The sequence below is a fragment of the Sturnira hondurensis genome, unplaced genomic scaffold (assembly GCF_014824575.4).
Source record: "Sturnira hondurensis isolate 20B ecotype Veracruz unplaced genomic scaffold, ASM1482457v3 Scaffold0000780, whole genome shotgun sequence".
Classification (NCBI taxonomy): Eukaryota; Metazoa; Chordata; class Mammalia; order Chiroptera; family Phyllostomidae; genus Sturnira; species Sturnira hondurensis.
This window is the reverse complement of record NW_028073411.1, coordinates 11,363,860-11,584,779: the sequence shown is the minus strand read 5'-3', so window position 1 is coordinate 11,584,779 and position 220,920 is coordinate 11,363,860. Positions and strand designations below refer to the sequence as shown.

The following is a 220,920-nucleotide window of genomic DNA, read 5'->3' as shown; positions in this document are numbered from 1 at the left end:
AAACACCATCGGTGTTTGCCGACAGGAAGGTATGAAAAGCTGGGAGATGGAGGAGGCCTAACAAGGGGTAATGGAAACAAAATGAAGCAACTTACTGAGCCCTGATTCTCCTGAATCCATCAGCTTGATAGTTTCCCGGGACAAATACGTATCCTCCGAGCTCTCTCACAAATAAGGATATTGCTTTACAAATAAGGAAAGTGTGGTAAAGACATTGTGTCTTGTGGATTTTCTAGGTATCGAGTTCCGATAAAGCAAAGCGTTCGCAGATTTATGAGTGAGCTGATAAGAGGGATGAGCAGGAGGGAGAGAGAGCAGACAGTTGAGCAAATAGCTGTCTCTTCCCAGCCTCTCACCAGCCTGGTCCCATACTCTCGTGTCAGCCCCTCGTTCCCCACTGAACTGCAATTCCTCAGTTAATCTCACCCATAATTCTGTCAGCTGCCATGCCCTTGGCTGATAGCAACAGCAATCCCTTAGTCTCTCCTTTTTGTATCTTCCAACCCTCTTTCCATGCATTCCTCTCTCTGATCACTCATCTAATAAAATTTTTAATGCTTCTTATGTGTGAATTGTTATGGGAGGTTCTTTGAAGGTGAAGGAAAGACAAGGGGACAATGGCACAGCCCCTGCCATCAACTTTGAAATGGTACAAGAAATGAACAGCATGCACATGGCTAAAACACGCTAGGCACTAAACAGAGATAGAGACAAAATGCTGTGGAAGGAATTCTCAGGGGGAAATGTTTAGTCTCAAATTAGGAGGTGAGAGAGGAGAGCTAGGGAAATCTTTGTTCCCTAGCCCCAAACTGACGGACAGGAGTTGGAGCAGTCAAATTGGGGGAAAGGGCACTTGGGACAGAGGTTGTAATGGGACAAATCATGAAAGTGAGAACAGGTAGCCAGACAAGGGATCTATGAGCCATATTTGCAAGAACCTTGAATACCAACCTGAGGGTTGTGGAATTTATTCATCAAAAAACGTGGAGCCCCTGAGTGTTCCAGAACTGCCGCTGTCAGAGGTGAAGTTCACAATTACTGAGCAGCTGTGTGTAAGGGCAATGCCTGCTTCTCCCGTCTTCCAGGCCTACCTTGCTTCCGTCATCATCCATGGCCTCCTATCCTTTGGCCACTGGTTCCTCTATTTCTTTTTTTTAATCACATTTTTAAATTATTTATTTACTTTTAGAGAGCGAGGGGAAGGGAGAAAGGGAGAAAAACATCAATGTATGGTTGCCTCTGACGTGGCCCTCAATGGGGGACTTGGCCTGCAACCCAGGCATGTGCCCTGGCTGAGAACCGAACCAGTGACCCTTTGGTTCACAGCCCGTGCTCAATCCACTGAGCTACACCAGCCAGAGCTTGGTTCCTCTATTTCTGAGTCAAGACATGGGTCTGACAGACCAAGGGCAACAGCTCTTACACAAAGACTGAACAAAGGTGATTTGAGGTAGTCACCAGCCTGCACATAACACCTGAACCTAGAATTCCAAACTACAAACTGTAAAAATAAGCCAACAGAAGAAGCTAATTTGGGCCCTTTGAAGACTATGGAATTTGCTGGAAAAACTAGAAATTGAGAAGTTATTGTTGATAGTCATGACCAAAGAGATTATTATGTAATTTAAACTTTTTTTCAATCATGATCCATTAATGCATTCATTTTGGGGACATTGTTTACTTGCTTATATTTTAAATGTTTCTATCACCTTCATTAAAAAGCCTAGTTTAAGCAGATTTTTAAACTACAAATTCTTTAGCTCGTTCTAGGCCCAAAGGTAAATTTTATTTTGAAATATCTGGTGGGATGGGTTTGGGGATCAGAGAGCTAATGTGGAAAATGAAAGGCCATTTTAGTACTAAAGTGATAAACTTTTAAGCGAATGTAGGTGTCTTTTATTCCTTAAAAAAAGACAAATACAGTTTATCCACATTTATGGATATTTATGGAAAGGAATTAGAAGAGCAATTTGGGTTTCAAACATTCCAAGCCTCATTCCAATTATTCTTTTTAAGGGCTGACTTGGAATGGATATGCATTAAGAAATATTTATTACGAGATATCATCTCATTCCAGAATGATCTAAAGCCACTTACGAAGATAGGCACAATACCGAAAGAACACATTAGCCAGAGCCAGTGAGGATAAAAGAGCCACACAGAGAAGAAAGAGGGGGGCTAATACAAACGTGTGTATATGCACTTGTACCTGTGTTACACATTTAGAAGACCTGTGTGTTCCCTTGTACCTGCTGCGTGTCCAGATAACTTATTATTGTGAATGCCGTTGCTTGAGGTGAAAAAAAATTCCATAAACTCTGAATACACATGCGATTCATACCTTTTTTTCTGGTATTCATACCCACCTCCCATCTGCAGGACCACCTCATTCACACGCGAGGTCTTTGAGCTTCCAAGTAGAAGTGATTCCTGCAGTATGCAAATCTCAGGCCTGACCTATCAGAGCTAACATTTCTCTCACCAGAAGTATTGGTGCAGGTGGCTCAGTTAGAGCCAATGAGATTTTGTTGGACTTTTACAGGAAATACATCTCATTCTTCTCTACTGGACTCAAGCCTGTGAACCTCTATCCGCTATCTTATTGCCACAAATCATATCATTTAAGGCTGGAGTCATGCACGGGTGGAGTAAAGAAATAGAGATAACGGGGAAAAAACAGGTCTTGGAGTCATAATTTGAACCCTGATCTAGACATGTTTGTAGCCATCCCTTCGTCTGAACTTTTCAGTTATGGTAACCATTACATGGTATTTTTGCTTAAGCTTTTTGAGGTATTTGGTCACTTGCAAAAGATGTTATCCTACCTAATATTTTTTATTTTATTGCTTATTTTTAGAGACAGGGGAAGGGAGGGAGAAAAAAGAGGGAGAGAACATAGATCTCATCCAGCATGCACCCCGACAGGGGACCAGGCCCGCAACTTGGGCATGTGCCCTGATCAGGAATCGAACCAGTGACCATTCACTTTGAGGGACAATGCTCAAGCAACAGAGCCACGCCAGTCAGGGCTATCCCACCTAATATCAACGCCAACACCCTTTAGCCAAGCACACTAAGCACTTTGGGATCCAGCCTCTGCTTGCTGTTATCGTCCCATCTCCACAGTTACCCCCATGCAAACCTATAACGCAAGCAAATGCAGAAACGGCAGCCCTGGCATGCTTGGCTCTCACATGCCTCAGACCCCCGAACATGCTGTTTCATTTGTCCGCAATGCCATCGCTGTCCTTGTCCGCCTGACTAGCTCATCTTCTAAGGATCAGCTTAAAGGTTACTTTCTTTTTCCTTTCCCTGTGCCCAGTGGGAATCCCAGTGACCTGTATCCGTGCTCTTCCTTATCACCCTGCATTTAGTGTATCGTCACAGTAGCAGTAGCAACACTTCCTGCGTGCTCTTTCAAGTGTTTTACGTGTATGAGTTCACGTTGACCTTCGAGTTATTCTCTCCACTTTACAGATGAGGAAACTGAGAGACAGAGAGGATAAGAAATGTGTTCAGGAAATCGAGAGTGGCACAGTAGGCCTGTGGACTCTGGCTCTGGAGCCCATATTCCTAACCATCGTGCTGGGTCCTTCCCCTATTTCACACTCATGGCACAGCAGAGCCATCCTTGTGTTGCTCAGATATTTCTACGTGTGTCCATCTGATGGAGTGTTTGTCCTACTTGTTTTTATATTCCAGGACTGTACACAATGCTTGCCACGATGTATGTCCGATAAACATGTGATGAACTAATTAGTCACAAGTTCTTTTCCATCACAATTTTTATGTTCAGAAGAAGAGAGAGACCACAGTAGAAAAGCCCTATGCTCGTCCTGAGCATTCATCAAGAACCTCTCGCTGACAAAGGCCAGAATGCAGCTCCAACTGGCTCAAGAAAGAGGCACTCGTGGAAATATCCTAAAATTCTAGAGCCAGATCGGGGTGCTCATTCACTGTCACCAGGATTTTACCTGTCATCCCACGAAGCCGCTCTTCCCAGTACAGACCTCACCTTCAGGCAGGCCTTCTGTGGCACAGACAGCCACCAGGAAAATAGCACAAATATTTCCCTTTCTATTTCTCAGTAGTCCCGGCAAAAGACCTGAGGATGACAGCCTTTTGGTTCTGCTTGGTCCTGCTTGAGTCATCCCTCCATCCATGACTGGTCAAAGGGATGTCCTCTTCCCACTGGCCACACCTATGTAACATGCCTACCCCTGGAACTAGAAACAGAATCAGTCCAAATCACGTGGTCTGGGGGGTGGGAAGAGGTTGCTCCCCAAAGGAAAATAGAGGTGCCAGGTCTAGAAGAAGAGAGTTTGGTTGATAGACAGTCAAACACAACAGGCGGCCTCTGTGGGCTGTTTCCAGGTGAAATCAAAACCATGTTTATTTTTGTCTGCATGATGCAGAATAAATGTGTTACTGGGATAACTTTTCTCTGAGATAATCTAATTTTTATAATATTTGCTCAGAATTGATGAACTGTGTTGGACTACCCAAACCTGGCATCCGTGGTGATCTCACACTATGGGCCATCATAATGTAGCTACCCATCGACGCTTCTCATGAAAGAACGTGTTATTCTCAGTTATATGACTTCTTCTCCTCCAACTTTCTGACTTTTTACATCAATACCCTACTAATGTAACAGTTCATGCAATTGTGTTCGATAATTATTATAAAAATAAACCATTCTTGGAGATCAGTCTCTTTCTGCAATCAAAAAGAGGCCCATAAATGCAATTCATTGTTTCGCCAGCACAGTCCCATGACTGGAAGGAGGGATTAGAAAGCCATTCTGGGTTATCAACAGCACTGATGTCACGTGTTACTTCCGGTTTCTGGAAAGACCATGAATTAGGGCCTGAGACACCAGCAGCAACCATTCACTCTGTGCCTGCTGAGTAACCAGCAGCATGCCGAGTCCTTTTAGCATGGTGTCTTATTTTATTCTCAGAAAAAGCAGGATCTCTCCCCTCTCCCTCCCCACTAGAAGGAGGAAAATTCCTATGGACATATCAGCAGCCCCAGTGCTGGGACATCGATCAAGCATGACAAGGAGGTCGAAGTGTTCTCTCTTGGGAACGTGCCACTCAGGGTCCGTCAAGGCACATTCAAAAGTAGTTTGCTACGGAGAGTTGAGTGGAAGAACTGTGTTCAGAGGTGAAGGCGGGGTTAAGGAAACCTAGTCGGGGTGCTGAGGTATCCGAGGATTAGCAACAGCAGGAACTCGTAGCCACCTCAGGGCCAGAGGAGCGGAAGCCACTGTGGTTGCTGAGTGCATGGAGACCTGGAGACGTGGCAAAGGGACTGTCCTCCAGGAGCCACACCGGCAGAAGAACCTAGCCACTGCCAGAACCATGCAGAATAGACCTCCTGGCCCCACTCTCCTTCTACTGTCCAGTCTCCTATATGTACCTCCCACTGGTCAAACGCCGTGACTCTAGGGGACAAAGGAGGTTGTGACCCAATGCAGAGAGATGGGCTTCCTGGGCAAAGAGCATTGTGGAGACAGGCAGAAAATGGGGAACCACGAGGGGTGGGAGCAAGTGAAAGTTAAACGACTTCCCTTTTGACCTCTTCCCAGTCTAGATTCTCTGTGATGCTGCAGGTACAATAAAACTGGTACCCCACCTTGAGAAGGGGAAAAGGGATACTTTCCAGAGCCGTTCAGGCTGCCTGTAACGTGTGCCCAAGAATGCCCTTGGGTCCCAGAGAGGTCCAGCTCCAGCTCCACTTACAAAAAAATTCCCCAGGAGTTTGGGGGCCAGGGTCTTCCAGTATAGACCAGAACGCCCCCTCCTAAACTTGCAATAGCCCCAGGCAGCAAGTAGAGCATCCAGGGCTTTGAGATTCTAACCAAGCAGCTTTTTTCAACTCATCACGAGGTAAAGGCTCCTCTCCCCCAGCTACAGATGAGAGTGGCGAGGCTCCAAGCCACTAAGCAGTTTGCCTCGGTCAAGCCTTAATAAGCGTGGTGTCCTTACTCCTGCCTACTCACCTCCAGTGGTGCCCGTGCTGCTGTGAACCCACACGTCTGCCTCTCAGGACCACGTCCTTAGACACAGCTTCACAAACAGATCATCGCTCCGTGGGTGGGGGGAGGAGTCCTGTTCCTCAGTCTTCTTCCTCTGATGCTGGTGAACATTGTTTTCCTGCCTCTTCATCTGGCAGCGAAGCCCGGCGGACAAGCTCATGCCCAATCAAGAGACTCAGTGCGGCTGGACCAGGTGGCTCTGTAAGCTCTGCACTGACCATCCTCGCTCTGGCCAAGAAACTAAGACTGACCCTCAGGGCCAGTGCTAGGTCTGTGGGCCTGGGTTAGTTCTTCCAAAAAGGACCCCAGCCTGGCGTCATCAGTGGTATCAACACTATCATTATGCCTAAAAATCTCCGGCAGCCTGAACTCCTCTCAGCTTTCCTCAGAAGACAGTTCTCACAGCAAACACACACACACACACACACTCTTCTCAGGATTAATCCTAACAAAAGCCACTTTCCACAGGCTTCACAAGTCCCTCGGTGTGGTAAGCAGAATGAGTCTAAGACATGCCACACACAGCAGGCAATGGAAAAGTCCTTTGGAGAAGAAAGTTTAAAAGAAAACGTAAAACACGTGATACGGGTTGTTCAAATGCTATGCTAGGGTTTCCAGAGATACATGGGTACTCCTTTCTCTTTTTGGTCTATATCAGTGTTTCTTGACCTCAGCCAAACTGACATATTGCCCAGATCACCCTTTGTTATGCAAGTCTGTCCTTGCATCTTAGGGATGAGTCAGCAGGGTCCCCGACCTCTGTCCAGGAAGGGCCAGTACCACCTCCCATTCAGTCCTGACTGTGAACAATTTCTCCAGTCAAAGTCCAATGTCCCCTGGAAGCAAACATGGCCCCAGCTGAAAACTTCTCCGCAATCTGGTCTTGGTGACCCACCTGTGCAGTCTACCTGTTTGACGACCACCGTTTCCCATCCGATCCTTCCTTTTTTCACAGACATAGCTGCGTGGCTGGTCACCACTTCAGTAGGACATTCATTCCCCTTAGCCATCCCCTGGTTGAACGGCACCCTTTCCCGGAATAAGCAGCAAGGAAATGCCCTCATCCCAACTCTCTCTTCCTCGAGCCAAAATGTGTCCATTTAGTTTTGTGTAAGACACAAAAATCACACTGTCTCCAATTCCTAAGAATGTTTGTAAAATGGAGGGAGAAATGGGAAATAGCCTGGGTGTCTGATAATAGAACATTGGTTAAACGAGCTTTGTGATGTTCATGCACAAGTCGTTCAGAGTGATGGGAACGACAATGCATTGGCCCCGTAAGATGCTCGTGCCATGTGAACAGAACAAAATGGATCACCGAAAACCACTTTCAGTGATTATCCCGTATTTAAAGTAACAGGAATTTTAAATTTTCTACTCTTTGATCTTTGTTCTCACTTTTTATTGTAAACATATTTTACATAAAACGTTTTATACGAGCTCTTACATGCGGTAGTTGCACATTACCGTACTCCCAAAGGGTTACAGAGAAAAAAATTCGAAGAAACGGGAAGAAAGCCTGAAATTGTAGGTTAAAGTGAGAAATGACTCCATCCTTAAAGTGTTCTACTGGTGTACCTGGATGTCTATTCCAGGGACTCTTTAAGTGAGAAGAAAACCAAATAATCCGTATATATATTTAGATTATCGCAACCCTCCCTTGAATAGAGAAGGAAGTGTCTTGCTTGAATTGACATCATTTTACAGAATTTTTATTAGTCCAGAACTCTGAACCCAATGAGTTAGCCACAGGATGAAGTCATTCAGAGCCGACCACCTGTGGGATGGCAAAGGCGTTTACGAGCAGCGTGATGTAGCGGCCTGACTCTGGGCCTTGGCTCCAGGGTCCTCGCAGAGGTGGCACAATTTCCGGAAGTAAAGGCTTGCCCAGTGTGGTCAGAATTCCAAGGAATGATCTGAAAACACTGACAGGAGAAAAACCATAAACGCGGGGGCTTGGCATCGATGCTCTCCCATCACAAAAGTGCCCTCTTCGACAAGACAGCCCGTAAGATGCTGCCTGGCCTGAAATAAACAACAGAGAAGAGGCAAGTCTCCGTGATCCGCCCCTTCTCCAGCTTCAGCTAACATTCTGCTCACTGCGGTGCATCCTCATTGCTGTTGAAATCACTCTGCAAGGAGGATAGGCAGTCACAAGGATTGTCTGCAGGAAACATCCAGGCCTTAGTGTTATCGTCTGCGTTTAGCTAGATACTGAGAACCAAAGGGAATTAGACATGGAGCTTGAGGAACTGGGGAGCAGGAGCCTGCTTGTTCATCCAGGAAGCTGCAACTTCACACTCCAGGGGACCACAGCATCGCATCCCCAAGGGGATCGACATTCCATCCCCGATGGTACCAGATTATTGAGGGGCTCAGGGGTTGGTGCTCAACCATAGAGGCCTGTCAGTCTAACTAGGGGGGTAGACCTATCAGAAGCCTGTGAGATCTTGGGAGGTTATAACCCCAGGGAAACAGAGAAGCTGGGTGACCCACACTTGCCCATTTATTTATTCACATGTTCTCTCTCTCTCACCCAGGAACACACACAACCATGTGGGTCTAGCAGCTGTGTGGGCCCACAACAGACCATGTTGGCTCCAAAGGATTGAGCTTTAATATGAAACAGGAACTCTGGACACTGGCCATTGCTTTGGCCTTGCTGAGGACACAGTTGGACTTTTCCCATGTTGGCGCAGATGGAGATGGGGAAATGGAAACCCAGGGGCAGCTTGCACCCGAATAAACCTTGCCACACCACGGTCTCCTGTGTGTGGGTCCATGAAATGCTTTTCTCACAATCCCGTACAAGAGCCTGATTTCCACCAGCAACATTCATAACTCAAATTAAAGTGCAGCTAGCAGAGGTGTTCCAGATGGCCGGACTATCAGCAAAGAAGAATTGGGTGGTCGGTAGGTGAGACGACAGGACCCAGGATATATGCGCATTGGTCTATCAAGATACGCACACACAAGAAGTCCTTCCCGCTTGGCTGCCCCAGGCATGAAATCCAGACTAAACCCAGGATGTGCAATCAAATTTGAATTTCAGATAGCACAAGAAATCATTGTCTAGTACAAGGATGTCCCAAATATTTAACTGGGTGCCCTGTGTTCTTATTTGCTAAATGTGGCAACTCTGTTCCCCTGGAATTCACCTGCAAAGTCATAATATGAATTTGAGTGACCTTTATAAGGGCCATGTGTGACACGTGGCCTGTGAAAAGAAGCAGCTTTTATGATGAGAATGCATCCTTTAGCTCCCCAAAACAGCTTCAGAGAAGCAAATTTAATGGAATCAGAACGACATAAGGAATGCTGGGTGGAAAGCTGAGGACTTAAGATCTAATCCCAGCAATTCCAGTAACCAGCCTTATGTGACTCTGGGACGAGACACCTAAATCCCGTAAGTCTTTTTGCACGTTAGATTTGTAATGGAAAATGCGTGGCTGTCTTTCTGCCTCAGAACTCAGAGCAGACACTGCCAACAGAGCTGGCATTTCCTCCCCGCTGTGCCCAGGGGCAGCCTCCGGATTCCTCCCCGATCAGGCTGCAGGCCACGGACAAAGCTCCAGCCTGGTGATGAAATCTGCTGGTCCTCCCTGAATTGAATGAGCCTTAAGTTTCCCTTCCAACACAAAGGAAAGTTGGGAGTCCTTTGCATCCCGTTTCAACACTCACAGGCAAGACCTCCTCGTTTCACACCCTCCGTGAAAGCAAAATGTGACATTTTAAAAAATGTGTATAGTATGGTCCTATTTTGTAAAATAAATAAATGTTCACAAAGCCTCCTGATGGGCCACACCTGCAAGTGGCCCCCCACACAGCACCCCCTCCCAAGAATGACACAAATGCCGGGGGTTCGAGACTTGCCAAATCACCACCGAAAGAAATTAACCCCCCACCCCCACCCCCACTGGAAGCAGTCATGGAAAGACAGCGATAAGTAATTGGCAATTTAGAGCCAATAAGAGAGTAGTTCTTATTTTTCAGGGCGGCTGGAACTCAGGGAAGCAATAAAAAGGTTGCCTTCCCATCTCACATCTGTAAGAGAATACCTGACCTGAAAACCTATTTCCCCCTTAATGCTCAGTAACTGCGTGGGCGCAGGCCACCCCTGGATCTGCTGAGGGGCCTGCTCCACCGAATCATTTCCAGTTTCTCCTCCGTCTGGTCGCACAGACATCAATGCATTTAGGTCTGTTAAGTGCAGCTGGGGCTGTATCATCTGTTCACTCCCTCTCTCCCATGAAGATTTTAATAAACTCTGCAGTGAGTGGTTGGCAAAAACAATTTGAGGGTGTCAAGACCGAAGCTCTAATATGTCAAGAGGAAAACTCTTCCCCTGGGAATGTTTCTTTGCCTTCACAAAACAAGGTAAGAAAATGGTAATCGTGCTTTTGCTTCAAAACTCACTTTGATGGAGGAATGGAAAGTGTCCAGCTTCCTTTTTAAGGTAGTGACCTCTAGTGGCCAAAAGTGGTAACTACTAGAGAACAAATTTTCTAAAAATTCTAGTGTGATAGAAAACTGTACTTGAACAAGAATTAAATAAAAATAAAAATAGAAAATAAAATAAAATAGACTCTATGATAAAAATAAAAATTAAAAATTAAAATTCTAGTGTGAGCTTGGAAACGTTTCTTTCTTTCTTTCTTTTTTAATGTATTTTATTGTTTATGCTATTAGGATTGTCCCATTCCCCCCTTTATTCCCCTCCACCCTTCACACCCCCTGCCACTCACGTTCCTCCCCCTTTAGTTCATGTCCATGGGTCATACATGTAAGTTCTTTGGCTTCTGCATTTCCTATACTATTCTTAACCTCCCCCTGTCTATTTTCTGCCTACCAATTATGCTTCTTATTTCCTGTACCTTTTCCCCCCCTCTCCCCCTCCCACTCCCCAATGATAACCTTCCATGTGATCTCCATTTCTGTGATTCTGTTCCTGTTTTAGTTGTTTGCTTAGTTTGTTTTTGTTTTTGTTAGGTTTGGTTATTAATAGCCATGAGTTTGTTTTCATTTTACTGTTCATATTTTTTATCTTCTTTTTCTTAGGTAAGTCCCTTTGACATTTCATATAATAAGGGCTTGGTGATGATGGACTTCTTGAACTTGATCTTATCTGAGAAGCACTTTATCTGCCCTTCCTTTCTAGATGAAAGCTTTGCTGGATAGAGTAATCTTGGACTTAGGTCCTTGCCTTTCATGACTTGAAATATTTCTTTCCAGTCCCGTCTTGCCTGAAAGGTCTCTTTTGAGAAATCTGCCAACAGTCTGATGGGAACTCTTTTGTAGGGAACTCCTATCTCCTTTTCTCTTGCTGCTTTTAAGATTCTCTCCCTCTCTTCATTCTTGGGTAATGTAATTATGATGTGCCTTGGTGTGTGCTCCCTTGGATCCAACTTCTTTGGGACTCTCTGAGCTTCCTGGACTTCCTAAAAGTCCATTTCCTTTGCCATATTGGGGAAGTTCTTCATTATTTATTCATATAAGTTTTCAATGTCTTACTCTTCCTCTTCTCTTTCTAGTACCCCTAAGATTTGGGTGTTGGAATATTTAAAGTTATCCTGGTTGTTCCTAAACCTCTCCTCATTTTTTTTGAATTCTTGTTTCTTAATTCAATTCGTTTCTTTCTTCCTTTTGTTCCAAGCCATTAATTTGAGTTCCAGTTTCCTTCCTGTCACTGTTGGTTCACTGTACATTTTCCTTTATTTTGCTTTTCATAGCCTTCACTGTTTCCTTTAATTTGTGACCATATTGAATCAATTCTGCAAGCATCATGATTACCAGTGCTTTGAACTGTGCACATGATGGGTTGGCTATCTCTTCGTCACTTAGTTGTATTTTTTCTGGAGCTTTGACCTCTTTTTTCATTTGGGCCATTTTTTTCTCAGTGCCCCTGTTATATAGTAAGGGGCAGAGCCTCAGGTGTTTACCAGGGCGGGGCAACCACGTTGCTGCGTTGTGATGCTGTATGTGGGTGAGGGGCCCAAGAGGGAGCAGTGCCGCTTGCTTCGCTCTCTGGGGGTTTTCAGTCACTTCCCCCACTTCCCCCACTCAAATTGGGTTCTTCTTGTGCTGATTCCCAGGTGAGTGGGTTTGTGCATGTTCTAAGACCCTGTGGGTCTCTCCAATGAACTCTCCTGTGAGGCTGGGAGTTTCTCCCACCGCCTCAACCCCCACAGGTTTTTCCACTCAGAGGCTTTGAGGCTTTATTTCCCTGCATTTGAACTCTGGGTTGTGTGGTCTATCGTGCTCCCTAGTTGTTCCTCCCAGTTTATCTGCACACAAATGTGGGACCCAGTCTGCCAGCCACCGCCTTGCCCACCCCGGTCTTCCTGCCTCTGCCCTGCCATGCGTCCTCTCCACCCAGCGGCCCATCTCCGTTCCCCCTCCTGGTCTGGGTGAATGTTTGACTCCTTGGTTGTCAGGCTTCCAAATGGTGCGATTGTCTGTCAGTTCTGGTTGTTTTGTTTTTAAATTTGTTGTCCGTTTGGTTGTATGAGGAGGCACAGCGTGTCTACCTATGCCTCCATCTTGGCTGGAAGTCTGGAGAAGGTTTTGAAATCACCTTTCTCTGCCCACTCCCTGCTGCAGCGGAGGAAAGAGATCCACACAAAACAAGGAACTTCTCAGGGGTCACAAACGTGGGCTGGAACCTGAGACTGTTCCTTCAATCATTCAACACAAATTCATTGAGTGTTTACTATGTGTTAGGGGCTTGTTTTGAGTAATGAGATCCCACTGGGAAGGTCAAAATGATACATCAATGTGAGACATAGTGCTGGAAGGAGAAAGAAAGGCGAAAGTCTTGTGAGTGACGACGGACCCTTCTCTGGTGCTGCTGGAAACGTGAATGAGGAGGCAGCCCTGAAAGTCTCTAGCGCGTTCCAGTATCTCAAAGAACAGACAAGTTCACGCCCGAATCCCAAGGTAGATTAACCCAGGCTGGTTGTGAAAGGGAAGACTCTTCCCATGGTAAGTGGCAAAACTCATGTCCCCCTCCCCCAACTGTTGTTTCTAGAATTCACTTGCCTTTTGAGGATTTAGGAAGCTCCACTAATACCATCCTTTACCCCCCAATAATGATGATGATTATGATTATTATTATCATTAATATTGTTATTATTATTTCAGGGGTCCTGAAATAATTGAATATGGAAATAAATATTATTTCCATTATTTTTTCTGTCCCAAGCATGGGTATAAACCTTTTTGGTAACTCCCCACAGCACAGATGAGACTTGGTGGAAGATTGTACCGATGTCTCAGAAAAAAAGACAGGAAAGATATCAGTTACTAAAAGCTGACAACTGGAGACAATGGCACCGGGAATCCACAGGCTCAGGTGCACTTTTGGGAGGTTGGCCAGGCTCCTGTAGGGCTGGCTCTGCCCAGCCCTGGTTAGGCAGCTGATGGCTGTCCCTGCTCCCCCAGGAAACTCAAGCAAGTCAGAGGCCCTCAGAGTCTAAGCCTGGGAGAACAGCACGGTGCATAGTGACAAGTGTCCCTTCACCCTACAGTCCAAATTCCATCTCTCAAATAGCGAGAACACAAGTAGCTACCAATTCACAGGTGGCCTTTACTCCAGAAATCTATCTGCTGGACAGTCCTTTGGATTCTGACCTGTGTTTCCAAAATAAATAAATAAACAAACAAACAAACAAACAACAACAGCAACCACCAAAAAAACATCAATAGTGATTGAAATCAGAGGCAAGTCCAAGAAAGTTCTATTTATACTCCAGTCCACCTGAGAATGTGAGATATCTAGCCTCCCAGATTGGCAGAAATCAGGAAGTGAATGTAGATGTTCCTGGTACTCTCTCCCAGTGCATCATCCGTCACAGTAGAAGGGTCCAAATACCCACCAAGGGCCCCGGGAACTCTGCATCAGGAACAAAGCACAGTTGCCCCACGAGGAGCTGCCTCTGCAGCCGGCAAAGACCTGAGTGTTCTTGATCTGTATCAGCAGAGCAGTCATCTCTAAATTGAGTCTAGCAAACTCTGTGCTCCCCAGGTATCTTTGGCATTTGGTGCATTGAAAGGAAACACAGTATAATCTGTAGCATCGCAGGACACAGGAAAATAATAGATGGATCAGAGCGAACATATTTTTTCATCAAGAGATACTGTCGGCTGCCACCGTGTCAAGTGAGCCCAGCAGGAATCCTTGGATAAGATCGTGTTTCGGAGAAGGGTCATCAGAGCAGCTCTTCTTGATTATGCAAATGTAAAACAAGAGGACACAGTTCCCCTGGGAAATGGGGGGGCAGCAGAACTTGCTGTGACATGGTGGATGGCACCCTTTCCAATGTCTCTTGTTGTCCATGACACCAGTGAACACATTGGCAAAATGGAACCTCTTGCAGGGAAAAGGAATTTAGATACTGGTCTTTTTTCTACTGAACTTCAACATCATCGAAACCTCTCTGATGAACTTGGATGGTCCTAACTGAGTTGGTCAGTTAGGCGGGGTGCTGGACATTGTGGAGGGGAACACAAGGTCAGACAGAGGGCTGTGGACCGGTGACTATGGTTGGAATCAGAACTTAGATGGCCTGAGGAGGTGGGAGGAGGGAGTGTAGGTACTGGTTTAGGCGCAGCTTGTGACTGAAGTCTATAACCTCTCCCGATGCCAGCAACAGTGGCAGGTCATACTGGTGTAGACCACGTTGGAGAAACCAGGGTTGCCCAACCCCAGCACTATTGACATTTTGGGCCAGATAATTTTTTATCTGGGGGTGAGGTGGGCAAGGCCCTGTCCTGTGCATTGTGGGAGGTTTAGCAGCCTCCCTGGTCTCTAACCACTGGATACCAGTAGTGTGTCCCTCCAAGTTGTGACCACCAATATTATTCCCAAACATTGCTAAATGCCCTGGAAGGGCAGAGTGGACACTGGTTGAGAAGCACTGGAATAAGCTGAAGAGTAGAACCCTAGAATCTCAAAGGAGAGGTGTCTGGTGCGAGTTTTGGGACTCTTGGACCCATCAAGGCACCCAAGGCAAAAGTGCCCAGCTTCCTTGGTAGTGTTTTCTGCACTGACCAGCTGGACGTCTGTCTCTCTCCAGTGGCGTTTGGATGCAGAAAGACGGTGGGAAATTAGTAAACCTCTCAAGATCCATGAGCAACTCTACATGAAAATGAGTCTTCAAGAAGGCACTGGGTGGCCTGCCCATAAAAGCAAGCACATTTTCAACCAAGTAATAAGAAAATGAATGGATTGTGGTGGTATTTGTACCCTAAGCAGGTGAAGCAGGTCAGCCAATGCGGGACACTTCAGGGAAGGAGCTGGAGAGAAGAGAGTGTTGAGTTTGTATAGATGAATAATCTTTAGAGCTGCAGTTTTCTCTATGTAAGAGCATCTCCAGTAACTTCAAATATGACCTGACTCTCTAAATAAAATGAATCTTAGGGCATTTTATTCTGAATAGCTCAAACAGCCCTCTTAGGAGGAGAAGGCGTGAAATGAGGCAACTGCAAAGGCACTCATTGCAAATGAAAACAGGTTGAAAATCGTAGCCCTAGAGGAAGAAAATTAAATGCCTTAATATCTATAAAAATAGGCCTCATGGCCAATATATCTGAGTCAGTAAGTGTTGCCCTCAATTTGCTAGAGAAACAAGAGGTGCAGATTTTCTAGAGTTCAAGTTGCATTTCGGGGGAAGATGTATGTAATTCAGTAAATTAGAAAATATAAATTGAATGTTGAAGAGCACGGTTTTATGAAATCTATAATTCAACGGTAATTCTTTAGCTTCCAAGTAAAGCCTTATTCTAATGACATGTTTTTACTTGCAATTGGTTATTCTTTCACAGAGAATGAATTAGCTACAATCAAAAATATTATAAAATGCAAAGAACCAAATAAGAAGGACACATTCAGCTAAAGCTGAAATTGTGTCCCACATGGTCAGGTGTGAAAAGCCTATTTTTGCCACTTACTGACCTAAATAATGTACCATTGCAGCTTTTCTCTGGAGAAAACACAGCATTGTAGTCTCATTTCCGGTCGTATGATTTTTCCATGTCTCTTCCAGTGTCTTCATCTCCCAAAAAGGCTTCCAATGCATCACTTCTTGTGTGTCATTGCCCTTGAAGGCATTACATGCATTCACCTGTTTTTAGGTATATGTGTAAAAATGACATGCCTCAGAGTCCCATGTAAAAAAATCATGACTAGGCCTGGCTGGTGTAGCTCAGTGGATTGATCACAGGCTGTGAACCAAAGGATCGCCGGTTTGATTCCCAGTCAGGGCACATGCCTGGGTTGCAGGCCAGCTCCCCAGTGGGGGCCACATGAGAGTCAATCACACTTTGGTATTTCTTTCCCTCGCTTTCTCCCTCCTTTCCCCTCTCTCTAAAAATAAATAAATGAAAATATTTTTAAAATTGTGACTATATGGCATTCATTCATTCATGTATTTATTAATTCATTTAAAATGTGACTGTTACAGTTACTATTGCTGCATAACACAGATGTCTCCAAACTGCAGTGGCTTAAAACCATCATTTGTATTAGGCACAGGGTTATGTGAGTCAGGAGTATGGACAGGGCACAGCTAGTTGGCTGATCTCTGTACTCTCTGGGGTCTCAGCTGAGAAGACTTGACCCTGGGAGGTGCCTCAGTGTTTAGGGGCTGGAATCACCAAAAAGCTTGTTCCCACACATGCCTGGAGCCAGGGCTGGCACCCACTGAAAGACTAGGACAGCCAAATGGAGCGTGTGCACCCAGCCTTTCTGTGCGGTCTGGCTCCTTGGCAGTATGGTGGACTCGGGGTGGTGGAACTTCTCAAATGGCAAGTTAAGACTCTAACACGAAAGTTCTAGAAAACAGCATAGAAACCACATCATCTTTGGTGACTCAGCCTCAGACATTAGCCAGCAAGTCAGCATCACTTTCGCCAAACTCTGCTGGTGAATGTGGTTACAGGTCCACTCGGATATACGGAGGAGGGGGTTGGCCCACATCTTGGAAGGAGACATGTCAGAAAAGGTGGAGGTTTTGTTATAACACCACCACAGGGCATGCCAAGGTACAGATTTAAGGCACAGGATTTTTATTATTAGGAATAATAAAAAGATATAACTGCAGGTATATCAGAGTTTAAAATAATAAGGAATATTTTGTAAAACCTTATACCAATCAATTCAAAAACAAAGAAAAAGGACAATTTTCTAAAAATATGAATTTGCTAAATCTGAAATAAGAAATTTAAAACCTGAATAGGTTTATAAGCATTGAAGAAAGTGAGGCATTGGTCAAAAACTGAGGTACAGACACACACACACACACACACACACACACACACACCATTCTCCAAAGAAGACATGCACCGAGCCAGTAAGCTCGGTGAATCATGGTGCACACCACGTTAAAACCAGGCGCTGTACCGCCTCCTACCTCCTGGGATGACTAGCATCACAAAATGGAAGTGAGTGTTGGCAAGAATGTATAGAAAGCAGAACACTTGTACATGACTATTGGGATATAAAATGGTTTATTTTCAGCCACGGTGGAAAACAGGTTCACAGTTTCTCAGAAAGGTAACGATAGAATTACCATACAACACAGCAATTCCACTTCTAGGTATGGACCTAAAAGAAATGAAAATAGGGACTTAAACCAGATGCTTGGATATGACTGTCTACTAAAGCATTCCCCACATGAGCCAAAAGGTGGAAACAGCCCAAGCGTCCTTGAGTAGGTAGGTCCACCCAGACAGGGGGACATTATTCAGCTTTAAAAACAACTGGGGTGCTGACACAGGCTACAAAATGGATAAGCAGGAAAAATTATGCTGAGTGGATTAACCAAATACAGAAGGACAACTACTATATGATTCCACTCACGTGAAATAAGTCAAATAAGCAAATCTGTGGAGACAGAAAGTGGATTAGAGGTTACCGGGGAGCTGGGCGGGGCTACCAGAGGGAGGAAGGTGGAACTCTTGTTTAACGGGCACAGAGTTTCTATGGGGGCAGTGCACACGTTACAGAAATGGGCGGTGCTGTGGGTTGTACAACATTGTGAATGTAACTAATGCCACTGAATTGTACACTCACAGTGGATTTCCATTTGAAAGTTGTTGACAGAGTAAATCTGAAATGTTCTCAGCACAAAAAAATAATTTGTGACTATGTGAGATGACAGATTGTTGACTTACTGTAGTCATCATTTTGCAGTATATACATATATTAAATCATTATGCACACCTAAAACTAATACAAGGTTATGTGTCAATTTTACCTGGGAAACTGAGTAAAATGGCTAAAATAGCAAATTTTATGATATACATATTTCACCACAGTGAAAAAGATCTCACCAGAGCCAAACAGTTTTATGTTTTTCCTTCCTATTAAATGTATCAGGGTGACACTGGTTAACAAAATTATTCAGGTTTCAGGTTTACAATTCTGCCTCCCTTCATCTGTACACTGTATATTGTATGTTCACCTCCCCAGGTCAAATCTCCTTCCATCACCATTTCCCCCCCATCCTCTCCTCCACCTCCCTCCCCCCAGAAGTCACCACACTGTTGTCCATGTCCATGAGTTTTTTCTTGTTTGTTTTGTTTTGCTCAATCCCTTCACCCCCGCAAAAAATCCCGACACCTGTCAGCCTGCTCGCTATCTATGAGTCTGTCTCTATTTTGCTTGTTAGTTCATTAGATTCCACATATGAGCAAAATCATATGGTATTTGCCTTTCTTGGACCGGCTTATTTCCCTCAGCATGATGTTCTCCAGGTCCATCCATGCCATATAGGAGGTTAGGCTTTCTTTCTTTTTTATAGCTGGGTAGTATTGCATGAACAGTTATATAGACAAGTTCACAGAATAGATAGTGTGTGTGTATGAGAGGGACAGACAGACAGAGGCGGGGGGCAGAGACAGAGAGACAAAAAGAAAGAGATTAGTCTGCTTTTCTGAGATTAGAAATATCCTTTATACTAAAATAAAACAAGAGCAATACAAGAAAGGGAAAAAGTACAATCTGTTATGAACATAAAAGCAAAAAATCTAGATATTAAAAACTAAATATAACAATTATTTATTTTTTAAAATAGATTTTGCTGATTATGCTATTTCAGTTGTCCCATTGTTTTTCTCCCCTACTTTTAAAATATTTTGACCAAGTTTAGTATATCCCAGAGACACAAGAACGGTTTGACATCAAAAAGCCTGTTGATGTAATTCACACTAAAATATTTTTTAAATCATGTTTGATTATCTCAAAAAATGCAGAAAAAAAAGCTTGTGATATATGATTCAACACTTGTTCTAGATTAAGAACTCTTTAACCAGCTGGAAACACTTAGAAGAATGAGAACTTTTACACTTTGATTTAAAACAAATTTGCTTGATTCCCTTATTTTTCTTGCATATAAATTTTTGCAAGAAATTATGTTTTTGAATTTTGCCTTTTAATAATTTCAGGATATTGTGAGGAGATGTATAATTCTTAGGAACCGGCTCAGTTTAGTTAAATGTTAAAAGATGAGGGAGGTTATAATCAGAAGGGGAATTAGCACAAGATGGTGAACAAATCCTGCCTCTGTGACAGCTGATCGCTTCAAGTGAATGATCTCTTACCATAAATATCTGCCGTAGACTGAATGCATCCCCCGAAACTCCCAGGTTGCCGCCCTCCCCCTCAATGTCACTGTATTTGAAGACAGGAATTTTAGGAGGTAATTTCTGCTAAGTGAGGTCATGAGAGTGGAGTGCTGACCCCAGACGAGGATGCCCGAAGGGAGGAGTTATGTGTCTCCCCACCTGAGTGCTTCCAGGAAAGGCCACGTGAGGACAGAGCGAGACAGCAGCCACGTCCAAGCCCTCGCGCAACACTGAAGCGGCTGGCAGCTTGGCTTTGGGTTTCCCGCCTCCGGCACTGTGAAAAAATCAAACTCTATTGTTTAAGCCACTCGGCCTATGGTATTTTATTAAAATTATCTGAGACAACACTTGCCATCTTTTTTTCATCTTATAAAGTTTACAGTGTTTGCTGTCTGATGAACACTAACGTAATAAACCACATAACAGCCCTCTGCAGTAGTTACTATTATTCATCTCACTTTACAGGTGAGGAAGTTGAAATCTGGGGAAGTTAACTTCCCTCGACTTGAATATCCTGCATTCAACTCCCCCTCTCTGCTCCCCTCCTGAAGCTCCACGGATCTCCTCAATTTCTCCCCCACGGCTTTCATCTACTCTCCCATTTCCCATCTCTCTCTGCCATATTTTTATTTTCTAAAATCTCTTCTTTATGCCCTGGCTGGTGTGGCTCAGTGGATCAAGTGGTGGCCTGTGAACCAAAAGGTCTCCAGTTCAATTCCCAGTCAGGGCACATGCCTGGGTTGCAGGTCAGGTCTCCCATTGCGGGTGTGTGAGAGGCAACCACACATTGATGTTTCTCTCCCTCTCTTCTCCCTCCCTTCCCCTCTCTCTAAAAATAAATGAATAAAATCTTTAAAAAAATAAAACAAAACAAAAAATAAAATGTCTTTTTTACATCATTAATTATCTTTCCAGCCCTCTCATCAGATATTTAACCCATGCTTTGCTTCAAAAAAAAAAAAAAACTATAACTGTACTATTTATTTCTAAAAGTTCGAGCTGGTTCTTTTCACATTTTCCTGACCTTTCTGATGGTATCTCACCCTTCTTTTATCTTTTCAAAGCCTCCTTTTAAGCTCTATTATGATCATTGCTTTTTTTATATTCTCCCTCTGATCACTGTATCGTCCGAACTCCTTGGGCGTCTGACAGTGCCCGCTGGTCGTCGACAGACTCCTGGCTGTTTCCTCCTGTGCTGCCTGATTTTGGACTGTGAGCTCACGGCCTGCAAGTCTGTCTGCAGCCATCCTGAACGGACAACTCAAAGGTCTGTCTCTCCAGAGAAGTTTGTATCTGCCCTTGCCTGGCACCCACAGGGCACAGTAACCTGAGTCTGCTTTTAAAATGTGCCCCCTGGGGAGTCTCTAAAAGACACAAACAGCAGAAACAGACAGTTAAACCACAGAGCGAAAGCCATGCTGCTGTGAGTTTTCGGGAGAATGTTTTTCTCCCCACGTGCGGAGCACAGACGGAGACAGACCAGTGCTTCTGTAGTCTCCTTGCGCTTTCAGTCTGAAGACCTATTATCTTTATAGAGTTTTTCTTAATATACCTCTTTGACAAGTTCTGCCTTTTCTTTTCTTTCTTTCTTTTTTGTTTCTCTATCTATATCTACAAGTATGAGACTTCTTAACCTGAGAGCCTGTCATTTCCTCTGGGACATTGTATTGTAAGGGCCATAGGCTAGTTTCTCTCACGGGGTGGGGGGGGGGGAGGCCTGAAATGCCAGTCTCTGGGACCTCTTCTCGGTGGTGTTCTGTTTCTCTGGTGTATTTTCGGTCGCCCCAGCTCTGTGAGAAGGAGTGCTCCCTGTCCGCCTCCCCAGTTAGTATTCAGCATTCAGCCCTGAATCACAGGCACCCTCTGCCCTGCCTGCGGACTTGAGACCAGAATGTCTATGGCGCAACTTCCCTCGAAGCCCCTAATTCCCCCGAGGGGCAGGAGAAGAGGGGCTGAGGAGGACTGGCATTATTCCTAGGGCCGCCAGGAGTAAGGGAGGGTCCTAAAAATCTAGCCCCTCTCTGTGTAGACCTTCAAATCTTCTTGCATTTCGGCCCCATTTCTCTCCCACTTTTCTTGGTACCTGACTGTACTAGCTTCCCGAGGCCGCCGTAACAAAGTACTGCACATTCAGTGGCTTAAAACAACAGAAATGTATCGGCTCACAATCCTAGAGACCAGCAGTAAGACATCGAGGCATTGGCATTGGCTGCTTCTGAAGGCAGTGAGGGAGAGTGGGTCCCGTGCCTGGCGCCAGCTTCCCGTAGGCGCAGGTGCTCCAGGGCCTGTGGCTGCCGTCCTTCCTGTGCATTCACATGGTCTTCCCTTCACGTGCGTCTCTGTGCACAGATTCCCCTTTGGGTCATAAGGGCACCGTCCTACTGGACTGGGGCCCAGTCTGATGGCCTCATCTTACACTGATGCCCTTCGTCAAGACCTCATCTCCAAAGCAGGTCACACTCAGGTGCTGAGGGTTGGGACTCCAGCGTACCTGTTGCAGAAAGGCACACGCAGCCCATCACACTACTGAGGCAATTCCTGGGCCTCTCTGGAGTCCTGCAGAATGTACAGCTCATTTTGTCATTCTCATGCCTTCCTGTCCCCGTCACACTGAGACACGTGTGTGCACATGGACACACAGAGAAACACACATGCAGAATCACACACAGATACACAGACACCTGGAGAGACACATATAGACATAGACACACGGAGATCCACACAGACACACAAACATAGACACACAAACATAGATTACTCACACACCCAAATACATAGAGGCAGAGACACACCCGTACACATGGGCACACACACTGAGATACACGCAGATACACAGAAACACAAGAGACAAGAAACACGAGACACACAGACATACAGACTAGTGTCCTGGGCGTGCAGCTTGCTTTGGCCTGTTCATCCCACGCTCTCCATCGGCTTCGCCCCTGCCCTCTTTCTGCTCTTCTGAGCCATAACATTTATATCTTCAGTGATTTTAGGGGGTTCAGAGAATAAATGGAGATTAACTGTGCACATTCACTCTCCCACATTCGACTGAGAAACACCCAAAGGCACATCCACTGGGGCCTGAAGCACCGCCAGGGCGCCTTTGCCCCCTGAAATGATATCCATGATGAATCTTAGCCACCTGCCTCTGAGCATGGCCTGTCTGTACCAGAAATGCCCAGTGACCTCCTGACCCGCGGCTCTCAAAGCTTGACCTAATTTCTGCCCAGCTCCTCCCCAAGCTGATTTCCTCTTGTCCTTGTCCTGCAGGTTGCGTTCCTCCGCTCAGCACATTTGTGTTCCACGACCAGGAGTAACCTGTCACTTTAAAAGAAAAAAAGCCAGCAAGTGACCTTCCTTAGGAACGAGTTGCTAAGTGGGTGTTTTTGCCAAGACTCAGCTGCAGCTTCCCCGGAGCCTGGGACCGCCCTGGGACCGCCCCAACGTTCAGCCTTTTCCTTTGAGCTCAGAGAAGACTCCACAGTAAGACCTGTCTCTCTCCGCTTCCCCTTCACCCCAAAAAGCGGAATCTGCCACGTGCCTTGGTGAAGTTTCTTAAGGTAAATCACTTCCCCCTCCTCCAGGCCCAGGGCTGATGGGGGCCTGCTCTCAGTTCCCGCCTAGGACTTCAGCCCCTCCCCTCAGGCTGAACAGATTGAAGGACTTGTCGAGTTAGGGGTTCTCATCACTTTTACCCACGTTTTAGTTTCTAGAATTGAAACATACAGCATCCTTCAGGCTGCTTTGATTAGAGCTGCCGCCTGGAGTCTGGTTTGCAGCCACGTTAAGTCAGCTTGTCACAGCCCCTGGGGGAACTCCTCCCAGACAGTCACTGTGCTTCCTGGGACGTCCAGGCCAGCCCCCTGCGTGCCAGTCTCCCAGAAACATGGGCTGCGTGGTACGCTTCTGGCCCCTTAGCCCAAATGGGTTCAAAGGGTTCAGGAGTAGTTATTGCAAACCTCCCTTTTCTTGGCATTAGAGAGCAAAGGGTCCACGACAAAGGGCTGAGGATCACTGTGAAACTAATAAAGTCTCGTGGGAAATACATGTACAATATGTTATTAATTTTCCATAGAACTTCTGCAAATCAACGCAGGGCCAGCACACGGTGTCTCTGCATCTCTCCCCTAGAGCTCATTTACAGAGTCGCCCATGGAAACATTTATTGAATATTAACAGTGCGCCAGGCAATGAGCCGGAATTTAAAGTGTACAAAATTGAGTCAGACCCGGTCAGAAGCTCAGAGTTTCCCAGGAAGACAGACTGTAAACCGATAATGGTGCGATGAGAGATTTATAAAGGGGGCTGACATGCCCAGAGCCCAGCGGGACCACTCGGGGAGGGCCCGGGGCACTCAGTGTGTCCTGTCGGTTCCCTGGGCACATACCCCAGCGCAGCTCAAATATTATACGCACTCTTTGAAGGCAGTGCATGTTATATCGAGCTGATTAAATGATTCTCTAAAGCCATTTGGCTGGAAGAACTTGTAGAACTGGGTGATGAATTCAAAAGGATGCCTTCGGCTCCTGCCAGGGCTCCAGGCTCCAGCTCCAACAGGATGAAACAGAGAAGCCAAGCGCTGTGCACAGGGGAAGCTGCCCCTGTCGGGTGGGAGGGCGGGGGAGGCTCTGGAGTCCCAGTCAGTGGAAACAGAAGGGAGGCTGCCTGGCGTTTACTGGACGTTTCACTGCCCACCTTCTACCAGTTCCCTGATGAGAGGACCCTAGTGGAGGGAGGAGTCGTGACCACACGCTCACAGACGAGGGATGCCTGTCTCCTTGGGGAGGTGAAGGCATAGCTCCAAGGGTGCACAGCTGGTGAACGCAGCTGGAATTTAAACACTGGCCCATGTCATTTTCTGCAAAGCCCTCACTCTCTCTGGGAACCCATGTGTTCACCGTTCCAGAGAAGGGCGCACATATTGCGTTCATTTTTTTAAGCAGCCAAGGCTGAGATGAAGATGATTCTGCCTTCATAAACCTTCATTCCTTTCTCCCCACAGCCTGTCGAATTTATGAGTTCGATCCTCTGAGGATAGTCCATTTGTCTAGGTGAAGGTATCAGTACTTTCCTTCAAAAATGATTTTCTGTACTGAGCTAAAGAAATCATTAACCTAACATCACCAAAGGTCTTTCTCATTGGTGCAGCGCTCCGCTGTTTTACGGTGTAAATATTTCCAGAATCACAGGCTCGCGGAACAGTTAATGACACCATTGACCAAACAAGAACAGGTGGTGAGACAGACAGACAGACAGACAGGTAGAGAAGCCTGAGGGAGGACTCTGGAGTCGTGTTGGGGACAAATTCTGAATGCAACATTTAACAGCGATAATCTCGGGCAAATGTGCAACCTGTCAGAGGTAACCTCCGGGGACACCTCGGGTTCCTTTCATGTAAACCGAGGCAGGTACTGCTAAGCTAGCAGTGTTGTTTGTTGTGAGACCTAGAGAGAACACGTATCTGGAGAGAGCTCAGAACGAGCCTGCAGTGGGTCTCAGCCGTTACTTTGATATTGTCAATGGAAATGTACTAAGAAGCACTCAGTGCTTGTGCCGACAAGCTGCAGATGAAAGGTGGGCTGTACTGATTTATCTTTTCTTAGCAAGGGTGTTCACAAAAAAATAAATTGTGATGTCATTTGATTTCCTTAGAAACTCATTCAAAGGTAATGACCAGGAAAGAATGAGAAGAAAAAAGGCAACCCCATTACATTTTTCATGTTTTATTTCTTTCTTTCACACGTAACATTTTTTAATTTACTGAAAAATCTCTTTTTAAGTCATGAAAACATCTCACAGTTCCTTTGTTCTAGTTTGCAATGTTCAGAGTAGTTGATCAGAGCGCTTTTGTGTCCGTCAGGATTTTATTTTTATTATCTGCCCCTTTGTGCTCTCTAGATTACCTCCTCTCCCCCTTTTTTTTTCCTTATTTCCCTTCCTGGGTGTTTTTCAGCCTGTGAGGAGATCTGGGTGGGAGACAGTAGAAATTCAGGTGCTCTTTTCCCCTTTAACATGCTAATTCCCCGTTAGGGTCAGGAACACCTTGCAGACCTTAGATAAGCTGCTGATATGGACGAATCCAAGTTGAGATTCAGCTTCTGGGGATATCGGGAGGGTTTATGATTTTCCAGCCCTCACATTCCATGTCCTCATGTGCTCATTTATTCGTCACAGCAGCCCAAAGCGGACGATGAAGCTCTGATGGGCTCCAGAATGTGGCTGTGAAGACGCAGCCAGTAGAGAGAGTCAGACATTCATTTGAAAAGTATTTATTGAGAGTCTACTGTATGTCCTAGTCCTGGGCCCTGGGGATGTTCCTGCCCTCTTATAGCTTATATTTTGATGGGGAATGCACAGACAATCACAAATAAAGATGCATGTGGACTGGAAATAAGTACTGCAGGAAAATAGATCCTTGTACCGTACTTAGTGAGTTCCAGGAGGGTGAGTTCCAGCACTGTGTTGGGAGTGTTCACGAAAGTATTCATGGAAGACCGCTCTGATAGAAAATAATCTGGACAGAGTCCTGAGGAATTGAACACGGGAGAGCCACATAGACCTCTGGGGCACGAGCCTCCTGTGCAGGGAGAACAGCAAGTGCCCAGGCGCCGAGGCCAGAGGACTCAAGCACAGAACCCATAGCACCGAGCTGGCTGTCGAAAAAACTGAATTTTATCATGTTGAGGAAGGGAAATCTTTGGAGGATTTTGCGTGGAGGAATGACAAGATCGCACTTAAATTTTAAACAATTTGCTCTGATATCAACAGAAAATAGACTATAGGTGCATAAGGTGGGAATCAGAGAAACTAAGGGGTCCTTGCGTGAAGCCACGTGAGAGACAGGTGCCCCACCAAAGTGAGAACAATGGAGGTGGTAGCCAGAGGTGGCTGAATTATCAGTATGATTGGAAGGCAAAGCTGGAGGGATGTCTGATGGGTTGGATGCGGTGTGTCCTGTGAGAGTCAGATTAGAATCAAGAATGCCTCCAAGGTCTTAGCCTGAGCAAAGGAGTGCTGTATCTGGGCACCAGGGAGGCCGCAGGACCGGCGGCTGGGAGTCAGGACACGGAGCTTCATCTGGAGCACGTCAAACCTATGTCCCTCTAGCGCTTGGACACTTGAGTCTGGAGTTTGGGGGACACACGTGGGCCCAGGGGGCGACTTGGAGAATATCAGGAGGTTGACAGTCTTTAAAGCCAAGCAACAGGATGAGACCCCCCAGGGAATGAGTAGAGGCAGGCTGAGCCCAGGGCGCCCGTGGGGTGAAAAAGCTGGCCCAGGAGTCAGAAAAGCCGCAGCCTGCAGGGAGGAGGAGAACCAGGAGGCAACAAGTCCCAGAAGCTGAGTGAAGACAGTATGTCAAGGAAAAGAAGGTGATGGGTCCCTTGCCTTACTACATGTGTCTCTGTCGGGTGGAGTAAGATGAGGACTGAGGACTGATCAGTACATGTGGTGGCGGCGTGCGGGTCGTTGGCAAGAGCCGTTTCAGGAGGTGCTGAGCTCAAAACACTGACTGGGAAGAGAGGGTGTGAGGAGTTTTCCTGTAGAAGATTGAAAAGTTGAGAAATAACTAGAACGAGACGTGAAGTCAGGGAGATATTTTTAAAGAAAGGTTCCAGTTCCAGCACTTGGTGCGCTGAGAGCGATGAGCCAACGGAGCCGGAAGAAATGGCCCTCCGGGTGGAAGGGGGAAGTCGTCCTGACCAGGCTCTGGAGTGCGCAGGGACCCGAATGCGAGCAAGGCCAGTAGCAAGTGGAAGCAGAGGAGGTGACTTGCTTCAGTGGGAGGGAGAGGGAGATGGGGAAACCCTCTTTGGGCTCATCTCTGGCTCAATGAAATGAAAACCAAGGTCAAGGGCAGAAAGGAGGAGTGAGAAGGTGGAGGTCTGAGGCTGTGAAGTATCTTTGCAGAGCTGGGTCTTCTGACTGCAAGGGCAGGACCACTGCCTGGCTCCCCACAGCTTCCCAGTAAAGAGGGGCTCCTCGGCAGACTGATGGGAACAGAGGCCTGGCATCCCTCCTATACCCCAAGGGTTCATTCCCACCAGTCCTGGGTCTGTGAGAACAGATTCCTTGTGAACGGGGCGTCTACTCAATTCAAGCACTTCGCTCGCTACCCAGGGATGTCAGCTTCACATTCATCAACAGTAAGAAAGACATTCCACTGATGTGAAGGCCTGACTTCTTTGTTCTCTGTTCTTTGTCAGGGAGGAGCCATCACAGCCAGAATGGATCCCAAGGAAGAAAAAATGAAAATAATCACAGAGGTAAGTGGTCGGTTACCCTCTAGGGCTGTGCTTGTATGGGCTGTGCACTCACATCGCACGTGTTTGTGAGGGAGGAAGCTCAGCCACTGCACTGCACGCAGAGGGTGCTGCCTCGGGCATGCGGTGGGGCAGAGAGTGGATGGTGCGGGAAATGCAGCTGGCAGGCACTGCAGGGCTTTGCTTCTCCTTGTCCCCTTGTCGTAGATTCTGATACACAGCAGTTTTGAGGCACCGCCTGCTATAGGAGCCAGCTCTGCTGAAGCCCACAGGTTTCCAGAGAAATTCAGAATAAAGGCAGCAGGCATAGATTAGAACCAGCAATCAAATCCTCCGTCTTGTGGAGTCCTGCAATTTCTAACTCATTGTGCACAAACATCACTAAACACTGTCCAGGACAGATAAGGAAATCTGTGTCCAGTTTGGAGACTGTAGTCCTCCAAACAGGGGGACTTATTCCCCTCAATCCTTGCTTCTGTCTTGGCTCCAGGGCTCACCAACTGGAGACCACGGAGACAGCCAGGGAGACACTATGCTCTTCTCAACAGTGTTTGGAAAAGACCCAAGGAATATGTTTCCCAGATGAAAGCTCATCACTCTACCTTTGCTCATTCCTTCATGCAGCAAATATTTACTGTTCCCCCAGTCCTGGGGGGTACAGCAGGGAATACATCCCTGTGCCCTCATGGAGTTTACGTTCTATGTATTTTGAAGCCCACAGGACTGCTTTTCATTGATGAAGGATTAGACCATTATCGAAAGCAAGAAAGAACCTAGATTTCTCATAAGGCCATTCTAAGCCAGTAAGAACTTAGACTTGACTTAGGAACCATACTTGCGTACCGCAGTGCTGTCCACATTGTGTGTGTGATCTCAGTTGGCAAGTGTCTGAGCTCAGAGCATTCCCTCCCTGGTGGGCACCTGAAGGGCAAGGTCCAAGTGAGACCTGCCCCCAGAGAATGAGTCAGAGAAGAAGGGAGAACAGCCCACACTGCGCCCATGCCCTGGATCACCTCCTCTGAAGGCCATGTCTCCTCCAATCCTGACAGCCAAGGGCGCAATGTGTGATTGGAGCCTCGGCCAACAGCCTACATCACATGTCTTTGTACTCTCATATCATTAAAACCCATGCTTTGGGTTCCAAGTTCGTTTCTGTATGAAAAATTTGAAGTTCCCAATTTTAGAGGAAAAAAACTCTAATATGGTGTACTAGGGACAGGTTCTGACTTTATCTTGCAATTACTTTTATACCCAGAGGTGCTTGCTCCCCAGTTTGAAAAACGTCAGCACTAGACAAGTTGAACGTTTGACAATTTGAGTGCATTCAGCTGTACCATTTTATGAATAAAACGTTAGAGAATGCAATATGGGAACAGAAAACAAAGTTTGCACTGTTGAGGGATTTCTCACTTTTTTAAAAGATCTATGTTTCTTTAAAAAAAAACTTCCACCGTGACTCAACATGTGTTATCGTTATCTCCCCCTGATAGTAAGACCCGGGGGGCAGAGAAGCCTGGCCCTGGAGTCCCTTCACATGGTTCCGGGCCCTCCCATGTTAGGGCCCTTCATCTGGGCCAGCCCGCTGGCCCCAGCAGGTTCACTTGTTGGCTGCTCATCAGATGTGACTTCTGCAGGGAGGGGGTATCTCTGCGCCCCCCCACCCCAGTGCCGGGAACACAGTAAGTGCTCAGTAAGTGCCCCATGCTGAAGGAGCAACTAGGACTAGGGAAGTCCCATCATCCCATTCCCAAGGTTTCCATTTGGAAGCCACTTTTCAAGGGCGCATCTGTTTTGTGCAGAGCAGCTGGGGGTGGCTGGTCCACTCACACTCAGCTTCAGTGCGTGGAGGCCCCGGGGCAAGAGGGTGGTTTTCATTTCAGGACCTAAAAATCACCCTGCCTTTCTCTCTGAACGGTTCTTTCCAAATGTGTACACACACACTCACAGAGCAAGTGACACAGCAACTGATGACTCTGTCATTTGCATTTTGACAAAGGAGGTCATCGAAAATGATGAGGACGCAAATGTGGGAAGAGAGAAGACTGTGAAGGCTCACAGACAAAGAAGAAAGAGGCAGGTAGGGTCACTGCCCTGTTGGTTCACAGCCCACCTGCACCCGCTGGAACCTCTGTCCTTCTCGGGGGGAGGCAGGGACACGCGGACGGCCCAGGTGGAGCACTGTGTGTGGCACACAGGACACTCGCAACGGGACCCTGGTCCATATGGGGACATTTTTCCTCTCACGTTGCCCTCCCCTGGGAGAGAAGTCTAGAAATGATGGCAAGGGCCGCGAGCAGGGTTGCCATCAATGGCCACTATGAACTAAGACTGACAATAGATGGCAGTGCAGGACTGCAAATCTTGGGGAACCTCCCCTCTTCTCCAACTAGGAATTCTGCTTCAGTCTGAGCGGGAGGCCCACTCCCGAGTCCCAGGGCTGCTGGCGGTCCCTCCCCCAGCTCTCCTCTCCGCAGCAGCGGCCCCCCTTAACCGGGAGCATCCCCACTCGAGTACAAGGTCAACTTCTCAAGGTAACAAAATCCCTTGGTGAGAGTCCTTGCCCTCCATGGACAGATGATTTGTTTGGAATACTCGAGATGCCAGCCAGGGAAGGAAGGGACGGAAGCGCCATTTTGAGCCAGCAGCCAGGAGATGGGGCCTGTGGAAGGGGGGACCGGAGAGAGTGGGGAGGTGGGGAGGGCACCCGAGGACCCCAGGCAGGAAAGAAACCCTCCTCTCAGCTCCTACTACCCAGCGCACTGCCTTTGCAACCATCCGGGCTTGGGGCAGATTTCTGCTCCTGCAGCTGAGACAGAGCCGCCCAGGGGAGGGCCCAGGGGGTGGGAGGTGCTGCCCAGCCACGTGGCCGGTCCCTCTGGCCACTCAGGGAGCCTTAGCCCCTTGCCACAGGGCGAGCAGTGGCTCAGCAGCCAAGGGCAGGGGGACCCAAGGAGGCGGCCATGGCCCGGAGCAGATAGAAAAAGGGCAAGTGAGCAGAGCAGGGGCCACGAGAAGGGGGCGCTGGGCAACCAGGGTTAGGGGGGGCAGGGGGTGGAGAAGAGAGTCCAGGGTGAGGCATCACACTCCCTAGGCATCAGCTCATTAATTGAACTGACCACACAGCAGCCTCTGGGGCTTTGTGATAAACTTTCGGTCATGATTCTTAACTCCAGTGACTCTTCAGGGTCCCTGGGGGACTTTTTTCCTTTAAGTAGATGCCTCAGATTCCGCCCCCACCCCCACCCCAGCTACCCAGGCCATTTATTTACGCCAGAATCTCTGTGCTTCGCAGGATGCTTGACAAGTAGCAGCATCTCACCGGGTGGGCTTTTTCATTTCCCTTGTTTTACTGAGGAGGAAGGAGGGAAGTTAGAAGTCAAACAGCCTTCCCAGAGTCCCACAGTAAATCTGAGTTCAAGCCTTCCTCCCATCTAAAAGGCCATCACTCAGCCTTGGCCTCCATGGCCACTTTTGCTCACCTGCCTGCCCTCCTCTGAGAGTCGGGGAAGAAACCAGGGGCGACTCTTTGCCCTGGGTCACCCAGGGACACTGAACAGCTGTTTGCAAATGAGCTGGAGCTGGGATCAAATAGTTTAGTTGTGACTTTCCTGCTTCCCCGTCTCTCCAAATGTCCGCAGAGCCCTGGACATTAGACCCAGAAGGAGTGGAAGTATTCACTTTGTTATGGGATGCCCTTAGAGAAACTCAGGGTTGGGGCCACCTCCCTGCAGAGTGGCCGCGGAGGTGCAGGTAGCGAGACCCCAGTTACCCAGATCTGAATAGTGTGCAGACCTGTTCCCTGTTCGAGTGACGCACCTCATCCAGAGACAGGACCCGAGTCACGGGAAGCCCCGGGAGTCACAGCCTCTGCCCCTCTGCCCGCAGCTGCGGACCGCCGGCCCCGAGGAAATGGTGTCTGGCAGAGCCGATCCCGGTGGCCCGCAGGAGCCGGTGCCGGAGGACCCCGACCCCAACGCTCAGCTCCTGGGCACCACGGCCCGCAGAGGCCCGCGAAGTGAGTGTCTCGTGGTTCGGTTCTCTGACGATGAGCAATGCTGAGCATCTTTTCCTATGCTCATGGACCATTTGTGTATGATGTTTGGAGAACTGTGCGTTCTATGCCCATTTTCTTATCAAATGCTTTGTTTTGTTGTTAATGTGATCGAGTTGCAGGAGTTTTTTATAAAATCTGGAGAATGACCCCTTGTCAGAGGTAGGGTTTGCATTATTTTCTCCCAGGTCATCATTGCCCTTTTGCTCTGTGGATTGTGTCCCTGGATGCACCAGACCGTTTAAGTTTGAGGTAGTCCCTTTTCTCTATTTTCCCTTTTGTTGCCTGTGCTTTCGGGTCATGTTCAAGAAACCTTTGCCAGACTCGGTGTGGCAAAGGTCTCCTCTCTGCTTCTTCTGGGAGTGTTATAATTTCCGGCCTTCCATTTAGGCCCGTAATCCATATTGAGTTTATCTTTCTGTTTGGTGCAGGTGAGGGACGGGCTTTATTCTTTCTCATGTGGATAATGAGCTTCCCAACACCATGTGCCGAAGAGGCCATCCTTCTCCCACTGAGAGGTCTGGGGGTCTTTGTTGGAGATCATTTAACATAGGGTTTATTTCATGACTCTTGTCAGGGGGGCTGGAGCAATCACCAAAGCCACCGAAGCCACAGGAGCCTCATTGATAAAATGGGGACAATAAAAGCCTGGCTTTGTGCATCGGTCACGGCAATGAAATCCGCTGATGCACCGAAAGCCCTCCTCAGAGGGTCTGGCGTATACCCAGTGGCCTCCTCCAGCTGGAAGAAAAACTGCTGAGTAACTAACAGAAATAATTACCTTTCTCGAGGCTAAGACGTGGCAGGCACCATGCTAAGGGCTTTACACGTGTCCCATTAGTCCCAGAACCGCCCCCCCATCAGGCATGGCTGGATAAATTGGGGGACCATGTTCAGAGAGGACCGACGGCTCGGGGTGGTGGAGCGGAAGGCCAGCTCCAGTCCGCGGGCCTCGGAGGCCGCACCACAGACAGCATCCTGCTACACCCACAAATCTCTGCCCCGGCTGGTCTTTGAAGCTGGTGGTTCGCGGCTGCTCGCAGAGGGAACAGTGTCAGTGCCGCAACGGGCACTGTCCACAGCGGTGCCGGGGCCCCCGAGGACTCTGCCTACGGGCAGGGAGGCCAGCTCAGAGTCTTCACGAGATTGTCAGCCTGACTGTGCCTTATTTTCCCCCGAAGTGTGTCACTCGGGTAAATCACACACCTGGTTCTCCCAACCTAGGCCGGCCCCTTCTCTATTGGGGTTTTGTTTGTATGTCTCATCCTAGCTCCTTGCCTTTCCCAAACCAGCGATATGATGCATCCTTCGGGAAGTTTCCCCATTGCCCACCCCCACCCCGTGTGGGCTGAGTGGACGTGCTCCGTGTTTCGTGGGTCCTGGCCCATGTTGAGTGCCCAAAGTCTTTCTTGTTGACACATGGCCTCCCCTCCCCGCTGGACTAGGACCCTTTGAGGATGGAGACTGTCAACTCTGCTGAGCACGGTGCCGGTACAGGGACGGCACCCCTCAGTGCCCACTGGGTGACCAGCTGTCTCAAGCTGGCCTTCCTGCATTTGACTGGAGGCTAGGCTCTGACTCGGGTATGCTCCCTCACCGCCCCCAACTCTGTGCCCACCATACACTTCCAACTGCGTCTGTTCATGGGAGGCCAGAATTTTGACTTCCCAGACCTCCTGTGGATCTGGCGTGCCCCTCCAACCTACCACCCAGCTCCTCACCTTGAACCTGCAACCCTCTCCACTATGTAGCATTCCCTCAGGGCTCCGAGAGTTGTTGAGGTCAGACAGCATCCAGACACGCAGGCACTGGCACCCCCGTTATATGGCCTCCCCCACTGCCCCGGCCACGTGCCCAGAGGTACCACTTCCCTGGTAGCAGCAGCACAAATCCACGCGAGGAACCCTTTGTCTTCTAATTTGCGATTCAAACATGTCCAGAGTCAGGACATTCCCAACACAACAGGCACTGCACGGAGCAGGCCCTCGTTCCAAATCAAATAAACATCCAGAACAAAAGTGCACACATTCCCCCGTGATCCCAACTCCGCTTTAGGGAGTAACTATCAAATGTTAAGTGGTTTCTTATGAACATAAATTTCCTCATTACAGACATCTGTTTTCCGTTCACTCGCGTTGGCTTCTCTGATTAAGGCTCTTCAGAGCCAGTTTCTCAGTATTGATTGAAAAGGGGGTTCGGAACCTGGTGAAATTTGATGCCAAAGAGAGGAAATAATAGACTGTTGAGTTTAGGCACACTTTCTAAAACCCATAGGGAGGTGGAAAGACTGACCAGGAAACACCTGTACAGGGGACAGGGTGAGACAGGAGAGCCGCCCAGGGGAGCAGGGTCTGGGGTGTTCTCGGAGCCCCGCGGCTGCCGAGGGGAAAGAACGTTCTAGACAGAGGATGCATCTTGGGCAAGGCAGGAGTGCCAGAAGGTTCCCCCCCAGTGGAGATACTGCTGGCTCATACAGGGCTGAGAGACAAGTATAAGTAAATAGTACACTGTATTCTATAGTATTTTTTCTTTTCTGGATATTATGATGTTTGACATCTTAAGAAAAAATAAACCTTTCTGGTTGGGAAGAGACTAGCTCATTCTTAGAGACAGCAAAGGCCCAACTGGAGCTTGCCCAATGCACAAACTCGCCCATCCAGGGCCCAGCCCCCTCTGCCTGGCCCACACTTCCCAGCAAGCGATAGTCCTCTGTCTGAATCAGCCCAGGGCCCGTCTCCAGGGGACCGGAGCCCATCCCGTAGCCTGGAGCCCACCCAGCTCTCCAAACTGGCCAGTGCCGGGTTGTTCCCCTGCCCTGCCCCGTCTTTCCCTCAGCAACCCCAACAGAGGCTGGGGCCTGAGCCCTCCCTGCTCCTGCCTCCCGCTTCCCAACCTCCTGGCGTCTCCCCAGGCAGCCCTGTGTGGTCCGGCTCTAGGACCTGGGAGGATAATGGACCTGGTGTCCCAGGCCTCTCCTGTCTCCTGCAGGACTGCACCTGAATGACCATCTCATAAAGGAACACAAAGAACGCAAAACATACACATTGTTATGATTAGTTATAATATAAAGGAAGGCTTTCTCAAAAAAAACTCCTTTACAGCAAAATCCCCCCCAAAGTCACGTGTCCCCATTTTTGTCTCCCCTGAACCTACTGCACTCTAACTCACAACCCCACTCCCCGTCAAAATCGTTCCTACCGAGGTCGCCCACGAAGGCACGTTTGCCCAGTTCGGCAGTCAGTGCTCAGCCTTTACCTGCCTCTCAGCAGCGTTGGCTGGGCTCTCCGCTCCCACCTTCCTCTGTACTTTCCTTCTGGACTCCGCTGTCCTGGCTGGACGTCTCCCTCACTGCTCTACGCCACGTCCTTGCCCGTCTGTGATCCATTTTGAGACACAGTTTACTCAGCTGAAACTGAGCAGATGATCCCACCGCAGTCTGTTCCTCCTGTAGTTTCCCCATCTCATTCAGCGGGCATTAAATCCAGGTCAAATCCTTGGAGTCGTTCATCATTCCCGTCCTTCTGTCTGCCTGCATCTCGTCTATCGACAAGTGCTGTTCGCTCCACCTTTAGGACTGATCTAAAACGGGACCGTTTCCCACACCCTGTTTCCCACACCCCCACCACTCCCAGCAGGAACCCAAGCCACCTTGAACTCTCACTCGGAGTATCCCAGTGCTCCAGGTCTCCTCGCCCGCATTCTCAGGCCAGCAGCCAGAGGGGACTTGTGAAAACAAAGTCACGTCACTTTGTTCAAATCCTCCAGTGGCTCTCGGTTGACTGGACATTAAAGCCAGACTCTGTCCGGTGACCTCCACCTCCACAGTTTGTCTCCCCCTTATCTCTATGACCCCAAAACCTAGCACTCTATCTCCTCTCCCCTGTCATCTCCCCTTCCGCTCTGGCCTCACATGCAGCGTGGCCCTGTCTCAGTCACGGCACCTGTAGCTGAAATGCTTGTCCCCCACTGGCCCCATGCCTCCACCTCTCACTTTCTTCACTTGTCCCAGCATCACCCTGAAGCCCCTGCTTGGCCACTCGACTTAAAACTACAACACGCCCCTCCCTCCTGGCCCCGCTATCCTCGATCCTGCTTTGTTGGTGGTCCTACGACCTCTGTACCACCGTCATACTAAATATCCTACTTGTGAAGGGTCCCCTCCTGCCCCCCAGCAAATATGCCCCATGATGGTGGGACACGTGTTTGTTCACTGTCCTATCCCTCATGCCTTGTGTACCTAGTAGGTGCTGAACGAATATGTGTTGGTTGAATTCTTGAAAAGTGGAAAAGAGACTCTAATCTAGCACTTCCGGAGCTGGTTTGTGTCAAATACTGGTGTTCTGTTAGAAACTCACCCTTACTAGCATATTCCAGCTTCATCATTTCCCCTCCCGGAAATTCTCAAAGTTTGTTCCGCAATCACCCCCTGTTACCCGGCTGTCTCTCCCTCGATTCCTCGCCCTCCTCATGTCTTTCTGTTCCGCCCAAGGCCTCGTGCAAGGTCCAACTCTGGCAGGACCGAGGCTGCCGCCGTCAGTCTTGGAGAAGCCAAGACCTGTGCCGATGGAGTCAAACGGGTTGCTGTCTGCATTCTTTCTCGTTTGTGCAGGCAAAGTTCTAAAATTGCAAAATAAATTTACATTCCCTTGTTAGTTTTTAATCTAATCTTCCCTTTGGAAAAATAAATGTTGGTTTGAACTCATGTTCTTATGTGTTTTTTAGGCTTGCCTCCGATCCCTTCAGCTTCCAGAACAGGCTTTGCGGAATTTTCCATGAGGGAGCGCATGCGGGAGAAACTGCAGGCCGCAAGGGTGAGCGGACCCTGTGGCTACTCTGTTCAGTGGGGACGGCAGCTCTTCGGGTCGTGTCTTTAGCTGGCTTTGTGTGTTCACAACTGCGTGGATTTGAGCACTGTGAAATATTTCTTCATATTTTAAATGTGAACGCAGTAATGTAACACTGGCGCAGATAAAAACTATGCTTAAGGGGAACTTGATGTCTCATTTTTCTAAACCACCTCCCTTGCTCTCCTGCCTTGAAATGGTTAAGTGTGTGTCTTTTAGGGACAGGACTCCACCGATAGGGTGACTGTGGTTTTCACTGCGTCGCAGACCCGACGTGGCAGTAATGTTCTGTTTGACTTTTCAGTCCAAAGCAGAAAGTGCGTTGCTCCAGGAAATGCCCACCCCTCGGCCCAGGCGCTTACGAAGCCCCAGTGAGAAAGACCTGGAGACTGAATTTGGCACGGAGGTGAGAAATGGCCACCGTCTCTGCTTTGTGATCAAAGACAGTGAGACAGAATATTGTAATTTCCAGCTAGACCTCTAGAACAGAGCGATACCCAGAGGAGGAGTTAAATACTTGTTGATAATTACAGTAGCTACTATGTGTGGAGCACTGCCCGGCATCAGACACTTGGCCAGGTCTTGTTCCCAAGTGATCACGTGTCATCGCCCCGGCACCCCTCGGGGCAGGTGCCACTTTTTTCATTTGCATTTGACAGATGAGCAAACTGAGGTCAAGAGCAGCTGCAAAGCTGTCCCCAAGCCACAGAGCATGTAGGTGGAAGTGCCCGGATTTGTGCCAGTCTGTCTCATTCCCAGTCTGTCTCATTCCCAGTCTGTCTCATGGGTCAGAGTTGCTGGATTCGTGGATCTTGCTGGGAAACAGAGAGAGGGAGGAGCACAGGGTCAGAGAGGGGAGGGGCCTGGAATGTTCCTCTGAGGAGCCCTGATGCTTTTCTACAAGCCGTGGGAAGCTATTGATGATGGGGTGGGGACGTGGCGTGAACGAACTGGGGTGATTGTTGTTTGAACTCGAGGTGCTGGTGGGGCATCTCAATGTGTGTGCTCTTCTAGAGAGGTCTATAGAGGGAGGGACCAGGCCCGGACACACAGATTTAGGAAGCGTTTCCACTGCGGTGAGTGCCCAAGTGTGTGCCTTTGTTTCCTGGGGGTTAGAGGACTGCATGGGGAGGGGGGGCGGTCTTAACACTTGGAGAAAAACGTATAGTCGAGGCCTGGGAGGCTGACGGGGAGCCAGGCAAAGTCAGAAAAACGTGGCAGGGATATGGAAGAAGGACAAGCGTGTGAGGGGGTAGAAGAAGGAACAGAAGGGACAACAGCAAGTGGCTCAGTGAAGTGTCCGTGAGTCTGGTCCCACTGGTCATTGGTGGTGGTGATGACAGTGTTGGTGGCTTTTTGCCACCAAGACAAAGAAGCGCAGGGTTTGGGAGTATTTCTGGGACTTGACCGCGGATGTCTCAGATTATGCTTTTGCTTTTTCTGTGATGAGGTGCTATAGAAATTTAATTTTTGTCCATCCCAAACAAGCCAACGAGTGCGTGGTCACAAGGCAACTTGCAGCCATGCTGGTCTGTCATGGTCCACAGTCCCTGAGTAGGATGCTCAGTGGGGCCGAGGAGACGGTTTGCTGACAGCTCGCTACTGCACTCTCCTGAGCAGGCCTTCCTTTTCCTTTGATTCCAATTCATTTTTCCTTGTAAGAGCCACAATGCTAAGATATTAGGAATTTTAGAAAAACTACCTAAAATCCCATCAGCTCGGGACAAGATACTCGTTTTGGTAGGTCTGTGAGTTTCAACATCTGGTCAAGTAGGTTAACTGACGGGAGGGTTTGATCTCTCATATCTGGTCTGGTCTGTACATTTTGATTGGTAATCACCTCTCACTTGTTTATGGGCCATGAATATGAAACTTCCACATGAAACTGGAAGTTTTAGAAGTAAAAATAGACTCCCTTGGCTTACAAGGTCTTTATTTCTCCTTGAGAACAAGACGTTGGCTCACGTGACTATTATATTCCCTGTGCCCTCAGAGCCATTCCGTGGATTTGAGGCAAGCATCAGCTGCCTTGTCTTTAGACCCGATCTCAGGTTCTTAATGGAACATCTCATTCGCAAACATATTTCTCGATATATACGCCTTAACCAGAAGGAGTGTCTAAAAAGTGGCCCATGTCCATCCTGTTTTGCAAAGAGTATAGCATACAAAGAACCCAGATGCTGGACCTCAGCTGCCCAGCATGAAATGCTGCCAGGCTCACTCACTAGCTGTGTGACCTTGGACGTGTAAGGTACTGACTCTGTGGACCCCACTTTTCACCTCAGTAAAGTAGGGATACTACCGGAACCTAATTCTTGGTATTGTATCAAGGATTCAGTGATTCACACATATTACAGTATTTCAAAGAGCAGCTGGCATACAGTACGCCCTCTCAATTTGAGTATTAGCTAATGTTAGAGGCTGCAGAGTCAGAGAGAAAAGCAAGAGACCAGTTAGGAGTACTTTGGTCAGTAATCCAAGTTCACCAACACAGACCTGTGCTTACTCTCTTTTCCATTTCTTTTCACTTTGTCCTCAGCAACTTCTGATAAAAGAACAAAGCCAAATGCAAAACCCCAAGAACACCTAAACATCAAGGTGGAAGTAACACAGAACACTTGAACACTGGGCTCCGCTAGACAGAGCCAACATTTCTCTCTTTGAGGGCCTGGTTCAATGTCCCAGGCTCCCCAAGATCCGATCCTCTGACACGCTCACCTGTTGTCCAGCCAGCATCTATGGGACACTCTTCCCACCAGGTGTCCGATGGGCTCTGGACTCACAGTGGTGACAGCAATGGCCTGCCCTTGAGGAGCCCAGGGGATGACAGGCATGCTAACAGACAATGAGGTGCAGGGTGTTGAGTCCTGTGGTGGCTGAGTGGAGGAGCTGGGTCCTGGAAGGGGTGGATTTGAAGAGAGTTGGAGACAAGGTGGGAACTGCACCTGGTGGATTATCGGAAGGGAGAAAGGACACCTGTACCAATTACCAGTACAACCAGTATAGACAGAAGGCTCTGCTTCCAATGTGGACAGCAGGCCCCAAGGCCCATGACAAGGACAGGCCATGGGCCCCAAAGGGTGTATGTCGGACCTATTTACAATCAGACATTACTGATACTTTTCTTCATTGACTGTTTGGGAAGGATCCTCTGTGAAGGATAATCTATTGCTCTGTAGGAGAAATAACACTTGTCATGTTAGGATTCATTGAGTATAAAATTTTGTATTCATTTTGTCCTAAGAGACACAGAGCTGAGTAATATTCAACACTCTTAACCTCCAAATGCATTTGACATCTGTCAGCACTTCATTCCTTAGGAATGGCGATCCACGTTAATTCTCACAGAATCATATCCCCCTTTTGAGGGTTAACGCTGGTTTCACAACATCCTTAGATTCTTGACTTGATGGTGTGTGTATCATTTTCCACTCATCTAGCCAGGCAGGGGGCCACCAAGGACTCCCCGAGAAGATGACTCCCAAGCGCACGCAAGAGTGAAGTTCCGTGATCCTGCACGAAAAATCAGGTCTAGACCCCCGGTGAGAAATCTTGTCTTTTGCATCACAGGTGTTTTAAATCATGCATGCTTGAAATCATACTTTTGGTTAGTTTGTGTTTTTTCAAAAAAATCCAATGAGAGATGATGATGTATGTGACCTAGCTGTAATAACAGCTAGGAGTAGGCAAGAAAAATGTGTGAGAAATGATTCCTACATTCAAAACCCTGGACTCATGCTCTGGAGAGATCAGCAGAACGCCGGCCTGGGGGCAGGGAAATGCAGGGAAGGGCAGCAAATACTAGCAGTGAGACGATGTTCGGTTCTGAAGTTGCACGCACCAGCTTTCAATACGGATAAAGGGGGGGATACTAACGCAGGAAGAACAAAACCTCCCAAAAAGGTCTTTAAAAAGAGGGTGACAAATCTTGTATTGATCATAACTAAAACTATTTCAATTTTAGTTGACCTGTAAAACAATGAATCCACTTGTTGGCATTTTAATCATCCTTTCAAAAGCTTTTACTGCTATAACTGCTTGTGGGAGTGTAAATAATCACTGGTTTATAAAAAGTAACTCACGAAAGATACTTAATAAATGAGGCCACCAACTGCCTGTTGGATCTCACTGCCCGTAGTCTTCTACCGTCCACAAAGGTACACACTTCCGGGGCCTGGGATGTGCCTGACGCCATCAGCGCCAGCCAGGGGTCGGGAACTGCGCAGCGGAGCCCGGGTCCGCTCAGGAAATCTGAAACCTTATTGCTCTCCGCTCTCCTTAGGTTCTGCCTGGCTTCCCTTCTGCCGAAGAAGCCTACCACTTCTTTACTTTCAGCTTTGATCCCGAGCCAGAGGAATCCGAAGAAAAAACAAAAGTGAGAAGCAGAGATGGAGCGACCCAAGAGGCGGAGGAAGGAGAGGAAGGAGAGCCACCTGTGCGAGGAGTAAGCCAAACGGTGTTCAATACTGTGATGGCAGCGCAGAGAGGGCTGATGATGTCCATGACAATGACAATAACTTTGATGATAATGATGATGATAGTGATGACGGTGATGGTGGTGTTGATGATGACATCCTAGCCAGGAAGGAAGTAGCCGGAGACAAACCCGCCGGCACCACACAGAACAGCTCATCCACATCTTAATGGAAAGTGAAGGGGTACTAGGTTCACATTACTTTCTGTGGCCTTTGATTTCACCCCACAATTTGTGTAGTGAAGACCTTGAATTAAATCTTTTCATCTTTCTTCAGTGGAGAAAACAAAATCAGAACGATGTAGTTTGCAGATTTTTCCTGAGAGCCTCCACATTAGTATTCATTTCACGTGCAAAACGTTGACTTGTCCCTGGCAAATGAAAGCTCACTCTTTCTTCCCACAACCTTTCAGGCAAATAGCGTTTTGGCCCCGGGCCACACCCAAGCTACAACTCAGGGTCCGTAATCGTGAATCGTATATGTGAGATAAAAGAAAACATGCCAGGAAAAATGTGGCGAAGGACTCAAATGGGCATCTCTCCAAAGAACATATGTAAGGGCTAAAAAAAAACCCCAGAAAATAACAAGTGTTGACAAGAATGTGGACCCTTGTTCATTGCTGATGGGATTGTAAAATGCTGTAACTGCAGTGAAAAACAGTCTGATAGTTTTTTTAAAATGTAAGCATGGAACTACCACATGATCCGGCAACCCCACTTCTGGGGATCTGCCCCTAAGTGCTGAGAGCAGGTCCTTAGACAGACATGTGTACACCCACGTTCACTAGAGCACGATCCACACTAGCCAAAAGGTACAGGCAACCCAAGTGTCCTTCAGCAGATGAATGGGCCAACAAAATATGGTACAGACACACAATGCAATATTATATTTACCATGAATAAGGAAGGCAGTCGTGAGTCATGGTACAACACAGATGAACCTGGAAGACATATGCTAAGTGGAACAAGCCAGTTACAAAAGAACAAGTATTGTATGATTCCATCACGTGCGGCCCCTAGAGTTATCAAATTCATAGACAGAAAGTAGAAGGGTGGGTGCCGGGGACCGGGAGGGGTGGGGATAAGGAGGTACTACTTGATGGGACAGAGTGTCAGCTGGGGAAGATAAAAAAGTTCTGGACATGGTCCTGATGACTGTACAATGGTGTGAATGTACTTAATGCCATAGGTTCTACACTTGAAAAATGATTAAAATAGCAAATTTTGTTACTTATATTTTATCACACTAAAAAATAAAAAGGAAAACATACCAGAATGCTTTAAAATATGCATCGTTCCCCTATTTCGGTGATCAAATTTTAATCACTTCTCATGAAAAATGCCTCCCAGAAAAGTCATTTCTTACCTAGGCCCACAGAAGCTAGGGACACTCCAACTTGCTGTGTAATAACTGTTTTACAAAGCAGCGCTTAGCTTGTTCAGGCTCCAGGTCTCTTGTGAGGCTGCAGACAAGGTGGCCCCAACTGTTGTCATCAAAAGGCTTGGCTGAGGCGGGGAGCCTGGCTTACAGGTGACCCAGTCACCTGCCCAGCAAGTGCTGGCTGTTGGTGCAAGGCCTTTGTCCCAACCTCCCTCTAAAGTTGCTTGAGTGTCCCCATGACGTGACAGCTGGCTGCCCCCAAAGCAAGGGATCCGAGAGGAAGCAAAGAGGAAGCCACATACCGTCTGTCACTCATTAGCAGCAGGTCACTCAGTTCAGCCCTCACAGAAAAAGGAGGAGAATCCACAACTTTGGAAGGCAGGACTGTCAACAAATTTGTGGGCTTCTTCGAAATCATGACATTTCTCTCCAAAAGTACTTCTCTTTCCTTTTCCATCTTCTCCCCTGAAATCTGGGTTTGGCAAACGGCCCTTTGAAATCACTGGCACTTCGAAGCCCCTCCCCCATAGTCTGGGCTCCGGCCTGGCCAGACCCTTCTTTAGTTTCCCTCCCCAAAGTGGAGTTGGTCTTTCTGGTGGAAGTGTCAGAGCATCCGTAGCCCCTGTCACAGCTGCCTTTCTCTGTCTTCCCTGCAGATTGACCTCTGTGCCTTTGCGCATCCATCACAGAGCAGATGGGGCGGGAGCAAGGAAAACCACAGCCTGGTATTGGGGGTGGTTCTCTTTCCTTTCTGAGGTGTTTGGCTTTCTCTGTCTTCAGGTTATGCTGACAGCTTGGCTACCACGTAGATCTACTTTTCCATTTTTATTCTTTTGTACGTTGGGGAGGAAAGATGAGGAGGCAGGTAGCTAGGCCGCCACCAGTATCCCAGCCACCTGCCAGTCTCCACAGGATTTTGAAGGGTGTTGTTCATAAAGAACACCAAGCTTAAGTTTTTTTAAGAAGCAGAGGAAGTAAGAGGGAAAAGAAAAGGAAGAAAGGAAAAGAGAAGAAATAGAAGGGGAAAATGTCCAGGAAATCCTCAATTAAACAAAAGTAACATGCTTCAGCTAATATTTATAATTACTGGTCTGCTTAAAGTGTTTACACGTGTCATTTAATTCTAACCTCACAAAACCCAAAGTGGTCCTCTTTGTTAATGTCCCCATTTTACAACCGAGAAAGCCAAGGATCAGGAAAGTAGATGAGCCCCCTGAAGTCACCAGGCCGTGTGGGTGGAGCTGGGGTCCCAGCCCAGGCAGTGGGAGGGGAGGGGCCAGGACCCTGTGCCTCATGCCTGTTGCCTGGGGTGGGCATCCTGGGGTGGAGGCGTAAATTGCTGCCCAACTTAGGAACCCATGTCCTTTCAATAAATGTCAGTAAGTGAACATCCTCCAAGGAGGCCAGAATTGTTGAGGTTTCAGTTGCTCAGCACGCCTATTCCAATTTCAGCCCTTTCTGATTGTGACATTTTCCAACTACGGGGAATGGTGAAAAGCAAAGAAAATCCCCTTGGCAAATATGAAAGGCCAGGTAATCTTATGCTTTAGTAGCTACAGAATAGCCATGGGGATGTAAACTACAGTATAGGAAATGGAGTAGCCGAAAAACTTATATGCATGACCCATGGACTTGAACAATGGTGGGGGGGGAGGGGTTGCCTGAGGGAGTGGGGGGGGTGCCGGGTGGAGAGAGGCACGGGGGGGGAATCAGGATAACCATAATAGCATAATCAATAAAACATAACTAAAATAAGTGGACAGAAAAGGTCATTTTATTGTAGGGCATGTTGTTGGATGAGTTTAATATTAATGGTTATTCTTCTCTGCGCATGCTAGTCATCTAAGCATGACTTTTTAGTTGTTATTTCTTAACATAATGCAGGATGAGGAAGAGCTGCTTCACGGCAAAGACGCCGAGGACTTCCTGTTGGGCTTGGATCCCACGGCTGAGGACCTCGTGGCCGTCCGACCCGCCGACTATGACAGCGCCCGTGTCCGGCTGCAGAAGGAGAAAGAGCTCCTGTTCACGCCCAGCAGGCTGACAGGTACTGGCCCCCGCTATCTTCCTGCTCACCTTCACGTGCCCCCCAGGGCGTCCACAAGACGCCCAGTGTCCATCACAGACCCCGACGCCTCATCTGATTTCATAACCAAGAAATATCTTCAGCCCCGGCTGGTGTGGCTCAGTGGATTGAGCACCAGCCTGTGAAGCAAAGGGTCGCCGGTTTAATTCTCAGTCAGGGCACATACCTGGGTTGCAGGCCAGGTCCTCAATAGGGGGCGCACAAGAGGCAACCACACATTGATGTTTCTTTCTCTTTCTCCTTCCCTTCCTCCTCTATCTAAAACTAAATAAATAAAATCTTTTTTTAAAAAAGGAAAGAAATATCTTCATACACACACAAACATGTAGAACATGGAAAAATATCCACTGAATGATCACTTACTGACAGAAGAGCACAGGGATCGCAGGGTGCCGTGGGAGCCCCTCCATCACATCACTGAGCAGCTCTGGGCGCTCTGAGATGCAGGCTGGGAAAAGGAACAACTGTTTCATCCTCTACTTACACTTGGTACCTCTAGAACACGGCTAGGACCAGACGTGTGGGTTTCCACCTGCACCAGCCAGTCCCCAGCACCAGCCAGGTGTGCCACAATCAGATCCCGATCTGCCTACCAGGCGTTAGAGCGGCCCCACTGTGAGGGGCTCAGTCCCACAGGACTGCCCGCTACTTTAAACCGTAGCTGCCAAGTAGCTCGCCCCCAGGTTACCACGTTTATACTCAACTTTGCTACAGATTGGGGGTTCCCATGACTCCCTCCGTCTTCAGGTTCCATAATTGGATATAACAGCACATAGAACTCAGAAATACTTATATTTTCTGGTTTATTATATAGTGAAGGATGTGATGGAGTATACCGGTGAAGAGATGCCTAGGGCAAGGTGTGCGGGAAGGTTCACAGAGCTTCCACGCCCTCTCCGGGCACCTCCCCTCCCAGCAACCCCCACCTGTTCACCCACCCCGAAGCTCTGTGAACCTTCCAAACCTCTGCAGTTAGAACTTTTGTGAAAGTGTGTACCCATGACTGATTAAATCACTGCCATTGATGATTCGTTCATTCAATCTCTAGTCCCTCTGTCCCTCCTTTTTCCCAGAGGTGGGAATGACGGGACAGGGTGGAGCAAGTCCCAGCCGGCTCCTCACATGTCTGGTTCCCTTGTACCCACCCTGGGACTACTATTGAGGAGCCACTGCATTAGCATATGGAAGGATGGACAGTTATCACTTTGGAGAGGCGGAGGGTCTGAGCAGCGGTGGGTTGGGAAGCAGGCTGCTGGAGGTTCCTGGAGGTAGGGGAATGGCCAGGGTACCGGAGCAGATAGTTTCATGAACTCCTCGTTACTGCTCCTTGCTTCCTTTCTGCCCTGGGTCTCCCCTTACTCTTTTCTCCCCTGGAATTCCCTCTCCAGCTGACGCACCTGGGGGATCTCCGAATTTCTAGTAGCTCACACCCAAAATGGCAGGGCCTGAGTCCCACCAGAGAGTCCCTGTTGGGAGGGGAAGGAGTCTGCGCTCACTTTCACTTGGAAGTCAGCTTTCTCTCCATTTGTCATGTTCTATCTGAGTTCCAGTTAAATGCTGAGCCAAGGATGAATTATCATGGCATTTTGATAGGTTGTTTTGGGTTCAAAGTATTGGAATTTTTTGGACGTCTCAAGTTTCCTTTTAAAGTAGTAGTTGGCAAAAGTTTCCCAAGATTATAACTTTGTAATAATAATAATAATAGTGAATGCATTCTGTGCACTTACTTCACCAGGTACTTCTCTAAGCATTTCAGTATCAACTAACAGGGCCCCGCCCCAGGGCTGGAGAGATGGTGCTTTTCAGGCGCATTTGCAGATGAGGCAGCCTGGCTCAGAAACCGCACTCCTAGCTCCACACATCCTGATGCTTCCTGGGGAGGAGGAGACACACATTTGCCGCAGCTTCGGCCAACGAGGAGCTTTGTCACTTGTGTGTTTGCTCAAAGGACTCACTGTTCGGCCTCTCTCCCCAGGGACCCCAGCACCACCCGGGATGGGATGGAGGTTAGACCCCTAGACTGGCTCACACACGGCTTGAAACTTGGAGGTGGTGGGGGGCGCCCAGGAAGACGCTCAGGGAGGCCCGGCTGCATGGCGGCTGCTCTGAGCAGCAAACAGGAGGGATCCATCTTCTGCTTTGCTCTGATCTCCAGGGAGCGCCCTGGGGCCTCCTGGCCAAATGAGCAGGACTCCGGGGCTCACACAGACCCAGCTCCTCCGTCATGAGCTGTGCTCTTAAGTGAGTTCCTCTATTCTCAGGCTCCGCCCTGAAGACAGGAGGAAATGCCGCTGTCCTATAGATGACCCTGGACATGCATTTTAAGTGTGAGCATGGAGGAGACCGTGCCAGTTCTGGGCCCACGGTGCCACCAGCACGTAGCAGGGGGTCCAAAGCAGCAACGTCTGTGCCTGTGGCTGTTGTTCACGTCACTGTTTGAAGAATGGTTTCCAAAGCAGAGTGTGTTCACCCCGGGGAGTGAATGGAGGGGTGGGAAACAGAAAGAGGCTAAAACTGTGTTTGCCCCCCACTTTCCATGGCGGGGAGATAGGTTTCCCCAGGAATACTGGCACGAGGTGTTTTCTGTGCGTGGCTTTGGGATACAGAGTGTCCAGTGGCCACACGTGGGAAAATTTGCAGATTTGGGCATTTCATGTGGTTTAGAGTGAAATCATTATGGAAGAAAAACAAGTCTCAACTTGTAAAAATTAATTCCCAAATTACACCCAACCCTTTCTCACAGGTCCATGTAGGCAGGCTCCTCCCTATCCCCTCCAGCCCCCTCTGCCACGGCCTCCGGTGGTCTTCCTATCTTTATGTCTTCAGTTTCCTTGAGGGTCAGATTTCTTCCAACTGGAAAAGAGCTCCTTTTATGGAACACGCCCTTTGACCCACATGCCCTTTGAGGTCACTGCCCGCTGGAGATGTATTGTAATAGGCTAAAACCTTCCTTCTGTTCTTTTCACATCAGTCATGAAGCCCATTTGTTAGATTTGTTTAAATTTTTAACTTTTGAAACTTTTTAATTACAGTCGGCATTCACTATTATATTAGTTCCAGATGTCTTGTTAGAATGAAAAATCTGCTGGTGACACGCGCACCCCCACCCCCATCCCACCCCATGTGATGAGGCCTCGTGACCCCCTCTTTGAACAGACCCAAGCTACTCTGGGGCCTACAAGGCTCTCGGGCTCCCTTCCACCCACCTCGAGCCCGTTCTCAAGCCACCACCCCCGCTCACCGCACCCAGCGTGCTGGGCATTTCTGTTCCCAAACACGCCCTGACCTCAGGACACGCAATTCCCCGGTGCCTACACACTGACTCGTCCCAGCGCCGCCTTCTTCCTGCCCACTTTTTTCACTGCTGTTTCTCGGATTTATGCCCTCCCAGCCGGAAGTTCCCCTCCCCCCGCCACAACGTGTGCATTTTCTTGACAACACTTGCCATTCTCTGGAATGACCTCCCTCTTGGTTCCCTGGTGCTGCCTACAGGCTCCCGCCGCATCCGCAGTGCCCCCTGAGCGCGGAGCACTGGGCGGCTGTCAGCAAGGATTTGTTCTGCGAATGAACCCAGGACTGGGGGCGGAGGGGAGGTGTTGAATGAGATAATGGTCACTGACTCGAATACGAAGCATTTCAATTTTCCCAAGCATTTCCTCGTACTTCCTCTCACTGAATCCCCCCGAGCACCTATGAAATAGATGCTATCACCCCTTCTGTGAGAAGGAAGGAGCTCCCGGGGCCCCTGCCCAGATTCCTTCTGCGGGCGGGCGGTGCAGCTGTGCTCTGGTTTGAATGCTGGGCTCCCCAATCTGCACCCTGGCCACTTAGGTATGGAATTATTTCATCACTCTGCAACATGACGTTGCAGATAAACACATTCATCTTCTCCTTAGCTCTGCTCTTAGAAATCACTTTGGGAAAACGTGCATTTTCCCAGAACAGAAACAGAAACTCCGGGGGTTGCTTTAAGTCACCACGTGCAGTTTGAAACGTCAGGCCAGCACTAACGTCTCTGTGTTTGTGTGTGAACTACCCAGTGCCCACGTATAAAAAGCTTCCCGAGAACGTGCAGCCCAGGTTCCCGGAGGACGAAGGCCTGTACGTCGGCGCCAGGCCGCCGGTGCCACGCACCACGCAGAACATCGTGGAGAACAGACTGCTCACGCAGGACCCTGTAAGCACACAGCCCTGCCCGTGACCCACGTCAGCTGTCGCCCGAGTGACCCAGAGCTCCTGTTTTCTGATGGGCAGTCATTGCACCATTAAACTCATCCCCCTGAGGGTGTCCACACAATGGCCCGCCTTTGTTGACATTTGTCTCCCTGGGGTTTAATGATCCTGAAACCTCTCACGGCCCGACGCCTGCCGGTGGACCTGGACTTCTGCTACATCCGATGCTGGCCACCTTTCCCAATTCACGGAGGTGTTTAACAGTCCAAAGATAGAACGCTCTCGATTGTTTTTCTCCCAAGCCTTTTTCTCTTTCGATTTTTAATGGATAGAATATGAAATTTTCCATAACAATCATTTAAGCTCTTTCTTAAGCTTTTTTTTTTCCTGCCAGGGAGGGAGGTGAGGACTCTATCTTAAAGTAACCCTGGGGGGCATCAGTGCAGATTCGATTTCCAAGGGAAGCAGAGACTTGAGAAAATCTTCTGGGGAAACGGGGAGGTACATGAGATGCCTGTGCTAACGTGGACTTTCCCTGCAAGAAGCTGTTCATGTGGTAAACCATCTCTGTCCACTTAGAAGAAAATGTCCTTCCCTCTGCTCGGTCCCCAGGACAGAAAGTGGTTCGGCGATGACGGCAGAATCCTAGCCCTGCCAAACCCCATCAAGCCGTTCCCTGCAAGGCCCCCCACACTGGCCCAGGGGAAAGGCGTGAGCGCAGAGCTGGAAACACTGTACAGAAAGGTAAGCGCCTCCCCCCCCCATTTGTCCTACTTCGCGCAGAAGTACTCTGCTTCTAGAATAGCTTGCAAGGCTGAATCCGTAGCATTCGACTTTGATTTATTTTTCAAATAATTCACTGTCTCACACACAAAGAACAAACAGCAGTGTGTTTACAGGTGAGTCCAACACGCTCACCTAATCCCTTCTCAAACCAGGAGAGAACTTACCAGGTAGAGAAGGCTGAGTCAGGGCCTTTATTTGCATATACAGGTTAGCTGACCGTATTTTCCTTATCTTTCTGTCATCTTCCCTACGCTGCAGGATCACTTCCCACTCATTGTCTCTTTGTTGTATAACTGGGGGTTTTCTGTCCTTGCAAATCTTTGTTACTGTGTTCCCCTAAGCTCTGGCACCTCGCCATCGGATTTGGGTGCTGGCACCGAGCTCCCCTGGAGGGACAACTTGGCTCTGGAATGCTCTGTCACAATTTCTTCACCTGTAAAGCGAGCACAGGACGAGCCTCTCTCTCCTAGAATTGCTGTGCAGGTCGGTTGAGGTCACTAAGTGCTGAGCACAGAGCTCAGAAAGCGCTGCCTAGTGTTATTTTGACACTTCCCCGTCTTGGCGTGCAGTCACATTACTCCTGCATTCCCAGAGTGCTGAGCAAGTCTCGCCTCCTTCGGAAACCCGTGTAATGATAAATTCATAGCATTTCAACCCTGATAAAGTAAAACAGAATGAGGGCACATAATGATCATTCTGTAAAGCCGGTGATGAACAGAAAAGACACAGGATCAAGTCAGAGAACCTGTGTGGGGTTAGCTGTTCTATTACCAAGCTTGTGGCTTTGGGCAGGTCCCTGTCCTGCCCGGACCTGTGTCCCTCATTGAAAAATGATAATCTTCCCTAAATGATAGGATCACTGTGAGTATTGACATGATGTATATATACACCCATTTTTTTAATTGTGAATTTTTATAAAACATTGTTAATTATAGACGAGTGTTGACGAGTGGCTACTTTGTGCAGAAATGAAATCCTGGGAGTAGATTACAAAACAAGCATAAACCTAAGTGCCAGTCCATGAGGGATTTATCCTTGATTAGCTCACAGGACAAAGACACGTGATATAATTAATGATCAAGACAGTATCGACTTATACTTCTATCTAATAATCCATTGGGCGTGGCTTCATCTATCCATCCACCCAACATACAAACAGATATAATGAAGCACTAAATTATAGGTTAAAATTAGTAAGTAGAAGAATAGTTACTGTGGAGAATGGGGTATTGGGGCCAATTAATCTTATATGTCTCCTTGAGAAGTTCTGAACTAATTGGAAATGTACAGGATTCGGAGAGGGATGCAGATACCAGGTGCACCAAGGGTGACGTTGGGTGGCAGACTGCCACCTGGAACCAAGACCAGGTATCTTCCTGCTCCATCTGCCGTGAGTTACGTTCCCCATCTGACACAGCCTGAGCAGCTGGAGCACTGTCCTGTGAGCTCAGACGTGGAGTGCCGGGGAGAACACGGGGCCGGAGAGCAGGGTCCTAGGGGAGAGCTGGGAGGGGGCAGCCAGGGGCCACTGGTTACTTTGCCCAGTAGAGGACCTGGACCAATGGGGTCCCCGTTGACTTGCCAATCAGACACAGTCTTCTTTCTCTGTACCGTGGGGATGGCAGGGAGGGAGAGAAGCACAGAGGGTTCCCTCCCAGTACTTTTGAGAGGGGAGGTCTTCCTAGCTTGTGGGCAGAAATGGGAAAGTACAGAAAGAGAACAGTCCCACTCAGGGGGCTGGTTGCCCAGCATCACAGAGCAAAGGAAGTTAGGGAAATGAGAAATTCAAAGGGACTGATGTCCTCCAAGGCCATTCCTCAGAGGGTAGGCTTTGAACATGGCAAAGAATGTGTTGGAGTGTCTAACAAAGAAGCACAGGGGGTTAAATGCGAGGGAGGCGGTATTACACATATCTCTGTTTCTCCAATACAAGTTACCTGTCAAGTTTACTCTTGAGTTACATATCTCAGTTTTTTAAGGAAAAAACATGGTTATGGTGTATTTCAGTGATTCAAAATACAATTCATTTCTTACAGAATTAATATTTTTATGATTTTATTTATTTACTAAATTTTACCTTTTGCTACATTTATTCAGAGCTATCTGATGTCAAAACCCATGGTTTGTTGGGGGTGGGGTGATTGAGCTTTGATACAAAAATACAGAAGCAGAAATAGAATAGGCAGAGTTTGTTCCATTCACAAGTGTTAATCCATCTTCTCTCTCCCTCCCTTAAGCCCCTGAGAGTGAGTGACTCAAGGTCAAAGACTGGGTCTTATTGTTCTTCTAACCCTCACACTCAGCAGGAAGTCTGACATTGCAATCCAAGTGTGAATGGAATATCAGGAAATAGGCTTCACTGAGCTGACCATATCCAGAAGAAATTCCTTCTTTTCCATTCCTCTTCTCAGCTGTCTCTCCTGCACAACAGTAGCTTCCTAGGGCCTGACTAATCCTGGTGTCCAGGTGATGGAAAACTCTGTGCTAAGTCAGGAGGTGGGAATTTGCAGCCTTTAGTGGAGCCTTGATGAATTTATGCCTCAGAGTTTTCAGGTCTGATACTAACCAAACCCAGCAGGATTGACGGAAGCCCAGCCCTCGTGCGAGTCAAGCCTGACCCTCCGATTGGGTTTCCCTTTGGTTGAAAATACCCGACTGCCGATTCAAATGATCGACTGTGTGCCCTCCAATGAGATCACTTAAGAGTTTTATTTGGAATGGAGTTGGTACTCAGCTCTACGTCTTTGAACATTTTTCCAAATTACAGAAGGGAAAAAAAGTAGTTTTTAAAAGTGAAATATTCTGCTGCTCCTAAATTGAGATCCCTGTTTAGAGACCATTAAAGATAAAGAGAGGCAAAAAGAGATGAGAAATTATGCAAAAAATAAATAGATAAACCACTCAAGAGAAAGAATGCAGTTTAGTACCTGGTAGAAGGAACTAATCTGAGAATAAAAAAGCAGAAACGGGACAAGGTGGGTAAAAGACAAACAATGTAAAATTCAGCGTGTCGAATCATGACGACAGCTTGGTAGGGTCAGAATCCAAACATCCACCCACCCCATCCCCCCCCGCCCTGCTTCCTTCCTTTCCTCCTCCTTTCCTCCTTCCCGTTGTATTCTTTCCGCCCTTACCTGAAGTCTACTCAGCACAACCATCCCCTTAGTTGTGCCAAATCCTGGAAATACAGGGGCAGGAACACAAACATGGCCACAGAGAGGCTTTGTCCATGGTGTGGGAGGCTGAAACATCCAATGTTAAAGGTACTGTGGTTAGGAGTCCGTCTGGCATTTCTGGGGGTATATGTGTAGGACCCTCCTCTTTTCAAATCTGCTTACAGATGTGGGGGTCTGGGGATGAATCTTTGAACTGAAGGAGGGCCTTTAGGAGCCAGGGACGGGGTACGAGACCAGGGACTCGGTGCTTGCAGGTCTCCATCCAACTCTCTTTTCTCTGGGTCTCCTTGAAGTCGACTGGATTCATTCTCTTCTATTGCAGGGAGACCAGAATTCTCCAGTGTTGGGAGGCATGACCCTTCCAAACCTAGGCTTAGCAACTCCAGAGGAAAAGCATCTTATCCCCCCACCCCCAGGTTCACGTTATGAGTTCCAAGGACAGACTGGTCAGTTGTAAGCTGGACATATGCCCACCTCTCCCTCGTGCCCCTGAGACATGGCCAGGAGTGGAGAATGAGAAAGGTTCCCAGGAAAAGCCAGAACAATCAATGGCTGTAGAATCTACTGCAGGCTCTGGGCTGGATTCAGACCCTCTTCTTACTGTTTTCCCAGGGAAAAATATGAAAACTTGTATTTGAATCTCACCAATGATTATTCTTTTTCTGCACAACTTTAATTTTTTTCTCCATTGGCGTGCATCTCTGCCCATGCTGAGAGCATCAGCCCATGATTCATATGCACCATCTCTGGTAGTTGTGGTTTCCAGTTTCCATTGAAAGACTGAAGAATTAGATTGATTTCAAAATTAAAATACTATGCCCTATAAATGATATTCACTCTTGGGAGAAATTGTAGATACTGTCTTCATGACAGTTCTCAATCCACGTACATAAACACATATAACAAGAATACCAGGGGGTCCTTCTCCCCAATGGGACGAGTTGGGGTCCTTTAAGCCGTCTTGCCCAATGACTGCCAAGAGACCTGGAAGCTGTTTTCACTTGGTTGAGCTGAGTTTAAGGCAGAGACCACCAATAATTATCTGAACACGGGCTAGTGCAGATTTAGGGAAGGAGACACAAAATAAAAGTGCCCAGGTAAGATTTCAGGTAGTTAAAATGATGCTGCCAACGCTCCTTACTCACCAAGAAGAGTACAAGGCGGAACCCGAGAGCCACACCTGTGTGATTGCATTGCCCCAGGTGAAAGGAAAGTCAGGGCAAGACCCAGCAAGCAAGCGGGGAGCGATGCGGGAGGGGTGTTGCTTGGTTTTGTCTTTGTGAGGCCGGAATTTTTTAAGTAATCCCAGTAGTCTGCATGACCGTAAGATACATAGTGACCACGGGCAGATATAAGACAGAAAACTGTACTTGAACAAGAATTAAATAAAAAAAAAACTTCTAACATGAATGCAGGTTATAATTGAATACATTTACTGGAATAAAAGAGAAAAAACGGGCCTTTCGGTTGCCATCTGAAGTGTAAGGATTTTAATGACCAGCACCACGGCTTTCATAACATACAAAATGTTGGTAGAATGTTATCCATGTTGGGTGGTCTTTCTGTCCCATAAATTCAAATGGAGATTCAATTCGGCATATTTCGGAGAGGACTGAGACACAGTCAGTCCTTTCCTATTCAAGCCTGCTGTGTTTGTAAACACATCCCAGTTGACAGGACTTTTCTTTAAACAAAAAATCTGCCAATCTTCTCATTAAAGACAGACTCAGTGCTATTTTACAGGAAAAAAACTTGTTTAGTTAAAATTAATGCAAGATACACTGCACTCTGTTGAAGTCTTGCAGAAAAATCGTAAGTCCTAATTATACATTAATAGTCTACTAATCTAAGGGGAAGGCAAAGTATGAAATTAAATAGCTAATACATAAATAAACTCATATATTCTTTTTTATAATGTATTTTGTTGATTATGCCATTACAGTTGTCCCCTCCCCCCCTTCATTCCCCTCCACCCTGCACACCCCCTCCCACCCACATTCCCCCTGCTTTAGTTCATGTCCATGTGTCACAAGTTCTTTAGCTTCTACATTTCCCATACTATTCTTCCCCTCCCCCTGTCTATTTTCTCCCCACTGTTTATGCTACTTATTCTCTGTACCTTCTCCCCGCTTCTCCTCCTCCTACTCCCCTGTTGCTAATCCTCCATGTGATCTCCATTTCTGTGGCTCCACTCATGTTTTAGCTGTTTGCTTAGTTTGCTTTAGATGTGGTTGTTAGTAACTGTGAGTTTGCTGTCCTTTCACTGTTCATATTTTTTATCTTCTTTTTCTTAGATAAGTCCCTTTAACATTTCATAGAATAAGAGCTTGGCGATGATGAACTCCCTGAACTTGACCTTATCTGAGATGTGCTTTATCTGCCCTTCCATTCTAAATGAAAGCTTTGCTGGATAGAGAAATCTTGGATGTAGATCCTTGCATTTCATGACTTGGAATACTTCTTTGCAGCCCCTTCTTACCTGTGAGGTCTCTTTTGAGAAATCAGCTGACAGTCTGATGAGAACTCCTTTGTAGGTGACTGCCCCCTTATCTCTTGCTGCTTCTAGAATTCTCTCCTTCATTTTAATCTTGGCTAATGTAATTATGATGTTCCTTAGTGTGTTCCTCTTTGGGTCCACCTTCTTTGGGACTCTCTGAGCTTCCTGGATTTCCTGGAAGTCTATTTCCTTTGCCAGACTGGGGAAGTTCTCCTTTATTATTTGTTCAAATAAGTTTTCCACTTGTTATTCTTCTTCTTGCCCTTCTGGTACCCCTATAATTCGGATGTTGGAATGTTTAAAGATGTCCTAGAGGTTCCTAAGCCTCTCCTCATTCTTTTGAATTCTTGTTTCTTCATTCTTTTCTGTTTGGTCATTTGTTTCTTCCTTCTGGTCCACTCCCTTGATTTGAGTCCCAGTTTCTTTCCCATCACTATTGGTTCCCTGTGCATTTCCCTTCATTTCACTTAGTGTAGCCTTCATTTGTTCCTCTAATTTATGACCAAAATCAACCAGTTCTTTGAGCATCCAGATCACCAGTGCTTTGAACTGTGCATCTGAGAGGTTGGCTATCTCTTGGTCGCTTAAAAGTATTGGCTCTGGGGCTTTGATTTGTTCTTCTGTTTGAGCCATAATTCTTTAAAACTCTTATATTCTTACCAGTACAAATCAGCCAACAACATAAGTCATGACATATTTACTGGTAAATAAAGACCCACATGTATATGCTTTGCTATAAATGCAAATACCAGTGCTATTTTTGAGGACTAAAAATAACTGAAAAGTAGATCACACTGTATAACCAGTATGAGTACATTTCTGTACATATGTACATGTATGTACATACATACACACACACAATCTGGACCTCTCTTCTCTGGTCTTAGTCTGATAGGGGACAGTGTGAGAGTCTTATAATCATAGACTTCTGGGGTCCTGGGGTCTCCTCTTCCAAGATCCCAGCCTCCCTCTGCAGATCCCAGGCCTTATCCTTCCTGCCTTGTGTGACAAGGACCGGATCTTAGTCCTCTCTGACTCAATGGCTGCTCGAAGTCAGGCCCGCTGCACTGCAGACAGCCCTCCATCTCCATGGGACAAATGAGGTGGCCCGTGTGAGTGAGGAGATGATGCCTCATGATCTATAAAGTGCTAACAGAACACTTGTCCCCAGCCACCCATTTCTGCTGAAGAAGAAACAGAGGATCAGGGCTGTGTGGTGACCTGACCAAGGCTCAAGAGCAAGTATGAGTTGGAGCCGGGGCTAGAATCCAAGGCTTCTGGCCCTCTCCAGTATCTTCCCAAGATGCCATGGAAAGGGATTAAATGAAGAGATTAGTGAATATGACCCATAATTTCTGAAGGCTAGATGCTTCAGTTTTCACTACAGTTTGTACAACTTCCATTTACCCTCATAACTTATAAATAATACATTTATGTCACATAATTTTATAATATCACTTTTCAGATAACATGAGTAACTTTCAAAAGCTCCATTCTGCAAAAAGGGAGGATTGAGTGATGTACCTCAAAGCCCACAGACCCAATCACAGTCCATATCCACCTAAAAACAAAGAAAGGTCCCTCCCCCTTGGACCGCCCACCCTCAAAACCTAGATGACCACAAAAGCAGTAGTGACCGACGAGGCGTATCTCGAAGGGTTTATGGAATAAAATCAGAGAGATTTGTCTGACACGCTCTACTCCCAGCCATCCAGGGAAGTCCCCGCGGAAACTTCCATTCCTGTTTTCCACACACTCAGCGGCCCCGTCTCCCTCTTCCGCTGTCACTTTGTACCTGAGGAGTATAACTGTGATCCCAGTAGTGAACAGTCTGGACCAGAATCTATGCTTCTCACGTTAGAGGAATGCCAAGTTCACCAGCCACAAAACCCCAGAAACAGTGTAGTCTACAGGACAAAGATTAGGACTGAGCTGGGAGAGAGAAAAATCCAAGAGACTCTGGAAACAAGATGACAGGGGTTTCCTTTCTCTTGTCTTTCATTTTACCTTTCAAGTAGTCAGAAAAGAGCAGGCCCCTAAAAGCTCCAGGAAGCAGGAGATGGAGCATCATTCTCCTGGCTTGACCTTATAGGAGGTATTTTGCATCCGACTGCCTTCCCATTGCTCTGTAGTTCACTACCTACTAAGTGCTGTAACCGTGTTCCCATACACTCTGCTCTCTTCGGCAGGCGGTCAGATATGTGCACAGAAGTCAACATTTGATTGGATCTGGAGACCCTCCTGGGAATTTCCAACTGGACATTGATATTTCAGGGTTAATCTTCACTCATCATCCCTGTTTTAGCCGAGAGCATGTTTTGGCAGCCAAGCTGGCCCAATTATACGACCAGTACCTTGCAAGACGCCAGAGAAACAAGGCAAAATTTCTTTCTGATAAGGTACACTCTTCCATGCTTCTTATTGGTGGGGTTGGTTCTTCTGATGAGCCCAAACTACAGAAACACTTCCAGCGCCTCTTTCACGTGGTCCCTCCTTCTAGGATGTGAGATATGCTATCACACCTAGAGGCAAAAGGAAGGATATGACGAGGTACTTGAACGTGTGCAAATTCAGTGGCACACACTGGGCTTAAAGAAAAAGGTTTGTGCAAATAGCGGAAGTAGTCTCACCTGTCAGAAGTGGGTATTACATGGGAGGTTCTTGGCTGTGCCTTGCTTGTGTGACCTCACAGGCTGAGACTGTTCAGGGCTTAAGAGTCTCTCTGTCCTTGGAGACATTCTCATTTTTCTATGTAATGTCCCGTAATGTGGTACCTCAACACAGGTCAGTTGCTTCCCCTGATGCCCAAAGAAACCGCTGTCTGTTTTGGACTGGTTTCCAAAGTAGTATTATCCTGTGGAACTTTCATGGATAATTTTGACGATAGGCAACTTTAGCCTTATACCCTGACTTTCAACTTACTGCCTCCAAAAGGAGCTAACTCCATGATACCTTCTTTTATGAATCTATCATTTCATGATCTCTTCACACCACAAGAGTACCGCTGTATGTCCAGCACCCAGAAAGATCCACTTTTAGCCTTGAAAGAAACCTTGTTCCTGAGACACACATAAAAGTGACATTTCTCATGACCAGCTTGATTATATGGGCCATGGAACAAGGACAGACCTGCAATGTTCTTTAGTATTCCTTTTTTTCTCTTTGAAAATAGAAGAGATAGCTGTTTGTCAAAGATCATTTTGGCGAAAGCCTGGGGATAGGTGGACGCTTGGGTATGCGCTTACAGGATGGGTCCTCTGGGTCATTCTGTGGGTGGGTCACTTAGTTGGCGGGCACTTTACTTGCACCAGGGAGGAGAGTGACTAACTCAAAACTTGTGTCCATGTCGTTTGAAGCTCCAGGCTCTGAGAAATGCTGTTCAGACAGGCCTTGATCCAGCAAAACCTCAAAAGTCTGTTGATATAACCCAAAAAGCCATCAATGAGTATAAATCTGAAATTCGGTGAGTCAAGTCTATAATCGTAACTTCTGCTTTTTTTTTCTTGTTTGATGTGTACTTGTTGAGAGCTTTCTTTTTCCCAGAGTTTCTCTGAATGCACTGAAGACATATGAAATTAAGCCAAAAGAAGCAATGAGATATATCCATCGTGTTAACACCAAATCTGAAAGCCAGCAAAAGAATGGGGGTGTCGGGTGTTGTAACTCACACACTCTGCTGGTGTAAACAAATGTTGCTGCAGCAACCACTGCAGGGAGTAGCCTGGCCGTAGACAAGAAGTGTGTTGAAATGCCCGTCGGCTAGAGCCCAGCATTTCCGCTTCAGACATATGCAATCCAAGGAGCCCTGTGCACCATTTATCAAGCCAGGAAGTAGACATAACCCCACAGCAATGAACACATCTGCTGGAGTCTTACACTGAACGTCTGTACCCTGGTTGCAATGACTGGATTAGGTCTGTGTGGATCGATATGGATAAAACAAGGTTGGATTTAAAACTCCAGGTGCAGGAGAGTACTGGCTGTGTGGCACAGAAACCTACAGTACGCCCGAGACGGTGCTCATCTGTCCTGGGTACACACGTGCAGCCCACACGGGCAGAAGAGGCACATCCCAGCTAGTAAATGACAGAACCGGCATTTAAACCTGGGCGGTCTGGTTCCAGCATCTGTGCCCCCAACCACATGCTTTCCTGCTCCTCAAGGGGAATGCTTCTTATTCTAGTTCACCATTTTCCTGCTTTTCTAAGGACTTCAGAGAGTCCGAATCTTGGCCGCCCACCGCTGATGGGCTGTCTGTCATCTTCCGCCCAGTTCCTTTACCACAGCCACCAGTCGAAGGATTAGACACGGAGCCCTCTGTGCTTTTCCATGCATCCCCACACTCAGTCATCACAAGTCCAACCCCCAGACTCAGGCCTTCCTCCTGGAGTTCAGGAGCGGCTCTGCCGCAGCCCGCTGCAGCAGACGTGATCACGAAGTGAGGCGAGGGACTAAAATAATGGAGAGGACCATAGCTCTGCTGGCATATGGCAACTTTATTCAAGCAACAGCTGTCTTAAATACAAACTGTTAATGCCTAAAGCAAGACTGCAGGGAACTAGAAACAATGTTGTTTTTCAAAGTTAGTGCACTCCCTTAAGCTACCAAGGGCAAGAAGTTCTCATAACCATCTGGGAACATGACACCTGCGCCAGAGCCTTGTTGTGTCCTTCAAGGCTGGGAACTAAAAGGTTAGGAAAGTGTCAAGGTACCCGCCGGCTCCAGGGACCAGAAACCAAGTTCGTCCACCATTTTCACAGTGGAGAACTCTGTCCTTGGCCCCCTTAAGGCCTGGCGGACCCCCACACGGCTCGTTCATGAAGCACTCCCTCCAGTTGCCTAAGACTCTCTCTTAGGCAAATCTCACATTCTATGTAGTAGTTGCTTGTCTGTCTCCTGAGCTAAGTCCCTGAGGACAGAGACATGTCCTGTCTCCTAGACACTTTCAAATCCCCTGGCATGACACCTGGCACTTGCCCAAGAAAAAATAAGTTGTCTAGTTAATGAATGAATGACGTGATAGAGTACGTTTGGGTTCTGATTGGGCTATCATTCATAGAGAGGACTTAAAGTAAGGCATTATATAATTGTCAAACACTTTAATGGAAATGAAAGTGGAAGCATTTTCCAACAATGTCTCTTCCAGTGAGGCCAAAAATACTGTTATTCCAGGTAGCTCTGAAAACTCACCAAGGCATGCAGTAGGTAACATGCTTTATCTCCCGAAGGGAGAGACTTGAATGTACGTGTTGTTGACTGGGACAGCAACATACCCTGCTATGTTTACAATAATTTAATCTGTGAGAACTGCATTTCCTGGCCCTTTATTTTTATAGTGTCGATGGTGGCCATTTAAGGGTACTTTGTATTAACAGTGACTCTTAAAGGTAATTCAGCTAAGTTGAAGTCAGATTCACCTAATGAAAACAAATTCAAATAATCTCTCAAAATAGATCAGCCTCCTATTATCTTCAAATTTGCATTCATATGTCCAGTTTCCTAGTACTTAAGAAATATTGTAGCTCTTAAATGAAATACACAATCACTATAGCATTATTCATTTTTTTAAACGTACAAACACACCTAAATAACTTTTTCATATTTATATATACCCATGTATTATATCTTCTAGGCAAACAAGAAAACTCCGTGATGCTGAACAAGAAAAAGATCGAGCGTTGCTTAAGACCATCATCAAAGTTTGGAAAGAAATGAAGTCCCTTCGAGAGTTCCAGAGGTTCACGAATACCCCCTTGAAACTGGTTTTGAGAAAGTAGGCTTTTTTCGAACATTATTTTATTGGGTTGTATCATGCATAGAGAAAATGTATAAAACATAGATACAGTGAAATACTTTGAAACCACGTCCCAGGTTAAGAAACAGAGCATTGCCAGTCCCTGGCAGCCCCCACGTGCCAACCCCAACCACATCCCCCTCACCAGGGAAGTAACTGTTTCCTGGCTTTTATTTATAGATTTGTCATCTGTGTAAAAATCCCCAGCAACATACATTCTTTGGCTTTCCCATAAATAAAAGTATATTGTATATTCCTTATTGAATACACACTCCTGTTTTTTCCTTGAATACTATGTGAGATTCATCTACTTTATGGCACAGGGCTGTAGTTTATTTGCTCTACAATCCTTCCTTACATGAATACTTGAAAATGCGATCATTTTTACGGTTGGTCGATGTTTGAGTAGATTCCGTTTTTTAACTGGTACAAACAGCTCTTCGGTAGACATTTTGGTGTGCGTGTCTTTTAGGGTGTATGTGCCTACGTCTTCCAGAAGGATACCTGGACGTGAAATGGCTGCGTCTTCCGGGAGGCGCTTTGCCAGATATCTGCAGGCTGCATCCTAGCATCTTTCCAGGGTGGCCGAGCTTGTCCACACTGACCCGGGAGCCACAGGCCCGTGTCACCTGCTTCACCCACCAAGCCTGGTCTTGTCAAACACGAACGTGGTGCCGGTCTGTGGGTGGCATCTTCTAATTTTTATTCCCCATGTGTGGACTGGTCATCTTCATTTCCTCTTTTGTGAAGTGTCTGTTCAAGGCTTGTGTCGATTTTTGAACTGGAGCGTTGGTCCATGTCTCTTTTCCATCACTTGTAGGAGTTTGGCACATGCCCTGTCCACGAGACCTAGGCAGGTGGTGTGGGCTGTATGCAGGTAGCTTCTCCCATCTGAACTTGGTCTTTTTACTCTCATGTTGCTGCTTTTTGACTAATAGAAATTCTCCATTTAAAGAAGAATATAGTACTCTTTTCTTTTATGATTGATGCTTTTGTACCTGCTATGGAAGCTCCCCCCGAGTCCTGTAGATGGTCTACACGGGCTCTGTATTGCCTCCTACAACCTTTACAGCTTTACCTTTCACATCCATCTCTGAGCCGCTTGGAATCAACCTGGGCACGGTGTGGAGAAAGGGCACTTTCATAGCGCTTATGCTGATTGTACCTCCGTCACAAGGCACAGACACGTGATTAAGAGCATAGTGGTCACAGCAAACCATGTTCTGGTACCAACTCAAGCATGTTTCCGTCAGCGTTGGTCCCTTCCTGGTTGTTTCTCCTGAGTAAGTGTTGTGCCGTGCACCGGCATGAAGAGCGAGGAGTGTGGGCAAGTAGCTGATGCTTTGCTTTGAAAACGGCCATGCTCTAGCCAGAGAGAGCTGCACATTGTGATTTGGGGGGTTGTGATCATCACAAGGCTGAGAAAACTCACCACAGTGCCTGGGACAAGTGTAAGTCTCGGCTCTGTGAGGTCAGGGACCTCGTAACCATTAGATATCTGGTCCCCAACAAGCACCTGCCGCTTCATGTCTGCTCATTTAATGCTAGTTGACGGAAAACAAATTGCTTTCTAATGCTTTCCCCCCCAGAAACTGCAGATGTTGCCCAGTGTTCCCACTTGCAAATTCCACATCCCAGGCTACCTCCAACTTCAAACCAAAACATAAATATTTACAAGATTGCTTTTCTTTTCCTTCCTTCCTTCCTTCCAAGCTTAGAATAAACGAAAATGTATAGGAAATTTACTCTTCGGGTCACGTCCAGGCTGCAGACCTTGTTCCTGGCACACTTGAGACCCTTTCCCCCAGTGAGTGCCGTTCCCTGAATTCGTCTGGAGCGCCCTTCCTCCGCGGTCTTGGTTCCTCTAGGCACCTCAAGATACGGCGTAATTTTTTTTCCTGGACAAGTATCCGAATTCCCACCAGCTTGTCCATGTTTCTGAATAACAAGGAGCAAAGCGAGTGCTTTTGCATATCGGAGATGGCACTAAATTTCTGAGCCTGATTTCCCCAATGGTTGTCAATGTCAGGCACCACTGTGCTTCCAAAGTGATTTCGGAGAAAGACCCTAGAAATCTGCCGGCCTCTGTGCCTCGGCGGGACGGCTACATGTTACACCGCCGGGCCACACGTGTGCCTAGCAAACATTCGTCGGCTCTGGGCTCTTGACTAAGTTTGTCTAAAAGGGATGAGGGACTTGCAGAGGCCAGACCACACCGACCCGAGCTGACCACGTTAGGAGACAAGCACAGGCGATGAGCGGCAGTGACTCCAAGTGCTGGGGGCGCACCCGGTGTGATGTGTTGGGAGGCATGCCGGCCCCCCAGAGAGTCGCACTGCCCGGGAGCATATAAAGGGCTCCGCAAAGATGAGCAAGGGACCTCTCCCGCTCGTGCCACCGCAGGTGGATTTGGCCCCAGCGCCCTTTGTGCAGGGCATCTCCCAGAACCGTTGTTCGGACAGAGCACATCTCAGGAAACACGGCTTTGCGTCGAGCCGAAGTCCTGATGGAGTGTCAGCAGGTTCGTCAAAGAAAAACTCAAATGGTCAGTGGTTTTAGGGACTCGGTAGCAACATGGTGCAGTGGGTCCTTGGAGACCTGAAGAGTCAAACACCACAGTGAAATTCCTGCCACTGTAGGTGGAGAATTTACGGGCACTGTGTCAGTACGCCACTTGGGTCGTTTAACTCAGCGTGCCATTGTCGCTTAGTGGTGGAGTTCTCAGGCAAGTTACTTAGCGTCTCTGAGCCTCAGTCTCCTCATGTATAAAATGCAGGTAAGTCTCTGCATCGTGGGTTGTGAGCTAACACGTGCAGAGCTTTCAGGAAGGGACCTGCCACAAAGCAAGCCCAGGACAGGCATTTGCTGTTGCTATGACTCTATTACTTAACTTCAAGAAGTAACCGAGGTACTATAAATCATTTTAAAGGGAAAAAGTGGACCAGAAAGCTGACGAAGAAGCCTATGAAGCAGAAATTCAAGCTGAAATAAGTGAATTGTTGGAAGAGCTCTCAGAGGAGCACGAGCAGAAGATGGAGGAGTACAGGACTGCCTATCAGCAGTGGAAAGCCTGGAAGAAAGCCCAGGTTTGCACACAGTGGTGCAGCCCTGAACTGGGCTGACCTGGGTGGGGGGCGGGGGGGGCCTGGAGGGCACCCAGTGCGACAGAAGGAGGGAAACGGGGCAAGCAGACGGGGTCCCCTGCCGGCTCTGCTCTGTCTTCCTCCCCGCCCCCTTGCTAAGAGACAAAAGAATGAGTGGGTAGACTGGCTAAGGCATGTAATTCTGTAAAAAGCCGCGGAGCAAGCTGAAACGAGAGCCAGTTTTTTTCCGTAGATAGCTCTGTGGTATCACCCTGTGGCTGTCTGAGTGAAGAAACCTGGAATTGCTCGAGCATTCTACGTGCATTATCCCATTGCATGTAGGGCACTCACGCTTCCTGGCCTCCCTCAGAACCTGCATCACTTTGTACACTTGGCCTGCAACACTGCGTCCAGGGTCCAACGAGGAACAGATGAGGGTGACAGGCAGTGCCAGGTGTGCTCACAGCCTTCCTCTGTTTTTCTTAAGATGTGTCCTGGGCTCGAGAACCTACATTCATGATCAAATGAAGAGCTTGTGTTTTTAAGGGCCAAGCACTGTGAAAAGTGCTTTGCGGGCATTACCCCATTTCATCGGCCCTGAGAGGAGTTTCCTAGGAGTTACGAATGAAGTTCCCTCATTTTGTAGCTGAGAAAACGGAGGCCCGGAGAGGTCGGGTGGCTCAGTAAGCTGTCCGAGTGCGCGCAGCTGGCTGGGGTGGAGCTGGGTTTGCATCCAGGTCTGATTCTGAAGACTGCTCTTAAATGAAGTGACAACATTTCTGTTTGACATAAGGTTGCCTCCTACCCAACAGAGGGCCAAGAAAAAGAAAAAGAAACATGCTGCGGAAGAACATCCTGATGAGGAAGTGGAGGAGCCATTTCCTGGCGAGTGTCCGGTGAAGCCCATCCCTCCGGAGCCGGCCAGTCCAGCGGCGTTGGAGCAGCAGGTGCGGGAGAGAGCAGCCCGGGGCAGGAGGAGGCCTGGGGAGCCCACGCTGGTCCCAGAGCTGAGCCTGGCAGGGAGCGTGACGCCCAGCGACCAGTGTCCCAGGTGAGGTTGACGTGTGACACCCAGGCTTACACGTGCACATGTGCACACACCCCCACACGCTGTGTAGAGTGCGCATGTCCTGCCCGACACCATACAATGAGGAGCTTCATTTACTCTCTGCAAATGTATATTTGGTTGAGCCACATGAAACTGCTGATATTTGTCCGTATTTTGGTGATTCCATGTGGTCCACCTTCCTAATGAATGAATGCATCCCTGCTGGCTTCCCAGGAGCCCCTTAGTAAAGGTGACTGTAGGGGGCGCGCTTCGCAGTTCCTGTGCACATGGTTTTGATGGGGAGCCTTTATCCGGAACCTGAGTGTGTGTCCACTGTTAGTACATCCCCACCCTCCCCGGCACAGACACCCAGGTCTCCCCTCAGCCCCTGATTTCAGCTTCTAGAGCTTCCCAGAGGAACTGCCCAGCCGTCTGAAGCCCACCCTCCAGAGCCAACAGACACTGTTTCTAGTTTTCTAGTCGTTAGTATGTGACGCCAAACACAGAAACACCCCAAAGCTCCACTTTATGTGTATGAATCTATGCATGCAATAAACTCCTAAACACACAGATATATATTCATCCTCTCTTAAAAGTTCCATTTAATTCAAAAATGTTGAATTTCCTATATATTTCTTTGCTACATCTTGGAGCAACACTTGGTCCTCCAAGTGTTGCCCTGGAACCAGCAGCATCAACATCACTGGAGAACTTGCTATAAACGCACATTTTGGGGTCCCACTGAGACCGGTTAAAGCAGGAACTCCGGGTCAGCACCCAGAGAACTGTGTTTTCACAGGATTCCTGGTGGTTCTGATGCATGTTAGAGCGTATCGTAACCTAAGAAAGGGAATCTACTAAAATCGTCTATACCACCGGGTCCGAGCTAAATTCTCCAGTAGACACAGACCTATCAGGACCAGAAGGAATTGTCAATACTCACCATAGGAAGTGAGAATTCAGTCAAGTCAGTCATCTTCAGAAATAATTAAGAGGCAGTGGTTAATTAGGATGTCATTATCTGGTTTCCTACAACCTCCTTAGTTTCAAACTTCTGTTATTATATTAACAGTTTGTTTTTACATTGTATCTTCTCATGTATTTTCCTGTATTGTCTCAACTTCATAGCATTCAAACAAACATACATGAACTATTCCCCAACACCAAAGTAGCTATTCTGAAGCCATAAATAGTAGGCTACATAATTTTGTAATGAACATTTAAACTGTATGATGACACAGCACGTTTTTTCCCAGTTTCATTGAGAAACAATTGGCATACAACACTGTATAAGGGTAAGGCTCACAGCATAACGGTTTCATTTACATATGTGGTGAAATGACCACAGGAGGTGCAGCTAACACCTGTTATCTCGTGCAGATACAGTAAAAAGGAAAGAGAGGAGAAACAGGAAAAACAACTGAGTCTCTTACCAACACCCTTGTATCTCAGACAGCCGCACACCACATGTTTCATAACGGGGAAATTTGGGGTTGATTTGCCCATCCTTCATGCTGAGTCCTTTTTTAAAAAAATATTTATTTATTTATTTTTAGAGGGGAAGGGAAGGAGAGAGGAAGAGAAACATCAATGTATGGTTGCTTCTCGTGCATCCCCTGCTGGGAACTGGCTCCTGCCGGGAACTGGCCTGCAACCCAGGCATGTGCCCTGACTGGGAATCGAACCGCAATCGTCTGGTTCGCAGACCCGCGCTCAGTCCACTGAGCTACACCAGCCAGGGCCTGAGTCCCATTTTTAAGGAGAATGTCTCACTCTGCAGGGTGGAGGTCTTACGAAGGGAAGACGTCAAGAGGCGCTCGGTGTACTTAAAGGTGCTCTTCAACAACAAGGAGGTGTCCAGAACCGAAGTTCGGCCACTTGGGGCAGACTTCCGAGTTCATTTCGGACAGATTTTCAATTTGCAAATCGTCAACTGGCCGGAGAGTCTGACATTGCAGGTACGCGATTTGATTATAGTCGCCATCCCAAGAATATTTGGGCCATCGCGGGTGTGAGATGGTTTGAAATCTCCAGTGGGCTTGGCTGGCATCCAGATAGATTCTCAAGGGCAACAGAAGGTCAGCCTGCTCCCCGACATGTCTGTTCATAAGGTCTTGGTAGAAGGAGGCCTGCTCCCCAAATTCACCTCCTCACAGTGGTTACCTGAGTGACCACTGCAGTGCTCAAAGGTGCGCATGGCGAAGAGTGGGGGGCTGAGGGAGGTGGGGTGCGGAGGATCTTGGCCCATTCATCGGGGAGGAGGTCAGCCTCACCCTGTACCAGGGCCCTAGCATAATGTCCCAGAGAAATCCATTATGCTATCACCACAGGTGCTTACGAGGCGGGTAGGAGGGAGTTACAGATGTTAGGATTCCCCCCAAATAATAAATCTCCCCACTAGCTTAAATTGCACCATTAGCAATATATTTATTTCTGTTTTAGTTTCCCAGGGCTACCATGCTAAGCAACACCAGTTCGGTGGCTTCAAACGACCGGTGTTTACTCACACAGTCCTGCAGGCCCTGCTCTCTGAAACCCAGGTGCCAGCCAGGCCAGGCTTCCTCCGGAAGCTCTTGAGCAGAATCCTTCCCGCCTCCCCCAGCTTCCTGTGGCTTTTGGAGTTCCTTGGCTTATGATGAAATAGCTCCAGTTTTCACATGACCTTCTCTGTATCTCAGTGTGTTCTTTTTGTGTCTTACGGAGATACTTTTGTTGGACTTCAGGTTTGCCTTATTCTAATAGGGGTTCCTGTTGATCCTTAACTAATCCATCTGTAATAACACTATTGCCAGATGAGGCCACATTCCAAGGTTCCAGGTGGAGAACCATTCTCAGAGGGCACTGTTCAACCCACAGCAGTGTCTCTGGCTTTCCCGGTAAATCCTCTCTCACAGCGCTGTCAGAATTCTTTCTTATGATGCTAACAGGGCTGTTACGAGGGTTGCATATATGCAGCTCACGTGTCTTTGTTTGCCATCCGCCACCCACACGGGATCACTCATCTGTATCTGCCACTAATGCGGAAACTTCTCATTCCCACCCACCACCCTTGCCAGAAATGACTGCTTGATCGTGTCTTGGGTATAACTTCAGAATCCTTCTCAACACCACAGTCCTGGCAGGCATGACCCATTGATTGCAATTAACATTAAGTCTGGAGGTAGGATCGCAGCTGTACACTTATTAAAATATTTAACTACATCTGCACCAAATGGTAGACAGCTCCTGACCTTATCCCCCCAAATGCCATCCTGGCCACACAGACCTTCCTTTCAAGGCCCGCAGACCTTCCCACAATGGACCAGTTCAAGTCTTGTCTGAATCAGGCTAATGCCTCCAGGATCCTGTTCCTATGTGTGGCTGAAACTTCTTCTGATTGGTTAGCTCTTGGCCAATCAGAAGAAGGTGGGTGTTGTTCAGCATTTTGAATACCAACCCCTGCCTAGACTCCTTGATAGTGAAAAACCTTCTAGAACCCATAGAAGTTTAGACAACTAAGCCAGGGAGGCTTTTCAACCGTGGGAAGGAAGCGTACTAGACATGCTCCCGATGCACAGGGCTGTCATAGGGTCAGTGCTGGACACCCAGTGTCAATCACCGTGCGTTGGGACTGTCCCAGAGAGTGGGGAGATTTTGTCCCATGCTTGGCATTCATGGCCAGGGGCTGGTGAGGGGTAGGGCGGGAATCCTCGTTTACAGAGCTCCGAGCATCAAGACTCAAGCCAGATGCCTTGGTCGTACAGGTAACCACATTGATATCTACACATTGAAAAATCTTTCCTTTGAAGTTTTAGAACTGGGCCCAGTCCAGTCACTCATATAATTCCTTAAAACCCCATCTGATTTTTTGAAAGATTTTATTCATTTATCTTTAGAGGGGAAGGGAAGGAGAGAGGGAGAGAAATATCAGTGTACGGTTGCCTCTCATGGGTCCCCCGCTGGGCACTGACCTACAACCCAGGCATGTGCCCTGACTGGAAATCGAACCGCGATCCCTTGGTTCATAGGCCCGCACTCAGTCCACTGAGCTACACCAGCCAGGGCCCCATCTGATTTTTAAGAAAATGTCTGTGTATTCTGGAATTGAAATGTAGAACTTCATTTGCTGCTAAACTTAACCATATGCATAAGGGGAGAAAGGAAGAACATTTTGTTAGAGTAAAGGATGGTGTGAGAGAGGGGATTGAATTTGGGTGTTGCGTGAAACTGACTTTTCCTGAAAATCAAAAGTTCCCTTTCCAAATATCATTTGTGAAAAAATCTTTGTACATTTCTACTTGTTCCCCCCGGGGTTACCACTCTGCGTGGAGGCAGAGGTGAAATGGGGTGATTGCACCTGAAGGTGAGAGTCAGAACCCACCTGATTCTGCCCCGGGAAGGTGAGCTGGGCCGCCTCAGGCAGATGACAGGGGGCAAACTCGGCGCCCCCGCCCCCCCCTCAGGTCCATCGGGGCTCCTCCTCCCCCATCCTCCTCGCAAAGCTGCAGGGGCTCTGGGTCCTACTGACTAGCTTTAACCCCATCGCCACTCCCTGGGAGATGCACCATTGTTTGAGCCACTTTAACTGTGACATGCCATGAGTCAAAAGGCGTGAGAAAAATCTAGTGTTTTCTATACTGTTAACCCCTGATTAAGAGCCCCTTCTTGGCCAGGGATTCCCTGCAGTGAGGGGTTGGGGGCAGTGTCTGGATGGTGAGGGACCCTGGAACCTCTCTGTTCCCAAAGCCCTGGAGAGATGGTTGTACTCTGCTGGCTATGAAGCCCCTCACCTTCATGCTTCCACATGGACCCTCCTGCCCTGGCCCTGAATACATGCACTTAACCTTCAGTTTCAAGTAAGACTGGTACTGCGCATGGAAAATTGCCTGCCTGAGGAATAAAACTTGATGGAGAAAGCAAATAAACACAATCTCCAGGTGACACTTTGCTCTCACCTGCCTTTACTAAAGAGGGGTCTCTGGGGGCCCCTGTATGAGTCTCTCCCACTCTTCATCCACAGCAGAGCAAAGATCTGTGGTTCGGAGTTTGCTCCCTGATTTGAGATCCGTCCTGAACTCGTCCTCTTGCTCCCCGCAGAGGAAAAGCTGGTGTGAGAAGAGCAAGAGTAACGTGAGAAGACCAGATAGACAGCTAGCGTGAGGTGAGAGAGAGCTGCAAACCAGATAGTGAGAAAGAAGAAGTCCCACTGAACAGAGGAGGAAAAGCAGCAGGGAAGGCCGCCCCTGCCGGCAGGTTCCCGCCCAGCCGTGCCCGTGTGGACCGGACCACTGGGCAGTGTCCTGGGCAGCTCTGAATTTTCTGGAGGGAGGGGCCGCCTCCACCTTCCACTAATTCACCAGTATTTTATTGCATATGATATTTAAGTATAAGAGAAGCCTCCTAGACTACGTCCTGTGTACTGTCTTGAATATTAATTTATGGACATTACAGTCAAAACAATTTATTGGAGTATGTGAAAGAGTAATTCATTACAATATTATGAAGTGAATTTTTTACATAAACAAGCAAAACTTTATTTTATAATACTAAAAATATACCAGGAGGCAATTAGTTTAGCCCCACCCAAAGAGCCGAATTATGTAAACTCCTTTTAAAACTTACAAATGAAAGGAGTCTTGGTTAAGTTCTTAAGCGATCTATGAATATGTAGAAACCGATCAGATCCCACGGCAGGACGGTGCATGGCATAGTTTCTCATGATTGCATCACAGTTACGGGTGAAATTAATTTAGGGGATGTCAAATTTCAACTCTCTAGGAATAGTACTATGCCATTAGAAAATTTTACATATAATTGCAAGTTTTTAATTAGGAAGGGTTCCAGAATTATTGGCAACTTTAAGAGGGTAAGAAAAATCACCTTAGATGCCCCTGTTTATGCCAATATTATCAAATTTCTAACTTTAGAGCCTAATTATTTCAGAAAAAGTTCTGAGATTCTCAAAACTATAGCACATCCATTAGCAAGTCAACAGGCATGAATGTTTGCTCTTTGCTTGCTAAGAGCCAACTGAGTGACCAACACTGCGCCAGGTGTGTGGGGGAGAACTGGAAGCCATGCGTAGAAAAGGCAGCCACAAAGCCCTCTCTCCAACACCTTTAAACCCAGCAAAGAGGCAAGAGAGGGAGAACTACAAAAACATAACACTCAGCTGTGTTCGGGAGTGTAGGACCCTGGAAGGGACTGTGGGGACTTCGATGTGTGATTTCGTGTGTGTTTGAAACCACGAGGCTCAGTGCATCCTGGCCAGGCTGAAGATGCCGGCGCCGCCCTTCAAACCAAAGATCAGTCCAGCAAATCCAGGAGTGAAGGGATGGACCTGCCTGGCAGTGGAGATGGGAGGAAGGGATTGACTAGAGCAACATTGTAGCCTGGAAAGGAGAATGTGATGGGGCTCAGTGACAGTTTCACTTAAGAGAGTAACAGGCGGGAGACTCAAAAGTTGGCCCCAAGGAGAAGGTGAGATTGGACCCGGACCTTCCAGAGAGCCCCCCCCCCCCCCCGCACACTGCATAACACAGCCACGTGGCTTTCACAGCTCTTCGAGTTATTGTTCTTCCTGATGAATCAGCCCCATTGAACCTTCGTTTTCCTGGCATGTGGGTTCAGGCAGGGAAAGTTTCTTTTTAACCAAGTTGGCTCTCCCTTGAGTTTCCCTCCCCAGGGCCTCCCCCGATTCCTCTGGCTCAAGGGTGGAATTGAACTGTTGGAACAAAAAACCCAGCCCTGTTCAGAGCAGCATCCTGGTTGGCTCAGGCTAGCTCCCTTTTGTGATTGCTATTGGTCCTTTGTGGACATAAAGCCAGGACACGTACTTTTTTCCACGTACACCTTATCTATGCACTTAATTGGATGAGTCAGACTGTGGAGAGCTGTCCCTCAGAGCCAAGGGGATTAGACATCAGGAGCCCCAGAGTGTTCAGAGCAGAGGACGCGGGTGGTCGAGAGCAGGTGTGGGGCTGTGGCTGCTGTCGGGAAATGGATCGTCTGGGGCAAGGTGGGGACAGGTGCGGTCATCTAAATGGGAGAGGTGAGGGCTTGGAGTGGACAGGTGCTGTGAAAACAGGGAAAATCTTTAGGAATAACATTTCCCAAATGTCTACTTCAGAACCACATTCTTTTTTTAATATTTTATTTTTATTGTTCTTATTTTTAGAGAGAGGGGAAGGGAAGGAGAAAGAGGGAGAGAAACATCAATGTGTGGTTGCCTCTCACATGGGCCCCACTCGGGAACCGGCCCACAACCCAGGCATGTGCCCTGATTGGGAATCGAACCACGACCCTTTGGTTCACAGCCTGTGCCCAAACCACTGAGCTACACCAGCCAGGGCAGAACCACATTCTTTACATGTGCTATCTCCCGTTATCCGGCCGAAAACCACAGGTACTTTTTATTTTAAAGTCAGGAAAACTGAGCTGCTGAGATACCAAGTAACTTAACGTGAATGGCAGAGAAGAATTCCAACCCTGTGCTGTCAGACTCTAAATTTCAGGCTCCTTTCACCACGGCGACTGGATATAATGGTGAAGAAGAGCAAAGTCCAAAATTTGACGAAGCTCTGCCCTCTGAGAACTAATTACTGAGGGAAAGTCCTGGAAACTACGCTTGGGCCTCACTATGCATTGAGTGGTGTTGGCATTGAATAACATTCGGTGTCAGGTAATAGTTGCTGGATGGTTACAATATGCCAGGCACCACTTTTTGTATAGGAACTCACTGAGTCTTTCAGTCCCCGTAGCTGCACTATTGTCCCCCGTACACTGCGACGTGGAGAACTGAAGTGACTTGCTGAGGTCACATAGCCACAAAGTGGCAGAGCCAGCGCCCAGACACCTGTTCTCTCATTCGCCTCGCCAGGCAGCAACCACCCCCACTTTGTACATCCAGCCCAAAATGTGTTTTCTGTGCGAAGCACAGTGGGAAACAGGAAGATGAACTGGATGTTTGATGTGGTCCCTGACACAGCCATTAGACTACAGTGGGGGACTGACCCAGGGACCTGGGAATGTCAGTCCAGGTCCTCTGCCCATTTTTTAAGTGGGTTGTTTGTTTCTGTGGTGTTAAGTTGTGTGAGTTTCTTACACATTTTGGATTTCAACACCTTATAGGCTGTAACATTTGCGAATATCCTCCCATTCACTAGGTGCTCTTTTGCTGTTTTTATGTGACTGCTTCTCTTCCTCAACTTCAGGTCTATGAGACAGTTGGACACAGCGGGACCACCTTGCTCGCAGAAGTGTTCCTGCCTATTCCTGAAAGCACCGTGGTCAGTGGGAGGGCTCCCACCGAAGAAGTGGAGTTTAGCAGTAACCAGCACGTGACCCTGGACCACGAGGGGGTCGGAAGTGGTACGTACGGGCACCCGATTATCCTCGATGGCTCACAGTTTCACTGTCAGATTGGAACGTGCCTTTTTTTCCACTTCTTAGTCAACCAGATAATTCTAAAATCGCTGTCAGAAATTCAAATAGAAACCATAATTTGGCAAAGTTAGTTTTTATGCACTACTGATGGCCAGTAAAGTCATATAATTTTGCAAGTATAAAGTAGTTTGGCAGCGTGAATTGAGGACACCTAGAATGCCTTTGATACCTTAATTCTACTTCTAAAGAATCTTTCCTCAGAAAATGATCTGAAATGAGGACGAAGTTTTATGCATAAAAAGTGTACATCATGGTATTATCTTAAAGGCGAAAAGTCTTAAATAACTGGAATAATTGTAACAGGGAGACCGTTCATTAATATTCCCTCGTATCTTCCTCCACAGTTCTGGTTAGGTGAGTGACGGATCATCTCACCCCTCCCACCCTGTTTCTTGCACCTGGTATCTTTTTGTTCCACTGCTGCGCTCTGTGATCTCTCTGCATCTCTCTCCCAAGTCATGAACTCACTCTTTGTTTGGGCCTACGCAATGCCGCTCATCACTGTGGCTCTCATTTCAGTCACCTCTAGATATTCTGTTTAGTTCTTTTCCAATCAGTCTGGTCAGCTGTGATAGTTTTTTGTCCTTTTCTCAGACTCAGTCATTTTTTTAAATCATTCGTTACTCTATTTTTAAACCCTATTAAAGGTTTTTTTGAAACATTCTGTATGTGATCGTTCTAATACCTACCTGCTCATTGGTCTGATTCTGTCACCTTTGTCCACACGGTGGCATTGTCTCCTCATGGGTCTGGAGTTTTTTTATGGTGAGGTCATACCTGGTGATCTGCAAGGATCCTTCCAGGCCCAAACTCAGTCACTAGGCTGAACGTCTGAAGACCTAGGCTTTCGTCCCAGCTCTGGTACTGACCAGCTCTGTGCCCCTAGTAGTCACGTAACCTCTTTGACTACCACCTTCCTCATTCATAAAATAGATCTAACACTACCTCCTTTAGAGCCCTGTCGGGTTATTTTGAAGATCAGGATGGGATAAGTAGGAAAAATCTTTGAAGAACACAAGATGCTATTACAGTGTGATAGTGGTGTGGTTTTGTGTTAATGATATCAACTGGAAATGCAGAGTGTGGAGTTGCTACATGTAGTGCTTGAAAACCTTTGCTTCCTTTAGTTAATCAAACATGCTGCTGAAAGAGTTTTTATCATGCATTTTCATTCCGTGGGGGCCAAATCATTGAGGCTTCACTGGTGCCACATAGCCCACCTATAGCAAACATTTACTGAGTGGTCACTGTTTGCCAGGCACTGAGTGCTTGGCCAGCAGGGCCTCACTCAACCCACTATTCTTTCCTCCAGAAACATATCCACCTCAGGGCCCTTACACTGTTCCTTCCACCAAGCACTGCTTTTTCCCAAGATTTCACCGTCTCACTTGCTCACTTTCTTCAGGCCTTTATTCAAAAGTCCTGCCTTGACTGGTGTGGCTCGGTGGCCTGGGCATTGTCTCACAAAGCTAAGGGTCACCAGTTCAATATCTGGTCAGGGCACATGACTGGGTTGCAGGTCCAGTCCTGGTAGGGAGCACAAAGTAGGGATGCATATGAGAGGGAACCTATCAATGTTTCTTTCTCACATCGATGTTTCTCTCCCTCTCTTTGTCCCTCCATTCTCCTCTCTCTAAGAAATAAAGAAAATCTTCAAAAAAAAATAAAGTCCTCTCTCCCGATTCTCCCCTGGCCACTCCCTCTGAAAGTCCAACTCCTTCCCACACCCCAAAACACATATTTTCTGTATCTTTCCCTAATTTATGTTTCTCTTTTATACCTACCACTCTGTAACCTGCCCCGTATTGCATTTAACGTACTAACCCTGTTTACTGCCCGTGTTTCCTACTGAAATATAAACTCCATGATATCAGGGATGCTTTCCCGTTGGGCTTCTTGACTGCCACCGTCAGTGCCTGGAGTAGCGCCTGGCACGACGCAGGAGTGTCTCCTGAGTGAATGCATAAAGGTGTCCACAACAGTCTCTTCCTTCGCAGGAGATGCTGTTATCATCCTTATTTTATACATTAAGAAACTGAGGCTGAGGCCTTTGTGGTCACACGGCTGTAAAGTGTCAAAGCCACAATACACACACGATGGTCCTACTCCAGGCGCGTCCTCCACCCTGACGGCCATGGTGTTGCCACAGACAGAGCCGACCAGCAGTTCTGAGCGCCATCGCCCGCAGAACTCAGTGATGTCGAATGATGTGCTCCCCGGCCCGCCCCCCCCCATCCACCCGTCCCACTGTGTGCTGTCTACTCTCTTACCAGGACGGGGCTCGCTCCCTCTTTCTAAGCAACACCCTGTTTGACGTGCTGTTTCCCCAGGCGTGCCTGTCTCCTTTGAAGCGGATGGGAGTAACCAGCTGATTCTGATGACCTCGGGGAAAGTGTCCAACAGCGTGGCATGGGCCATTGGAGAAAATGGGATACCTTTAATTCCTCCGCTGTCACAGCAGAACATTGGATTCAGGAGGTAACGCGTGGATGGAAGAAACTGACGAGCAATGTCATCCATAGCGTTAATGATATTCACTGGGTGGGGGTGGCTTGCAAATCACATGCATCCCTTTGATTGTCCTGTGCCAGTATGTTCGGGGGGAGGGGTATTCTTAAGGTAAAAATTAAGATATTAATGGCCTGTCAAATATTTGGTGTTTACAGGGGCAGAAACAGCAAAAAGCGCTTTCTCTTATTTAATCTTGACAACAATTCTGAGAAGTGCTCTCCCTGTTTACAGATGGGGGCGTAGGCAGCCCATCACTGTAAAGGTCCATTGCTACTGATAATTAGTGTCGAACCTTCTGGTTCTATGAAAGCCCCTCTGCTCAGTCCCCTTGTATGATTGCTGGAGTCTTAGGTTTCTACTCACAACAGAAGACAGAGACCCCTACGCAGGCCCCCCTCCTTGTGGGCAATGCCTGTCCAAGCAGCCTGAACAGTGGGAGCTATGTGTCCTGAGTTGGAGACTTGTCTCTGTCATCCTTCAATAGATTTGTCTCAAATGCATCATTTTACCATCCTAGGCCTCTGCTGCCTCATGTATAAAATAAAAGGGCGTATTCTGATCATTGAGAAGACACTTTCCCAGTTACAGATTGTCATTTGCAACGTGCAGAAAATTAGAACAGGCTTGTTTTTTCCCTCCTAGGCCCCCTTCCATCCCAATACCAACCTGTGTTCACATGATAAAAAACAAGGACATTCTCAGTCGGGAGACTGGCCACCACGTCCAGTGGAGGTTTGCTCCTGCCTCCAGGAGGAGCATTTGGCACGCATTTCGCTGAGTTTCACTCCAGGCAAAGTCTTGAGGCTTAAAGCTCCAGTCCGCGGAGTTAACGGGAAATGCAGCACTGTCAACTGTGGGGACAACCCCACGTCCCAAAGTCTGTGCTTATGCTACTTTGGTGTTTATTTTTTCTCTCTCTCACTTTTTTTTTGCCTCAGTTACAAGTGGTTCTCCAGTGGCTTGAATGTGAGCCCTCGGGGCACCCTGCACCAGGTTCCAAGGCTCCTTTTCACTGTGACCCCGGGCCTGGGTCCTGGGACTCGGGGTCACTTGCATGGCCTGGACAGTTGTGGGAACAGTCACGTCTCCAGTCCTTCCCCTTCTTTTAGTCTCTTTGTTTTATTGAGATATAATCAACAGATGACGTTGTGTGACCTTAAGGTGTATAACATCATGATCTGACATATGTAAATACTGTCAAATGATCACCACAGCAACTCTAGTTAACAGCCACCACCACCCACGGTTACAAATATTTTTCCTTGTGATGAGAACTCATAAGATTTGCTCTCTGAGCAACTTGCAAATATTCAATAGGGCATTGTTAGCTATAGTGACTATCACTGATCACATCCCCAGGACTTACCTACAACTGGAAATTTGTAATTTTTGACCACCTTCACCCCATCCCCTATGTCTGGCAACCACCATTTTGTTCTCTGTTTCTATACATTTGTGTTTTTTTTTAATATTCTACAGTATTTATCTTTCTCTGCCTGACTTATTTCACTTAGCGTAATGCCCTCAAGTTTCATCCATGCTGTCACAAATGGCAGGGTTTCATTTCTGTGACAGAATAGTGTTCCTTTGTGTGTATACACCACATTTTCTTTATCCAGTCATCTGCCAATGGACACTTAGATTGTTTCCAAACTTTGGCCGTTGTAAATAACACTGCAACGCCAATGGCAGTGCAGACAGCTCTTTGGGATAGTAATTCCATTTCCTGTGTGTACATACCTGGAAGTGGGATTGCCAGATCACACGGAAATTCTTCTTTCCGTTTGTTAAAGAACCTCCACACTGTTTCCTCCAGTGGCTGTACCAGTTTATAGTCCCACCAAAAGAGCATGAAGACTTTTTTCTCCACATTCTTGCCAACACTCACTCATCATCTGTTCTCTTTTCAACAATAAGCATCCTAACAGGTGTGAGGTGATATCTCTTTGTGGTTTTGATTTGCATTTCCCTGATAATGAGTTCTGTTGTGCATTTTTTCATGTACCTGTCAACTGTGTGAATATCTTCTCTCAAAAATGTGTACTAAGTTCCTTGGACCATTTTTTAGTTTTTTGGGTTTTGTTTTCTTTCTTTTCTTTTTTCTTTTTTTTTTTTTTTTTTGCTATCAAGTTGTGTAAGTTGCTTATATAGTTTAGATACTAACTCCTTATCGGGTGTGTGGTTTGCAAATATTCTCTGCCAACATTCTTACTTATTCGCTGTCCTTATAACATATTGAATAGTAATCTTCAAGTAAAAAAAAGTCCATCCTCATTATCAGATGTTCTGCTGTGGAGAATAATAGCTTCATTGAACAAGTTGTCTCTGGGATTCTGTGGTCCTGATGCAAATTGCTCTGTGGTCGCATCCATCTCCCGGAATGAATTTTTTTTCCAGTGCTTTGAAAAGAGCAGATGCCATCTCATCCATTGGCGCCTCGGGACTGACAGACATGAAAAAGTTGGCCAAGTGGGCAGCAGAATCCAAGCTCGATCCAAATGATCCCAGCAACGCCCCCTTGATGCAGCTGATCTCGGTAACGTGGCAGGAGAACTGCGCGCACACACTCCTTCTCACCGTGGTGTGATGACAGTAATGAAAATGGCTCAGCCCTTTGCACGCATTTTCTTTCATCCTGTACTCTGTGCCGTAGTGCTTAATAGCACAAGTGCTGAGTGAATGGCCGGTTTAAATGCCAGCTCAGCACCTGCCTGGCCGTGTGAGCAAGGTAGGCACTCGTGTGTCTAGGCCCTGGGACGTCCTCACAGTGCTGCTGTTGCCAGTGAAAATGGGTTCTTGCGGTGTTGCAAGAAAGGAATTTCAGAAGGCGCGTGTGTGGGAGAAGTTTTAGCAGAGTGGAAAGAGTTATTGGGGTGAGAGGCAATAATACAGACTGGGATGTAGAGGGTGGGCAGGCTCTAGCAGCAACTGTTCTGAGATCCTTGAAAACTCTCCATGTATTTTCTTGGCTTTCAGGCAGGAGCAGGCTTCCTTTCCCACTATCTAACCTGCTTCCTGAATTTTCCTGAACTGTCCACATTTCCGAGCCCTTATCCAATCTGATTCCTTTCCCAGATTAGACTCTGCCCTTTATGTCCCCGTTTTGCACACGTGTTTACCTCCCCTTGCACCGTCTTGCCTTTTACTGAGCATGCCTCGGCAGAGAAAATTTCCTCCCTCCATAATCTCAGCTAATAACGGGTAACCGATTTTTTTCTGCCTACTTTGAGGATTAGGCCCCTTGGGCAGAGGATGCTGCTGCCCCCTGGGAAACCTGTTGAATGCTGTGGCTTCCCAGCAAATCAGCCTTACTGTCTGATTCAGCTCCCTAGTTTATTAGGCTTAATGTCTGATTCCCGTTGCTCCCTTCCTGAACTAACTAGCTTCCTCTGCTAATACTGTCACAATAAATAAGCCGCTGCATATCCATACTTTGCTGGGCACATAATTGGTGTGTAATAAACATTAGCTGTTGCCATTGTAACCGTTACCTCAAACTTCTGTAAAACCCTAAAGAAAGGTTTAATTTTCCCCTTCAATAGAGAGAAAACTCCTCAAGTTTCCTTCTATAGAGAGTTACCTACTCAAGGTCACACAGCTAGTAAGGACTCAGATCCAAGTTCATCTGACTTCAGGGTCTGTGCCCTTTCCATCACACCTTGAAGGGCTGATGGAGCATTTTAAGAAATGGTGGGTTTGTTTGTATTCTTGTTTAATGATTAATTTGACTATTATTTAGGTTTCATTTAAGTATTTATGAGATAAGGTGGTCGTATCTGTCATAACATTTAAAATTTTTCAGTGAATTCATAAATAAAACAGGTCATTGGTCAGTAAATTATCTTTTGGCATCAAATACAAATGTTTTTACTCCCAGGATCATAATGCCCACAAAAACATCGTAAACAAGTGTATGATACAGAAAGTGACCACAGCAACACATCCTGTGATCATGTTTATTAGTATAAGTTTATCAGCAGGATAATTATAACCGGGATGAAAATTTTCATTTCTCTCCCAATATTTTTGAGATAAGTCCCAAAACAAGCCTCTGACTTTGGCCTCTATACACTCTCCTTACAACATGGTACTTTTAGTGGGGATGAGAAAAATGCTAGAAGGAACAGGTCATATCACCTACCCAGAAGGAATCTCTTTCACGTAGAGTTTTCGAATCACGGTTTCATTTACGATTTTACACCGGAAGTAATCCAGTATGTGTGTCACCTTTATAACCATGTGCCTTCCCACAGAAGGACAAAGCACGGCGATGCCTTCCTGACTGGTCTCCTTTTGTGAGCCAGGATTTTCACAGCGGGATCACCTCTCCCGTCCCAAAGCCCAGCAAACCTCTGCTCCCTGCTTTCCTTCTGCCCCGGAGGAGGTGGTAGCTGGCAGAGCACACGCAGCAAATGGGCTGGCAGACTCCTGGCGGAGTGACCCCCACACGTGCTCAGCCTTCCATCCCCTGAAACTGCTCAGACGCACTGGAGGTCTGCACCCAGGCCCCACACCTGCTCAGCCTTCCCTCCCGTGCAACTGTGCAGACGCACTGGAGGTTGACACCCAGGTCTATCTCTGGCTCACTGTTCTCAGTGACCAAGGCGAGGCGGGGCTGTTCAGAGACAGGAGGGCCTGGCCGTGGAGCCAAGTGAAGGTGATCAGCTGACTCTGGTGCTTTTATCCACACGTGTGCCTAAGAATAGTAAAAAGTTATATTGTAAAGTAAACTTAAAACATGAAAAGGATAAAGAGGGCCAAATATATGGTGATGGAGGAAGACTAGACTGTGAGCAGTGAGCAAACAATGCAGTATACAGATGACGTGTTATGGAATTGTACACTTGAAACTTTCATATTATAAACCAGTCACCCCAATAAATTTAATTTAAAAATATATATTTAAAACACACATGTTAGATTTTATATACACTTTTTGTATAATATTATTTTCAGTAGGCATCTAGTAATACACCAATATAAACCTCTCATTTTTTAGTGTGTATATTTTCATAATACCTGGTAGGGGAACATACATACCAAAGATGAACCTCATAATTTTTATTTCTTTGAAAAAATGATTTATGGTACTTTTTTGAAATCAATTTTTATTGTTGTTCAAACACAGTTGTGTCCATGTTCCCACCACCACTTTCCCCTGCCTCACCCTCACTCCCATCCCCCATTGGCTTTGCCCATGGGTCCTTCATACATGGTCCCTGATGACCTTGCCCTCCTTCCCCCCATTATTTCCCTCCCACCTCCCCTCTGGTCACTGTCACTTTGTTCTTTACTTCAGTGTCTCTAGTTCTATTTTGCTTGCTTGTTTGTTTTGTTGATTAGTTTCCACTTATAGGTGAGATCAGATTTGGTACTTTTTATAGCTAGTGAATTAACATCTTCCTTGTTACCATTACATTTTAGTGTACTTTGTCTTTAAATGAAATGCAGGACATTTCAGGTTTCTCAATCTAAACAGTTAAGCCTCCATCCCCAAAGCTCAGTGCTGGCTTTCTCTGGATGAAATCTGCCCATTGTCTAGAGCTTTGTGTTTTCCGTTTTTTTATAGGTCGCTACTAGTGGTGAGTCCTATGTCCCTGATTTCTTTCGACTGGAACAGCTGCAGCAGGAATTTAACTTCGTGTCAGATGAGGAATTAAATAGATCCAAACGATTCAGGCTTCTGCATCTTAGAAGCCAAGAGGTCCCAGAATTCCGGAATTATAAGCAGATTCCAGCATATGACCGAGAAATCTTGGAAAAGGTATTCCAGGTGAGAAAAGGCTGCGGTAAAACATCGCTGTGCCACTTGGTCAGCTTTTTAGTGTGAATTTTGTTGTTAATATAGTTTTGGTAGCAATACTAGTTTCTCCTTTGCAGCACTTTACATAACCTTTTCACTGTTTTCCTTATATTCAATGTCCAAATAGCCTCTTACCTCAAAATAGTGAAAGACATAAACTAAGAAAAATAGGATGGTAGGGTTGAGAAATATCATTGGTGTTTATATGGCAAATTAGCCTGCCTTAGTCAAGAGTTCAATGCCATTTTAATCCAGTAAGATAAGCATGTGGTCCGTAGTGAGCACGGCGGGAAACTGAGGGGTAGGATTTGAGCCGCCTCTGGGTGGGAGTGGGAGAAGGGAAGCGGGGAACAGGCCGGCGTCCTGGGCAAGGGCAGCAGGATGCAGAGTCCGGTGGGCCGGGAGCCATGTGACGGCCGCGGGGGCGGGACCTTGGAGGGCGGGACCTTGGGGGGCGGGACCTTGGAGGGCTTTCAGGTGCTAGTCCTGGGTGGGTGGGGCGGGCCGGCGAATCCAGATTGGTGAGTCTGCATTTGATGAGGCAAGGGAGGAGCCATTAGAAATTAGTACCCGTATGACTTCTCCTGCAGAAGTCGTTCTCAGAGAATGTTTTCGGTTACTTGGTTCTTGTTTGCGTGGTTTGGACTTGTGATTGTTATAAACTCCCAGTCTGAACTAGCGCAGGCACCAAGGGGAGTTTACTGAATGATGAAACCCCCAAATGGGGTTAAATAGCTAAAGCCGTGTGAATGTCAGGAGTCCATCTGTGCCTCAGTGATGCCTGGCTGCAGGGCCCAAGTGACCCCAGGACCTTTTGCACCCTGTCTGGGCTTCCCTTCCCCTCACTATAAACAGATTTCTCTCCTTGGCCACATGTTCCCCCCCATTACCCAAGTTCACATCCAGTAGTTTCAGCCCAAAGGGAGAGTTGTGTCCTTTTTAAAAAATTTATCTTACAGAGATGGGGCAGAGGGACACCCATTCGTTTTTCCACTCAGTCATAGTCATTATTAGTTGCTTCCTGTGCGGGCTCCAACTGGGGATCAAACAATCAAGCCTGGTGTGTCAGAATGACCCACAACCAACTGAGCTACCCAGCCAGGTCACAAAGGTGTGTCCTTCTGTCCCAAGTTCAAAAACCTTGAGTCACCCTGAGCATTCAGTGTGACCAGGAAAAGATCAAAGGAGAAGATGGTAGCTCCCTGGGGCCCATGGGGGAATTTTACTGATGGAAAAAGAGAGGAGAATGCAGCGGCCTACGCAGACAAATCCAAAGCACCCATGACCTTCCTCCGAGTTGGTAACCAAGTCAGCTGCCCCCAAATGCCATTTTCTATTTTGTGATTGCTTTCCCTAAAATAGGAAAAGGCAAAAATTAAGCAGAGGCTTTGGCTAAGTTGCCGGGTGAGCTTGGCGTCTTGAACCACAGCAACTGTTACCTGTGTGGCCTCTGGTTCTTCCCTCATGAACGTTGCAAAGTATAATTCTAGGTTTCTCTTCTATCTATAAGGCATCCGCCAACTGACTCTGAATCCCGGATACCACATCAAAGACCAATTCTGAACCAAATGTTCACAGGAACATGGAAGAAACATTAAGAGCCATAATTCATAAACGTAAACCACAAGTGATAAATTCCCTAATCTCAAGAAGGGCACGAGAAAGTACTAACACTTTAAAATCATAAAATTATTCCTTTTTAATTTTTAGGACTATGAGAAACGGTTACGAGACAGAAATGTGATCGAGACCAAGGACCACATAGATGGCCATCGGGCCGTAGTGGCCAAGTACCTCCAGCAGGTAAGGAAAATTGTTTTAGATTTTCAAAGGTGGGAATTCTCTTCTTTCAAATAGCTGTGTGACACTTAACCCCGGAAGGCTTCTTTTCTCAGAATTACAGACGTGCAATTGATGAACAATTCTCTTCATCTTTTGAACATGTGAAAACATTAGGATGTATCTCAGCGTCCTGTCAGTGGTTCTCTTAAGTGGGGTGTGGGGACAAAGTACTCAGTATTTGAGTGTCTGCATCACACTTCGTAATAAAATAGAAGTTTTATCAGTGGCATACTAACTACCCTATTCACTAGAAAGTTGAAACATCTTTTGGTCCTCTCTCTCTCCTTCCCTCCCTCCCTCTCTTCCTTTCTTTCTTTAATAAATTTAACTTATAAGAAATGCTACAGTGGCTATGGTACATTATTCCCATCCAATTGATTTGCCCTCTGGAGCACATATTAAAAAAACAATTTATGACATTTAAGAGGTTGTCTATTTAAAGGAGAATTGGGAAATAAGCCAATCTGAATAAAGAAAGAACTTAAGAAGCACGTCTGCATCCCCTGTGCTTCGAGGCTGGCCCTGTTTTTCGTTCGTTCATTCGTTCAGCAAGTTTTTACCGTCTGCGGGTTGGGAGCTTCCCCAGGTCCTGAGAACGGAGCAATGAGCAGAACAGAGACCCCTCCACTGTAGGTGCTTTCACCAGTGAGCAAAGTTCGGTGATTGACAGTAGGAAGTGCTCAGTGCTGCAGGGAAAGGGGAAGGTGGCCGGTGGGGGCTGTGCGGATGGGACATGGGGCGAAGATGTGGAGAAGTTTAGGGAATGAACAACGAAGGCCACGAAACAGGAACACTTTACCTAACATTTCTTTCTTTCCCCAGGTTAGAGAATCAGTGTTAAATCGTTTCCTAATTGCAAAACGCCATTTCCTCCTTACGGATTTGATCGTCGAAGAAGAAGTTCCCAATATCAGGTAAAAACAAACCTTTTGTTTCACCTAAAAATGATTTTCATTGCATTGTAGTAAATCCTTTGTGTGACTGTAAGATGTCTGTCACTGAATGGGGCGCACTTGGTCCACGAACACTGCTGGAAACTGGTGAAACTCGATGCGTGCCTGGTGATTGCATTAGGAGAGGAGTCTCTGTTAGACCAAGTTGCCTGAGGTCCTCTCCATCTCACGCCAGCCACCTGCCTCCCCCGCCCCCTACGACCGCCGCGCCCGCTTCACCAGCCTTTGCCCTTTCCCATTGCCATCAGAGTCCATCGGCCTTTCCCTCCTGCCCATGCTCCTCCCGCTTCCACATCTCCCAGTGCTGGCCTTTCGCCTACTCTCCCATTGCGGGTGGCTGAGAACCACGGGCCCATGAAGCTCTGGGTGGAGGGGAGGCCTCATCCCAGAACTGCAGCTGGGAGGGCAGAGCTGCTGTGTTTGGTGAAGCTCAAGGGCAGCTGGGGAGAAACAGTTATTCACCTAGAAGTTGGAAATTGACCGTATCTGCTTGGTTGTTTTCCTATCATTTAGAAAAATCTTCAAATTGTGTGGACTGCCGGGGGTGGGTGGGAGGGGGCGCGGATTCAGAAAAGGTGGAGAATAACTCCTCACTGGTGGTCTTGTGCAGTCCGTTAATCTCGTGACCCCTTCTGGGATTGAATCTCTTGGTCTTCCCTAAAAAGGTTATTTCTTAGGAGTGTATTTCCTCTCCAACAAGAAGTCGGGGAGGAGACAAAGCACTGTGCTGACTTCAGCAGCCCCTGACTTTGACTTTGTCTCCATCCATGTACAGAAAAGAGGCTGTGCCCGGAAATTCACACAACCCCCTTCTCCCTAGTCCAGGCCCAGAGTCTGGGCATCGAATGCTTGATTCCGTCACGAAAATTACACGTAGAATCGATGGTGATTTTTCATGCTGTTTTCCCATTTCTTTTCTTTCTTTTTCTTTTTTTCTGCTTTACTTTCTGCATTAAGTTCTGAAGGCTCAGGGTATGTTCTTTCTTCTTTTAATTTTGATTTGTTCTTGACTTTAAACTAATATGTTTCTGTATTTAATGGTCCCAGCCCCCAAGATGTTCCCATGTGAAGTCTTTGAGGGGAGCCCCATCTGGGGGAGGAAGGATTTGTGACTAGTAGGTAAATAAGCCCCGGAGACCTAATGCAAGCATAGTGATTATGGTCAACAACACTGTATAATAAACCTGAAAGGTACTAAAAGCCTAGACCTTAAATACTGTCACCACACAAAAGAAATGATCATTATTTGACATAATAGAAGTGTCAGCTAATGTCATGGTGAGAATCATAATCTATGAATACATCAGACCAATGTGTTGTGCACCTTAAACTAATACAGTGTTATATTCAATTATTTCTCCATAAAAATTAATTTACAGTAATAAAATAATGAAATGTAGATAATCGCACCCACAAACAGAGATTCGCAAAAATGTACAATAATGTCACATTTTGTTTGGGAGAGGAGAATTAGCCTTCACAGTTTTACATGATGTTAATGTGCAGTGGACATCCCTGTTTTGAGTGAGTTGAGAAATGAATATGTGTAAATACCGGAAAAGAAGGAGAAGACGGGCCGTGAAGTCGGGGTGACCTGAGATTAGACCCCAGTTCCCCGTCCCCTATTTAGGAGCCTTCAGCAAATTGTATCACTGCTCACAGCCTCCAGTTTCTTCATCTGAAAACACGGGGTAAACCTTGTGCCTGCGAGGATTAGAAATTGTTCCACGCGAGGCACCCAGCAGGGTGCTTGATGCACGAAGGTGCTGATGAACGCTCACTGCTCACTGCTCTGTGGGACTGAAGTCTCTGGGAAGGAATGGGAACAGCAGCTCCCGGGAGCCCCTAGGGAGCTGCGACCTCCCTGCTGGCAGGTGCCTCCTGGACAGAGGGCTCTAACTGAGCTAACTGAGATGCAGGGCTTCGGGGACTCATCGCGCTACAGCCTGCGGCCAGTTCTGCACAGCTGGCTTTGTTCTGTGCTGTGTGGCATAGTCAGTCATGTCAGCTTCCAGGTGCAGAGTCACATCTGTGTTTCTGCTTAGTCTCTGGGCCAGAATTTAATTATTTACTGCAAGGTCCTTTCTCCCACAAGTCACTGACTGTGTTGCTTTCGTCCTCCAGGAAGTGTTTATCTGACCTGATCAGGGTGAGAGGTAGGAAGACAGGAGACCCTCCTGCTCTTCCTCCCCGGCCCTTCCTCCTGATTCCACCGCTTCCTCTTCCTCTTCCTCCAACACACTCACTAACGTCGTCATCACTGACCTCATCCCAACATTTCCATGCCACATCTACTAAGTGCTAGACCAGGGCCAGGTGCTTGGATGCACCTCCTCACTTAGTCCTCTCAACAACCCAAGGGGGAGCTACGGCCCCATTTTACAGATGACAAAACAGAGGCTTAGAAAGGTGAAATCATTTGCTTAAAACCAGACAGCAGAGCCAGGATTCACACCCAGTCTTATGTAACGCCAGAGAGCGAGGTATCCCAGGCAATGCCTGGAAAGGCTGTAAACATCCTCTGCAGAAGAACGGAGCCGGGCAGAAAGTGCTCCAGGGCTCGGGAGAGGGCGTCCCTCTAGCTGAAGTGCTGGGGCCTCGGGAAGGGGAGGCCCTGCCCTGCAGGGAGGAAAAACTGCAACCGAGCGGGCAGATGAGGAAGGTGGAGGGAGGCACTCCATGTGCCGGACGGGCAAAGGCAGAGAGGAGGAGAGACAGGGCGGGTAGTTGGAGGGGCTGGAGGGGCTGCGAGGCCAGCAGGGCAGAAAGCGAGGCGGGAGATGCTGGGAGCAGCCAGAGCACCCTTTTCTTTCCCTGATCAGTAGCAGCCGCTAAAATAAATGGTCATGATCCATGCAGTAGGCTGGCTGCCATCTTAGGAAAATTTCTTGATGACTTCTACCCTCTTTAAAATAAAGACAGAGTTTTCCGGGGGCCTGTGAGGGACTGTGGGGCAGGGCTCGAGTTGTCGCGTGACTTTCCAGCTCTTTCTTTTCCTCAGAGTCCTAATCCTGTTCTGTAACCATTAGCATTCTCGGCCTAAGCCTTTTCAAGCTGGCGGAACAAAAGCGACCACTGAGGCCGAGGAGAAAAGGCCGGAAGAAGGTGACAGCCCAAAACCTGTCCGACGGAGACATAAAGCTGCTGGTGAACATCATCCGAGCGTACGACATTCCGGTGCGGAGGTCGGCAGCAGGGTGAGAGGCCCCTGGGCAGGGCTGTGCGGATCCCACCCCCGGGGTCACGTCTTTATAGCGCGTGCACTCCGCTTTCCAGCAGAGTNGGGGGGGGGGGGGGGGGGGGGGGGGGGACGGGCGTTCTCGCCGAAGTCAAATCCCATTGGTTGTGAATAATAGAACCAACTCAGTCAACTTAGGCTGCAGAAGGGGCCACGGGCACTGTCTCGTGGAACTCAGGACAAGGGGTACGGCTGAGCTACAGGTCAGACTGTAAAGATGAAGGTTCTTCTGAGGCCCCATCGTCTCTCTTGAGTGCTTCCCTCTGTGGATTTGCTTCCTTCTTGCATGTGATGGAAGTGGTTTGTCCAGCCAGGGTACCACCCACCAAGCTTCAGATTCTCCAGGGAGGATCTGGGGGTCCTAACAAGGGTCAGGTGTTGATCTGTGGTCTAACCACCCACGGCCAGAGCAACAGGGTCACCAGCCTGGAAAGGTGGGCAACAGATCCCAGGGACATGCGTGTGAGCTGAGCAGAAACCCGTGGTGCCGGCCCTGGGCTCTGAGACATACACTACAGGTAAAGCTGTGGTTTCTCTCTTAGCTGCTCAGAGAAGTGTTATGCCTGTGACATTTCTCTGCACTGGGGACCCTCAGCCACAGATGAGGGAGCTGAGTTACTTATCCCCTTGGAGGATAAGAGATGGAAGAACCCACAATGAAGACAACTTTTGGCTGGTGTCCTTGCAAGTATAATGAGGGAAGCTGTCGCTCATTGTATATTCCCCATATTCTAGGCACCACGCTGGGCACTTTCATATATATTGTTTCATCAGCTCCTCACTACTGTCACCAACTCCATGTCATCAGAGGGAAAACGGAAGTAAAGGGACTATAAGTGGCTTGTCCAAGGTCACCAGCCCTGGATGAGTGCCATTCTAGCCTTGGCATCTTCTCCCCTCCCCAGTACTTCCCATAAATTTACTTTCCCTTCCTCCCACCCCATTACTTTGCCTTTTTAAAAAACGAATTCTCTCACCCAGCACAGAACACCTGATCATCACCAGCTGCTCCCAATTTTATTGCTTGTACGTGTCGGTTTAAGCTCTGGAGTCTGTGCCGTAGCATTGCTTCCTGGGGCCCTACCCGGCCCTCTCACCTTGACTGATTGTGGAGGGAAAGCTGTTTGTTTGTTTGTTTGAATATATAGGTGTTTGTCTTATTTGTGGTCTCTTTTGATTTTTCAAGTGTTAAACAATTGAGTTGAACTAGTCACCAGGAAGCACAGCGGACCGTATGGCACACGTTTTAGTGTTGAGTCACCGAGGCGGCCCATCCACCAGCCCCTGAACCCAGCCGGCCGGGGTCTCAGTCCTCCACCCTCGCATCCAAACAGACGAATTTCCCAACTCCCCCTCTGTACTCGTACGGCCCTTGCATCCCTCTAGTCTGACAAGCCTCCCACTACTTTGCGATGATTGTTTACATGTCTGCCTCCTGCTCTAGTCTGACCTTACTTATCTCGGCAGCCCCAGTGTCTGGCATGGGGCTTAGCTAAAGTGCAGAAGGCACTTACCAAATATTTGTGTAACAATGTAATTGATGCTGCTCCAGAGAAAGAGGGCTTTTCCCTGGGAGCTGTTGCATTCAGATATCCCACTGTTATTGTCTTGTCACGTATCCGAAATGCTCGCCTGTGAAAAGGTAAGACAGTCTGACAGAAATAGACAACTTACAGTTCGGCAATGAGTGCAGCATGTTTGGTGAACCATAAAGTTCAGACAAAATACCCAGGCGAGTTGTCGGAGGAAGGGAAGGTGCCGGGGAGAGGCTCTCCGGACGTGACCTTCGCTCCTCCCTCCGGGAAGAGCAGCATTCTAAAAGAGGGAAGGGACAAGACCCCGGACCCTGGCTCAGGAGTCTCCGATCCCTCCCTCTCCCAGAGAGGCCTGGGAGGCCCAGAGAGACGTTTACCTGGGGTCTGTAGCGTGAGGTTCCGGAGAGTGCAGGTTCAGAGAGAATACAGCAGGAGAGGAGTTAAACAGGGACAAAGAAGGTTGGCCAGGAAGTTCAGGGTTCTGCCATCTGAGAGGGATGGGGCTCGTTTACGGGCACCCCTAGGAGAGGAGCGAGAAAAGGACTCTCTCCTCTGTCCTTAGCCATCTGGGGGTGACCAGAGCGTACTGAAGTGTCAACAAGCTTCGACAGAATAGCTGTCACCTTTGCCACCAGGGCCATACACCTTTGAAAAAACCCTCTTCTCAGTAGGTAATTAGACTTCCCTGTCATTGATGTTTCCGAACATTTCCCCTCCCAGCAAATTTCAGCAGCCGTCAAGGTCTTCAAGGAGTTTCAGCGAGAAGCGCGCTGCTTCCCCGCCCACACACAGCCCAGGCCACAGTGCCCACGACCTGCTCGGCCAGGTGAGGCGCCCGAGGGGGGGTCTCGGCTCAGACTCTCACCCCTCCGGCTTTCAAGAATGCCTAGAAGCTTCCAGGGCTGTTTCCAGCTTCATCATCTGGAAGCTGTTTAATAAACATATTCTACCTCTGCTTAGAGCTAAACAATTCAACGAACTGTTCTGGACTCTTACAAGCTGCTTTTGATTTTAAGGTTTTAGTACGTCCTTTTGTAGAGGTTTCTTTTCAACGGACCATCTGCCTTACCACGACGGCGGAAGGGCCAAACCCCAGCTGGAACGAAGAACTTGAACTTCCGTTTAGGTGAGCGTATGTTCCTGGGTAATGTACTATAGGATACGTTGAAGAAATGTGAAGGAAACCCAGGCTCCTGGGGGAACCGGCTAAGGGGGAGGTTTGTGTGGACAGTGAGCTCAGACAAGGACCGGGAGCCCTGAGGCCACGTCCCACGTGTTGCCCCGGGTACAGCGCTGAGTCCAATCAAGAATACGGTAGGGAAATGTCCAACTTCTGAACCTCGGGTGCACCGTTGGGACCCTGTACTCCTCTCTGGGCTCTGGCTATTCACAGCCCAAGCTTCCCAGTCCCTTCACCCATGGCGTCTGCATTGCTTTTCCTTTCTTCCTTGTCTCCCCAACTCTGGAAGTTTTAGGTAAATTTGAAACTCCCTTGTTCTCATAAATGATGCTTTTCCCTTAGTGGAAATACAGAAGCATTTAAAAAAGAAGGAAATCTTATTCTCTGTGGCAGCATGGATAGACCTGGAGAGTATTATGCTAAGTGAAACCAGCCAATCATTTGTGATTTCACTTATATGTGAAATCTTATGGACAAAATAAACTAACAAACAAAATAGAAACAGACTCATAGATACAGGGAACAGGCTGATAGCTGTCAGAGGGGAGAGGAAATCGGGAGCTGAGTGAAAAGAATGAAGTGATTAAGCAAAGAAAAAAACATACAGATAACAGTACAAGAGGCAAAGGCAGGAGTGTGGGGGAGGAGGAAGTGGACGAATGGGGGAATAAATGGGGCAGAAGGAGACTTGACTTTGGGTGGTGGGCGCATGGTGCAACATGCAGAAGATGTGTTATAGAGTTGTACACTTGAACCCCGTATGGTTTTATTAGCCAATGTCACCTCAGTAAATTCAATAAAATACAAATAAATAAAATACATAGATATATAAAAATTTTGATACAATTTTAGATATTTAAGACTCATGATCTCAGACCTTGAAGCAACTTTAGAAATTATCTAATCCAATGCTGTACCTTTGTAAAAACACAAAAACAAAACGAAACAACACTAAAGCCCAAATACAGAAGGTGACTTTTTACATGTTAATAGTAAATTAGAGACAGTAACAGTCGGAACTAGTTAAGTCAGAAGAAAGGGGCAGATACCACCACTGTTACACATGTTACAAGCGAGAAGAATGAGAAAACGAGGAGTCAGGCGCTCAACGCGTCCCTGCCCCAGCCCCATCTCTCGCTCTCCCCGGGAGCAGCCGGCTTCCCCCGGGCCTTGCTCAGAGCAGGTTGTGTTGCAGGAGAGGAGCCTCTGCCCTGCGATGCTCACTCATCTGTGGGGAAAGTGGGTGGGACCAGGAGCATTCCACCAGCCACGTAGCAGTAAGTGTGTGACTGGGGAAGGGCCTGCTGGAGAAGCACGCTCTGGAGCCCAGCTGCTTGGGAGGCCCGCATACCGACAACGCCAGGGTCCGCTGGAGACCCTGTATGTAGCCCGTCCGCCCAGCCAGCTCAGCCCTGGCCGGCTGGCTCCTTGCGGAGCCCCCCATGGGGCTGAGGGTGGGAAGGGGGCATAAGACTAACCAGGACAAGCCAGCGGACAGAGTTTTAGTGCCCTTTCTACTTGGGTGTGGACACTATGTTATGAGGGGGACCCCCCAGAAACTGGAATTTACTTATAAAAATTATGTCCTTATTCTTCCATGTTTAAACTTCAGTCACCTTCAAAATTCTGTCCATCTGACGCAGCACACTTATCAAGACTTTTTCCCCACTGCTCAAAACAGTGCTTGAACTCGTCAGTTTTAATGTCTTTTAGTGCTCCTGCCATTTTTTATTTCACCTCTTCCTCATCGGCAGAACGCTTCCCTCTGAGGACTTTTCTCATCCAGGGAAATAAGAAAGTCACTCAGGGCAGGATCCGGTGAACAGGAAGGTTGGAGCACAGGGGTCATGCCATTTCTGGTCAAAAACTGCTGAACACTCAGCACCATAGCACAGTGTGGGCGTGTACACTCACAGCTCACCCATCACGAATGGGCAGACGTGTTGAGTTTCCAAAAAAAAAATTCACTGAAGCTGGACGAAGCCTCTCACAGCCCCAGCTGGTGCACTGATACAGGCGGGTTCCTAAAACACGCACCTAGGGGGAAGCCTGTCTGACAAGGGGCCCACCCTCCAGAAGACAATTCTGGTCTTGGGGGGTTCGCCCTCAAAACAACGCCCACCCCTGTATAAGATAAACCCCTGAACTGAAGTACTGCTTTAGGCTGCATCTATGCTCCTGCTTGAGTGTTTTTTTCAAACTTGAGCATCTGAATGCTCATTATGTCTCATTTCCCATCCTCACGGCCCCTGGGGCCCGTGTGCCCACTTGCAGGGCCCCGAACGGGGACTACAGCATGACGAGTCTGCAGTCGGTCAAAGATGACGTGTTCATTAACATTTTCGACGAAGTCCTATATGACATCTCGGAGGTGAGCTCACAGTTTGAGGATGGAGTCTGCCCTCATTCTCACAGCCCCGCTCCATGCTAGCAGACCCAAACCCACTCTCCATGCCTCTCGTATTTTAGATTTCTGAGACCCAAGGTGTAGCAGTGGGGAAAGGGAGGAGGGAGAATGGAGAACGCGGAGTCGCATTTTTATTTTCAGTTGAGTGTCACTGTGTTCCAGGAGTTGTGCCGGGTGTTTTCATACACCTTTTCTTACTTAATCCTAAAATAACACTATGTGGCAGATTGTTAAGTATCCAATGTACTGACAAGGAAACCGAGGTTCAGGTTTTGCGTGGGCCCCAAAACCATGAAGCATCTGAGCCAGAATGTGGCTTCGGTCTGTCTAACCTAAGCCCCCATACTTGCAGCCCCGTCCCTGCTGCTTTCTGCTGCAAATCTGTTCGGTGAGTGTCTGGAGCTCGTAAACAGTCGTTGCTACCCACCTCTCCTTTAGGATGACCGGGAAAGAGGAAGCGGAACCCACACTCGAATTGAGAGACACTGGTTGGGGTGTGTGAAAATTCCATTTAGCACCATCTACTTCCAGGCGAGGGTAAGCACCCGACTTGGAACTCTGTGGGAATAGGGCCCTGCTCCGTCCGTTTTCCTGGCAAAGCTTTCCTCGTGGGTGTGTGCCGCCAATGTGGAGCCACTGGTTTTCCGTCACATCTGCACCACTTACTAAACATCCATCTTCCTAGAGTTAGTTGTTAATGAGTGACTGTTCCAGTCTGAGAATTTCTTAAACATTTGATCAGAAGGGAAGAAGGTGGAACAAAGTGGAAACTTGTCAAAGTGACAGTGGGATGGACAGGTGCCCAAAGCAACTGGAACAAAATGGGACAGTGGACGGCCCGTTTAATCCAGTGCATTCCATGAGTGTTTCTACAGTCCTTGCTATTTCAGAAGTGACCAGTGGTTAGTAGAGACTCGCTCCCCTAAGACAACCTTCTTCAGAATTTAGCAATTTTTCTAAAGGGATCCATTAGCCTAACGACTCCTGAATGGCCATATTGCCTCCAAGCCAGGACAGTTGGAGATTCAGAAATGGCTCTCACACCCCAGGATTCAGTGCCTGGCGATGAGCGGCTTTGAGCCATAAGAGCGTGGCTCCCCTCACACAGCTGGGGAGGATTGGCGTGATTCCACGTGCGGTGAGCGCATGGAGCAGCACTGCCTAGGCCACAGTCTCCAGCAAGGCCAAGGCCAAAGGCAACTCTGAATGGATGGACTGACTGGTTGGAAGACGACTGGGAACCTCCATCCTCCCTAGGCAACAGGGACAGTCTGCAGGTGTTGCTACGGGGACACGCTAGCCAAAAGAACTCACATTTCCCTCTTTGAATGCATTTTAAATGAAAATTTTAAGCCGCAGAAAAGAGAGCCCTTTCTGTGAGCGCTTCGGGAGGCCGGGCTAGAAAGAGGGGCAGGCCTCGAATGCCAGGCCGGGCGGTCTGTACTGAATTCATCAGCAATGAGGAGTTGCCTTTGAACTCCCATTGGAAAATGACCGGGATGTTTACCAAGTCCTCTTTCCTCCACAGATTGATGGAACATTTAAAATAGACATCCCCCCGGTTCTCCTGGGCTACAGTAAGGAGCGAAGCATGACTATCGAGCGGGGTTTTGACCCCGTCCGAAGCCTCAGCGAAGGCTCCTACATCACCCTGTTCATTACCATCGAGCCTCAGCTGGTTCCTGGGGAGCCGGTTCGAGAAAAGGTAAGTCTGTCTACACTTTGGAACCCTGTCTGGTGCGGGCAAAACACGACAAACGCTGCCAGGCCACGCCGTGGTGAACCCGGAGCTCACAGCCCAAGCGGAGGTCTCCTTTCTCCGAGGGCCACTCAGCAGTCGTTTGGTTCGGATGGGATGAAGGGGAGAGCAGCAGTGTAGGTTTGTATGTCCAAGGCGCCAGTAACTACGTCAATCAGTGGCGTCAACTTTTAGGCAAAACGATACAAATATAAGTGTGCTTTCCGTTCAGGAAAGTTTTCTCCGGGGGAAGAAGATGAACTATGACTGACTAGAAAGGCAAATTACTTTTAATCTGGATGTTCACTGGCAAGCATTCGGATGTACGTTTGCACAGCGGTTGCACGGTGGACGGCACATCCTGGCTAGCCGTGCAGTGTATTGAATTGATTCAAGAGGATTATAAGGCTACATGACCTTCAGGGGTCACCTCAGTTCGTCTCGGTGCCTTCAGACAGACACAAATATGTGCACGTGTTCTAGTTTTAAACAGAACTCCTGTGTGCTAGCAACTGTGTCCCCCCTTTTGTAGTCAGGGGGCACTCCGTTAATGTAACACGCTGGTGCAGCCCCGAGGCCACCACCCTGGCTGGATGGGGGAGAAAATGCTGGCATGAGCTCTTATTATGATGAACCAATGCAGTAGTAATAACCTCCACCCCCAACCTAGACTGAGGCCTTACTCCATCCCGAGCTCTGTCGGCATCTGACACCATTCTCTCCTTCGATACTCCCCACTGTCTTGTAAGATGAGTCTCCAAACCAGAGATGAGGAAACAAAGCCCCACGTATGCTGGCGTGCCCAGGCAGTCAGTGGCGCAGCTAACAAATATCTGTCTCACTCCACATCTTGTACATCCAACAGATATTCACCTGGGCCTCTTCTGTGGCACAGGTGCCTCTCAGACGCTGTGGGTACCAGAGCCCAGAAAAGCAAATAAAGCCCTGGCTGGTGTAGCTCAGTGGATTGAGCGCGGGCCTGCGAACCACAGGATCATGGTTCGATTCCCAGTCAGGGCACAAGCCTGGGTTGCAGGCCAGTTCCCAGCAGGGGACTCACGAGAGGCAACTGTACATTGATATTTCTCTCCCTCTCTCCTTCCCTTCTCCTCTAAAGATAAATAAATAATTTTTTTAAAAAGCAAATAAGAGTTCCTTGGCGTTACAGTCACATGTAAGCCCAAGTTGCTGACTACTGAGCTCTACTGCGTAGGCTATTGTGCTGACTCCAGCCACTATAATTAGATTCAGATGGAGATTCACGGGCACGTTCTTAATGCCCACGTTCCTCTCTCTGTATTGCAGTTTGGTTCAGTATTATAGTTTGGGTACAGAGGACATACAGCATTATCAGGAAAACAAACCTACCGAAATTCCAGTGAATTTTATATGCTGGTTTTTGTCACTAACGTTATGACAAATATGTTCTCTAGAAAGCATGCTAGAATATATGCATTTTGAACTATTTCAGAAAAGGAAACATATTCATAATGTTTTTCTCCCTGTGTAAACTCGGAAGAAAGCCAACACGCATGTTTACACGGAAGAATGCTCCCAGACAAAAGAGGATTTCACAATTTGTGTATTATTAGCAGGAGAAAGCAGTCAGCTAGAGCGCCACCTGCAGGTGAGATCCCAGGCCTGGTGAAAGCTGTCCGTGACTGCGGCTGAACGGAGGAAACCAGACTCCCTGTGCCTTGCCCTCTTCACGGGCACTGATCTATCACAAAAAGTTCCGAAGGCCTCCAGGGCTCTGAAACATAGTTCCCAGGCCTTGCAGCCTCCCCTCCTTGAAGCAGGTAACCAGGCTCTCCGCTGCCGCCCCTGGTGGCATTTCACTGCCCGGTTGTGGCTGCAGGAAGCGTTTCTCTCAGACCTTTAAAAACAAGGCCTCAGACACCCGGTGTAGGCCAGACGCGGGATTCGTTTTGATAGGAAAGGCACTTTGACCCCTAGCACCCTGCCCTCCTAGCACACAGAGACAGAAACGTTTCTCGGGGTTCCCCTGCAGATTACTCAGGGAAGAGCCGCTCTCCTTAAAAGAATAGGGACCCACACCACACCTGGGATTGCTCTGCCATTTACAGCAACCTCTGGGATTAGCAAATTAGCCTTCCTCCCGCCCCCAGCATCCTCTAGGGCACCATTCCACGTGATGTTTTTAAAGGTGTTTGTTTACCCAAGGAATTTTCTTAAAAATCAGTAGCAAAGCCTGAACTCTTATTCTTACATCCCTACTTCACACTGTCTTGGTTTGGTTTGTTCTTTTTTTAAGTTTTTGAAAGCAGGTTCTTTCTGTTGATAAAGTTTTTCTTTTTTTCTTTCTTGCCCCTGAGAGATGAGTGAAATGCTTAAAAAGGTACACGTGTCTGCACCCTTCACGTGTCAACCATTCATTCGTCCGTCAGCAGTTACTGGGCTCAAGTAGCTGCATTTGTCCTCTGCCACCGTATGGAATGTGCTGGGTCCTGTGTGTGTGCGTGTGTCCCCTTGGCAATGAACTGCAGGCATCTGTGGTTCCACGAGGCACGTGCAGCTTTGTCTTTTGGCCCACGTCATTATGTCAGGATTCTCATTTAGCTGGGGCTCTGGGAAGCTGTAGGTCTGAATGTCACCTGCACGCTGGGAGCCACCTTCTGGGTTTTCAAGTCCGTAACGCTCATGGGCAGCTTCTTAAAGAGACAGTGTGCGACAGTCGTTTCTGTTCAGCTGAGCTGTCACAGTGTAGGAATTCAAAGTGGGGGACAGACCCATTCAGCTTCCTGTAAGTATTTACATTAACCTGGAGGTTAAAGAATCAAGCCAGTTAAGAATCCTCGAAACCTCAGGTTGAATCAAATGGTGAATTTGTCGGGTTCACCTTAATTTCTTTTGTGATGAATGGCCTGAATTCATTTAGCATGGAGCTGTGGCCTGGCACTACTTAGGTTACCCACACAGCACAGACTCCTTACATTACTGTTTCATGCCATGAAACGGCACCCCAGTGGCCTAAATAAGGTATTAATGACCACTGATACTTACCACCCGCCCAGTGCAGGGAAGAACAAAGAATGGGTCAAGCATGGGCCCTGCTCTCAGGAAGCGCTAGTTTCAGGGTCGAAATGCAGCACAGAACCTCCAGGTCCAAGTGGCAGAAAAGGGTCGACACACTTTTCCGACTCGGAAGGCCACTAGCACGACTCGAGATTTTCACTGTTCTTTCTGGATGGCGCCCAGCGCCGCCTCTTTTCCTAGCACGTGGTGCGTATCCCCATGGAAGTCCTGGTCGCGTACTGGAAGCACCTGGCTGCTTACGACTGTTCTCCTCTGGACTAAAAGTTCCTTGAGGGGACTCTTTCATACTCATATACCCAGAGTCCTTGGAACCTTGTAGACACGGGAACATTTTTCAAATAATTGGATGAATGAGTTTAAAGGCAACAGGGATGAAATTCCACTGGGTGCTTTTTTCCCCACACCACCCTTGTTTCGTAATTATCATCTTTCTAAAATGGTAATTATTGCTGGCTTGACAGTTCTACTCTAGGGGTCTGTGACACCCCCATGCCAAAGCTTCGGGAGCTCACCTTTTTCATTTACGTATTTACTCTTCATTACACCTGCTGGGTAGCTCCTGTGTCTCGGCACTACGCCAAGTTGTGGGTGGTTGTGAGGATGACGATGTTGATTCCATCGTCAGGGGGACATTCCAAGGGAGCAGTATATTGGCTTTTGGAGATGCCGCTTTCCCACCCCACCCCGCATCCACTGCCCCGGTTTCTCAGGCTCAGAAGTCAAATTAGAAACAAGCCATGGTCCAGCTCCAGCTCCGAAATAAGAGAAGTCGAGAACAATTAGAACACTTGCAATTCTAGCTGAAGTCATAAAGAGGAATGTATTTTTCATTCATTCAACAATAGTTGTTAAACACTTCTGTAAGTGACAGTGCACTTATTTTTATACTAAGCAGCAAAAGTTTTGTAAAAACATTTTAAAGAACTGCTTCTTTTCATGCTATTTTTAGTGGTGGCTGGAGGGGGAAAGGTGATTGAAATGTGTCGTTTCATCTGCTTTGAGTTACATTTAAAAGTCTAGGAATTGTAGCTCCTCTTGGATCAGAGAACCTCTTAAAATAACTATTACACATTTGATGTCCGTAGCTCCGCTTCCTTTTTCCATGAGAGCCATCACTATTATTTGTTGCATTGATTATGGGTTTGAAACGTTTTAATACATCCATATACATCTGTAAACTTGTTGTCCATTTAATGTAAGTTGCTGAAGCTTTGCGTGTGAGATCTTAAGACTTCTGAGCCCTCTTCCCTCTACAACCATCACCACACACACCATAAAACTGCTTGCTTCTCATCAATCAACAGTAGTACATCACAGTTTAAGTTTTATGTGTTGTTTTATTAATCCTATATGGCTTTTTGTCTGTTGGCCGTTCTCTTTCAATCCTGTTTCAATGTATTTTTAAGCATTTAATGAATCTAATTTTAAGATTATAAATATAATTAAAGCTTCAGGACCCCCAGAGCCTGATGGTGTTGGAAGGGGCCATTTACCCTACTTCCTGGAGCACATAGTTATCAATAGTTCGTGTTGACGGGACAATCTGAACAAATGTGATTGTGTCTCCTATAATCATATGTGAGCTCCATGCAGTCTTTCTTTTTGAAGTTTGATTCTCAGGAAGATGAGAAATTACTTCAGGCAGCAGAGAAGTTTCAGGCTGAATGCGCCTTAAAATTCCCAAATCGCCAGTGCCCGACCACGGTGCTCGACCTCTGCGGGAAGACGGTTTTCATCACCCGTTACCTCAAGCCTCTGAACCCTCCCCAGGAGCTTCTGGATGCTCATCCCGACAACCCGAAGGCAACGGCGGTAAGCACCTCCCAGCCAACCAGCACTGGTGCTGCACGTGGGTCAAAATTTCAGCATGCTGCCATCTTAACTACCATATTTCACAGTATATACTTTAAAGTACGACACTGAAATCCTTGGTCCCTTCTTTAAACAATTACTGCGTGCTTACCGTACCCCTGACACTACACTGGGTGCCAGAGAATTAGTGTTTGGAAGATGCTCTACACTTTCCCCAATGTCTTACATAAACACACCTTGATTACGTATTCTCTGTAACTTCCCTAGGTTTGAACTAGGTCTCTGACTCTGGAGCTCACGCACTTCCTACTGTTCCAAGATAACTAACTATTCAGTATTATACTTAATGCTGTAAGCATCACTGAACTCAAATTAAGCGACAGTGATTTCCAGTATTGTAGCACGCCGTCACCACAAAGCACGCTCACAGTGCACGCTCACCGTCCTGTGCACGCAGAGTACCTCACTCATACTCATCACAGCCTTGTGGGACCAGAAGCCCCACGGGAAGCAGGCCGTTCTTCGGTGAATACTGTGACCCCTCACTGCCTTTGGAGAGTGGAGAGAGGAGGGAGTGACTGCTGCTAGTAAGTTAGTTAACAGAGTGCTTTAGGAACAGGAAAATGGTATCTCTACTTGCAGATATAAGTATGTTAAGAAACCCTCACGTTCCACGTTCATTTACATTTTTTATTAATCAGTTTGTATTGAAAACCATAAAGGGACTTCTGTTGTCTGTAACATAGTAGAAGGATGTGCAGAAAACAACTTCCCGTACAGAACCTTTAAGAGTGATGAATAAAACATTTAAAACACTTAAAAAATCATGGCTGAAATAGGAAGACTCAGTAAACAGCAAGAGAGCAAGATTCCAGGCAGGCGAGGGCTTGAAACAGCGTTTGCCCCGAGGGAGCCGAGTTCCTGGTGCTGGGTTTCCGCAGGCTGCAAGGCTGCAGAGAGAGAACACGTGGGGCTGGAGCTGGGGGAGAGGCTGGACTGGATGCTCCCCTGCCCTTAGGACCCTTGAAAGGTAACATCCGAGGGTGAACCAGGAGACACCGGGTCCTGCAGGGGGTCCTGCCGGCCTCACCCTTGACTCTGGATGGAGGAGAAAGCAGGCAGAGGCTCTTGTGGGATGTTCCTCCCACGAAGCTGCATTTATTCACATTGAGTGCTGAGGTGTACACGACCCCCAAAACTTCAGCCAAACATTTAGTTGAAAGTGTTCCCTGTTGGTAATGCCCCTAGATCCCTGTCAGAAGCAAACAAATCCTTCTAGAGGAACAGCCTTTAAGCTCAGCCTCCCAAAAATTCCACAGGAAAAGCTCCAAGCAACATGAACACATAAAAGCATCAGTGAAGAAGTCAATCACCGTGAAGAAGGTACAAGTTGGCAGGAACAACAAACTGCAGAGAATCAGGCCCCAAAGACTACAGATGTTAGAAGGATCAGATTCAGCATGTAAACCAGATATGTGTAGTAAGTTTCAGAAATCTAGGGAACCGAGTAGATAACACAAGAACAATAGACTATCAGAACTGGCAGGAACATGTTAAAGGCATACTTGTAAAAATAAAAGACTGTATAGTTTATATGAAAAAGTAAACACAGGTTAAGCAAAACATTGAACACAGTTAGACACAGAGTTGAGTTTCACACAGTGAAATGCAGCATCGCTGAACTGGAGTACACATACAAAATCACTTGGCATAGAGCACAGAGACAGAAAAGACCCAAGGGAATGGTTTGGAGACACGGGAGGAGGGAGGACCAAACTGTGTATAAAAGGAGAAGAGCAATATCCAAAGAGAAAGGGCTGAGAATTTTCAGGACTTGACTGAAGACAACCATCCTCCAATTCCGGAAGCCCAGTGAACCCTGAGCAAGGTAAGGAAAAAGAAATGAAAATCCAGGAATACCAGGGGGACTACCAAGTCAAGGCCGACCAGAAGAGCAGCTCAAGAAGAAACAGATTGTCTACAAAAGAAAGTGGTTAGACCAATTGAAAGCCAGAAAAGGAATGTTATCTTCAAAAGACTGAAAGAAAATAATCATCCCACTAATAATTTATATCCACTGAAACTATCTTTCATACAAACATTGGGAGAATTTACAGCCAGAGATCCTCCCTTATAAAATTCCTCAAAAATAGGCTTCAAAGAGAAGGAAGACTCTTAGAAAAATTCTAGATGCAACACATAATGCTAGGTTAAGGAAATGCATGAGGAAATCTAAAACAGCATTGTTTTCATAGCAATGACTACAATGTGGGTGAAAAATCAGGAATGGAGTAAACAATCCTGAAAAAAGTGACTATGTCAAGACAGGATTAGTAAGAAATTTTTTTCAATGTATCCCCTTTGTCCTCTTCCAGCTCCACTACCCTGTTGCCCTCTGGCAATCACCATACTGTTGTCTGTGTCCGCTTTGGGATTTTTTTTTGCTTAATCCCTTTACCTTTTTCACCTGGCTCTTCAAACCACCTCCCCTGACAGTGGCCAGTCTGTTCTCTATGAGTTTGTTTCTGTTTTGTTTGTCAGTTTATTTTGTCCATTAGATTCCATGTGTAAGTGAAATCTGACTGGCTTATTTCACCTAGCTTAATACTCTCCAGGTCCATCCAAGCTGTTGTGAAGTGTAACACCCTTATACGAGTATTTTCCAAGATGAGGACAAAGATATTTATTAACTTTTTAATTTAAGTGAGACTTTCACATTGAAACTTTTAATTAACCACTTACAATAGGAAACGTGAATACTATAATTTCCAAACTAGCAGCAAAAAGAAAAAGAAATAAGAAATGAAATGGGGTGAAAGGAAGTTGGGAGGGGAAAATATACAGAAAAACTGCAAGAAATAAAAAGCACCCCCAAAAAGCACAGAATACAGTAGTAAAAATAGTCTACATATTTACCAATAATCACAATGAAACCCAAGGGACTAGCTTTCCAGCTGAAAGACAAAGACTGTTAAAAACAGATCTGCAGTTTTCCGTGGAACCCAACGAGCTGACTCCGGCATTTAGGTGGCCGTGCAAAGTTTCCAAACGAGCTTAGCCCGTCCTGAAGAGGGGGGACGGGGCGGGAAGACTGCCCGTACCTGCCGATGCGGCCACGGTCAGTAAGGTAAAATGGTATTTACACATGGGTAGCTAAGAGCAAAATAAGAAGGAATAAAAACTCCAGAAGAGACTCACTCAAATATGACCTATTCAAACATGATATATGACAAAGCAGGCAATGGAAATTAGTAACAAAAAATGGACTATTACATAAACCGTACCAGGATCAGTGATTTTTCATGTAAAAGAATAAAAATAGATTCCTACTTCACATCGTTCAATTACAGGTAGATTGAGGATTTAAATATGAAAAGTATTTCTCCCCATGAGTATATTACCTGAGATAGAAAGTGTTTTTCTTAAGCCAGACAAAGCAGCACGAACTATAAAAAGAATGATAAATTTGACATTAAAACTGAGAACTTGCCCCGGCTGGTGTGGCTCAGTGGGTTGGGCGTGGTCCTGCAAACCGAAAGGCCTCCAGTTTCGATTGCCAGTCAGGGCACATGCCTGGGTTGCAGGCCAGGTCTCCCTGTCCCCTCCCCACCCTCCACCCCCCGTTGCAGGTGTGTGAGGTGGCCAATCAATGCTTCTCTTGCACATCAATGTAAAAAAATAACTTAAAAATATGCAAAATAAATTCACAGATATGCACCAGAAATTCACAGAAGTGGAAACATGCGAGGCCATATGAAAAGATGTTCAACCTCCTTATAAATTACATAAAGCTGGGTTCTACCTGTAATGGTTTCTAAGGATGACTGTCCTCTCAGAGGGAGCGGAGCACCTTGGAGAAACTGCTGTCTTCAGGGCTGAGCTAGCGAAAAGACGAGATGACCCTGCAAAGTCTCGTTTTACCAGAGTAAGGGAGTGGGGAGGGAAAATGATAAGACATTTCAGAGAGATATCAGAGCCAGTTTCTTCATCTGTAAAAAAATGGGCGGTAACAGTGACCGTCTCCATAGGATGTCGGGTGAGGATTCAGTGGGCCAGTAGCACACCCTGGAAGCACGTGGTGAACGTGTTTCATTTCGTGCATTTGCATGTTTGTGGTCTGTGAAACTTTCTTGCAGGAAATGAGGCTGAGAATTCAGCTATTTATTAGAAATTATTTCGTTTACACAGGAGCTGGTGGCACGATACGTGTCGCTGATTCCGTTCTTGCCCGACTCCGTCTCGTTTGCCGGGATCTGTGACTTATGGAGCACGTCTGATGTGAGTAGTTCTTCCGCACAGACTGACCAGTTGGGGCTGACTTCTCAGAATATTAGCTAAACGGCTTGCATACTTTTAAATTACAACATGCTTTTAGTCATTATAAAATCTACTGGTCTGTCCTTGAGTAGCACGAGTTCTGAATTCTGATGTATTTTTTTCTTTCTGAATCAATCTGCCCAAAGATCAGAAGCTTACAAACATTAGTTATTTGCAGAAATAAATTTAAAACTTGAGATGTCTTAATGCTGACATGCTTCTAGTATTGCTTTGCCCATATTCCTGGTTTGTTCATTAAAGAAAAGAGCCACACCCTCTGTTACAATTGAAAATCATGTATTCCTTAGCCTGTGGGCTTCTGAAGGCATGCCACGTCCTTAGGCGTTCGGTGTGCATTTATTGGCCACCTACCACCGATCAGACACTGCACTAAGTTCTGGCTGTTGGCAGAAGCCTGGCCATGGTCCCGGGGGAGCTTACAGTCTGTGTGCCACGGGCCTTCCAGCCGGCTTTCCCGTGGGATGAAACAAACCAGCATCACTGGTATTCCTTCTGTTTTCGGGCCTCGTGTTGTACTGTGTTTGCGTAAAGTTAAAATACAGAATTCCCTTTGGAGGAGACCTCTAACCCAAAAGAAAACTGAAGTACACTTTAAATTTTTTGTTCCCCAGCATATTTTGGCAGCATAACGTTAACAAATTGTAGAGGTAAGTCCCCACCATCTGGAGACATCTGTAGGAAGATAGACAGAAGTCCATGGGCTCTAGAGCCCGGCTGGCTTCCCCACCTCCCAGGCATTACCTCACCCACTGGGCCTCCACTTCCCCACTCTGTATGACATTATAATGATGGAGGCATGTCATGATACATCCGTCCAAACCCACAGGCTGCCCAACACCAAGAGTGGACTATAATGTGAACCTCAGACTTTGGGTGATTATGATGTGTCAGTGTAGGTTCGTCAGTCATAACAAAGGAACCGTATCTGGTGTGGGATGCGGAGGGCGAGGCTGTGCACGTGTAGGGGTGGGGCTTATATGAGAACTCTCTGTACCATCTTCCCAACTGTGAACCTACCTGCCCTAAAATATAGGCTTTAGCCCTGGCCGGGTAACTCGGTCGGTTAGAGCATCAATGTGATACTACAAGGTTGCAGGATCGAGCCCCGGCCAGGGAACATACAAGAAGCAACCAATGAATGCATGAGTAAGTGGAACAACAAATTGATGTTCCTCTCCTCCCCTCTTCCTCTCTCTCTAAAATCAGTAAGACTTTTCGAAAAAATTACTAACTTTTAAAAAGTGTTCAGCACATAGTAAGCTGTCACACAAAATGAAATGTAAAATTTTAAAATGTGTCTCCCCCACCCCACAGTATTAATCGATTCTAGAAACTCATGTCTTCAATGTCTGAGAACGCACCATGTCCACTAAAACTGCTTTTTTAAGAAATGGATTAAAACATAGTACCAGAATTTGGGGACAGATTTAAAAGATGGGTCATATTCTTTAAGGTACTAACTTTAACACTGACTTTTTAACACCCTGTGCCACTAATCCAGAGTGAAGCCATTGGTCACCGCAACATAATTCTTTTCTTTTTGTCAGCAATTTCTGGACCTCCTGGCGGGAGACGAAGAAGAACACGCAGTCTTACTGTGCAATTATTTCCTCTCCCTGGGTAAAAAGGCCTGGCTCGTGATGGGCAGTGCTATCCCTGAGGTGAGACAGCGTGGGCGGGCTCCGCCAGAGGGGTGTGGCTGCCCTACCGGGTTGTTATGTTCCAGATCATAAGGAGAACTGATTTTAATACCTATGTTTTGAGTTGTAAGACAGAGGCCCAGAGATTCCGTACAGCGAAGAGAACCAGTGATAAGACATGAAACGGTTTTCAGTGGTGCCCAAGTACTGAGCCCTGCACCTCTCAGATGATCTGTTGGCAAATCTGAAGCCTTTCTTGGGCACAGCCTCACCTGGCTCAGTCTAGTGTGAGCCTTCTTCTGCCTGTGTTACCAAGAATCTGATTCCCTCAGTGAGCTAGTCATCCAGCAAAAGAGGGGCGGGGATCAGAGGTGTGGAAAGGTTAGCAACCTCTTCCCCCTCTCCTGCCCACAAAGGGATTAAGGCAGGTAACCACAGGAACAAAGAATGTTAATAGCAGCTGTCTTTTGATATTATCATTGTTTTTGTTAGACTGGAGACTTAGTGACTGCTAGAATTTGTTTCCCCAACTCTATGCAAATATCCCTACATTTGGGGCACCTTGGTGTACTTCTGGGTACAAGTTAAGAAAATTCACAGGGACTGAAACAACACATCCAAAAAGTGTTTCAAAAAGAGGCTACGGGGCTTTAGGAGTCCTGTGGGAATTAAATAGCACAGGCATTGGTCTAACTCCTAATGCACTGCCCATCAGTATCTTCCAGATAGCCTGGTGTGAGGGCAGAACACTGGGCTAGGAAGCCACAGGGCCTGGGGTCAGGGCTCTCTGCCCACTCCTCCTGAGCTATGTGACTCTAAGTCATTTCAGAACTCTGCGCATGCAGTGAAACCACACAGAAGCAAAAATGAGTAAGTGCTTATTGTTAAGAGAATCCGATTGTGCAGAATCATTCCAGGCAGAAAGTGAAGTCCTCTTCCGGCTCCAACCCCAGCTGCAGGTGTGGTCACTCTTAACAGGCAGATATGTATCTTGTCAAATTACCTTCTCTGCATTTACATAAGTATAAACGTGTATCAAATATCACTCACTATATTGGAAATAGAAGTGGTGGGAGGGGTGCAGGGTGGAGGGGAGCAAAGGGGAGAGAAAAATGGGACAACTGTAATAGCATACTCAATAAAATATACTTTAAAAAGTAGTATTCAGATACAATCAGCCTTCCAACACTTGACAGGCAGTGTCGCTCTTTTTAAAAAGGAAAACGCAGTGCTCACTCCCATTATCGACAGCTCGTCAGCCTATCTTAAACTGCTGTCTGTTGGCTGAGCAACACAAACTACCGCCCTGTTGGTTCACTGAACTGCACTACTGGCAGATGCAAAATTCTGCAAAAATAAACACTGATTTTATTTCTTAAACCCAGCACAACCTAGAACTTCAAACTAATTTTTACCATTAGCCATGAATTTCAGATATCAGGAGTCCAGCTAAATAAAATGATAAACTATTTGTACGAAGTACTCTTGACCTTAATTGCATAATCAGTTGGAAACTCTTTTAATGGTTGTGTTCCTTCAGGGCCCGACCGCCTACGTGCTAACTCGAGAGCAAAGTCACTACTTAATATGGAATCCCTGCAGCGGACATTTTTATGCCCAGTTTGATACATTCTGTCCCTTAAAAAGTGTGGGCTGTTTAATAGGCCCCGATAACGTAAGTATTGACATTTCCTCTTGAACATGGTTGGCTGTGGCTTTATCTTTTTTTAAGTGACCTACTTATTTAAATACATATCCAAAACTTCTACACAAATATATACCATTTAAAGAAATGTGGTGTCAGCCCTGGCTGGTGTAGCTCAGTGGATTGAGCACAGGCCTGTGAACCAAAAGGTTGCTGGTTCAATTCCCAGTCAGGGTATGTGTCTCTCTTTCTCCTTTCCTATGTCTAAAAATAAATAAATAAAAATTAAAAAAAAAAAGAAATGTGGTGTCAAACACAGTTCCACAACTGTCCTAAACAATAAAGTTTTGGTTGAATGTGTCACCCGGCTTACAAAGCAGCAGGACGAAGCTAAAGACTCAGAGGACCTGAGTGTGTGTCCTGGCTCTGTCCTCAGTTCTCTCTTCCCAAACAGAGTGTGCAGTGTCTAACTCACAGCGCTTTGAGTCACACCTAAGGAAACTGAGTTGGCTCTGTCTTTTTTTAAGAGAGGTTTCCAAGTGCCAGCGGGTGATTCTGGCCGTACCCAGTCTGGGGAGCCATTTGACCCTGGAGGGGTCTGTAGAGAGCAGGGGTGTCCCCCTCCACACAAACACACGCACATGTGCACACAACACGTGCTAACCGAGGCTTGTCTTTTTTAGATTTGGTTTAACCTTCAACGATATGATTCACCACTAAGGATAAATTTTGATGTCACCAAACCCAAGCTATGGAAATCCTTCTTCTCAAGAAGCCTTCCATACCCTGGCCTTTCCAGTGTCCAGGTATAATTCTCTTAGTAACAACTAAATGTAGAAAAAGCAAGGAAAGAATCTGAAGTCACTATCCTGGTAGCCAGATATTTTTTGACCCTTAATTCTACCAAATGTTTTGTCTAAAATACTATTTGTTTTCAAACTTAGCTGAGCCCGACTCACAGTAAGAAATAACCATCATGTCAAGAACCAGTACACACATATACATAATAAAACATTCCAACAGAGCCCAGTGACAAAAAAAATCACAATATATTCTATATGATTTTTTAAATGTGGTGTCAACTCATTAATTTCATAGCATGATCTACCCATAAAATTAATATAAAGGGATCCTGGTAGTAGCTTCCAAGTAGTAAACATAAGAATTGTTTACTACCACTTTTGTGTGAGAGCTAGATATGTATGTGTATGCTGGGTGTGTAATATAAGATGTATTTTTCTCTGTGACCAAACCTTTTTTAAAAAGGGGTTACAAAACACTGTCCTGGAGAAACTCCCCATGTGTACAATGTGACAAATACAGGATTTTTCATAGGAACAATGTTTGCAATAGCCTAAGAACTGCAACAGACTGGGGACAAATTACAGTACATAACAGAGAATTTTATAACTGTCACACAAACAAATCAACATTGATTTTAGTAAGCACTCTAAAAATGTGTTTGCAACTATTTCTAAATATAATGTTGAGAAGAAAAAGCAACATTCACTATATAAAATCATTACGTAGTTTGGAAAACATGTCTGTAGTAAAACCGTGAGCACAGTAACTGGCCTATCTCCACTGACTATAATGTAAATACCACGGGGGCGGGAATTTTTCTTCACCTATAAAAGTGCCTGACACACAGTAGGTACTCTATGCATGTTGAATGAAAGTGCTAGAAAACGAATTCAGGTCAAGGTTACTTCTGCGATGAGAGAGAAGGCACTGAGGAAGCACCACACGGCACTATCATTTATTTGTTTTCCTTGAGCTGAGTCCTTGTATCTGGTTGAATGTCTAAGATTTCATAATTTAGAAAGATTCAGAAAAGGCTGTGCAGCTATTCAAACTAGGTGTAAATGATTTCCAGAATTTCTGAACTACTTCCTCTTTTGCAGCCGGAAGAGCTGATCTACCAGGGCTCTGACAAATCGGCCGCAGCAGAGCTGCAAGACAGGTCAGGTGATGATGCCCCGAATCCACAAGTGCTCCATCATGGGGAGTGTACTCCAAACTGGACAGTTCTCTGCCTGGGGCAGTGTGAAGTAATTTGGGCAGCTGATTTTAATTCATGTTTATAGACCGCCCAGTGCAGGTGTGATCCCTAAATCCCGTGGCTCAAATGGAGATTTTGGCATCAGCATGGCGTGGGACAAACAAGGACTCCAGAGGTGCTAGGCAGTTCCCCAAAAATTCCGCCTCAGAGTTCAGCACCATGTTTTTATGGGTCTTGTTCAGACATACAATCTTCAGCTTACATATGCCTCTTTGCCCAATTAGTGGCTTACTGAGCTTTGGCTAATTTATAAACCTAAGACACAGGGAAGGTTTGTACCTACTTGAGTCCCTATAATCCTTACAACGCTGCAAAACAGAACTTACTCTGCCAGTTTCACAAATGTGGGAACTGAGGCTCAAAGAGGGCCACACACTTAGGTATTAGGGGAGGCTCTAAGCCCCCCCAGACATGAGTTCAGAGCCAGCGTGCCCTTTCTACTGCAGCAAGTTCTGTGAAGAGCATCATGTCAATTCCACGAGACTGACGTGGCCCGGTCTAAGGGACTACTACTAGGAAACACCAATTTACTCTCAATGTCAACTGAAACCTTATCTGGGATCCCCACCTAGCAAAAATATTCTCTAGTAGCTTCAGGATCCTATTGATTAGACTCACATCATCTAGTTCTGCAATACTGATGAGAAGTGCAGGCAATTCTTGATCTGATCACCTTGAAGCCCAACACAAAGATACAAGTCATGTGCCAAAAGAGAAGGGGGTCCTAGAGCTCCTGAGCAGCAGGAGGCTGGCTGGGCCCTACACCTGTGTGTGGGTAGGGATGCATGGGATGCTTTAGAACTGGCAGGGCCTCAGTTCAAATCCCAGCTCCCCTGCTGGGAGGACTATCAAATCCTTTATCCTATTTCAAATGTCCCCTTATAAGTAAAAATGGGACAATATTCCCTACATTATAGGGTTATTATTAGGATTAAACAAAAATGTATGAAAAGCACTAGCACAGTATCTAGCGAATAAGGGGTAGCTCTTTTCTTTCATTCTGCATTTAAACTTCACATCCTTTGGACCCAGTACCCATCATATTAACTATAAAGCAAGATTCCATAACTTAAGTTGCAATGATGATAGATATTTTAAAGGCAGTTCTAAGGCAATTCAGAGACATAATCCTCATGAATGGAAGGCACAGAGGAAGCAATCAATATGCAGCATTCAGAGGCTATTTGAAGCTTTCAGCATAAGTCCCACCTTTTCTGTCTGGGTCTGATTTGTCTGTATATGTTAGCAGTGAACAAAATGATAAAACATTTCCTGATAATATGTCTTTTTAAAAAGATTTATTTACTTTCAGAGAGATGGAAAGGGAGAGAGGGAAATACAAATGTCCCGACCGGCTGTCTCTCACAAGCCCCCAACCAGGGACTTGGCCCACAACCCAGGCAAGTGCCCTGACTGGGCATCGAACTAGCAACCCTTTGGTTCTTAGGCTGGTGCTCAACCCACTGAGCCACACCAGCCAGGGACTTCACAATAGATCTCTGGCCGATAGTACTGAATTTAGCCATCCCAGTTACTCAGTGCTCCCTCTCGTGTTCCACTTCAAGCATCCGTTGTGGCCCTCAGGCTCCCCTGTCCTTTCTCCTCATCGGCCTTCTATTTCCCATCCCAACCACATACAACCCTTACGGGCACAGATCACTTGTGTTAATTTCTGAATCCTCAGGGATTCACCCGTAGTAAGTACCAACTGTGCCTAGTAAGGGACACCACCACCAAGAAAAACGTGGTTATGTAGTCACCTGAATCCCCACTGCATACAAAGTAGGTTTTTGTCTTTAAGAAAAAAGTCAAATAAGGAAAGAAAGAAAGGGAGTGAGGGAAGGAGAGAAGAAAAATGGAGTTTATTTTTTATAAACAGGATTGAAAAAATACTAAAAGAAAAAATCATGGACTGGAGGCCACGGCACCTGACTCGGTGGAACAGGTACTGCGCCTCCACGCTGCGCCACTTCCTGCCTCTGTTAGAAACCAGTCGAGGAGAGGACGTGGAAGACGACCACAGGGCAGAACTGCTGAGACAGCTGGGGGACTACCGGGTAAGCACACACGCCTCTCAGCTGAGGCTGTGGACTTCCTTGTTTCAAATGGGAAATTGCCCCAGAGTGTGTTTTTGGTATCAAAACTCCTGCATTGGCCCATCAGTAAATGGGTGGATTAAAAAGCTGTGGTAACATTTACACAATGAAATACTACTCGGCCATAAAAAAAAAGGAAATCTTACTTTTGCAACCACATGGATGGACCTACAGGGTATTATGCTGAGTGAAATAAGCCAGTCAGAGAAAGACAAATACCATATGATTTCACATAGAATCTAATGAACAAAACAGATTCATAGATACAGGGAACAGACTGACAGCTGTCAGTGGGGAGGGTCGTTGCAGGGCTGGGTGAAAAAGGTAAAGGGATTAAGCAGTAGAAATGGGTAGTTGCAGAACAGCCACAGATATACAGACTGCTGCGTGGGCAATATGGGCAGTAACATCGAGACAGTGGTTTGGGGCCAGGTGGGTGCTTGGGGTAGTAGGGGAACCACCCTGTGAAATGCGTGACTTCAGACCACTTTGCTGAGCATCTATCTGCAGCTGGAGCAGAATGGTATTAAATGTAGATGGTAACTGAAAAACAAGTTTAAAAAATCCTATACTGCTCTACAAAGTATGTGGATGAAGTTGCACAACCTAAAAAATGAAATGAACTTCAAATCTTGCCCCAGCTGAGGCTCAGCTGTTTGGAGCCTTGCCAGTACCTGGACGGCTGCGGATCAACCCCAGGTCCTAGCACATACGGAGGACAGCCAACTGGTGCTCTCTCACATGGATGTTTCTCTGTCCCTTTCTCCCTCCAAAAGCAATGAAAAAGTGTCCTTGGCCAAACATAAAAAAAAATGTTTAAGTTCAAATCTCAGTAATTAACATATTATTAAATAGCAAAATACCTCTTTAAAATGGAAAAACATTTTTTAATAAGATGATCCTATGGAATGGAAAAAATAACTTTTATGAAGTACATTGCAAATATTAAGTAAAATGAAATGATCTGGCTAATTCATGTTAGGCTCAGTTGTGCATAAAGGAGAAACCAACCATTCTCCATCAGGTTTTTTAAAAGGATACAATTTTATACTAATTACTTTTCATTGCTAAGAAAAGTTCTAATAGACAATACACCCTCTCTCCTGACTGCTGCTAGTGACGTGTCCACAGGTGGCTAAACCTGGACAGCAGTCTCAGACTAAGACAGTACACACTGGTGGCCAATGCGAAGCTGGACACTTGATTCTAGTCACTGACTTAAACATATCCTTTAACTTTTAAGGTCAGGTTTTCAGCCAGGATGTTCTCAAGTGACAGAACACTTAGTTCCAACAGCCAGTGAAAATAAGTTTTAAGTAAAAGTCAGAGGTGAGTACCTCTAGCCCTCATCCACGTGATGGCATCCCCCGCAAGCTGGCTTTTCCCGTGGTCCCAGAAGACTCGACCGGTTCCAGGCAGGACTCCCAAACACTGGGTATGCACATGGACGGCCAAAGCGGGGAGCGCTGAGCCCTAGCGAGTTTCCTGTAACTCACTTCGACACTTCCTTCGATCACATGCCCATCCTGCAGATAATCACTGTGGCTGGCCAGGGGTGTAGAATGAATGCAATGATTGGCTTAATCTAGACCCCACAGTCACAGGGTTACTGTGCAAACCAGGGGCTGTCAGAAAAGGGAAGGGAACAGTAGAGGGTGACTAATGGGGGTCACACACCAATTCAACAAGCTGGCAGCGGAAGACAAGAAAAGGCATTCAGCCCCACTCCACTTTCTGTATTGCTAACACACAGCTGAACAGAAAACAGAACAAATAACTTGGAGATCCAGAAAGGCTTTCTATTAAGAATTAAAATTTGTCTTTTTTTTCCTTCAGTTCTCTGGATTTCCCCTTCACATGCCCTATTCGGAACTGAAGCCTTTAATTGAAGCTGTATACAGCACCGGCGTACATAACATAGATGTTCCTAATGTTGAATTTGCTTTAGCTGTGTATATCCACCCATATCCCAAAAATGTTCTGTCTGTTTGGATCTATGTTGCTTCCCTTATACGTAACCGATAATGTTTTCACTGTATACTTTTTCTATCAGGTAAAACTACAATTAGGGTATGAGAATACTGTTAAGTGACATTGATCAATCGCATCACAAGAAAATATCTATAAATAAAATTTTCAAACTGTGCAAAAAAGAGTTTTTATTTAGCAATCTGCCTTGCCTCTGCCACTTTGACTTGAAAATTTGGTGACTCCCCAGTCCCTTACACTCTTAGGGAGCTGCTCAGCAGCCTGCCTTTGCACTTGCTCACCTCCCACTTGGAAGCCCTCCTTCTCTGCCTGCCCAGCACAGTACCAGCCATACTTTTAAGACCCACAGAACTACTTTTCTGAAGGAAGGAAGAACAACTTTGCAATGTAAAATTGTTCATTTTTAATGCTGAATACATCGTAAAACCATATCCCACAGAAATACTAAGCAAGTACACACATGCACACACACACACACACACACTGATTGAAGTAACAGCATTTTAGGGGGAATATATTTAACTTTTCATCAAAAGGGAAGCAGTTTAAAAAATTAAGACACTGCTGTGAACTGAAAGACTGTGTCCACCCCACCCCCAAACTCCTATGTGGAAGTGGTACTGCAACGCCTTTGTAAATGGTATCTGGAGATGAGGCCTTTGGGAGGTAATTGGGTCACGAGAGTAGAGAGAGCCTAAAGATGGGATTGTGCCCATAGAAGAGACAGGAGAGAGCTTGCTTCCCCTCTCTAGGCCATGTGTGGCTGCAATGCACAGATCAGCAAATCAGAATGAGCCCTCACCAGAAACCAGACTGGCCAGCACCTTGACCATGGACTTCCCAACTTCCAGAACTGTGAGAAATAAATGTCTGTTGCTTAATCCATTCAGGCTATGGTATTCTGTTGTAGCAGCCCCCAAACTGACTACGACAGATAATATACTAAGCCACTGAAGAGGATTTATTTATTTTTCAAATTGACTCTTTAAAGCTGGGTCCAATTTAGACACATTAGGAGGAAAGTCTTAATTAATTTTTTAAGAGTCTATTTTTAGAGAGAGGAAGGGAGGAAGGTGGGTATTTGCTTGCCTCTTGAATGTCCCCAACCAGGAACCCAGCCCACAACTCATACATGGGCCCCAACTGGGAGCTAAACCAGCGAGGGGCCCTCTGGTTCACAGGCCAGCACTCAATTCACTGAGCCACAGGAGCCAGGGCAAGAGGATTTAAATGTACGTGTTGACAAGGAAAGACGCACACAACATAGAAATACACAAAGCAGGAGTTCTCAGCAGCAGCATTCCTGACATTTTGGGCCACGGAGGTAGCTGCAGCAGGAGGCTTTCCCGGGCACCGTAAGGTGCTCAGCAGCACCCACTAGATTCCAGCACATCCTTCACCTCCAGCTAAGAACAACTGATATACCTGGAATGGGACCTCACTTAAAACTAGGCTGGAGGAACTAAATTAAGGAGAAGCTTTCACTTCTCGCTCTATGCTCCTGTGGCTTTTACACACTTCTACTACGAACTGTTAAGCGACAGTTCGAGGACTGACCCTTAGCAGTCATTACCAATGTAACAACAGAGTGGCACCGTGGTTACGAACATGAACTCTAGAGAAATCCTAGTTCTGCCCCTTAAGAGCTGGGAATTCGTGGACAAGTTACTTAACCTGTAATTTATTTTCCCCATTTAAAGACTGCAATAATTACTCTACCTGCATCATCACATTGTAACAATTAAACAAGTCAGTACATATGAAGTACAGCTGACCCTCTAACACAGGCGTCAGGGCACCAACCCCCCCAAGAAAAGTTTGCATAAAATTTTTGACTCCCAAAAACCTTAATTATTCCTCGATATCCATGGAGGGCTGGTTTGAGGACCCCCTCCCCAAATACCCAAATCCACGATGTTTAAGTCCTCGATGTAAAATGGTGTAGATCAATGTATACAGCTGGCCCTCCATGTCCACAGGCCCCCAACTGTGGGTCCAAAACAGAGGTATTTATTGAATAAAACCCACCTATACATGGAACCACACAGTTGAAACCCAAAGCGTTCAAGGTCAACTATACGTAGGACACTGCCCAGCACCAAACACCTGACATTTGTTAGCAACCACAGGCACTTACATTAACTGTTATCTTTTATTCTAAGAATGAACAGTTTCAATAATTAATGAAATCAATCACAAAACCAAAGATAAATGTAAACCAAGTATAGGTAGTATATCATTAAATATAACTCTCTCTTCAATAATGAAAGAGATAATGTACAAAAATTAAATGCAGATTCTGCTATCTCCCCATGCAGCTGGTGGGAAGGTGGACAGCAGACGTTTCCACATGACAAGTGGTGACACTGAAGTCAGTTTGGTCCCAGCCAAGTCCCACCTAATGGTTTGCTAACATTAAGCAGCACAGGACAAAGCAAAAGGGAGGCACCTCAATTGCCTGGAACCCCTGGGGAAATTAGCCACTCAAATTAATTAACTTAAAAGGATACATTTAGAGCCAAGTCCTGAAACACCATTTATTATTTTTCATATAAGTATTATCATAATTTTACACCCAAAATACGATGCCATTTTCGGGTTACATGGCGATAAACTTCAGCCCTCCCTGGATGACCCAGGGCATGATTACCGATGAGGAATTTTACCAAGGAGTTCATGTAACTATGGAGAGTAAGATGAAGTATAAGACTGGATGGCACTAGCCACAGAAAAATTCTTGTAGTTTGTTTTCCTGAAATAGTCCCTTACGTCAACTTTCCAAACAAACTTTACTAAACAATTAGAGAAGTAAAAATACAGTAACTACAAAAGTCAATCTTACAAAATAAAACTTCTGACCCCGTAACTATTCAATACGCTCAGATTTCAAGTTTTCTAAAGGAATCAAGAAACAGTTTCTCACTTTGTGCTTAGGCCAGACTTTAAAGGACAAGACAACACACAGTGGTGCCACAGAAGATGTAACTGCTTAAGCTTAGCAGCTACAAACTCAAAACATAAAATGGTCTGCTTAGACAGCAGGGAGCTTGGTGCTTCCATCATTTGTTTTGCAGATGCTAACAGGAGTGGAATCAAAATGAGAGCCCTCGGAGAAAGGTAAAATTTCGGTAATTAGATGTCCACGCTTTGGAGCCAATGACCTTCCCTTATGAGTGTTTAATTCAAATGTTAGTGGAATAAGCATGCGTGAAGTCTTATTTATATGCCCATCAAATGATTCTTTTTTCATCTTTACACAGCCCCGAGATATAGTTTTCTCTGAGCCTGAACTGAAACCCATCTCCCTATAACTGGTATCTTTCCTACTCCTCCTACCCCCGTAGCACAAACAACACGTGGGACCACAAACAGCAAGACGACTTCCTCCTCCACAGCCGTGCGTGTATTTCAACGGCATGCGGCCACTACTCCCTCCTTAGGACGTGCAAGTCACAGCGCTGTAGGAAACTGACTCAATATGGGCCTTTCTGAACTGGAGGTCTCCACTCCCATTCTCTCTTCACACAGCAGTGAAAATAAGCTTACAAATTCAAATTTTGACAACCGCACAATTAATTTCAAAAAGACAATTCAGCTCAGCAAAATTAAGAATCTGTCTACAACTGTTTATCAAGGTCATGATTTCATGGGAGTTGAAATATTTACTATTTCCCACTAAATTTAAACCTGCATTGAGATTTATAATAAAATCAAAACACAAAAGAAATCACTTGGTAAAGTCCTCAAAGTAGATTTTATTTATACATTTCCTCAAATGATTGTGGAATTTTTAAAAACCCCTTTCAAATTCGACAATTTAGTAGGGACAGTGGCAGAGACGGGGGCTCTTAGAAGAAGCTAATACAAATAAACTGGTGCTTTGCCAGCTCACTGAGCTACCACCAAGAAGCCAATTTGTTCTATAGTCTTAAAGAATCTTACATGTGGGTATGTTTGAATTGGCCCTCTGAGAATTGTTCAAATAAAGGAAACATTATGGAAAAGAGACTGGTTTCCAAAATGTGTAGTCTCTGAAAATAAAACTTGAGCAGCGTATGTCTGAAAAGGCCTGCAAAGCCTGGTGCAGTGTTTATACAGAAAGAGAACCAATGACCCCCACTGACTAAAACTCCAAATAATCTAAAAAATGCTTTAAATGGCAAGGCATTAGTGACATTATTTTCAAAGCATTCAATTTAAAAGAAAGCTGATAAAACTACCCTTATTCTTATGAAAAGACCTAATCCCTTTCTAAAACAAAAATAAGACTTGCAAGAGAAACAACACTGTACAATTCACTGGTAAATGAAGATTTCTGAGGCTGAAAGGAATGGGGCCAAAACAGGTCACACTCAAAAAGGGCTGGTTAACACAAGAAATGAGCTACAAGTAAAGTGCATGAGAGGAAGCCTGCTCAGCTAATGAAGGAGACACAAGTCAGAAGTCAAGGGTCACTCGCCAGAGCGGCAGCAGGCTCGAAAACCACACTGCAAGTTCTGGCATCCGCTGGCGGTGTCTGCATGAGGACCTGTGTGAAAACAGACAAGAGTCAGAGGAGGAACTTCCTGGGGAATCACATAAAAATAATCTTGCTTCCGAAAGAACTTAAAACACTTTTTTTTTTTTTACCAGCAACGTGTTTATAACATAGAAGTAAAATTTCACAATGAGTGTATAAAAAATCATTCAGACACAAAAATCTCCAATAGCTTGACTTTAACATATCTTTCATGGTCCAAAAGCTGAGTGAAAGAAAAAGGGAAATAATATTTTGGCAACATTCTTACAAAATAAAACTCTAAGAAGAAAAGGAGATAACCCACAGGCAGGACTGCCAGAACATTCTTCTGAGAAATATAATTAAGTCAAAAACAATCTTATCTGTAATAGATCAGCTAAAGTATCCAATATTGAGCAATTATATATAATAAACATTATATTCAAAATTTGAAAAATTATATAGACATAGGCTTAACATGTTTGTCATATTTTTATCTCACATCCACAGCTAAAATAAATCATACAGTAGGGTTAAGTGAAATTATCTTCCAGAATTATATACCTTCCAGTATATAATGAAGATTAACTAAATAAACATATCTAAGACATAATAAGAAGTGTGATTCGATTACGAAGAGTAATAACATTTGTGGAACAAGTGACATTTTACCCCAGTCACACTGTGCTGCCCAGACACTAGATAAAAGACCATTAGGGAACATAGCTGTGGATTAGAAAATGTCAAAAAAGAGGTATCAGGGTCCATATTCAAATGTTAATTACTTTGAATGAATCTGTTTTCATAAAGGCAGATAACTGTGAAAAGGGATATTTTAACAACATTGAAGCCTTTCAGCCCTGGCTGGTGTAGCTCAGAGGATTGAGGGCAGGCCTGCAAACCAGACAATTGCGGTTCGATTCCCAGTCAGGGCACATGCCTGGGTTGCAGGCCAGATCCCAACAGGGGACGCATGAGAGGCAACCATACATTGATACTTCTCTCCCTCTCTCCTTCCCTTCCCCTCTAAAGAGAAATAAATAAATAAATAAATAAATAAATAAATAAATCTTTAACAATATTGAAGCCTTTCAGTACATGTGCACCATGAACAAATAAAGAACAGCCTTAATAGTTCTTTACTCATCAATCAGAACCAAATACCTGCAATTGTGATATATAAGGATCACACAAAAGTACATGAAATGTAATTTTATTACAGACTATGTCAAATGGGTTATAATTGAAAAACAGCAGTACTCTGTCTGGACTGACCTCTAGCTCAACCAGAAACATTTTTAATTAGCTCTGTTTTGTTTTTTAAAATAGCAATCTACTACAAAAGGCCACTATGCTAATGCCATCTGAACACACAGAACACACTTACCGTGTTTTTTGGACCATAAAATGAACCTAAGATTTAGAGGAGGAAAATAGAAAAAAAATTTTGAAGCAAAAAATGTGGTAAAATATTTAATAACGTAAATAACATAATATTTCATCAATGTAAATAGAACTCAACAGCAGCATTAACAACCATTATTCCTCCCAAATGGGGGGGTGAGGGCGTGTGCATCTTATGGTCCGAAAAATACGGTATATCCAGAATTTAACTTTTCCTTGCATCCCTGAAATGGCATATACAAAATACAAAGGGCAAATTTGTTAGGATACACAATGAAAAATAATGTTCATATATTTCACTATAGAAATGATAATATGTCCTTAAGGAAAAAGAAACTAATGAACTTCACAAACATATGTACAGCAGGTATGGTAATGGGCAATGGGATATGAAAGAAGACTGGCCACAGGTTTGTAATTGCTGAAGCTAATGATACACAAACATTCATTCTGTTAGTCTATGTGTTTCAATTTTTCCGTAATAAAAAGTCCCAAATTATTTCAAATATAAAACTGAATTACCACAAGCCCATTTTTATTTAACCAAAATTAAATGTTTTATTTTTAAACTGATCCACTGAGAGTGTCAAATATTTGCAATTCATAAAGTTGCATTTTGTTAAGATTATTTTCCCTTAAAATGAGACCCAAGTTAGTCGTCTTCATCAACACTGAACTCAAACCCGTCAGTACACACTATTGGGTATCGGTCAGAACGTCCCCGACAGGAAACCCATGGACTGGAACCCTCCCCTCACTGCCCCCCTCTGGCCTGCTCCTCCCCTCGAATGCACGTTCAGCCTTTCAGTCTTCACCACCGCCCACTCTCCATGCTGCCCCTTCTCATCTCACCCCAACACCCCCGACTCCGGTTATGCAGTGCCCACCAATCACCAGGGCCTTTCTTTAAGACCCAATGCCCTGCTCCACACCACGGTCCTGCCCTGACAGTGAGTGCTGAAATGCTTCCACTGGTGGTTTTTGCAAAAATGCATCTGATTATGATTTTCTCAGTATGTAATTCTATTCCAAATTTTTAAAGAAGAAATAAGAGGAAAGAAACACAGAGACTTTGTATAATTATTCAAGCTAAAACTCCCTAAAATGCTTTAAAATGTCTTTTTAGGGAATTCAACAGTGACCTAGAAAAAAATCATAAACGATGACTGAAAGCAATAAAAATCAAGGCACTGGTTTTGATGGGAGAGAATAAAAGGGAGCCTCCAACAGAGCCAGCGGGATTAAGGAGGCTACTCTAAAGACCCCTATCTTCCCAAACACCCACGGCCTTCCACCGTCCACCCCAAAGACAGGGGCCCGTATCCTCAGTCTCCACGATGGCCACCTGGGTCCCTCTTCGCTCTCAAAGGCTCAGGGACTGCAGCAGGAATAATGGGGAAAGAAAAACACGTGCCCCACATCAGGTAGACAGTCCTACATCAGGTAGACAGTCGCCCAGTCCTGCCGTCAGCTTCTTATCACAAAACAAACTCCTAGCTCACACTGATGTAAACACGTGGCCCCTCCCTCAAACAGTCTCTAGAATACCTCCAATTCCATTCTAAGTTACCAGAGTCAATAGGGAATTAATATGTCAGTGCTTTCAAATGTGAAGCTGAAGCCTATGGATACTTAGTAACTGTGAGAGTCACCACAATCTCATCCTAAGGTCAACGACAGAGCAGGTGCCTGATTCTAATAACCCAACAAAGTGATGCCACCCAGTGCAGGGACTGTGTGCTGCTGAAGGCCTGGGGCAAGCAAAAGTGAAGACACTGTCTTTACTTGGATTAGTCTTATGTTGTAGAAAGTGGGAGAACAACAATTTTCAAAGCCTTGAAACCTTATGCAAAGTTAGCAGTAAGACCTTTAAGCACCATGGAAAGACCATTCAGAAAAGGGAGTAAATGGGCAACAGAAAAAGTAAGACAGTGTTGGAAAAAACCCGACTAAGCCATGTATGTCAGCTGTAGTTATGTGCCCGAATTCTCATTGTTGAATGTTTTTCCTTGATATTAAAAATCTTACTTATGCTGTATATCTGCACTTACCTTCACTTACCTTTAATTCCTCTTTCACTTAAATTAGAAACATAAGAGAGCAAATCATCTGAGACCGTCACCTCTAAAACTGAGCTAATCTATCTTAATTCATAAATTATACATATATTGAAGTGCAAATCAATACAAAAAGTTTATCTGCTATCACTGTTTAAATATTAGTGAAGAGCTCTAAAACTAGGCAATTCCATTTAACACTTCTTAAATGACATTTTTTAAATATTATGGCTAAGAAGCCTTTTTTATATTTAAATCACAACTTATCAATTAAATAACAAATTTAAGTGTTATGAAGAATCACTCAGGAGACTGAAAAATGGCATTTTCTATCATTGTTTAGTACAGTGTCTTCCTCACAATAGGTATTGTTTCAATCCTGTATTTGATCACTAAATCATCTTCTGCAAAACCTCTGCTAGTGCTTAGGAAACAGATCACTCTGCTGCTTTACTTATCACTTACTATTCACATAATGAATACTGTTCACCGGTATTTACTTCTTTTAACGAGTAACCTGGTAGTGAACTATATACATTCTTTTGACAAAATACAGTTTTAGTTAATCGTTAAATCTCAAATATTTAAAACATAATTTGTCATCTAAGTACTCTCCTCATTATTCTAAGACCTTATACAAAGCAGATTAACTACTTTCAAAAATAATGAAGATAATAATTTAAAGGGTCAGCCAAGCAGTCACTGACTATCTACTGTACAAGTTGAGCTATAGTGAAAGATGCTGATCGTGTCATCTTGAAACAGATGTAACACAACTTTATTCTGACACTTTCTAGGTTGTCCATGTCTTTTTAAGGAAGAGATTGTATTAGAATAACTGGCTGGAACTCTGGAATGCAAATTAACATAAGTCATCCTATAAACTTCACAGGACTTCCATTTCCCCCACACGATGCTTTAAGCAGCTGTAAAATGAGACTCAATATTGGATTATACAAGCACTGTCAATTTCCTTCTACATCTTTCAAAGTCAGATTCATTAAAATTCATTCATTAAAAATTACCACTCACTTATCAAAACCCCTAAAATTCAACACCAGGAATGCAGCAACCCCTTTGGAACACTCCAAAATTTACATACTCAACATCAGTTGAGATGAAAGGGAACTCTAAAATCCTAGCAAAGTGCAAAAGATTTTAAGTATTCAACTTTATCCCATCATGTAAATTGTTTTTAAAAGTTTTAAACAGTATACAGTTAAAACAAGTAGGCAGATCATAAAAATGAAACAGACCAATCTCTCCCACTCCATAACATCGGTATAACCCAAAATAAATAGAACAAATTAGGTTGTGAGATAAATTCCCACAGCATAACTTATGTTGAAATCATTTTGGACAATTCAAGTGCAACACACCTATGTTTTTCTGATAAGAACAGTTGCTTACTATTGTTTTTCATAATATGGCCAGCAAGCCTTAGGAAGTACAAACCGCACCTACAAGGACAGAGCTGTACATTAAAACTCTCCCTTCTCAAACTCACCGCATCCACACAGGCAGCAAGCCCCTCACTATAGCAATCATACTCTGGTTCTGTACACTTAGCAGGTTGCAACTACAATTCTAGACATTCATTTCACCATTCCTTGATTTACATTAAAGGTAACAACAGCAAGAAATGTTCCAACTTAGTGTTGCTATTCCAAGATGTGAAAGGTCGTCTCCTGCATCACCCATATGATTCCAGAAACAAGAGCACTAGCTACCATTTCCTGTCTCTTCATATATATTCTGGGAAAAATCTAATCTCTGTGAAAGAGCAGATATGCTAACTTCTCTGCCTACTGGTATGCCATTAAAGAAGAGGCCACACCTCCAGTCTTCCTGTCCACTGTTCTGCATGAAAAAAATTCAGTTGATCTTACTGTCATCTTAAGATGAATCAGGCTCAAAGGCAACAGTATATGACATAAAAAGACAGGTGTGGAGCAGAATCTGAACCATCTAAATGTTTTTCTCAGTTATAAATAGAGAAAGTTGACTTGCTTCCTAATGACTGAGAGTAGCTTTTCATGTTTCTGGGAATTTTAGTCTCTCCCAGTGAATATCAATGCTCAAAAGGGCACTGAATATACTTTGCAAAAGCATGTGGAGCAAGCCCATTAGAAGGTAGGGATAGGTTAAAAATCGAAACAAAACAAAACAAGATATGTTTATCTGATGACTGTTAAAAGTTAGGTTCAGGAACCAATCTTCAAAACACTGCAAGACTCTGAGTCGTGCCTCGAGCACCTGAGCCGCTGGCTGCCCTCCTCAATTTCCCAGGACTGCGTTGGCAGCAGACCCAGGGTCCCCGAGGAGCCCACGTTACCAAGTCCTCTTTTCTCTACCGCATTTTTCCAACTTGTCCTGTTAGAAAACTGAGTCTCTTGCCTAGGAAATCAGTACATCTAGAACATCAATATATCTACATTGTTAATGCCTGCTATGTCATTCTGGAGGAATCTCCCGGAATGTAGTAAGAATATAAGTATTTCTACAATAACTTGCCATTTTGGAATGATTACATATCTCAAAAGTCTGGCAGAATGAATACCCGAAACATCCATTAAAAATGACTTTTAGAGAAGCTAATTAACGAAAAAAGTGATTTTTTAATTTTATTAAATATAAAGGGCTGGAAATCTAGAAAACTAAATAAAAACCCTAAGAACAAGCCGAATTGTTCAAATTTTTAAAGTCGATTCCTTCAAAACTCTCATTGTTGAAAGGCATTACCGTTAATGTTGTCACAGTAGTAAAAGTATTCATCATTTAGAGAAGGACATGCCGAAACCAAATCCTGCAGGCCTGCACCAGTTACAGTAAGACAACCAGAGAGATTAAGGTGCTCCAAATAAGGCAGCCCTCCTCCCAGAGTCAAAACCCTGTAAGAGAAGCAATTCAGCAATTAGAATACATTAACCTGTGAAATCTTATGCATTCCAATGGCCCACTGGACCACTATTAATAGACCTTTAAATTTGGTAATAAAAAAATTTAATAATTTCCATAAAATATGATAACCTCATCTTTAGGCAGGAATACACTAAACTGTGTAAGAACAGTGTCTGTATATAACTGAAATTAAGTTGGTTATCAAACTAGGTTTTTTTTAAGTTCATTAATTGTATCCCCAAGACAACGACAAATAAAATAACTTTAAAAAATACAGAAAAGGGAAAAAGAGAGAATCAAATGGTACGTTATATATAAACATACATATACACACATATATATAAACTTTAAATGTAAATCAAACACTCGTACGAAAAGGCAGAGATGATCAGACTGGGTTAAAAAAACATGCTAGTATACAGCATCTACATACTATTCATAACAGACCTTGCTTTGGATTCAAAGACAAGGAGCTTAAAAGGAAAAGCATGAGAAAACAAAGTCCACACAAAGAGTAACCAGGAGAGCCAGGGTGGCTCTACTACTGTCAAACGACAGAGACTTAAAATTTAAAAAAAGGTTATGTGAGACAAAGAAGGATATTATATATTGATAAAAGGTTCGCTACACCAAGAAGATAAAACAATTATAAACATATACACACCTAAAATCAAAGCCCCAGATATATATGAAACAAAAAGGGACAATTCAATTGAAGAGAGAAATAGTTCTACATAAATAGTTGGAGATGTCAATGCACCACTTTCAATAGTGGATAGAACAACTAGACAAAAGATCACTAGGGAGACAGAACTGAACAACACTGTAAACAATTAGACTGGTGCGGGAAGTCTAATTTATTGGGGTGATCACTTTGTAAGTTATATATAAATATCTAATCACTATGTTGTATACCTGAAACTAATATAATACACCAACTGTAATTAAAACATTCAAATAATGTTTAAAATCTTTCTCAAACTCTTCCAAAACTCTAGGAACATAAAGAACAAAACACTGTCTGTTCCTTAGGGCTTTGATTTAGTCTGATACTTTGATCTTCAACCTATACTTGTACAATGAATGCTCTTTTAACAGCCCCATTTAATGAACTTGCCAAAACTCACGCCATACATCTCTGAATAAAACCCTGTGAATAATGCAGGGTACGCTGACTGCCCCCAACGAGCTCTTCTTGTTCCCAGAAGTTTTAGTTGAATGCCGACATGAACTGTATTTGTCTTCTAACCTACTGACACAGTTGCACTTAAGTGTTGTAACTGAAATACTTGAAATACTATTTAAATACTATATAACTGAAATACTATTTAAACCAACATATAAATGCAATGCAGTGGTTTCTAAATACTAAATTTGTATTTTTTATTTCCTTCCTTTCTTTCCACAGAAGATACACACAAAAATCATCCTGTAACTTCATTCTAATCTCTACTCAAAAACTACTTCCTCTCAAGGCCTTTCCTGTCCATCAAATATTATAAAGGGGACTTCTCAGAATTCCCTAGCCTGTAACCCTAACCCTACTTTTCTTCAAAACATTCAGTGTGATACCACGTTTATTATCTATTTCTACCAATAGATTATAAACTCTAGGAAAGCAGGAAATATGTCTGGCTCCCGAGTAATTAAAGCAGGGCAAGTCACATAGTAGGTACTCAATAAATATCTAAATGAGTAAGAAAAAGATTCCTTTGAGATAAGTCAATGAAAAAGAGACCATCTGCACTCAGATTGCAGACTTTTTTTATCAGCTGCCAGTCCCAATGGTATCACACAAGACAGTCTCTGCGTTTCTCCCAGATGAATCCTGCCTTGAATTCAAACTCCGCCACAGCCTTATCTTCCACCAACACCCAGTCCGTATCTTTCACTACGACAGACACCAAGACTGGAATACCAAGTCTTCTCTAAACATTCCCCACCACGTTCAATTTAATATGCTAAAGATCAAACTTAAAAGAAAGAAAGAGACTATTAGGCTTTATCCTGGATGGATTTTCATTGTTTAACATACCTGACATCCCATTACTATAGAGCATTAGTAAAATTCAAGCCTATTAAAAGGTAAAACAGAAAATATGTCTTCTGTTTCCAAAGGCTCACATCAAAGACAATCAAATGATTATTGCACATTACTAGTGCCGAGAACGACCATAACAAAATAACCCAACAGCAGGTACCATGGTGCTTTACTGTGTGCTCCAGGGGTCCCCCTACCAGGAACCGTCTCTTCCTGCTGCCCCTATCAAAATCCTTCATCGTCCTTCAAGGTTCACTCAGTATCATCTTTTTGTTCAGTTTTCTGATCATTTACTCTCTTCTCGAATCCCCACAAAATCTTTATTCAAAATCTCTTAAAGAATGCACACTAATAATACCCAGCAACCAAATACAGTATGCGTATTTTCTTTTCTATTTCAAGTCCTTGAGGGTAAAAATTCTTATTCAGGTTTACATCCACTAAGCACCGCAGAAAATGTGTTGTAGGCATTTGCTAAGTATTTATTAAACTTTTAAATTTATATTCTCCCATATATCACAAATTATTTGAACAAACTTGCTGAAGTTATACTGTTCCAACACTTTAAAGTAGGACAAATCTTGGTTAACTCTTTAGGTTAAATAAATCAGCTAAAGGGTGTAACCCTTAAATTCAAGATTTTAGATTCCATTCGAGAATGAGAACATACCCATTTTCAAATACTGTGCAACTGATTACTTACCTGAGACCATGGTCCGTGATCTGGTAACACCCGGACAGACTAAGAAACAGAAGGACACGTCCAGTCTCCTGGTCTGATTTTTCACTCCCAGAGTAAATTAAGTCCTTTTCCCTAAGCAGTCTGGTCCTTGACGCTTTTCTGCACAACGCAGAGGACTCTGGGAGTGCTGACATAGTTCCTAGAGCTGTTCCTGTACAACAGAACGAGTGGCCGCAATATGCAAAGGCTGGAGAAGCGCAGTGCTGCTGCCAACAGACACCAGTCCTTAGTCCAACAAGATCCTTACTGTAACAACCAGAGGAACAACTGAAGTTGGATGCTGTTTCCATCACACAAAGACTTTCAACATTTCTGTGTCTCCATTCTACAGCATCCTCAATATCAGCCAGATCTTCAGCATCTAACATCCACACATACGGAGAGGAGAAATTTTCAGAAGAAACGGGCTTAGTCCAGGAGTGTCCGTTATCAATTTCTTCTCCGACGCTCTTGCTGGTTAAATCCTGCAAACACGCGTACTGCTTGGGGGACTGCATGGTCATGTCTTCATTTTCCCATGCAGTCAAAGTGGTTTTGCTCGTAGACGTGTTCAGAAGGCCACTCTGATGAGATGTCAGAATTCCAAGAGCTCTAGAAATCTTCTCTAGAGCCACATCTGTGATTTTTTCACATCCAGACAGATCAAGATGCCGAAGACTCTGGCAGCATCCAAGCCAAGACCAACTATAATTTACAGATAGCAAGGCTATTAGGGGATACTGTTAACTTCTTCAAAAGTATATGACTACATGTAAGTAGTGAAAAATAAAAGAGAGACTTTAAATCTAATATAATCAAATACTTACTGAATACGTATTGTCAGGTACTATTTTAGATGCCAGGGACACAAAAAAGGACAGGAAAGGAGAAGACTCAGTTTATTTTACTGAAAAGTGCCCAGTAAGGAAAGGCTGTACACGCATGGATAACTAATGATTAATGCAGCAGGCCCAGAGGAGACAAGCTCTGGGAACCAGCAGCACCAGCCGCAACCAGAGCAGACTACAGCTCTCTGGAGGAAGACAGGTGCTGGTACTCATGCCAGGGCAAAAAAGAGCAAAGCCAGGTGGACTAGGAAGGAAATTGGGGGCATCCAAAGAAATAAAATCTGTGAAGAATGTAACCTGAAGAAAGTGTCATAATTTCGGAATAAATATGAAGACTATAAGACAGAGCCTGCCCAAATGGTATTTGGAACCAACTAAATCTGAAAACATCTTAAAAACATTAGTGCCCAGCAAGGCACAAGGGCCTAGACACAGGACAGGAATATAAAAATGATGGAATGATACAGACTGCAGTTTCGGATCAGCGAGGACCTGACAAGAGGCAAAGAACTGGAGGTGCTATCAAGTTATAACCTTATGTGACTAAGAGTTGACAATAAAAAATAATAGCATGATTAAACTACAATTATGCAAATGAGGAACTACAGAACAAGTCTACACTTGTTCTAACTCTAGAACAAGTTAGAAATCATATTTAAATATTCAAAAATAAACTAACCTGTCAAATGCAGAGTCTGAAATGTCAGTTTGGGTGAGATCCAGGTGCTCCAGATTAGGACAAAGCTCTAAAATCTGCCTAACCTACAGGGGAAAAAAGTCACTGTGAAGATCTACAGACCTTTAATTAGACAAGCGACAGATAACTTTTAGTAACTGACATAATCTGGTGGCTCTCAAACATCTGTTCATGTAAAAATCACTTCAACTCTGCACTGCCAATATATATTCTGGGCTCAAACCCCAGAGAACCTGTTCTAGTAACTAATGTTAGATTCAGGAAGCTTACATTTTTAAGGAATACCTAGAGATTTTGATGTAGGACAGCACAAGATACACATTTATAAAACAGAATTAATCTCACTTGCCCATTACCATGCCTCACATATCATAAAGAATCATATAAAACTGGATAAACTGTTCAACCTCTCCTAATCTTTGTACCCTTTTCTGTAAGTGCAGATGAAGATTACTGTGAGCACTGAAATGAAAGACTATGAAAGTCAACAGTATATGCCTATCCATGGGAAGGAACTCTGATGGATAAAGATTTTCCTCCTCTTAATTAAACTCAGGAGTAAGAAGACCAAATTTAGAACACTGCTAGTTTTTGTTAATACCCAAACCAGTGCTACATACCATTTTGCTGGAAGCTGCAGAGCTGTATGCTAACACGAGAGTTTTTACAGAAGTACCAACATACGGCAGAACGTTATGAATTAAGCCATGGAGTAAACGTTTTTCCATTTGTGCAATGCTGATAGCAATCGATTCCTCTGCAGACTCTTCTGTAAAATGAATTCAAAAAGCTAAGAACCTGAAACACTAATTAGATAGAATTGCTCTTCACAAGGAACCACCCATCATTAAATATAAAATACTTTTTGCTATCCTTAAACTCCCTCACGTATGCAAAGCAAGTTAAATGGACATAGTCTCACTCGGCAGGACTTAATAGGGCTAGCTTCCACTAAAAGAGAAGTAAAAGAAGAAAAAAAAAGGTTTACAGTGAGAATGAAGGGAAGGGTTTATTCATACACTTTAAGGTTGAAGGTGATTTTCCTATCAAGGCAGGCAGCAGAGGAAAAGAAAAAATAACTCCAGTTTCCAGCACTGAAAATACTATTAGAAACTTTGACTACTTGAAGAATATTAGGAGTTCTTCAAGAGAATACCAAACATCAAAAGAAAAATGAACCACTGTGAACGTACGATTTATTACTTTACCTAAATAAAAAGGACACAATGCTGGAAGACATCTGAAACAATTAAGTCAGCCTGGTCATAATCAACCAAGCAAAGGAGAATACATTAGGATTTTTTGAAAGCTAAAAAATACGAGCATGACTTTTGCTTTTTGCTTAATAACTTCTGTAGAGCTTGGATGTTTACAACAGGATGGACTACTGTAACAAACACAGCAAACTATAAACTTTGCTTTGATATCTAAAAAAACAGTTCACTAAAAAGAATGACTAATAATTGTATCACTTTTCACTACTGATATTATGCTTACCTGAAAACCTAACAAATATAAAACTGTTTAACACAGTAAGTTAAGGAAATCTTATTTAAAATCATAATAATAGCCCTGGCAGGTGTGGCTCAGTGGATTGAGAGCTGGCCTGTGAACCAAAGGGTTGCCAGTTCAATTCCCAGTCAGGGTATGTGCCTGGGTTGCAGGCCAGGTCCCCCGTAGAGGGTGTATGAGAAGCAACCACACATTGATGTTTCCCACTTTCTCTCTGCCTTTCCTCTCTCTATAAATAAAAAATAAATAAACAAACAAACAAACAAACAAATAAATAAATAAAATTTTTAAGTAATAACAATGTAGCTGACAAGTGGAATATAAGTAGAAAAAACAATTCTGAATTTGTAACTAGTAGTTCCATATTTACAAATATTATCCTAAATTACTCATTCAGCAAGATATATATATATAAAAATAGAGGAATAAAAATGCCTTTTAGCCCTGATTGGTGTGACTAGATGGACTGAGCAACGGACTGCGAAGCAAAAGGTCGCTGGTTCAATTCCCAGTCAAGACACATGCCTGGTTTGCAGGCCAGGTCCCCAGTGAAGGTACAGGGGAGGCACATGAGAAGCAACCACACATTGATATTTCCCTCCCTTCCCCCTATCTAAAAATAAAAATATAAAATCTTTTCAAAAATGCCTTTTACTTAGCCCTATTTATTTTAGTATAATTTTATTCCTAAATGATTCTTCTTTCTGTGCTCCCCCATCTTAAATGTATACTGCTGCTATGAAATCTTTAAAAAAAATTAAACATCCTATGAAGAATTTCTCTATAAAACTAGTCAGGGTAGCTAAGATGGAAAAGCAGACCCCAAGTTTAGTCTCATGGCCACTAGAACGAATAGATACCTCACCACAGAAAGGCCCTAACCTCATCACCTTAATCTTTCCCTTTCCAAACAAAGGGAAAGAGAGCCTTCCCTTCTGGCTCTCTTCAAGTGCAGAGTTGGAAAAACCTTTAAAACACAACATGGGTATTATGAATTAATTTTCTAGCACGGATAAATTAAGTCTTCCCTAAGAGAAGACTTTTTTAAAAAGTCCACGCAAATTACTTTAACAGTTACTTCAAGTGAGCCCACGGCACAGTACAAAAAGCAAGATCAGAAACCAACGGAAGGACTGCAGGGAACAGGCCCACAAACAAACCCTGAGGTCCTTAAAATCCTGCTTTCTCTGTGTTCCTGGCCCTCCTGACCTTCTTTATTTTTCTCCACAGAACTTGACACTATGTACCATAGTATATACTTTGCCTGCATTTACTTTATCTGTCTATCTCCTCTCCAAATTTTAAGCTAACCAAGGCCAGAGATTCCACTTCATCCCCATTTTGTTCAGTGTTAACCCCATGCTCAGAAGGTACCTGCAACAGGTACATCGCCAAATTTAACCAAACAGACCTTTCTCCTTTATACAGCACCTTCCAAGCATTCAATACTATACCAAAATACAGCATCTTCATTTATTTCATAAAAATAAACTTGATGCGAAAAGAATAATCTTTAAATTTATAACATTTACTTTCCACATGTTTAGTTCTTTTGCCAGACCAACTTACTATTTTTTAAATGGGTAACTTAAAAATAAAAAGTTCCTATAGGTTCAGTTTTACCAAGTAGAAAAATATCTTATCTTTTAATTTGTTTCTACTATTTCATCATCTTTTACTAATTACTATCTGAATAATATCTAAGATAAACTTATGTTCCTCCTTCCCTTTCTCTTCCTCTATAAAAACGCATTTTTCATTATGTACTTTAAGGATCATGCATTTTAAATTCTCACTCATGAGTACTTTAAGGGTAGAAATGAAGTCTCATTCACCCATGAATTCTTCTGCAGTGCTAACAAACGGCTACATTTGCAAAGAATTTTCATACAGATTAGCTCTCAATTCTACAGTCATGTGGGGCAAGTGGTATGACTTTCCACAAATGAATAAACAGAGTCAACAGCTTTCATGCTCCTTCCTCTGGGCAATGATCAAATGAGCACATTAAAAAACACACTGTAAACTGCAAAGCACTATAATGGAGAATATTTCAGTAAAAGAAGGCTGTCATTTTCTGATTTTTCAAGTATTTAAATATAAAAACATGGGAAATGCCCTGGCTGGTGTAGCTAAGTGGATTCAGCGCAGGCCTACAAACCAGAGGATCGCAGTTCCCAAGTCAGGGCAACAAAAAATATCAACAAAAAATATATTTTTTGATGTGCTGCAGAATTTTAGTAATTAGTTTACAGGCACCATGACATGAAAAGGTTGAAAATTGTTACTTCAAGGTCCCTAGTTTATCTTCCACTAAGCAATTCAGAATACCTGTTACAGTATCCTACAGAAGACCATATACATTTCTAAAGGCAAAGTATCAACTTCTAAAGGCCAGGAGTTCACTACATCTTGAAGAAATTCATTTTAAGTCCAGACAACTGCTAAAAAGCTCTTCCAAGTCAGGGCACAAGCCTGCGTTGCAGGCCAGTTCCCAGCAAGGGATGCATGAGAGGCAACCATACATTGATGTTTCTCTTCCTCTCTCCTTCCCTTCCCCTCTAAAGATAAATAAATAAAATCTTTTTAAAAATGGGAAACAAATAGAACATATCTTAAATTTGCTAATTATTCCTTTGAATTTTAAAAAATAGTAGGCTTAAAAACAACAGTTTATTTAGAAAACACAATATACATAAATCTAAACCTAAGTATTTCCTTTTTTTTTCAAAGATTTTATTCATTTGTCTTTAGAGGGGAAGGGAAGGAGAGAGGGAGAGAAATATCAATGTATGGTTGCCTCTCATGTGTCCCCTGCTGGGAACTGGCCTGCAACCCAGGCAATGTGCCCTGACTGGGAATCAAACCACAATCCCTTGGTTCGCAGGCCCACGCTCAATCCACTGAGCCACACCAGCCAGGGCCTAAGTATTTCTTGTTTAATATATTAATTAGTAAAGCACCAGGTAATTATTTTATTTCCAAACACAGCTTACCAGATTCATCTACATCAGCATCTTCGTCCCATTCCTGAAAAGCACGACTTTCATCTCTTCTGTTTTTCACCCATTCCTCATCAGGTTCGGTATCAAGTTCAGTTGCAGGGCCATTATACCAGTCACCTACTCAACAAATAAACAATAACAAAATAAGGTTACATTGGCTACCACTACAAAAATATAACCTATTTATAGCAGAAATCTCTGCACACACAAAATAGTCAGTTATGGTTTAAAAAATTACACTTAAATGAGCAAAGGATTCAACTTCATACATAGTAAAAAGAATAATTAAAAACAATTTTCAATAATTTTACTGGCAATTGTAAAAATCATTGAAAACGTAACTTTTTCCCCTACACTGGCTGCACACTGGCCTGGACAATATCCCCATTATGATGACAGTTACCAAACAAAAGGAAGCAAGACTTTCTGCCAAAAAGTGACATTTGTCAGCAATGCAGTACTCTGGGCTAGGGGATTCTTGGCTGTGAGGGCCTGTCCTAGGCACTGCAGGGCCTCTGCCTCTACCTACCAAAGACCCTCGTATGTCCCCTCCGGGGGGCGGGGGGACAAAAATGTCTCCACAGACATTTTAAAACATCCCCTAGAGGGGGGTAAAATCAATTCTGAGTGAGAACCATTGGAAAAACAATACTATAAATAAACATAAGTCATTTTTATTGGAATTTTTAAAGTATACTAAAGCAAAAAAAAGAAACTTATTAAGATCTACTTTACCTCACAGAAGTCTAGCACAGCATTTTAACATTTGATTTTTATATTAAAAAGTATCTATATTATGTATTAATATCTGATTATTCATAATTAAAAATATAGCTAAGCAAAAAAGTATTTGAAATATCCGTATTTGTCCTGTTTGACTTTCTTTTTTTTAAAGATTTTATTTATTTATTTATCTTTAGAGGGGAAGGAGAGAGGGAGAGAAACATCAATGTATGGTTGCCTTTTGTGCGTCCCCTGCTGGTAGTTAGCCTGCAAGGAACCGGCCTGCAACCCAGGCATGTGCCCTGACTGGGAATCGAACTGCGATCGATCATCTGGTTCGCAGGCCCGCGCTCAATCCACTGAGCTACTACGCCAGCCAGGGCCTGTTTGACTTTCATTACCCTACAACTAATAGAAAAAAATTATTCTACATAAAAATAATAATTCTAATCATTTGGCTTACATGAATCCACCCACTATGCCAAATGGCTTCACTCAAAAATGTTAAATATCTAAAAACAGCGTATTTTATTTATTTTTAAGGGTTATTTATTTATTTATTTATTTATTTTTAGAGGGGAAGGAGAGAGGGAGAGAAACATCAATGTATGGTTGCCTTTCATGCGTCCCCTGCTGGGAGTTGGCCTGCAGGGAACTAGCCTGCAACCCAGGCATGTGCCCTGACTGGGAATTGAACCACAATCCTCTGGTTTGCAGGCCCGCACTCAATCCACTGAGCTACACCAGCCAGGGCTTAAAAACAGCATATTTTAAAAGTACCACAAAATAACTAAAAAGGAAAACTTTAAAAATCAGATTCATAATTTGTGTGAGAAACATACATTACCATGTCAAAGTGACAAATTATCAGAAAACTAAGAATAACAATGTATATTTTGAAGTTAATACTCAGCTGGAAATTATTTTAATTCAATGAAAAAAAATATGCAATAGTACCTGCATTTATCGTGTGACCACATATGTGCTCATGAAAACAAAATTTTCTATAATTGTTCACATGTAAAAAAGTTACTTACTACATGAAATTAACATACAATTTTGATTTATTGAATGAGGGCATACTAATCACACAAAAATGCTAAGATAAAAACAGATTCCATTATTCTATGCCGCTGCCAAAAGGGAGCCATGACTGTGCTGCATCTTCTTATTCTCTATGACCGATTTTCTGTTTTTTCTTAAATACTTAAATAGTCTATTCTTTAAAGCTGTTCTGACGTCCTGTTAGTTTTACTTCTAACTTTTGGTTATAGAACAATCCCCAATATAGTCAAAAGTAGGAAGAAATAGCATTGAAAAGGTAGCATTATGAATACCAGGGTACTTGTGACCTCCCTTCAACAAGGACCAACATTTTGCCAGTTACTTGGCATTCCCTCTTCAACTGTTTTTTTCCTGATTGTTTTAAAGGAAACTGCACACATCACATAATTTACCCATAAATGTTTCTTTTAGCTTTGCTACCTTCTCAAAATGCATATAAAGAAAACACACTATGAAATCTACATTTTTAGTCAACCTCTCAATTTTCCTTCCCTGGCCTTGCCTATTAATGTCTATGAATATTCATCTTTCAAAAAAAAAACAGACTGAAATATTTTTCAAACTGGAAGCCCCATTTACCTACCTCTGGCCCAGTGAACAGGGTACAGATGTTTCCAAAGTGATCCCGTCTTTGCCAGCTGAGCCCATTTGGTGCTTACTTGACTGCACCGACATAATTCTTGAGGATTAAGATAACTGAAAATTGCCAGCATTACCTCGGGAGGAAGATGGGTTATACCTGTGGATCGTTCTGACACTTCCCCTTCTGAAATAAAAAAAGAAAACTTTAGCATTAAAGGCTGTAAGAGCAAACGCAGTAAGAAATTACAGTCACATTTCTATACGTAAAATCCAGTGCCTGAAGTCCACTCCTTCCTGCTTGCAAGATGCGAAAAGGAAATGACATGGATCAGAGGTAACATTGGGATGTTAAAGTTGTTAAGAATCTGTAGGGTTAAACTATCATGGCCCAAATCACAGTTCATCAGTGGGAGCTACAGTAAACACAGAATCGACTTCCTCTTACAAAGGCGTCACAGAAAAAACAATACTCACTTTGTAGCATAAGCATCATTTGAAAAAGGAACCCAACAGGTTATACAGCTTTAAATCAACAAGTGTGGAGTCGGCCAGATTATGAGATCTCCAAGGCATTTTTAATGACACACACAAATCTCACAGCATTTTCCATTCACACATTATGACTCCTGTCATCATCTTCCCAGTGACCCCTCTTTTCACATTTCGTGTAAGTCTATGAAATCCGAATTCTTTAATCTATAGGTTCCCTAACCAACTCATGAGCCAATTGAAACAATATAATGTAAATATTTCCAAAGCTGCAATACATTCGTCAGGAATCTTCTGTCAGCAGCTACTACAGAAAGTAGTCATTGCATTTCTAATTTCCTATAACGTATTATTTCAGTAGCAATTTTCTGGAAAAATGCAAATTAAAAATACAATAAAGAATATAAAATATAGATTAATTGTTAAAGTATTATGAAGAACTTGAGGACTTTGTATATCTGATTTTTCTTCACAAAATATAGAAATGCTATGATCAAATTACTTGAACTGAATCCTTTTTAGATGCAAATATTTTTAAAATAATGCAGCTACACTTTGCTTTGAAGGAATGGGAAAACTAAACATAATAAGTGTGATGCTTTTAAATCCCATGTTATACTACAATTAAACCAGACACAACAGGTCTTGACTTGGTGTCTAAGGCACAAGTTGAATTTCACAGTGAAGCACACACACTTTATGGGTTTAATTACAGCTTAACCTACAGAAATGTCTTTGTTTCAACATGCATCTCACCTACATTGTTAAATAAAAATAACAGAAAAGAACCAATTTCAAAAAGGTTAACAGAAGTGCCACTGCTATTTCCCATCTAGAAGAATCAAAGGAATTTTTACTAACCTAACAATGCCAATCTCTTTAATGTTTTAAAAGGCAAAGCTATCAAAGGCAAAGAAGAATAAAAATGAAGAAACAGTCAAAGAAAAAAAAGTCAGCATATTTTACTTGCGTTCCTCATGTGTTTTCTCAAAGCAACTGTGCAAAGAAAAACTGTGCCCCTCACTCTCTGCCTGCTGTGTATTGCTGGACGTAAGCAAAGAGAGCGACACGTGGGAAAGGAGAGAGGTACAACTCTAAGCATCAGTAACTGTGTAAACTGACGGGAAAAGTGAGGAGAGAAAAAAGCAGGCACCACACTTAGTGACCTCAAAAAGTTGAACGGTACTGCGGAAGTACTCTGTATATGGTGGTTTTCAGTAATTTTGATAAGCCAAATAGTTTTATTATTTTATGTATATATAAATTCCTTTAATAAGTACTACATTACAGGTGGCTCAAGTATATGAGTGTTATCAGACAATACTAAATTCTAAGAAACTGTCTTCAATTAAATTTATACTTGAAAATAAATCGCTTAAATCATTCCTCAAACAAAATCTATAGTTCACATCAATAAAGGAAAAAAATGGCCTTGAAACTAATAAATCATTTGCTATTTAAACATTTGAACCTCACCTTTATCTGACTTTTCATCCACGGAATATTTAAAAAACTTCTGTCGCTCCTCAGCTTGATTCCACAGGCTGAGACCCCTAAGGAGCTCCGCAGTGTCCTTCTGAGAGCAATGCTGTGCAATCACTTTCTTTTTAATGTCCTTCAGCTCTTCATAGGTAAAATATTCCATTAACATGGGCTGAAAAACCTAAATGAAACAAAACGGTCATGAGGAGAGATGCTTACTTTGTTTTGTTTTTCTCTACACCTTTCAAATTATTAATGGTTAAAATACAGTGTTCTGACCACCTATTTCAAAAATATAAAAACTTTAGTTCCCACCGAGTTAGCTTATCCAAATATTAGAGAAGAGTATCACCCAAAGAGCTCCTTCTCTCTTAAAAATTCTCTGGCTAAGTCAATCCCTAAACACTTCCAAAGCCTCATACCAGAAGGTCTTCCTATACAGGGCCTGTCAAACACTCTCAGTCATTTTCTTATGGTTAGACAGTTAGGTCAGTTAACTGCCTTCTGCTACTGCAGGAACCGACCTCTACCCAAACAGGTCCTCTAAGTCCTATGGGAACGGCACCCAGCCTATAGAAACCGTAAGTCTGAAGTCTCTTGAGACTCTCAACTACTCAGTATTACCTGGGAGATCTCTTCTTCAAAACAGATCTCTGCTTAATCCCAACGGCTAATTTATAGAATTAGAATCTTTAGAAGTGGGACTCTTTAAAAAAATGGTTCCACAGATAATTTTGATGCACACCTAAGGTTAACAAACACTGTTCTAAGAAGAGGTTTCAAGGCTGGCTGATTATCGCATTAATAACTTGGGAAGCCTTTAAAATACATCTATCTATACCAATATCTCCACCTGATTTATTTGGCTGGTCTGGAAAGGGCTTAAAGGTATTTTGGTTGTTTTTTTTTAAATAAATACCAGTCTGAGTGTAAGGTAAAGCTATAGATGAGAATCACTATAACAACTGATTAACAGCTGAAGTTAATCAGGGATTCTTTACAAGGATTCTTTACAAGAATCCAGTTCTTTGTAAAACATTTTCTCTATTCCTTACCGATATTCATTCCACTTTAATTTTTTAAGTGAAAGAAAGTTCATTAAAGCTTGGGACAGTAAGTCAACGGAAGGGCCCATGGACAGGATTAGGGGTTGCCCAGGACGAGCTGCCATTGCCCCCTGCTTCTTGGGAGCAGGTCTCATTGGGACCCAGAGAGCTTAAGACAGAAGTAGCAAAGTACACACCTGAGGAAAGGGGGACGTGGGTGTGCTCAAAGAAGACAGTGCTCATCCCACTTCAAGAATGAGAAAATATTTTACTCATCCTTTCAGTCATATCCTCATATACATGCACTAGGCACAAGACCGGTAAGTTTAATACCATCATTTAATTACTAAAATCCACTTCCAACAAAAAACACTAAAATTTCTTTAAACTTAGCATGGAAATACAGAAAGTTTAAAGAATTCTCCAAGATTCTGAAAATGCATTAGGGTGGCATAAAAAATTATTAACATTCAATATACTGCCATGTGCATAATAAGAAAATATTGAAGAAATGAATTAAATAATTTATTCAATGAAAAACAACAATCTCTCTGAGGTTAAAAAAATTATTTGTTTTTTTTGGGGGGGTTTTCTTCATTTCTTAAAATGAACTGGAGGTTTATCTTCCTATGCATTATTTTGAAGAATCAAAGACAAAATAACATTTTTAATTATTCATTTACTTCAAATTGTAAGCTCAAGTTTATCTGGAAAGTCACAGAGGTAGTGGAAGGGCCCTAGGAGCTCAGGAGGGAGAAAAGCCAAGGTAATGTGCTGGCGGGGGAGGGTGGGCAGGGGGAGGTGCAGGTGTGCTCAGAAAGTGCCCAAAACCACACTTTTAAAATCTAAATCAAAGTCACAAGGAGAAATTATGCTTACCTCCTCTTCCTCTTTCATGTGAGGAAGAAAATCTCTTGTAAAAGCCTCCAATCTCTCCTTCAGCTGTTTCTCATAGTTTAACTGCTCATATTCATTCTAAAAACAAATGAAAAGTATTCTGAAAAGTTCTGTTTCATCAAGTTACATTGTACCTGATTCTAGGAAGTCACTTTAAAATGCAACATAAAACCTAAAAAAACAAGGGCAAATGCAAAGTGGTCCCTGTTACACTCTTCTAAATACAAAAGATGTCTTAAGGACATCTGAACCTTGAATTCTTTTAGTAATGGGATCTATACTTCTTTTTTAAAAAGTCTTAAAAGAAAAAGCAAGCCCTGGCTGGTGTGGCTCAGTGGATTGATTGAGTGCAGGCCTGTGAACCAAAGGGTCACCAGTTCTATTCCCAGTAAAGGCATGTGCCTGGGTTGGGAGCCAGGTCCCCAGTAGGGGGTATGAGAGCAGCAACCACACAGTGATGTTTCTCTCCCCTCCTTCTCCTTCCCTTCCCATCTCTCTAAAAATAAATAAATGAAGAAACAATCAAGTATTTGCTCAAAACACCTAATGATTTCTAATATATATATATTTACATAATTTCTGTGTGTCAGTTTTCTCAATATATCTCCAAGCAATCTACAAAAGCCCACTGGACTCTTATCATTACAGAATTACTTCAGGGAAGTGATTTTCAACCGGTATGCTGCAAGAATTTTTAGAATGTGCAATACCTTACTATTCAGTCAGGGGCACTGACCTCTTTTCCCTTAGACTGTCAAATTAAAAAATGACAAAAGCCAACACAACAATTATCCAGTTTGAAAGAATCAAAATTATGCCTATTTTTTGGCAGATCAACAAAAAATATATTTTTTTGATGTGCTGCAGAATTTTAGTAATTAGTTTACAGGCACCATGACATGAAAAGGTTGAAAATTGTTACTTCAAGGTCCCTAGTTTATCTTCCACTAAGCAATTCAGAATACCTGTTACAGTATCCTACAGAAGACCATATACATTTCTAAAGGCAAAGTATCAACTTCTAAAGGCCAGGAGTTCACCACATCTTGAAGTAATTCATTCTAAGTCCAGACAACTGGTAAAAAGCAATTCCTTATATGAAATGAGATTGTATCTCCCTAGAACTTATCCATCATTTCTGTATCAGATCTCTGAATTTAAAACATTTGGAAAATTCATAATGAACTTTTAAAATGTGGGAATATTTTATCTCTGCTGAGTCCTCTGTAATCTTTTGCAACTGACTTATTTAACTGCTTTCTAATATTCTACCCAATGTCCTATTTTCTTAAAATTTTATACATTTTCCATACACATACCAAAGGACTTCTATTTCCTCTTACATACCAATGATTATCAAATTTTCTCTTCCAAACCAAAGTACTTTTCTGACCTTCTATGTCTCCTCCTATAATCATAAATGCCCACCCGAATTGCATAAGCAGTTCCAATGCACCCTGTCCGTAACGGATCTTTGTACTCCCCACGTGTCTTCCATGTTCCCTGGAGACCAGGCTCAATGCTGTTCTTACTTCCCTTCTCTTTCTCCTTCCCTCCTCCTTTTATGCAATCAAAACACCCTATCAATTTTATTTGTCCCACAAAATTCTCAAGTCTGTCCCCTCCTCTCTATCTCCACTAGTCACTACTTTAGTTCAGACCTAATCTGATAGAACAGGTAATACATAAACATAATACAGAGTAAAAAGTAGGTTTTTAGAGCAAAAGTAGGTTTACAGTTACTCATATGGAAAATAAAGGAATAAATAAATAATAATACACGTACAAGCTGTTTCACATACTCACAACTATGAACCTACTTTTGCCCCACCTTATATAAAATTCAGTAAGCGTAAAAGAATATCCAATAAAAAGTAGAACTCCCATCACTACTACCCCGCCTCCCACCTCCCCAAGTAGCTACTATGTATTCTTCCAGTGACAATTACAGTAATTTTTATAAGTCTTTCTGCCCACGCCTTTTCTTCCCCTTCACGTCATTCTCTTCCCTACTGCAGAACAGTCTTTCCAGACAGAACACAATTCTCTACGTGACTGGTGCCCAGTGGTTTGGCAGGGTTGCAACTTACATCTGTGCTTCACCAAACCAGCAGGGACATAAACAAAGACCAAATTTTAAATATCCTATAATTCATAGCAATAGTCATAGAAAAATCTCTATCATTATCCTAAACTACATTCAAAACTAGCTTTATGCTATCAATTTAAAATTGTCCTGTTTCTCACCCTGGCCAGTTGAAAAAGCGTTGTTTCAACAGCCACGGCTGCAGGGGTGGGCCCACGGCTGACTGGATAGGGCTCAGGCCAGTCCGGCCGCACAGAAGGATGACCCAGGGAAGGTTATCAGTGAGTAGAACAACCCGTTTCTCTCTCCCTCTCCCCGACCCTCTCTCTAAAATAAATAAATAAACCAATACTTTTTTAAAAACTTTATCCTGTTTAACAAACACGGTGCCCTAAAATATGGAGAAAAAACATATAGTCAACATTTTAGCTACCACTTAATTTTAATAAATACAATTTATAAAATTAAAGTGTTTATTCATTCTATGTAATAATTTACCTTCAGTCACCAGTAACTATTTATCTTTCAAGAGTTCAGCAAATATTATAAGAAAGTAAAAATCTTACGGTAATTAAAATTTCACTTCAAAATAAGTTTAAATTTAGAGAGTGGTATTCATAGTAAGATATTATTTATATACAGTAATAAAGATAAAACTGACAGATTTTATCAAACCTGACTAGGTTCCACTAAGCCCTCTTAACTGGATCCAACCTTGTGCTTTGTCCTTGGCACACTTAGTGCACCTTTAGCAAAACTCACCCTGAGTCTATCTAATCTTCCCCCCAAATGCCCCAATTCTTAGCATCTCACCACCCTCAATATCCATTCACCCGAGATCTTATCCCCGGGTCTGTCTTCAGGAAAAACTGTCAGTCTGGCAAGAACCTCCCTAACCCTGATGTTTCCTGTTGATCACTTTCCTGCCCCCGCCCTGCTCCTTAACCCTAAACCGCCACTTGTCCCTGCTACATTCAGAGCTGAACCCCACTGTAGTAACACCTTGAATAAATTCTTCCTCACCACCATTAACAAGTGTCAAAATGTGCCCTGGCTGGTGTAGCTCAGTGGATTGGGCGTGGACCTGCGAACCACATGATCGCGGTTTGATTCCCAGTCAGGGCACATGCCTGGGTTGCAGGCCAGTTCCCAGCAGGGGACACACCAGAGGCAACCATACATTGACATTTCTCTCTCTCTCCTTCCTTTCCCCTCTAAAAATAAATAAATAAAATCTTAAAAAAAAAAAAAAAACACGTGTCAAAATGTTTTTTCTCTTTAACACAACATCATTTACTGTAAAATGCTAACAACTTTTGCCAGTGACGTACCAGAGGATGTCACCGGTTGTGGCACTAAATACCCATTTTCACAACTCACCTTAACATTCTTCAGTCCCTTTTCAAAGAGGCTGAGCATCTCAGAGAGTTTATTGTCAGAATGTACATTATAGATGGTCTGACTGCGCTGCTGAAGCAAACCAATGATGTACTCATTTTCAATCTGCTCGTGCATTTTGAACTCCTTAAAAGTAGCATACAGAGACTGCAGAAGGGCACGGAAATCATTGTTGTTGGAAAAGTTGGTTTTAGAAAGCTGAATAAAAATTTAAAAAGAAAGACAAAATAAGTACATGTAAATATTCACCAATAAAAATATTTAAATGCATCCTATTTAGTTTGTACATGGTCAAATATCTCTCATACTTTACTTGGGTAAAGTATTTGTTAAATTTAAGTCTTCTTTAAATAGAAGGGATTGAACTAGATTCCCTCCAAATCTAAAATTCCATTAGTTTATATATATGCCAAATAGGATGCTCTACCAAGTTATAAGTAAACATTAAAAGAGTTGTATAAAGCACAGCCCAGGGAATATATTCAATAATAGTGTAATAACAATGTCAAAATAGCTGTTAAAAAGTGCTTTTTTCTTTGTTTAAAATGTTCTTCATGCTATTATACTACTTTTACAATTTGAACAATTCAAAATCTATTATAGTTCGTTTAAACTTTAATACCAAGGTGAGTCTGCTCTGTTCCAAAAATAATTATCAAATATTGAGTTATTAGAACATTATTAGACAATTTTAGAGGAACTAATTTTTTAACAGAAAACTGGGATAAACAGCAGCACTTCTCTGAAGTGGAGGCACTGTACTAGCGCAGTGGAAACCTGGGACGTAAGAAGGTAAATGCACTTGAAGGAAAGAAACAAATCAATGAAAACATACAGAAATATATACACTGTCATTTTTAAATCCTACTATTCAAAGAGAAGATGACTATTCTGACATAATTTCAATTTTTTACATTTAAATGGCATATTAAGTCCTCATGTTCAAGGCATACATATTATCAACTTGATCAAGTTAAAGTTCAAATATTCAAACCCTGCACTGCCTCCATCACCATATTAAATCTACCTTCAATTATATCAATTCCGGTTTCAAAGTTCATTTCAAAGAGGAAACCTGACGAGGTTAGAAACAACAGACAGTAAATGGGGGGAAGAAGCTACTAAGGCCACACTTCTAGACTTGCTGTGTGAAGTCTGGTCTGGTGCTCCTAACGTGGAGCACAGGCCAAGCTGCCTTAATTGCCCGTCCTGGGCAGGATGGCGAACTCCTAACAAGGCATCAGAGAAGATGACTAAAGCAAAACCATCCCACTATACGCAACAAAATTAATTTAGTTTCTGTAAAATGCCGTATGGATTAGGCATTAAGAGTCATTTATAGAAAACTGGACCTACGGTCAGATTCTCTAGGATCAGATACCGGCTCTACCATTTATTCAGCTGTGTAACCATAAGTTAATTTTCTCTCTCCATGTCTTAATGCTTTGTTGGTGTTAAATGGGAATAATAACACAGTACTTCACATGGTACCTGGGAGAGTAAAATGAAATAGTGCTTAGTAAATGTTAGCTATCATTTTGAACATGAATCATACAGTTTTATATATTTATGCATTTTTACTCTATTCAGACACTTAATGAGCAGCCATCATAAGCCAGACACTATTTCTGATACTTGAGATGCATCAGTTAACAAAAATGATTTCTCAGCCTTTACAGAGCTTACATTCTTCATGTAAGTGAAGGGAAATAAGACAACGAATAGTAACCACAATAAGTAAGTTAAGTATCTAGAACAGGGGTTAGAACTTTTTGGGGGGCCAGGCTGTAAATACTTTAGGTTGTTACACAAAAGTAGTCATACAAAAGAATGTGGCTGTATTTCAAAAGAACTTTATTTATGAACACCGAAATTTGATTTTCATATAATTTTCACATCCTAAAATACTGGATTGGCCAAAAAGTCCACTTAGGTTTTTTTATAAAAGATACGTTTTTCATTTTCACCAATAACTTTATTGATTTGGGTATTTTGAGTATGTCAGCTATCTCCCGCTATTGTATCCTAGTGGGTAGAGGCCAGGGGTGCTACTGATCATCTTTCAACGCGTAAGACAGCCCCACAGCAAAGAATGATTTGTTTAGGACGTCAATAGTACCAAGGAACGCCACAAACCACTTCTGACACATTCAATCAGTCAGAGCACCTTCTCTATACACACTGCGTAAATCTTTTTTCCCATCTCAGTTGCATTTTTACCTTTCTTGAAATAATAAAGTATAATATGACAAAAATGTTGCATATTTTCTTCCATTCCCAGTATTAAAATGGGTGCACAAAAATTCATCAATTTTGGTAAGTTTTTAAAAAATGCACACTGATACAACAGCTGTCACAATATCATCTAACAAAACTACTTCAAATGAAGTTAAAGAGAACTAAGCACTACTAGAGCCATCATAAGAAAAAACTAAATGAACTTTTTGGCTAACCCAATATTATTCTTTTAATTTTTTCAAACTTTAGCTCCTAAGTGACACAAAACAACACAAAATGATTTAGTTAAACCTATGTAGGTTTTTTTTAATTTCAATGTAGATTTTTATTCCAAGAAATACCACATAAGATCACTAGTGTTAGATCACTAGCAAAATTCACTAGTGTTTAATTTCAGCAAATACTACCATGTATCACTTTATTCTTTGAAAAGTTAAAAATCAGCAGAAATAAAAGATAAATCAAAAGAAAGCATTAATAATGACTATAATTTTTTAAAAACAAAAGCATGGCAAAAAAGTAAAAAATGTCTGAGGCCCTGGCCAGGTAGCTTCCGTGGCTAGAGCACTGTCCTGATAAGTCAAGGTTGCGGGTTCGATTCCAGATCAGGGCATATACAAGATTCAACCAATGAATGCACAAATAAGTACAACAACAAATCAATGTCTCTCTCCTTCAGCCCATCCCTTCCTGTCTCTCTCAACACAATAAACATATATATTTTTCAAAAATGACCTCACAGGTGTTAAGGAAAACAGCATCTTAAAAGACATGCAGAAAATGTTACGTACGTTCTCATTGGACTATTAGAAAATCTTTCAAACTTAATGGCCATCTAAGGTAAAGCCTGGGTTCGTGATACAGACTGCAAAACCAAATCAGATCTATAGAAGGGCTCTATGTTGTATGCAGGTTAAATCCAGCACAGTGGTTACTCTGGAGCCAGACTGCTTAGGTGTGACTCTGTGTCTGGCAGCAAAAGCCATTACAATGCTCTGTACCTCGGTTTCTTCACCTATAAAATAACACTAATAATATTAAACTACCACATGGGATTCCTGTGAAATTTAATAATGTATTTAAAGAACGCAGAATATAACATAAAAACCTTACTTGGGCTTTTTCATTTATGGGGGCAGGGCCCACAACCCAGGCATGTGCCCTGACCAGGAATCAAACCAGCCACTCAACTTCACTCTGTAGGACGACACTCAACCAACTTAGCTACACTGGTCAGGGCAAGCAACTGTTTCTAACCTAATACTAAAGTCGGTAAATTTAGCAGTTAAAAAAATAAGCAGAGCATATACAATTTAACTTTTAAAAAATCTGTTTATATGAATGTTTTTAATTTTGTCTCTGCAGAGTTATTCAAACACATAGATCTGATTGAGAAAAAAATAAACGTACACACTAATAATATCTGGGACATACTGAGGCCTATGATGTTATACAGTACTAAGTATTTTTAGATATTATTCTTACAACAATCCTAGAAAGTAGTTATTATGATTCTTATTTTACATGTGAAAAAACCTGAGACTCAGAGAAAATAACTCACCCAAAATCAGACAAGTAGTAGACAAGAAAACAGAGATCAAATCACTATAGTTGTATCAGGGGTGTCCAACCTGGGGCCTTCCGGCCGCACGCAGCCCAAGATGGCTATGAATACGACCCAACACAAAATCGTAAGTTTACTTAAAACATGAGACTTTCTTTTTGTGATTACATAACATAATGTATTTAATGTGTGGCCCAAGACATCATTTTTCTTCCAGTGTGGCCCAAAGACACCAGAAGGTTGGACACCCCTGCAACCTATGTTCTTTCCACAAGATACAACGTTAATCCCAATCATAAAGCTATCTTTTCAGATCCAACAAAGTAGATGGTCAAAAAGAATGTCAGCTCTAAAGCAATGGTTTTCCCAAGGCAGTCTATTTTATGCCCCGCCACCAATGTGCAAGGTTTGGGGACATTCTTGGACGTCACTCCTGCAGAAGTGCTACTGACATCTAGTGGGTAAAAGTCAGGAATCCGCCTAACATCCTGTGACTGCACAGGACAGCACCCAGGACACAGAATCCCCTGGCCCAATGTCAGTAATGCTGCAGTTGAGAAACACTGCTGTAAAGAAGCGTTTTTCAAGTGCTTAACTATGACCATTTGTTAGTATAAAATACAGTGCAATCCAGACACACACACGTATCACAAACATTTTGAACAAATTTCAGCAAACAGCATTTTCTTCTCTAACCTGGCTGTAGTTTTTTAATGTTGTTTCTGACCCACAAATTTGATTTAATGTCCTACAAATGGGTCATAGGACATACGTTGAAAAACAATGTTCTAAGGTAGGATATAAAAGTTCCTAAGTGATCTACAAACTAGTATAATATGACGCCTAGCAAATTCAATGAAAAAAAAAAACTATGTAAAACAGAATACGCATAACCAACAAAGTTAACAACCAGTAATATGGTACTTCCCTGATTTTAACAATGTATAGCTAACTTTCTGTCTCAGGCACTTTACAACCTAAAATCTCACAATATGGCTTCAAACTGATTTGAAAAGTTGTGTGTCACTTAAATACTAGATAATAAATTCAAAATCAGATATGAAAATAGAATAACAAAACCCAATCACTATCATCACCCCAAATAAGTCTTTACTTTTTGTCTACTCAGTCAGACAATATTTTCATTTAATCAAAGATTACTTTACACTTAATGAAGGAAACCAACTATCTCTGGTCAAACTAGCTCTATGTATAGAAAAACCTGTGACCCATAGGAAGATGTTTTGCATAAAATCATACAGCTAGTAATAAGCAGCAGAACCAGTAAGGTAATACAAAAAATATGGGCTTTGGAAAGAGGAAAATCCTAAGATTAAAATCCAGGCTCTCCTAATTACTACTTGAGTAAGTTGGGTAAGTTATTTAACCACTAAGTCTGTTTCTTCATCTTTATATGAGGGATAATACTTGTCTCACAGGGCTCTTGTGAGGATTTAAAGTAATAATACAAGCATGTAGTAAGAACTCATTGAATTCCCTTTTCCTTCCTCTCCTAGCTGTCAATTCAACATTCTCTCAAATAAATCAATCTTCTCAATGCCAATAAGTAACATTTTACAGGTATGCCAAGTAGAAAAACAAAGAAAACTAAATAAATTTTTCATAAAGCTGCATCTGTTCAGTTTTTAAAAAATAATGTGTTATGCCCTGGCCAGGTGGCTCAGCTGGTTGGAGCATCGACCAAAGGATTGTGGGCTGGATGCCTGGTCAGGGAGCATGCCTGGGCTGTGGGTCCAGTCTCTGGTCAAGGCGCATACAGGAGGCAACTAATCAATGTCTCTCTCTCACATGGAAGTTTCTCTTTGCCCCTTCCTCTCTCCCTTCTTCTCTACAAAAGCAATGAAAAAATATTCTCAGGTGAGGATCAAAAAATAAACTAGTTCTCATTTTGTCAAGTTTTACTATAGACTGTTTGGGTTGGATATACCTGGCCTATGCAACCAAAAGATAGTGAAGGCAAAACCTGGGGTGGTAAGTGAATAAAAATAAATAGTACTTTAAGATTATTCAGCCACGCCCTGACCAATGTGACTCAACTGGCTGGGTGTTGTCTACCAAACCAAAAGGCCACCAGTTCAATTCCCAGTCAGGACACACGCCTGAGTGGGTTCAGTCCTAGTGGGGCACATGTGAGAGGCAACCCATCGATGTTTCTCTCTCACACTAATGTTTCTTCTCTCCCTCTCTCCCTCCGCCTCTCTCAAGTAAATAAATAAATAAATGACATTTTTAAAAAAGAAAGCCTATTCAGCCATTATAAAACACTTATTTTTCCACACCGGCTCCCAAAGAATGTCTAGGCAAGAGTTCCATTAGATATTAGTATCAAGAAGAAATCCAGATATAGAATTCTTATGCAGTTTTTTTCCCCTAAATCACCTTGGTCCACAGGTAACCTTCTTGACAAATATATACAGCAACTTCATTACCTGCATGGAATCAGTTGAGAACTAATGATGACTTTTACTTAGGATATGTCAAATTGAAAATGCTTTCTAGTTATTGCAAGAGGAACATTAACTACTAAAAAGAATCTTACTTGACTCAGGTAATTATTTTTTAAAATGGCACTGTATCTTCCAAACTTGTTCTAGTGTTCTCAATCACCAAGAAATGACACACAAAATAAACTGTCAAAATTTTGATTATCCTTAAAATTTGTCATTCTCACTCATTTTTAGTAGAGTATTAGGCATTTGGAAATCCACAAACTTCCTAGGAAAATGTACACATGCAGAAAAATTTCCACAAGATCGCCAGACTACCTCTCCCCAAATCATTTTAAAATGGAAAGAAGACTTCAGATTCCATGGGTTCTCACTAACTTTCCCTTTTTTACTTTAAATTTTAAAAAACTCCCTATTTTTTTCTTTGCTGCAAATAAAGGATACTGTCGGAGTAAGTTCAAAAGCCAAAGGAGCTAAAAAAAAATTACAGTGAACTAACTCAAAAATTCAGGGTTTCTCAGCTTAACAGGTTACCTGTTCTTGATGCTTCTACTGGATAAGTAGTTCCCTGGCCGCACACTGGCATCGCCCAGGAGCTTTAAATTATACAATCATGTGCCCTTTAATGACGGGAAACATTCTGAGAAATTTACCATTAAGTGATCTCATTGTGGTGTGAACACCAAGGGCACTCACACAGTCAGATACCACAGAAGCACAGGCTACTGCACACCTAGGCTAGGTGGTACAGCCTGCTGCTTCTAGGCTACAAGCCTGTGCAGCATGTTACTGTACAAAAGGTTAATTCAAGCACAAGAGAAAATAATGCAATCAAGAGACACAGAGCATGACACAATATACTGCTTCACAGTAAACTTTTTTGTAAGTACACTCCAAAATAATGACTAATAGTATAGTAAATACATTGCGACTAACAGTCATTTATCATAATCATCAAGTACTGTGTATCATACAGAATCGTACGTGTTATACTTTTACTCCACTGACAATAGAGTGGGTGTGTTTACACCAGCATCACCACAAACACATGACTAATGTCTTGGGGACAAGGGCTACAATGTCACTAAGCCACAGGAATTTTTCAGTTCCATTATAATCTTAGGGGACCAAGGTCACACATGCGGTTCCTCCTAGGCAAAGAAGTCCTTATGGTTGCACGACTTGACACCTGGGTCCCACCCTCAGGGATCCTGATTTCAGTAGTTCGGGCAACGGGATTTATAACAGTTTGATTCGAACGAGCCACCCAGGTTGAGCAATGTTGTTCTAGAATACCTCAGTGTTTCAACCTGTATCTAAACCAGATATTTTTTAAATTTTCAAAATGAAAGGAGGGAAAGGATGGTTGTGGGTGCACTTTCAATCGCTGGTTTTGAGCGTGGCCTAGCAAGGAAGACTCCGGGCGCCCTCCAACCACTTCCCTGGGCAAGGAGAACCTCGCTTCTCTCTTCACAGTGGTTCTGCTCGATGCTACGTAATTTCTGAAAATTCACAGAAGTTGTCTGCTGTGCTTAAACAATAACTGCTTAAATGTATTTTGCGTCTGGTTCATCTCTACAGGAAACAGAACTGCCTGGAGTTTTCAGAATAACCCCAACATAAATGGACAAAAACGTGGAATCTTACTATTGTTTCCAAAGTCCTCAGCAAAAGGCCCTGAACCATCTCCACGAAAGTGCTTGTTCAGCATATGCTGCACCAATTAAGAGTCCAAAAAGGTCCTCACGGTTAAACCAACTTTCTCCGAGTCCCCTCTAATTCGAGCCCAGGCACAGAATTCCAACAGGGAATAGCTGTCTTAGAATACAATCTACAGCGCGTCAATGCTCAGAACAATAAAAGTTGCAACAACAACAACAAAAAACACAAACGAAGAGAGCAGGTTCGCTACACCAAGAAACCTGGTTTTTCTCCCAAATCAAACCAGGGAAGGCTGGGGTTTACAATGAACTGGGGGCACTTAGGAGAAGCTTCCCGTTGAGCCAAAGAGCAAGCTCGAGCTTCAGAAGATGGATGGATGGGTTTTTTGCAAAGAATTCGGGAGCCCCCCCAAACTGGCCGGGCGGAGGGGGTAGGGAACAACCGAGGAAACGGCCAGCCCCCAGCGGAGGGGAAGCCCACCGCCGAGGGCGGGCCCGGGTCCCCGAAGGTCGGTGGGGAGCGAGTGCGCCCCTCTCAGAGAGGACGCGAGAGCGGGAGGCCACCGCAACCGCGGGAAGCCGGCCCGGGGCCAGGGGGGCCGCGCTGCCAACCCGGAGGGCACGTCGGGGTCCGCGGGGCGGGCCGGGGTGCGGGCTCCCGGCGCCCCCGGGGAAGATGCGGAGCCGCGAGCACGGCGCTGACAGCTACGCAGGCGGCACTGGGCTCGGCCCCGCGCGGCCCCGGGAGCTGCGGGCGCGGCGCAGGCCAGGCCGCCCAGGGACCGGTCCGCACCTCCTCTCCGCCTGCGCCGCCTAGAGCAAGAGGCCCCGCACGCCGTTACCTTGTCGCAGTAAAGCCCCACCAGCTGCTTCATCCGCCAGTGCGGGGCGGTGAACACGTCCACTTCTTCGGGAAAGGGCGCCATCGCCGCAGCCTCAGCCTCTGCCTCAGCAGCCGCGGCCGCCGCCTCTCCATAGACACCCTCGCCGCCGGGCAGAGGCGGCGCGCCCCCCTGCGCATGCGCCCGCCCCGTCGGCGCGCGCTGCCAGGCTGCCCGGCCGGTCGAGACGCGGGGGCGCGCGGGCAGCCGCCATGCGGTTCCCCTGGGCCACGTGACCGGGTGTGCAGCGTGGGCTCGAGCTTCCACCTCCCACCTCCACTCTTTTCGTTCCTTACCCTCTTCGGGCGTCGCTGAAACAAACCAGGTCTTCCTGTTTGTTTTGCAACATAAAACAAGACTGAGTGTCGTTTTAGAGGCACTCTTGGCGTTTCTCTCCTTGCTGAGACGCCCACCAGACCTTGAGGCCACGGCAGCGAGCACAATGGTCGCGGTCAGGCAGGGGACCTCTCTGCCTGGGCGCTGCGGGCGCCAACGCCCCGTGTGCCAGGGTGACTGTGCTGTGTGTGGCTCAGGTCCTGTGAGCAACCCTGGCCTCCCTGTAACACTTGGGTGTTGGACTCAACCACAAGCCCCAGTGATTGGCGAACCAGGACTGAGGGCTCCCAGAGCTTGCCACCCACGGTGGAAGGGTGGCACGTGACAAGGCGGACACTTGGAGGCCCCAGCAGGCAGCTCAGGTCATGCGCCTGGGTCAGGGGCTGGGGCTGGAGCACAGAGACCAAGGATCTGGGTGGGCATCTCCTTCCATCTCTTCTGGGATGGGAGGGAAGGGCCTTGGAATTCCGGAGAATTATAGGAGGGAAGGAGTTCTGGGCACCCAGGAGGCGGGAAGGTGCCTCCAGCACTGGAATGGTTGGTCCTGGAGAGCTGAAAGGCCTTAGGTGGTGACTCATCACGGAGGTTAGAGCGGTTGAGAACCTTGCTACATATTCCTCCATTTTAAGCAGCGGCTCAGAAAAAAAAGACCTAAAGACATCACTGCCCAGAGAAATGGCTCCCCTCCACAGGTCACCTGGGCCCTGCCCCGGCCCACGGGGAGACTGGGAGCCCGGTTATGGGCACCATTCATCCTTCCACGGGTGAGCTGGAGGACTAAAGGAACACAAAGAAATGGGACAAAACAGAAGCTCGAGAACCAGCGTAGGGTTAGGTGGAGAGGAAAGAGTGAAGAAATAAAATGGAGTCCCTATAATGAAGCTGCTAGCTTACCAGAATCAAGTGGGCTGAGGCAGGAAACATCTTGGACCAATCCAGGAAGTAAGAACGCAAGACGGATTGTTCTCAAGAATGTACATTTTACTCTAAGAACTCGGAGCTCCATGTTTTTTCTTTTTAGGAACACTCTGGGTCTTGCCTAGTTGTGTGTCCGGTTTAAAAACCCTGAGGCTTGAAAAAATCTTTGGCTGTTTATTTCTGGCCAGAGCCTCCTGACTGTGCCCGGTTGATAATGGCCATAATAAACTCCAGGAGCGCAAGAACCAGGTATGTTCTCTTCACCCTCTCTGTGCCCGGTATCAATCACAGTTTCATGACACCATGTGGGTGTGATCAGTATTCCAGTTTTTCCAGATACCGCTGGTGTGACCTTCAGTAAGCTCCGTGACTTCTCTGGAATTCAGTTTCCTCATATGTAAAGTGGGGGTAACCCTGCTACAAACCAACCCTGAAGAGGGCCCTCTCCGTGCTGGCACCCTGATCTTGGCCTTTCAACATCCAGGACTGTGAGGAATAAATTCCAGCTGTTTATAAACTCCCCAGTCTTGGTATTTTTGTTACAGTGGTCTGAGCTAAGAGAAATCCCTAACTCATCAGGTTATTGTGAGGACTAAAGAGAGCACGTGTGTTAGAACTGCTTCTAATAGTACCTGGGATATACAAGTACTGTTTGTAAGCTGTGATTAGTGAATACCACAACTCTGACGGGGTGTCCTTGCAAGCTGAGTCCTGAAGGCATTCTGGTAGTTGTCTGTGGCCCCACAAATTAGCAGATGAATAATCCGGCCGTTTGCATCCAGGTTTGACAAATACCCTTCCAGGCACTGTGTTCTGTGAGGTGAGAGGTGGTGATTTATACCCAGTGTGTCCTAAGGACATAGGAATAATGCTTAGGTAATAGCATGTAGGTGAGGTCCTTAATATCTTGCTCTCTCTCCTCCTCTCCTTTCTCCTTTTTTTATGTGCTGCTCTTTCACTAGAGTTTTGCCTCTGTATTTTTTTAAATATCCCCCAGGAGGCATTTCCTTACTCCCCCTCTATTTCTTTACTTCATTCTGGTCTTGGAATGTAGAATCACACCTCAGGTGAACCAATTATGTAGAAAAACCATATAAATAGGAACATGGCAACAAGGATTTTGCTTTATCCTCAGCCCTTACGACAATGCCCATCATAGAGTTATTACTCAATATTTGTCAAATAAAGAAAGAAGGGCCCTGGCTAGTGTGGCTCAGTGGATTGAGTACTGGCCTTCAAACCAAAGGGCTGCCAGTTCAATTCCCAGTCAGGGCACACAAGTCTGGGTTGTGGGCCACGTCCCCAGTAGGGGCGTTGGAGAGGTAATCACATGTTGATGTTTCTCTCCTCTTTCTCCCTCCCTTCCTCCCTCTAAAAATAAATAATCTTAAAGAAAGGAAGGAGGAAGGAAGGAACTAGGGAAGTTCATGGCATTCTAGTAATTTCCTAATTTTAACTAACTTTTGATACGCCCAGATTCATTTCCCAATGCCTCTCCACATCTGTGCGGCTTGTCTGTGTGCTCCCTAGAACCAGGCACATGAAGTAGGTGTTGAACAGTAAAAAACGTCTATCCAGTTTCACCATGACCCAGAATTTGAAGCTGTGTAGTCAGCTGAACAGTAATAACAGCCACTTTGGACTCTGGCCATTTCAGGGGATTTGTTTAAGATGACAAAATGAAAGAAACAAAGTGATACATAATAAGCCCTGTAGGTCATTCTTCTCTTCGAGAAGCTGTTAATATCAGCTCCATATGCTGAGTAATGTCGCAATTAATAACCTAATATAACAAGATAAGTGATTGATTTACACTAAACTTTAGCCCCAGAAAGAAAACATTGATCAGTTTAGTCTCATTATTGTAGGTTATTGCAACTACAGCAGATCAGGAACTTATTAAGGCCAAGGTTGTCCATTTAATCACCTCGCTGACTCTTCTAGTATCCGACAGGAAAGAAATTCTAATGACCACCTTCCTATTAGCCACCACAAGGGGAGTGGATAAGGCATAGAACAGAGAAAACACATTGTATAGTGCCCGGAGGATCCACAGTTCCTTCTTTGCCATTCTCATTCTCCCTGAGAAACTGCGTGCTGCAAGGGGAAACAAAAGATGCCAACTCATTCCCTGGTGACCTGAAAATACGACACAAGGCCTCGTTAGTGTTTTCCAGCTCTAGTTTGAGGGCAGTAGAAAGTCAACTTGAAGACATTTAACTCTGTTTATTTGAGGGTGACACAGCACTTTCCCAAATAGGGGGTTAGTTGTGAAAACAATGAAAGAATGTTGCTATTGTAAAACAGCTGGAATTCTAGTCCTAACTCCTCCCAGAGTTAGTCCTCCCTGTCGGTCACGAGAGCCTGTCAACAACCATTACGGAATTAACAGAAGAGCGTTTAGTAAGGGTGATGGCATTATTAAAAGAAAAGACAGGCTCTGGGTTGAAATGCAAAGCCAGATGCTACATTTTTTTCATTTTCCTTTAAGTTACTGTACTTTGTAGGAAATATCTATAGCCTGCAGTTTGCCCTAAACCTTACCTTCATTTTTTCACTGAAATAGTGAAAATATAATAAAACCTTTCAAACCATGACCAACAATATTGGAAACAATTTTTTGGAAACAAATCAGTAAATACTAGATACTAGATACTAGACATTCATTCAGTCAACAAAGATGCATCTGTTAAAAAGCATCAGACAAATCTATGTTTGCTGTGAAACCAGGATTTATTAAGTTAATAAAAAAAATGTAGAGCACACTTGGTGGAGTATGCTTTCATCTGTGTTTTTAAAAAGATACACAGTGGTACCTCGGTACTCATCATTCATTTGTTCCAACAAGCGGCAAGCGAGCAACGACTGACGAGGCCTCTTCTCTGGCGGTGGTGGTGTGATTCACAAGTTCTAACAAGTGCAGTGAGTGACAGGCAGGTGCCGAGTGCTGAAACATTTTTTCTCATCAAAATATGACAAGTACCAGGTTGAGTTCTGAACCAATGAGGACAGAGGTATGACTCTATTTCCAGAATAATAACAGCAGAAACCTGTGAGCAGGGTTCTGGGATGCACAGCAGTTAAACGCCTTTTACATATGTCCCCTTTGCTACAGTTTTAGTATTTTACTAGGTTCACACAGTGCTCTTACAGTTACAAAAATGCATTGATAAGAATGCATTTTTAAAGAAGTTAGGCAATAACTTCTAAATCTTTAAAAGTACTATTAAAGGAAGAAATGTTTGATTATATATAATCAATAGATACAGTGCTAATTGCAAGTAGAACCATTTTATGTTTATCCCCAAATTTTATTCTAACATCTGCTTTGCTTCTGGCTCTTCCGTTTATGGTGCCATTTGATCCACATCCGCTTTCCCCTTGGAACCAGACCCACCTTTGAGGATAGGTACAGTGTTTTTAGTGACATCGGGGAAATGGGTATGGTAGAACGTAAATTTTAAAAAGTGGGATCAAAATTGTTCATACGGTACAACCCACACCGAGTTTACACAAATGCACAGGAAGGGCTCAGCACGAATGATGCAAACTCTTTACAGGTCTCCTTTGAGTGGTATTTTTATCTTCTTTCCAGTGTTTTAAATGAGACTATTTTACTTTTAATGCCAGAAATACAGAAATGCACCCAGGCTGATGTGGCTCAGTGGACTGAGTGCCGGCCTGCGAACCAAAGGGTTACCAGTTCGATTCCCAGTCAGAGCACGTGCCTGGGTTGTGCCCCCAGTGGGGGGAGGAACCACACATCGATGTTCCCTTGCTTTCTCCCTCCCTCCCCCTCTAAAAATAAATGAATAAAATAAAATACAGAAATGCATATGTTATAAACAATCTGACAACCACACTTAGTAAATACACCTAAAAAGGGGCCATAAGGGAGTACGTGTATATCAAAATGTTGACAATGGCTGTCTTTGGTGGTGGGACTGTGGCTGATTTGAGGGAACGAGGAGCTACTTATTTTCTCAAATTTTTAGCAAAATTTTTTCTGAAATTTTGTAGTTGAAAACAAATTTAGTTTTTTTAAGATTTCTGTTGTATTAACATTAACCACTGCAAGTCCTGTAACGCCAGCACTGCCTCCAGTCTCTGCAGACTGCCTCGCAGACACGTGACGGAAGTCCTAGGGTGCTTCCTGTACCTGTGTCTAGAGACCTTGCCTTCTTCTCCCACCACATGGCCCATCCTTCTGGCATGGGCCTTGCTCCACTTGTTACTGGCAAGCCATTCCAGTGGGTTCAGGCCGCATTCTGTTCCTGAGACCACCAAGCCCCTGGAGCTCTTCGCACACGACACACACCCAGGACCTTCTCCACCGCGGCTAGGCCTCCCTCCCCAGCCGAGGGTGTTGCCAGCTCTTTTAAAAGTCCACACAGTTGCCAGAAACATGGGGGCTGGTGTCCACCACGCTAGGCATTTCCCCGTTCGGTGTCCCTCTGTAGTCACAGCGAGACTCGGCCCCTCACCAGAACTTCAAGTTTGTGTTTCGGGAGCACGTGCTTCCCCCTTTTGACGGACAGGACCGGCCGTCAGACTGGAACACAGGTGCTCCCTACTGTGCCCTTCTGTCGGAGTGCGAAGCTCTTGCCCCTAGAGGTGGCCCTTGACGCCTCACACATGAGCACATGAAACGCTGGGACACATGCAAAGGCGTAGAATAACAGAAGAGCCACGACGAGGAAAAGGCCTAAAAGACCAAGGAAAAGATGGGACAGAAGTAAAAAGACAAGAAACAGCAGAGTGGGGGGAGGAAAAAAGGAAAGAAAAGGGTATAGGTGGAGATAGAAGAAAACAAAAACAAAAATGTATTCAGGTCTTACCATGCACCAGGCACTATAAGTGCTTTGCATAAAGTATCACAAGTAAACCTCACAACGATTGTTGTAGGAGGTTCAGTTTTTCTCACATGATGAAAAAGGAGAATGGTGCTGAGAGCATTACTGATTTGCCCAAGGTCTAGAGTCAGTTAACAGAAAACCAGGGAGATAAAAACCTGTCTCTCAGCCTAGAACATGTACTTAGTTAGCCCTATACTGAAGGACAGTTCTCTGTCATTCATTTATATCAATAAACTAAATACCTAATATGAGCTATTAACTTCTGAACTGGAGTCAGAGGGGACTGAGAAGAAGGTGGGTAACACCACAAACTATGTAAGTGTCCAAATGGAGAGGAGTCCCATTCCTTAGATTACCTTTTGAAGGGAAGTAGTTTAGATAATGCTAAGATCGTAGTTTACTTCAATGCAAACATGGAGCTAGAATGTGTAAAGTGGTTTACAACATTTCTTTGCAAAGATTCCGAAGAGAGGAGAGCCTTCCACTTCCTGAACATCCCTGCGTGTCACTTACCTTGTTCTCAGTAAATACGGCCAAGTCAATAGCAACTCCTCAACTTCCAGCCAAAGGCTCCATTATGGGCTGACTTGCACGGAACAAGACGGTGCAGCGTCAGCGTGTGTGGCCTGAGGGTAAGGTGCCTCGTCCCAGGAACAACTCCACTCAGCTCTCCGCACCATGTACCAAGGAAAACCATCACAAGTTGGAACAGAACTGAGCGATAAGCTTCCTGCAAAGTGTTGGCCTGACATTCATTGTAATGATAAAATCTGGCAAGTAGTTGCTTAATTCCTGCTTACAGAAAAGGAACAAAAGTATTCAGGGAAGTATCAGCTGTTTCCTCCCTCCTGGCCCCTGACAGTAAATGAAAAATAACCCTCAGAAACCTAAAACACAGAGTGAAAAAATATCCCTAGTTCCATAAGTTAACTCCGAGGAAAATTTCAAATGCTGAGAGCTATGTACGCAGAAAGAAACAGGAGTATCTTACAGGCCTTTGACTTCCATAAATTGACTCATAGCTTCTTAGGGGCTGGGGGCTGGGGAAGGGGAACAGCTGGCTACACACAACATTGGGCTGAGTTCTAACTCCACCTGTGCCCCTACCCACCTGCCCGTGGGACCTTGGCCAGAAGTTTCAGGTTTGGGCTTCCGTTTCCTCATTTGTGCACACTCGCACACATGAGGTCTAGGTGCCCTTGAGAGTGATGAGGGGTGATAAGTAATCACTGCATATTAATCTACAACCACGTGAAAAGGGCTGTCCCAGGCAAGTGCTCACCTATTATGGGAAATCAGTCACCGATCATCCAAGTAAGTCCATCAAGAGGTACTCGACCTTTAGCCAACCATTCGTTTCCTTGTGTAACTAGTTCAACTATGATCTGATCCCCTCGCTTTTCCAATGTCTCTACCAAGGTGATTATTTGGATGCTACAGATATTTTCCCTCCTGTGCAAGTCTGTGTTAAAACATCGACATGTGCTTGGCATGGAACTGTCTGAACGGTATTCTGTAACAGTGGAAAGAGGAAAGCAAAGTGGTTGGAGTATAGACACGGTTTACCATCTGTAACATGAGCGATGCCTCACAGGATGCCCGGCGACAGGAAGCACTAAACATTAGCTCTCGCTTTTCCCTGTGAAACGCGGAGATCAGGCAAGCTGCTCTCTCTGGTCTCCTTCAGTTCTGTTTCTAAGACACCCAACACACAGCTCCTTGAAAGCTGTTTGTGTAGGTTAATTCTACAAACTGACTGAAGAAGGGAGAGCTCAGAGTTAGATCCGGATGCTGTGGGACAGGGAACACAAAGGTCACTGGCTGAAATAAGATCGCTTCTTTTTCTTCTTGTCATGATATTAGGTGTCTAGTGCCACATAACAAATTACACCAAAACTTAGTGGCTCAGAACATTTCTTGTTTCACAGTTTCCGGGGATCAAGAATTCGCTGAGTCTTACAAGCTCAGGCTCTTTCCTGGGGCTAGAGTCAAGCTGGCCGTCTAGCCCCACGAAGTGAAAGAGTACGTCAAATTGACGTAGTCTGCAGGACACGGTGACTCAGAGATGGCTGTGAAGTTCAGGCCACGTGTGAATGCCCAATTTAAGTCAGCGTAAGATGGGCTGCAGTAAAAGGAATGTTATTATTCATGGAGCATTACAGACTTAAACATGTTTAATCTTGCCAGCCTCTTTCGGTATATTCCTGAGAGATGATATGCCCTCTTTTACATGCAGCATAATACTCCTATGATCTGCCTCTCCGAAAGTACGGTAAATTATTCACTGATGATAGCCATAAGTCACTGCAACTGAAAGACTAGCTGCAGACCACATTATCTCACAACATCACGAAGTAGGTCCCAGCAACCCGCTTTCCCAGATGAGCAAACCAAGGCTCCGAGAGGCACAAGTGGGATTCGAAGCCAGCTCTCTCCTCTTCACTGCGCTGCAGTGCTCTTTCCCTCCTGTGCAGCTGTCGCACTTGGCCTCACACTAAACCCAAGCCCTACCACATAGCCTTCCTGGGAGCTTCGTCCATGCAAAGGGCTGCGGAGCGGGAAACAACACGGAGCCAAACACGAGGCAGAGGACGCACTGCTTCGAGGTTCTCAGCTAAGTGCTTCTCTCGGCTACATTAGTGGTAGAGGACCGGAAGGAGCATGAAGCTTCGTGGACTGACAATGCCAGTGCAGTAAGACTTCAACCAGAGGGCACAGAGGCCAAGGCCTCCTGAACTGGCCGTGTCCCTCACAATGTTCTTCAAACTATGGTCCTCAGGGAACCCGATGAAACTCGCATCAGGTCCTTCCAAAGCTATGATTTCTGAGACTCACCCTTGGAAATTTCATTGAGTACAAGGTCTCGGAATCTACACGCGATTCCTATTTCAAGTTTGAGAAACACTATTCCGGTCACTAACTATGCTCCCATAACTAAAACTGTTTTTCGCACTTGGTAAGTTGGTTGTAAAATTCATAGGACTCACAGTATCATTTACGAAACACCATGATGCAACACACTAAGTGTAACACAGCTAAGTTGGGAAGCTACATTGCTATAGACTTCGGAAATAAACAGACCTGAGCTCAGATGTCTCCTCTGCTGGGTAGTAACGATGCCACTGAGGGCAAGTTTTGAACATCTCTGAGTCTTGCTTTCCACTGCTGTAAAATATTAATTATGATGCCTTTGATGAGTTATTGGGAAGACTGATGATGATAATTTGCCTAGCACGTAGTCACCATCCAGTAAGCAATACATTTTTTATTATTAAATTCCTAGCACTGTAATGAAGTAGGGGACCATATCTTAATAGACTCCAGTATTAAGAGATACTAGGGGTCAAAAGTTTCAAATGGTTCCAGCCATTCTAGTGGGTCAGCATGCCAACTCTGGAATCAGATTGTCCGGGTTTAAATTTCAGCTGGTCTACTTTCCCACGTACACCCAGCAGAATAAGTCAGAACTTCTTGCACCTTCTAGGAATGAGACCTTTGTCAGTATTGTTAAGCCACAAACCTGTTCACTATTCTGCTAAAGAAATTGTGAAATGCAAACAATACTACCTACTGGACAAGATTATGGGAGGGGTAACTGAGATTATGCAGGCAAGCAGTTGATGACAATGCCTGGAACATAAAGCGCTTTAGAAAAGAAACCTGCTCCTTCCTGTTACTTAAGGAACACTGCGTGTCAGAAACTCCAGGTTCAGTATGTCTAAAAGTGAACTCACCATTTTCTAGGTCCTCTGAGTTTTCCAAGCTGGTATCCTCACCTATTGTTATCACCATCCATCTATTCTAGCTAGTTGCCCTAGCTAAAATAATGGTAGCAAACAAACTTGAGTACAAGACACTATTCTAAGTACCTTTTGGTACTAAGTTACATCTATTCACAATGACTGTATGCAGTGTGTCAGCCCTAACATCATCCCTACTTTAAAGATGAAGAAGATACATAATTTGCCCAGGGCTATCCCATTAATAGCAGGGACAAGATTCAAATCTAGGTAGGCTAGCCTAAGAGTCTATACCTTTTAATTTACACGATACTGCCTCCGGAGATCTGGGAGTTATTTTAAACGCTCTCACTGTCCATCACTTAAATATTTAATAGCATGTGTAGTCCTCTTAAACATGTCCAACCTGCCCCCTCTCCGCTACTCGTACTGACATGGGCCTGGTGTAGGGCATCCTTGACCTCTGCTTGAACTGCTGGTCTCCCTGGTTTCAACTTCGGGTCCAATCCTCCGCCAAACCAACTAGTCAGAAATGTTTTGAAAATATAGATCTGGTAAATAATGCTCCTTTAGCTAAAAACATTTAATGGTGCCCCAATTTTTGCAGAATGGCACCCCCACACTCGTATGTACCATTCAATGAGGCACCTAGTGCTTTACCTCAGCTTACAATGAATGCATTGCATTTTATTTACATTGATGTGCATGTGTCTTTTTCCCCACAAACATGGGCCCTTTTTGAGAGAAGGGACACCGTTTGGTTCTTTATAGAACCCAGATTTCTCTGGGTCCTCCCAGGCCTCAGGTACAAATGAGGTCACAATATCATTAGTCTGCAAGTCTTAGGGCTTCACTGCCCCACCAGCAAGTGTGGACCTTGTAACTTCAGCAGAACTTGCTACCAATACTATGAAGCACTTCTGTGTCCCCGGGGGTGTTTCTCACGTGCTCAGTAACATTCGCTCCCACTGCAGCCACGCTGCTGCCCCAGGTGACAAATGAGCCACTGTGTCTCTTCCATTCTTCCTCTGGGTCCTGCATTCTAAGATCATCATAAACTTAGGTGCAAAGGTAGTAGAGAGCTGCTTTCCTCTCTGTGGTGCACTGTTAGGGGGTCCCAAAGAGGGTTGCTGCAGCCTTGTGTGTTTAGTGAATTGGCTTTCAACCATTCACTTAGAGCCCTCTACTCCCTGGGCATCAGTTACACTGTCCTGTCTGAGCCAGGGCAAAGGTGAGTTACGGCCGTACCATCGTACTCAGAATCCCTCCTTCATTCACTCCAAGCATGGTTTTAGTATTGGTCTAGCTCATTCCTTTTTCCCCCAGGATGTTCCGTCTTATGTAAGCTGTCTCAATAAACTTGGCAAACCTTTTGTGGGGCTACCTTACCAGTATGCCAATGTATCCAAAATTATCCAAACTCCAGAGTGCTCACAGGGAATGCTCCAGGTAGACACTCCAAGCCACGTGTCTCCTCCTCCCACTCCCCTCAGCAACCCATTGCCTTGCACGGAGCTGTGGGCACACTGGGGCCTCAATAAACCTTTTTAAACATGTCATAAAAAATAAAATTGCATGTCACTTCAGCAGAACTAAAGTTTGCCTTAGGAAAGGAACACACATTTAGGATGAAACTCCCTGGCTCTCAGTTTAAAACTACACAGAAATCCTGACATTTAGAGAGAAAAAGAAACCCATGGGAGCCCAGCCAAGGTGGAGGCAGCCGTTGCTAGGACCCTGGTGGCCACAGCGCACACACCTGTGTTCTCCAAGGCAGCCCTCCAGAGGCCTCGGGTCGGGGTGAACTGTGCAACACAGACGCCACACCCTGGGGATGGAGCAAGAGGAAGGTGAGTCACTTCACTTGCAGCCAACTATAGACAGATCGCCTCAAGTTCTGTCAACACATTTTTAAGTACAATTTCCATTTTTTTAGAGACCTTTCCTTCATTCCCAGGGAGTCAGCTCCTTGCATGGGCTTCGGTGCAGCCCCATGGCAGTACCCCTAAGTCTAAATTGGGGTGTCTCGGGTTCACAGAACCATCCCTGCCACCTTGCGGTGAGTGGCACGACACTCGACGTCATGTAGTTTGACATGCACCTTGGCAAACACACAGGTGCCAAAGACACTCACTTGGGAAATGTCCCAGAAAAGCCCCAGGACGCGGCCTCTCTGCTGTTCCGCGACGCACGTCTTAAAGGCCTGGTCTCTGGGCAAGCGGCAGGCGCAGTCGGGTCGGCGGTGGGGTGCGCACGGCTGTGGCCTTTTTTGGCATAACTGCTGTTCCTTCTTTTCTTGTTCATCTTGGAAGCAAGGACCCGCAAGGGGATCAGGCATCCGGCCTGCCTCTCATACATTATAGACACAATCTTTAAAAAATAAAAACATTTAGTTACCTGTCTTGTTTATTTAATGCAAAATTTTAGGCTGACTTGACTTTTCAGATTTGTAATAGTTATTTTTGTTGTTTTGATGAAATGCAGCCTTTTGGGCAATGTGGTATTAGTGGAGAAAACTCATCCAACTGCTAAATAAATTGGGGTTTTGAATATTGGTAGGGTTTCGGTTCACTGGTATTAAATAAGCTTCATCTCAAAAGAAATGACTAAATGTTGAATACTTTCTAGTTCAATGTGAACACTATAAATCATATTAGTATTATTGCAAAGTGCAACTATTAATCATGAAAATTTCATCTCACTATTACTGATTTGAATCATGGAGCAGTGCAAAGGCATTTTATGTTACAGTAGTGAGGTTCTACTTTTTGAGTCCTTCACTAAAAAACTCCATGATCATGGCCAAGTTCTCTAACCTTTACAGCAATCTATGAGAAAACTGATGTGACATTCCTAGCACAACACCTGGCGTATGGCATAGGCATTCAACATTGGCTAAAATGGAAGTTGTAACACATATTAAAGTATTTTTTATGAGTTCCATACTTAGTAGCTATACACTCCTGTTTAACACCTAATCTGGAAAATCTCATCATTACACTCAAATGCGGCTGGGCGAAGTCTCCCACTGCCTCTAAACACAAATCAAACGGCCCGGGACAGTGCTTCTGTAAACAGGCCACATACCCCTGGGGCACAGTGGAAACCAGCAAGTCTTCTCAGCAGAAAATACCAGTGCAACTTACTCAAAGCCTGAGCGAGGGCTGTGCCTGCTGCCACAAATACCACGATTAACTGGTAGCCGCTGTTAATTAATGGTCAACGAAACAAATTGGCTAGGATATTTTGGTTTCTGTTTTCTCATTTGGCATACTGTGAAGCAGTAAACAACTCACATATAGTCTTCCAGTATGTTTAGGTATGGTGTATATAAATTTAAATCTCAGCTAATTAATTAAAAACTGTACAGAGTGACAGCACAGTAGCACATTTTTTTCAGTGTTGCCAAACACTGATTTCAAAATTCCAGTCTGACACCAGCAAGTTGCATAACGGCTGGAGAATGATGGGTACGTGTAGCAACATCAGGCAAGCACTGGACTGTTACACTGCAGAAATATAACTTCACACAAAACTGAACCAGATGTGTTTATAATAGATACCACAGTGCTGGGAATATTAATTTTAAAAATGTTTCCTGATGGAAAATTTCAAACAAACACAAGAACAGAGACAATGGGATAGTGAATTAACACCATGTACCCAGTACCTACAATTGGCTTCTACAATTATCAACTAACATAAATATTATCAATCTGTCATCCAAGGGCATTCTACTGATTTCACCAAGGTATTGAAAAACACATAAACATTATTTTTACTAAATATTCAACATTACTTGGTCAACTATTTTTTTCTAATTGAAAAGCAATTATTATTTGGCAAACATTTCCAAACAGTATCCAGCTAAAAGTATCCCCTATTTAACTGATATTTTCAGCATTCCTGATGAATGCAATAGAACACACACAGTGAAATACAACTCAACTATAAAAAGAAACCATGAATAAATACTACAACATAGATAAATTTGAAAAAAAATTATTTTTTCTTGTTTATTTCCTATTTATTTTCCTGTAGACTTTTACAACTACAGGGATTTATTTAAACATCAAACACACCCAAGGTTCCAAAAGGCACCATTATCATGGCAGCGATCACCCTAGCTATTACTTGCTCTCCCGATTTTCACAACATATGGAAGAGAACATTAAGATATCTTGAAAGAAATAAAATTAAAGATACTATTACATCTCACTTTTTTGATACAAACTTTTATAAAAGCTTCATGGAAATAGCAATGACATACAATGCACTACCCATATTTGAAATGTAGAATGTACTGGAAAGCATTATGCTGAGTGAAATAAGCCATGTGGTGAAAGACAAATACCATTTGATCTCACCTTTAACAGGAACCTAAACAACAAAACAAACAAGCAAGCAAAATATAACCAAAGACACTGAAATAGAGAACAGGCTGAGAGGGACCAGAGGGGAGAGGGGAGGGAATTTCAGGGGAAAAGAGAAAGAAGGGTTTACAGGAACAAGTATAAAGGACACATGGACAAAAACTGAGGGGGTGGAAATGGGAGGGAGGTGGGAGGGCTGGGGGAGGGTGAGCTGGGGCGGGAGTAAAAGACAGAAAATTGTACCTGAACAATTAAAATAAATAAATTTTTAAAAAAGAAATGTAGAATGTGATGTTCCGACAAAGGCATAAACACAGGAAACTGTATCTTGAATCAAGATGTTGCCACCATCCCATCTCACCGTGCCCTTGGGAAGCCTGCTGGCCCCCCATCCCCTCTGTCCACCCCAGGCAGTTACTGATATTTCTGTCTCTGTAAATGAGTTTGCACTTTCTGGGATTTTATATATAAGTGGAATCACGTGGAATATACCGTTTGGCTTAGCATGACTTTTTTCAAATTTATCTGTTGTATTTATTCATAGTTTATTTCTTTTTACAGTTGAGTTGTATCTCATTGTATGTGTTCTATTGTATACAAATTTACTGGATGGGCATTTTCCTTCTAATTTGGTTATTACAGAAATAAGAGCTACTGCGAACATTTTTATAAAAGTCCTTGCATGGACAAATATTTTTCTTTCTCCTGGGTAAATATTTGAGTAGAATGGCTAGACCATATGACAGACGAATGTTTAACTTTCCAAGAAACTGCCAAAGTACTTTCCAAGTGGTTGTATAATTTTACATTCTCTATTCCTGGCAATGTTCTTTGTTCTGAAATCTACTTTGTCTAACAATACTCACCTCAGCTTTCTTTTGATTGGTGTTACCATATCTGCTTGTCTATCCTTTTATTTTTAACCTCTGTCTTCTAAGTGGCATATAATTGGGTCTTGTTTTTGTTTTTTTAATCTAATCCAACTCTCTGCATTTTAACTGGGGCACAGTCAATGGTTCCTTATTGGAGGTGTCTTTGTCCCCCATAAAGCATTTGATATCTCTTGAAGATATTTTTGGTCTTTTTAAAAGTAACCTTCCAAAAATGTAGAAATTGTTTTCATATTGCAGACAGTCAAACAGGTTGCAGACCATAGTTTGCTGGCTCCTGCCTGAGAACTTGACTTGCTTGAACACTTCTTGTGTTACATTTCTGCTACTAATGAATTTTCAGCTTCTGTCTGAAAAAGTATTTTATCTCTTTTTAAAAGATATTTTTGTCTGGGCATAAAATTTTAGATTCTCAGGATCCTTTCTAAAACACTAAATGTTTGTCTACTGACTTATCCATTGAATTGTTTTCTAAAAGAAATACCATTCTCACCCTTGCAAACTGTTCCCAGCTTACTTGTAAACAGTGCCATTTCCCCCCTGGTCTCATTTTGTCTTTCTCAGTGGTATTCAGCAATTTGATTGCCATTGGTGTAGTTTTTTCATGCTGCTTGTGCCTGGGGTTCACTGGTCTTAGAACTATGGGTTTGTAGTTTCTATCAAATATAAAACCTTTCTAACTTTTTCTTCAAACTTCTTCCCCCGCCTCTTCATTTCCTATCACAGGCATATTAGACTCCTCAAAGGTAGGTAATGTTCACTGACAGTCTTATTTTTTTCCTGTGCTTGGTTTTGGGTAGGTTTTTATTGAACATCTTCAAATCTCACGAATCTTCTTTTCTGTGATGTTAAACCTGTGATTAATCCCACCATATTATAATTTTCATCTCTAGAGTTTAGTGTCTACCTTCCATGTCTCTACTTAAATTTTTAAACATATGGAATAATTACAGTGTGATATATGCATATTCTACAGTTTCAATTGTCTCCTCATAATGGTTCTGTTTTTCTGCCTATTTGCATCTTTGGTAAGCTCTGATTGGATGCCTTGAGAATTACCTTTTTTGGCACTAGCTATTTTTGTATTCCTATAAATCTGTGTTCTGGGACAGTCACTTGGAAACAATCTGATGCTTTCAGTCTTGCTTTAAACACAAGGTCAAACAGAACAGTGCTCAGCCTGGCTCTAATACTCCCCGCACCTGAGGCAGGGCCCTTCCATATACTTTAGCTGATGGGAATGATGTTTTCCAGCCTGTCTTGTGGAAACCGCCATTATTCCCAGTCGTTTTTGAGATGGACTCTATTGCTCCTAACACTTTCGAATGGATCCTTCCTTGGCCTCAGGTAATTTCCTCACCTGCACACCCTGATCAGTACCCACCTGAAAACTCATGGGAGATTTTTTCCAGATTTCTCAAGTCCTCTGTACAGTTCTCTGCCCTGTAGTGCTCCTGCTGCAAATTCTAGCTATGGTGGTGTCACGAGACTGTCAAGTCAGGGATCCCACCAGGCCCTCCCCGTGTTCCCCCTCCTATGTTATGGCCTTGAGACGCCCTTAAGGCAGTAAGCTGGGACAATCATAAAACTCACTGTGTTTGTTCCCTTGCATTCAAAGGTCATGTTCTTAATTTCAGGTTCTTCATTGCTTGATGCCCAGTGTCTTTAAAAACATCATTTCAGAAGGAACTCCTACCTTTTGCTACAGCATGGGTGGAATTAGAGAGTATTATGCTAAGTGAAATAAGCCAGGTGATGAAAACCAAACACTATATGAGGAACCAATAAAAGGAACCTAATGAACAAAACAAACTAGCAAAATAAAACCAGAGATGGGGAAACAAGGAATACACTGATAGCAATGGGGGGGGGGCGGGGGGGGATAAGAGAGGAAAGAAGGGGAAGGGTCTAATCAATGCACAGGTATGAATGACCCACGGACAAGGACAACAGGGTGGGGAATGACTATGCACAGGGCAGGGGAGAAATGGAACAACTATAATAGAACGAAAATTAAAAATAAATAAATAAAAATACATGGAATAAAAATTTGAAGAGTTAGATTGTTTCACATATTTTGTTTATTTTCTTTAAATTGTTTCTGGGCTGTCTGAAACTTTTAACTATTACATCCCGGGCTAAAAAAAAAGTTTATACATTCAAGAAAAATATCTAGATAGAGTCATTTGCTTTCTAAAACTATGTATCAAAAATTGAGTTATACTTGTTAATTAAAGAATATGAATTACAGCTTACTTTCCATAAGCAATAAAGAATAACCATGAGCCAGACATTAAATTTATCATTCTTTGGGGGGTAATAAGACTTCCCATTACACAGTAGAATGCAGCACTAACTACCAGTACTTTTAATAGTAAATCCAATTAAAAACAAAGGAAACAGGGTTAACAGTGTATCAAATATGTGAGAACTGCACTTACGTACTCCAGACTGGGATGAATTTATGCATAGACAGCACCCAATTCATGTGAAATAATCCTCAGTTTTTATTTGTATTGTGTTTATTTTTGATTATTTCTCTATGTTGTATTTAAGTATTAGTGAAATTTATGTGATCACTTTTTTTCTTACGAAGGTACAGTTTCATGAAACTTTTATTTCAGTCATAAAGATTTCCTCTTTTCCATTATCTAACTCATTTCTATTATTAGAAAGTGATCAGGGGAAAGGCTTTTAAGGATAATTTGCCAGATACCTACAATCACTGTCTGGGCAAATTCCCCGCAGTGCACTGGGAGTCACTGAAAGGGAAAGCAGTGAGTCCGCCAACGTTATAGACCACTTTCCCACATCGGATAAAGCTACTCTGAGATATTTCAGTAAAGCATAACCAGACTTGCAGACGATCTTTTCACATCACTGATTTTACAGTATCCGTTCAGTTAACTTGTAGAGGAATGTAACTCCCCTCTAGCTTTCACTTCCTGTATTTTGTTGCATAATTTGTTTTTTTCAAATGAATATTGACAGCATTTATAAGACAAGTAGGAACTACAATGAGAAACAAAGCATACCAGTCTAAAAGTAAATGAGGTGAACAAATACCACAAATAAAAATTATTTGGGAATAAATAACCAATTAATACTATTGTAGCCTATAAAGATTTTCTTGCCCTGGCCAGGTAATTCAGTTGGCAAGGTCAGGGGTTCAATCCCCAGTCAGGGTACATACAAGAATCAACCAATAAATGCATAAATAAGTGGAATAACAAATTGGTCCCCCCCTCTCTCTTTTAAATAAAATAAAAAGATTTTTTAACTTTTTTTTTCATTCTTCCCATCCTGGATTTACCGAGCTCCAGGCTTAGGTGGTATCTAAGGCCCCTCTCTATTACTTCCAAACTCAAGTCTTTGCCATCCAGCTGGCGGTGAAGGGCACAGAACTACTCACGGACACTGAAAGTTGACATCTCCCCTCCTCAGTCACCGAGCTAGTTGGACATCCTGACTGCCTTGTCTTTGGGACGCACAAATGCCTTCGGATAAGGCACACAGACCTCAGGCAGGAATGTAAAAGTGGCTGTAGGTGAAGAAGAAGCCTACTTCTACTAAAGTAGTTGTCTGGCCTCTAGCACATATTTAACTCTGGGCCTTCTTTTCCCCATCTGTAAAAACAGAAAGGCTGGAGGTGATAAGACCGTAGAGGAATACCAATTACAGGAATGATATTTTGCTTTATAATCCCTAATTCATATATATTAGGACACTGTTTCAAAATATTATTGAAGACTTCCACCTCTTGATATGACTGCAGTAGTGTTATAAACCACCACACAAGAACTATTTTTGCCCCACTCCCCCTAAAGTCAAACTTCAACTTACACATCTACACTTAAAGGGAGAGCCTGATAAATATAAAGAGACATAAAAAATATCAATCAAATGTACAGACATAGTTGAGATCCTAATTCAAAGCAACAAGCATGTGAAAAGTCATCTTTTTTTTGAGAAAATATAAAAAATCCAAATGCTGGCTATCAGATGAAAATGTTATGATAACCAGGGTTCTTTAAAACAGTTCTGGCTAGGAGTGGGGTGGGGGCACAGGAAATGGTTCTGTGGTGGGAAGGAAGGGAAGGGATAGAATGGAAAAATTGGCCAGATATTAATAACTTGTGAAGCTAGGTGTTGAGTTGTTGGGTTCATTTTACTAACCTCTACTTTGAAAATTTTCATAATAGTAAAAAAAGGTGTGATTTTCAAATCTATTAACTTTATGTACATGTTACCTGATAAATAATTAGTCCTGTTGAAGAAATGGAATTCTGAGCTAAGTATAAACTCTTAAGAAAACAAACAAACAAAAAGACCAAAAAAAAAGTAGTTACTAAAGTCCCTATTGTGGGGGGCGACTTCCTGCACATCCCACCATGTGCCACGCGGATGAGAGTAAACATGACTGAGACATGATGTGATCTGCTTGGGGAGGAGAGGTGGCCATTTTCCCAGAGGAAAAAGGCCTTGAGCTGTGGCCAGTTTCTCAGGGGAAAAAGGCATTGAAATCCTTCCTCCAAGGGCTTTTGTTGGGTTTTAATACACAGGAATACAGGGAGGCAAGGATCAAACAGTAGATAACATTTCAAAGAAATCTGAGGGCTTAGTTTGAGTCAGAGTATGTCAGGAACAGAGTTTTAGGGTTTCCTGCTTGAATCCTTAACATATGAATGAAAGCACTCTTAGCAGAGCAGATTTCACAGGTTTATCAGGAAGTCTTTGTGATGCCAGATTTTCCCCAGGACACGCTCTAGCAAGGTGAGGAGCTACACCCCTCCCCAACAGGTATTCAGGTTTAAGGGGATTAGAGCCAGGAAGCGCTTCTCCCAGAGAACATGGGGACTCGGGCTTTGTCAAACTAGGGGGCTAGAGTCGGTTACTCTTTGTTGCAGCCTCCTGAGTCCTTCCATGAAGGCCCCCCAAGTGATGGCCTAGGTTGCCCCTCTGCTGTGAGGGGTCTTACCCATCATTGACATCGACCTAGCTTTGGGGGCAGGGAGGAAACTAAGGCAGCGTTTGCCACCAGAGACAAACTTTAATTCCTGAGGCTGGCATTCCAAAGGTCGTTCCTCGCCCTTAGCCACAGGGGGTCAAGATACAATTCCTAGAACCAGGCAGAGCGACCTACAACACTCTATTATCCAAGTGATATAAATCCGAGTGATTTACTGTATCTACTGGAAAAATAAACCACTCTGACCTGTGTAGCTCAGTTGGTCGGGCATCATCCTGCAAAGTGGAAGGTCACTGGTTGATTCTCACCCAGTCAGGGCTCATGCCTGAGTTGCAGGTTCAATTCCTGGTCAGTCCACATATGAGAGGCAACTAACTAATATTTCTCTCCCTCTCTTTCTCCCTCCCTTCCCCTCTCTCTAAAAAATTAATTAGTAAAACTAAGAAAGATAAAGCACTAAAACCTATAAAATTAATACAACCAATTTCCAACTTACCATACCTTTTTTTTTCATCTGAAACCCCTTCCAAGATATCCTGAATGCCCCTATTCTGTATTAGAAATGCTTTCTTAAAAGCTTATGAGTTTGATTTTTATGGAGTTACCTTGAAAGGAATTCTGTTTTGGTCTTTGGGGCAAAACGTGAGACCTGAAAAATCAGCATTCTTACTGCCTGTCACTGCCAGAAAAAGTTAGTACAGACAAGGACTGGCTCTGTATGGACGCTTTACTCAGACACTGACAATCTGAGAAAGTAGTGGGTCAGGTGCCCTAAAAACAATCCTAACATCTCCTCTAAAGCTGACCTTTTTATAAGGAGAAGGAGGAGGTAGGAAAGGGGTTTGGGAAAAGGTTGGCCAGACAAGAGTTGGAGTCCAGTGGAGATCTTCCTAGTATTTCTTTATCCACTGATGAACAATTCTTTATCTTCGGGCTCCTCCCTCCCCAGAACAGAACGGCTCAGATACCTTCTCGATTGCTTGTAGACCCTCTGGTGCACAAAGGTCGAAGGTCGGATTGCTTATCACCTCCTGGAGTACTGTTGGTCACGTATTCCATCCATTTCCTGGAACAACAGTTTTCCATATGCATTAATCACTTAAGCCTACAGACTATAACTAAAACTAAAATTGTTAACTCCTGAGTTTTCCTATCAAAACCATTTCCTATACTTAAACACAGTGGACTCTATCCTCACATCTGACAGGTTCAGGATTATGCACATATTAATGATTAAATAGAGTAAAGCATTCATCAAAAATATGAGAATATCTTTTTTTTATTCTGAGAGTTGGAATAATTTCTTAAGTAAGATATAAAAGAGGCCCCGGCTGGTGTGACTTGGCTGGTTGGGCACCGTCCCACAAACCAAAAGGTTGCAGGTTCAATTCCCCATCAAGGCACATGTCCGGGGTGTGGGTTTGGTCCCGTCAGAGAGAATGCAAGAGGCCACTGATCGATGTTTCTCTCTTTCATCAGTGTTTCTCTCCTTCTATTTCTCCCTCCCTTTGATAGTGGACTCAAGACTTGGAAAATTTTAGTTTAAGCTACAAAGTTATAAGTCTAGCAAGTAATGTGTATGTTAAAGCTTTTGTTTCAGAAACTACAGATAAGGCCTGTGCTGGCTCCTGGGAAAACAGCTGACCTCTTGAGACACTGATAGAAGATCACCGCCTGAGGACAGCTGGAGGCATGTGGGCCTTTGTATTCCAGGGAGAGACAGATGACTAACCTCCCCTGGGAACAGCTAACTGCCCAGGACAGGAATGTTGCAGCTTCTGAATCTCAAAGCCTTCACTGTACCTTGCTTATTTCCTCCCACCATCCCCCCTCCATTATAAAAAGTCTGGCCTGGAAAGTAAAGGCAAGATGGTCTGTTAGGATATGAACCCACCATCTTCTCAGATGGCCGGCCATCTGAATAAAGCGCCCATAAAGCTCCAATCACTGTCATTGCTTGTTGGGTTTGGTAGTGACAGGCAGCTCAAATGCCAGTGTCTTTTCTGGTTTCACCTGCTTTTTCCTCTGGAGGTGAAAAAAAATAACAAGGGGAAAAAAGGATAAATCTTACTTTCATTTAACTCCTATCAGTAAGAAAAAAATCCAGCACAACAGAAAAATACTCAATGATATAACAGACATTTTATTGCTATAGAAACAAGACACATGGAGACATTCAACCCTTCGTTATAAATACAACAAACACGACAATAAGGTTCCATACCTCTTCCACCAGACATGACAAACTAGAACCTGATTCATTATCAGGTTTGGTCGAGAATGTAGAATAAAAATGACTGCACACTACCAGTAGGACTGTAAATTGGTCCAACTACTTTAGAAAAATATTGCCTTTGCTAATTAAACAGAACATGTGCAAATCCTAGCATCTAGCAACTGTAACTGTATTGTTTTGCTAGAATGGCAATCTCAGGTAGGATAGGTAGCAAACCGGGGCAGGGAAGAGGACGGAGACATGTCTCACCCACTAACTCAGCAGGACTGGTCCACCATCTCGCCAGGTGTTCCAACACCACAGGAAACACGGTGCTAACACGGCAGAAAGGGCAGTCCTTGAAATCCTACGAACCTTCTCCATTCTCTGGGAAAGAAAGCCTTTCAAACTGTGCGTTCATACCAGGACCTGAAGGGCTGGAAATGGCCCACAGTGCCCAAAGGAAGAAGCCCATTAACACCTTTCTGTATTCATGCATCCGCCACCCCATGGGAAGGTGGCCCCACCTTTACCTGTCAATCAATATGTAACATCTGCACCCACGTCCTGCCAAATATATTAAGTCCTCAGAATAAAGGACCCTCCAGCTTGGCGCTGTTAGCTCTCCTGCCACCCAGCCTCAGACCACTTGGCCTCAGGTCGCCTGGCCTCTTATGAAACCCCGACCTTTGACCACCCCTACCCTGCTTTGCCCTGAACCTGTGCCTTTCATCAGCCCCCCACCTTAACTAGCCCTTCTCGTCTTTGAGAACAGATCCCCAATAAACCCGCTTGCATGCTAATGGATTTGCTAATCTATAATTCTCCACTGCATTGGAGCCGGGTTTCTGGGAGTTTCTCCCATAACAGCAATAACAAAACTACTCTAGACTGGGTCACTTAAACAACAGCAATTTACTTTCTTAGTTTGGGAGACTGGAAGTCCACGATCAGGGTGTCCTCAAGTTGGGTTTCTTCTGAGGCTTGAAGCTGTCCCCTTGCAGCGTTCTCACGTGGCCTTTCCTCTCTTCCAGCCCATGTCCAGTGCCTCTCTGTATGTCCTAATCTCTTTTTATAAGGACACCAGTCAGATTGGATTAGCCTCCCCCAACTGCAAAGCCCTCATTTTAACTTAATTAGCCCTTGAAAAGCCCTATTTCCAAATGTAATCACATCCAGAGGTTTGGGGAGTTACCGCTTCAACAGACAAATTTTGGGGGAAATCCAGTCCACAACACTACCTCTAGGCACATTAGCCACACTTTTGCACATGTTTGAGAATGCTGATAATGCTTTACTTCATAATAGTAAACAGTATAATGACTAATGAAAATTTGCTGTACTTCTAAAATGATATTATTCAGTAGTGAAAAGGAATAAACTATAGCTACAGGTGTAAATCTGGGTTATTGTAAGAGACAGTGTTAAATGGAAAAAAATTAAGAATTTTTATGAGTTTGAGTAAAAACTGATGACAAAGGCCAGGGCACGAGATCTCAAATGCCCAAAGATAACAGTTTTAGTTTCATTTATCCGTGGGAAATTAAGGAGAGGACGTAAGGAAGAATCCATGAAGGTGGCAGAAAGCGAGGCAGGAACTGAAGTACAAAGTAGTTAAGACTACGTGCTTTCTTGAAGGTTCTGAAAAAAAGTTTTTCAAAGGCTATTAACCTACATGCACAGAAACAACTGGCAAAAATTGCTCAGGGCAAAGATAAGCCTTTTCTAAAGTCACATACCTGGGGCATGACTAACCACCCTGACCTGCCCAGTTACGAATATATCAGATCACCTTGTGAAGATAGAACATTTCATAGAACGCCTCTTTTTCCATCCATAAAGGTACAAGAAGAGCAAAAATACAGTGCATATTTTTGGGATACATCCAGGTAGCCTTATAATAAAGTAAACTATGTCAGCACTCTATTTCTTAATTAGATGTTGGATATTATGTGTTAATTTTACTATTTCTTTTGTGGTATAATAAAATGTATTCGACCACTGTCCCTTCCCTGTTACAAAGATCCTGAACCTTGGAATGTCCTGATACGAGTGTGTTATGTTATTCCTGAGTTCCTTTCAACCAGACCTGCGTTTATGCTAGTAAGGGGAATACCGGCACCTTTGGGAGACCCTATAGAGCTTCCAGATAAAGGGCAGTCACCAGAAAACCCAGCTGGGTGATTATAGGGCAGGGACTTTCAGGCCCGTCCATTGATATCCAGGCAGGGGAGAGAGACCACAGATTTGAGTTCAAATAGCCAGTGATTTAATCAATCTCCTCAACTCAGTGAAATCCCATAAAACCCCCCAAAACAACCAGGCTCAGGAGGCTTCCGGGTTGGTGAAAACACCAGCGTGCTCAGATGGGGGCACACCCAGACAAGCCACTGACAGCCCTGCACTCCTTGCCCCTGTACTTGCCTTAGGTACCTTTTCCATTTGGCTGTTCCTCAGTTATATCCTTTATAATAAAACTACAAAAGTAAGTATAGCACTTTCTTGAATTGTCAACTATTTAAAAAAAGTATCACCTCTGAGGAAGAGGGTGGGTGGTAGTGGGAATCCCTGAATTTGTAGTCAGCTAGGTAGAAAGAAGCACAGGTAGCTTGGGGATGGAATAGGTAGGTGGCAGGTAAAAAATGAAAGAATGGCCCTGGCTGGTGTAGCTCAGTGGATTGAGCGCGAGCCTGCGAACCACATGATCGCCGTTTGATTCCCAGTTAGGGCACATGCCTGGGTTGCAGGCCAGTTCCCAGCAGGGGATGCATGGGAGGCAACCATACGTTGATATTTCTCTCCCTCTCCGCTTCCCTTCCCCTCTAAAGATAAATGAATAAAATCTTTTTAAAAAATGAAAGAATGAAAGGGAGAAAGNTGTACTTGCCTTAGGTACCTTTTCCATTTGGCTGTTCCTCAGTTATATCCTTTATAATAAAACTACAAAAGTAAGTATAGCACTTTCTTGAATTGTCAACTATTTAAAAAAAGTATCACCTCTGAGGAAGAGGGTGGGTGGTAGTGGGAATCCCTGAATTTGTAGTCAGCTAGGTAGAAAGAAGCACAGGTAGCTTGGGGATGGAATAGGTAGGTGGCAGGTAAAAAATGAAAGAATGGCCCTGGCTGGTGTAGCTCAGTGGATTGAGCGCGGGCCTGCGAACCACATGATCGCCGTTTGATTCCCAGTCAGGGCACATGCCTGGGTTGCAGGCCAGTTCCCAGCAGGGGATGCATGAGAGGCAACCATACTTTGATATTTCTCTCCCTCTCCGCTTCCCTTCCCAAGATAAATGAATAAAATCTTTTTAAAAAATGAAAGAATGAAAGGGAGAAAGAGAGGGAGGGAGGAAGGGAGGAGGGAGAAAGAATAGGGGAAGAAAGAAGTTAAATTAGTGATAACAAATACCGAGAATATATTGTTAAGTAAAAAAAAAAAAAAGCAAAGTGCTGAAAAATACAAGTTATATGGAAGGATGAATGGAGGGAAGTAAGAATGTATATTTGCATTTGCTTATATTTTCTCGGAGACTGGAAAGATAAACAGGAGACTGATTAAGGGTGGTTACCTGTGGGAGACCATGAGGAACAGCCCTGGGGATTAGGGACTCAGCCAGTCTTCTCAGTGCAGTGTTTCTTATGTAATTTGTATGTAGTTCTTTTTATGTAGTTTCATGTAGTTCAAAATTACATAGCTTGAGCCATGTAAAATAAGTATTTGCTAATCAAATAATTTAAAAAATATCTTTGTGTAATCTTGCTAGTAAAAGAAGTGGTTTCCCGGCTTGAGGGAAAGAAATGCCGACAAAGTTGTGTGAAGCCTTAGAGTTAAAATGAAAACCTCTGTATATAACCTTTTTCTATTTCTTAAACTAAATTATAACGAAAGGCAATAAATATAATCAACCTGAAAAATAGCTGGCTTGCAACAAATAAGTTGCTTGCATCGATTTATTTTAATAATTAATAAATGCGTTGTTTAAATTATTACAGGGTAGAAATATACGTATTTAATACATATTTTAAATCTATTTAATGAAAGGCAGATGCATGTTAAAAATCAGAGAACTGCCACCCTAAAGAGACACAAGACCACTATGATCATTAAATATAGTTCTCTAAGGAAATGTTAAAGTGTTAAAATTCTACGTTATCTGCACTTCTTGCGCAAGACTGTCAAATTACTCGAGTACGCTCTTAGTAGTATTAGCTGGACCCTGGAGGGCAAGGGGCGGCCTCCGGGTCAGCGCGCTAACAGTGCGGTAGGCGCGGCTCAGCGTCACCACCAGCCTCGCTGGGCTCAGGGTGCGGCTACGCCCGCTGAAAAGCCTCCTTAACCGAGCAGCTTCTTCTCTGCCACGCTGGCGCCGCACCGCGGCGGACGGAACGACCAGCAGCCGAGTCTACACCTTTCCCGACTCTCCGCAGCCAGCGGCGGTCACCGCCGCAGTTCTCAACGACCTTACGCGAGAGTAGGACGCGCCGCTAGCCCACTAGGCCGCCGTGAGAGCGTAGGGAAGCGGTCAAAGCGGAACCCGCCCGGCGTCGCGCCTGCGCAGAGAGGTCCCTTTCCGGCTGGAAGTGGGACGTCCTTGGATGGGTGGGGGGTGGGGGTGAGGCCGGAAGTAGCGGTGCGTAGGCGGTGGGGGGGGCGTGCAGAATCGCTCCTGGCGCGGGCACTGGCGCAGCAGGATGCGAGGTGTGTGGATCTGGGGTAGAGTTGAAAAGGACGAAAGGCAACGTGGGATGACAATGGACCGGAATCCACTAAGGGGAAAACTGCAGGGTTCGTTTCGGGGAGACACATTCAGGTTTTTCTCAAAGAACAAATTGACATCTACCGGGAAAGAGGGCAGCAATCTGGGAACGGAGGGCGGGCATTCCAGGGTCGGCTGGAAGGCTCAGCCTGAAGGTTTGAAAAGTCATAGCTGGCTTCCCAGAGGTTTGGAGGGAACAGTCAGGAATCTCCTGGGGAGAAGGTTAGATTCTGATCTATTGAAAACTGGTACCTGGAAGCGCCCACTCTTACGGCGTGTGTGTGATGACAGTATGGGGGGGAAAAGGGGAGTACACGAGATGGAAGTAATTTTTAACTATTGGCTACAAGAAATATTGCAGTGCCTTCAGGGGGAGTCAAGCCTTATACATTTTTTAAAGATACAATATTGTAGACTAACAAAGGTAGAAATAAAACTGTAGCTAAAACATGTGTACTTGCCACTGGAGAAATAAATTATTATGGAAGTAATTGAAGTCCTTTGCTGCACCCAATCCCATTCTGTTCCCTCCTGCCCCAGATAGCCACTCTCCCAAACACCTTTAAGTTTTAATTACATATATAGTGCTGTTTTACATAATTTTATTTTATTTTGTTCTGCTTTATTTTATTTATTTATCTTAGGGGGGGAAGGGAAGGAGAGAAGGAGAGAAATATCAATGTATGGTTCCTTCTTGTGAGTCCCCTGCTGGGAACTGGCCTGCAACCCAGGCAATGTGCCCTGACTGGGAATCAAACCGCGATTGTGTGGTTCGCAGGCCTGTGCTCAATCCACTGAGCTACACCAGCCAGGGCTTGTTTTACATAATTTTAATAATCAGTAATGTATATATCCTTTTGCAGCTTTCTTTTACTTAATGCTTTTTAGGATTTGTCAGTGTCCTGCAAGTGTTCTTAATGCATTGCAACAGCCATACAGGCATTCCTTATAGGAATATATCATTATTTGTTTTACCGCTTTGTATCCCAAGTGCCTGACACATTGTAAGTACTTAACTATTGAATGGATGAATGCTCTAGCATTTGAGCTAAATCCCAGATAATGAATAGGATTTCAAATGACTTAAGAAGGCAAGAAGAGTGTTCCAGGCAAAGGGAATATGTCCTTAGAACAAAAGCAGAAGTGTGAAAGTGCATGATGTATTTCAAGTACTTCTGTTGTTTAAAGGGTTTAAAATGTAGAATTGTGTGGAGATACGTGATGAAGGAGAAACTTAGAAAGATAGAATGAGGCTCAGATTTAAAGGATAGCATCGGAAGAGATTACACTAGCTCCGATTTGGTCTACATCGTATTTAGTTGCATACCGTATGGCAGAAGAGAACATGGCTCACACAGCTGCTGAAAAAATTATTCTTCCAGCATGTTTGGATATGGTACATACAATTTTTGATGATAAACTAGCTGATAAATTAAAAACTATACCCAGTGCTAACACAATATCTCTTCGAATTTGTACTGTTGCAGAGCACTTAGATTAGAGACAAGGCTATGTCCCGGTCACAGTATGGTACAGATTTTGAGATCCACTGGATGAAAGTGCTGACGTTGGAAGCTGCACATCAACTTACGTCAGATATGCATGGCAAGGCGATTTCACGGAGGATTTTTTTGTGGTTAAATTGAATCTCACACCTGAATGGATTTGATATGTTTAAAGAATTAGAAAAGTACCTTGTTGGTCACTATAAATGAAGCTGGACAAACTGCAAAGGAATTACAAGTGATGGAATGGCAGACGTAACTGGAAAACATAGCAGAGTAGTTAAAATGTTGCTAGAAGTTACTAATAATGGTGCTGTGTGGAATCATTGTCTTATGCATCACAGAGCCTTCATGTCCAGAGAAATGCCACAGAATCTCATGGGAGTATTGAAAAATGCAGTAAAAATCGTTAATTTTATTAAAGAGAGCTGGCTACATGGCTACCTTCGCAAAATGTTTTATTCAGAGATTGGAAGTAATCATATTCCTTTACTGCATCATACCAGTTCGTTGGTTGTCTCAAGGGAAAATACTAAGCAGGGTTTATCAACTCAGGAAGGAGATTCATATTTTTCCCACTGAAAAACAATCTCATTTGGCAAATAGTTTTGAAGATGACATTTGGGTAATGAAATTGGCATATTTAACTGATATTTTTGGCATTCTTAATAAGCTAAGTTTAAAACGACAGGGAAAAACAGTCCAACATGTTGAAGGTATCCAGGGATTCCAGAAGACTATTGTTAGGGCAAACAAGGCTTAAAAGCAGTCAGCCTAGCTACCACATGTTTCCAAGGTTTTTGCAACATACTGAAGAATATTATTAATGAAATCAATTTGAAAGAAGGAAAGGTAGAGATCCTGTGACCTCTCTATCTCAAACTTTTAATCATTTCTTTCCAGAAGAGAAATCTAAATCATTAAGAGAAAACTGTTGGGTAAAATATCCATTTGCTTTTCGAAACCCAGAATCAGTAGTTGAGTTAAACTTGATGCCTGAAGAAGAGAATGAATTACTGCAGCCAGTGCATCATAAATATTGAAGAATGGCTATGAAACATTAAGTTCATCAGCATTTTGGATTAAGATGAAAGAAGACTTTCCTTTGCTAAGTAGAAAGAGTATCCTACAATTACTACCATTCACAACTACTAGTTTGTGTGAACTGGGGTTTTCTGTCTTAACCCAGTTAAGAAGGAAGGAAAGAGGAGGAGTAAATGGTGTGGTAGACACGCCGGCAGTGTTATCATCCCGTGCTCCAGACTGGGATGAACTCCTCAACAGGCAACACACTCATCACATCAAATCTCGCTTGGTTTTCCTAGTCGTTCTCACTTTGTGGTATTTTTCTATGTTGTATTTAAATATTAATATATATGACAACTTCATTATATTTTCATTTTTGTTACACTTAAATATTAAAACCACAATGTAATTGTCTATTCATTGAGCAAAATTTAACGAACTGGTATAGAGGCCAGGAACTATTCTAGAGACATTTGGGATACAGCGTGAAGAAAGCCAAGATCATCGTCTAGTAGAGCTGATGCTCTGGCAAGGAGAGAGACAATAAATACGATAAATAGGCTTTGTCATACTTAGAAGACAATAAGTGCTATCAGAAGACTAAGAAAAGGAGGTCAAGAAACTATTTGGGGACCAAATCATAAAGGGCTCGGTAGGCCGTTGGAGGGCCTTGGTTTTTGTCGGTGAAACGAAGAGGAGAAGGATTACCTAGAGCAGACACAGGACCTGCACGAGGTTTCAGGGATTCACTCTGGTCTTTGGAGAAGAGATTGAATTAAATGTTACTTCCCAGAGGAGGTCTTTCCTAACCACCTGAGTTTGGATATGGGTACATTCTCCATCATTCTTCCCTTTATTGCTTTGTCTCCTTTGTAGGATAGAGGTGACAACATTTTTACTTACTTGACTGCTAGTGCTGCCAGTCCGCCACCCTGGAGTGAATGCTCCTTGGGGCAGAGGTCATGTCCATCTTGTCTGATGCATAGTCAGTGAGTATTCAGTATACATTTGATGAAGAACACGTGAATTAACATCTAACACCTATAACGAGATCATCTTCCCAGGAATAAGTACTAAATGTGGGGCAAATTTCTTTGCCTTTTTTACACCTTAAAATCTTTTGTTGGATAATCTCTATAAGCATTCATAAATGGCATGGATTGATGTTGCTTTCTTGTATTATTGCTAATAAGCAACATATATTGTTTAATGTCTTCCTCAAACTCATTTCACCTTCCATCTGCCTTTCTTTAGGTATTCCCCAGCCCCACCAGGTGACATTTCTCTTGACATGGTCTTTTTCTAAAGTCAGGTAGATGAGTAATTCCTTTCCATCAGTCTAGCATTATTATAATTGGTTTTTCAGGCTTTCCATTATTTTGGTTTGTTGCAGGTTTCTATTCTATTAAAGGTAATAGGTTTTCCCCTGCCTTTTTGGTGCTTGAAATAGATGTTGGAAGGCAATTTCCCGTGAGTAGCTCATATTTCTGCAGGGTGAATTCTCTAAAAGTATTTGCATCTAAGTGAAGAATATTTGTATAAGGAGACATTCCAAGACAGTGAAGCTGGAGACATCGCTTTCCCTGGAGACACCCCAGGGAAGTAAAGGTAAAGCCCTCTTCTCCCTCCCCAGAGACATTTGCACGTATTCTAGGAGTAACAGGTAATTTCTCTGTCGGAGAGGACGGGAAGATGTACCAGCAACTCCATTAAACCCGATGTTACAGAACAGATGGGGGGGCAATATGTGGCCCACCCAGGGACCCCCAAAACTGTTACAGAACAGGCACACACACAGGGCCAAGGGGGTTATGATACACTATTACCAAAAGGACCCCCCACTAGGTTCAATCGTCTGCTGCCTTAGGAAAGATGTCTCTCAATGCCAGAGATTTGTGAAAAGGAAAGGAAATGTTTATTTAAAGCTATACAGACTTAAAGTAGTGACCTAATGTCTTCATTAAAATATCAAAGTTCTTTAGGGTACCCGCAGACGCACACAGTCCTTCCTTTCCCTGCCCTAATTTGGGGTACCGTAATTCCGGAAAAGTAGAAGTCCGTGACTCAGGTTGCCAGCACCATCAGCTGTGTCGCCGTCCGGGCAGGATCTCTAATTCACCCAAAGCCATGTGGCACCTTCTCATGACCTATTGCCAAGAGTCCTTTCTCCCTTGTTCCAGGCAAAGTCTCTCCTGCTTCCCAGGCCACATGGCCAAAGAGAGCACCTCAAAGCTGCATGGTCCTCTTCTACCAAAGCTGCGGGGGTCCCCACTCTGGCTAAAGCTGCGTGGTCCTCTTCTCTCCACCAAAGCTGCGGGGAGGCGGGAGGTCACCACTCTGCCAAGTCCAAGTGGCATTTCTCTGCTAAAGCTGCATGGTGATTCCCCCTCACATGGCTGCGGGAGTCCCCACCACCGGCCAAAGGCACATGGTCTTCCTCCCCACCAAAGCTGTGGGGCTCCTCACTCTGGCAGAGCTGCGTGGTTTTCTTCCTGCAAAGCCGCATGGTTCTCCCTCGCAAGGTTGCCGGGGGTCCCCACTCTGCAGGAAGCATGTGGCTCTCCCTCCCTTCAATGGCTGCCACATCTCCGTTTAAATCCCCGAGCCAGTCTTCCTCTGCAGCCCCGTTTCCGACTCCTACAATCGGTTACACCTGCCTGCATTCCCATATCCTTCCAGCTTTACTGGGCTGCCATCGTGAGTCTGGGCAGGTGTGGCCCCAGGGCACGGAGCCAATCTTCTCCACGCTCTCACGCAGGCGCCGTAACCTGGGGGACGTGCCCCCAGATACATCTTGGCAGGGGGAGTCCCTTTCCATCCCCCAGGCTCAAAGCATGGCCACGGCTATTTCACATATCTATGCAGCCAGTTAAAGATTATAGATATGTGAAACGGCTATGCCATGGATTAGCTGCAAAACCTGTCACTATACAAAACAGCTCTGCATGTTCCTGTTCCATGTGTCCCTTCCCCCAACTCAAACCTGTGGCGGGAAGGGGTAAGTACATACTATATATCTTTCTAATTTTTTCTAGACACCTTGAGTTCTGGACCCCATTCCAAATCCCCTTTGGGGACCCTGCTCTTGGCTGCACCCTGTTACACCGAGGCAGGGATGTCCAAACTTTTGGCATCTCTGGGCCACACTGGAAAAGAGTTGTCTTGGGCCATACATTAAATACATGGTGACATGTAATCACAAAATTCATAGTGTTTTAAGTACACTTACTATTTTGTGTTGGGCACGTGCAGCCCACAGGAAGTGGACACCCCTGCTTGAGCCTCCTACTGCATGCAGAGGTGACATCTGCTCCACACTGTGACGCTGTGGGATTTGGGGCATGGGGACTTGATCGACAGACAGTGTTGCTCTGGCTGGGTAATGAATTGTGGCCATTAGTAATAAGTCCTGTCTTTGACCTAGAGGCCTTGGTCTGTCACTGTATGTTACATGAAATCCCCTTTACTCTGCAAATCTGCATATTGAGGGTAAGGTGGGGACCATTATTCAGCCTCTCGAGCGTATCCCCTGGTCCCCAAAGACATATCCCACAGGAGAAATACATTCATCTGCCCATCCCAAGGTGCCCCCAAAGTCTCAGCCCATTATGGCATTAACTCAAGTCCACAATCTCAGAATGTGTCTCATCTGCTGGAAAGTCTCAAATCTCAGGCATGGGTGCAGTCCTGGGTATAACTCATCCATGAAAAAAATCCTCTATTTGTGGAGTGATGAAACTAGGAGGCAAGTTCTGTGCTCCAGAAATACAATGGTGGGACCTGTGCAGGAATAACTTACAGTCGTTCCCGACTGTAAGAAAGGCAGAATGTGAACGGCAAAAAGGAATCATCAGCGAATCACTTTGAAGTCCACCTGGCAAACCCTGATACATTTCAAAGCATGGTTATAACCTTTAAAAACAAAACAGATTCACACAAAATGTTACAGAACCCTCCAGACCTACCTGCAGCCGCCTCCCATGTGTATCAAACGCCTGCCAGATAGAGTTCACAGCTCTGGTCACTGCACAGACCGAGGGCTTGGCCCCCCACGTGGGATTCTGTTACTCCCGGCGTCCTGGCTCTCTAAACCGATGGCCTCCATGATTGTGTGTCAGTCAGTCAGTCAGGAGATGGCGACCCCAGTGAGTTACTTACCTTGCCTGGTATCTTCATTGGTTAAATGGGTGCGATAAAGCTATATCAGAGGATGAGGATGTAGTGAAAAGTAGATGAAAACTTTGCAGAGCTCTGGGCACATAGAACAGCTCAATAAACATTCTTTTTCTTTTTAAAGATTTAATATATTTATCTTTAGAGGGGAAGGGAAGGAGAGAGGGAGAGAAATATCAATGCATGGTTGCCTCTCATGTGTCCCCTGCCGGGAACTGGCCTGCAACCCAGGCATGTGCCCTGACTGGGAATCGAACCACGAACCTCTGGGTCCCAGGCCCTTGCTCAATCAATCCACTGAGCTACACCAGCCAGGCCTCAATAAATATTCTTTTTTGTAGTTACTATTCTCTGAAAACAAACAAAACCCACTTGGACGGTGGGAAAGAGATGGCCTGTCATAGTGGTCATAGTTTGGGGCCCGAAACATCTTCCTTGGAGGGAGTGAGCTCTCTTCTCCTGTGTTCCCACCTCCCTTCTTCTTTGGGGCTCCCGCCATCCTGGCTCAGGCCAGCTCAGTGGAAGAGCAGCTGTCCTGTCCCCGCTGATGTCCCAGCTCAGTCCTGGAAAGGAAAAGGAAAGTGTGTAGGGAAGGAAGCGGAGCAAGGGTGTTGTTTTGTTGACAAGCAGCCCGTGATTAGTAAATTAAGATTATGCCCATTATGACCACAATGAGGAGGCGCTAGCCACCCACAGGCCTTCAGCATCCAGTGTAATTAAGTACATGAATCGTTGGAAGTGCGATCTCTCCTCCCACACAAAGGAAGGATTTATTACTTACACATTCCTGCGGGGTTAGGGTGGGGGTGAAGCTCAGGGTGCAACTCAGAGGAAAGCAGAACCTCTTGTCCAACAGCAGGTTTCAGAGAGCGGGGTCATAAGCACCTATTCCCGGTGTGTGGGGTGGAGATCACCAACTTTTCAAGGGCTTAACTTTTGGTGGTTATTTTAAGTATTTTATTTATTTTGCGGGCGGGGGGAGAAACATGAAGCGCGAGAGAAACATCGAAGTTGCCTCGCACGCCCCCAACTGGCCAGACGTGCGGGATCACACTTCGAAACCTTTCTGGTCCGCAGGGGCGGGTGCTGGGTCTGCTCAACCGCGCCAGCCAGGGCTTTGTGGTTATTTTAAATGGTGTCCCAGGGAAGCAAAGCGGTATCTCAATGGCGGGTGTCCTAAACCCGAGTGCTTATCTAAACGTCCAGATTCTTGGTGTGAACAGGGCGGACAAACTGGAAAATGCCTAGGCAAACCAAGCTGTTTCTCCAGTGCCCAGGTCAGCGCGGGTGTTGGTGGGGTGGGGTGGGGTTGGGCGGAGTGGGGCGGGGCGTCTTCGTGCAAAAGAAGAAGCGAGTCCAGGAGGCTCTTCAGAGCACCCACGTGGCTGTCCAGGGGTGCGCACTGCCCTGCTCGCTGCTCCCCGTGATGCTGCTGCTTCTGCTGCTGGCGGCCAGCTCCGCGGGCTCTGGGGCCGCTGCGAGTTCGCGGTGGAGCGGGGAGGGTACCACCCAGCACCTGCAAAGCATCTTCCTGGGCCGCTGCGCCGAGTATCTCGCGCTGCTGAATCCCCAGCTGCGGTGAGCTCTGCAGGCAGGCGTGGGGGCGCAGAAGAGGAGAGGACTGAGAGCGGGGACGGGAAATAAGTGCGGCGGGGGCGACACGGGAGGGAAAAGTTGGGCACTCCGGAGGCGAGAAGGTGGTGGGGAGGTAGCAATGGGGTCTAAAGGTCGGGGGCGTGAGGGAATTAAGGGGTTCTGACTAGAGGGGTGCGCGGTGGGGGCCGGGTGGGGGTTCTGAGGTCAAGGGAGCCAAGCTCAAGAGTCAAGAGGTGACGGGGTCAGGGTGTAGGGTCTGAAGGTGAGGGGTGTGTTTGTGTGTTTATATTGATGAAGCAGGGTGGGGGGGTGTGGTGGGGGGTTCGATCGGTCTAGGGGTGAGGATTAGGGAGAATGTGGCGTTTGGGTGGCAGACCCAGAGCCAGCAGGTCCAGGAAGTCCCCGAGTCCAGGCACTTCAGGGATTGCGACTTCGAATCTAAAATCCAGAGGACTTTTTAAAGGTGGGGTCTCTTTTGCCAGCTCTGTGCTTCTTACTTTTTTGTTCCTTCTTTAGGACCTATTTTTTTTATTGTTTTCATAACGCCCCTTTCTTGTGCTGGTTGTTTTTAAAGCGACACATTTCAGGCCAAAAAAAAAAGTCAGAAATACTATAAGGAACCCCCATGTTGCTCCCCCCCACAACAGGAGGAGCAAGGTTGCGAATGCCCTTGGGAATGTTTCTGGAAAGCTGGAATGGACAAGGCTCTGCAGCAGACTTCCTCAGTACCCGGTGCTCACTCCTGACTTTACAAGGTCCTGCCCTTGGGCCCGACCTCGCCTGGCCCCAGCCGCACAAGGGGCCTCATTGTCTAAACGAAGAAGTTGGGCGCCTGCCCAGCTTTATCAGAATTGTCACCCTCTAGCTTGGTGCCTTTTCTGTGAGCCTGGGGCGGGACGGTATTCCTTAGCTCTGAAAGTGTGTGTGGTACATCCTGAGAGACACTTCCACCGTCAGGTTTCCCAATCCATCCTCTAAATTATCTATTTTCTTCTGCTGAAGTGGGGTTAAGGCATGAGCCGTGACGATGTCCCGCCTATTTCGTATGCTTAGCTGGGCAGAGTTGACGCAGGGCAAAAGGACTAGGACAGTTCTCGCGTACTTTGTGAGGGCGCATCGCGACTCGGTGTTCTTCTCTGATGAGCTTGCGCTCTTGCACAGGGACAAGAACTGCACGGCCATCTGGGAAGCCTTCCACCAGGTGCTGCTGGAGAAGGAGCCCTGTTCCGTGTTTCCCTCCGACTATGACCGCTTCATAAACCTCTCCAGGCACCCCATTCCCAGAGACAAGGTGAGGCCCCGTCAAACGTGGCCCTCCGTCTGTACAGACGTGAGCGAGCGGTCTCCTGAGACCCAACAGTGTCACCGAAATGTTGGGCCACAAATTCCCAAATCATTTGCACCTGTGGAGCTCGGGGGTGGGAAGGTGGCTTCACCTTCACCAGCGATCCTGCGTCTCCTGTGTGTCTGGGCAGAAGGAAGTTTCCTAAGTCAACAAGTCAGGGCAAGGCACAGCATTAGGACACGGTGGTACTTTCCCGCTGAACCTCCACCCGGGGCCAATGGTGAGCCATCTCTGTCCCAAATGAGCCCACAGGCCTGAACCTTGACTAGCTCAGCAAGCACTCACTATCAAGTAGCCTCCTGGACAACCAGTTTCTCCCTTTAATGGGCCTTCGGGTTATATCTATTCAGTTCCAGTTTAAGAAAACCACATTTCTGCATCCTGTCTCCACTCCCAGGCCTAATACAATGGAAGTAAATGAGAAAGTCTGCGTGCAATGCTTTCTTAGAACAGTGCCTTCAGTTTAAAGAATGTTAGAGGTCATTGTTATGTCTCTGATACAATAATTCTTAACATTGATGTTTACAAATGAAAAAAGTCTTAACACTGATTCTTTTTTCCCTTTGTAAAAGCAGGTAAAGGGAACCAGGAGGTTCAGAGATGTAACAGACTGAAAACTTGGTTTTTAAGTATCTTTTGAACCTTGCCGCTTCCCTGACAGTGAAAAGGGAGCCATAAATTTTGTTCCCCTTTCACATAGATTTTGGTTCTAGTAAATGAGCTCAGTAAATACTTACCGAGCTACTTCCACATGCTGGGCATTGTGCTGAGGGCTGCAGATGTGGAACAGCACGGCCAGGGGGCTTGGCTGCCAGTCTGGACGGGGGGCCTATTGGACTACTGAGTATGCGATGAGAGAATGAGCGAGCAGGGTATTGCTAATGGTGTTATTCTTATGTGAAAACGGTATAACTATTATTTTTAGCTTTTACATTCTACTTTTCAATTACAGTTGGCATAATATTATTTTATATTAGTTTCAGATGCACAGCCTGGTGGTTAGACAATCACATACTTTACCAAGTGATCCCTCAATATTTCAAGTACCCACCTGGCACCCGACATAATAAGTGTAGTACTATTGACTGTGTTTCCTGGGCTGTACTTTACATCCCTGCGATGTTTCTGTAACTACCAGTCTGTACTTCCTAACTCCTTCACCCTTCTTGCCCAGCTCCCCAGCCCCCCTCGCATCTGTCTGCCATCAGTTATCAGTGTGTTCTCTGTTTCTGTGAGTCTGTTTCTGTTTTGTGGGATCACGTATGTTATTCTTTAGATTTCACACCTTGGTAAAATCATATGGTATTTATCATTCTCTGTCTGCCTTATTTCCCTTAGCATGACACTCTCTAGGTCCATCTAGGTTGTATCAAATGGTAAGATTTCATTTTTTAAGTGGCTGAGTAGTATTCCATTGTTATGTATCACTTCTTCTTTATCCACTCATCCCTTGATGGACACTTGGGCTGCTTCCGAATCTTGGCTGTTGTAAATAACACTTCAGTGAACTTAGGGATGTACATATCTTTTTGAATTCGTGTTTTGGGTTCCTTTGGAGGTGTATCCAAAGTTGAATTGCTGGGTAAAAATACTATAACTTTATAGAGGGGATATTGCCGAACGACCTTCAAGAATTCAGGTTATGTACCCACTGGTAGCCCAAACATCAAGACACTGGTGCTTGGAGACGGAGAAGGGCGTATTCAATTTGGCTGAGTGCCGGGGAAGGCAAGATGTCTCAAATCCATCTGTCCCCCAAGGCACAGTTTGGAGCTTTTATGCAGCCAGGGAGTAGGGGAGGGGCAGTTCCAGAGACCTGAGAGATAACATTCTGTGCAGCCAGACTTCTGGGCGGCAACAACTGGTAACAGCTACTTTGGGGACATTCTTTCCTTGTGCAAGACACGCTCATAAATTCTCCTCACCTTCCTGAAGTTCTCCCCTCCTGCTTGACCAGGAGGCAGCGCCCGGACAGGCGAGCTGCATTCGTGAGAACAGAAGAGCCACCAACATGTGAACAAAGGCCTAACCAATTACTTCTAGCTACCGAAAACACCAGGGCACCGAACGTACAGGGGTTGGCCACAGGAGCCATAACGTATAACATCAAAGTGCACTGAATTGTGAGGCACCTTACACTCTGGGAAGTGCTTTTTTTTACGACTGCCTATCATCCTAGACACAGCGGTGGAAGGAGAGGGAGGGCTCATGCTCCCCATTTTCCAGGCGCGGAAACCGAGGCACGAGATTACATGCTCTGGTCAAAATCACATGTCTAGTGTATCACAAACCCAGGTCCCTTGATCTTTTAAATCCGGGATCTTTTAAATTCATCCACACATGCAGACAGCCACACACTGCATTGTACTACTGGGAAAACTTCACTAACATCCGTGCCATGCTCTCAGACTCGAGGAGAAAGAGGTCCTGGTGCCTTTTGAGCTGGTGACCTGAGACAGAGAAAAAAAAAGTGTGTTTGTCGTGAGGCGTGTCAGAATCGAATGGAAGTGGGTTGCCTGACTGGGCTTGATTATATCGTGCCCGAAAGAAATTTGCTTTGGTTTTGTTTTATAGTTCCATGTTGTTTTTGTTTTCCCCTAGTCCCTGTTCTGGGAAAACAACCAGTTCCTCGTTACCAGCTACGCGGAGAACACCCGTCGCTTCACGCCTGTGAGCCACGTTCTGTACGGCAGGGTCGGAGATCTGCTGAGCTGGTGTCGACAGGAAAACGCCTCCGGTAAGGCTCCTTTTCCTCCCATGGCTCACAAAACGAGCACGAGTTCTTGTTTCCTATACATTGGTCGCTCGTGCTAAATGTGTCCGTATGCATTTACCCCATTGGGTCACCGCCCCAGCCCACGTTCTGGAGTAGGTGGTAATAACAACCATCAATAATAACAACAGAGGGAAGCTGGAAAGTGAGCTTCCGGTCCTCTGTGTCCGGTACCATGCAGGAGACCTCTCTGGAACTCATAGATCTCTGAGAAATTGGGACATCGGCCCGCAGAGATGATAGCCTGAACTAGTTTGAATTCCAGAGTGCCCAATGCAAAGAAGTAATCCCCGCTCTCTCAGGTAACGTGAAGGAACGATGTTCTCTCGGGTCGTGCAATGGGCCTTGCGTCTCCCTGCAAACATGACAGGCAACCTCACCGCACCGCCCCGAAACACGTCACGTGCCTTCAAGTACACGTTTTCCCTGCCTGGTTCTCCCTGGAACCACCTGTCAATCAGCACGTGCCTTTCTTTAGTAGAGTAAATAGTGAACAAATACCATATATGTCTGCTGAATTTTGTCCTTAAAATTAATGAAGTTTCATACATTTGAACATTTATATTTTAAATGTTATAAAATGTCTATTTTCTGGCTAAGGACTCTCACTTCCTTTTTTTTTTTTTGTATTTATATTTAAAGCCTTTCAAGACCTGGGCTAATTGGAGAAGGCACTTCTTGCAAGTAAAGCAAGATTTTTGTGTTTTTGTTTTTTAAATCCCTTCATTAGCATTCCAGTACATAAATAATCCAGCCAACATGTTGGCGGTTGGCCACGCTCCCGAGTTAGCCAGCTGCTTAATTCTCCGCCTTCCTCACATTTGTGCCGAGCAAGATGACAGATGTCTCCATCCCATGGGTTGGGTGGTCACTCACTAGGCTCCTCGCGGACTGAGTGGGCACAGCTCTGGCTACTGGACCTGAGCAGCTTGTGCAGAACACAGGCTGAATATATCTTGTAGAGCCAGCAAATACTTTAAATTAATTCTTCCTAAAATCTTCGAAGTGACATGTGCTTGTCCGTCTCCCCCCAGGGCTCCATTACCAGTCCTGCCCTACAGCAGAGGATTGCGAAAACAATGCTGTGGACTCTTTCTGGAAAAGGGTCTCCATGCAGGTAATCCTGGGACAGACAGCTGGGTGGCAGAGCACAGGTGGGCCCTGTGACGATGGGACAGAGGGGTTCAGAGTCTGGGCCACCAGGTCACTACTTAACCATGCAGAGCCTCACTTTTCACCTTTGCAACATTCTTTTTCTTTTAACTGTTGGTGTACCCTCTTTATCATATATATATATATATATATATATATATATATATATATATATATATATATGACTTTATTTATTTTTATAGAGAGGGGAAGGGAAAGAGAAAGAAAGGGAGAGAAACATCAGTGTGTGGTTGCCTCTTGCGTACCCCCTACTGAGGACCTGGTCCTCAAGCCAGGCATGTGTCCTGACTGGGGATTGAACTGGCGGTCCTTTGGTTCACAGACCAGCACTTGAGCCACTGAGCCACACCAGCCAGGACTCTTCATCAAATGTTTGTTCATTGGGGTGACACTGGTGAACAAAATTGTACAGGCTTCAGGTGCAGAATTTTACAACACATCATCTGTAGACTGTGGTGTGTTCATCAGCCAAGTGTTTCTGGCTCGTCTTCTGAGCATGTGGTCTGCCCTCCTCCGCCTCCTGAAGTTGCTTACGTGTGACTTACACAGGCCAGTGAGGTGTGTGCAGGAGCGGCTCTGTGACTTGTGGGTGGAGAAGGCCTTGAGGAACTGCTCTGCGATTTGCCACTTTCCCCTTCTCCCTTCCTGATGCTGGTCACTGGTGACTTGGCAGATGTGCAAACTCTGTCACCTTGGTTCCCAGAGCGGGGGCACAGGGAGCAAAACCCAAGGGGCCTGTGAGAAACATGTAGTGTGAGCAAGAACTAAATCTCCGGTGTTTCAAGCCACTGAGATTGGAGGCTGTTGGTGACGACCGCACGACCTGGTCCACTCCAGCCGATGCACTGCTGGGGTCCAATAGTGTTTCGCATGATTTTCTTACGGTGGATCCCCAGGCGTGGAATTGCTTGAGTCTATGAGTCTTTGACACTTCAAGCAGTTTGCTTTCCAAGATATACCAGTTTTCATCCTCTCTAGCTGTATGAAATACCAGATTTATCACACCCTTGCTTATATTGACAATTGGCAATTCAAAAACATTGGTCACCGGGGGGCTCAGTTGGTTAGAACCTTGTCCTGTGACACACGCACTGGCTCCCAGTGCCCGCGGCACCATGGGTGGGACATGAGACAAATTCACACGGACTACTGAGTCCTGTGGAAGAAAAGGGACGGCACGGCTACTCCCTCAAGGTAGGAGCGCCTTGGAGCTGCCTGGCAACTCTCTCAAGGGGAGAGCGCCCCAACCCTTGCCTAGGGCTTTTATTGCTTTTTTTTTTTTTTTTTTTTTTGCACAGGAGTTCAGGTACAACTTATTAATCATTGTCAGGCAGTAAACAGTAGATAGCATACAAAGCACTATTAGGGCTTTTTCTAAATCAGGGTCTATCGGCTAAAAGGCTATAAAACTTTGGGAAAACAAACTCATTTTCTTCCTGAGCCTTTATCATTTAACTAAGAGCATTCTTAACAAAGCAGGCTTCACAGGATTTTACATATCCTTTCTCAGGCCTGATCACCTGGGGAGCCCACCATTCCCAGCACAGGGCTGCTCCACCCTCAGTCATTGTTTCAGACTTAAGTCAGGCAGAGGAGGCAAGATAGCCAAGAAACTTAGGAGACTTCTTCAAGACAAACTGAGGACTCAGGCTTCGTCAGAGCTGAGGGGTGAAGATCCATCACCCCCTTTCTCCATAGCCCCCCAAGTCCTTCCCTGGGGCCTCTACATGATCATGCCTGTCTTAGGTGGTTCCCCCCTTGGGGAACCTTACCCGTCATTGGCTAACTGATCAAGCATTGGGGGCCAGTTACGGCAAAAGGAGCAGAAGCGGCGCTCCTGCCAGGGAGATAAGCTTGGTCTCCTTAGTGGCTTATGGTCCGAAGGTCGCTCACTCAGCCTTAGCCATGGAGGGGCTACAGCTCCTAAGACCAGGCAGGGCGGTTCCTAACAGTCCTGGCATGCCAACGTTGCAGGCTGGATGCCTTGTTGGGGTACATACAAGAATCAACCAATGAATGCATGAATTAATGGAACAACAAAGCTCTCTCTCCCTCTCAAAATAAATAAATGAAAACTTGACCAATGTACAGCTGAAAAAAGATAGGTCAGTTTACTCAGAGTACTCATTCTTTTTCTTGCAGTATGCCAAAGACAGTTCTGGTGTGTTCCACGTCATGCTGAATGGTTCGGAGCCCACAGGAGCCTATCCCGAAAAAGGGTGAGAACGCAGCACCAGCACCTACAGCAGAGATGCCACGATGTTCATCTAGTTGTTTTGAGTGCAGGCGTCAGAGAATGGTCCTAATTCCCAGTCTGATGCTTTGCTCAGGTAGAGCAAAGCAGTCAAAAGGGTTGAAGATTAGAGATAGGTTTATACATCATTAACAGAGGATGAAAGAGGGACTAAAATAAGGAATCTAAAAACAAAAGCTGAAAAACAGCCCCCAAAAGCTTGAAAACAGAAATAATGTGTAAATCAACTACCCATGAAATGGGGACAGTAACATATTGCTTTAGTTCTTTCAGGAATGTCTTTCCTGTTTTTCAGGTTTTTTGCAGATTTTGAAATTCCCTACTTCCAGAAGGAGAAAATCACACGCATCGAGATCTGGGTCATGCATGAAATTGGGGGACCCAACCTGTGAGTTTTGGTGCTCTTAGTGAGGGTAATGGTGCAAACACGCTTTTCTCGGATGTGGTATGATCAAGCCTGTTTCACATTTTCATGTTTGTGGGAACAATAGTCTTCTCTATCTCTAATGTGGGCAGAGAAAAGCAAAGGCTTGACTCTCTGGAAATGCCACTAGCCAGTCCCGAGCCCAGAGGGAAAACCTTCTTTACCCAGATACTCCGCACAGGCGGAGGAAGTCACGTTCCTTTCTGAGCAGCCTGGGCAACCTTGACAGGAGAGTTCCTCATGCGTTTGTGTGGGTCAAAGCCCAGTTTCTCTTTGTGGCCATTCGAAGCTCCAAAAACTCTTACCAGGAAGGAGTTCTGTGAATTAACCCAAAGACTGTGTAACAATCGTTCCACCATTGGGGCTCAGATAACTGGCCAAGGAAACTTTTAGAATCCGTATTTTCTGGGAAACCACTTGAGTTTATATAAATGCAAACTTAAACTCATCCTTTTCATCCTAAAAGGCAAAACTGCAGATGAAAAACTTAAAATGCAATTGGTTCAAAGACAAGCGAATGAGGCCAAACCCAGTTAAAGCTGTGCAGTGTGGGGTTGCCACGGAGGCGTGCTGGGGCCTTGGTCCCGAACATTGACCTCAGGTGGAGAAGAGCATGCCAACCCCAGTGAGTGGACATGTTACTGAAAGTGTATGCCAGAGAGGCTCAGCCAATTCCCCACCTCAGGCCCCAGAGCCCTCTAAGACTCATCACGTAATGAGGGGTTTTTATCCCCTTGCATTTCTCTTTATGGAAGACAAATTATGCTTGTTGTTGCATGAAAAACAGTATGCATTGTTTTTCTTATTTCTGTGAGAAGTTGCTCTTCGTCTAAACGTTATGCTTGTTGTTGGGTTAGTGTATCTAGAGCAAGCCTGTCCACTGAACCTACCTTTAAGGACACAAGGAACCTGCAGTGGAATGTCGTCCAGACCATCGCTGCCTCTGCAGGAGAGGTGATGATAACTGGAACACCTGCTTGTACAGTTGTGTGGAAAGGGGCGTTGCAGGCCATGTGCTAAGAGACCGGGGGTCCTGAACTGCTGAGATTTTCAGGAAAAAAAAAAAAAACAAACCTTGGACAAAGAGCTCAAAACAACATGATCATACCTGATTGTGTTTGTGCCTTTATTAAAATAAATAGTATAATAACCCCTCAGCAGAGCCCTGTGTCTAGGTGTTCTGAAACCTCCGGGTCGCTGCTTACTGAGAAATTCTCAGTAGTGAGCTTGGCCCAGAGAAGGACTTCACGTCATCCAATTTTGGCAAGGTTCTGAAACAGGACGTCACTCAACACCTTGCCCTCTTCACTCATGCAGTGCCCGGGATTCCGCTTCTTCTGCGAGAGCTTTCTTCAGTCACTCATGTCCTCCCTGTCCACTCCCTGTCCATTCACTTTACGGTGGGCAAGTTGTTTGCCTTCCCCTATGCCAAGTAAGCCGAGGCAGGACCTGCCTGTGATGTGAATACCATGTCCGTTGACCACAGCTGTTTGTCTTTATACCTCCCTCTGCTTAATTATGATGCGGGGCGGGGCGAGAACCCCTGTGGATGAGAACTCGGGCACGCGGACGTCTCCCACTCCGTGGCGGTGGTCAGCATGAGGTTCTGCTGGGTACTGCTCCTCAAGAGCCTTAAGGCGCGTTCAGAAGCTTGGTGCCAGAAAACCTATCTTCAGGAATTTATGCTGAGGCAGCAAATAAGTAAGGATCTGTGTGAGAAGAAATGAAGCATCGTCAAGGTGTTTGCGATGCGAATGCCAGTGGAATCTAGGAATGAACCTTGATCTTTAACAGGAGAGGGCTGGTCTTACGAAGTACGTTCTCGCCATGGAAGGGAGAGCACACCAGGATCAAGAATCAGGGCAGGTGTATAGGCAGGTTCACAGTCATGGGCAAACGCGGAAAGCAAGACGCATGGGACAGCAGAACCCCACTGTTATATGTAACAGTCTCACGGGAATATATTTTAGAAGTCTAGAAAGAGATACATCGAACTGTTAGCAGCAGTTATCTCTAATAATGTGAGATTTGGGGGTTTTCCCCTTTTGTTTATTTGTGTTTTCTACTATTTTTGATTCATACGTTTTTGCTGCCATTTGAAGCTTACTTAATACACCGTAGGCTGAACAAGGTGGCAGACGGCACTGTGCCAGCCAGAGGCACGTCACGGAGGTGTGCTGGTGGGCGGGGCCGTGAAATGCGCTGAGACTTGATCTGCAACTTTGGACTAGGTGTTGGGTGCTCAGACAAGCCCCTTTGGGGTGGCATGGGTTTACTGCCGTGGCACTTTTGGGTCCAGGGTCTCTCCCAGCTACAGTTGTACCTCGGTGGTTGTGGGCTTCAGAACTGGTCAAACCCTGTACTTGTTGCATTTTGACAAGAAAAAATGTTTCAGCACTCGGCGCTTGCTTGGGACTCATTGCACTTGCTAGAATCTGTATGAGTCGCAGTGCCACCACCCACAAGAGAAGATGCTTCGTCTCTTGGCCCTCGTTCAGTACTCATCGGGTTCGGCACTCGTCATGAGTTGGAGAACGAATTAACGACAAGCGCTGAGGTGCCGCTGCCTTTCTCCAGAGAGGACACTGCACCTGGAGCACGTGATCAAAATAAATTTTACACTTCTTCCCTCCGCTTATGTTATTTTACATTTTTACATTTTAGGGAATCCTGTGGAGAAGGCAGTGTGAAGATCCTGGAGGAGAGGCTGAAGGAAATGGGTTTTCCATACAGCTGCACCAATGATCACCTGTAGGTGGTATATTGTAACCAGGTCATATATTCGGGAATTTTGGAGGGGGCTGTTGAAAGGGTTTTGCAGGGATCAGCTCTAAGGACCAAGGGACTGAACCTCCTGGGTTGTCACTGGGTTGGGGACTGAGTGTGCCTTCTGTCCAGAGCCCTTTGCAGATAGCTCGCAGAAGAGACAGACAGAGAGCAGCCCTTAGGTATTGTGCATGTCCAGTTTGCTGTTCCCTTGCTAAGGGCATGGCGAGTAACCTGCAAACAGGAAGCATGGTGCCTGCATCTTCGGGTGGCATGCCGCCACCTGTGGGACCTTTACCTGTGACAGGTGCTAAGGTGGCGTTTGAGATTCTCACAGGTAGGAGCATCTTGACTGTAGACCAGTAGGAAAATAGTACTAGCTAGCATTTAGTGAACACATTATGGGTGGGGAACTTTATATACTTAAAATCAGATAGCATTTGAGAGCATTTCTGATTCTTGGAAATGTAGGTAAGTTTGCCTGCAAGCCTGAGCCGGTTGGAAACCCTGCCCTTGGCTGGGAATTCCTCACCTAAGTGTGCGGGCCTGTCTGGTTCCTCCGAGCCTGGGGCCGAGCACTTCCAGGACTTGTGGTTTTCCCACACGCTTGAGGCTGTGGCACGGTGCCAGTCATATCCGCAGCCTCGTCCAGAGCCCATGCCCTTCCAGCTGGCTCGGCTGCAGGCTGCCTTCTGAAAAGCCTCCGGGGCCGGATAATCCTCCCAGCTCAGCAGAGCCCCCTGGAAAGGTGGGGCTCCCCCAGCTCGTGTCTCCCCGAGAGAATGAGTCCTCAAACCTGTTCTCTTTCTCCACAGCTTGAAGCTGTACATTTTACTCACCTATTGTTATTGCTAATGCTTTCTGCGAGCTCAAAAGTCAGGTGTCACTATCTCCCTCTTTTAAAGACAAATGAAAGCTAATGATTTTTTTTTTAAATACAACCTATGGAAAGAAAAATTCATTCCCCAACCAGATGTTCTCAGTTGAATGAATTTGCAGCCAGTTCAGCACACTCATGGAGCCAGCACCCAGACCAAGGACCAATGAAACCGGCACCCCAGTGCCTCCCATTGGCCTCCTTTCAGTCTCTCCCTGCCCACCTCAGTGACCAGACTGTGAGGTTGTAGGTTGGTTTTGTCTGTTTTTGAGTGTTATATAAATAGCCCCTTTTATGGATGGGCAGAGTAAGGATCGGAGAGGCCAGCTAAGCTTCCCAAGGTCACCACTCAGCAGCAGGCAGACTGAGTTGGGGGCCCAGCCTCGTGCCGCCGTGTGCAGTACTTTTCTCCCTGCCGTGGGACTCCTCCGTCTTAGTGCACCAAATCGTAGCAATTTTTTAAAAAGTTAATTCTTACTTTAAAACAGCTCAAAGATGAGGGAAATGTGTGGCTAAGAATTTCACATTTATGGACACTTTGCTTTGGTCCAGGAATGTCCCCAGGAGGCTGTCTTCCACCCAGGAGGGAGGCCCGGCCACAGCGCACATCTTCTGGCTCCCGGCTGTCCTGGGGCCTCGGCCTGCTCTTGTTTCCTCTGGTGCCCTCCCACCTAAGCGGGCCTTAGGGCTGTTCAGTTCCCCCAGCTCCCAGTTTTCTACTGCCCACGGGTTCCTTCTGTGTTGAGGTGGGGCTTCGTGTTGTTCTTGGGAGCACAGAGGAGGTAACAGAAGGTTTAAGCGATAAAGGTTAACCAGTCAAACTCCAAGCTCCAAGTAAGGGAGAGCTCCTGCCCCACAAAACTCAGGTGGCATTGCCTCTTGCGATTTTTGGTAAGGTCCTGTGTTTTCATACCTTGTCTTGCCTGCCAGCTAGTCTCTGCTTGAACCAGACTTAGAAAAACTCCATGAGGTTTTTTTTTGGGGTGGGGGGGGGCGGAATAGAGTAACTCCTCTCATAAAAAACCATCTGTGTTGTGTAGACTTTACTGAAAAGTAGGCACGTCCCTGGGAGGAGCCCCACAGCGTGTCACAGTGAACAGTGTGTTTCCTGTTCTGAAGTGCTTTCGGGTCATGCTGCCGTGGGAGAGATCTCTTAGCCTGCCTCCCTCCTAATGTCCAGGGTGCCACTGTTACATGTCTCTTCTGTTCCCTGCTGTTCTTCTTCCCCTCCCAGCTGCCCTGGGGACCGCATCTCCCCCCTCCACTGTGCAGAGCGATTTAGCTTTCTTTGCTGTGCCTGGGCATCAGCCATCACCCATGTGCTTCCAAGTCCAACCTTCTGCCCAAAGCACGTCCGTACAGAAGTGCTCCTGCAAGGTTCAAGTGCAATTCCACAACGTGCCACCAGGAGAACATGGGCGAGTCCTGTGGACAGCTTTCTCGACTGAAATGGGAATAATAATAGCACCTGTTCCATGTAGTTGTTAAGGATAGGGCATAATTTATGTCAGATGCATAATTCTTGGTACATAATGAGCATTTAAAAAATGCTGGCTAATATTTAAAAAGAAAAACAGGCCCTGGCAGGTATGGCTCAGGGGACTGAGTGCCAGCCTGCAAACCAAAAGGTCAGAGGTTTGATTCCCAGTCAGGGCACATGCCTGGGTTGTGGGTCAGGTCCCCAGTTGGGGGTAATATGATCTCACACACTGATGTTTCTTTCCCTCTTCGTCTCCCTCCCTTCTCCTCTCTCTAGTAATAAACAAGTCTTTAAAAATAACAGCTGGAATAAAGCTTTAAAAACAAACGAAAAGAAAAACAAAATTGTGCTCTTCGAGGTCAGAGACTTTGTGGCCTCAGGACCTCGCAGGCACACCATAACTGCTTAGTGAATGAAAGCCATGCACACAAGCCCTCAAATATTATTGTTTTCATTCTATAGCCCAGTGAAGCTCTTAAAGTGCGTGGACCACAGCACTCATCCTGACTGTGCCTTAAAGTGTAAGTAGATATATTAATCCAACCTCATGCTTCCAGAGATGAGCAGTCCTTACTCTTTACAGAACACTGATGAATTGCAATATGAGTTTTGCAGAATGCCTGGCTGCTGAGTAGGGCTTGCTTCTGCCCTGCACTTCTCTCAGTGTGGACTGCTGGGCTCGTGCAGAGGTGGCAAACGCTTGCCGAGCCAGCCTCCTGCCCTGAATGCAGGCTGAGCCTGCCCTGGTACGGCAGAGGTGCTACGCGTGGGGTGGTAGGGGGATTAATAAATTTTAAAATGTATTTCTTAATCCTAACCAGTTTTAAAATTACCTTATTTCTTAAAAGGTGATATATGTGCATAGGTTAAAATTTGTAGCTATAAAATGGTTGAGAAGAGAACATCTTTTTCCCTGTATTTCTAGTCACCCAATTCCCTACCCAGAGTCAACCACTACTTGTTTTTTTAAAAAAAATTTCTTTCGATGACAGGTTACATTCAATATTATTTCTCCCCTATTGCTAGGTCCTTGGGTATCCTTCTAGAATAGTCTGTGCCTTTAACAACACATACATGCACACACATTTCTGTTACATGGTACTGCGCATATAAATAACAGTGCACACGGGATGCTGGGACTGGGCCGACCACACGACAGCGCGCTTCGGCACTGCCTCCTGTCTGCAGGTGGAGCTGCCTCCCTTCCGGGTGGCGTCTGTCAGGCTCCTGGTCACGATTCGCTTCAGTGGTCACCCACGGGCGGACATTTAGATTGTTTCCGGTACCCCCTGTCATCGACAATGGACTTCTTGTCCCTCAACTCCACTTTCTCAAAGTGATTTCTTTGACCATCTTCGGCCCATCTCTTGCCGTATGTCCTCAAGGCTCAACAGACACGTTACCAGACACAGATGTAAGTGTGTTTGGTTTTGGCTTGGTCTTATATTTTCACACAGCTAATTGCCTTTGTTTTTGTACGAAAAGCCACGGTGCTAAGCATGCTGTCCCGCCGCGGGCGTGTTGCACCGCACAATGTAAGGGCGTCCTTCGGGCTCTGCTGCTGCTGTCTGATTCAGTCTTCAGGGTCCGCGGGGCCATTCATCACTGTCCAGTCACAGGCTGACTTAGTGTTAGGTGGCAGCTGTCACGGTTTTGTTGTCATAAACAGCACTGAGAGGAATCCTTGGCTCTCCACCGTGAGCTCTCGTGCACAAATTTCAGTGGGATAGAGCACCGGCCGTGACCTTGCTGGGTCAGGGGACGTGTGTAGTGTAAGTGTTGATGTTTCTAAAAGTCTCACCCATGTGTGCTCCCACCAGAGTCTAAGGTGGGTGCGCCTTTCTCCCTCCTTTGCCACCACTGAGTGTGGTGTGGGCCCTGACAGCTGTTTGTTTTGTTTTCTTTTCTGTAGCTAATGTGCCTGACTTAGAGCTTTGATGGCTGAGTTGCCCACTTCAAAGAGGCGTCTGCATCCAGGAGGAGAAACTCCACAGCATCTCTAGCCACTGACTAAAGAGCCATCACCCAACCCCGTTTTGAGTCTCCTGTGTACCCAAAAAGAGGGATCCCCCAAAAGCCTAACCCCCCACCCATCATGACCCCAGTTAAGGCAGAACCCCCGACATGTGTTCTCTACTCACAACCCACGACCTTGCTGTGTGGCCCCAGGTGTGCTGGGTAATTTTCAGGTCTAGAAAGCAATAAACATTTTTTTAAAAGTTTTCTGCTGGTTATTGCTAGAAGGGCATCTTGCAACTACAAGAAGAACGACCAGGGCTGGTCCAGCCACAACACGTATTGAGAGGCTGAGACCAGCACAAACATGGGTGTTACCTATGTCTGGACCTGCACCTATACCTGTACCCACACCTGATTTTAGGGAGACTTATGGGTAAAACGTAGTGCTTTATTGTTTTCATCTGGATCAGCAGGAAGTTTTCTCTTCCATTTCTGTCGGCTAAAGCCATACTATCCTCGCAGACCCCACCCCAAAGGTCCCTTCTCTGGGAGGCTTTCCCGATTCTGCGGGTGGATGGAAAACTCCCTTCTCCATGCCCCAAGGACTTCGTACACAACCGGGGAGCAGCGTTCCCCTCTCTAGCTTCATCACACTTCATGCCAGACCATCGTCTGCCTCTCTTGACATGGAAATTGCATCAACTTCCTCTGTTTATCTTATAACAGTTGCACATAGTAGGTGCTCCATGAATGTCTGTAGGATCCATTCATCTATTAACCACAGAAAGAAGACGAATCAGGGCTCGACACCAACTGTGTGTTAGGCATTGTGTGGTGTGCATTACATTGTTTCTTTCGTCCTTATCAGTCGCTGGTCCCTTAGACAGACAGATAGATGGAGACTGCGCATCAGCCTCGTATAGCTCTTCCCTTCATTTAGTAACAAAACTTTTGAATTTTAGTTGCACTCATGGCTGCCAAGAATGACAAGTGCGCTTCCTAGCCTCCCTTTTCACTGTGGCCACGTGGCACGTGCAACTTCTGGCTTAAGCACATAAAAGGAATGTGTGTTCCCGGAAAGGGGAACCCCTTCCCTCCTGGCAGCTGTGTGGACCCAGAAGACATGACGCCGAGCCATCCCCAAAGGGACATGGCTGGATGCTCCATGGATGGGGCTGGAGTCGCGTGGCCCATTGCTGAGAAAGAAGTGAACGTCTGTCTTGTCTAGCCACGGGACTTTGGGGTCATTTCCTCAGCAACCAAACCTGTATCTGAACCAATGTGGGTAGGTTTTGTTATGCTTATTTCAGGAGTGGAGAAACTCTGGCTCGGAGAACCTAATGAAGAACTTGCTCAAAAAAAAAAACAACAACAAAAAACAAAAACTTCCTCAAGACCAGCCAGCAGTGAGTGGGCCTGAAGCGGGTCTGTGAGGCTCCAGAATTCACCCTGGTGGCTGACCATGGTGCTCTTTGGGCGGTTGGGAGGACAGACCCACCATCACCTGCATGTGTCCTTGGAGCTAACACTCCCGGGGTGGCTGGTGAATTGAAGGCCTCTCCCACACCCTGCTGTGCCCCTCCTGAGAGGTCGCCGTGCATTACTCCGGAGTCCACTCACAGGAGAAGGACCTGACTTTGTTCGCCTGAAAATGAAACCCACCATCCCTTTCCTGCTGCCCAAAGGCCTTCAGGGTTCCTCACCACCAGGTCCAAACTTCTAGCCTGGCCTTCCAGGGGCTCCTCACTGGAGCTTGCATTTCAGGATAGCTTTGATCTCCCTCCAGAAAGACATCTGCCCACAGTCTGAGGACACCGACCCTGTGGGCAGGGTAAGAACACCGCAGTCGGAGTCCGACAACCTCCTCTACAAAACTAAAAATCGTGGGAGCCCTCTCACAGGTTTGTTGTGAAGACTAGGCAGAACAGTGTGCGTTTAAGCCCCAACTTCCTTTCTAGACAGGAACTAGGAAGACCCCCCAGAGCTGGGGATAGACACAGGGTTCCAGTTCCTAAGGTTCACATAGGGAGCTCCTTGGCTGAAACTCTTAACTGCAACTATCACACATCAGCCCCAGACAGTTCAGCAGAAATGGGATGTGTTAAAGGATTTTAAGTCACTCGCAGAACCTTCCTGCAAGAGCCAGAGAGGCGGGGCTGGAGGTCACACCGGAGCTGCCCCAAGGGAGGCCTCACTGTAGCCTGTCTGGTGTTAGAGAACACCTGTGATGCTCACACCTGGATGCTTCTAGAACTTCTGCCCCTGCTGTCTGGGAAAGCTGGTGCCTTGGGCACCTCTGCAGCTAGAATGGATCCTGAGTGGCACCTGCTGTCTTCATCCATTGTGCTCACAGAGGTACAGGTGAACCCAGATGTGGGTACATCTGGTTGTCAGAGTTTTGGTCACGTGTTTGTGCTCCGACTGCAAGGGAGGCTGGGAAATGGAGTGTCGGTGTTAAATCCCGTCTCATGGCTTTAAATCTCATCAACATGCTGGGGACTCCCAGATGACTAAATGTGGTTCAGGACTTCTACTGGACACCGCACGTGCCTGTTCAACAGTCCAGTCAACATTCCCCTTCGGATGCCCTCCAGAAATTTCAAATGCAACACACCCCAAACTGAGCTTCTAAAGACAGCCACTGTGGAAGGCTGAGCCACGGCATCCAAAGATATCCGGGTCCTAATTCCCGGAGCCAGGGAATTGACCTTGTATTGTAAGTGAGGCTTTTGCAGATGTGATTAAGTTAAAGGAACTTGAGGTCAGAGTTTATCTTGGATTATCTAAGTGAGCCCTCAGTGTGATCATCAGTGTCCTTCTGAGCGGGAGGCAGAGGGACCCTGACACAGGAGAGGAGGAGAAAGCCACGTGACAGTGGAAGAGAGATGGAGTGCGGCTTGCAGAAGACCAGGGGCAAAGGACCAGACTCTCCCCTCAGGAGATTCCTCAGGAAGAGCCCCTGACACCTGGACTCATCCTGGTGAACCTGGTTTCCGACTCCTGGCCTCCAGAGCTGTAAGAGGGTCAATTTGTTTTGTTTGAGGCACTGAATTTTCCACAGCAGCAACAGGAAACTAACACACCCTGAACTTGGTCTGCCCATAGTCTTCTGTTTCAACTGATGATAAGCCCACCCCTCAAAAGTCCCCAAATGCCCTTCCAAGCACCTTGAGCCTCTCCCCACTCCTTCCCTTCTCTCACCCTTGCATGTCTGACTTACAAAACCGATGAACAATCCAGTCTTTGCCCAGCCTGCTTTGAGCTGCTGTTGTCTGCCACCTGGACTACGGCCTTGAACCCTAACAACTCTCCCTGCTTCCACCTGGCCCCACCCCCATGGCCTCTTTGAAACCCAGCAATTAGAGTTAGCTTTTTATTTTTTTATTGGGGACATTTTCAAACACACACGAGGCATAGAGAATAGTCCCTTCAAAACTCAGTCACCTCACTTGTGTGCTCGCGATCCTGCAATTGCATCCGTGTCCCATAGAGTAAGGGCCAAACAGCCCCTCCCACCCCCCACCCCCCACTTCTCTGATTTCTTTCCTTGGTCTGAGTCGCAGCCACAGCAAACTGCTGGAACAGGCCAGGCATTTTCCCACCTGGGAGACTTTGCCCTCCCTGCTCCCTCTGCCTGGAAGTCCTCCCCGGGCTGCCCACACAGCCACCTGTCTCACTCCTGCAGGTGATCACATCTCACCTCCACGAGGTTATCAGGACTTCCATGTCTAAAATGACAGCCTGCACTACAAGCTCTAACTCTGCAAGACCCCTCAGGTTATTCTCTTTTTTCTTTTGTATGGTGTTTCATCATTTCCTGACTTAATTTCTTGTTTATTCTGGGTTGCCCATCTTCGACCTGTTGTTAGACCATAAGCTCCAGATGAGCAGGGACCTTTACTGCTTTTGTTCACTGGTGGATGTGTCCCGAGAGCCTGGAACAGAGCTCATAGCCTGGGGAGGCGTAGATTTGAGACAAACAATGTAAGGCCTTTGGGAAGATTTAACAGGGCAGCTGATCCTTAGTGTTGCAGTTTAACGGCGTCTTGGTGGTTTTACTCCTTGTCTTCTCAAGCAGACTGTACACTCTATATGAACACAGATCACATAAAAGTCCTATTTGCAAACCCACTGCACTGGACGCCACTGTTCCCAAAGCGGGAAAGCGGTGCACTCTGGCACCAGTGCCTCAGTTTACCTCCCCCGCTGCAGGACATGCAAAGTGAATGCGGAGGCTCTTCTCACCCGTCCTCGGGGCTTGCTGAGCACTTCGGGCAGGTAAGGCTCCCGGTACTCTGGAGTCTCCACCTTGTTCCATCCCAACCGCATTCCTGCAAGATGGGCCATTGGACCCCCAACGATCTGAGGCTCAGAGAACGTGGGCCCAGGCATAGAAAACAAAACAAGCCGAGATAACTATATTTGTTTGTGGATGCTAATGGGCATGAGTGACAGAGGTCTGAGAAGAGAAACTCCCAATTGCTAACTGTGGTCACTTCTGGGAAAGGGAGAGAGCACTGGAAAAGATAAAAGGAGACTCTCATTATTTCTGTCTTGTTTGGCATAATTTATTTCCTTAAAATACACATAAATTTATCCTTGTATATAAATGATTTATCTAAAAGCAAAAAAAATTAATTTTGAAGGACTCGAGTTTGGGACGCAAACCAAATCAGACGTGCAGTTGTAAAAAGTGTCCAGCAGGAGGAGCCCTGGTACAAATTTGTGGGTTGTGGGAGATTCCTTTTGCCTCAGGAGGGACCATCATGGTGGCACAGGTCTGGCCAATCACAGCAGACACCCAGCGACCTTATTAGGAAAGCAACCAGCCTTAGCAACTGGCCATGTGTGGTGGGTATCAACAGCAGCCCCTGCAGGGGTGGGACTAATTGGCTCCTTGTTATATAATCAGCCCTTGGCCCAGTGCTCTGCACGTAGAAGATGCTCAATAAATGTCTGGTGAATAAATGATTGTTCTCTGCTGTTGACCTTTTGTTTGAGACCCTAGATTTGCTCCACAATTTCGTTGCACCAAACGTGTTAAACCTTCTGCGACTTCCTAGCACACCCTTACCAGGATATGCATACCAGGTAGCGTTGCCTCCGGAAGCTTCGTCCTGCCTCCAGCTCCTATGCCCTGCAGACACTCACACACCTGACGCCACAGTGGATTCCTCCCTTGAAGCCAGAGCTTGCTGGGGAGGAAGGAAGTGATGGGACACGGCGGACGTGGGCGGTGGGTGAGGCTGCCTACCAGGTTCAGCCCAGAATGGGTTCAGCAGACTCTGGAAAGAAAGGCTGTGGAGGAGCAAAATCTAAGAATTGGCACCTTGTGGCACATTCACTGGTGTGACCACTGATGTGAGTTTTAAGAGCGGGTGATGCTCTTGGAGAAGCTCTACCCAGCTGGGCCCCGTCAAACCAGTCAGCTTGCTACTCCCCGGGGCCCTGCTTTCTCACTCCTCGGGGTTTCCACGTGCTGGTCTCCCTGGATTGAGGCCCCTTCCTGCCCCACCATCCCTTTAGCAGACTTGAAGGCCCACCTAAAGCCCCACCTCCTCACGGAACCCTCTGGCCCCTTCCCCAATCAGAATCTGGGATATCCTTTGCTCCTTCACTCCCCAGCCATCCGTGAAGCCCCCTGACATGGTTCATCTCCACTGTCTGGTCATCTTTCAGGACTGCAGCTTCTTTGAGGACTTTGCCATCTTTTCGCCCCTGGCCTGGCTATGTCTGGAGAAAGTTGTCATTCCACATGTGGTTTTAATGCGAGAATGGAGATGTGAATGAACTTCAGAAAAGTGGGGTGGGGGGGGTGATACTTCAATTTTCTTTTATTGTGAGTTTAGTTGGAGGAGGTCAGGGATAGTACAAGAGAAGATTAAAAGCATCCTGTGTCATACTGTTCTGCATTTACGCTACTTTTCAGTAAGATGTTTGAAATGGATGATGTATTAACTAATGTGGGTGAGGAGAGAGGGTGACAAGAGGCATAAGACCTTGGGATACCTAGAAAGGGAGAGAAAAGGTCCCAACTGATTTCTGATTCACAGTTTGTCTCAGGGCAGCCAGCTCCACAGGCTGATCCCATGGAAGCCCCTGCCAAGGGTGTCTCTCAGGCCAGGCTTGGAGGACACAGCGTCCCCTGCCTTTGGGTTGCCAGGTTACCAGTCAACTTAGTCATTCACAGCACACTGGCTTGGGACTTAATTAAATGTTGCTGTTTTGAATTCCACGGACAAGAAAATGTTTTACTTTTTAAAGAATAAAAAAAATTTACTTTTATCTGAATGTAAACACAATAACACAACCTGCTACCTTGAACAACTCTAAACGATACAGAAAAACGAGTGTCTGTCACACCAAATGCAAAGCAGGAGAGTTTTCTCCATGTCTGTTCAAACACATATGCATATTTATACATTTAAATGCATGAGGCTGTTTGACATCAGGAACGCAACAGAGAACAGAATCATTAAACCACAGCTTCCAGGCTTTTTACAAGTTAAAGTGCTGATTTCAAACATAAAGTTGCGTCCTAACTGGCCTCCTGCTCTGATCCACTTCCCCTCCAGCCTAACTCCTACGACACGGTCCGCTGCCTGAGCTATCACCCTAGGTCAGGATCCTGATCACAAACCTCCCTCCCCTGCTCGGGTCAAAATCAACAGTACAAAATAGCGTCTAGCATTCATGATCTGTCCATTTGCCCCCAGGCTGCCTCGCAGTCTCAGGTTCCCCTTGGCCCTCCCTGCTCACCCTCAGTCCCGGCTCAGTGTCAGCCTCCACATTCAGTACCTTGGCTGGCTTCCTCCTTGAGGCTCCACTCTGCCCTAGTTTCAGATGCATTGGTTTTTATGTCTCTCAAGGTTAGTGCCTTCATCCCTTTGTCTCCATGTCTGTCGCAGTACCTCCCCCTGACAAACCATAACCCAGTAGACATTCGATATACGAAGGAATGAACACTGAATTTGCATTTAATGGAGTGAGTTCCTGGGCAGAAAGGACCCAGAACAGCATCAGGCACGTAGTCAGCCCTGGGTAGGTGTTAGTCCTAGTATTGCTACTACTACCAGAGCTGTTTGAGAACTATCAGACTATTTACCAATATGGTATTCTCTAATACAGGTGAAGAGCCCACTGTGCAGTAGGCTCTGGGCTAAGTACTTTTATACAGGCCCTTCTCAATCCTCACCCACCCTTCGTGAGGTCGGTTCTATAGAGGAAAAAATGTTGAAGTACAGAGCTTTCATTACTGGGCCAGGATCACGCGACGTGGGTGTTCCTGAGAGTTTTCCTGGTCTGGGCAGACAGGGTGGCTGCCAGCCTTAGCAGAAGCAGGGACACACAAGCTCTGGTTCGTCATTAGTTGACACGGTTAGCGCCAGCATCATGCCTGGTGCACAGTGGGGACCAGCTGCACATCTGCTGAGTGACTGAGTAAGTGTCAGGCATGGACCACAAGAGAAATGCTCTCGGAAAGCCCCAGAGCGCGCGAGAGAACTGGCTGGGTTCCCGGGAGAACCGAGCTCTATCTAGTCTTTCCTGTTCTGCCACAGCCGCCTGAAGAGTTGTCCCTCTAGCATGACGGACTTGGTACCAGGGGACTTTCGGACCTGAAGAGGAAGTGGACTCCATGTGGTGACGATACTGAGTGCTGACTTGCTGAGCAGGGCTCCCAGCTCAGCAAGTCTGAAGACACAAGGGCCTCCCACGCCCCCGGAGCGGAGGCTGAGAGCTGCGGGACCCCTGACGTGATCACAGGCCTGCCTCTCCCCGTCCAACCCTGCCAACGTCCCCCACAAGCTTCGGTGGGAACTGGATGAAACAGAAGCCCAATTTGGAAAGCAGTTTCAGGCCCTCGAGAAAAAGCGTACCGCCATCTGTGAGCACCGCCCCCCCCCCGACGGTGGAGATATCTGAGGTGCCTGGTGCCCGCATCGCGGAGGCAGGGCAGGCACAGAAACCAGAGGACAAGGGCCTGTGACGGGGGAGGACTTAGGTGCCGAGGCATCTGGCGATGCTGGTACATAAAAAAGGAGAAAAGAATGAGGAAAAAAATCCTTTTCCTCAATATAGATTTAAAATACATGTTGGGTTTAAAAGTACACATTGATGTAGTGTACATTTTGATAGAAAATACATCTTGGGAGGCCCAGGACTTTGATAAAAACCATGCTGATTCTTGTGTGGGTCTTCAGAGACTCGAGGTGGCTGCCTGACAGGTCACATGTCTGGGACTCACCCTGAATACATTTGCTGTGGCCTGAACTGCGTCCTCACCCCATAAAGTCTATATTGTGTTACAGCAGCCCTCGCCAACCAGTGAATATTTCAAAAGTAAGGTATATAAACAGACATGTGACATGGAGACCAGCTTTCTTGATTCCTTTATTCCTGAGATCATAGAAATTGATATTTGCCCAGGTGCTAAGCAGACGTGACTTAAGAGCACCACTTTGAGACATAGTCATGGCCCCACGCCACAGCCCAAAGCACAGCTGATCCACCTCCAACTCTTGCTCTTCTGTTGACTGAGTCTTTCCGAAATTCCTCAGGGCAGAAAAGTGGATCTCATGAAAATGAGTCCTCATGGAAGACTCAACAGTTGCTGGAGCTAAGTGAGAGTCTTTTGAGACACAGAGCTCAGCGTTGTGCTTTGCGGGAGACTTTTGGCACCAAGGAAGGGGGCGAACTGGAGCCCAGTACTCGCAAGAAGGGCACAAGTATTGGTGAGAAATGGAAGCGGCCGTTTTAAGACCCAGAGAGGGTCCCAAATATCCACATGAATAACCAACGACATCTAGAAAAATTGCACAGGTTCCTAGAAATATATGACCTTCTTAGACTGAATTATAAATGATTGGAGAATCTAAATAGTCTGAAGAAACAGTGAGAAAATCGAAACAACCATCAGAAACCTCCCCTAAACTAAAAGTTCAGGGCCAGACAGCTTCACTAGTGAATTCTACCAAACATCCAAGGAAGATTCGATACCTATTCTTCTCCACTGTTCCAAAAAATTGAAAAAGAGGAAATATTTCCTAACACATTTTACGAGGCCAACATAAATAACCCTGACACCAAAACCTGGCAAGGATAACACAGAAAAGAAAACTTCAGGCCAACATGGCTCATCAATATAGATGCAAAAATCCTAATGCAACACTAGCAAACTGAATACAATGCAGTAAAAAAATTACACTACATGATCAAGCAAGCTCCATTCCAGGGCCCTAGGGTGGTTCATCACACACAAACCCATCAGTGTGACACCCCACATGAACAAAACAAAGGATAAAAACCATAGGATCTTGTCAATAGGTGCAGAAAAAGCATTTGATGAAGTACAGCATTCATTTGTGACTAAAACACTTAATAAAGTGGTTACAGAAGGGGAATACCCCAACCTAATAAAGGCCATATATGACAAGCCCTCAGCCAATAGCACAGTCAGTGGTGGAAAACTGAGTTTTTCTTCTAAAATCAGGAACAAAACAAGGACGCCCACTGTTGCCACTGGTATTCCATCTTGCTCTGGAAGTCCAAGACAGAGCAATCAGGCGAGAGAAAGAAATAAAAGGCACTCATATTGGGAAGAAAGAAGTAAGAGTGTCACTTCTTGCAGATGAAATGATTCTGTGTCTAGAAAACCCTAAAGATCGCACCAGAAAACCATTAGAAACAATGAACAAATACAGAGAAGTTGCAGGATACGAGACCAATGTACAAAACCCACTGCACTTCCACACACCACCAGTGAAACTTCAGGGAAGAATGAAATACCCAGGAATGCATCAACGAAGGATGTGAGGGACCTCTATGCTGAAAACTCTGCAGGCGCATCCAACCTGTGGTCTGCGGGCCACATGTGGCTTGGGATGGCTATGACTGTGGTCTGACACAAAACTGTAAATTTACTTAAAACTTTATGAGATTTTTTGAGTGTGTGTGATTATGTGTCACAATGTATTTAATGTGTGACCCAAGATAATAATTCTTCCAGTGTGGCCCAGAGATGCCAAAAGTTTGGACAACCCTGCTACAAAGCATTATTAAAAGAGATGGAAAAAGCCACAGTGAAATGGAAAGATATTCTCTGTTCATGGGTTGGGAGAATCAACATATTTAAAATGGTTATATTGCCCAAAGCGATATATAGATTTAATGTAGTCGCCATCAAAATCACATTGTTATTTTCTAGAGAAATAGAACAATAACAACAAAAAAACCCCATCAGATTTCTATGGAACCATGAAGGCCCCAAACAACCAAAGCAACCTGAGAAAAAAGAACAAACCTGGAAGTATCAAACTGCCTGTCTTCCACTTATACCACAGAGCTACAGTTAAAACACAAAACAAAAAAATCCCATAGTGTTGGCACAAAAGCAGACGCACAGACAATGGGATGGAATCGAAAGCCCAGAAATAAAACCACATGCATGTGGGCAAATAATTTTTGGCAAAGGAGCCGAAAACACACAATGGAGAAAAGAAAGCCTCTTTGATAAATGGTGCTGGAAGATTTGAAAAGCCACATGCAGAAGAATAAAACTAGATTGCTCCCTGTCCTCATGTACAAAAATTAATTCAAAATGGATCAAAGACCTAAATATAAGATCTGAAACAATAAATCATATAGAAGAAAATAAAGGTACTTAACTTATGGATCTTAGTTGTAGAGGACAATTTATGAATTTGATCTCAGAGGCTAGGGAAGTAAAGGCCACCCCCCCCCCCAAAAGAAACACCCTAAATGGGACTATAACAGGCCACAAAGCTTTTGCACAACAAAAGAAACTTCCATCAAAACAAAAAGACAACCAACTGAATGGGAGATGATATTTGCAAACAGCTCCAACAAGGGGTTAATATCCAAAATATAGAGAGTTCATACAACTCAACACCAAACACAATCCAACTAGAAAGTGGGCAAAGGGCCTGAACAGATGCCTCTCCCAAGAAGACATACAATTGACCATCAGATACATGAAAAGATATTTAACTTCACCAGCTACTAGGGAAATGCACATCAAAACTACACTGAGATACCACCTCACACCTGTTAGAACGCCTGTTGTCAACAAGGCAGGCAATAGCAAGTATAGGGGAGGTTGTGGAGAAAAAGGGAACCCTCATTCACTGCTGCTAGGAATGTACACGGTACAGCCACTATGGAAATTAGTGTGGCGGTTCCTCGAAAAATTGAGAATAGATTTACTATATGACCCAACAACCCCTCTTCCATATATCTACCTGAAAAACTTAAAAACATTTATTGGCAGAGATACACACTCCCCTACGTTTATTGCAGCGTTATTCACAGTGGCCAGGGCATGGAGACAACCAAAGTGTCCTTTGATAGAGGATTAGACAAAGAAGCTATGATACAGCCCAGGCTAGGTGGCTCAGTCTTTTGGAGCATTGTCTCGTATACCAAAATGCTACAGGTTTGATTTCTGGTCGGGGTGCACATGAGAAGCGATGGATTGATGCTTCTCTCTCACCTCAGTGTTTCTCTCTCTCTCCCCACCACCCCTGCCTTCCCTCTTTCTCTAAAATCAATCAAAAACATCGTATATATGAAATCAATAAAAATATTATATGTATATGAAGATACGATATACATATAGAATGCCACTCAGCCAGAAGAAGAAATGAAATACTGCCATGTGTGATGACATGGATGGACCTCAAGAACATCATTCTAAGTGAAATAAGTAAGTTAGAAAAACCTAAGTATCATATGATTTCACTCACATGTGGGATGTGAAGCTTAGAGACATACATAACAGTATGGGGCTTACCACACAGAAGCATGGGGCAGGGTAGTGAAGGGTAAAGAGGGCCAAATGCACGATGATGAGAGATGATTTAATCCTGGGTGGTGGGCACACAATGCAATACACAGATCACGTATCATAGAAATGCGCAATTGAAACCTCTGTGACCCTATTAACAAATGTCACCCCAATGAATTTAATAAAATAATATTGAATGAAACAGGTTGCAGAGTCTGCATTATGCCGATATTGATACAGTTATTCACTACTTACTGCCTTATGTTTTTGCATTGTTTTAGCAGAGTCTATCTAAGATATGTCCCCAAAATGAGACATGTCTAAGTATTAAATCACTTTACTTAGCGTTTTAGGAAGCAGTTGCTTCCCCCCCCCCCCCCGAAAGTGTGAATTGCAGTAGGCTACCTAAAGCACATTTTTTCATTGTTATGCTATTTTGGTCCTTTGAAAGTCCAATTATTATGTAGCCATTAAGGACAGCTGTTGAATTCACCCAGAGTTCACTAAGGGGTCTTACTGGAGAAAAACGCACGTTGACAAGCCAGTGTGAGTGTGTGTGTTTCCATCCTGCGCAGAAGTCAAAGGGGTTAACTTGGCTGCACCAGCTGTGCCTGCATGATTTTGTTACAGAGATGCGACACGACTCGACTCTACCGCGGCGCTTGTGAAAGTCTCCTCTCTGGGAACAGCCAGCACATGGTGAAAAGCCCTCAGAAGAACTCGTTAAATTTGTCCAGACTCTGTGTGACACAGAGATCCGTACAGAATTATAATCAGGATGAGGTTTTGTTCCCATGGCTGTGGTTAACAGAATGTAAGGAGGGGGCAGGGCGGGGGGGGGGAAGAAACTCACTCTGACCCTCACAGACTGATACCTAAACCAGTGATTGTTCTCTGTTTTTGTGTGTGTGGTGGAGACACAGGGCACTGTGGGATGACAGAGTGGGGGGTCTGGCGGTGTCGCCTCAGGGAACAAAAATGTGGAGACCGAAAAAGTAACGACTATCTATCCTGACCATGAGGGGTGTATTGGAACTCTTTCTAGACAGGTAGACTGGGGATATACACACTTTAAAGTTTACGTTCTCAACTACTGAGTTTGTCTTCGATGCTTGCACTTTCTTTATTTAACAAATGGACATGGTCCCTGGTTATCTTGCTCAGCCACTAGTCGGTGATGATCTTGCTTAGTAGCCACAGGAGATGTAAAGACTCTTCGAGGTATGACATCGAAGGACACAGACCGAATTTGGTGCTGCAGCTGCCGCCTCCTCCAGGGAAGCTGCCAGACAAGGCGACTGCAGATCAACACCAGCGCGGCCGGGAAAGCAGCTACCATTATTTCACAACTAGGCTGCCAGGCTCCCCACCCGAGGCCTACCTTGTCCAAGGTGAGGGGGATGGGGCCCGGAGGACGTCACATCCGAGTGTGGGAACCTTGCCCAGGAGTAAGGGTGGCCCAAGAAGTCCTTGCTTTTAGCAATCATATCAGGAGCTCTTCCTTCTCAGAAGGAGCTGCTGGGGCACTAGGAGATGGAAAGAGGAAAATCAAGACAGGTAAACAGAAAATTCAAATTTCAGTGTCTCCAAATAAAGCTTTACTGAAACTCAGCCATACGCATTCACTTAGCCGTGGCTGCTTTCAAGCTACAGTGGCAGAGTTGAATAGTTGTGACAGAGACTAGAAGGCCAGCAAAGCTGAAAGTGTCTATTATCTGGCCCTTGACAGAAAACGTTTGCTGACCTATGACTCAAAAGTCCACAGAAGTCAGTGGCCACACTGGGGGAATAGTGGACGGTCTGCTTGGTGCACGAGGGTGCTACGGGCTTCCCTGATACCCAATATGAGCAAATAATACCGCCTTTTCTTCTAACGGCCTCCGCTGTGTGGGCACAGCTGGGAAGAGCCCATGAGAAACTGTTTCTCAGAGAGAAGGAGGAGTTTTTTCCCCCCAGGTTTTTGTTGAGCTGTTTTCCCCCGAGAAGTTGGGAGCCAAGGAATTGTTACCAAAAGGAACCCATGGCGGAGAGAGCCCAGATACTGTTACGGAAACGAGCCCCCTCCCCCGGGGTCTTTCTGTCACCGTGGGTACTTTGCCTGTCACTCCGGGTACGTTGCCTGTCGCCAGGTGTTAGGAATCAGGGCCCTGAGTGCCAGAGTTTGGTAAAAAGAAAAGGAACTATTCATTCAAGAGTTATACAGGTTTAGAGTAAGGGTGGAATGTGGCAGTTAAAACCCCAAAGTTCCTTTAAACAACCACACACACACACACACACACACACACACACACACACACAGTGCTGCCTTCGCCCCTTTGCCCAGTCAGGCCAGTCTCAGAACGTGCCAACCAGAAGTACTCTCCCCCAGAAGAAAAGAACTGAAGTCTGCAGCTCCCTTCTCCCGTTCCTCCCGGTCATCTGTGCTCGGCTGGGCAGGTCTCCCGCAGTCCCCAGCACCATCACCTGTGTCACCGGGATCTCCAGTTCTCAATCCAAAACCACGTGGCACCTCCTCACGGCCCACCAGTGAGAGTGCTTTCACCCCCGTTCTTCCCCACACGATCTCCGATAGCCCTCGTGGCAGCCCATCTTTTATTTTAAATCCCAGCCTGGAACCTCTTCCCTAACCCCATTTCCGACTCCTCCCACAACCAGCTACACCTGCCAGCACTCCTGTGTTCTCTGCCTTTCTTGGCTGCCATAGTTAGTGTGGGCAGGCGTGGACCCTAGGCATGGAGCGAACCATCTCCAAGCTCTGCAACAGGGGTGGTAAGCCTCCCAGTTACATCCCGGGTCAAAGTTATGCATATCTTCTGACTCTATTCAGGCTGGAGGACTAGTCTGCCATCATCGAGATGCAAAATGACTGTTTTTGCATATTAGGTATGAAGCTGGCCTGCTGTTGTTGATGTGCAAAATAACTCAATGGCCCTGCTCCAGGTCTCCCATCCCCCAGCCAAACTTGGGGATATCCTATATTCCCAGAACACCCCAAGTTCTGGAAGCTGTTGCACATCGCCGCTTTGAGGGGCCCTAGATGCAGCCCATTACAGAATCATGCTGATTAGCTTAACAACTTAGGAGTTGGCCTGACTATTCCCCAAGACAGAGAACAGTCCAGGTAGACGATTTCGGGGGTGATCCCAGGAAACACTGGTGAAGAAGTAGGAAGCGAGAGCTGGAGGGCAGGAAGCCAGTCTGGGGTCCTCGGGCGAAGACGACTGGAGCTTACTCCTGTGGAGAGTACAGAGCACACTTCAGAGCTGCCACACCTGGCACAGGGGTGGTGGACATCTCTGACCACTGGTCAGTCGCAGGGTGAGGGCGGATCCCATGAGGACGTCTGGTCTACACGGTTGTGGCCACCAACAGCAGCAGTAGAGATGGGATGACAACAGCAGTGGCGGGACATCACTTGCCCATTTGTCCCCAAGCCTGTGATGGTGGCATCTGCACAAATGTTAACTCTGGCCCGAGGTCTGTGCCAGAAATTGCCAGCACTCAGGCAGTCGACTTCGTCAGGAAATTGTTATGAAACAAACATACACACAGAGAAATTGCAACAAAGAAACCCTGTCAGGGAGTTCTTGAAATTTTTCAGCGAATTTAGAATCTCTGGTTTTGAAAACTGCTGCAACATTGCAAAGCAAAGATGCCCAGGCTTAGAACTAAAACCGAATTTAAAGACTGACACAATGGACAGAAACAAATGAGATTTTCGTATGAAGTTTGGAAGAGTCAATTATTAACAAGGAAGATGGCTTTAACATTACTTTTTCCTTGTAATTGAAGGCACAATAAACTAATGCTTTTTTAAAAAGATGTTATTTATTTATGTTTAGAGAGAGGGGAAAGAATGGAGAAAGAGAGGGAGACACACATCAATGTGTGGTTGTCTCTCGCACACTTCCCACCAGGGAACTGGCCTGCAACCCAGGCATGTGCCCTGACTGGGAATCAAACCGGCGACCCTTTGGTTCACAGCCCACACTCAATTCACTGAGCCACTCCATCCAGAACCAGAATGTTTAAAGAAACATTTTGAACTATACAGAAGTTATGAAGTTGCTTCTGGTCTGTTGCATTACTTCCATAAGCTACAGAAAATATCAGAGGCCCCATCAAAATGTCATTGAGTAACTTTCCATTTTAAACCAAGTTCAGACTTAACTTGTATAAAGAGTTAAAAAATCTTTTAATGTATTTTTAATTTAATCTTTCATCTTTTTTCCATTACCATTTGTCCCCTTATCCCCTCTTCCACCTCCACCCACTCCCCTCCCCCAAGCAATCACCACACTGCTGTCCATGTCCATGAGTCCTTTTCTCTTTTTGCTCAATCCCTCCACCCCCTAACCTTCCCTCCCCACTAGCTGTCATCCTGTTCTCTATGAGTCTGTCCCCATTTTCCTTGTTAGTTCAGTTGGTTCATTAGATTCCACATATGAGAGAAGTCATATGGTAATTGTCTTTCTCTGAGTGGCTTATTTCACTTAGCATGATGTTCTCCAGGTCCATCCATACTGTCTCAAGGGGCAAAAATTTCTTCTTTTTAATGGCCAAATGGTATTCCATTATGTAAATATCCCATAGTTGTTTTATCCAGTCATCTACTGATGGACACTTCGGCTGCTTTGATATCTTGGTGATTATAAATAATGCTGCAATGAACATAGGGATGCTTATGTTCTTTCAAATTAGTGTTTTGGGTTTCTTTGGATATATTCCCAGAAGTGGGGTTGCTGGGTCAAAAGGTAGATCCCTCTTTAATTTTGTGAGATATCTCCACACTGCTTTCCACAGTGGCTGCACCAGTCTGCTTTCCCACCAGTGGTGCACCAGGGTTCCCCTTTCTCTACATCCTCGCCAGCACTTGTTGTTTGCTGGTTTATTGACGTTAGCCAACCCGGCAGGTGTGAAATAGTAATCTTTTTAGAAAAATTGTTCTGCAAGTCATCAGCTCTAGATGTACCATAATTTATGTTAAGAAATAATGTATCATACTATTTCATTGCCGTCAAAGTCTACAAAATGTATTTCACGGTTCTAGGAACAGTTATATCAGTACAAAATCCTTCTCAAAACACAAATTATCAAAAATTATTTGGAATCTTGAATTTGCCAAGGGTGGTCGACAAACCGCATCTGTATTGACTGAAAATGAAGTTGCCACAAGTATGAATTTTGATGACCTATCAAATGAATGTGCAGAAAAGTGAGAAGAGAAATCTTATGGTCAATCTAGATACCATGTTAATAAAGTACTATTTATTGTGTTATATGAAATTATGTATTGTGGGGGGCTCCGCCTGCAGGAGCACACTCCCCACCCCCTGTCTGCCACAGATAAGGATAACAGGATCTGCTTGGGGGAAAAGGTGGCCAATCTCTCAAAGGAGAAGGGCCAGGAGCCCATTCCTCGATGGGCTTTTATTGGGTTTAATTTGCATAGGAATACAGGGTGTATACGTGAATCTTGTCAGTCATTTTCAGGCAGAAATGATCAAACAATAGGTAACATTCAAAGAACTCTGAGGGCTTATTCTGGGTCAAAGTCAGAGTTAAAGGGCCATACAATTTTGGGGAACAAACTCGTTCCAGGCTTGGACCCTTATCATTTAAATTGAGGGTACTAGCAAAACAGGTTTCACAGGATTTTGTGCTTGCTTTCGCAGGCCTGATCATCCCAGGGAACCTGCCCTTTCCAGCACGGAGCCGCACCCACCTCCAGCATCGTTTCAGGCTTAAGTCAGTTAGGGGAAGTAGGGCAGCCAAGAGATTAGGCGACTTCTTGCAGACAGAAGGAGGACTCAGGCTATGCCAAAGCTGAGCAGCGAGGGCCTATCACCCCCTTTTCCTATAGCCCTCCAAATCCTTCCTTGAGGGCCCCTTCATGACCATGCCTGTCTTAGGTCATCCCTCCCTTGAGGAATCTTACCATCATTGGCTAACCAGTCATCCGCCTGGGGCCAAGCAGGGTGAAGTAAAAGGGGGCAGAGGTGGTGCCCTGCCAGGGACATAAGCTTTGTCCCCTTAGTGGCTTATGGTCCCAAAGTCTGTTTACTCAGCCTTAGCCATGAGGGGTTACAGTTTCTGAAACCAAGCAGCGTGGTTCCCAACAATGTATTACATATGGTATCACATAAAAATTATATAAAATTATTATATCAAAATATTACATTGTTGCAATATTACATTGTTGAGAGGGCCTGTTTCTTTCCCTCACAGTTGACATGCAATATTATTTTCAGAGGGGCCATTTCAATGAAAGTCTATTAATTAGAAGGGAGTAGGGTAGGGTTCAGAGTTGTGAAACTTCTCACTGGCTGAGATGTAGCAGTTTCTCATTGGCTGGGTTGTTGCTGGACAAGGAAAAAAAATCTTCCTCCTGCTGGCGTACGTAAAGGCACCTTCTGGCCAGCAAGAGGTAGGCTGTGAAGAGTAGGGTGTGAGAGCTCCCTTGCAGGGCTTCCGGACTCCATTTTAAATGAGATCCACCTTTATAGCTTTTCATAGAACAGACTCAAACTGCCTGTGGTCAGGGCCAGCAGACACATTCAAGTGCAGATCATTTGAGGAGGGTTTAACAAGGTGATAATGCGCGGGCCTGCAGCAAGGCCGGAGGGGGAAAACAAATGAAGCATCCGGACAGAAGGAGTCTCATGGACAGGCCTGTCGGAGAGAAGCAGTGACCTTCCTGCCCCACCCCCTCCTCAGGTCATGTGTTGAAATCTTAGCCCCAAAAGATGGTGGTATTAGGAGATGGGGTCTCTGGGAGGGGATTAGGTCATGAGGGTGGAGTGTATTGGGTGGGATTAGCGCCCATCTAAAATCAGCCCCACCCACAGAGCTCCC

At 45.1% G+C, this 220,920-nt stretch overlaps 3 protein-coding genes and 1 long non-coding RNA gene across 5 annotated transcripts; 2 read left to right on the top strand and 2 right to left on the bottom strand.

The window, feature by feature from the left end:
• The first annotated feature begins 22,929 nt into the window (after window positions 1-22,929).
• CC2D2A (coiled-coil and C2 domain containing 2A) lies at window positions 22,930-113,743 on the top strand. Its single transcript, XM_037045596.1, has 38 exons — window positions 22,930-23,229; window positions 27,877-27,936; window positions 29,930-30,010; window positions 31,819-31,948; window positions 36,707-36,795; window positions 37,133-37,234; window positions 40,269-40,370; window positions 41,111-41,272; window positions 44,568-44,730; window positions 48,810-48,946; window positions 49,555-49,686; window positions 57,591-57,800; window positions 58,758-58,864; window positions 61,034-61,174; window positions 64,125-64,281; window positions 65,091-65,329; window positions 67,107-67,284; window positions 73,519-73,675; window positions 76,081-76,228; window positions 78,659-78,797; window positions 81,831-82,034; window positions 83,775-83,867; window positions 84,729-84,820; window positions 85,817-85,831; window positions 87,889-88,056; window positions 90,353-90,458; window positions 90,649-90,758; window positions 93,087-93,183; window positions 93,658-93,756; window positions 94,748-94,924; window positions 99,623-99,826; window positions 104,015-104,104; window positions 105,712-105,825; window positions 107,345-107,479; window positions 108,133-108,255; window positions 109,354-109,412; window positions 111,391-111,568; window positions 113,444-113,743. The coding sequence occupies exons 2-38, from the start codon at window positions 27,898-27,900 to the stop codon at window positions 113,630-113,632; spliced, it is 4,866 nt and encodes a 1,621-aa protein (XP_036901491.1). The 5' UTR covers window positions 22,930-23,229; window positions 27,877-27,897; the 3' UTR covers window positions 113,633-113,743.
• Window positions 113,744-117,327: 3,584 nt separating this feature from the next.
• Window positions 117,328-152,005, bottom strand: FBXL5 (F-box and leucine rich repeat protein 5). 2 transcript variants are annotated; one of them, XM_037045604.1, is made up of 11 exons: window positions 151,822-152,005; window positions 143,031-143,246; window positions 139,547-139,642; window positions 137,616-137,802; window positions 135,652-135,834; window positions 133,272-133,397; window positions 129,384-129,532; window positions 128,746-128,828; window positions 127,201-127,923; window positions 124,298-124,446; window positions 117,328-118,124 (listed from the first exon to the last, which is right to left on the bottom strand). In XM_037045604.1, the coding sequence occupies exons 1-11, from the start codon at window positions 151,903-151,905 to the stop codon at window positions 118,048-118,050; spliced, it is 2,073 nt and encodes a 690-aa protein (XP_036901499.1). In that variant the 5' UTR covers window positions 151,906-152,005; the 3' UTR covers window positions 117,328-118,047. The 2 variants fall into 2 exon arrangements, with proteins under 2 accessions (XP_036901499.1, XP_036901506.1); XM_037045611.1 differs by lacking the exon at window positions 124,298-124,446 and having other exon boundaries at window positions 151,822-151,993.
• A 32,673-nt stretch (window positions 152,006-184,678) lies between these two features.
• On the bottom strand, window positions 184,679-186,196 carry LOC118986613 (uncharacterized). Its single transcript, XR_005066418.1, has 2 exons — window positions 185,988-186,196; window positions 184,679-185,640 (listed from the first exon to the last, which is right to left on the bottom strand). It is a non-coding gene; the product is annotated as an uncharacterized LOC118986613 (long non-coding RNA).
• A 659-nt stretch (window positions 186,197-186,855) lies between these two features.
• Window positions 186,856-202,527, top strand: BST1 (bone marrow stromal cell antigen 1). The gene is made up of 9 exons (XM_037049903.1): window positions 186,856-187,193; window positions 188,373-188,502; window positions 191,158-191,293; window positions 192,364-192,446; window positions 194,645-194,721; window positions 195,052-195,144; window positions 197,845-197,931; window positions 200,766-200,824; window positions 202,216-202,527. The coding sequence occupies exons 1-9, from the start codon at window positions 186,856-186,858 to the stop codon at window positions 202,239-202,241; spliced, it is 1,029 nt and encodes a 342-aa protein (XP_036905798.1). The 3' UTR covers window positions 202,242-202,527.
• The last annotated feature ends 18,393 nt before the right edge of the window (window positions 202,528-220,920 follow it).

Coding starts and splice junctions, on each gene's coding strand:
- CC2D2A (XM_037045596.1), top strand. CDS start 27,898: ATGGATCCCAAGGAAGAAAAAATGAAAATAATCACAGAG. Junction 73,676..76,080: donor CCACGAGGGGGTCGGAAGTG/GTACGTACGGGC, acceptor CTGTTTCCCCAG/GCGTGCCTGTCTCCTTTGAA. Junction 78,798..81,830: donor CCTTGATGCAGCTGATCTCG/GTAACGTGGCAG, acceptor GTTTTTTTATAG/GTCGCTACTAGTGGTGAGTC.
- FBXL5 (XM_037045604.1), bottom strand. CDS start 151,905: ATGGCGCCCTTTCCCGAAGAAGTGGACGTGTTCACCGCCCCGCACTGG. Junction 133,398..135,651: donor CCCTGTTCACTGGGCCAGAG/GTAGGTAAATGG, acceptor TTTGTTGAGTAG/GTGACTGGTATAATGGCCCT. Junction 127,924..128,745: donor TCAGACTCTGCATTTGACAG/GTTAGTTTATTT, acceptor TGTAAATTATAG/TTGGTCTTGGCTTGGATGCT.
- BST1 (XM_037049903.1), top strand. CDS start 186,856: ATGCCTAGGCAAACCAAGCTGTTTCTCCAGTGCCCAGGTCAGCGCGGG. Junction 188,503..191,157: donor ACCCCATTCCCAGAGACAAG/GTGAGGCCCCGT, acceptor GTTTTCCCCTAG/TCCCTGTTCTGGGAAAACAA. Junction 194,722..195,051: donor GGAGCCTATCCCGAAAAAGG/GTGAGAACGCAG, acceptor CCTGTTTTTCAG/GTTTTTTGCAGATTTTGAAA.